A 218,520-nucleotide genomic window follows, 5' to 3' on the forward strand; every position below is an offset into this window, starting at 1 on the left:
CTCGAAGATGATAGGCTTCTAAGCGAAACCCCCATTCGTTAGTCACTAACGTTACGTCGTAGTGACTGAACGAAAGGGAACTAAAAGTCTAAAAGTCTTTCATTAACAAACTGTAAAGACTATTTCAAGTAAATATACATAAAAAATATCCTTAACGGAAGCTCTGTTGAGTTCTCTAATGTACAGTGACACAGTATCGTCCATCACCTCAATTCGTTCCCCTCAGCAGTGCCATATTTCTGCAGGGAACAGATACTGGAGTGAAAATAGGCCTCCCTCCCATTTGTCACCAGCGTTTGGGTAATGAACGAGGTGGATTGGGCGTACTTGCTAATTATATATAGGACAAAGAACCAGCGAAAGCCTTGAGTCAAGGTCTCAGTGCTACTGCGGCAAGAGCTCTGGCTGATGAAGAAAATGCACTGAAGGTTTTATATTTGTCGTGGCGTAAAAAAGAAATACATGAAGATGCTCATTATCATCAGGGATGCAATCATCTGTGGAGAGTCATACTGAAATGACATGTGTAGCCATTCTTTAGCTGCTGTAATGAGCTCATTTGGCAAGTCATCACTTTATTTCTGCAGATTTCTCTGTGGCATAAAAATGTATTCATTCATTGGTAATATTACTGCTGTAATAAAAGTCATTTTGTTTGGATGGTTTTAATGAAGGTTTATGATAAGAAAATATACACAGAGCAGAAATAGAAGTTTACTATATGTTGAGATAATCTCTGGTAGTTTATGTGCTTCTTTTGTCTTGATGTTCATTCACTTTATTGATTTTTGGGGGCATGTGGACAGCAATGACCATGGTGAGAGACAGCACAGTAACTTGCAGGAAAATGGAGGAATACTAACACAGTCCCCTTGATTACAGGAAACACGCTGCTGAAGAAGAGCACCACACATGGTATTGAGGTCTTACAAACTCAAGACAAGACAAGAAAATCATGGTAACGTGAGTATAAATATTGATGAGAGAGGAAGAAGTGAACAGGTGAAGGTTATTTGTATTCCAGCCAATGAGAAGACACTGGGGTGGGTTTTTTTTTGCTTTTCCCTCACTAACTTCCCCCTGTCTCATTGACTGGGATGTATGTCATTTACTTTTTCCCCCTTATGAATTTGTTTAATGCAGCATTATATACTGTATATATATATATATATATGTGTGTGTGTGTGTGTGTGTGTGTGTGTGTGTGTGTGTGTGTGTGTGTGTGTGTGTGTGTGTGTGTGTGTGTGTGTGTGTGTGTGTGTGTGTGTGTGTGTTTGGGTTGTTTTAAATTAAAAATAACCTAATGTATCATAGAGTTGTTTGTGGTGGGGGTAAATTAAACATGTTCTGCGGTGATATCACAATCATGTTGCATTGTGGTATATAGAGCTGCCTGAAGTGTACAGTTGTGTCAGAATTATTGGCACCCTTGGTAAATATGAACAAAGATGGCTGTAAAAATAAATCTGCATAATTTATCCTTTTGATCTTTCATTAAAAAAAAAGTAAAATAATTGAAAGTGGGGGAAAATCACATTATGTAATAAATGTTTTTTTTTTCCAAAACACGTTGGCCACAATTATTGCACCCCTAGAATTGTTATGGTATATCCCCATTCATATATTTATTTATTTTTTTAGCACACCAGGGTGACTAGGAACACAAAATTTTGGCTTGTATAAATATAATGAAACACAAATGCCAAATTCCCTTAAAGGGGTCATGAATTGAGAAATCAACTTTCCCTTGAGCTTTTGCTTTGATATATGAATATATATGCGATATCTTTTGATATAATGTGCCTTATAAGATCCGACTGGAATGATGCAACACACTTATGTGATTAAAAAATGTTTTTTTTATGTGATAGTATTGCATTGTTACAGATCGTTTGATATCTACTGATTATGTACGTGTCTAACTAAACATAACTTACCATGCTGTCACAGGCTGGAGTATCCTTTGTATCTGAGGTGTTGTTGGTTAATTTTCCTGCCATTTGGGATCAGACTAGAACATGTATGGGCCAGGGCTCGCAAAGACCGATGTCCGGGGGCTAATTTGTTTTCCAGTCGGGCTGGACTATCTTAAATAGTAAAATAACATTCCTTTCTTGATGTGCGTTGTTCACCCTCTTGACTTGATATCTGAAGGAAAATACAATTGTTTTGAACATACTGATTTGTCTGTAATGAAGTTTTGTAGATGCTTGTGCTTATGTGTGTGTATTAGTGATAGAGTTTGCGGTTATATCCACCAATCGGGCAGGCCAATTAATAAAAAATTACATTCCAATTAATTGCGGGTGGATGAGAGATAAATCATTGTGTTTGTTTGATAAAGACATATTGCGAGCCCTGTGGGCGAATCATTCCGGTTGACATTTCTCCACACATTTTCAAAACAATTCCCTACGTGTACTGATGGGGGAGCCGAAGTGTATTAAATTGTGCAAAACTGTTATCCAATTATAGCCGTGGGCATTTACTTCAAAGTCTTCAGTGCGGCATGCCCATAAAAACCAGGAGCTAGGTTCAAAACCAGGTTAGAAAATAGCCCAATACTTATTCATTAGGATGTTTTTGAATGTAAAAAACACGCAAATGTCATAAGTTGACCTCAGACAACAGTATAAAACATAAAAAAAGACAGTTCATGACCCCTTTAATCATCTATCACAATGAGTAAAACCAAAGAATATAGTTCTGATGTGCAGCAAAAGATGATTGAGATTCACAAAATAGAAAGTGGATGTAAGAAAATAGCTAAAGCATTGAAAATCCCCATTTCTACCATCAGGGCAATAATTAAGAAGTTCCAATCAACTAAAGATGTTACGAATCTGCCTGGTAGAGGACGTGTGTCTATATTGTCCTAATGCACGGTGAGGAGGAGAGTTTGAGTGGCCAAAGACTCTCCAAGGATCACAGATGGAGAATTGCAGAGATTAGTCTTGGGGCCAGAAAGCCTAGAAAAAAAGAAGAAGAAAAAAAAAAACAACCATTACATCACCACATGTTGTTTGGGAGGGTTTTAAGAAAAATCCTTCTCGCTTATCCAGAAACAAACTCCAGCATAATCAGTTGTCAGACACGACTGGAACTTCAAACGGGACTGGCTTCTATGGTCAGATGAAACTAAAAAAAGAGTTTTTGGCAGCAAACAGGGATAAAAAGTAATCCATGCCGGTTAAATATACCGATGGATCTTTAATGTTGTGCGCCTATTTTTTTGGTGGAGGTCCTGGACATTTTGTTCAGATACATGATATCATGGATTCTAGCAAATACCAACAGATAAAAAATCTAAACCTGACCGCTTCTGCAAGAAATCTTTTGAAGGGCTGTGGTTGGATCTTCCATCAGGACAACGATCCAAAACAAACATCAAAAGAACCAACATGGAGCTGTGAATCGGAAGGATCTGGAGAGATTCTGTATGAAGAAATGGTCTTCTTTGATCTCTTGTCAGGTGTTCTCCAAACTCATCAGGCATTATAGAAGGTTATCTTGGGAAAAAGAGGGTTGGGAAAAAGTATTTAATAAAATGCCAATGAATGCAGCCAACGTGTTTTGGAGAAAAACATTTATTTCACAACAGTGATTGATATGTTTAGATTCATGCAGCCTATTCATAATAATAATGATAATAATCATTATCATTAATGGTATAAATTAACTTTACATACAGTATGTGCTTTAAATTAGATTTTTTAAAATATATTTTTCCTTTTTTTGTGGACACTAAAGGCATTAGCCAAAAACCCAATCAGACTTATTTCTGCGTTTCAGACATTTTAACTGTACCCTGTTCAAAGAAAGAACAATGTCCAGTAAGATATTCTTATTTTTACACTTGTTCCTCTCTCAGTTTGGTTAGAGCTGATGACTGTCCTATGCTCAGAGCAGAGCTTTAATTAAATTGCTCCCTGAGGCATGATGGAGCTGGAATCTAGTTTCAGGGGTGACTACACTACAGGAGCTGTGAGACTCCCAGCTCTTATGCCTGGCTAACTTATACACAGCAACCCTTGTAGACATTTTGCCCTAATCCACATGACACAAAAAGAAAAAAACAACTACAATTTGTTTCCCTTTATGTTTGTTCCTTATTAATTAGTCTTCATGGCAATCCCTATTAGGGAATACTTTTAGGCTTATAATATGATTGTGGTAAACTGGAGCTGTTTTAACAGCCCCTCAACTGCAGTTCTATATTAGTGGTGCTTGCTAACATGGTGCTTGCTACATCTATGCTGTAGCTAATAAGTAAAGTGGCATCAAATGCACTGATTTAAGGCATTGAGACAGAACAGACCACCGAGAAGTCTTCTGTTCGACTACAAGTATTTTAAAGGTCTTATAATTTAGGTCAGATTAAATTTACTTACCTAACCTGAGAATAATGAAAATAAGGTAAAGGTGTCAAATTACACACCATAAAATAATATATGTTACACATAAAAGCAACATAAATGTAGACCCCTGCACTATATTGCACTTTCAAGTTGCACAATGTGAGGAACGGACTGAAACTGAAGTCTTTTTCATTGAAATTTTTGCCTGTCCAAAGATCTGTAATGAGAATCAGTAATGAGAATGCCTTTGACCTTTAATAAAGAACTTTATTCAACTGTGCTAAGAATACTTATTTTAAACTGTAACAAAATTATATATAAGTACTAGCTTGGCTTATACTGACAAGTATACAAAGTTTAAGTATATTTGGCCAATATTTGGTTCTTAATTTTTTGATCAAGGTATTGTTAAGAAAGCTGTAAAGCCCCGATATACTTAAAGTGAAATCGAAAATTCGATCAGGCCAAAACAAATTTTGTTTTGTGCTCATTTCAGGAGTTCAAAATGGCTTGCAAAAGCGAGCTTTCCAATTGGAAAAGTTCACTCTGGCTAGTAAACACTAGCTAGTGTAGGTAGGTGTGTGCAGGTGCCCCGCCTTCTTTCACATGGAACTCTTCTCTGGTTTATTTCTTCTGTTGCGAACACGAACACACTGGGGAGTCACTTTATAGTAGAAAATTAAGTTGTACTGATAAAACAAGACACTGACACTGTTTTTCATGTTTAATACAGTAAAGTTGCTTGATTTTAAGCAATATATTGTGCTATATAAATAAATGTAACGTGACTTTACTGGAGTGCCGAATTGCAGAGCTTCTTATGCTTTATTAAAAAATAATTGCTGTTTTCTCAATTTTGTTGTGTGTTTATTTTGTTACTGAAAGCGTGCAGCTTTCATCTAATATTATATTTAGATATTCATCTAAATGTCGCTCTCAGCAGTGTGGGTGGCATCGGGATGTTCACTTACAGTATATTGCTGCTCACATATTTCAAACTTCTTTTTACCTCTAAGTGAGGAACAAAAAATAATTTCACCGTGAGTATGTCGGGGGCTTAAGTCTGGAGTAGCAAGTCAGCATTGTGATGGAATAGCTTAGAGTAAATGGGTAAACCTGAACTAGATCATTTTTGTACACAGTGTACAAAATATCCATATTTAAAACTTTAAAAAGTAAAATGTCTAACTTCCGGCGGACCGCCTTCAGTATTCAACTTACGGAAAAAGTGTAGTGCCCACGCCTCTCGCAGTTAAAAATTCTTACACCAGGGGTTTTCAAACTGGGTCCTCCAGGAGGTTCAAAGGGGTCCCCAGAAAATTTCTGAGAATAAAAAGACAAAACAAAAATGGATAAAGTCTACCGAACATTCTAACGGTTTCTCTCCTTTCTTGCCGTATACATACTTTCCAGAATTGTATATGTTTGCTATGTATCTTTCGAATTAGTTTTTCTCACTATAGTCCCCTTTATCATGCTCACTGGGGTTGTAAGGCAGTATTCTTAACGCAGTAGGTAAACTACTTACATACATTTATTGTGAAAGTTGCTTAAACAAATATTTTTTTTATTGAAAATGTTCTTCTTCAGGTTTATACATCCAACATTAAGCATGGCCAATTTAAGTTTGGAAACAATGTGTATTTATAATGTCATACTTACTATTTATCTAACACTTTCCAATGTTTTTTTTTTTCATACATACAAATATATAGATGGATTTTAGGTAGGGGGTCCCCCATAAAGGTTCATCATATTTGGGGGTCCTTGGCATCATAAAGTTTGAAAACCCCTGGCTTACACTATACGTCTGATGACATTGCACACCAGTTACGCTCGTCAGAAGTAGCGTAAGCATTTTACGAGAGGCACTTTTGGACTTCAAAAACAGATCAAAATTCACTGCCATTAAAAAGCTTGAAAGAGCCAGGACATTTTTAAATATAACTCTGATTGTGTTCGTCTGAAAGTCATATACATATACAGGATGGCTTGTGGGTGAGTAAATCATGGCCTAATTTTCATTTTTGGGCGAACTAACCCTTTAATCTTTTACTGGTCAAGTTAAAATTACTTATTTTCTTTGTTAATTTTACTTGACTTAGTTAAGTAGAGTTTACTTAATTCCATATGTATATGCTTGCAAAAACATGTACATTTAACTTTTTTTCAGTGTATACGGAGCAGGAAATTAAAAAACTTGGTTCTTACATGCAGCATCAAAGCGACAGATCTGAATGTTTGAAAATGAACAATATTTGAGAATGAACCCTTATAAAATGGTTTATTCAAGTTTACTATTAGTATGCTTCTTTTAAAATAAAAATAAGAGAGTATGCTTTAGTTTTATGTATACTGTTGAAGATATACTTAAAATTCTATTTAAATATACTTGGCTTACACTGAAAAAATATACTAGTACATTTAACGTATACTTGCACTTTATCTTTTGATCGAGATATACTTAAAAGTATAATCTAAGTATACTTGGCTTGTAGTTGTGTTTTCTCTCTTGATAAAGTAGCCTATATTGGTACACAAAGAGTAAAAGTATATTACTATATTGATATTTTTATACTACTACATATTATGTAAACTTGGAAATATATTTGAACTTTAAGTTTACTTAATAAAATTATCTTGAAGTACTTAGCAGCATCACAGACCTGCTCATATTTTTATCTTGACATTAACCAACATTTGAAAATTTACTGTTGATGACAACTGATCCTACTGTCTTTTTTTGCTCATCAGCTGCAAAACAAACTTTATCTCTCCATGACTCCAAGAAAAAGTGACACATTTCAGAAAGCTTGTAGCTTTATGTCCCCATGACGAAATATGATGTTATCTGAGTGTTTCTTTGAACCGTTGCCCATTCTCCAGCAAGTCTCAGTCTGCCAGCGTGTTCCTCATTAAAATTTGATTGGAGGCGCTTTGGTCTTTGACTTCAGAGAAAGCTGAGCTGATTGATATTGTGGAAAGGAGGTATTAGTGTGATTAGAACTCCACCACTTAATAGCCTCCATCATTTAAATTGGCACTCATGCAGAAATATGTTTAACTTCTGTCACATTAGGGTTAATGACAATTAATTTAAGCTAAGAAATCTGATTAAAATATCAATTACATCATAAAAATACCATGCCATTTTTCTTAGGTGTGTGAAATCTGTTTATGCTACTCAATTTTATTTCAAAACTTAAGATGACCACAACCTACCACTAGCAATTGAACAGATTAAAGGGAAACACCTGCCATTTTTATCAAGAACTGTCTAGTAATAGGTTCTGAGAACCTCGGAAACAAGCAAATACATTTAGATTATGCAGAAAGTCTGAGCGCATGAGACAACTCATAAATTAGATTTGTTTCTCTAAATGAGATTAAATGGGCAGCAAATGGAGAGTTTTTACTTCCTTCTTCTCAGATGTTTCTCCTAAGAAAAAGATTTGTATTAAATTCATAAGTTTTAAGTTCATAAGATTAAGGGAGAAACTCCATTAAGCCCCCCTATGCTATAGAAAGAGCGACCTCAGAGAAATAACATTTTGCTCTGGGAAGACTCCCTCTAGCAGAAGCTTATAATGGCAAATTTACAATACATATTTCTCATAAACCACGTGGTCGTCATTGCCAGTAGCTGTATAGATTCACTCTCCCAGCTGCAGGTAAAAATCAGGCCGTTTATCAACTTAGAACAGACCACCAGCAGCACTGAACCCAGAGGCTTTGGCTCCGAGAGGCTATATTTCAGCCTGCTTATCGTTTCTCCATTTGGCTCATGTTGTTCTACCTTTAAATGGGAAAACAAAAATGCTTTTTATCTCAGGCTGGAGTCAATGAAAAGATATAAAAAACTTTAATGGGGAGGAACTCATTTATTGTAAACATTCTGCAGGAGAATGGGATTGTACAGCGTCTGCTTCAGAGTATCTTTGAAGCAATCTGTTGCAGCAGGCACAGAGCAGTAGTTAATTGGGTTGTGGAAGAAAAAAACACAGCTGATGTGATTCAAGTCCCCTGTCAGGGAAACCTTGAATCACAGCATTATTTTTAACATCGCTTTCTAAAAGTCAATGTTTTCTTGGCCTGCTCAACAACACTGATGTTACTACTGTGGAACTATTTGTTAGTAGTAAGATTCATTGTTAATGATCTATTATGGTCAATTTCAAATAAGTGTGTCCACATTAAAGAAAGCACATGGTTGGTTTCTTATAGTTCCCTTTCGAAAGGGAACTCGCGCTGCGTCAGCTTGACGCTACGGGGAACGCCTCCAGCGTGACAGGTGTCTGAACTACTATCGAATCACGGCAATCCTATTGACCGGCGACAGCCTATGATGTCATCAAGGTGCGACCAGGAAGTATAAAAGGGCGCCTCTGCCAACATGACACCGCTTCTTCGTCTTCAGGGACTGTGTTGTCTGAATTGCTTCGAGTTAAGGTAATCCAATCCAATTATTGTATACACACAAGCTGTGTGTTTCTGCCTGGGATCAAGAGCATGCACAGTCAGCTCTTATCGAGTTGTTTGTTTGTTTGTATAATGTGAGCGTTTGTCAATCTGAGATCGCTCTGCTCTCGTCTGATTCTCTTCCTGAGGAGAGATGCAGGCGGGCTGCGGCCGCTGTGTTGTCGCGTTAGAGGAGAGATCGCTCGTGTTGGACTAAACGATCGATTTCTCCCCAGCCATAATCATTGGCTCAGTTGGGCTTTCATTCCTTCCTGATCTTCCTAATTAGATCGAGAGGGCATGGAATAACCTATGTTCAGTTCATGTTCACTGATATCAGCGGTATGACATCAGCAGTATGCCGCTGATGTTGGGAGGATGGTAGAATATGGGTATGTGTTGTTGCCTCCGATTAATGGGATGTTTTATCTCACATCTGGGAAGCTGAGAGCTCTAACCCTGCACCTAAACGATGTGTCATTTTAATGGCAGGGCATACACAGCAGCGGGTCAGCCCGGTGCTACTTCTTACACCGTGGCGGTGTTTCGTGTGCACCAGGCCGGTTTGCTGAGGGATCTCGATCAGGGGATGTTTTCCCTGATGCGGTGGTTGCGCAACAGGCGGAGTCTGGGCCCGAGGGCCAGCATCGCCTAGAAATAGCGAACATTTGGCAGCGTCTGAGGACCTGCATACCACTGAGATCCGGGTCCCAGGCAGGCGGGAGGCGTCACGGTCCGAGGACCGGAGACAGGGCCCAATGGCCAGCATTGCCTCTCGTGCGCCCCAACAGTCGGGGGTGGGGCACAGAGAGGCGGACTCCCGGGAGAAGTAGGAGCTGTGTATCACAAAGTGCAGTCAGCGTTCATGATGGATCTCCTCCCTGAGGGTGAGATGAGAAATTACATTGACCCTCACTCCTCTTCTTCATCATCTCCCCAGGCGCTTCTTACATCCGGCCTAGGTGGGTCCGCTATGATGTACTAGGGCCCGTCTGGCTGGTCGGTGAGTGCGCCCCCTCAGGCCCGTGGTAGTGGTACACCTAAGCATACATGTTGGATTAAGCTTGTGGGTGAATATCATGGCGCACCGCAGCAGGTAAGTCCCCTATAAGAGGGAAAAATATTATATATTTTCTGACTTATGCTCCCTGTAGAGGGCTTCGGGGGTCGCTGTGGATCGTTGGATATTTCCTAGGGCCTGTAGTTCCCCTGTTAGGTTGGCTAGAACGATAAAATATTATTTACCAGTTGCTTAAGCTCGGTATAAGTGAGCTAGTATTGCTAGTGGAAGCCAGCAAACACTATATATGGTACACGCTGTGAGAGCTGTACAGCCCCTTTTTTATTCCCAGACCTAAAAAGCTAAGATGCGCTAGAATTAGCGCTGGGAATGCCGCTCATTCCTGCGGGTGTGTAGCGGTTGTGAAAAAAAAAATTTTGTTGAGGGAAGGCTAGGCATTTTTCTCCTAGTATTAAGCTGCTAACTGGTAGCCGCCTCAGGGTAAGGCGGTCTGTATCTTCTCTCAGTGTACATTTCTGGAGAATGCAGGATCAGACTATGCTAGAACTACAGTTAGATCTAGAACCAGATCTATTTAACAACTGCCACTTCTACCCGAGTGCCCCTTTTGCTTGGTGCAGTAGTAGTGGCCCTTTTTGGGACCTCGGGTATAGATCTAGATTGGCCTAGGCTTTCTAGGGATTACGGAGTCGCGCGCCAAGAAGCGTTCGCGCTCCGGGTAGCTGTTCCATTTTTTTAACTTAGCTTTCTTATTTGTCCCTAATGTAGCCTCCTCTTATGCAGAGTAGTCCGGCCAAGGCCCGCCCCCTTACCTGCGTTCTGGGGCCTTTGCTAGTAATGCAGGTTGGTGCTGTGCAGAATTGATAGCGACTTAGCCAGTAGTCGTGGGGCAGGGTTAAGGCGTTTTTCATGCAAGTACGAAAATTCTGTATGCATAGCTCAGCCCGGCCCTCCAGAGCTAGTTTTAGAGGCCGCCAGTTTTTTGGCAGGCGCTGGCCTTTCTTGTATATGCCCTGGCCAGTTGGTCGTACTCCCCTGACAAGGCAGGGTAGATTTGAGTACCTCCACACCCAGCTCTGTATCATTCTGCCTCACCCATGGCTCGGGTTGAGCAGCACTTCACAACCTTTTGGTTTATGTAGGTTTGGTCGTGAGCTCTCTTGTAGCCAGAGCATTGCCATGGCTGACGCCCTCACACGGTATGATAGGCCGCTATTAAAGCTAGGACCTTCATGAGGTGGGTTGCGTATGTGGTACTCCCCCCGCTTAGGGGGTACAAGGCGTTTGGTTTGCCGAGTACCCTGCTATGGACAATGTGATTAGGTTCCAGTGTTTGTAGGCGCTGCCGATAAGACTGCACCATTGTACAGTTGGCTCCAGAAGGAATTGGAGGCCTCCAGGATGGGTCACCCAGCTAGGCTGGGATGATTTTTAGGCCAGCTGGCTGTGAGTAGCCAGCTGGGGCAGTCTTGGCAGTAGACTCCAGGTCAGGTGGCCTCCTTGCGAGTGAGTCCCGACGTTTGGGGAGGTTGGCAATTTACTAGCTGCAACCTGGAAAATAGGTAGTCAGCCTTGGTAGGCCTCTGCAAAGTTCGGCCCCTTGTGTATTGCAGTATATATTGCTCCCCAACGATGTCGGCTTTCAAGTAGCAGATTTTCCCAACTATAACCCTAGTTAGCAGTTGGATGTGAATTTTTGTCAGCCAGCAGAGAAGCTACTGTCAGCATAAGGTTATAACATCACAGTTTTTCACTCCTGTCAAAGCCAGGAAGCCGTCCCTGCAGGCCTGCTGTGAGGTGGTAGGCCCCATTAGGCCTCCCTGAAAGCAGGCTCCCATTCGCCAGTCGCTGTGTCAGCTAGCATGGGCTGCTAAGCTGTTGAGGGGTGGTAGGCCGCACCAGGCCTCCCTGAAGACTTGGCATGAGGTAGCAGGCCTCACCAGGCCTCCCTTGAGGACGCATTCTTGGGCTCAGTCACTTGGCAGGTTGTGATGAACCGTTGGCAGGTAGTAGGCCTCACCAGGCCTCCCTGAAGGAGGGCTCCTGTTTGCCAGTCGCCGTGTCAGCTAGCACAGGAGCTGCTAGGCTGTTGCTGGGTAGTAGGCCGCACTAGGCCTCCCTGAAGACTGGTCGTAAGGTAGTAGGCCGCGCCGGGCCTCCCTAAGGGCATGTTCCTGGGCTCCAGTCACCTGAGAAACAGTTAGCACGAGTCACTAGCAGGTAGCAGGCCGCACTGGGCCTTCCTGTATGCCCGCTATCAGGTATTAGGCATCACTAGGCCTCCCTTGAGGGCGAGTTCCTGAGTTAGGATGCTCGGCTAGCTGGTGTAGCTTGACCTTCAGGTAGTAGGCCTTCACTAGGCCTCCCTGAGAAGACAAGTTTCCGTTTTCCAGCTACATTGACAGTTGGCTTCAACTGCTATCAGGTAGTAGGCCTCACCAGGCCTCCCTCTAAGCGAGTTCCTGAGCATGACTTCTCAGGCTTCTCTGGCATACACTTCTATCATACAATGGGCCTCACTAGGCCTCCCTAATGGGTCTTTGGTAATCAGTACAAAGACTATTAACTGGAATGACGCTGACAGCTAGTGGTCACCCTAGCACGACTGGTGTCGCTTCTGCTACTTGGTCCCCAAGGAGGGGATTTCAGCCTGCAACCTGGTTTACCTACCGGGCAGCCCCCTTTAAGCTCCCCTCCTTTCGGAAGGGTCGTATGTGAGCCGAAGCTGCCTGGGCCTGATCTAGGGCCCTAGGGCCCCCTAGCCACATTCCCTTAAAGGAACCCCCTTCCTTTGAATGGGTTGGATCCAGGCCTTTGAGCGGCCTGGGTAGAACTTCTCTAAGTGTTCGAAGCTTCCTACTCAGGCTTATAGCTTGGGCTATGACAGAAGGGAATGCTGTCACTGACAGCCTGTAGCGTCAAGCTGACGCAGCGCGAGTTCCCTTTCGAAAGGGAACGTCTCCGGTTACGTATGTAACCTAGGTTCCCTGAGAACAGGGAACGAGACGCTGCGTCGCTTTCCCATGCCTCAGGGTTTGCCTGCCGGACAGTCCCTGAAGACGAAGGGCGGTGTCATGTTGGCAGAGGCGCCCTTTTATACTTCCTGGTCGCACCTTGATGACATCATAGGCTGTCGCCGGTCAATAGGATTGCCGTGATTCGATAGTAGTTCAGACACCTGTCACGCTGGAGGCGTTCCCCGTAGCGTCAAGCTGACGCAGCGTCTTGTTCCCTGTTCTCAGGGAACCTAGGTTACATGCGTAACCGGAGACGTTTTGAGAAAAGTTTCAATGAGTTTTAATGACTCTAAAGATGTTGGTGTAACATCAAATAAAATGTAAAAGCTAATTTTCTTTACATCTTGAATACTGTCTATGTAAGCACACATCTCAATAATTATTTTCAAAAAGGTTTTTTTTTCTATATTGCCAGCAGATGCTCTGAATAATAAACATAATTTTTGTGGAGTTGCACCACAATGACATTTTACAGCTTGAACTAACCTTGCATTGTCATGAAAAGGTCAAATTGTCTGGTTTTGTGCTTTTCTTTTTTGTCTGCATGTTCAACGTGAGCTCATGAGAATACGTGTGTATTTTTATGTTAAGTGAAGCTCTGCCACATTTACGTTTTCATACAGACTGAAACATATAATATAGACGTATTGACAGCACTAAAACATAAACTATTTGCGTAAGAACAACTTTACAGACGTACAAATTTGTACATATTCCTATTTATGAATATTAAAATCATGACATTAATGTTTTAACTATTGTATTCAATTGTCATGTCAATGACATGTTTTCAGTCACATTTATTAAACACAGTGTAATCATCTACTTAATAAGAAGTAGACAACAAGACCTTAAACCTTAAAATTAACATAATTTCTTTAATCGTGCGTTTTCTCCTATACAGCAACTGCCAGTATAACTATCCAATACACCAAAACACAACATAAATTCACAAAAGACATCAATTTTATTCACTTGCTTTCAACCACATCTTTTGTTCTGATTGAATCCAAAACATTTCATGGATTAATAACTTAAATTCTGTTCTGTACCTTTCAAAAATTATTATATACCGCCAGAGAGGACTTCGATTGCAAAACATGGTAATTTGAACGACTTTTGGTACAGATTTTGACATTTTCGCAATAAATAAATTATTGTGATTGTACTTGTTTGTCTGTTATGTTTTTCTTCATAACTGTACATAGTTTTAAGAAATGTTTAGGGGTCCGAGTAGGATTAGAGGCTCAAAATGTCTTTTTAATGCTATATTGTTACTAAAATTGTAATTTTCCTACACATCTCTGTTCATTACATTTATTTTTATATTCTGTATAAAATGGGTAACTTTGAGAGCAGGGTAAAGGGATCTTACATTTATCTATAAAATGGTAAAAGGTACATTATACAGATATCTTTATGATATGAAAGATTTGTAAATATTTTATGTTTTGTAGTTGTAAAAACATAATAATGCTACATTGAAATGTTGCAGATGTGTCCATATTGTACGTTTTGGCATCTATCTAAACGTACAATAAGCATGTTTTGTGTCTTTGAAAGTTACGTATTAATACCTACGTATTAACAATGAGAACAGGCTGGCATGTTGGTTGCACCACATGACTTTGATGTGTTGGACAAACATTTTTCAAATATTAATAAGCAGTGAACAACCTTATTTTTTAAATATTTTTTTCTTTATTATGATATCAAGGCAGTTGTATCACCCTGACATTTTTTACTTTAGGCCACCCAAAATGTCTAAAATAATTTTAATTAAATGTAATTTTATTGAATGGAGCATTTACATATTTTTTTTAAATAAATAAATAGACCCAGACAAAAAATGTTGCATCGTCTGATTGTGTCAGTAAAGGGTGAAGAGATGACTCAAGGAAGCAGAGTTATGGGGATTTTTATTTAAAAAACAAAACAAACAAAAAAACATGGCAGCTAGGAAGAATAAATAGGGAAGGAAATCAGGAGGTGGGGCAAATTAACCAATAGGTAACAAGAAGAGCGGGGTTAAGACAATAGACAGGAGAGCTCATGGCACATAGAAACAAACAAAAAAAAAGCCATGTGCTAACACAAAACATGACATGAACACGCAGCCAACGAGAGCTCTCATAGACTAGCCTATGTCCATGCAAAACACGACATGAAAGCATGCGGCCGATTAAAAAAACACAAACCACATGCTACACTGAACACGGGCAAATAAACACGTAAACCAAGCGCTCAACGAAAACCCCACAAGACTGTGAGGAGAGTAAATGAGCACACAACCTGTGCGCTCACAACAAGAGCCCAAACATGGAGCATGAATGTCCGAACCCCGACAATGAACCCTAACCGAACTAGACAGAAGTGTCAGGATACGAACACCATGATACGCACATACAACATACGTGGATGAAAGAGCGTACGGCTCGAGCGAACTCTGCACGCACACATAAAGACAAAACAACAGGTGTGTCAGGGCTCTGTCACCAAACTAAGGGTATGTTTACAAGACAATGACGTTTTACCGGAAAAGTTTTTCCTTTGCTTTTTTCATGTACAGATGACAAGAATCCACGAAAACATTTTATGTATTATTCATGCCAGGCCAGTAGTTGGCAATGTCAATTTGTAAAGAAACACTTCTCGCCTATAGACTGAACACATAATATACATGTGCACGATGTCACTATTTTCACTAATTCACATTTTTGTTGTTTACACTACACTTACCCTACTTGACCCATTAGTTAAAGAGTTTCAGAATGCAAAATTACATGCTCATTTCATAGGACTACCAATCACAAAAGTCACATATTTAATTTTGTCATTTATTACAAACAGCCAGACAGCAAGTACAAAAAATTTGTGTGACAATCACATTGCGTAAAAAGCGAACATTTTGTTAATGCGAAACTTTTTTTCTTTTCTTTACTGCAGTGTAACAGACAAAAGGAGAAAAAAGCAGCATACATAGTTACAGACAAAGTGATATTATTAAACAACACAGAACAATCAGCTTCCACAACAGCAAAAATATAAACTCACAACAAGAGTGTGATGGACCACTGATTTCCCCACTGTAGGAAAATATTATATTATATTATTTTCCAATAATATAGCATCATAATAATGTGCTGCTGAAAAAGGGCTTAAACAAACCTAAGATGGTTTCTGATCTTAGCTGGCATTTTGTCTCCCATTCTGATCTGACAAATGTCCATCTAAAACCAGCAAACTAGCTTAGTTAAAGGCACAATATGTAAGATGTTTGGATTAAAATATCCAAAAACCACTAGAACAATGTAATATATTTTGTTGACTTGCATTATCCCAAATGTTTAATGCAAAAATGCAATATCCAACAATGTTTAAATTCAGAGAAATAAGCAATTTTAACCAGGACATGGACCGTGTCCTTGCTTCGCCTATCAATAACATCATACCCGCGTTACCCTCGATTTTATTTGGTAGGAACGCTTTAATATATTATGTGTTTTATTAGACAGGTGAGCAACTGTTAGGATACATTAATGGACAGAAAAGTTAGTCTCATTGTTTAAATCTCGTTTTCTTGATTACCATGTACCATGTTTTACCTCATAGTAGCCTCCGAGCGAACGCACAGAGTAGCATTATAACATAACTTTCAACACACTCAAATGTATCTAATATGATAAAACACAGCTGCGTTACTCCACATATGCATGAGCGGAAGAAGCGGAAACGTTCGTCTGTGGTATAATAAAAGCTCCACTGCTCTCGAGCCGTGTGTCACACTTGTCTCTCGTTCCGCTCCAACGGCTTTTCAGCCCCACCCTGCTTCGTACTACAGTAACGTTAACAAATCTTTAATACATTAGCTCATCATGAATATGATTTCTGCCTGAGTCCTGTCAGATTATTTTCCATCAACTGTAGAGGTGAAGACAACTACCATCAAGCTACGCCTTTGTTTTGAATAAGTGACTTCTAGCGGCCAAAATTACATATTGTGCCTTTTAAAGGTTGTTTTTTTTCCATCAGAGTTACCAAAAATGTAGCTTTAAAACTTAGAAAACAATTATTTTATAACCAAAAAGAGTGAAGCTGAACTGCTGATGTACATACTCCATGGGTGTTTTCTCACAGTTTTTTTTACAGCCATTGTAATTTCACAGAACAGCAGTGAAATTGTGGTTTTGAGCTGCGAGCAGAGGCCTAGATGGGAGCACAGTTATATATGCTATGCCATCTGTTCAATAAAGGGCATCAGCACATTCCAGGAGAAATTATTTTGCAGGAAAATGTATGCATTTGATAAAAAAAAAACTGAAGTGATGAGTTATCTGACCAGCCTCAACAAAGTTTTAGATGAACTACAGAATGTCGACTGAATATCATTATAGCTGTGCTCACTGGCATTTAGCCTTAGAGGTCTTACAGGACTTTTAGAGTTACAGCACATATAAAGAATGTGAAAATGACAGATATGCTGAAATGAGGAGATATGCAAGCTGGGGTTGATGGGGTATTAAAGCTCATTTCCCCTCACAGTCCTACGGTTAATTTAGATTTTAATGAGGAATGTAACCATTGTTCATAATCACTTCCACTCCTCAAACGCAATCACGTCTGGAAACAACAGAGCAGGAAACCATCAGTTCTACAAAGGCTTCATTAATATATGCCACCAACTAATAATCTGTACTGTCATTTTCTGAACTGGGCTGTTTTATACTCACCAAGGCTGCATTTATTTAATCAAGAATACAGTAAAAACAGTTAATATTAAACATTGTCAAATATTAAAAGAACTGTCTTCAGTCTTCAGTGTCACATGGTTCCTCAGAACATTCTTATATGATGATTTGCTGCTCAGAAACATTTCTTATTATTATCAATGTTGAAAACAGATTTCGCTGTTTAATTTTTTGGTGGAAAGGTAAGTTCTTTTTTTTTAATAGAAATTAATACTTTTATTCAGCAGACACATTCAATTGAACAAAAGTGACGTTGCAAAAGATTTCTATTTCAAATAAATGCTGTTCATTGAACTTTATATTCATCAAAAATTTTAAGCAGCAAAATAATTTCACAATATTACTGTTTTTACTGTATTTCTATCAAATAAATGCAGCATTGGTTAGCATAAGAGATTTAATTTAAAACATTAATAAACTTAATTATCTTTTGACCGGTAGTGTTTACAGTATATAGCCCAACAAGCTATTTTCATTATTTATTCAATTCCATGTCGTTTTATGTATATTGTCGGGAATTTGAAACAATATTTTTGCGCCTATTTTCCAATCAAGATAAAGAAAGCTAAGTCTGAAACAATCCTGTTATGATGATATTCACACATTCTCAGACAGCGGGAATGAACAAGAAATGTCAAGACGAATGAATTACACCTGTTCTACTCATAAATGAGCATGACGAATCAGTAAGTTGATTGTGCACTGCTAATAATTACACACCAAAATACAGCAGACTGACCTGTAAATAAACCAAATAAATATAATGTAATTATTATAGCAGAGGACTACGGCCAAACAGTTTGAATCCATTTGGTCTCTTTTGCAATGAGAAACAGACATATTTTGTACACACCACAAAATACTTAACATAGATAACAAGATAAATTTTTTACAGACCAACACTGTGAAACACTTTCAAGGCAAGTTTCATAACACACTCAAGATCACGACACAAGATGATACAGTGCTTTGCAAAGGTTTCCAGACCCTTTAATTATTTTTCTCATTATTCCGAGTTACAAATCCAATTTTAAATCAAACGTTTGTAATAAAAAGAAAAAACTGTGTATTCAGGCTACACATTTGAGTATATCATAAAGCTATAGCATTGAAGCAATGATAGCTGGAAAGCTGGCTTTATAGAAGTCCTCTGAGGCATGTACCGCTTTTCACAGCTGTATTGAGGTGTAATTTTGTTCCATTTTCCCCAGACAGATTGATATTTCAGGTTAGTCAGTGACTCTTGTACACTGATGATTTTCAAATAGCAGCAGAGATACACAATTGGACTGCGATCAGGTTTTTGACAGGACCATTGTAGGAAATTCACCTCTTAGGCCACTCCATTGTTAAACCGACCTTGTGCATGGGATCATTTTCGAGCTAAAAGATATTCCAGAATTATCCATTCTTTTTATAACAAGATGTCATGTCCTTGCTTTTGAAAAGCAGCCCCACAGCAGGATGCTATCGAGACTTTCCTTCACTGCAGTGATGGGTTTTATTTTAGTTATAAGTGTTAGATTTGCTTTTAAATTCATCTTTTCCCATATTGCTTCTAGGTCATGGTTATGCTTTTTAACTCCATGGGCCCTATTGTAACGATCTGAGTGTATGGTCTGAAGTCTCTTAATGAGTCATGGGTGTGTTTTGGGTGTAACATGCAATAAAACAAATCAGAGTCTCATCTCCAATTCCCTTTAAAGCCAGTTGCACTTGCACCATGGCGGATTCGCTATGTACATGGCAGAATCTGCGAGCGGAAAGACGGAACACTTCTCCAGAAAGGAATCCTTTTATTTGTAATATTTGGCATGTTTGTGTGCTGCCCTGTGTGTGTAATAAGTGTATGCGCGTTGTGCACCCGCCTATAGGCGCACATTACCAACGCGCCCTTTAAATAACACAAAAGATACTGTGCCGTTGACTTTAGACCAGGTTTTTGTTGGTCAATGGCGCAGTCGTTTTCAGTTGCCTCAAAATAGCAACACGCCAACAATGCGCCTGAACACTCCTCGTTTTCAGACCAGCCCGCCTATGGGTGAACAGGTAGGTGCGAGTGCATTTGCTATTTAAACAATGTGGTGCTGGACGTGAAAATCATAACTACGTCGAGTTGAAACTAGCAAAATTGTCATTTGCGCCGCGCCTAGCATCGCATTGCGCCGGGTGTATGATAGGGCCCCATGTATTTCTTTAATGTTAAAAAGTAGTCCAGGGGACCTGTTACCACAACTTAAATAAATGCATGGTTGCAAGTTAAACCTAAAATTAAACCTTTTAAGTTGCAAACATTATTAGGTAGAGTTCTGTTGACATCATATGTTGATCATTACATCAACTCAATATCAATATATTAAATTCAAATTTCTGCGTAAAGTGGCTTTAAAAAAAAAGGTTGTAGTAACTTAATGAAATTGTCTTGATAACTTTGGAAATTAGGCAGTGAATTTCTAGTTCCCAGCATGCTTTGCATAGGACTGAATAAGGAGAATAAAGGTTGACATAAAGTGTTAATTTATTTGTTTTTAGTGAAGGGAAAGACCTGTTAGTGTCTAATGCTGTTATGTTTAACATTTAAAAGAGTTTCTGTATTGTTGAAGTTTTTGTGGTTACCATTGTGCTGAAGAGTAGATATATGAAGGTAAAGAAATTGACTCTATAAGCAATGACTGCGCTAATTCCAGTGACAAGTAATATCTTACTTGTTCATTAAATATACGTTAAATAAGTTATGTTAGCATGTGATAGCTGTTGATTTGAACTGAAATAGATAAGATTAATTGATTCCAGGGCTACAATTCTGGTAGTCGGAGCGACTTAATAAAGAGTAATCAACTTAAAAATCTGTGTTTATGCTACAAATGATTAAGTTCCTCTAACTCAATGTAGCTTGTTTGTTAAACGTAAATTCACTCAAAGTTGTCATAACTCAGAAAAAAAAATGTATGCTAACTTTTTGTTGTTGTTGAGCAAACACATTTTTTAGAGTATATTAGTTTGCACCACCTTCTCGTGCATGACAATATAAAGTCATATTTGTTCAGAGTTGATTTTGAAGTGTAATGAACTTTTCACTGCAGGTTGTGACTTTGGCACCACTTTGATTTTGCTAAAAAAAATTAAGGCAGCAATTAAAATGTAAAGTTTCAAATTTGAATAGGTTGACATTTTTACAGTGTAATATTAAGTGATCTTATGATTTTTACCCACCAGATGGTAAAACATTCATAATTTTTTTTTTTTTTTTTTTTTTAACTTGTATTGAGAAAGCAAAATCTTGGGATCTGAATATCATAAAAAAACTTGTCCATGGGCTCTTTTGGCCTATAACCACATGCTAAAAATCAGTCAGAACAGGCGAGTTTTACATGTAACACCACTGTAAAAATAAAATGCTTAAGTAATAGCTTGTTATATTGTGATTTTCTCCTCGTCTATAAATTTGCTTTACATTCTCATAATTTCGAAGTAATGAGCTTTATTCATTGTTAAGCAATTGTCTGTAGGAAATCTAAATTATGATTCTTTAATTGTTTTTTAAAGTAAATGTAGAAATTATTGTAATGATTCACAGTTAGAGGCCAATTAAAAGGCAATTGTGTTCTTGTTAGTGGGATTGTTACATTTGGAAAGCACTGTATATTTGACTCTTAGTAGATTGCACTAACAATGGAGAGAAAACACTCAGGAAATCACCAAATAAAAAAACAGACATTTTTGATTGCAGTGAATGGCCAAAACCTTAATTATGTGAGGACTGAGATGCAGCAAAAATACAATAACTAGAATGAAGATAAAAAATAAAAAAGGACACTTTATGCTGCAAAGAAAAGTGATAAAGTGTACACCTAAAGCACGCACCCTTTCAAAAGGTTCAAGAAAAGCACTTACAACATTTTATAAAGAAACAACCTAACAAGATAAGCTCAATGCTAAAGTCAGTAATGCGTTTTTTTTTTTTTTTCACAAACAAAAACAACACAAAAAGTGCTGAATTTTGACTCAGTCTGGCATCTGGGTGACAATCAACATTCACAAACTTGTGCTGAACCGCTAAAGCTGCTGCAGATCTGTGGAAAGGCATCGACTGCATCAGGCAGATCACAAGACTGAGATAACAGAGCTCAAAGAGTCATGACCTCTCCTTTCGAAGCTCTGATATACACAACATGGCCACAAGCATCAGGTGTTGCTGTTTCAGCAACATCCATTACTGAGAAGTTAATACAATCAAGAATGCAACCATGTAATCTTCTAAGACCAACATTTTTAGAAGAATGGGGCTTTTTCTCTTTTAGTATTACAAAGTCGCTATGAGCAAAGAAAGGTCAATGAAAAAACTTGACTGGCCTTCACAAAGCATGGCATGAATCCCACTGAACACCTTTGGAATTAATTTGGAAAGCTGAGTGAGCCAGACTCCATCATCTAGCTTCAACACCTGACCTCACAGATGCTCTTGAATAGAAGCACATTTTTGCATCCATATTCCAACATCTGGTGGAAAGTCTTTCCAGAGTGGAAGCTGGTAAAGCAGGAAAGGGAGGACCACCTCCATATTAATGCCAATGGCTTTGAAACAAGCACATTTTGGGTATGATGTTCAAATATACTGCAAAAATAATTCTCCCAATAAGTATTTTTGTCTTGTTTTCCATTGAAAATACTTACTATTGAAAAGTTTGGGATCGGTAAGATTTTTCTCTTATGCTCACCTAGCAGTAATATTGGGAAATATGATTACAATTTAAAATACCTTTAAAAATATAATTTATTCCTGCGATGGCAAAGCTGAATTTTCAGCATCATTACTCCAGTCTTCAATGTCACATGATCCTTCAGAAATCATTTTAATATGATGATTTGATGCTCAAGAAATATGTATTATTATCAATGTTGAAACCATATTTTTTTCAGGGTTCTTTGGTGTTTAAAATAAGATTTTTGAAACAATGCAAAAGTCTTCACTGTCACTTTTTATTTATATTTGCTGAACAAAAATATTAATTCTTTCCAAGAAAAAAAACGGTAGTGAAAATTAGCTTGAAAAGTAAAATTGCATAATATATCAAGGCTTGTCAGAAAATATAATAAATATTATAATAATAATTATTATTATTGTCCAAATGTTATAGAAAAATAATGTTTACATAAAGTATTGCTCTAACAACAAAACATTAATGATAAAATATTGGTATTATTTTTCTTACACAGTTAGCATTTGTTTTTTCTTGCTTCAAGTATAAATCTAACCAGATTTAGGAGCTAAAACGGAAAACTTTTGAGAACAGGTTCAAAGTGCAAGATTTTGAAAATTATACCGTTATTGTCTCTGTGTAAACTACAAAAATGCTAATTTGTGAAAACACTGACGCCATGCACATGCGTATTACGTGTTCAGTCTGTAGGTGTGTAGTGTTTCTTTACAAAGTGACATCGCCACCTATTGGCCTGGCATGAATAATACAGTGATTTCAGACGTTTAGTTGTTTTTTGTCGGATCTGGGTAAACGGAATCATTTTGACAATGTCTGTACACAAAAAAACAGAAGGAAAACCTTTTCATTTTTAGTACATTGTTGTCATGTAAACGTACCCATAGTGATGTTTATGCACAAACAATGGGGTAAGAACAATATGAAAATAAAATATCTATAGCTCCAGCAAAGGTATTTTGTTTTAGATATTTTTTAAGGGGAAACAAGACAAAATACTGATTAACAATGATTTTTGCAGTGCATCCACATACTTTTGGTCATGTAGTGTATATCATGAGAGCATCAAGTAATAACTGAGGCATGAACAGCAGAAGCTAAAGTCAAAAATACATAGAACAGTGAAAGTGCCATTTGTTGACCAGCTCTTTTTTATACCACATTGTGAACAAAATCAATATAGAGTACGGGAAATGATGATCCCAGGTCAGCACTCTGAGAAATTGAGCTGGCATCAATTGTTTTAATGAACAGGTTGGCCAGAGGCGTGAGTAGTATCTCATCAAAGTGCTCCTTCCCGTTCTGTGTATCAGTCTCATATTCTCATGCCATATATAATTCTCTCTTCACACAGCTAGTGCACCCAGGGCATCTTTTTCCCTGGGGAAAAACTGTGACGGTGCTTAGGCAATGTTGCAGTGCTGGTCAAACATGCACAGAGTGGTGCATAAGAGCAGAAAGGCTGTCCGGGCTGAGCTGCCAGATGATGTCAGAATCACAAGCTGATACGAAAACTTGTTACGTACAGTACCGGCGACGATGAATGTTCTTGATATACATGCAAAAAGAGTGCATGCTGTGTTTGATGGGGAAAAACACAACGACAAGCACAGCGGGCGTCTCAAAGCGGTAGGGGAGCCCCAAGGGCGCTGCATTGTCTGCTGGTTTATATGATGCTACGACACTTAGCTACATTAGCTGATCAAATTAACCTGCTGATCTGACAGCAGGGACAGTGTACCTCCATCTCATGGGAATACAGGATTCTGACAGGTGGTGGACAGGAGTGTCATTTTTAAATAAGCAAATAAGGCATAAAAAATGATAGGTTGCTGAGTTGCACAGTCAATGTGCTGTATGCTACACTTCATACAGGCACGTCTTGAAATCCACATTCACTCTCAAACGTTCCTCATGTCTTTTGTCGAAAGTAGACCTACATATTGTAATGCTGCTTTCTTGTCATGGCACATAACAACAGAATATCTATATTCTCAGATCAACAACCACCTGGATTCCACTCACGTATTCATTTGTACAGGAAGGAAGTCAAAACAGAATATAACAAGTTCTGAATGACCTATTAAGCGGTTTAAAGGAAGTTACGGGAGTCACTTTGGGGATTTAAGTACAAATTGTTTTGTACAAAAGTAAAATGTTTGACAGTGGTAAAAAATTGTCCTAAGATTGGTTTAAGCGCAATGCTTATCCAATGTCTATGAGACGAAAATAACCTATGTGAAACTAGGGCTGGGAGATATATCAAATTTTCACAATATATTCATAATTTAATGTGCTTTTAATTTAGCCATTACATTTCCTAAACACTGTGTCATACTCGAGTATGAACGTGTTTAAACAGAAATGTTTTAATAGCATATTTGATTTAGACTTCAGTAGCAAAAACCTTGCTTCAGAAGTTTCCATGGCATGTTTCACTTTTATTTGTTTTAGTATGTTGTTTTAGTTTTAGATGATTCAATTAATCTAAATACCTTTTTTCTTTGGGTTTATTTGGTGAAAAACTTTTCACAGATTTTTACTGTATTTTACTTCTTGCATTAATCATTTGAATCGAATTGCAGCAATGGCTGTTATTACTATTATATTATTAATATTGTTAAACACCATTATTCCGTGGGTTTATGTAGTGAAAAATATGTTTTCCACAGATTTTTACTGTCATTTTGAGTCTAATTGGCTACAAAAAAACATATCACCCTTGAAAAGGGCTGCTCATATACATGTTTCCAGGACATTGCTCTTCCCTCTTTTGCACGTCTCGCACGTGATACGAAATTCTTAAAACAGGCTCAATTTAAAAGTATCTTAAAAGTGTCTTTTTTATTTCACTGCCTTGCGCTAAAATGGCTTATCATCCACCATATAACGTTTTTGCTTTTAAAAAACGTGATATGGTGGATGATAAGCCATTTTAGAGCAAATATATGAATGGATATGTATAGAGAATATCATGAAAAGGCTGGAAAATATCAATAAATAATTTGGTATATCGGCCAGCCCTAATGTGAGGTGATTAAAGATAAAACAAGGATGTGACGTTCTACTGTAGCCCATCCTTTCTGCAATAAGTGTATGTGCTCTGAAAGAAATACTACTTAATTGTCCAGATGAGTACAACATGAGAACATGCAAAATCCACTATTTGATTCACACCAGGTATTAACACCAGGTTCATTGGAGACCTCTCCTCATGGTCACGATGGGGTACTTGCTTCACCTGGGCAACTACCGTTTGAAATCACATTCGTAATGATTTGTTTAGCCACTGCATGGCAAGTTTCGTTACTTTAAGATGGAGGGGGAACGAGCCAACAGGGTCGTAGTGTTAAGGAATATTCTGAAATGGGAGTCTGGGTCATGACAGCTGCCATTCCGGGCTGAAAAACTTGATGGGGTGCGTCTTTGCCCACTTCGCAAAAACAGCCTTCTCTGTGATGAAGCGGTGCCCGCCGTAAGGGGCACTTTCGTGCAAGAGGTATTCGGCACATTCGTCACGACTTCCTGCTTCATAGTAGTGGTACGGGACCTTCCTGTAGCCTTCTGATCTAAAATAAAATAAAATAAAGTGAATGGAAGAAAGTGTTATTTTGTTATTCCTTGACATTAAATCATACTGAAAGTGCCACTTTCAGTAGCCTATATTTTAAAAGGCATTCGCAACTATTTTAGGTAGCACTTAATTCCGATGCTCCCCTCTAGACATTCTGTACTGACTATAAGTAACTTTGCAACTATATGTCAACTAACTCTCATTACAGAGTCAACTAACTAACTCTCATTAGAGTATTAGTAGACTATCTGCTTAATATCTGCTGACACATTATTTTTATGCTCCCCCAACAGACATTTTACTGACTATAAGTAACTTTGCATCTGTTACGTATATGATCAGTTTTGGTTTTATTTTCTCTGTGCCATGTTCGCATTTTGCCTGTGTTCTGTGTCATCTATAGTTTCCCTGGTTGTTAATTAGTTCTATCACACCTGTTCTGTTTCATGCCAATTACTCCCCATGTATAAACCATATAGCTTGTTTGCAGTCACATGGTTCTGATGACGCACGAAATTCAGATGGAGGGCAGAAGGGGAAAACATAATGGACGAGATGGAGGAAAGTCCGTACTGTGCTGGTTTAGAAAACTATAAACAGGAAATCACAACATATGTTGGACGTGATCCTTATGTTATGAAAAGGAGCAATTTTTCGACCAAATTTGAAGACTTGCCTGCCATCTAGACGGTAGATATAGAGAATGTGAATCTGCCGTCACGCCGTGTTGAGTTCTGGTCTGGTTTGTTTATATTGAGCTGCATTTCTGCTAGTGAGTTTAGGGTAGTATTTTGATTATCTGTCGTAATTGTGAAAAATGTCACCATTGTAGGTAATTCATGCTGCATTGAAAATTGCCATAGGAACTCACATCGTTCAGGGAGAAAACTGGACAGTGTAATACAGGTTGTAAAAACAGGTTGAGGAGGATACGGGAAGACGCCTGATAGCAAATCAGTGTTTTCAACATTTCTGTATTTTGTTTGGTTTAATAATTAACATTACATTTGCAAGTATGATTCTCACTCGGCTTGTGAATTAGCAGAACTTGCCCGCAGCCCACATCAAAACTGTTCATAAGCTTCCATGGATTCGATTTTGGTTGTCATTTGTTGAAATAAATACAAAAAAATAAATACAGTGTGTCAGTGTCTGTCTGCTGAATGTGATCCTCTCTGATTCTCCTGCGTGGCCATATGGTAAAGTGAATATTTACAATGACAACAATAAGCTTTGGTTACATTTACACATTTCCAACAACAAAATAGATCAACTTCTGTCAGCTTGTTGAACACATTTTTATTTGGACACATTTCTATCATATGATGGCTGAAGCAGCAGCGAGTGCCCAGCATGTGACACTATTTTTACGGTAACCAGGTCAACATTGTGAACCGAATTATTCAAAACTTCAGTGAAAACATCAAATGAACATGCAATGCAATAAAATAAAATATATTCTCTTCCCTGCAAACGATACAAAGAACAATGTGAATATTTAACCAAGTCAGAAACAAAGGTAAGCCGATATCTATATTAAGTTCAGTATCAGCAGACGCAAAACGCCATTGAAGGCGACAACTTTTAAAGTTAAAAAGTGATCAAAGTTACATAAATGATAAAAGCTCTTTGTGGTTTCTTCATTTCGCGCCACAGCAATGACGTCACGTACAAACAACCTATTGTTCCGAATATAAGACAAAGTGCACTTAGGGCATGTCCTTTTACTAGTTTAACGACAGGAAAAATAGTTGGCGCCCAGCAATGGGTGTGTTTTGGGCGTAACGTGCAATAAACCGATCAGAGTCCCATCTCCTATTCGCTTTAAAAGCCAGTTGCGCTCACGCCATGCCGGATTCGCTATTTACATGGCGGAATTTGCAGGGGGAAAAACTGAACGCTTCTCCAGAGAGAAAACGGATCTGCTCGCCCAATGACGCCACACCTGCTTGCTCGTCATTATACTGCAAATAGGTAGGCTAATTTCTGATACATGCAATGACTATCCATTATGACATGTAGCCATTTTTATATTTAAGTACACAATACTAATCTTTTACTTTTTAATCCTTTAATTTTTCATATTTAAAAAGGTTCATGTACTGCTGCGCATCCCTGTGTGTGTAATGAGCAGAGTGTACGCACGTTGTGGACCCGCCTATAGGCGGATATTACTAATGCTCGTTAAATAACATAAAAAATATTGCGCTATTAACTTTAGACCAGGTTTTTGTTGGTCAATGGCGCAGTCGATTTCAGTTGCCTCAAAATAGCAACGCGCCAACAATGCGCCTGAACACTCCTCGTTTCCAGACCAGCTCACCCATTGGTGAACAAATGGGTGCAAATGCATTTGCTATTTATACAGGATGAGAAAATGATAACTGCGTCAGGCTGAAACTAGCAAAAAAACACTTGCGTTGCGCCTGCCGCCGCATTTCGCTCAGTGTTTTTTTGGGGTCGTCTTATATTCGGGAAGAGCCAAGAAATACGGTGTCAGAGTGTAATGTTAGAAAATGTTGAGCCCAAAAAAAATGCTAACAATCAAAGAAAAGCTTACCGCTGTCCTAAAAGCGGCAGATTCAAAGAAACTGACAGGCAAGTGTGTCAGTGCGTAGCCCAAAAAAAGAAATGAGGTGCTGCCCATAACCAGAGGTGTCATCCAGCTGACGGCACTGGATATCGGCAAAGAGCGGAAAGTACCCACCAGCGAGGTACATCATTTCTTTATTCGGCTATGTACTGACGCACTTGCCTGTCAATATCTTGAAGAGGTCGCTTTTAGGACTGCGGTAAGCTTTTATTTGACTGTTGCAGCGTAGAATATCATACCCTCCAACTTCAGGGAAAAACTGATGTCTTTTCAGTGGTATGTGATCGGGTCTAAGGAAAAAACATTCATATTCCCACTGGATCAAATAGGTAATGCAGATCAAACACCTGTGTTTTTTGACATGCCAGCATCTGTCACTGTACATTGAGAAATCAGTCATTGTAAAATCTATTAAATGACAACTTCAGGTTATTTTTATGGTAGCTATGCCATAAATTGTTTATTTCTGAATGTGATTGTTGGTACATTTTACCAGTACTTACCATACTTTTAAATACAACATTTTTTAATTGAAATATGAACTTTTTTTTTAAACAAAGAATTTTCTTAAAAATACAAGATTTGGTCTATAAAAAAGCCTTTTCCCAAAAGGAACATCTTGAAAAGGGGTGATTGTCTTATATTCAGGGTTGCCTTATATTCGAAACAATACGTAAAGCCGTCTCGGTTACGTATGTAACCCTCGTTCCCTGAGGAGGGAACGGAGACGTACGTTAGTGACTAACGAATGGGGGTTTCGCTTAGAAGCCAATCATCTTCATCGTATTCAACAGCGCCCAATGGCAGTGCCAATGCCATGGGCATGCGGAATTTGCATGCGTAACTCCGCCCCACCTCGTGGGTATAGGCCAATGCGGTCAGCAGAGCCGTCTTCATAGACAAGAACTTAATCTCGGCCGACCGCAAAGGCTCAAAGGGAGGCCTCTGCAGAGCACTTAAGACTACTGAGAGGTCCCAAGAGGGAACGAGAGGAGAGCGAGGAGGATTCAGTCTCCTCGCCCCCCTCAGGAACCTGATGATCAGGTCGTGCTGACTTACCTTTTTGTCTCCCAGGAGATCGTGGTAGGCAGATATTGCGGCCACGTACACTTTAAGGGTGGAGGGAGACAGCCTTCGCTCCACCCCCTCCTGGAGAAACGATAGCACGGACCCGATCGGGCATTTCCAGGGGTCTTCTTGGCGGGAAGAGCACCATGTGACGAAGAGGTTCCACTTCAACGCGTAGAGACGTCGTGTAGACTCAGCTCTAGCGGAAGTGATGGTAGCGACCACCGCAGGTGGAAGGCTACTCAAACCTACCGTGTCCCGTCCAGAAGCCACACGTGGAGCTTCCAGAACGCTGGACGCGGGTGCCAAAAGGTGCCCCGTCTCTGAGTAAGGAGGTCCGGTCTCAGAGGAATAGGCCAGGGAGCGGCTGTCGCAAGGAGTAAGAGTTCTGGGAACCAGGTCTGGCCGTGCCAAAGCGGGGCGACCAAAGTGACCTGCTCCTTGTCCTCCCTGATCTTGCACAGTACCCGTGCAAGAAGGCTCACTGGGGGAAACGCATACTTGCGTAGCCCGGACGGCCAGCTGTGCGCCAGTGCATCCGTGCCGAGGGTGCCCTCGGTCAGGGAATAATACAGGGAGCAATGGGAAGAGTCCTGGGAGGCAAACAGATCTACCTGTGCGTCGCCGAACCGTTCCCATATCAGCTGGATCGTCTGGGGGTGGAGTCTCCACTCTCCGGGGAGAGGCTGAAACCGTGAGAGCTCGTCGGCTGCACAGTTCAGGTCTCCAGGGATGTGGACAGCACGAAGGGACATCAGGCGCTTCTGACTCCACAAAATGAGATGGCGGGCGAGTTGAGACATACGGTGGGAGCGTAGACCGCCCTGGTGGTTGATGTACGCTACTACGGCCGTGTTGTCTGTCCTGACTAGCACATGTTGACCCTTCAGCAACGCTCGGAAGCGGTGCAGGGCGAACCGTACAGCCAGTAACTCGAGGCAATTGACATGCAGAAGGCGCTGGGGTCCTGTCCAGGAGCCCGCGGCTGCTTGTCCATTGCACATGGCACCCCAGCCCGTGGATGATGCATCTTTTGTCACAACAACATGCCGGGAAGCTCGTTCTAAGGACACTCCGGTCCATAGAAACTTGAGGTTCGACCACGGGGTGAGTGTCTGTAAGCAGGCCCGGGTCACTGGGACCCGGAGCGTGCCAGACCGCCATGCCCATCTCGGGACTCGATCGCGTAGCCAGTGCTGAAGCGGTCTCATATGAAGCAATCCGAGCGGCGTTACCGCGGCTGCAGATGCCATATGCCATATGCCCCAGGAGCCTCTGAAAGTGTTTCAGTGGAACCGCACTCTTGCCCTCGAGTTGTCGAAGGGAAGTCAGCAGAGACTGCGCGCGCTCGCTCGAAAGCTGCGCGCACATGGCGACCGAGTCGATATCCATACCGAGAAAAGAGATCCTCTGCGCGGGGCAAAGTTTGCTCTTCTCCCAGTTGACCCGAAGGCCCAGACGGGCTAGGTGATGGAGCACCAGATCTCTGTGTCCGCAAACCTGCTCTCGAGAGGGACCCAGTATGAGCCAGTCGTCGAGGTAGTTCAGGATGTGGACCCCGTGCTGCCGAAGGGGCGCAAGGGCTGCCTCGGCAATCTTCGTAAAGACGCGAGGGGACAGAGATAGCCCGAATGGTAGAACTGCGTACTGATATGCCCGCCCCTCGAAAGCAAACCGTAGGAACGGTCTGTGTCGAGGCAAAATGGAGACATGGAAGTAGGCGTCCTTCAGGTCGATCGCTGCAAACCAATCGTGTGGACGAACGCATTCGAAAAGGCGTTTCGCTGTCAACATCTTGAACGGAAACCGGTGAAGGTAACGGTTCAAGACGCGCAGGTCCAGGATTGGCCGTAGCCCACCGGTCTTTTTGGGTACAATGAAGTACGGGCTGTAAAACCCGCAATTCATCTCGGCTGGAGGGACAGGTTCGATCGCACCCTTCGCCAGTAGGGTGGCAATCTCTGCTCGCATGACGGGGGCGTTGGCCCCGATCATGGTGGAACGGACTCCCCGGAAGCAGGGAGGAACCTGCGCGAACTGAATCACGTAGCCGCGCCTGACGGTCCGCTCGACCCAGCGGGACAGCCCTGGAAGCTGAAGCCAGACATCCAGAAACTGCACCAGCGGGGTCATACGGTGTACAGACGTACCCGGTGTGGGCTTGCAGCGATGCAGCGTCACCGGCCCGGACATGGGAGGCTGTGGGGCGTCCCGGTGCGGGGGCACGGTTGACAGCTGCGTCCTGACAGAGGAGACCAGGGAAGGACAAGCGTTCCACGGGGGTCTGCTCTGCCAGGAGGCTGGCGACAGAGTGGGATGCGAGTGGCGGGACCCGTGGGTGGCGCGCACCGTCATCACCGGACTCTGTGGGCTCAGGGATGGGAGTGTTAATTCTTTCTTTGACCAACATAGGGTGCTGCTGACCCGGGGGCCAGCAGCTGAACAAAGGATTCTCCCCCGGCCCTCCACCGGGGGAAGGAGTGGTCCTGCTATCATCTCCTTGAAAGAATTTCCCATCCCTGAGCCGTCCGTCTCAGGAGCGCCGCTTGGCCTGGCGTTTAGCGGGGCGCGGGGCGGCCTGAGGGGACTTGGACGCCTTCCTACGGCTTCCTCCGCGACCCGGCCCGGGTGAAGGCTGCTGCTTGGACCGGGTGGGAGGGGCGGGAGCCTTAGGAGGGCGTCCTCGGCGTGGAGCAGACTGAGGCGACTGTGCCGGCGGCTGGGTGGAGGCAGCAGCTGGCCGCCGGGGCAGTACGTGTTTGATTGCCTCAGTCTGCTTCTGGGCGATTGAGAACTGTTGGGCAAAGTCCTCAACCGCCCCGCCGAAGAGGCCGGCCTGGGATATGGGGGCATCGAGGAACCGGGTTCGCTCGGTGTCCCGCATATCGGCCAGGTTCAGCCACAGGTGACGCTCCTGGACCACATTTGTGGACATCACTTGACCCAGGGAGCGTGCGGTCACCTTCGTCGACCGGAGAGCGAGGTCGGTGGCGGCACGCAGCTCATTTAAGAGCCCCGGATCAACTCCACCCTCGTGCATGTCCTTGAGGATCCTGGCCTGGTAGACCTGGAGGATCGCCATGGCATGCAGCGAAGCGGCAGCCTGCCCCGCGGCTCTGTGCGATTTCGACACCAAGGTTGATGTGAATCGACAGGCTTTGGAGGGGTGCTTAGGATCACCACGCCAGGTTGAAGCGCTCTGAGGACACAGTTGCATCGCAACAGAACGTTCAACTGGAGGGACCCCAGTGTACCCTTTAGCTGCCGCCCCATCGAGGACGGAGAAGGCGGAGGAAGTCAGTGAACGGTCACGGGAAGACAACGGGGACTTCCAGGACCGCGTGAGTTCCTCATGCAGCTCGGGAAAGAAAGGTATTGAGGGCAAGGACTGACGGGTGTCAGCGCGAGCCCCCAAAAACCAATCATCGAGCCTTGAGCGTTCGGGACAGGGTGGAGGGTTCCACTCGATCCCTAAACTCGCGGCTGCCCGAGACAACATGGCTGTCAGCTCTGGATCTGACTCGGGCAATGCTGGCACGCCCGAGGGCGGCAGCACAGCCGAGTCATCATCTCCAGAGGACTCGAGCCCACCTTGTGATGCGGTGATCGACATCGCATCCTCCTCCGGAGCGCCAAATGAGATGCGCGGGGGGGCCGGAGCCGGCCCCGCGATCTGCATCTGAACGCTCGCGGGTTGCAATGTGCAAGACGGGGGTGTGGCCCGAGGCATGAGCGTCGGGGCTTTGTTCCACACCGTAACCGTCAAGTCACCCTGACCACCAGCCGAAGTACTGGGCCTCTGGGACTCAGTAGATCGGGGTGTGGTAGAGGGGACTCTCACTTCAGTACGAAGGTCATGGAGTCTTGACCGCAACATTGCGATGGTCATGTTCCCGCAGTGAGAACATGACTCATCCGCGAACGCTGTCTGAGCATGCTGAAAGCCCAAACATACCAGACAGTGTTCGTGCCCATCAGAGGAGGAAAGCAACCGACCACACCCAGAAGTACACGGACGAGACATCCTGAAAAGGACGCGTCACGTGTAAGCTCTTTTATGAGAGGAAAGCCTCGCAGAGAACGGCGAAGCGCCCAGGGACCACACACCAGCTGTCTAGCAGACCACTGCGCAGATCAGCAGGCAGGCAGTATGATGATCACTGGAACGCGCCGTAACACCAACGCCTCTGGAAAGCTGCTCGTCTCGAAAGCTGTCGATGACTCGGATCAGGCTTGTAGGAGTGAAGAGATCCTCTTGGCTCCAAAGCAGAAACATAATGCAATGTTCGCAGCGTACTTCCTTATATACCCACGAGGTGGGGCGGAGTTACGCATGCAAATTCCGCATGCCCATGGCATTGGCACTGCCATTGGGCGCTGTTGAATACGATGAAGATGATTGGCTTCTAAGCGAAACCCCCATTCGTTAGTCACTAACGTACGTCGTAGTGACTGAACGAAAGGGAACCTGTGTTTCCTAAGTTCCTTTGTCCAGTATTGTTTGCTTTTCTGTTCATTGTGTGTGAGCTTTTCTATAGCTAGTTTTTTCTTTTTCCCGTTTTTCATTTTACTCTAGTTCTAGTCTTTAGTCTTTATTTTTGCTCTGATTCTCCCAATAAGCCTTATTTTTGGTTTCTTTTTTTATTTAGATTTTATTGCTATCTTATATTTTATTTCTTTTCTCTCTAGTTCCCAGCTACACTGTAAAAAAAATAGCAGATAACTGAAAAATTTTGCAAATTGATCATTACATATTTGCCCAATAAATGACTTCCAAATAATTATCACCATGCAAAAAGATGCATTGTACTAATCATAGCTTAAGGTCTTCACTCAAAATTAAAATTGTATATTCAACGAACATATTTAATTGTGCTCAGACATCTATGAAGTCGAAGTGAAAAATCTATGTTGGCTGAACAAGTCCTACGTCCGAAAAACGTTATACGCATGGCCAAATGCACTTGAAGAAAACCGTTCGTGTGGAGATTTCAAATGTGGAGCGCGAGAGCGGCAGCTCAAGCGGCGCCGAACCAGCAGGAGCTGAAGACCGAAACAGACATTCCCAAGAGAATAGAGATATTCATCTCACAAAGACGTTGGTGAGTATTTAGCACTGAAATTATTCTCCAGAGTTTTGCTGTATGACCCGGTATGAAGTTTAAAAGACATTTAGTAGAATCACGAGTTCATGCATTCATTGGTTTCATGAGTGTGTTCTCGTTTACCACATAATTATCTAATGGTAGCCTGTAGCCAATAGTTTTATTTTCCTCATGTCTTATATGTCTAAAACAATAGGTAATAAGGAAATAAAGTCATTTGTGTGATATGTGCGGCATGCGACTGTTGAACACGGTGCGTTTGGCGTCGGCCTCTTTCAGGGCTTAAGTTTGCCTTTTAATATCAAACACGTCAAGCTCGTGATTTTCTTATGTGTCCATTCATTCGTCTCATCCTCATTATATAATGAAGAAACTTCTGTTCTGTCTCTTGCCAGATGTGATGCAGGGGAGCTTTGTCATTAATGTTAGTTTTTATTTTTATTTGCAGGTTTTTAGCCTATGCAGTGCCACGTTTTCTTCACCACATTAAGACATCCTGTTATGCAGAAGACTTCTTGAATGTATTCAGAGTTTTTCCTTATGGAAAATAAGGTATTTTCACCCAAATATCCTGTGTTGGAATTTACTTGTTAATAAAGTAACGTGATTAAATGTCAACCCTGTTGTCTGTTTCTGTATTTTGCTTAATATATTTATGTTTTTAGTCATTTTTGTCTTTTGGGACAGTGAGAAATAAACAATTGTTACTACAATTTAAAATATTTAATTGGACCAACCACAGTTTCACTGTAAAACATTTCTCCAATTCAAAATTTTATAGTGACTGATCACATCACAATTTTTTAGTTGGCCAAATTGAAAAATGTAGATGTGATCGGTCACTAGAAAATGTTAAATTGGAGAGGCCTGACATTTTTTACAGTGTTGGTAAATTACATTTTTGGCTCAACATATTATTTCTAATTGAGCCCATGTTAACAGACTGGTGCCACAATGGATAAAATTCAATTCACAGAAATTCAATTTGGCCAATTGAAAAATTTAGATGTGATCGCTCACTAGAAAATTTTGAATTGGAGAGGCCTTAAATTTTTTACAGTGTAGGTTGCAGTTTTGTTTTGTTTCTTTTTGTTTGCAAGTTCCAGTTATTTATTTCTAGATTTTTTTTAATTAATAATTGTTTTCTCTAGTTCTAGTTTTGCCAGTTTTCTTGGCCTGTCAGCAAGTCTGGTGCTATGTCTAAGTCTCATCCCCTAGTGTCAAGCCTCTGGTTCCCTGATCCGCTGCCTTGTCTACATCATTGGCCATAGCGTTTGGTGCAGTCTCATCCCAGATCAGCCTGTTCTCCCTTTGTGTCCTGCCCCTATTTTTTGGACTTTGTTGCTGCCTCACTAATCTTGTGCTTTGTCTTTTATTTTGAATAAATATCACCCCCCGCTCCTTCTGCGTCTGGGTCCTCCCTCTCAGAATCGTGACCATTTCAGTTTGCATGCTAGTTAATGTATCTCCTAAATTTTGTGGATTAATAAAACTGTTCTTTCAGATCCCCTCTGTCGTGCGCTCTTCTCTACAGCCACCTCACGTTACAGCAACTACATGTTGAAGTATTCTACTGACCCGAACCCTAACCTAACAATCTACTAATACTCTTAATGTGAGTTAGTTGACAAGTTAGTAAGTAGAATGTACAAAGAGGACCATCAGGGGGGAAAAAAGTGAAACTCTACTTTATTTCAGCATCGCATGTCTCTCAGGGAAACTGAAAAGAAAGAAAAACAAGGACGTTTTTCTCTGGAATGCACTGATCAATCATGCACAATAAAGTCTATGAAGCACATAGCAGTTTTGATATTGTTGAAGCTTTAAACCATTGCTATTTTTTTATTCAAAGACCATGTCCATAAGGAGAATTCCCGCTGAGAAATTTTAGCTCTGAAGACTTTTTTTTTTGCTCACAAATAGATTCAATTTTTCTCTCCCAGTAGCACCTGTTGAATTTTAATTACAAGAGATCCAGCGAGGTCAATTGCAACAACAGCTCAACACATTATGCTAAAACAGATACTTCCCAGCTGAACTGCCTTTCATCAAAATGATTTTGTTGTAGCCACTGTTTTCTCATTTGCCAGTCTTTACAGGTGACTGGGAGTTGCTGTGGAATGAAAATTGCTCATTGTTTTGAAAGGGAAAGCGGAATGAATAAATGGCTAGGAAAACAGACTATAATAGCTACTTTACAAACATGATAATCGCATCATTGCGTGCTTTGCTTATATATATCTGCAGTAGGGGGTTGTGAGGTTGTAAAGGACACTATCATTAAAATGGAATCATAGTGTGAGATTCACGATAAAGGGGCTTAAATGCTGCTAGTGAACTATTAAAAAACAATGCCAGGATACATGCAAGGCAATGTGTCAGGAAACAGGACAACAGAAGGAATATTTTGACACCAAAAATTATTGCAGTAGTAAATAAATCAATAGTACTTTTTAAACTGTGATCAACATATAATTTCACAGAGTAATTAACAATTTCCCCGCCATTGACATTTTTTTCAGGCAATCCATGTTCCACAGTTATACAGTAGGGGGTGCTATTACACATCTTCTGAAAGAGTAGAGAATCTCCGGATCAAAACACAGGCAAAAAAAAGGAGCAGAAAAAAACGATAAAAGCATTGCTTATGCATGTTGTAGTCTTTGAAAAAACTTGAATTTCTCACCTTTTTTGATCAGAATTATTAAAAAAAATTTACGAAACTTACCCACATTCCAGTGTTAATAAAGAAGGCATGAAGCTATTTTTTAAAGCAGAGGGTCCATTCTTTCCTTGATATATTGCATTTTCAGATATTCTGGGGGACATGAAAGTTTTGTGAAAATGTAAAAAAAATGCAACTTAAAAAAAAAAAAAAACGCTGGTGGGGAAAGAGTTAAAAATGGTTGCTTTTGTGTGATGCTACATCCACATGTGGTCACATTTGTTGTTGCAAAAAAAAAACGTCTCGGTTATGTATGTAACCCTCGTTTCCTGAAGGAGGGAACGGAGACGTACATCGGAACTGACCAACGAATTGGGGATTTTTTTCAGAGACCAATCTACTTTGAGTGTTTTAAAACGAGCCAATGAATATTGGCATGCGGTTCACGTATTCCACGCTCCGCTCCGCAGCGCGGGTATAAATAAGGAATACCGCGTCTTTGCTTTTCTGCTGAGGAGCCGAAAAAGTGACTCAGCGGAAGCACAGCACCTGGCGGCGGGACGTACGTCTCCGTTCCCTCCTTCAGGGAACGAGGGTTACATACGGAACCGAGACATTCCCTTTCAGTCAGTCATGTTCGTCGTACGTCGGAACTGACCGACGAATTGGGGATCCTACTAAAACGCCAGGGATACTGGCCCTTCCAGCACCCTGCTTAAGCACGCTGGACTGCGCCTAAGTTGGAGCGGAAGTCAGGGCTCCAAGCAGGGAAGGTCAGTCATAACACTGGGAAAGTGTGCCCGTCTCGGGAGATGGTTGGTTGTGGAGCCACGTCCTTCAATGGAAAGAGAGGTGGCGGAATACACATAAGGACTAACCTAACTGGTTCCAGGGGGAAAGAACACCCCCAGAGACAACAGAGCGAGTTCTGTCAAGGGAAAGACACCCTAGCTGGTACCGTGGAGGAATACACATTTGGGGTTGCAGTAGGAACCGCTACATATGGACACCCAGTCTACACACACCTTCCACATGCATACGGGTGCAGGCCTGGCGTCAGACGGCCACAACGTCTGGCACCGAGGGGTGACGGAGGAGCTCGACACGGTTCACCATGTCTGGGGAACACAACTGGAGACAATAGATGCACGTATGCGGCCCAGAGGGCGCGAGTGGCGTTGCAAGCCAACACTAGAACGGGCACTATCAGTTTTGCAGACGAGAATATCAGTTTTGCACATTATTTCGTTCTGTTTACCATATTATTTATGAGGATGAATTGCATAACATGCCAATATTATTGCAGAACATATTTCACTTTTCTTTTTGCAAATATGTGTTAATTTGCATTTCTGTTGTAATTTTCGTTTGATTTTGTTTGTTTTACACTGCAGATCGATCAAACGGTGTTCGTGTAGGCTGTTAATTGTAAGACTTGCTTTGTGAAGTCTTCATGTTATTTATGAGAGGCAGTACTGCCATTTCTTTTAAACAACGGTCTACAGTTTCACACACTTTCACGTGTTTCTTCCATCTGCCGACGGTGTCGCCGTTTCTCATTTCACCCGTTTTTGTGCAAACGCCTGGGTCAGAGCTTGCGTGAAGGACTGCACATTTTCCCGTCAAGTTTGCTTTTTATAAATACGAATTTTTGCGTAGAGAGCGGCGTACGCCTTCTTTTGTGCTTACGCAACGTTTATAAATGAGGCCCCAGAGCTGTAAAAACAGCTGTTTGTTCGTCAAACGTGACGCGACCCCGTTGAACGTGCAATATCACCCGCACCAGATCCAGAGTCGTCAACTCCAAAGGCAGACTCGTAGTAACACTCTTCGTAGGAAACAATACTGGATTTATACTGGATTACACAGCAATTGTTCGGCTCCGAAGCAGAAGGCAAAGATGCGGTATTCCACTTCCTTATTTATACCCGCGTTGCGGGGCGGAGTGTGGAATGTGTGAACCGCATGCCAATGTTCATTGGCTCACTTTAAAACACTCAAAGTAGATTGGTCTCTGAAAATGATCCCCAATTCGTCGGTCATTTAAGTAATTCCAATAGAAATCAGTGCGATGGGAGATTCGTGTGAGGGCAAAAAATTTCCCATGCAGATTTTACTCATTTTCAAGTTGGTCACTTGAATTTGCCACGCTGACCAACAGAAAGCAGCTTGGTTTGAAAGTGACTTCTGTGTGAGCTGTGCTTTAATCATCACTTGAATAAATATTCATATTGACAGTGAATCTTTGATTTTTCTTCAAAATGTGGCTGAAATATTGCTAATGTGACTGCACCTTTAGTCTAAGATGACATTACGGCAAGGACAAAACAAAACCTAGTGCAATATTTCAATATATCAATAATTGGTAAATTAGTAAATATCTGACCGCTGAATGAAAAAGAACATAGCAGTGATAGCACAACTTCTATTCTTGTCACTTCATGCCGCAGCTCATATTACATTGATTGTGTTTGTTTTAAATTATTTTACATGTGTTCAGACTTTTTTTGGTGTTCAAGGTAAGCTAAAACATATGGCAACATTACTATGGTCTTAAAGGGGTCATGACATGAGAAATCTAATTTTAATAGGTCATATAATAGGTCTTTCTACCATTAAAATATAATGCAAGTCTCATCGTTTAAATGTCCTTTGCAGTACAAAAAAAAACAACAACATTTGTATAACTAAGATCCAAAAAATGGCTTGTTTGTTGTGAGATTTGTGGAAGAGTTGGCAGAGAGTTTGCAAAGAAACAAAAAAAATTTGGTCCCACTTTAAATTGAGTGTTACTTATAAGTAACAGTAGTTAAATACTATAAAGTGTAACCAAAATGTTGTCGAAACATGAAGCAACCAGCTATATTGGATTTGTTGACAGCAGTTACATCACAATCTGTAAGAAAGCAATATATATTTATAATGCTTTGTCTGTAAATTATGGTTTTATATGGATAATGTTTTCAAAACACAGAGTTGCTGATTTTTTTTTCCTATGCAGTGACATTACAGCCAATCATAAAAGTGTCTGTTTACTGACAAGCTAGCCTTAAAGGGTTAGTTCACCCACACATTTACTCACCCTCATGTAATTTCAAACCCATAAGACTTACGTTTATCTTTGGAACACAAATTAAGATCTTTTTAATGAAATCTGAGAGCTTTCTCTCCCTCCATTGACAGTCTATGCAACTACCACTTTCAAGCCCCAGAAAGTTAGTAAAGACATCATAAAAGTAATCCATGTCATTCCAGTGGTTTAACCTCAATTTTATGAAGAGACGCATGTTCACGAGAGCAGGAAAATTAGATCTCTTTAACATCTCAAATGTTTCTCCTAAACATAAATGAGGTTACTTTAACATCAAATGGAGACTTTTGCTTGAGTCTCCTTCTTCTCACACTAGTTTCCTGAGACAAAATAATATAGAGACTGTGTCTGTTCCCCAAATTAGTAATACAAAAACTCCCCAAAATGTTTTAATTGATGTTCAAGTTTAACAAATAAAAAATAGGTACAATACAGATAGACAAATTATAAAGCTTGGGTTTCTGAATATTTGAGTCCTTTATTTAAAAGCACTTATTGTAAATGCTATGATTACAGATCATAACCTAGATGTGCTGTGTTTGACAGAAACCTGGCTAAAACCAGATGATTACATTACTTTAAATGAGTCCACCCCTGATTAAAATGGCATAGAAATTCTGCAGCAGAGCGATGACATCTCAGATCATTATCTAGCCTCATGTATACTCCATTTAGACAAGGATGCAAATTCGACTCCCTGTTATAAATATAGTAGAACTATCATTTTTACCACTAAAAATTGCTTTATAAATAATCTTCCTGATCAGTTTCATCTCCTCAGCACCCCAGATAACTTTGAAGAACTTGATGTTGCAACAGAAACTATTGACTTTCTCTTTTTCAGCACATTAAACAGTTGCTCCTTTGTGTTTAAGGATGATAAAAGAAAATAGTCCAATGCTGTGGTACAACGAGCACACTCTGGCCCTCAAGAGAGTAGCCAGAAAAATGGAGCGCAGCTAGAAGAAAACACATCTGGAGGTGTTTTGCATTTTGTGGAAAGAAAGCATTATTGCATACAGAAAGGCCTTAAACTGCTAGATCTGTTTATTTTCTGACTCTTAGAAGAAAAACACAACCCTAGGTATTTATTTGATACAGTGGCCAAATTAATGAGAAATAAAGCTTCAACTTCAGATGTTTCCCAAAAGTACAGCAGTAATGACTTTATGAACTTCTTTACCTGCAAGATGGATAATATTAGAGAGAAAATTATAACCATGCAACCGTCTACTACAGTATCGCATCAGACAGAGCATTGTAGTGTCACAAAGGAAAAATTCCATTCATTCATTGCTATAGGAGAGGAAGAATTGTCTAAAAAACAACAACATGTATGTTAGACCCTATACCGAATAAGCTACTAAAAGAGATGCTTCCAGAAGTCATAACTCCTCTTCTTAATATCCTTAATTAATCCTTGTCATTAGGATACATACAGACAACTTTTAATCTGGCTATTTTTAAACTTATTGAAAAACGCAACCTGATCCTAGAGAATTAGTCAATTACAGGCCGATCTCAAATAAAAAATTCAAAAATACTAGTTCTGTCAGGTCCACTAAAGTCAAAAAACACAATAGACAAACATTTAGTACAATTTTTTAATTGCATATTTTGTAAAGATTTAGATTTGGCGGTATGGCTCTGTTCTAAATTCCCCATCCTTTCATGAGCTCCATGAAAAGCCAAGACAGGGAACAGCAGCAGATTCTGGGGACGACCTCCCATTTAACTGGGAGGGCAGAGCAAATCCCCCATTTAGAACAGAGCATGCATCAATGACAACAGAATGACATGATTAAGTTAGCAATTTAAGGAGGAGCTGGGGAGGAGGTAGGTTGCAAAGCAGCGTGCAGCAGAAGCGTCCAAGCAGGCAGATTGAAGTGAAGCTATGCTTAAGTAAGCCGCCCTGTTTGAGAGAAGCCAATTGAGAGCATAAGATCAGCTGAAACAGATCAGCTGAAAGAGGGGCGGAGTTAGAATTTCCCAATCAGCTGATAGCGGAGCTTGACTACGTGGCCTGCCAGAACGCTGGCGCTTGATATAAGGCAGTATCCTCACAACAATGTTTCTTCTTGCTGCAAGGATTTTCAGTCAGGATTTAGATTAGTTTAGGAGAAAAACATTGTTTTGGAGAAAAATCTGAGCACAGTGTGATGTTTAAAGGAGAAACTTTAAAGGAGACCATTGTGTTAAAAAATGTTGTCTCAGGAGACAATTGTGAGAAGCAAGAGACTCAAATCCCCATTTGATGTTAATGCAACCTCATTTATGTCTAGCAGAAACATTTGAGAAAGCAAAAAAATCCCCCTGGCTAGCTTTAATTTCATTCATCCACACCACTTCAATCAAACACAATACATACATTGTCATATTTGAAGTTGTTTAGTGTTGACAGTGTTTTGTTGCACAATGATTTAGTAGAGGAAATCATGACCTATATTTACATGCATGCAAAATGGGTTGTACAAGACAACATTTTCAATGCTAAACAAAGAAAGAAAGAAAAAAAAGGTTATGCAACAACCATGAAGCACTGGTACACTAGTGTTACATTTGATAAAAATAAAGTTATCTCTTATACTAAACATCTTACACTTATCAAAAATCTTACACTTATCAAATTACCCTTTCTAGTGTGTTTGGAAATTGTGCTGCATCTACAATGTTGGGCACTGAAGCTATTTTAAAATAGTAACCCTTAACATTCTGAAATGTATAATGATATTTAAATGATAGTTTCAGTATACAATATTAGGATTATTATTATTATTTTTAATTTAACAAGTAATACAATAAAATTGAAGACAAAGCTGATACCTAACTGAGACATATTAAGAGAATCACCCCTTATTATCCTAAGCTTAGAGAAACCTCTGTCAGAGCCATAGCCTTTTGGGCAGCACATCGACATTGAGACACAACTGCACCTCAGACAGCAAGAGTTCAAGTCCCAGCTAAAGGTACTTTCTTGCTCCTGTTCCTTTCTCGCCTCTCCCATTGTTTCCTGTCTCTGCTCCTACTGTCCTGTCCATTAAAGGTGAAAAACCCCAATGGCATACAAAAAATTAAAAGGAGCAACCTCTGAGCAATACAATATTTTTTTAATATAATAGATTAAATATAATATAATAGATTTAACTATAATAGTCTTGAAAAAGATTACAGCAAGACAATAAAGAGATCGCCCATGTTTCTTGCAGCCCATTCTCATTCTGGACTCCTTTCCTTTGACACGCGAGCAGACATTGATACATGACCACGTGTTGGAGATGAATATTTTATAAATAAAGTGGTGAATTATGTTTTTTTGCACAAACAAAGCACTTCCATCGCTTCATAAAATCGAGGACAAACCACTGGAGTCACATGGATTACTTTAATGATGTCTTTACTACCTTTCTGGAGTTTGAAAATAGTAGTTACCTAGACTATCAATTGAGGGACAGAAAGCTCTCAGATTTCATTAAAAAGATCTTAATTTCTGTTTCAAAGATGATCGAAAGTCTTATGGGGTTGGAACAACATTAGGGTGAATAATTAATTACATTTTTGGGTAAACTAATCGTTTAAAGGAGCCACACTTAAAACAGATACATTTCAGACAGGGTCAGAATGAGAGTTAAAATAATGATTTTTGCGAATATTATATTTTTTTGTCCAAAAACCTTTATTAACATTCTAAGTGAACCTTAAGGAACATATAAAAAAAAATCCATCTCATGACCCCTTTAAAATTTTTAGGCAAAGATATAAGCGTGTATGTTTGTATTATGACAGGGGGGTTGTTTCCTCAATTGAAACTTACAGAACTGCTCTTGTATCAGCTCTGCTGTCCTGTTACACTGTGGAAACAAGTGAAGTTGCTTTGAAGACCACTATCAAGTGATAGATTGCATGTCAGTCTTACTTGCAGTATGTGTCATTAATCATGCCGTAGACTCGGATCTCCTTGCACATGTCCATGGCCAGAATGAGCGTGAACCAGCCGGTGCTCAGGTACGACCCCGACTGAATCCTGTCAACATAAAATCATGATGTCAGTACTCAAAATATCCTATTTACGCATGTGTACATTTATTTATTCCAAAAGAAGTGGTTGATAAAAGCATGCATTGGAGAGATCTACATTCAAATAGTCCACATTATAGGTCCCCGAAAGCTATAATATCTCTTTCAAAAGGAGAAATGAAGCACCAATGTGTAAAACATAAACCGGGTGTACCTTACTGATGAAGATAGTAAGTGAGGGTGACCAGGACTAACAATATAGAAGCTGATCTATATAGAACAGAAAAGAGCTTTATAGGCAAGAATAATTTGTGTGAAATGAAATCCCAAAATCAGAGATGAGTTTGAATAAAGTTCCACCATGCTTTAAATACACACATGCTCCCTTGCCTTACATAAAAGCACTTCCGCAGCCTCAGTACCTCCATCACACAGTCCTGACGCTTATATTCCCTGCAACTTGAGCCTGTGAAACTCTCCCCTGCAGGGCTCAGGAAAGTGGTCAATCATCAAGACATATTAGAGCACGTGGCCATTTAGAGAAGCTATTGGCACCTGTGGAAAAATCCATTTCCCAGGCGCTTTGTAAAGAACACCGGTTTCATCAGAAAGAGCAGACCTGCTTTCAAAGGACAGGCATTAATTCCCAGCCATCTACCTTTCTCAGCTCCGTGCAACATTAAATTGCCATTCATACAGTTTGAGACATTGTTCAGCTGAACGTAACAACCTTTAATGACGGCTTCTCTGGTAGCTAGAGAAACCTAAAGGGATAGATTACCCAAAAATAAAAACCCATATGCTGTTCGGTGGAACACAAAAGAAGAACATTTGAAGAATATTCATGCAGCTCTTTTGTATACAGTTATTCTGGACTATGACTGTCAAACTCCAATAAGCAAAATTACACAAAGATAGTCCATAGAAACCTGTGTGCTATATTTCAGCCTTTGTGTGACAAACAGACTGACATTTAAGTTGTTATTCACTGAAAATCCTATAGCCAAAATTTTAATGTACTCCAATTTGAATGCACTGAATGAAAAATAAAGATTTCTAATTAATAATTAATTACATTTACAGTTTTTCTCAGTCGCTTTGGTACATTTCTCGAATCATCCTCGACATTTGCAAAACAGTAAGTGCATTTCTCAAAACAATTCGTACAAATAGCAAAACACCATGGATTACCTGCAAAAGCCAGTCTCTTGCTCAAAATCCTTAGTTCATCTCTCAAAAGTAAATATCTGTGTCAATGAACATGTCAGTGCCATCAGAATGACAAGTCCTTGTATCATTGTGTACGGATAAGACAGTCAAATTGCTTAGTCATGTTGTCAATATAACAGTGTACTCTGGAGGGATGTTCTGATGTAAACTATGGCTAAAGTTTTGATGACAATTATTGTAAATTTTTGGTTACACCTTAGTGTATGTGTGAGTTTGATTGTAAGAGACTGGACAAGATTCACATTTACGCTTTTACTGTTTGTACTGTAATTTGTTGACAGACCATGTCATTGTGATACAGAGAGAAAAAGACAGCACTGCATAGCACAAAGGAAAAAAAACTGAAAAACAAAAGTAGAAATATGAACGTCTAACGGAAATGTATAAAAATATGCTTGACATATTATGACAATTTGTTCAACCATTTTGCATGTAAAGACTTATGCTATGAACTAATGCCTTAATGTTGTGGGGGGTGAGACTATTCAACAGAGACCCAATATAATACATTTTGATCAACATGACATAAGCAACTGATAATGTAGGAAACAGCAGAAAATTGTACATAATCATTTGCATGGATGTACACAAGCATTTGCAACTTGTTCAAAGAAATGAGAAACTGCTTTTTTAATGTGCACAAGTGACACAATGATGTGAGAATTGAACAGGTAGTTTTGAGAATTTGAATTCTGATCTGGGAAATGTACCAAAGCGACTGAGAAAAACTGTAATAGAAGACTTGGAAATACCACTTTTTAGAAAGTGAACATGTATGGTCCCATTTGGAGCTTGACAGCTGTGGTAATATGGAAAAGAGTTGCGTCTTTTCACAACACTGGACTGCAATGACTTATTTTCATACTGTATAAAAACACTGTAGCGGTCTTCAAATACTTATTTTGTTTTCTTAATATCCTTTTTTTTTTACTATCCCTTTAAGAAGACAATTGTTATAGCTAAATGCAAGTGAAGTTTTCTAAGCTCATTTGTGCAATAGAAAATACAAGAAAATAAATAAACATCTCATCGCATTTGTAAATGCAACCAAAAAATCATGTTTATGGTGATTAGATAGATAGACAGACAGACAGACAGACAGACAGACAGACAGACAGACAGACAGACAGACAGACAGACAGACAGACAGACAGACAGACAGACAGACAGACAGACAGACAGACAGACAGACAGACAGACAGACAGACAGACAGACAGACAGACAGACAGACAGACAGACAGATAGATAGATAGATAGATAGATAGATAGATAGATAGATAGATAGATAGATAGATAGATAGATAGATAGATAGATAGATAGATAGATAGATAGATAGATAGATAGATAATAAACAAGGCAAGCAGCCTAAAACGATATTATGCCCTGCTCACAAGGATGAATTAAAAAGTAGTATCGCATGAGGAACAAAAGATGTCCTCAGTCTGTCTGTAGAACAGGACAGGGACAGCATCCTGTTGCTGAAGGTGCTCTTCTGCTTAGAGATGGTACAACCCCAAATCAGAAAAAGTTGGGACAGTATGGAAAACGCAAAAAAAAAAAAAAAAAAAAGTGATTTCTAAATTTACTTTGACTTGTATTTCATTGCAGACAATATGAACACAAAATATTTCATGTTTTGTCTGGTCAACTTCATGTCATTTGTAAATATGCATCTTTTCCTGTCATTCAGACCTGCAACACATTTCAAAAAAAGGTGGGACAGTAAAGCATTTACCACTTTGTAATGTTGTCATTCCTTTTCACAACACTTAAAAGATGTTTAGGGACTGAAGACACCAAGTGATGAAGTGTTTCAGGTGTAATTTTGTCCCATTCTTCCTGCAAACAAGTCTTAAGGTGGGCAACAGTACGGGGTCTTCGTTGTCGCATTTTGCGCTTCAAAATGCGCCACACATTCTCTATTGGAGACAGGTCGGGACTGCAGGCAGGCCAGTGAAGTACCCGTACCCTCCTCCTCCGCAGCCAGGACTTTGTAATGTGTGCAGAATGTGGTTTTGCATTGTCTTGTTGAAATATGCATGGACGTCCCTGGAAAAGATGTCTTCTTGAAGGCAGCATATTATGCTCCAAAATCTCTATGTACTTTTCAGCATTAATGGTGCCTTCACAGAAGTGCAAGTTACCTTTGCCAAGGGCACTGACACAACCCCATACCATGACAGACCCTGGCTTTTGGACTTGTTGCTGGTAACAGTCTGGATGATCCTTTTCTTCTTTGGTCCGGAGCACACGGCGTCCATTCCTCCCAAAAAATACCTGAAATACTGATTCATGACCACAGTACACGTTTCCACTGTGTGATGGTCCATCCCAGATGCCTCCGAGCCCAGAGAAGTCGACGACGCTTCTGGACACTGTTAACATAGGGCTTCCTTTTGGCACAGTACAGTTTTAACTGGCATTTGTGGATGTAACTACGTATTGTGGCACTTGACAAAGGTTTGCCAAAGTAGTCCTGAGCCCATGTGGTGATATCGCTTATAGATGAAGGACGATTCTTGATGCAGTGCCACCTGAGGGATTGGAGATCACGGTTGTTCAGCTTAGGCTTGCGCCCTTGTCCTTTACGCACTGAAATTCCTCCAGATTCCTTGAATCTTTTAATTATGTTATGCACTGTTGAATGTGAAATATCCAAATCTCTTCCTATCTTTCTTTGCAGGTCTGAATGACAGGAAAGGATGCATATTTACAAATGACATGAAGTTGACCAGACAAAACATGAAATATTTTGTGTTCATATTGTCTGCAATGAAATACAATGAAAGTCAAAGTAAATTTAGAAATCACTTCTTTTTTTTTTTTTTTGCGTTTTCCATACTGTCCCAACTTTTTCTGATTTGGGGTTGTACTATGCAGTGGGTGATGGACATTGTTTTTGCACTTTGCCATTGCACTTACAATGGAGGCACATGAGGGAAGACACTGGAATAAACCTTCAAATAAACAATATTTGGAATATATAGCTACAAGACTTATACAACATTATACGATTCCACAAGTGTGATAGAATTGCTTAGCAACCTTGTGGAAATGGAGAAGCGCTGCTATTCTTTACGTAATTGATTTATCTAAACAGCTCATTTTTTATAGTGTGGTTCTGCTGACTAATACAGCTGAACAGTGCTTCCCTAAGATGTTTTAAACTATTTCTTCCCCTGGGATGAGTTTTTCATTTAGCCAGAATGGTAGAGTTGCCTAGCGCTCTTAGGCAGTGCCAATTTATCTTTGTGAGGAAACTAAGTACAGCCATTATTACCTGACACATTAAAGAAGACAGACAGTTCCTCCAAGCTAAGGTTGTGTTTACTTTCATTTCGGCTAGATCTATTAATAACCCTGAGGCTGTCAGCAGTTGCTAGTAAATGATAGGCCTTTAGTAAGTGCACCAGCTCCTGTTCTTAAGTGGTTTTACCTGGTCAGCACAACTTCAATTTATCCACCAGCAGCTAATGGTGCCTTATCTGTTTTCAGTCATGCCAATATACAGAGAGTTTGTCACTTCTTTATTTCAACTTTTTACCTTAGTCATTGCTGAATTTCTGTGTGAGAGATAAAAGTTTTGAAATGACAGCTAAATTCTGTATGCCAAGACGGGCAAATTTTTATTTTGGTGCGGCTTTTGCCACTTGTTAAATGACTTTAATGAAAAATAATGAATTGGATCATTCTGACATAATAGGACCCATTTAAAATAGAACATAAGAAAATTAACAAAACAATATAAGTTGTCCAACTTATATTGTTTTGTTTATTTTTTTATGTAGATATAATTTAAATGGGTCCTATGATGTTTGTTTCTTTATTTCTTTATTGTTTTTTATTACAAATTTTCATCTTTCTTTAGTGTGTAATGTTGCTGTTTGAACATGAAAAAGGTCTGCAAACTTAAAAAGCACAAACTTAAAAAGTCACTCCAAGGGGAGTTAGTCTTTATATCAGAATACACGGTTTGACCCTGCGTCTTTTTCAAGATGTCATTCAAACCGTGTGTTTCTGGATGCCATCATTTTCTGTCCCCAGTTGATGGTCATGATCGTTGCCTCACGTGTTTGGGCGTTCAGCACGCTGAGGCAGCTTTCGTGAATGAGTCATGTTCCCACTGCGGGAACATGACCATCGCAGTGCTTAGGTCTAGGCTCGAATACCTCAAACGGGGTGGAGTCCCATTGCGTATCCCCCGATCTAGTGGTCCTCCCGCTGCAAAGCAGAGGGCTGCTACTTTGGCTGATGCCTTTGGTGGAGATCTGAGGGTGACGGTCAGGGCTTCCCCGACGGGCCAAAAACCCCTTCCGCATCATCGCTGCATGCCATGGCGCTCCTGCAGGTCTACCAGGCCAAAGCGCTCAAGAAGATGCACGAGGGTAGTGCCGACCCAGGGATCATGCCGGAACTGCGGACAGCGACGGACCTCGCCCTCCGGGCAACGAAAGTCGCTGCCCGCTCCCTGGGTCGGGCGATGTCCACTATGGTGGTCCAGGAACGCCACCTGTGGCTGAACCTGGCTGATATGCACGAAACCGACAAAGTGCGGTTCTTCGACGCCCCTGTCAGTCAGGCCGGCCTCTTCGGCGACGCCATCGAGAGCTTTGCCCAACAGTTCTCGGTGGCCCAGAAGCAGACGGAGGCGATCAAGAATATCCTGCCCCGGCAGACCGCTGCTGCCTTCACCCCTCCGCCGGATCCAGCGCCTCCTCCTGCTCGTCGCCGAGGGCATCCTCCTGCGTCCGCCTCCGCCCCTGCTAAACTCAAGCAGCAGCCTCCACCCGGGAAGCAGGGTGCCGGACGCAAGGGGGGCGCCCAACCCGCTCAGGGCCCCACTAAGTCTGCCGGCAAGCGTAAGGGTAAGCGGCCCTGAGACGGGCAGCCCAGGGACGGATGGATCTGCTCGGAGGGAGATGGTGTCAAGGGGAAGGCATTTCAGTACAAAGTATTGCCCTTCGGGCTGTCCCTGTCGCCCCGCGTCTTCACGAAAGTCGCGGAGGCAGCCATTGTTCCACTCCGAGAACGCGCCGTTCGCATTATCAACTATCTCGACGACTGGCTTATACTCACCCAGTCTCGGGAGCAGTTGTGCGAACACAGGGACCTGGTGCTCCGTCACCTCAGCCTGTTGGGCCTTCGGGTCAACCGAGAGAAGAGCAACCTCTGTCCCACGCAGAGGATCTCTTATCTCGGCATGGAGCTGGTTTTGGTCAACCGGACTGCGCGCCTCACAGAGGAACGAGTCTAGTCAGTGTTGAACTGCTTGAATACATTAAAGAGCAGGACGGCGGTCCCACTGAAATTCTTTCAGAGGCTCCTGGGGCATATGGCATCTGCAACCGCAGTAACGCCGCTCGGATTGCTTCATATGAGACCGCTTCAACTCTGGCTACACGACCGAGTCCCGAGGTGGGCGTGGCAGAGCGGCCAGTATCGGGTCCCAGTTACCCCGTACTGTCGCCAAACCTTCAACCCTTGGTCAGACCCCTCGTTCTTACGGGCCGGAGTGCCCTTAAGACAGGTGTCCAGGCATGTTGTGGTATTCACGGATGCCTCAGCCACGGGTTGGGGGGCCACGTACAACGGGCATGCAGTCTCGGGTCTGTGGACGGGGCCCCAGCTGCATTGGCATATCAATTGCATGGAGTTAATGGCAGTACGTCTTGCGCTAAGTCGCTTCAAGAAGCTGCTTCAGCACAAACACGTACTGGTCCGCACGGCGGCCGTTGCGTACATCAACCATCAGAGTGGTCTGCGTTCCCGTCTCATGCTCAAACTCGCCCGCCACCTCCTCCTGTAGAGTCAGAAGCATCTGAGGTCGCTTCATGCCATTCACATCCCTGGTGCGCTGAACCAGACAGCCGACAAGCTCTCTCGTCAGTGTCCACTTCCGGGAGAGTGGCGACTCCACCCCCGGAGCGTCCAGTTGATATGGGACCTTTTCAGAGCCTCACAGGTAGACCTGTTTGCCACTCCGGACTCGTCCCATTGCCAGTGGTACTATTCCCTGAACGGGGGTACCCTCGGCACAGATGCACTGGCGCACAGCTGGCCCTGGGACCTACGTAAATATGCGTTTCCCCCAGTGAGCCTTCTAGCACAGACTCTGTGCAAGGTCAGGGAGGACGGGGAGCAGGTCTTGCTAGTTGCGCCCAACCGGACCTGGTTCGCTGAACTCACTCTCCTCGCGACAGCCCCACCCTGGCCGATTCCCCTGAGGAAGGACCTTCTTTCTCAGGGAGGGGGCACTCTATGGCACCTGCGTCCAGACCTCTGGAAACTCCATGTCTGGTCCCTGGACCAGACTACGAGGCGCCTCTATGCTCTGAAGTGGAACCTGTTCGTTGAATGGTGTTCTTCTCGCCGCGAAGACCCCCGGAAGTGTTCGATTATTGTTGTGCTTTCTTTCCTACAAGATGGGTTGGAGCGAAGGCTGTCTCCCTCCACCCTGAAAGTGTACGTCGCAGCAATAGCGGCGTATCACGATGTAGTTGAAGGTAAATCCTTAGGGAAGCACGACTTAATCGTCAGGTTCCTCAGAGGTGCGAGGAGACTAAATTCTCCTCGTTCCATCTCGCTACCCTCTTGAGACTTAGCCCTGGTGCTCAGAGCACTTCAGGGCCCTCCTTTTGAGCCTTTGCAGTCCGTTGAGTTAAAAATCCTGTCTATGAAGACGGTACTCCTGACTGCATTGACCTCAATCAAGAGGGTGGGGGACCTGCCCATGCGCTTTCGGTCAACGAATCGTGCCTAGAATTCGGGCCCGGTAACTCTCACGTCATCCTGAGACCCCGGCCCGGATACGTGCCCAAGGTTCCTACCACTCCCTTTCGGGACCAGGTGGTGAACCTGCAAGCGCTGCCCTCGGAGGAGGCAGACCCAGCCCTGGCTTTGTTATGTCCCGTCGCGCTCTTCGCGCTTACGTTGACCGGACACAAAGCTTTAGGACCTCAGAGCAGCTCTTCGTCTGTTACGGAGGCAAGCAGAAGGGAAAGGCTGTCTCCATGCAGAGGTTAGCCCACTGTATAGTGGATGCTATCATCTTAGCGTACCAATCGCGAGACGTGCCTTGCAGTGTCGGACCTCCCTGCTTTAAGCCCTGACTGCTGCTCCAACTAGGAGCACCCAGTGAGCTTAAGCAGGGTGCTGGAAGGGCCAGCACCCTGGCGTTTTTGTAGGGATCCTAATTCGTCGGTCAGTTCCGATGTACGCCGAACGTGACCGACTGAAAGGGAACGTCTCGGTTATGTATGTAACCCTCGTTCCCTGAAGGAGGGAACGGAGATGTATGTCCCGTTGCCAGGTGCTGTGCTTCAGCTGCAGGCCCGAGTCACATCTCGCCTCCTCAGTTGTAAAAGCGGTATGCATTGTTCACTACCGTGTTTTATACCTGAGCTGCGGGGCGGTGTGTGAACCGCATGCCAATGTTTATTGGCTCGTTTCTATACACTCGAAGTAGATTGGTCTCTGAAAATAGATCCCAATTCGTTGGTCAGTTCCGACGTACGTCTCCGTTCCCTCCTTCAGGGAACGAGGGTTACATTCGTAACCGAGACGTTTCTGTTGATTAAAGTAATTTCTGTCTTTGTATTAACTCAATTATTTTGTTTTAGTGAACTCAGAATTGAATTACTTACTTTTTATACCAGAAAGTCGATTTCTTACAGTGAACTAAAATAAAAATAATAATTAAACCGTAGTAAATTAATTGTATTAAGTAGCACAGATGTAATAAGGCTTGGTTTGACGAACCTAATACAATTAATTTGATCTATTAACCTAATCACATTGACCTAATCAAACTAAACATTGACCTACATTGACCTAAACCAACCAAAGCGTGTTGACCCAATTAAGCTATATACGTATATACACACACTATATTGCCAAAAGTATTGGGACACCTCTCCAAATCATTGAATTCAGGTGTTCCAATTACTTCCATGGCCACAGGTGAATAAAATTAAGCACCGGCATGCAGACTGCTTCTACAAACATTTGTGAAAGAATGGGTCGCTCTCAGGAGCTCGGTGAATTCAAGCGCGTTACCGTAATAGGTTGCCACCTGTGCAATACATCCATTCATGAAATTTCCTCACTACTAAATATTCCACGGTCAACTGTTACTGGTATTATAACAAAGTGGAAGCAATTGGGAACAACAGCAACTCCGCTACAAAGTGGTAGGCCACTTAAAATCACAGAGTGGGGTCAGTGCATGTTGAGGCGCACAGTGCGCAAAAGTCACCAACTTTCTACAAAGCCAATAGCTACAGACCTCCAAAGTTCGTGTGGCCTTCAGATTAGCTCAAGAACAGTGCATAAAGAGCTTCATGGAATGGGTTTCCATGGCCGAGCAGCTGGATCCAAGCCTTACATCACCAAGTGCAATGCAAAGCATCGGATGCAGTGGTGTAAAGCAGTGTTTCCCAACCTTTTTTCGGTCATGGCACCCTTTGAAAATGTTCTCCATTTTGTGGCACCCCCTCGCATACGTTACACTAGGTGTAACGTTACAGTTTGCTCACGGTTCGGTTTGTATCACGGTTTTAGGTTCACGGTTTCGGTACGGTCCAGTATTTGCTATGTTCTGGGAAAAAAGGGACTACTGTCAAATAAAAATAAAGAAACTAATAAGAACAAATAATTTAAATACAAGCAGCAGCACAAATAAATACTATTGAGCAAAGATACTAATAAAATAAACTATGCTTTTCAGGTTTTTCAGGTACGTCTAACATTAGTTCCCTTTCGAGGGAACTCGCACTGCATCGGAACGACGAATTTGGGGATACTCCCTAAGCAACAGCGTATCTGAAGTCTGAATGAAATCATGCCAATCCTGATTGGTGTTGCGTCATGACGTAGCTATGACGGCATACCCGGAAGATACATAAGGGGAGCCTGTGCATAGTAATGGCAGTTATCGCTCTTCAGCATAGTGCTCTCTGTGAAACTGTCTGTCTATTTATTGTTGTTTGTCAAAAAGTGAAAGTGTGTGTGAAATGGCGACTGAAAAGTGAGAGAGTTTAAGCAGTGTGTGCATCCGTGTCCCCATTACATGTCAGGCTCGGATTAACACCTGCTGTGTGTGCAGTGTCTGGGTGTTTAGCATGCTCGGGCGGCTCTCGAGGGAGCCGCTTACGAGCATTATGTGAAAGCTGACACTCAGGCTGCTCCGCTCTCGGCTGGCCATGTTCGATGAGGCCGGCAAGTCTCGTGAGCCCCGTGGATCGGTCCCGCATCCGCCGAGGCGGTGCGGCGAGGCCGGTCATGGGGCTCACGGATGGACTGTCAGCGGGATTTGGGACTGCTGAGGCATCTTCCTAGTCTTTGTCTGACAGTTCAGATGTTCTCCTTCCCCGTGTGGAAGCCCGCCCTACGGCTTCTTCCCCCGGGGCGGAGGACCCGATGCTTGAGCGGTCTGATTCTGAGGAATTAGACGTGCTCAGCATCGAGGCAGTCGAAGTTATAAGCACTTTTATATGTATGCAAGATTCTTCAAGCGCAATTTCCGAGGCAGTGCGCAGGTTATGGGTCTGCAATTAAAGTGAACACACGCGATCGGTGTGCATGAGAAACTGTTGGCTTAACGGCTTGAGCCACGTTACTGAGCCTATCATTCAGACTATGTTTCACCTTATTGTGGCTGCATTTAATTCTGAGGAATTAAAATATTATCTGACTTTGAGGAGTTAGATGTATTTATATTCAGCCTGTCATTCAGATCAGGTGGGATGGGTTTTGGTGATTATGATGGCATTTTAATTCCGAGGAATTGAGTGTCATGTTATCCAACTTTGATAAGTTGGATACTTTAATTCTGTCACCCAACCGTGTTTAACTTGTGAACTGGATATTCATCTAAGATGGAGCCCTCCTGAAGTTGGTGTCGTTCTCGCCGCCTTGTGGCCTGCGGGACACATCAGGTTCAGGCAATTGCTATTCGCAGTGTCCGCCCTAGTGTTGCGGCCCTGTCGAGCTGCTCCCTTAGATGAGGCCCCTGCTGGCCAGCCCCCTCTCCCGGGTAGGAGTGACCGAGGTCGTTTTCCCCCAGGAGCTCTCGGGAAATCAGTGCTGTGTTCCCGCCGTCAAAGACGCTTCGGGCCTCACTGATTTCCCGCGCACGCACGCCGCCTTCATTGCCTCCAATAGGACTTGCGACTAGGCAGCGAACGTGTGCGCCCACCGAAAATCGTTCTCGACTGCTCCCTGCCGGTTAGCCGCTTCAGGAGGTCGGGAACGAGTTTCGGTTGACACCCGAGGCCAGCCTCGAGAGGCTGGTTCCCTTAGATTATCTCGGCGCATGGTCATGCCTTCCGAGTGTGTCTACGTGGGTCCTGCAGACTGTAGAGCTGGGTTGCAGGCTTCAGTTCGGTTCTCCTCCCCCGAAGTTCAACGGGGTGGTCCGGACTGTGGTCGGCCCAGAGCAGGTTCGGGTTATGGAACAAGAAGTACAGCCCTGGTAGCCAAGGAGGCCATAGAACGGGTCCCTCTGGCAGACAGGGAGTCCGGGTTCTACAGCCGGTACTTCATAGTTCCTAAGAGGGATGGCGAGTTGCGTCCAACTTTAGACCTGAGGTACTTGAATTGTTCTCTGAGGAGATTCAGATTCAAGATGCTTAGCATTTCCTCCATTGTGATTCAGATCCAGTCTGAGGACGGGTCTGTCACGATGGGTCTGAAGAGGACGCATACTTCCCTGTATCCATCCTTCTGTGTCACAGGAAGTTCCTGAGGTTCGCTTTTGGGGGCAAAGCGTACCAATATCGGGTTCTTCCAGGCGGCCTAGCCCTTTGAGACTCTACACGCAGTAGCGTGTTGACGCCTTCTCAGAGAACTGTGTTCCTGGGAGTCGTATGGGATTCTCGGCGTTGTGGGCACAATTGTCTCCCGCACATATCGAGTCCATACAGGCGGTGGTCTCTAAAATGAAGCTAGGCCACAGCATCACTGTGAAGCAGTTTAAGGACTGCTGGGGCTCATTGCGGCTGCGTCCAACAGAATATCTCTTGGCCTGCTGCATGAGACCCTTACAGTGGTGGCTGGGAATCAAGGGGTTTTCCTCGAGGGGAAAACCATTCTGTATGATCAGGGTAAGGCACAGATGCCTTCGTTCCCTAGTCATATGGAAGAAACCTTGGTTTCTGTCCCAAGGGCCAGTGTTGGGAGCGTCCTGTTGCCGGGAATCCATTTCAACAGATGCCTCCCTCACTGGCTGGGACGTGGTCATGGCGGCCGCTTTGCGAGAGGTCTGTGGGAGACCCGGCATTTCTCCTGGCACATCTACTGCCTGGAAATGCTGGCGGTCTACAAAGCTCTGAGGAGCTTTTTCCCGGACCTCCGCGGCCACCATGTCCTGATACGCATACTTCCCACAACCACCAAAGACTGTGGGCCCAGCTCGCTCTGCCCCTCCTCCTGTGAGATTTCTTCGGTCACAACGCCATGGCACACACCCTCCTCCATCTGCACCAAAAACAACTGATACCAGCTCTCAGTGACGTGTTCTGGGTCCTCGCAACGTCAACAGCAATCTTATCAAATGTTTACAAAACAAGCGTGAGCCCAGTGTGCCTTTATCTTTCTCTATTTCTGTTCTGTTACGTGATAGAAAGTCCAAGGCTTTCTCAGGCCGTATGGCAAACCCATCTAATCTGCTGCCTGTTAATTGTCAAACTAAGCTTACTATGGGGGAAAAAATTAAAATTAATACTGTTAAGTTAGCACTCTTAAACATCCGTTCACTTAAAAACAAATCATTTCTAGTCAACGACTTAATATCCACAAACAACCTAGATTTTTTGCTTCTAAATGAAACGTGGCTAGAAGACAGCTGCAGTGCAACAGTCCTCAATGAAACAGCCCCTCCTAACTTTACTTTTATGAGTGTCTGCAGACCAGTCAGAAGGGGTGGGGGGGTCGCAGCTCTATTTAAAGATGTTTATCAATGTAAGCAAGTATCATTTGGTGACTATTTGTCTCTAGAATATCTGGGCATTGTGCTAAAAGGTGCACCACGCATCCTGCTTATCATTATTTATAGGCCTCCGAAATATTCTCCGGCCTTTATTGATGACTTTACAGAGCTGTTATCAGCAATCTCATCTGAGTATGACTGTTTTGCTATTGCTGGGGATTTTAACATTCACATTGACAATGCTGAATCCAGTACAACAAAAGATCTCATGACTGTTCTTAACACTTTTGATTTGACACAACATGTACACGGACCCACACATGATCGTGGACACACTCTAGATTTACTTATCAGTAAGGGGCTAAACATTTCATCGATAGTTATTAAGGATGTGGCACTGTCTGATCATTTCTGTATTTTCTTTGATATATCAATCTCTCCTGCCATTGAAACTAGATCTGTCTCTATCAAAAAGAGATGCTTAAATGAGAACACTAGTGTGCTGTTTATGAAGGCTATATCTCTAACACCAAGCATATCTGCAGACTCTGTTGATTTTCTCCTTGACTCTTTTAACTCAAAAGTTAAGGGTGTAATTGATGATATTGCTCCTGTAAAACCCAGTGGCAAACAAAAAGCACCCTGGAGAAACTCAACAGAAGTGCAATTAATGAAAAGACAATGCAGGAAATCGGAACGCATGTGGCCAAAGACAAAACTTGTAGTCCATTATAAGATCTATAAAGACAGTCTTCGTGCTTTCAATGTGGAACTAGGCAAAGCTAGACAGACCTTCTTTTCAAATATTATAAACAGAAACATAAACAACACGCGCACTCTTTTTGCTACTGTAGAGAGACTAACAAACCCCCCGAGTCACATTCCCAGTGAAATGCTCTCAGACAGCAAATGCAGTGAGTTTGCTTTCTTCTTCTCAGAGAAAATCAATAATATCAGAAATGCGATCCTTGAGTTTCTCTGGGGTGAATCAGATCAGACCACAACCTCAGAAAGTTACTATGACTGATTTCGAAGCAATTGATGGTAAAATTTTAGAAGAAACAGTACAGCACCTTAAAACATCAACCTGCGCCCTTGACACACTCCCCACTTCTTTTTTCAAAAGTGTGTTTAACTGTTTAGAAGCAGATCTCCTAGAAGTGGTAAACGCCTCACTTCTTTCTGGGACTTTTCCAAACTCCCTAAAAACCGCAGTGGTTAAGCCTCTCCTGAAAAAGAGAAATCTGGATAACTCCATATTGAGCAACTACAGACCAATCTCAAATCTCCCCTTCATAGGCAAGATCATTGAAAAAGTTGTTTTCAGTCAGCTGAACAAATTCTTAAGCTCAAACGGATACTTTGACAATTTTCAATCTGGTTTCCGACCGCATCACAGCACAGAGACGGCCCTCATTAATATAATAAATGATATTCGCCTCAATACAGATACAGGCAAAACATCAATTTTGGTACTACTGGACCTCAGTGCTGCATTCGACACTGTTGACCACAACATACTTCTTGACAGGCTAGAAAATTGGGTTGGGCTTTCTGGAATGGTCCTCAAATGGTTCAGGTCATACTAAGAAGGGAGAGGTTATTATGTGAGTATAGGTGACCATAAGTCTGAGTGGACATCCATGACATGCGGAGTCCCACAAGGGTCAATTCTTGCACCACTCCTTTTCAATCTGTATATGCTGCCACTCAGCCAAATAATGAAAAATAACAAAATGGCTTACCACAGCTATGCTGACGACACCCAGATCTACTTAGCCCTATCACCTAATGACTACAGCCCCATTGACTCTCTATGTAAATGCATTGATGAAGTTAACATTTGGATGTGCCAAAACTTTCTTCAGTTAAACAAAGACAAAACTGAAATTACTACATTTGGAAACAAAGATGAAATTCTCAAGGTGAATGCATATCTTGAGGCTAAAGGCCTGAAATCAAAAAATCAAGTCAGGAATCTTGGTGTGATTTTGGAGTCAGACCTGAGTTTCAATAGTCATGTCAAAGCAATAACTAAATCCGCTTACTATCATCTCAAAAATATATCAAGAATTAGATGCTTTGTTTCCAGGCAAGACTTAGAGAAACTCGTTCATGCTTTTATTACCAGTAGGGTGGACTATTGTAATGGTCTCCTCACCGGCCTTCCCAAAAAGACCATTAGACAGCTGCAGCTCATACAGAACGCTGCTGCCAGGATTCTGAGCAGAACCAGAAAATATGACCATATCACACCAGTCCTCAGATCTTTACACTGGCTTCCAGTTACATTTAGGATCGATTTTAAAGTGCTATTACTTGTATATAAATCACTCAATGACCTAGGACCTCAATACATTGCAGATATGCTGATTAAATACAAACCCAACAGATCACTCAGATCATCAGGATCAAGTCAATTAGAAATACCAAGGGTTCACTCAAAGCAAGGAGAGTCTGCTTTTAGCTATTATGCCAGCCGTAGCTGGAACCAGCTTCCTGAACAGATCAGATGTGCTCCAACAGTAGCCACTTTCAAATCCAGACTCAAAACACATCTGTTCAGCTGTGCATTTACTGAATGAGCACTGTGCCACTGTACGTGCTTTGTCCGAACTGCTTGCATTTTAATTTATATGCTTAAATTTAACCCTGTTTTTATTTTTATTTTTAATTATACTCTTTATTTTTATCTTTCAATATTTTCTTTATTTTTTATTTCTTTTAATTCCTATTATAACTGTAATATTTTTATTTCATTTCTGTGTAAAGCACTTTGAATTGCCACTGTGTATGAAATGTGCTATACAAATAAACTTGCCTTGCCTTGCCTTGATACGGAAGTAAACCAGGTGGCTTTCCTTGAAAGGAAATCCATTCTGTATGATCAGGGTAACGCGCAGTGGCCTTTGTTCCCTAATCATATGGAAGAAACCTTGGTTTCTGTCCCAGGGGCCAGTGTTGGGAGCGTCCTGTTGCCGGGAATCCGTTTCAACAGACGCCTCCCTCACTGGCTGGGACGTGGTCATGGTGGCCGCTTTGCGAGAGGTCTGTGGGAGACCCGGCATTTCTCCTGGCACATCTATTGCCTTGAAATGCTGGCGGTCTAAAAAGCTCTGAGGAGCTTTTTCCCGGACCTCCGCGGTCACGATGTCCTGATACGGAAGTAAACCAGGTGGCTTTCCTTGAGGGGAAATCCATTCTGTATGATCAGGGTAACGCGCAGTGGCCTTCGTTCCCTAGTCATATGGAAGAAACCTTGGTTTCTGTCCCAGGTGCCAGTGTTGGGAGCGTCCTGTTGCCGGAAATCCGTTTCAACAGACGCCTCCCTCACTGGTTGGGGCACGGCATCAGGGGGGTTTGAGGTCGCGCCCTCTATGCAGACTGGCGCATCACATCCTCCTGTGGTCCCAAGGGAAACTGTTGTCCATCAGGGCAATGTATGTCCCGGGGGTCCAAAATCAGGGAGCAGACATCCTGTCGAAGCAGGGGCACCAGAGGTGGTGGAGGCCATGTGCGAGGGGTTCGGCCCAGTGGAAGTGGACCTGTTTGCGTCTCGAGAGACGTCCCACTGTCCACTGTGGTTTTTCCCTCACGCATCCAGCCCCGCTGGGGTTGGATGCCATGGTTCAGACGTGGCCGAGGCTGCATCTGTACGCATTCCCCCGATTGCTCTGCTCCCGGGAGTCCTGGAAGGGTCCGGCAACATGGGGTCAGCCTACTTCTGGTAGCACCCCGTTGGCCGACTCGAGTTTTGTTCTCGGTTATCATAGCTCTGCTAGCAGGTCAGCCGTGGGAGATTCCTCTGAGGAGGGATCTCCTATCTCAGGCAGCGGGTACGATATTTTACCCCCGCCCGGAGATTTGGAACCTTTGGGTCTGGCCCCTGAGGGGGCCGGGTACCTAGAGGCTGGCCTATCGGCAGAGGTGATAGAGACCTTACTCAGTTCCAGGGCTACGTCTACGAGGAGACTGTACAGCCTCAAGTGGAATGTATTTTCCACTTGGTGTAGAGAGCGTGAGGTGGACCCAGTTAACTGCCCAGTGGCTTCAGTGCTGGAGTTCCTCCAAGAGCGTTTCTCTGCAGGGCTTACCCCGTCCACACTCAAGGTGTACGTGGCTGCCATTGGGGCTTTCCACACACCGTTGTGTGATGGGCCTTTGGGTAGGCACCAGTTGGTTGTACGGTTCCTCCATGGGGCTCGGAGGATGAGGCCTGCGGCTCGTTCCAGAGTCCCAACCTGGGATCTGGCAGTGGTTCTCGAAGGATTGGCTGAGGCCCCCTTCGAGCCGCTAGAGTCAGCAGACCCAAAGAGCTTGACCCTTAAGATGGCCTTTCTCTTAGCCATCACTTCTCTGAGGAGAGTGGGGGACCTTCAGGCCTTGGCGCTTACGCCGACTTGCCTGGAGTTTGCCCCTGGCGAAGTGAAGGCCATCTTACACCCTAGGGCCGGTTATGTGCCCAAGGTGCCATCAAGCGTGGTCAGGCCTTTGGTTCTTCAGGCATTCCATCCTCCGCCTCACGTGACGGCAGAAGAAGGGAGACTTCACCTGCTCTGCCGGTCAGAGCTCTTATAATGTATATTTAGTGAAGTCTGCACAGGAGATCTGTGCAGCTGTCTATAGCTTGCACTTCCCTGCGACGCCTGGTGCTAGGGTGCTCTAGTCCTAGCTGTGCCCGGTCTCCGGCTTCACACTAGGGCAGGCGCTACCCTCGGTGTGGCCTAGTGGGTACTCGTTCCCCAAATTCGTCGTTCCGATGCAGTGCGAGTTCCCTCGAAAGGGAACAAGGGTTATATACATAACCCGAGCCGTTTTCTGGTACAGAAATTGATCAAATGTAAAATAACATTACATATTTGAGTGTATAAATTAAAGATTAATCCTATTAAACTTACAAAAGCTATTCAATCAAGAGCAGTGGGTGATGTCCTTGTCTTTTGTTGTTTGACATTAAACAGACAGCAGTAAAGGCTACTGCCTCTTTAAGACCTAATGTTACTGCCCCTTTAAGACCTAATGCATGGATATGCGTCGTCTTTCTACAACAGTAAAGATGTGTTCTCTGGAGTGATGAATCACGCTTCTCTGTCTGGCAATCTGATGGACGAGTCTGGGTTTGGCAGTTGCCAGGAGAACGGTACTTGCTTGACTGCATTGTGCCAAGTTTAAAGTTTGGTGAAGGGGGGATTGTGGTGTGGGGTTGTTTTTCAGGGGTTGGCTTGGCCCCTTAGTTCCAGTGAAAGGAACTCTTAATGCTTCAGCATACCAAGACATTTTGGACAATTGCATACCCCTAAATTTGTGAGAACAGCTTGGGGATGGCCCCTTTCTGTTCCAACATGAACGCACACCAGTGCACAAAGCAAGGTCCATAAAGACATGGGTGAGCGAGTTTGGTGTGGAGGAACTTGACTGGCCTGCACAGAGTCCTGACCTCAACCGGACAGAACACCTTTGGGATGAATTAGAGCAGACTGCGAAGCAGGCCTTCTCGTCCAACATCAGTGCCTGAACTCACAAATGCGCTTGTGGAAAGCCTTCCCTGAAGAGTTGAAGCTGTTATAGCTGCAAAGGGTGGGCCAACTCCATATTAAACCCTACGGATTAAGAATGGGATGTCATTAAAGTTCATGTGCATGTAGAGGCAGGCGTCCCAAAACTTTTGGCAATATATATATATATATATATATATATATATATATATATATATATATATATATATATATATATATATATATATATATATATATATATATATATATATATATATATATATATATATATATATATATATATATATATATATATATATATATAAAGCAGGCAGGAAACATGTTGTGAGAAAAAGAAAATTAGACCATGACTTTCTGAAAGCATGAATCAAACATATTTTCCAAAACAACCATTACAGCCATAGATGCCATTTACAATAGTGACAGGAGAGACTTTTTGCCTTGGCCAACTGAATACATCAGCAACAAAAGCATCTCCAATTACATGGTAGGAGTTTCAGTTTGTTATAGTGTGTGTTTTGAGAAGCAATCTAGCGACGGAATTTGTTGAGTTTTATGTTTTTCTGAGTGATCGTTGCGGTTGTCAGCCGTGACGGAAAGCGACAGTTTTCTCTGCCAAGTACAGCTCTTAGACACGCTCTCCGCTTCTCTGTTGCTTGATGGTGTGCTTTAAAGTGAAATCAGATACATTCTGTGATGTGGAGCTACAATTTAGATTAGTTAGTAACACTACAATAAGGTTTCATTTGTTAACATTAGTTAACTAAATTAGTTAACATGAACTAACAATGAACACTATTTCAATATTTCATATTTACTAATATGACGTTAAAATCAAGTTGTATCTGTCAACATTAGTTAATGCACTGTGAATAAACATTCATGAATGGGACGTTTTATTAATTAACATTAACAAAGGTTTATAAATGCTGTGAAAATATATTGCTCATTGTTAGGCTCATGTTAACTAATGCATTGTATCAACTCCATAAAACATTTTGACACACAAAATTGATGTTAAAAATAAAAAAATGTTACGTTAATAATTGTTTGTTATCAATACATTGTTTACATTGCATTTTTTACTTGGAAATAGCAAAATTTCCTACAGACCTGATATATGATCAACACATTGAAATACTAAGCATAACTAATATTCATAGGTCAAGCATTTGTCGTTTTGAGAGATTGCAATGGCACAAATGTAGCCGCTTGAGTAACTCTTGATGGATGTCTTGGCCCACTTTGCAACTAAGGGATGCTTTCATGCAGGATATACATTTGTCAAAACATTATGCTTCATGCAATGGCATATTCTTGGATGTTTTTAACCCTCAACAAATTCTCAAAGGAAATCTAGGCAGACATAAGTTTTGTTTGTGCATTCTGTAAATAGTGTTTCATAAAGTTTCGAGAGCTAGAACTCTTTATGAGTCATAATAGCTCAGTCAAAGGAAATAAAGGGCACGAATAAGGTGAGCTCAAAAAACAGCAAAAAGTTTCTGTACATACGTACATGAAAAATTGAAAAATGTTTGATGTGATGAGTTGATGCACTTTAGACTGCATAAGGAACAGATTTCATCTGCAGAAATATTAATTAATCTATGACAGGCTAAAGATTTATGCTCTGATCTCTATCAGCTCAGAGAAACAGCATTGCATGATTTTACCATCTTTCATGGTTGGAAATAGATCTAATGTCTTCAACATCAGTTTCAGCTCATCAGAGAAATATTTCTGGATTTGATTTACTATGAAGTTAAGCAGATTAATTTTTTATAAATGTGCATATTTTTGCACCAAGGCATACTAAGATCAACATGTGTCAAAGATGCATGCTTATTTTAATAATGTTTATTATTCTTTAAAAAAAAACCTGAAATGTGCAAATAATAATCCAGCTATCTTCCTTTACAGATAGAGATTAATATTGTAAATAGATTAAAATAGATAAACTCATACTGTGTATTATGAATCTATTAAGTATAACTCAGTGTATCTCAATGTAATTTAAATAAATATATGGTAAATGAAATGCTTAGCAGGTTTTGTATTGCTATCCTGGTTCATCTGGTTCTAATTAATTTATCTGCACTGAATAAACAAGAAAAAAAAAATACACTTAAGTTAATTAATTGTACCCTGCTCTTTCCCTAAAAAACTAAGAAATCTACTGACTCTCTGCGATTTCGTTTTATTTGGAAAAATAAAAAGGAATGGAAAGGACAGGACAGGAAATCTTTGGTAAGAACGTATAAGGAGGGTGGTCTTAAAGGTGAACTATGTAGGATTTTTGCAGTAAAACATCCAGAAACCACTAGGCCAGTGTTATATATTTTGTTCAGTTGAGTACTTAGAATATCCCAAATGTTTTCAACTATTTGTAAATCGTGAGAAAATTGCTATTTTAACCAAGGAGCCGGGACGTGTGAGCTTTGCGTGTGAGGGAGTCGCCTGTCGATTGCGTCATATCTGCGTCACCCTCGGTCTCCGGTTTTATTCAGTGAAACACTTTACTCTCACTGCATTGTGAACAAGTGTCATAGCAGCCGCCGAGCGAACGTCATAACTTCCTTTTCAACACACTCAGATATATCTAATACGATAAACAGAGCTGCGTTACCTCACACTCAGCACTGGAGAAGAGGAAGTGCCGCCGGCAACCGTGTCATAATAAAAGTCCCGCCAGCGACTATGCCATAATAACAATCCCGCTCTTCAATCGCTCCTGCGGCCTTGCTCAGCTCCACAACACTCGCTCCTGCTCTGCTTCAGACTACAGTAATGTTAATAATCGCATCCATGAACATGATTTCTGCCCGAGTCCTATCCTGACTGTTTCCCACCGGCTGTGAGGTGAAGACCACATGTCCCGAGATTCTGCGCTCAAACGTGGCGTCATCAAACTACGCCTTTGTTTTGAACAGGCGACCTCTAGTGGACGGAAAAGTTACATAGTGTAGCTTTAATGCTTTAGATTTTCAAACTATCAATAAGACATTCAAAATAACTGGATTAAGAAGTGTGTTTCTAATAATGGATTGCCTTGGTTTTGGATCCCTAACCTCATCTTCAAACACTGTGGTGAACTTAAATTCTTATTATCTTGTAATTTTAAGTGAAGCAAATTACCTATTAAACTCTTGAATTTAAACTCCCTTAAAACCGCAGTAGTTAAGCCTCTCCTGAAAAAGATAAATCTAGATAAAACCATATTGAGCAACTACAGACCAATCTCAAATCTCCCCTTCATAGGCAAGATTATTGAAAAAGTTGTTTTCAATCAGCTGAACAAATTCTTAAGCTCAAATGGATACTTTGACAATTTTTAACCGCATCACAGCACCGAGACAGCGCTCATAAACATAATAAATGATATTTGCTTAAATACAGATACAGGCAAAACATCAATTCTGGTATTACTCGACCTCAGTACTGCATTCGACACTGTTGATCACAACATACTTCTAGAAGGGAGAGGTTATTATGTGAGTATAGGTGACCATAGGTCTGAGTGGACATCCATGACATGCGGAGTCCCACAAGGGTCAATTCTTGCACCACTCCTATTCAACCTATTCATGCTGCCACTGAGCCAAATAATGAAAAAAAAAAAAATATTTGCTTACCACAGCTATGCTGACGACACCCAGATCTACTTAGCACTATCACCTAGTAATGACTATAGCCCCATTGACTCCCTGTGCAAATCCATTGATGAAGTTAACAACTGGATGTGCCAAAACTATCTTCAGTTAAACAAAGACAAAACTGAAATCACTACATTTGGAAATAAAGATGAAATTCTCAAGGTGAATATATTGAGGCTAAAACAAAAAATCAAGTTAGGAATCTTGGTGTGATTTTGGAGTCAGACCTGAGTTTCAGTTGTCATGTCAAAGCAATAACTAAATCAGCATACAATCATCTGAAAAATAATTGCAAGAATTAGATGCTTTGTTTTCAGGCAAGACTTAGAGAAACTTGTTCATACTTTCATCACCAGCACCAGCCAGGATTCTGAGCAGAACCAGAAAATATGACCATTTCACACCAGTCCTCAGGTCTTTACACTGGCTTCCAGTTACATTTAGAATTGATTTTAAAGTACTATCACTTGTTTATAAATCACTCAATGATCTAGGACTTCAATACATTGCAGATATGCTGATTAAATACAAACCAAACAGATCACTCAGATCATCAGGATCAAGTCAGTTAGAAATACCAAGGGTTTTTTCAAAGCAAGGAGAGTCTGCGTTTAGCTATTATGCCAGCTGCAGTTGGAACCAGCTTCCTGAAGAGATCAGATGTGCTCCAACAGTAGCCACATTCAAATTCAGACTCAAAACACATCTGTTTAGCTGTGCATTTACTGAATGAGCACTGTGCCACTGTACGTCCGACTGATTGCACCTTATCTTATCTATGTATCATCTTTTTATTCTTTTTATAACTGTTTTAGTTTACCTTTGTTCTTATCTTTGGTTATTGTTATTAAAAATTTTACTCGTTTTAATTCTATTTACAACTGTATATTTATATTACTTATACATCTGTTGATTATTATTTTTGGTTAGAGCTGTCTGACTGGAAGAGATTGAAAAAGGAGAGCAGTGTGCTTCGCTTCATTCCACTTGTGAAGAGTGAGGCATAATTATACCAAGTTAATGGTATAAGAAGTCGCTGATAGCGTCGTTACGTGTTAAAGGCATAGGTAAAACGGTAGCAGACAGTGCAAAGAAGCAGACTCAAGAAAGGGGAGGCCTTGCGGGGCATAGGTAACATCCCCTACAGGAAACCAACTTGTAAGGTCCAGGAGACATTGCGAACCTGCTGCATCTCTTCCATCTCAGATAGGGGTACCACGAATTTAGAGATTTTTAGGTAGTTAGGGATCTATTTATCATCATTTTATTTTTTTATTCTCTTTACAACTGTTTTAATTATCCTTGTTTCTAATTTTAATTCTTATACATGGTATTTTTATTTCGTATGCATATGTTATCACTATTTTAATTAATTTTCTATGTAAAGCACTTTGAATTACCATTGTGTATGAAATGTGCTGTATAAATAAACTTGCCTTGCCACTAAAGCACAATCTAAATGGAGTATCTGTTATCTGAACCTTCACCTTGATTTAAATAACTTATGGTCTCATTAAAGAACTCCATTTCAAAATTGTTCATAGATATTACCCTTTTATTTTTGAGCATGTTCCTTTTGTAATATTGAAGAACAATCAATTCTACCTCTGTATTATCAGTGCCCAATCTCTAAGTCTTTTTTGGTCAGAAGTTACCATGTTAGTTTTCTGCTGCTGTAACAAACTCGTACAAATGACAGAATCTATAAGTGTTTTGTCTAAGGATATTAATCTTGATTATGCTGTTTTATTGCTTTGTCTTCTGGGTAATTTCATCTTCACAAAGCCAGAACCATTCACTGTAATCCCAATTTTAGAATGTTCTCTTCTGATATAAAGTCCCTTTTTACTTTCTTTAAGAAAATGTCAAAACCTTTAAACTCAAAGGTTTCGAAAACGTATAGCATCCTTGAGTCTGTTGTAAGGAATCTTTAATTTCTCATATTGACAAAATATAATATTGTGTTGATTTGTGTAGCCTTATTCTCATAATGCAATAAAAAAGAGTAGCTGATGCATAAGTTAAAATGCATATTGTATATAAATGTATAGTTTAGGTCATATAACAGGTCACCATTTATTTTAGGTTCTCCAGGTATAAAATAAATAAAATACAGTTTAAACAATTTTATTTGGAATGTCACACTGCAGGCTGTTACCTGTTTCTGTTACCAAATTCGTGCATTGTTTTGTATGTGTTAAACACAAGCTAAATTTATCATGAACACATCAAAACAAATAAAATAACTTTACAGAGAGAGCCAGAATTGACATTTTTTTAGATCTAAAATCAATCTTCAAGGGCTAAATTGACTTTGTTGATCTTCAAATCTAATCTGGGCATAGCTGCATTTGCTGCAGGGAAGAATATGAGCGAGCAAAATAATGAACAATTTCGATATTTGAATTCTGCTCACATCCCATCTCGGTAATGTCTCTTTCAAAGGCTCCAGGATCTGTGATAATAGCCAATGAATGATGAAGCCTTTTGCATGCATTAGGACTTTTATTCCCTCACCCTATTCATAGAGTTTTCCGGCAGCGCTTGGATTCATGGACTATAAAGCCATCCATCCTGACACACGGTTGATTCAACAGAACTTTCTCAAGAATACACAAACGGCGGCGCCTCAGGAAGCACTCACTGGATAATGGTAGGTCATTTCTGCTATTTTGATGACATTCAGCCAAATTCTACAAAGAGCTGAAATTACAGTGCCTGCTAAAAAGAGGAAATGGATTTCCTAATTCCATAAGCATGTAGTAATACATCAGATAGGTGCTATAGGACGTCAATATGGAATATATTTATTAAAATTATGCAGAGTGACTTTGTGCAGCCGAGCAAAATAACAAATAAATGAAAAGATAAGCACATCTTAAAAATCCTCTATGAGCATTCAGAATGAAAACAGTAAGCTGAAGAAGTAATCAAAAGAAATACCTTTGTGCCTCCAGTATGAAATAAGGGATTGGAGTCGAAATAGGGATCAATGATGTTGACATGGTAGATTTCTAAAGGTATTTTAAACCAAGGTGAAGTGCAACATATTCACACAAAGCCTTTCCTATACATTTCAACATTTAATAAATCAACATTTAAATAATCAAGATGCTTCAGATGAGTCAAAATGTGTTAATTATTACATTACCTTATATATAATAGGGATAATAGGGCAACCCTAAGAACAAAAAGCTAGAAGAAGCACGATTGAATAGACCAGAACTCAAGACATTTTTTTAAAAGTAGAACTACACTATATTGCCAAAAGTTTTGGGACGCCTGCCTTTACATGCACATGAACTTTAATGACATCCCATTCCTAATCCGTACACTCTAAAAAATGCTGGGTTAAAAATAACCCAAGTTGGGTTGAAAATGGACTAACCCATATTGGGTTCTTTTAACCGAGCAATTGGGTTGTTTTAACCCAGCGGTTGGGTTAAATGTTTGCTTAAAACCACCCAATTGCTGGGTTAAAACAACCCAATCGCTGGGTTAAAACAACCCAATCGCTGGGTTAAAACAACCCAAGTTGGGTTGAAAATGGACTAACCCAGCAATTGGGTTGTTTTAACTCAGAATGGGTCGTTTTAACCCAGCGGTTGGGTTAAATGTTTGCTTAAAACAACCCAATCCCTGGGATAAAACAACCCAATTGCTGGGTTAGTCCATTTTCAACCCAACTTGGGTTGTTTTTAAATCAGTTTTTTTAGAGTGTTTGGTTTAATATGGAGTTGGCCCACCCTACATAACAGCTTCAACTCTTCAAGGAAGACTTTCCACAAGGTTTAGGAGTGTGTTTATGGGAATTTTTGACCATTCTTCAAGAAACACATTTGTGAGGTCAGGCACTGATGTTGGACGAGAAGGCCTAGCTCGCAGTCTCCGCTCTAAATCCAAAGGTGTTGAAGTCAGGACTCTGTGCAGGCCAGTCAAGTTCCTCCACACCAAACTCACTCATCCATGTCTTTATGGACCTTGCTTTGTGCACTGGTGCGCAGTCATGTTGGAACAGGAAGGGGCCATCCCCAAACTGTTCCCACAAAGTTGGGGGCATGAAATTGTCCGAAATATCTTATGTAACCCAGGTCACTGACAAGGTCACTAGTAATTATTTTATTTAAAAAAAAAAAAAAATTGTTGATTAATATCTGTTTAGCATTATAACAAAAGAAAGCAGATTTAAGGTATTTTATATTATATTATAAATATAAGTCTAGAAAAAGAAATTGGCCAAAGGAAGTTTTGATTGGATGAGGTCGGAGGTTAGTCCCGCCTCCTGGAAGTGAGTTCGGAGACAGAACGAGAACAGCTGAGAGTGTAACAAGTGTAAACGCAGATTGATGTGAGAGAGTGCATTCGCGTTTTCATAGTTCTCAAAAGAGAATTTAAATAATCTAAAAATAGATTATTTTAGTGGAAAAAATCCTCAAAAGTAACGCTTTAATGGTGATAGAAGCAGATTGAAAGAGAGAACAAGACTAACATAAAGTTAGAGATACACGTGAAAGAAGAAGATAACCATCTGGATTAAGGCCAAAGCACAGGAATACTTTATTTTAATTTTCTATTTCACTTACCTTTTCCTTGGTGAGTACAGTTTTGCTGTAATATATGTATTAAGTGACTTTGAGATATGGAAAATTATCATTTTGAGAATGTAATGTGAAAAAAATGCATCTGAAAACGGTAATTCTAATCTGTATTTTCATAATTATTGTGTAAATAATGTCTAGTTGTTCAGAATATATATATTTGTTGAAGTAGTTATTTTGTTTGTGAAGAAATGTGTTGCATGTGACGCTAGCTTTGCTAACTGTGCACATAGGTTTCAATGCACAAAGAGTGAACATGTGGTTGATTAGCATTTATGTTCAGTGTATAGGAAATTGAGTAATGAAACAGATCATTTATTTAATTTAAACAGTTTATTGAACAGTTGAATAATGATTATTTTTGGCTTTGTTTCTGCAAGGCCGGGTTTTTTTTTTTCTTTTTTTTTTCTTTGTTTCTTCCATTTCATATTGCATCTGAGTATTGCCCAACCGAATCCTGATCTGTCCCTGCTGTGGATGCTCTGTCTGTGGTTTGGACATGGCGAGCCAATCATCTAATTGACCGTACCTGGACGTAAATAGAACGATCATTTTGCTGAACTGGTAGGACAACCAATACTCACCTTGAACTGTTTATTTAGTGTTTTTTGCTTTTGGATTTCCCCTGGATCACTCATTGGGATTTTTTTTTTTCCTCTGTTGAACTGAAACTGAGCCAAAACATTCAGTGACATCTGGACATTGAATCTGGTTCTTGAACATATTTTTCTTTTTTTTTCTCTGGACACATATTTTGGACTGTGAAATCTGTTTTTGAATCTTATACTGATTCTGAAATTGAAATTCCTAAATTCAACTGAAGTGTGAATTGTGAACTGAACTGTTTATTACTGTTGTTTATTTGGGTTTATTTCTATTATATTTTGTCAAAAGATTTATTTTATTTTATTTAATTCAGCAACAATACATTCAATTTCTTAGTACTTAACAGTTGCCGAAGAGTCTGAGTGTTTTCTTTAATTTCTGTTATCAATTCCCTATACTCCAGTGAGTCGACCCCACCCCTTCTGTAAACTGGTCCTAGACATAAATAGATCACATGTACCAAAGTTATCACGCCATAAGCTAGTAGCTGCAGGTTACACTTGCTATGCTGAAGCATTAAGCGTTCCTTTCACTAGAACTAAGGGGCCAAGCCAACCCCTGAAAAACAACCCCACATCATAATCCCCCCTTCACCAAACTTTAAACTTGGCACAATGCAGTCAAGCAAGTACCGTTCTCCTGGCAACCACCAAACCCAGACTTGTCCATCGGATTGCCAGACAGAAGCGTGATTCGTTACTCCAGAGAACACGTCTTTACTGCTGTAGAGTCCAGTGGCGGCATGCTTTACACCACTGAATCCGACACTTTGCATTGCATTGGTGATGTAAGGCTTGGATGCAGCTGCTTGGCCATGGAAACCCATTCCATGAAGCTCTCTATGCACTGTTCTTGAGTTAAACTGAAGGCCACACAAAGTTTGGAGGTCTGTATTGACTCTGCAGAAAGTTGGTGACTTCTGCGCACTGTGCGCCTCAGCATGCACTGACCCCACTCTGTGATTTTAGGTGGCCTACCACTTTGTGGCTGAGTTGCTGTTGTTCCCAATTGTTTCCACTTTTTTAATCATACCACAAACCATGGAATATTTAGTAATGAGGAAATTTCACGAATGGACTTATTGCACAGGTGGCAACCTATCACGGTACCACGCTTGAATTCACTGAGCTTCTGAGAGTGACCCAGACAAGCAGTCTGCATATATAGGTGCTAGATTTTATACATCTTTGGCCATGGAAGTGATTGGAACTAGAGATCGATATGGGTTTTTCTATAGCCAATGCTGATGCCGATGTTTAGAGGTCAGGGTCAGCCGATGGCCGATATGTGCAGCTGATTTTTAGGGCCGATATCTTGAAGTTTTCCCCTTCATTTGCATGCTAAAATGTCACACTAATAATAAGTAGATGCACAACATTTCTAAACTTAACTTCATTTATTGAACACTGACTTGAACCATCTCTCGAATCTTAATTTTGTGCACTGCATGATATTAAAATAAAATAGGCAATTTATCCAAAGTTAACCAAACAAATCAATAAACTGACCAAGTATTATTGATAAACATGGCCATAAATGCCATTCCCATTCTATGAAATGCATCTATAAACTATATCTAATTTGCATAGTAATGTGTTTTTGGGACAATATGTAATGTAAAACGACATGTAATAATGGGAGTAATAAAAAGGTTTAAAAGTAATAAATGTTTTCATAAGAATCTCATATTTCATAAGAATATCCAGACTTAAAACTGTGCATGTTGTCAGAGAAATTCACTAAAATATAATGTCCTCTACAGAGGCAAAACCTCTTATTCTGGGTATCAGGAGGATATTACTGTCTCGTGCAGAGGGAATCCAGCAATTATATTTAGGTGTCACTTCCCAAACTTTGCAGCATGCAGTTGGCCGTAGGTCCTCTTAGATGCATGAAAATCAATAGTTCCCTTTCAGTCGGTCACTACGACGTACGTCGGTAATACCGACGAATTGGGATCACTTCAGAGAGCCCCAATCAGCTTCGAGAACTTAAGAACAGGCCAATGAACAATTGGCGTGCGAGATTTGCATCTCGCGCTCCGCCCCGCGCCGCGGGTATAAACAGGAAGCGAGAGCATCGCACTGACGTCATTCACTTCGGAGCCGAACCGGCGTTTTGAAGTACAGACTGCTTTCCTGATTGAATTCAGCAAAAGTATCAGAGAACGAAGAGGATCGTGTGTTGGTGTGACGGCACTCTCCAGCGGGACCGCGAACTCAAGCTGCAAAGAAGGAACAACTGCTGTTATCAAAGCAACCTGTTGGTATCGGTGGGCGTTCCATTTTTTGAGAGCAAACACAGGCTGCACTATTCCCTGTGTGTTGCCGCGGTTTCCCTGGGTGCTTCAGCACTCTCTAAAAGAGCGTTTCCTCACAAAAAGAGCAACACGGGTGTGACTGCGTCTTTCTCAAGATGTCATTCCACCCGTGCGTTTCTGGATGCGGTCGTTTCCTCTCGCCCGCTGACGGCCACACTCACTGCATCACGTGCCTGGGCTTACAGCACGCTGAGGCAGCGTTTGTGAATAGTTCGTGTTCTCACTGCGGGAACATGACTATTGCGGTGCTTAGATCCAGACTCTCCTACCTCCGGGAAGGCGGAGTCCCCCTCCCCATACCTCGATCTAGAGCTATCCCTAACCAGGATAGACCTACTTCGACGGGGTGATCTGAGGATAACGTTCAGGACAAACCCGCCTAGTGTCCCTACGCAGGTCCCTGAACCCTCACAAGCACCGCTGCCGGTGGCGCCACCGGAAGAGATCGCTGGTCCCGCCCACGGGCGCCCAGTCATGCGGCGACCGCCTCCCTGCGTCCGGCGACCGCCTCCGAGTGGCGTGGTGATCCTCGTCTCCCGTCCAAACCTTGTAGACTTTCGTCCAGTCTGACTGCGAAGGCCTACAGGTCCTGCGGACAGGCCGCGTCTGCCTTGCATGCCATGGCGTTGCTCCAGGTGCACCAGGCCCAGGCACTCATGGACATGCACGAGGGTAGGTCTGACCCAGAGCTCCTCCGGGAGCTCCGGGCGGCGACGGACCTCGCCCTCCGGGCGACGAAAGTTACCGCCCGTTCCGTGGGTCAGGCGATGTCCACCTTAGTGGTCCAGGAACGGCATCTCTGGCTCAACCTGGCCGACATGAGGGAGACTGACAAGAACCGGTTCCAGGACTCCCCCATATCGTCGGCCGGGTTGTTCGGCGACGCGGTCGAGAATTTCGCCCAGCAATTCTCGGCCGCCCAGAAGCAGACGGAGGCCATAAAACATATCCTGCACCGGCGGCCCGCTGCTGCCTCCACCCAGCCGCCGGCTGCAGCATCTCCGCCTGCCCGTCGCCGAGGACGTCCTCCTGCGGCCGCCCCCGCTCCCGCCCCAGCCCAGCAGCAGCCTTCCACCGGCCGTGGGCGTGGAGCCGGTCGCGGGAAGAACGTCCAGCCCGCTCAGGCCGCTGCCAAGCCAGGTGGCAAGCGTCGTCGGATGAGACCCTGAGACGGGCCGCCCAGAGATGGAGGAAACTGCTCTTCAGGAGATGGCTGCAGCACCACTCCTTCCCCCGGTGGAGGGCCGGGGGAACACCATTTCTTTGTCTGTTCCGCCACTGGCCTCAGGGCACCCAAATTTTCAATAAAAGAGCAGTTTCCAACATCTCTGGGTGCCAAGAGAGCGCGTCTGGCGGTATGCGACGCTACCATGCCTCGTACCCCTCAGACACCTCTCTCCTCGCCAACAGGGGGCGTCGGTTGTGCGGACGCACACAATGTGCCTCCCCACGCTCGCCCGTCCCCTCAGCGGATGCAGGTCGTGTGTCAGACTCAGACCCCTGCACGGACCACTCCCATGTTGTCCTGGGGCCCCTGCGTTCCGCTGCGCTGCCCCGCTCCGGGTATGTCCGTGGTGCCGATGATCCCGCTTGCTCGGTCTCTGGGGGCCTGGCTAGCGCTCCCCAGCCCGTCTCGCTGGATCATCCGCACCATCAGACTCGGCTATGCGATTCAGTTCGCCCGGCGTCCCCTGAAGTTCAGGGGTGTCCACTTCACATCTATACCGAAGGAGGGCGCCCCGGTGCTTCAGGCGGAGATCGCTGTCCTATTGGCGAAGGACGCGATAGAGCCGGTCCCTCCAGCCGATATGAAGTCCGGGTTCTACAGCCCGTACTTCATTGTACCCAAGAAAGGTGGCGGGTTACGACCGATCCTGGACCTGCGTTACCTGAACCGCTCCCTCCACAGGATGCCGTTCCGAATGCTAACGCAGAAACGCATCTTCAGGTGCATCCGTCCCCAGGATTGGTTTGCAGCGATCAACCTGAAGGACGCGTACTTTCATGTCTCGATTCTCCCTCGACACAGACCGTTTCTACGCTTTGCTTTCGACGGACGGGCAAACCAGTACAAAGTCCTGCCCTTCGGGCTGTCCCTGTCGCCCCGTGTCTTCACGAAAGTCGCGGAGGCGGCCATTGCTCCCTAGGCCATTGAGAGAGCGTGGTGTTCGCATCCTCAACTATCTCGACGACTGGCTGATTCTTACCCAGTCGCGGGAGCAGTTGTGCGAACACAGGGACATGGTGCTCCGGCACCTCAGCCAGTTGGGTCTTCGGGTCAACTGGGAGAAGAGCAAACTCTGTCCCGTACAGAGGATCTCTTTTCTCGGGATGGAGATCGACTCGGTCGCCATGACTGCGCGCCTCACAGAGGAGCGCGTCCAGTCGGTGCTGAGCTGCTTGAGTACGCTCAAACGCAGTACAGCGGTTCCACTGAAACATTTTCAGAGGCTCCTGGGGCATATGGCAGCAGCAGCCGCAGTAACGCCGCTAGGACTGCTCCATATGAGACCGCTTCAGCACTGGCTACACGACCGAATCCCGAGATGGGCGTGGCACAGCGGGTCCCTCCGTGTCCAAGTGACGCCGAGATGCCGCCAAACCCTCACCCCGTGGTCGGTCCCTTCATTTCTACGGGCAGGAGTGCCTCTAGAACAAGTGTCCAGGCATCATGTTGTCTCCACGGATGCCTCACCCATGGGTTGGGGTGCCACGTACAACGGGCTTGCAGTATCGGGTCTGTGGACGGGGCCCCAACTGCAATGGCATATCAATTGCCTAGAGTTGCTGGCAGTTCGTCTTGCTCTCAGCAAGACGACTCAAGGGGTCGCTCAAAGACAAGCACGTTCTGGTCCGGACGGACAGCACGACGGCCGTTGCGTACATCAACAAACAAGGTGGTCTACGCTCCCGCCGTTTGTCCCAACTCGCACGCCATCTCCTCCTGTGGAGTCAGAAGCATCTGAGGTCCCTTCGTGCTATTCACATTCCGGGCCTGCTCAATCATGCGGCCGACGAGCTGTCACGGTTGCCAGTGCTCCCCGGAGAGTGGCGACTCCACCCCCAGGTGGTCCAGCTGATTTGGAGTCACTTTGGGGCCGCACAGATCGATCTGTTTGCCGCCCACGACACGACCCACTGCCAGTTGTTTTATTCCCTGACCGAGGGGACCCTCGGCACGGATGCACTGGCACACAGCTGGCCCCGGGCTCTGCGCAAATATGCGTTTCCCCCAGTGAGCCTTCTTGCACAAACACTGTGCAAGGTCAGGGAGGACGAGGAGCAACTCCTCTTGGTAGCTCCGTACTGGCCCAACAGGACGTGGTTCCCGGAACTAGTGCTCCTCGCGACAGCACCTCCTTGGCCCATTCCTCTGAGGCAGGACCTCCTGTCTCAGAGACGGGGCACCCTTTGGCACCCGCGTCCAGACCTCTGGAAACTCCATGTCTGGTCCCTGGACGGGACGCGGAGGTTCTAGGTGACCTACCGCAAGCGGTAGTCGACACCATCGCTTCCGCCAGAGCCCCCTCTACGAGACGGCTATATGCGTTGAAGTGGAACCTGTTCGTTGACTGGTGTCCTTCTCGCCGAGAAGACCCCCGGAAGTGTTCGATTGGATCTGTGCTATCTTTCCTTAAAGACGGGTTGGAGCGAAGGCTGTCTCCCTCCACCCTCAAGGTATATGTTGCCGCTATCGCCGCAAGCCATGACCTCATTAATGGTGAGTCCTTAGGCAAGCATGATCTGATCGTCAGGTTCCTGAGGGGAGCGAGGAGACTAAATCCTCCTCGCCCCTCTTCTATACCCTCTTGGGACTTGACTCTGGTGCTGACCGCACTGCAGAGGGCGCCCTTCGAGCCTTTACAGTCAGTAGAGCTTAAGATCTTGTCTCTAAAGACAATCCTCCTGATTGCATTAGCCTCAGTTAAGAGGGTAGGGGACCTGCAGGCATTTTCGGTCGACGAATCGTGCCTGGAATTCGGGCCGGGTGATTCTCTGGTGACCCTGAGACCCCGGCCTGGATACGTGCCCAAGGTTCCCACTACTCCCTTCCGGGACCAAGTGGTGAGCCTGCAAGCGCTGCCTTCGGAGGAGGCAGACCCAGCCCTGGCTTTTCTCTGTCCAGTTCGCGCTCTGCGCGTCTATGTTGACAGAACGCAAAGGACCTCAGAGCAGCTCTTCGTCTGTTACGGAGGACAGCAGAAGGGAAAGGCTGTCTCCAAGCAGAGGATGGCCCACTGGATAGTGAATGCCATCGTCTTGGCGTATGAATCCCAAGACGTGCCCTGCCCGCTCGGGGTTAGAGCTCACTCCACCAGGGGTGTAGCTTCTTCCTGGGCGCTGGCTCGTGGCGCCTCGCTGACAGACATTTGTAGAGCTGCGGGCTGGGCGACACCTACCACGTTCGCTAGGTTTTATAGCCTGCGTGTAGAGCCGGTGGCTTCTCGTGTGCTCGCTTCCCATAGTCAGCTTCACTGAAGTGCCCGTTCTAGTGTCGGCTTGCTGCGCCATTCCCTTCCCCATGGAATGGATACGTGCGCTTATTTTCTCCAGTCGAGTTCCCCAGGTTTGGCGAACCCTGTTGAGTCCTCCGCACCCCTCGGCAGTCGGATGTTGCGGAGCATCCGACGCCAGGTCTGGCACTCGTATGCATTGGTGGAACTTGTGTCAGACTGGGTTCCGTATGTCGTGACCCCTACGGCGGTCCCATACGTGTATTTTCCACGGTACAGCTCCCTACGGCGAGCTCGTTTCTTTCCCTTGGCAGAGTTCCTCTGCCGTCTCAGTACGGTGTCGTCCCCCGCCTGCATTAGGCCGGGGCCACCCCTGGGACTTTCGTATGTCGAGCTGCCCACGGCCAGCCCATACGTTTCTTTCAACATGGTAACTCCCTCTGGGCATGATGTGGCTCCCGCAGCGTCCTTCGGGCACGCTTTCCCAGCGTTATCCAATCAGTCTGCTGAATGGGTCTTGCGGAACAGCAGTATGACTCTCCTGGCGTGAATCTCCCCGCCCGCTTCAGAACGGGGTCTGAGGGGCTCTCGCTGGGCGCTGGTAGTGGTAGTAACTGTGGCGCTTTCCATAGGGATCCCAATTCGTCGGTATTACCGACGTACGTCGTAGTGACCGACTGAAAGGGAACATCTCGGTTACGTATGGTAACCCTCGTTCCCTGAAGGAGGGAACGGAGACGTACGTCCCGTCGCCACAGTTCCTTCCATCACTGCATGGCCGAGTCACTGGTTCGGCTCCTCAGTGAAAAACGTCAGTGCGATGCTCTCGCTTCCTGTTTATACCCGCGGCGCGGGGCGGAGCGCGAGATGCAAATCTCGCACGCCAATTGTTCATTGGCCTGTTCTTAAGTTCTCGAAGCTGATAGGGGCTCTCTGAAGTGATCCCAATTCGTCGGTATTACCAACGTACGTCTCCGTTCCCTCCTTCAGGGAACGAGGGTTACCATACGTAACCGAGACGTTTTATTCAATGGATTTTATAGACTGTATAGCCTCGAGTTTCGCGAGCCTGCATTAACTCAGCACTGAATAAAAACTCTGATCGCGTTCAAGAGATCTGGCTACATTACTCACCGCTGCATAAACACATTGTAAATAGATGGCGCTCTCACATTTAGCTCTCCAGAGCGCGAACACAAATGTGCAAATCTGCCCAATCTGTTTTGCCAGTATATTATTACAGTATAAAATGAGGGTGCTTTAAAGCCATGTTTATACTTTTTGTCTTCTCCACCCCCACGCACAGAGTGAAATTCTCCGACTTCGATACAGGAAAAATAAAACAGAACTTATAACATTGGGGCTAATATGTTAGAACGCAAGCTGCTGATAGTTTTCAACTACAGTCCTTAAAGTTAACTGCAAGTAAGCAAACCTTCTACCAGCTGTAGCATTATGCCAGTTCCGGACGCTTCCACCGCACCAATAACACAGGGCTGCCCGCGGACATGCCTGACTTTAAATTGGCGCTACTGAACACGGATACCGGCCGATGCCGATATATTAAGAAAAAAACAAATATTGGCCTCTAATTGGAACACCTGAATTCAATGATTTGGAGGGGTGTCCCAATACTTTTGGCAATATAGTGGATTTTTAACTTGACATGTTGTCTTAAAATGCAACAATAATGGTGTAAGATGCCCAAAAACAACATGAGTCACATCGCAACAACCAAAAACATCTGTCCGCATGTGCATAGCCGTATCAGGTAGCAGGTAGAATTTAATTATATAGTTCATATACGTAGGGTAAATTCAGGTTGATTGGGATACTTTTTCCAAGTCATCTCAATGGCAAAAAGTGTTCCAATCACCCCGAATTCACACTATATTAAATTGTATATTATGCTGAAATTCAAGATGTAATTGTAAATAATTGTAAATAATGTAACAATCAGTTACACAATTAATTTATCGCCACAAATCATCGCCAATGAAACGCATGCAATTACCTTAAAAAATAATCCAGATATACTAATAAAATCCACACAAGCTTTAGAAGAATCAAATTAACCAGAGAGAAATTATCATGATTAGAATGACGGTATATGGCTTGAATGTAATAAAACGACATTCAAAGAATGAAGCCTAATTTGATACAGCATATTTCTGAATGCTCCCAAGCCAGCTGCATTTTATTTTCCTCCTCCATGAGTAAATAAGTCAAGCTAAGCCTGAAAGGACAGGGGTATTTATAAGTAGAACTTTTAAAATGCCTCCAAGCTTTCAGTTCCAATTAAAACTACTACATGTAAACTTGAGTCATTAGGAACGGAAAGAGCACCATTGGCTGTGTGTTTCAGATATGCTTTGGTTTTTGTAGAGCTGCATCTTGGCAACTTGCTCATCATGGCTACATTTAAAGTCCACACAGTGTGTTTGAACATAAAGTGTATTTAGCCTGATTATTACCAACCAAACAGTCAGCAGAACTCATTATCTCTAATGACATAATACTGTCACATTATATTGCGTGATGTGCAGGTGTATTCTTTAATATAGCGGGTGAAGGGGTCTGATTCAATTAGGCATAGAATGGAAGCCGACCAATGATTTCCTGAGGCAGAATTGTGACTACTTGACAACTGTTGATGAAAACAAGAGTCTTTCTAGGCAATTATATGTTGCATTTGAACCTGCCTGTTAAATGACGGTATAAAATAAACAGTTCAGACTTCAAATTCTGATAGGAAGAGCCACACAGTCTGTGAAGGTGAACTAATTATTTACTAATACGGAAATTTTCTACATTGCTTGGTAACTATAAAAATCCTATAGACCTGTACATATCCGCTCATGTGGAATGAGCGAACTATCTTCATTAATACCCCTTTTCCACCAGAATGAACCGGGTGCTAGTTCAGAGCCAGTGCTAGTCCCAGTTCATAGTTAGTTCGACTGATGCCCCTTTCCACCAAGGCAGTGCTAGAGCTAGATCGGAGCCAGAGCCTAGTTTCAAATCGGTTCTTTGTGTTTCCACCAAGCCTGTAGTGCTCCTGTCAGAAATTGAAGCTTCCGCGCTTCAGCAACGCTACGCTAGCGAGGCAGCGCGAAACACAAACACACCAGGCTCACGCAAACCGATCCGCGTATGATATCAAAACACTGCATGAGTGAATCAAAAGCACAAGGAGTCGTATGCTCTCGTTGGACTCGTTGTCATACGGCGATCGGTCTGCACAGCACCGCTGCATCTCGAACAAGCCTTCCATCAACAATGGCAAACGTTGCGTTACTATTGATGCACATGGCTTTACGATCCTACATCGGCATCAAAACACAGCGAATCCAACGCATTTGTTAGCTCCATTAGCTGCTGTTTAAAAAATGGCGTTCACAAGTTTGTGTTGGTCTTGTTGGTCATGGTAACCCCGCCCCTAGCGCCTGACGTAATCGGTTCTTACTTCTAGCCACGAATGTTTTGGTGCTACTTTAGAACCACTTTTCCTGGCTCAGAGCTGGTGCTTTTGGTGTGGAAACACAAAGAACCAATTTGAAACTAGGCTCTGGCTCCAAACTAGCACCAGCACTGCCTTGGTGGAAAAGGACTATAAAAGGCTTTAATTCACAGATTTTTTTATTAAAAATTTTTTTTTGATGGCAACAATTGATGGCAATAATTTATCATAATAAAACCAGCAAACTCATGCACATTTTATAGACATACCAGGAAAGTACACCAAAACATTATAGTGTAATATGAGGTTGTAATAAAACAATTATAAAGATATAACAGGTAAAAAGGTGGCAAGCAAAGAGAAGAATCCACAAAATGGAGTCTCTGATTATCAGTAATATCTGCAGAGACTTAGCACCCTGTGTGTCAACACAGAGGTCAACAGGACTATCGTGGCAACAAGGTAATGTGACAGTGTGATTTAGGAGGGCTGTCGGTTGTTATCTGTACCTAGTTTACCAGGCCACCCCCACACACAGCATGACAGTGAACTGGTAAATGTGTGACATTTAAGATAAAAGAACACAGTCTGGAAGATTCTGCTAGGCCGAACGCACTGCAGGTACTTTTCAGTTATATAGATATTGCACAAAAGTTTACACATGATCTGGGAGGAAACATGGAAAGGTGAAAAGGCAAAAAAGGGGGGAGAAATAAAGGACAATGAAAGCAGAGAGGAAGAAAGATCAGAAGGAATGTCAAAAAAGGTAGGAAGCATACTAAAATCCTTTTTATTCAAGTAAACACTGTGTATTCACTTATAAACATAGGTTACTATAAATGGCTAAATATATGCAAGGAATACAAGACCAATGATAATTCATTGTGCAAATATTCGCAAAAAAGACCAATCACAATTGAATATGACAACATCATCACTGACAGTCCTTTTGGCAATTCATGTAGCCTTACCGTAAAGTGTTACCGAACATTCTATAGATGTCAATGAGACATTTTCAAACTTTAAATGTTTTATTTTAATAGTGTATTACATCTAAGTGTATTACATCTAAGACTGAAAATATATTTTAAGTTAAGTGTTTTGGGCAAAATTTATGGAGTAGGTTTGGGACCAGAGTTTTAGAAATAATATAGCGGATGCAGATACGGATGCTCAGAAGCACAGCCCAGCATTTTTCTAAAGATACAATAAATATACCTGCATTTGAATCCGTGTCTCTCCCTGACAGAACAGTCTGACCAATATGGATTCAGCAGGCACAGACCAAGTCAGAACCACTGTAACTCAACCAGGAATTCTTCTGGGCTCGCATTCCAACCAGTTATCTGCCACTTCACAAGAAGTTGAGCTCCTGACAGCCCAGGTAGCCGAACTCAATGCCCAGATAAAAGAACTCCAGAAGCCATGGCCAGTAGATCAGCTGCCACGTTAGAGTGGTCACTCAGTCACAGATTACTCGAATGAAGCCTCCTCATGGAGCTTGCCCTTAGTGTATGGAGGCGCCTTCAACATCCTTCTGGATACTAAAGAAGGGTGCTTCCTGCTGCTCATTTCTCTTCATCTCCTTCATCAGACCCCGAGCCCATGGAAGTAGAATGCATTCGCCACACTCCGAAGGAGAAGCAAGATCGCCTGGCTCAGGGCCTTTGCCTGTATTGCAGGAAGCCCTGGCATCAGGCTATCCGGTGTCCTTTAAAAGCTGAAGCTCATCAGTAAACTGGGGGATCCTGGTGGACGCCACTTCTTTTCTTGACTCCCCCACTTCACGTACCCTGCCCACTGTCTCTTTCCACTATAATAGCACTGTCTACTCCTATTTGGTCTTGATCGACTTAGGAACTGATGGCAACTTCTTAGATGTTTCCATTGCTGTGCAGTGGGGAATTTCAGCCATCCCTCTTTTCCCACCTCTGTCCGTTCCCTCAATGGCCTTCTCATCACCTCCATCACCCATTCTACTCCCTCTGTAAGTCTGATCATCTCAGGCAATTGTGCATCTCGGGCACTGTGAGAGGATTGAGTTGTACCTCCTAGATTCCCAGAGTGCTCCAGTTGTCCTGGGGCACCCGTGGATAGTTCAGCACAATCCTCACATGGATTGGTCTGGAGTTCTGTGTTATCTTAGTCAGTCTTTCCTTGCGTTTTGTCTTGTCAGGTATCCTTTACCTCTGATGTTATCTGCTTTTAAGTTGTTAAAGGAAACCAGAGTCTTTAACAACCTCTGTAATGCCTACCATTTGAGCCATATACATGAGGGGGAGGAGTGGAAGACAGACTTTAACACCCCAATGGGACACTTTAAATACCGGGTCCTGCCCTTCGTGCTCACCAACACCCCAGCTGTCTTCCATGCCCTGGCGAATGACATGTGGAGAGACATGGTAAACAGATTTGTCCTTGTGTACTTTGATGATATTCTCATCTTCTCTCCCTCCCTGCAGGTACACAACACGTCCGTCAGGTGCTACAATGGCTACTGAACAGCTTTATGTCAAGGTGGAGAAGTGCATATTCCATGCCAAGTCGGTTTCATTCTTGGGGCATATAATCTCGACAGAGGGGATCAAAGCGATCCGACTTTGGGGGCCGACCCTTGACTCTCAGAAGGCACTGCATCAGTTCTTAGGGTACTCCAACTTCTATAGGCGATTCATCTGGAACGTTAGCCTGGTTGCTGCACCCTTAACAGCATGCACCTCACCTAAGGTACCTTTCAGATGGAACTCTCAGGCTCAGAAAACTCTTGATGTTCTTAATTCCCATTTCATCACTGTTCCTGTTCTTTGTCTTCCAGATCCTGAAGAGAAATTAATTGTTGAGGTGGATGTCTCAGATGTCGGAGTAGGCGTGGTTCTGCCCCAGCTGTTCCCCAAAGATGCCCTCAGACCAACAGGCAGTCCGAGCGAGCCAACCAGGACTTCGAGTGAGCTCTCCGCTGCCTGGTGTCACATAGTCTGAGCTCCTGGAGTCAACAGCTACCGTGGGTCAAATATTCCAACAACTTCTACAACTATTTCTCCTTTGCAATAATGTTGATTATCACCCACCTCTTTTCCCTGCTCAGGAACCCGTTTGCTTTGGCCTTCGTCCATCTTGTCACCACACCTGAGGGCTGAGGAGGCCTTGGTCTGGGCTTCCAGACAGATCAAAGTAATGGCCGGACGTCTGCGGTCAAAAGGTATCGCTATCCAACAAGGACCTGCCTCTCTAGGTGCCTTCCATTAAGCTGGTACCCAGGTTCATTGGGCCATATCACATCCCCAAGGTCTTGAGTCTGGTGGGAGTGTGACTCAAGCTTCCTCATCGGGTTAAATGCCGTGATCTGGTTTTGCATTATTTGTTGGACTGGGAGGGCTACAGTCTGGAGAAGTTGGATATTAGCTTGGAATATTCTGGATCAGACTCTGGTCAGGGACTTCTATTGGCAACAAGATGAGCCCCTCCCAGATGTGCCAGGGCCACTTCTGGGTTACTGTCATGACTTTGGTTTGATCAACTGGGTTTGTTGTCTAGAGTACATCTAGACTTAAGTCTTTGCCATGTGCTCCACTGTCATTGTGGCATTTCCCCTCTCCCTTGTTATCCCTTATTATCCATTTGTGTTCACAGTCACACCTGATGCAAGTTATATCCTTATTTTAGATCCTCGCATGTTCAGTCTTTTGTCAGACAATTATCATATGCAGTGCAGTGCTATCACTCTTAACCTACTTTAATTTTGCCTAGTCTTGTTGTGCCATGTTTTTGATGCTCAAAGTCTCCAATAAAATCAGTGTCTCTGACAGATGGGGCTTAAGCCCTGAATGTTTTTAGCAAAGTCCCAAATGTTTTGTTACTTTGTCTTCCTCATAGAGCTGAACAATTAATTAGAAAAATATTTGTTAATACAATTTCAGCTGCTGCGATTACCTAATCATGAAAAGTGAAGATTATTGCATTATATTTATATGTTCTCTCTTTGTATCTGCGGTTACTATCAATGTGCTTTAGAGTTGTGCACTTCAGCCAATACGGATCACTTGTAGAAGCAAGCAAACAAACAGCACGGTTGCTTCAGGTAATGTGTTTCTCACATTTGAATTTTGTTAACACTATCGGATAAGTTTCAGCTAGGTTTTAGTGTAGGTAGCAACGACATATTCCACAAAAGTTTCGCCACATTTTTCCAATGGTCCTGGTTTGTTTACTTCCTGTGTTAAGCCTGATTAAACAGTGATTTTACTATAGCACTTTTTGTAATGTCTACTGTTAGAACTGACAAACAACCTCAGATTGCTTCCACTTAGAACAGTACAGTATCAGGAGAGCTCGCAATTGCTCAAACTGAGCACAATCATTCTCCTGGAAACCTTAAGCTTTCAGTCATCATGTGCAACATTAGAGCTGTCATCACACATATCTGAAATGCCATTGCTGCTCACAATCAGATGGGTGGATGTCTGACACTCAGAATAATGGAGTGTCTTTCACTCGCTTCCCCTGCTGCTGTTTCACACTGTTGGCCTGATTGATGGTTCACACTGGACTAATGAGGCAGAAATGGATGTTCTGATGTACTCTTGGAATTTCATTCAGTGTTTGACAGGCATTCAAAACTGGAATTAGGTGCTCAACAATATGAAAACTGAGATTAATAATAAAGAGAGATTAATAATAAAGCACAGATGCATTAAAATGTCTAAAGTATATAATCCAAAAGCAAATCATCAGTGTTTTACTAGTTGCTGTTTCTAAATGAAACAACAGTTTTATTTTCTGAAGTCCAAAACTTGCTACCATGATGCTAGGGTCTTATGGGTGGTTGCCAGGGCGTTCTTGCTAATGTGTTTTGAGAGGATTTTAGCATGTTGCTTTGCAGTTTCTAGTTTCTGCTAGGTGTCACTTTAAGCGCCAGATTTACTAACAGTTTGCGCCAGCGCAAAACCTATTTTTAGCATTCAATTGTAAAGCTTAATTTGTAAAGCTTAAAAAAAAACAAAAAAACATACATTTACTCACCCATAGACCCTCCCCTCAAAGTAATCAGGACAGAAGTGGTTGAAAGTGGACAAAAGAGACGGATTAAAACACTAGGTGTAAATGGGAATGTGTCTACCTCATCTACTTGGGATCCCATCGACCAAAATGCATCTTAATACAAGGACTAAACAGGGCCCAAGACTAACTATTCAAGCCCAGCTTCTGCATTTGAGTTTTGCCTGGCCTCCGTAACACTTCCTGGTCCTTGTGGCTGGGAATATGTTATAAAAATACTCTAAAAGCTAAGTAAACCAGTTTTCTCTGTTTGGAGTATTACCATTAGTAATCTTGTTTTCCAGTACAGACTGGTTTCGCTTTTCTTTCAGCACATGCGTGCGTTGTTTAAGTTTCTGAAACTGTGTTATGTTTTTGATGAAATCTTGAAATCTCTTACCTGAATACTTACCTGTTTGTATTGTGAAGAAAAAAAACTAGCGTCCATATTCCATATTCTCCCTTGCATTATTATTATTGTTACAGACGCACAGTCAGCAGGATAATGTTCAGGTTTTTTCCTGTATGTTGACTGGAACTAATGGCTTTAATTTCATGGATAAAGGCTTTTCAAATATTTATAAGCATAAAAGCAGTTTTATTATTTTTTCCCTAAGAATTAAACTACTGTTCAAATGTTTGAGGTCAGTAAGATTGTTTTTTTTTTTTTAGTTTCATTTATCAAGGATGCATTAAATTGGTCAAAATGTGCAGTAAAGGCATTTTTAAATGTTACAAAAGATTTCTATTTCAAATAAATGCTGTTCTTTTGAACTTTCTATTCATCAAAGAATCCTGAAAGAAAACAGTATCATGGTTTCACTCAAAATTTTAAGTAGCTATAAATCCCGATATGTGTAAGGTTTATAGATCAGGCTTGTCTGGGCGACACAAATGTTTTTTTTGTGTGTGTGTGTGTTACATGCATGAATTAAAGCTGCAGTCCGTAACTTTTTTTGGTTAAAAATGATCCAAAATCCAATTTTTGAGCCAGTACACAACAAGTCAGTATTCAAAACTATCTCCTTGCCTTAGCCCCATTCACAACAGTAAGCTTGTAATAATGTGTTATAATTAGAGTGTAATTAAACTTATCATTTTGATGGCGGATTGTAATCCAGAAAAGCCCAAATGACATCATCAGTGACAACTGGAGATTCAGCCGTAGTCAAAAGCAAAATAATAGACTGTACGGAAATTTAAATCTACAGGTAACGCTAGCCACGCAATGCTAGTGCTGTTAACATTAACAGTTTGAGAACAAAGAGTATAACAATAATAATAATTTGCACGGTTTGATGTTATATGAGCGATCGTTAGATTTAATCACTGTTGGTAGCGCAATTTATTGTAATGTTTTGTTCTCAATAGTGGCAGACATGTTACCTACTTGTTCAGATGACATTTTCCGTTGAAAAATCTTGTTTAGGTTATCCTCCAAGACGTACAATCTGTGATTCGAAGTACAGTATCCACACCGGTGCAGCGACTGACAGCAAGCCGCACAACTCGCATACAGATGATAACTCCACAAATAACTGCAAATGCAGGTTTCAAACAGAGAAGGCAAAACTTACGAACTGCAGCTTTAAATGATGAAGAACGATGGATTGGAGATGAATTGTAAGACTTCTGCACGCTCTTTTTAAATGGCTTTCAAAAAGTAGTAGGGACAACATGTCCTTGGTGGGGACGTATTCCACCTGACCCTCCTGCAAATAACACCTATGTTTCTGAAGGATCATTGACATTGAGAAATTGAGTATCGGCTGCTGAAAATTCAGCTTTGCCATGAGAGAAAAATAAAATTATTGTAATACACAATATTATTTATAATTAAAAAAACATTTGCATCATGTCATTGACCCCTGAAACATAATGCTAAATCTGACAGCAGTCTGTATGTGCTGAAATTAATCCAGTAAAGACAGATATTGATAAACCAAAAGATAAACCAAACTGTTTATTTCACACTCCACCCAAAACCGAACAGCCATTAAATCCATTACTGTATGAGTAGACCTCAAAAGGATTCAAAAGTGTGTCAAGTGACAGGTTGCAATCTCTCGTGTCCATATACTACTCTATAGTGAATCGTTCTTAATAGAACCTTACCAGAGCGTGAAATTGGTGCCACTTCATATGCCAAAGGAAAGGAGTTATTAAAGGATGCAAGACACAACAGCAATTAATTTCTGTAGTTACATCTATAATTACACTGTTGACCCTTTCCTTACCCGTTAACCCACCCTTAAGCCTACCCATAGCAAACCTGTCCCTAACCTTACCCGTATCCCACCTCAGTCTTTTACAATACAACATGAACACAAGTACAATGTACCTAACAATTATTTTTGTATGTAAGTACATAGTAGTTAAAAGATAACTAATATAAAGTGGCATCCTTGTTTGACTTCATACTTGAAATATCAGTATCTGTTTTTCTGATATAACAGCATCCAGAGACATACAAGTTTTTATTTTGAATTCTGCCGCAATTTTCTGTGATTTTAGACTGTATTAGTGATAATTCAGTGCCTCTCAACTACACAGTCCAATCGCAGGTGTCATCTATAAGTGAGGTTGCTCCTAAAATGTGATTCAAAACAAAGGCTTTGCTGCCAACTGTTTCCTGACATGCCGATCCGCTCTATTAAGGCTGATTTATTACTGACATTACACACACATCTGCTCATGGCCATGCATTCACTCACACTCACACCATAAGTGGCTCTTCTCTATGCGGTAAATGGCCACATCTCACCTACCGGATGTTCAAACTGCAGCACGCTGTTAGAGACATCACTATCTGCTTTACTTTTCCTCTAAAGGAATTGATGTAGGATAAAGGATAATCCTCTCCAGCCCTCCTTAGGAATATATCTTATCTGTGCTATAACACAACAGCATTAGGACTATCATGTGGGGATTACTCTTGAAAGGCAGAACTATCGCAGCATTTCAGTCGGACTGATCAAATGTAATCTAAGCCTCTCCATGAAATAGAGATTTTTTGGCAACTTTTTAGAGAGTAACAGTGAACCTGCTGACTTTGTGAGCGCTCAACTTCAAATGAAACATTCATGAGGGTGTTATGTTATGGTCTGATGACTGTAATGAGTAATATCAACAGCTGATTAATTCCTGCGCTATGAGTGCACAGTGTGCCAGACTCATTAGCACACAGCGAGTGCTCTTCAGAACTCAAATAACCTTGAGAGTCCATTGATTTCTTCTGACGACATCTCACCTTTAGTACCGCTGGGATGTTGACGACAACACAAGGAAGATTTTACCTACTCTGCCTTCCTGAGAACATTGAGTTATTGAAGTGGCATTTTAAAGAAGGCTACAGATTTTACAGTTTTATTGCGTATCTAAAGAGGACAAAGAACACATTAGTTTCAGATGTGACACAATAAAATGAAATGCACAACTGGCATTCTGGGATTCATGTTTGTGCATAAATCATGTCTGCCAGTAAGGACTATAAAAAAGGGTGGGATATATTCGGCAGCAAGTGAACATTTTGTCCTCAAAGTTGATGTGAGTGACTTTGACAAATTGTGATTGCTAGACGACTGCTCCAAAACTGCTGCTCTTGTGGGGTGTTCCCGTTCTGCAGTGGTCAGTATCTATCAAAAGTGGTCCAAGGAAGGGCAGTGGTGAACCGGCGACAGGGTCATGGGCGGCCAAGACTCATTGATGCACGTAGGAAGCGAAGGCTGGCCAATGTGGTCTGGCAATGTGGTCCGATCAAATAGACAAGCTACTGTAGCTCAAATTGCTCCAGAAGTTAATGCTGGTTCTGATAGAAAGGTGTCAGAATACACAGTGCATTGCAGTTTGTTGTGTATGGGGCTGTAGCCGTAGACCAGTCAGATCCCTGTCCACTGCCGAAAGCGTCAACAGTGGGTTCTGAAAATGCGCCCTGCCACAAAGCAAAAATGGTTCATGAATGGTTTGAGGAGCACAACAACGAGTTTGAGGTGTTGACTTGGCCTCCAAATTCCCCAGATCTCAATCCAATCGAGCATCTGAAGGATGTGCTAAACAAACAAGTCTGATTTATGGAGGCCCCGCCTCACAACTTACAGGACTTAAAGGATCTGCTGCTAAGATCTTGGTGCCAGATACCACAGCACACCTTCAGGGGTCTAGTGGACTCCATGCCTCAATGGGTCAGGGCTCTTTTGGCAACAAAAGGGGAACCAACACAATCTTACTCTTATAAAATACTTGAATAACAGTACATGTAGACTTTTAAACCTAAATTTAACGTCAGTCAACAGGTATTTCAGCTAAATGAATATTTTTGTGCTGAATATTAATTGTAAATATTAATAAATATTAATTGTCTCCCATTCTAATGCATCCCGTCTGTTTGCATGTGTGTGCCGGCGCTCGTTCAGTAAAGTCTTATGTTTAACACAGACTAATCAATAATGACATTCGATGTTGATGATTCCCATTCGAAAGGGAACTCACGCTGCGTCAAAGACGCTACGGGGGAACGCCTCCAGCGTGACAGGTGTCTGAGCTACTATCGAATCACGGCAATCCTATTGACCGGCGACAGACTATGATGTCATCAAGGTGCGACCAGGAAGTATATAAGGGCGCCTTGCAAACATGACACCGCTTTTTTTCACAGAAAGGGAACGTCTCGGTTACGTATGTAACCATGGTTCCCTGAGAACAGGGAACGAGACGCTGCGTCTCATTGCCATGCCTCGGGGCCTGCCTGCCATAACAGTCTCTTCAGACGAAAAGGCGGTGTCATGTTTGCAAGGCGCCCTTATATACTTCCTGGTCGCACCTTGATGACATCATAGGCTGTCGCTGTTCAATAGGATTGCTGTGAATCGATAGTAGCTCAGACACCTGTCACGCTGGAGGCGTTCCCCCGTAGCGTCTTCCTGACGCAGCGTCTCGTTCCCTGTTCTCAGGGACATACGTAACCGAGACATACGTACATACGTAACCGAGACTTTTTCATTATCGATTATTATCAATTTTATCGATTAGTTGTTGCAGCCCTAAATAAATATCATTACTAGGGCTGTCAAGCGATAAAAAAAAATCTAATCTAATTAATTACATGATGTGGTGATTAATTAATAGCAAATTAATCACACATCAAATTTGGCTGAGAAATTACCCCCAAAAGATAATTAGTCATTATTCATATTAAGTAATTATTCTGTTATTGAGAAAAGCATTGCGTTTGTGCAGTGCAGAGCAGCTCTCTCGCACTGTACAATGTGACAGACAACTAGTTGTCTAGTGAGGTTCCGTTCACACACCGTGGGTTTTCTGAGAATGCAGAAAATGTATGGGTATGAGTTTGGTTATAGAATGCGGTTATCCCTCCCGTAAATAACTGATTGGTGTGTGTGAACGTAAACGTGGCCTAAGAGGTTTAATGTTGTTTCGAATCCAGGCCAGATTTACTACCTCCTCCATACGCACAGTGCATCACAAACAGGAAACCAGCTACAGGGGGTGGTTAAAGTGCTCTCACCTGTCTTTGCCTGTCTCCTTTTTGAAAACTGTGTCGCAGTAATTCATTCGCTCTTCTGTGGTGACGTAGATGCGAGCCTGTGGGTAGTTTTCCACCGCTTGCCGCAGCATGTTGTACACAATGCCCTTGCCATCCTGCCTCATGTTGCGCAAAGGTCCCCAGACCACATAGACGGTCTCATTCCCCTGGCCGAAGAAGTGCTGGGGCTTCTGGATTAACAGAGGAACACTAGTGTGAGACACCACTCTCAGGTCCGTCCTGCGGCCCACGTCCCTCTCAAAGCCCCGGGTGGGTGCGTTGTTCATTCTCCATATGCAGGAGGACTGGTCGATTTCGGTCCCTGCCTCACGCCCCAGCATCTGGCCAGAGCTGGACACTATACTGCACACCTCACAATGCAGCTTCAACGGCTAAAAGAAAAGAAGAGAAATGGGGCTAATTAGCATTAGAGGTTCATATAAATCATGCATTGCAAGCTTTCATAGTCTATTTTACAAAATAACACACAGAGTGCTTGACTTTTGCAATGTCAATACAAGATCTTGACCAAGAATTGATGCACCTCCTGATGTAAATAAATGTTTTGATGTTATTTCCATCAAGAGGTGCATCAATTTTTGGTCAAGTTCTTCTGATTTGATTATAGGTGGTAAGTGGCCTGAAAGGTTTAAGAACCACAGTAAAAAATAATGTCTTAACGGCATAAATATACTAAAAATGTGGGTATGCAGAGTGTGAATGCATACTTTAACAGGACCTTTAAACATTTACCACTTCTAACCAGCAGTGTAATGACTAATCATCAACACCATGGCATTAAATCTATCACCCTGGTCTTTCTATTTATCCGCCTAGAATACCAAAGGAATGCTGATTGCCATGAGATTGCCCTAACAAATTAGAGCATGTTTGCCCTGCTTGGCTGATCTGCAAATCTGAGAACAATTTACTATTGCTCAAGACATGATAATGGTGGCAGGGGCCAATCAATAGCTTATGGCTGACCAGCAGATCAGTAACAATTAGGAAGTTATTTGAGTTACGCCTCCTTAAATGTTACATTACTCACTTTATTCTATTGGGAACAAAGAACTGATAAGACAACCACTGAATCACTGTGCCTGTGACAGTGAAAAACAACAACAGAAAGCCTTCAGAAACACTTAGTGCTTGGCAAATGATAGACATTTGGCTTTCAAAATCGAAATGAGACTATGTGTATCACCAGAACAATGAAATGTATGGAAATTAAAATAAAGAGGATGCACATGTTATTTTTGGCGTATTTGGTTATTCTAATTTGCTTCAAATTGAAAATAAATTAGATATTGAAGATATTGGCTAAATCCAAAATATAAATTTGACTAATATAATAATTAAGTAAATTGAAGTAAAATAAAGTATAATACCAAACCTGTTTTGCGCGACACTATTTACACTAGGTATTAGAGCATGAACCCTATTTAGAAAAACCAGCCATGATCAGGAACAGTCAACTTCAGGTCTGTGGGTTAGAAAGATGACAGGAGCTACCTTGAGTCTTGCCTTATGGGTATAGCCAAGGTTTCTTGTAGGATTGTCTAAATCCTGTCAACTAACCAGCGGGCAGCCACAGGGTTCAGTGCACAGCCCCTCCTCTTCTTGATATACACAATCTCACTATGCCCAAACCATTTTTTTCCCCTGATCTTTGTTTTGATTCCCACCTCATGTCTTTAATTTTGAAGGTTATTATGGCTCAGAGGGTTGAACTGTCCATAAGGTCACCAGTTCTAATTCCGACTGAGGCAGGAGGCCTTTCTGTGTGGAGTTTGCATGCTCTCCCTGTGTCCATGTGGGTTTCCTCCGGGGGTTTCCCCCACAGTCCAAAGACATGCAGGATAGGATTGGATACTGTAAAATTGGTCATATAAGTCAGTGTAATGGTTTCGAGCGAGTGATTTACATGTTAAGTCAATGCTAAGACTCGAATAGACATTCTGCGGCGCGATTCGCGCGAATGACGCAAATTGAGCTTTAATGCGTGATTCGCACAAGTTCAAAAATCGGAACTTTGGCGGATATTTGCATTAACCAATCAGGAGCTTGCTCTAGTAGTGACAACAATGAGGACAAAATCATATGTGGATACCCGGAGCTGTACGTACTTTATAGAAACAGGAATAAAAAGGATCTTGCTTGGAAGAAAGTGAGTCAGAAGGGTCGGACAATCTGGTAAGTTGTATAAAAAAAAAAGTGCTTTACTAAATTTGAGCTATACATAGGGGTGATTGAGACACTTTTTGCCATTGAGATGACTTGGAAAAAGTGTCCCAATCACCCTGAATTCACCCTATTGAGACTACAAGCTAGTTAAAGTCGGCAAATTGAGCTTATTCGCCGTATTTTAAAACAATCATGTCAGCCATTTTGCCACGAGACGAAATAGCACGATTTATTCGCTTCATTCGCGTCTGGTGTGAATGCACCATAAGTGTGTCCCATTGCATAAGTTTACTCTCAGTGCTGGTTTGCATCAAGAAGCGCATTACAACATTGAAGTCTGATTAAACCCACCAGTCTTAATTTTCAGAGAAAACTGAAGGACGAATTTGCTCCAGCGAAAAAACTTTTTAAAATAAACATTAATATTCTAGTAGAGGTGTAACGGTACATGTATTCATCCTGAACTAATAATTATATCTTGTAGGGTGCTCAAGTGTATTTTGGTTAGCAACAATTACTAAATTCAATGTGCATTAAAAATATGCAACCTGTTTGCTATCTTAATTCAGTTTAAAACCTTAAATTGAAATTTAAAGTTGCCACATCAAAATCAAGCACAGAATTAGTTAGGTCAGCTGTCAAATCGTTCCAATCCCCATTCTCCTATTAGACCAGGGATATATACGTGGCATTACTGCTCGGGAAGTATGATTAAAACTGCTCGCAACCCTCCCTCCCTCCCCACTATAAGTATCAGCATATTGCTATCCACCTTTTGGCTGTCATCTTCTTTTTTTCAGATTACCAAGGCTTCAAGTCCTAGCTGTTATGGACCTCACTGCCGAGAGACACTCATCCTCATAGCCAAGCTACAGTAGACATCCCGGGATTCACTGCACGTCTACACGTTACCACTGTTTCGCTTAAAGATATTATCCGTATATAACTCAAGCTGATGGTTCCATGGGGGGTTAATGCTAAAGCTATTGTATGTTATATTAATTATGGAGCAAGAACCCCCATAAAGGTACCATACCACCAAAGATAACTTGTGTTTCAATAAACAAAGAAATTTGCCAAAGTGGTCCTGTCTGAACCCCTTTTTTAAACTGTCTCCACAAGTTACCAGTAGCTGCCTGCATCAAATTCAAGGGTCTTAGCTTTCATTCAGTACCACGTCTGAAACACAGCCAGCACAAAATCATTTCAGGGGAGATTGAGGGTCACTTCAGTGCAGCCATGGTCTCTCACTTGTTCTTCTAAACTCAAGTCTGTCTCAACCTGCTTCTGGACTCACAACTTGCACTGATGTACACATATTGATTGGTTGGTTGGAGCAGGAACACAATGTCACTGAGTTAGTAGGCATTAAACCGTTCTGCAGCATCTGGACTATGCCTGGATTTCATTAGCCAATCTGGGCAGAATAACCAAGAATATATGCACACATGGAAAACAAACAAGATAAATGTAAGTGATTTTATGTATAACAGATTAATTATAATACACTGCTATTCAATATAATACATTTCCATCATCTACATTACAGGAAGTCGTGTGCAGCAATATATATTAAGCAATTAAGTTATTATGTAAAATATAAGGTTATGTGCACCAAATGAAATATTATGCTAAAAATATCAACAGTAAATGAATTATGTACATCACACAAGCTTTTTTGACAGTTACAATAAACCATGTTGATAAATGAATAGCATAGTTTATGCATAATGTTTATGCTATCACTTCTTTGTTTTGTTTTATGACTGGGCTTCATGCATTAGCACTTTTGATCTAAAGCCTCATGCAGAGTTCAGCACCTCTGGATATGTTAGATCAGACTGAAAACAAGGTCATAACAAAGAGAGCGAGAGACACCAAATGCAAATAGCAATGACAAAGTGTGTTACAAAGCAGACCAGAGCGTGTATCACAAAAATAGTCCAGCTGATTAAAGACACAAGTAAATTTGCCCTAGATTTTTTCGTTCTACCTTGGAGACTGTGTTTATTATAGTTTATTAATGTGTAATAAAAGCAATGGTAATTAATGCACTTAAAATTAGACTTTTTTTTAGACTGCCTCTTTTTCTTAAAGGTATAGTACTCCCAAAAATTTAAATTGTGTCATTAATTTTATTAAATAAATTAATGAATAAATTATTTTTTATTAATAAATTAATTTAATTACTCACCCTCATGTCGTTCCAAACCTGTGAGACCGTAAATATTCGTAACACAAATTAAGATATTTTTGATGAAATCCGAGAGCTCTCTGACCTCTCCATAGACAGCAATTTAATGAACACTTCCAAGGCCCTGAGAGGTAGTAAAACATCGTTAAAATAGTCCATGTGACTCCAGTGGTTCAACCTTAATTTTATGAAGCAACGAGAATAATTTTTGTGCGCATAAACAAACAAAAATAAGGACTTTATTCAACAATTTTGTACTGAATGACGTCAGTCATCATCACGCGCATGCGTTGTGGTGCTCACGTGAACAGCATCAGTTGCCGTTCTCGAAAACGCTTCACTGTTGCGTAAACTGCGCAGGAGACTGACACAGGCTAGAACGAAATTGTTGAATAAATTAATTATTTTTGTTTGTTTTTTGCACACAAAGTATTCTCATCGCTTCATAAAATTAAGGTTGAACCACTGGAGTCACATGGATCAAAGAGCTCTCGGATTTCATCAAAAATATCTTAATTTGTATTCCAAAGATGAACGGTCTCACAGGTTTGGAACGACATGAGGGTATTTAATGACAGAATTTAGATTTTGCTGTGAACTATCCCTTTAATGCAGAATATGTTCCTCTTTGCAAACTTTTAAAAACAAAACATTACAGAAATCTTCTTGCGCATGACATCAAATAAATTATTAACAGGAGATTAAAAGTAACAAGATTAAATTACTTAAATCTACCCAACACTGCTGGAAGACAAACAAATTGTTTACATTGTGAGATCCTAATCAGTTAGGGATGGATACACAAACACATACATTTTGCTAAGAGAATGAATAATGGGCTTTTAAAAATATGCACACATAAAGCCTGGAACCCTATTTGAATCAAATTTATTTATTAATTTATATACTCATTTAATTTTGTTCTGAATAAATGGCATGCAGTACTGTAATTACTGCAATATTCAATGCACACTGCTTATACAATGCTGATAGACAAAGGAGAGAGAGAGAGAGAGAGAGAGAGAGAGAGAGAGAGAGAGAGAGAGAGAGAGAGAGAGAGAGAGAGAGAGAGAGAGAGAATTAAATTTTTCATTTGGTATTCAAGCCAGAGATGGAATACAATACTTCAGACAACTGCAAGCCTTGATAAACTGAACTCTTCAAGTTTTTATTTTTATTATGTGTGTGGCATTTTAAGCACAGAATTAATGTTGACTCCCCCACTCAGCAGCCTAACTCCAATAAACATCATAAAACCAAAAACTAGTCCTGTCAAAACATACACAGTCTCTGTGACAAGATACAGAAGAAATTATGCAAATTACTGGCTTCAGGACTGCTGGATAAACTTTATTTATCATAAACTCTATTTGCCAAGACTAAAAAGTATAAACACGTGAAAATTAAGATAAACTATGACTAATTGGCAATTACTAGCTAAAAATGTTACATTTGCTAAATTAGTTTAGTTGATCCATATGGTCAAGCATTAATTTAGTTTTCACTATTTGGAAAGACAAATTCAATTTAATTCCACTTTCCTTTGGAAGGCTTAATACATTATATATTCATGTTTAATTAATAAACATCTTGTTTAGAATACAAATGTGCATATTTTCTCAGCAATATTTTGATGGAATTGTGTACAAATGTTGTGCAAATGACTATTTAATGAGAGAACTACTGGAGACAAATGTTTATGTCAATTTGAGATAACATTTTTGTTTCAGTTAACAAAAGCATATTGATCTTATGACTGCTTGATATTAAGCAACTCTTTGAATCATCGTCATTATTACTTTAAGGAGTATAATTTACTTTTCTTTTTTTATTCTTTAACCTTTCTAGTATTTGCTGTTGATTCTAGTAATTTTGTGTTCTTACTATCTTACATGAATAGAATATTATACACATATCATTGAAAATAAACATAAAAGACAATATGAACACACACAATAAATACTAAAACAGCATAGTTATATCATCCTTGATAATCAATTGTAATAATAAATCTTACGGGATTACATCTAACCTTGAAATTCATTAAGATGCTTCAGAACTATTCTATAAATTATTCATTACAAAAATTACATGTGTTTTTTTTTGTGCCAAACAGGGGCCTCCACGGGATTCTGTTCCACCACTTTATTTTAGGCCAAAAAGTTATCTTAATATGCATGTGTGAAGGTAATATTATGCACAAAGCTTTGGATAAAACGTCTTCTGCCGACAGAGCCCAGTATAGCACCATGTCCTTGGCATGGCTATCACCCTAAACATCACTCATTGTTAAAGGGCAAGTCGCATATTTCTGTCAAAATAAATGTCAGTGGAGGCACATTTTATGGTCTCTGATAAGATTAAGTCTTGTAGGAACATAATCCTGTGCTTATAATATACACTAATGACATACTCAATCAAATACCCTGCAAACAAGGACGAAAATAGAATAGAAAAAAAAAAAAAGAATAGATCTGAAGTTACCAAAAACAGGTCAACACAGACAATAGACTAACACTACTTTCCAAATGGCATGCATGATGCCAACGTAAGGGACTACAAAGGAAGAATAATCATGGCTGAACCCAAACCAAAAAAGAACCACTTCAAAGGGCACTTTGATATGAATGCTTTCACAGGGTTCAACTGAGAAACTCTCTGTCTGCATCACTATACGGTAAATCCCTTTGTTATTCTAACAGAGAAGTGGTTGAAAGAAAATAGGGTTACACTTTATTTTTGTCACGATTATTTTGATATGCTGTTCTGTTTCCTTGCTCTTTTTAGTTTCAGTTTTCTGGTTTCGGGTTGTGTCCCTATGTGTTCCTATATGGGTACTTATAATTATCAACTGTCTCATATTTAATCCATGTTAATCCCGGCATATATACTTCCTGTTCAGTTTTGACCTCTGTCGGTTATTGTCTTACGTAATGTGTTGTGTTACGCCTGCATTCTTTTTAGAGAATTCCTAGTTTGTGTGTGTTGCTTGTCCACCACAGAACTTTACAATTTTAAGGTGTTACTGTTACAAATTTAAGTTAAGATACTGCGATGAAATTATTTTCTATTTGCATTTTAACCCTTAAACGCAAACCTTGTGTCTTTAGTGACCCAGGACATCATTCACTACCCTCCTCCTCATTCATTTTTTAAAGTTAGACAATAACCTTCTTAGTATTCCTCAATCAATTCATTATAAACAATACAAATAGAAAAAATGTCTGTTTTTTTACATTCATTTGAAAAAACTATGTATAGGGTCACTAACAACCCAAGGTGTGTAACAGTGTAAGTATATTTTTTCTTCAACAATAATTCTGCCCTACAAAGGCAAAAGGCAGTAACTTCATTTTTGGTCGAAAATTAGTTATTGATATTTTTGGGACATTCAAGACCTCCTTTATCATGTGGATAAGTATCTTGAGTCAATTCTGTTGTTTTATCAAGAAAATAATGGGTTGTCTAACAGTAACTTCCAAAAGCCCAGGAGAAACCAAAGCAGAACACCGTGACACCAGTTACTGTTCTTTGCCTTTGTTTTAGAATGCTCAAATTGAGTTTGGATACTCTACTATTGTTTAGCCGTTGTTTAGAAGTTACTGTGTCAGCCTGGAGTTACGGTATTCTGCCTTTGTTTTACTGTCCATTAAAGTTTGCAGCATTTATATTACAGTGTAGCCTGTGTCATACATCTGTCACTGAAGCACCTCTGACACACACTATACCTGAATAAAAGTGTAGGTAAAACAAATGGTTGAGTGGATGTTTTCACTAATAGCGTTTAAGGATGGTTGAGAGGGCTTTGAAATGCAGTCATCAAGGTCAAGATAAGAAATTATGTAACATAAAAGATGCATTAGACTAACAAATTAGATAGATCACAATCTACTTCATTTAGCTAGCTAGCAGCCTATAGCATAAATAGGCTAATCAGCTATCCAATCAATAGGCTACCAAACTGCTCCATATAAAAAAAGCAATTGTAAATCATCCAAAATAAATGCAATGGTCACTAGATTTTATCCAGGTGTTATAATGATTTTGTAAATGGTGAACAGCAACCAAATATTGAAATTAAACACATTAAAAAATGTGTTGATTATTATGGCATATTTTTCTAAATGTGTTCTGTTTTTCTATCTCTTGCAAGTGTAATGATGCAAATTAATAATATTATAAATATTAATTAATATTAAAATGTTGCCTTTATAACAATGTGAAACTCCTGTCACTGTTGTACTTCAGTACTTCTGTGCGAATGCGGGTGCAGCGCTGAACCGTAGCATGTGTATTGCAAATAGAGACAAAAAACGTTCATTCTGTCACCTTTTCCGGTGTTCTCCTCCAAGCCCTGTCTGACTCGTGCTTTGATTTGTTATGGCAGCATGTATCTGCTGCAAATGCGACCGTGTTCCGCTCTGTCACATATGCATATAACATGCTGTATGAAAGGTAGTTTACATGATAAAAGTAACCTTGAAGTTAAGATATGCCTATAGTTTTACTCATTTAAACGGGCCTTTGAAGTTTGGGCAAAAACCTTTGTTTTCGTGTATTTTAGTTCACAGCGCTGGATGTCATATGGTGGTTGTGAAACACACGGAACACTTCACTACATGATTTCATGGGATACATTTTAATAAACACTTTATGTTAGGTGGCCTTAAGTACTATGTACTTACATCAAAAAATAAGTACAATGTACTTACTGTGTTCAAATTGTATTGCAAAACACCTTTGCTGATATTGAGGTGGGATATGGGTAGAGTCAGGGACAGGCGTGGTGATATGGGTAAGTTTAAGGATAGGGTTAGGTGTAAGGGAAGTGTCAACTGTGTAATTACAAATGTAACTACAGAAATTAATTACAGACGTAATTACATGCAGGTATTTTTTTAAATGTAAGTACAATGTAAAAATATGTATGAACACAATAAGTGCATTGTATCAAATGATTAATTAAAATGTTAGTACATAGTAGTTAAGGCCACCTAATATAAAGTGGGTCCACATTAAGTGTTTGTTTTGTCCAGTTTAATTCTGTTTATTATTGTTTTTTGCTATCCCACATGAAAATATACTACAGTATTTTCTGTGTTAAACTAGTCAATTCTAGTATACTGTATATATTATAGTATTTACAACAATTAATGAATGCTGTTGTATTAATTACAGTGAACTGATAAACTGTAATAAATACTGTAGCAAGGAAAGTTATGTGAAATACGGAGTATGCACGGGGTGTTTATTTTTAAATTGACAGGATTTTTTACTTTCATTTTGTATTTACTGTGCAGCTTCATCATCTGTCAAAAATAGGCGAGGCGCCTATCGGTACGGATCCACTTGTCCGTGTGATACTTCTGTCACGCCGCACTCCACTTTATTCCTATGGGTGACGTCAAGCAACTTTAACACGTCCGCAAAGCATCCTGGGAAGGCAGTGCTGCATTTGAAAAAATGCTGCGTGTCAGAAAAGCTGGCCGATGCCCATTGTGGCCGCCAGGGGGCGGAGGAGGATCGAGCTGTCCACCGAGCTTCCAGTACCATCGCATAGCACTGCGAGGAAGAGCCTCTCGGCTGGCTGAGGACTGAGTGGCAGTGTGTTCGAGAACCGGACCAGAATTTTTTTTCCCCCCTCTTTTCTTTTCTCCTCTCTCCTCTCTGTCGGTCCTCGTGCACCCAGGTGCCGCGGCCGCAGTGATCGGCCCCTCGGAGGAGGGGGGGAGGAGGGGAGGTGGGAGTAGAGCAAAGGCTCGGGAGTACCCCCCGGCCTGCGAAGGGCGTTGGGGGTATGTGGCGAGCAGTGAGGCTGAGGGACCATGAGAGCGGGACGAGGCCGCAGTCATTATGGTTGATGAGTGCCAGCTGCGTGCCGCATCGCTCTCGTGTCTCACGGAGGAGTGACGGGAGTATAAAGGAGGAGAAGGACAGTGAAGGACGAGAGAGGACCAGGCCTGGATTTTAAGTTGTGTTTTGTTTACGTTTTGTTATGTGTGTGCACGGCAGTCGTCCGTGAGGGGAGTGGAGGAGTTTCCAGCTCTTGCCCTGAGCCGGAGCCTGCTGCCGTCCGCCATGTTGGGGAGGAGCAGGGAGCGTGGGACTCGCTGCTGGCTGCCCTCAGTAGGAGGAGCCACCGCCGGCCGGCAGGGGGTGGAGGAGGATCGAGATGTCCACCGAGCGTCCAGTACCATCGCATGGCACCGTGAGGAAGAGCCTCTCGGCTGGCTGAGGACCGAGCGGCAGTGTGTCCGAGAACTGGACCAGAATCCCCCCCTCTTTTCTTTTCTCCTCTCTCGTCTGTCGGTCCTCGTGCTCCCAGCTCCGTTCTCAAACCTCTCTGTCCTTACCCTCAGGTGCCGCGGCGGCAGTAGTGATCGGCCCCTTGGAGGAGGGGGAGAGGGGGGTGGGAGTAGAGCACAGGCTCGGGAGTACCCCCGGCCTGCGAAGGGCGTTGGGGGAATGTGGCAAGCAGTGAGGCTGAGGGACCGTTAGAGCGGGACGAGGCCGCAGTCATTATGGTTGATGAGCGCCAGCTGCGTGCCGCATCGCCCTCGTGTCTCACGGAGGAGTGACGGGAGTATAAAGGAGGAGCGACGACAGTGAAGGACGAGAGAGGACCAGGCCTGGATTTTAAGTTGTGTTTTGTTTACGTCTTGTTATGCGTGTGCACGGCAGTCGTCCATGAGGGGAGTGGAGGAGTTTCCAGCGCTTGCCCTGAGCCGGAGCCTGCTGCCGTCCGCCATGTTGGGGAGGAGCAGGGAGCGTGGGACTCGCTGCTGGCTGCCCTCAGTAGGAGGAGCCACCGCCGGCCGCCAGGGGGCGGAGGAGGATCGAGATGTCCACCGAGCGTCCAGTACCATCGCATGGCACCGCGAGGAAGAGCCTCTCGGCTGGCTGAGGACAGAGCGGCAGTGTGTCCGAGAACTGGACCAGAATTTTTTTTTCCCCCTCTTTTCTTTTCTCCTCTCTCAACTCTCTCGTCTCTGTCGCTCCTCGTGCTCCCAGCTCCATTCTCTCACCTCTCTGTCCTTACCCCAGGTGCAGCGGCCGCAGTGATCGGCCCACCAGAGGAGGGGGGGGGGTGTAGAGCGCAGGCTCGGGAGTACCCCCTGGCCTGCGAAGGGCGTTGGGGGTATGTGGCGAGCAGCGAGGCTGAGGGACCGTGAGAGCGGGACGAGGCCGCAGTCATTATGGTTGATGAGCGCCAGCTGCGTGCCGCATCTGCGTGTCTCACGGAGGAGTGACGGGAGTATAAAGGAGGAGCGACGACAGTGAAGGACGAGAGAGGACCAGGCCTGGATTTTAAGTTGTGTTTTGTTTATGTTTTGTTATGTGTGTGTGCGGCAGTCGTCCGTGAGGGGCTGACGCTTTTACTTTCATTTTGTGTTCATTTATTTTGTTTAAAAGTTGTTGAATGTTCGCCGGTTCCTGCCTCCTTCTTCCCATACAAACGAACTCCGTTACATCTGTATGCATCTTTATGCAAATTAATCCGTTGAACGCGACCTGATAATCCAATGGAAGTAGAGCACATGGAGACTGGGGGAAGTCTCTCGTGGGTATAAAACACAACATTCCCAGCAAGCTCAAAAGCACGGCCATAGCGGTAAACTTGAGGAACGGCCATCATGTATAAATGAGGGGAAGCTTCAGTCATGTCGCAAAAGTGGATCTGTACCATATCTTTAGTGAAGCGGCTTTTGGGACGCTTCTGAAACGTGCAGCGCCACGGCTGGTGTAAACACAAGCATTGACTAGAGTGGCCGCAATCAGCTCCGGTAGCCGCGTCGCAGCCGTTGTGCAGCGCAAACAAGGCTTAAACAAGGCTTGAAACTGGCCATAGGGTGCGGATCCACTTTTGCGACACGACTGAAGAGTGGTGTTGCGACGCTTCTCCTCATTGGTATGTTGATGGGCGTTCCTTAAGTTTACCGCTATGGGTGTGCTTTTGAGCCAGCGGGGAATCTGGTGTTTTATACCCGCGAGAGACTTCCCCCAGTCTCCATGTGCTCTACTTCTATTCGATAGTTGCGTCACGTTCAACGGATGCTAATTTGCATAAAGATGGGCTTCGGCCAGCTTTTTTGACACGCAGCATTTTTTCAAATGCAGCGCCGCCTTTCCGGAATGCTTTGCGGGCACGTTAAAGTCGCTTGACGTCACCCATAGGAATAAAGTGGAGTGCGGCATGACAGAAGTGTCGCACGGAGAAGTGGATCCGCACCCGTAGGAATAAAGTGGAGTGTGGCGCGACAGAAGTATCGCACGGGCAAGTAGATCCACACCCATAGGAATAAAGTGGAGTGTGGCGTGACAGAAGTTTCGCACGGACAAGTGGATCCGCACCCATAAGAATAAAGTGAAGTGCGGCGCAACAGAAGTATCGCACGGACAAGTGGATCCGTACCGAGAAGTCTTACTTTAGTCTTTATTTCCGCTATTCCTCTGTGCAGGATGCCAGTGCCAGTGTCCACCCCCTGCAACAGAAAGACTGAGCTGAAACAACCTCCTCCCAAAAAACACCATTGAAAGATCTCCTTGGAGGGACTTTTTTGGGGATTTATTTTAAAATGTCAATGTAGTGTGATTATTAGCTCATATATATTTTAATTCTACAAAGAAATGTGCAGCATTTTGTCTGAGAAATACATTTATAAGTTGTTATAATTTTGTTTAAAAAACGTGTGAGAAAATCGTATCATGAAAGCAGTATCATGAATCGTATGACATAGTGAGTTAAGTGAATCATTACATCCCTAAAAGAGATGCCTCTGAGGATTACATGTGGTTTTGAAGTGCCGAGGCAGTCTTTGCCTTTGCCTTCCTTATGATCCTAACACTAAGAAAGTGTGGATGAACTTTATTTTAAACAAAGTTCCAGATCATGTCAGTAAGACACTGTTTGTTTGTTTGCTTCGTTTTACTACCGATTCGTTTTTCAACAATACAAAGTTTGATGCAGGCTTTTCAGAGATACTGAAAATAAAAGATGATTTAGTGCTGACAATAATGGATCTAACAGTAACTTTAAATTTGAAAGTTCTCCATTTTAGACAGCAGAAGCACAGTATTGAACATCCAAAAATGTTTTATACAAAATGTGTTTTTCTTCTCAGAAAAAGTGTCATCCCTTGTGCAACTGTCCTCTGTTACAGTCACCCCTGGTCATGATCATTCAGATGGAAAACACGCAAGAACGTGTGAGAACGATTATTTAGGAGTTACTGACAGCTTACACAGCAACCTGTCTGAAAGCACACAACCTGACAGAGGGCCACAACCTTAACCTTTCTGACCCCGTGGGACACACCATGAATGATTCATGGGACACACTACACAAATTTTGCTGACACTTGGCCTTATGTTACCTGCGGATAGGAAAGAAACGTATTGATGTTGGACATTTTTCTAAGAGCTAAAAGCCTTCACTCACTCCCTACGGCTTTATGGGACCGATTGAAAAAAGCGCTCTGAAGTCTGGGTTGCTTTAAGAACAGTGATTGTGTTGCTTGCGTGGCAGACGGGCCATTGTGGACTGGGTCCCTGTTGAGCCAGATCAGTTACTTGTGGTTCATGCGTGTTTCTAAGGGCTAGAAAAGCAAAGTTGCTTGAAATGCAAATTGATATGGTTGAGCTCTGGGCAGCTGTGTAGACGGTTCGGATGTTAGAATACATTAATGTTTATTGGCGCTGCTATTGTGGAACTCAAGGAAGAAAGTGAATGATACACCACATTAGTCCAACAGCCCAGAGAAAATAAGACAGCATTTTTTCATTAAAGCTGAGATGAGAAAAACAAGAAGAATATGCCGCATCTGTGACTTCACTTTGTCAAGCTACACCAAGACTGCATAAGCATGCAAACAAACAATATCTGAAAATATATATATATTTTTTGCAGGGACGTGCTTTATTTCTGTGCCAAGAAAGTTTAGAGACAAAAAAGGTAAATATTTCTGGTCAGCAAGACTTCATTTTGAATTTTGATATCATGAATATTTTGTTATTGTACTAATGTTAGATTTTTACTGATGCACCAAATTATCGGCAACTGAAAATATTAATCTGAAACAATTGACCAATTAATTAGTGCTTCTCCAAAGGTGTGTTTTGACAGTGTCTATTGATGCACACAACAGGAATAAGCTACCTACAACAGGTGCAATAAAAAAACTTCAATAAACATAATTTTTATGCCTACCATTCAATAATTGCAATAAGCTTGTGTTTTGTTACTTTTGATATTAAACAAAGTCTGAGCTTCCACTTTCTGTCAATTTAACATGAAATTCAAACAATGTGCCTCATTCATGAAACACGAGAACAAATGTTTGTGTAAAATTTTCATAAAGACATTCTGACATAAATTTTCATATTCATGTTTGTATTTTCAAAAGAAATGTACACCTGCTCCCTACCACATGTAAATGGTGTGTAAAACATTCATAATTTTCTGTTATTTTAGGCAAACTTATGACACTGAATTTTGATGCACTATGTACCATATTAATATTTCACAAGTTTGTTTTCCCTGTCTCTTTTTTTCTTTTTCTTTTTTTTTTTTTTGGAGTTGAAAATTGTTACACTTTGGGTAAAACGCTGTGCTCGTCACTGTCACTTTTAACCCAGCCAACCAATCACAGTGGAGATGGGGCAGGACAAATACTACACCGACCAACCATCCTCCTTGAACAACAACCTAACAAGAATATAATATTGCTGGTTACTGCATTTATTCAGTAATATTCTTCGAAATTAGATACTAGTAACACATAACTGGCATATTCTTATCATCATAGCAACCAAAGTGTCTCAAATGCCACAAGCTGACCGTTTTCAGAAGAGTGTCTGGCATTTTTTTAGCTTGCTAAAAATGCTTTGGCAGACACACATTAATTGAATATTTATTGTTAGGCATATGGCCAATTACTCTCTTTAGGATTAGTAAGGAAAACAGGTCAATTTAGCTCAAAGGGGAATTAATAATAGGGAATTTTAAAGGAATCGCTTATTTTACGGCCGAAAAAAATAAATCGTCCATAAGCCCACAGGCTGTAACTATCAACTCTGAAGTGGATATAAATATCCAAACTCCAGTGTAGGGTTGGGTATCAAACATTTTCAAAGACCGAAGGAGTCCAAAGTATGGGAGTACTTCAGATTAGCTGATAATAAAAAGGTGGTTTGTACACTCTGAAAGGTTTCAGCACAAGCTTGATGCATGAACATTTGAAGAGAAAACATACAGGGCTATTCTGGATGATGGGCCACCCAAAAAGGCAAAGCAACAACCACTGTTAGTGTTTTTGTCCATTAAATTTACTTTGTAGGCAGAACTATTAAAATCCGCTGTCTTTTAAGCTGCTAAATATTTTTTGAAGCAAGAGAAGTTGGGTCGCAAGTCACAAGCACTGGAATTGAGAATCACAGTATGGCCGTGTGTCCACTAAAGCCTGATGTTTTTTTTATGCGGCTGGCTGGCATATCCAATTGACCTATCGGTAAGGCCCACCCCTCGAATGCAGATGAGCCAATGGCAGTTGAGTATCAGTTGCGCTGGGACCGGAACTCGGACATCTTTAGGTTTCAGTGCCATAGAGAAACATTGGAAAATCCGAAGCTCTCATCGGTTTGATGGTGTTTATGCAACAAAAATGGTAAACCGATGTACCTGGGGTACTGTAACACTGATTCCAGGTATCCTGAGAGGATTTTCTGGTTGTCAAACTCTTATTAAGTTACGAATAAAATTTGTTACAACCCGAAATAATTCTCCTGTTTGCATTGAGATCTGTAAAGCTAGCTTCCAAATTAATCTCCCACCATATTTATTTTAAAATCTTTTATATATTCAAGTCCCACTTTTTTATTCTCCTCGATGAGAGGTGGTCCTGTGTCACAGACTTTGTGATTTATCGTCTAATTTGTTTTTGTATATATTTTTGATATTTCTGTGAGATATGTTTAAGGTCTGCATTATCTGTCTTAAGAGGACTCTTATTTTGGTGGGTATTATAGTCTACGGGTACTGGTACGGGTCCGGGTACTACGGGTACTAGTGAAAGGGAGAGCTTGCAGTTTATCAGAGTTGTTTTCAGATACAACGTTTACAGTTTATTAGCACCCCCGAAAAGGCATAAGGTCTGTATGTTTGTTTACTGTTAGTTGTATGAGTGTTTTTGTATAATTTGCTGTGTATGTTAATGATAATGCAACGGAGAGAGATAGTTTGTGAATGAGACGTTAATGCGCACTTCTGCTTTGTTTGTTCAGCTCTTACAGTGATTTTCTTTTTTTGGGGAGTGAAAAACAATATAATAAACTTCATAAACCATCAGTTAAGTTTGGCCAGCAATCTGAGGGGTCCGCTACATTCTGTGTCCAAAAATATCTCGGGATAAGGTTTTCACACTGACAGCTGTCATTGTAAGACAGTTAGCAACTCCATTTGTTTGTCCGAGTTAGCAACAGTAATTAAGGGGGGGGGGGGGGGGGGTCACATATAGTCAAATATCTAGGTTGTTCACATGATACAGAATTATGCAGTTGAACGATGTTTGATTATAAGTCCGTCTAGCATCATTTTGGGATGATCAGATCCATTTGATATGTAAAGTCTCTCTGGTTTTTAAGAGATTTCAATCCTGTGTTTCAGAGCTCAGGTCAAACCGAGGTCTTTGAGAAGATGGTCTGTTTTGCATCAATGTCATGGGAGAGTCAAGATATGTCATCATTTTAAAAACTGCCAAACATTGACATCTTAAGTCAATGTTTTTCAAGGTTTCGTGGTTTTAAAATTGTGGATTAGATTAGATTTGGGAATTCTGTGGGATTCTGTTTATCTCTGTACGATCCACTCACTTCCCTACACATTTATGTAATATACTGGAGCCAAACCTAAGAAAGGAGTCCAGAAGATTCCTCAGCGTTCCTGGACACGTAATTTACATACACTCTAAACATGGCTGGGTTAAAAACAACCCAATTGGAAACCCAGCGCTGGGCAAATATTGGACAGAACACATGCTGGGTTAAATTAACCCAGTGGCATTTTAACTCAGCAGGCTGGGCTGTTGAGAAAACCCAAAATGTAGTAAATTTTTACCATTAATGGATTTGCTATTCTGGGTTATTCTTATAATTTCTCCTGTGCATTAGCCAACTGTAAAACTGGACAATCATGAAAGAACAAATAATTAAGAATACATGTTTAGACTGTTAAAATAATAATTTTGAATGCTTGTCAACCGGTATAACACACAAATAATTATGTTAAAAGCATAGACTGTAAAAAAATATGGAAGTAGTGTCCGTGACGTCACCCATAGGATTCTGATGAGCCGTTCTGAAGTGCAAAGTATGGACGAGATGGACGATGACGCGATGACTAACAGACAGCAGATAAATGGCCATCCACCTGTCACTCGAAGTGGCCACACCCTTAATTACGCAGAACTTTAATGCTTTATATAATGTAAACGAATGTGTTATAAAAATATTCACCCCCCTCACAGTTGTCATGAAGGGCAAAATTAGCCGTATAAACAAAAACGTCTCGGTTACGTATGTAACCCTCGTTCCCTGAGGAGGGAACGGAGACGTACGTCAGTGACTGACGAATGGGGGTTTCGCTTAGAAGCCAATCATCTTCGAGAATTTAACAGCGCCCAATGGCGTGCCAATGCCATGGGCATGCGGAATTTGCATGCGTAACTCCGCCCCACCGTGTGGGTATATAAGGAAGTACGCTGGCAACATCGCATTATGTATCTGCTGCGGAGCCAAGACCTGAACTCCGCGTTCCAGCAGCACAGCTGATGTGGCTAAGGAACGTACGTCTCCGTTCCCTCCTCAGGGAACGTGGGTTAAATACGTAACCAAGACGTTCCCTTTCGTTCAGTCACTCCGACGTATGTCAGTGACTGACGAATGGGGGTTCCAATATAACCGCGCCACTCAGCTGTCGTCCAGTGCCCTGCGTAAGTGTGAGATCCCACCACTTAAGGCCGTAGGACTCCCACTTATCACAGGATTACCAAGGTACACTGGGAAGCATATCCCAGTGAGGGAATGCCAAGATGCCTACCCGTGGGGAGGACTTAGAGAGTACACATATGACCCGCTGTGGGCTGCATATGGGAAACTCTAGGGTACCAGCCGAAGGTGGATTTTTAACCCTAGGGGTGGCAGGGGCTTGCCAAGGGAAAGACACCTGCTCACTGAGGAGGCTTACGGTGGAAATACTCGTGTGGGGGTCGCCGGAGGGAACCATGCACACGGGGCACCTGGCCGGACATGAGGGTCTGGGCTCGAAGGGGCAGACTGAACTGATGTCGGCGTCGACAGTGCTGGAGGAGCTCAGGGCTCTCGGGGAGCTCACCTGAGGAGAATATCGCACGTATCCAGTACGTGGAGTGGAGTGGCGAGCAAGCGAAGACACCTAGAGCCTGGTCCATTACCGGCCCCTCGGGGGGGCGAGTACATAGTCGGACACTGGCTCCACTCGGAGATTGTAGAATCTGGCGAATGTGTTGGGTGTCGCCCAGCCTGCAGCTCTGCAGATGTCTGTTAGCGAGGCGCCATGCGCTAGAGCCCAAGAGGAGGCCACACTCCGGGTGGAGTGTGCCCTCACACCAAGGGGACATGGTCGACCTTGCTGCTGGTAAGCCAAAACAATGGTGTCCACTATCCAGTGAGACAACCTCTGCTTTGAGAGAGCACTTCCCTTCCGCTCTCCACCATAACAGACAAAGAGCTGGTCTGAGGTCCTGAAACACTGCGTCATGTCTACGTAAGCGCGGAGAGCGCGTACTGGACAGAGCAATGCCAAGGCTGGGTCTGCCTCCTCCAAAGGCAGCGCTTGCAGGTTCACTACCTGATCTCTGTTAAGGGAGTGGTAGGAACCTTGGGCACACATCCAGGCCGGGGTCTCAAGGTCACGTGAGAGTTAGCCGGCCCGAATTCTAGGCACGCTTCGTCAACTGAAAAAGCCTGCAGGTCCCCAACCCTCTTAAGAGAGGCCAATGCGGTCAGCAGAGCCGTCTTCATCGACAGGAACTTAATATCAACCGACCGCAAAGGCTCAAAGGGAGGCCTCTGCAGAGCACTTAGGACTACTGAGAGGTCCCAAGAGGGAACGAGAGGAGAGCGAGGAGGATTCAGTCTCCTCGCCCCCCTCAGGAACCTGATGATCAGGTCGTGCTGACTTACCTTTTTGTCTCCCAAGAGGTCGTGATGGGCAGATATTGCAGCCACATACACTTTCAGGGTGGAGGGAGACAGCCTTCGCTCCAGCCCCTCTTGGAGAAACTCAAGCACGGACCCGATAGGGCAATACCAGGGGTCTTCTTGGCGGGAAGAGCACCAGGTGACGAAGAGGTTCCACTTCAACGCATAGAGGTGTCGTGTAGACTCTGCCCTAGCGGAAGTGATGGTGGCGGCCACCGTAGGTGGCAGGCCACTCAAACCTGCCGCGTCCCGTCTAGAAGTCACACGTGGAGCTTCCAGAGCGCTGGACGCGGGTGCCAAGGGGTGCCCCGTCTCTGAGAGAGGAGGTCCGGTCTCAGAGGGATGGGAAGGGAGGGGCTGTCGCAAGGAGTAGCAGTTCTGAGAACCAGGTCTGGCCGTGCCAATACGGGGCGACCAACATGACCTGCTCCTTGTCCTCCCTGATCTTGCACAGTACTCGTGCGAGAAGGCTCACTGGGGGAAACGCATATAAGCGTAGGCCCTGGGGCCAGCTGTGCGCCAGTGCATCCGTGCCGAGCATGCCCTCGGACAGGGAATAGTACAGGCTGCAGTGGGAAGAGTCGTGGGAGGCAAACAGATCTACCTGTGCGTCGCCGAACTGTTCTCAAATCAGCTGGACCCTCTGGGGATGGAGTCTCCATTCTCCAGGAAGTGGCTGAATCCGTGAGAGCTCGTCAGCTGCACGGTTCAGTTCTCCCGGGATGTGGATAGCACGAAGGACCTCAGGTGCTTCTGACTCCATAAAACGAGATGGCGGGCGATTTGAGACATACGGCGGGAGCGTAGACCGCCCTGGTGGTTGATGTACGCTACTGTGGCCATGTTGTCTGTCCGGACAAGTACGTGTTGACCCCTCAGCAACGCTCGGAAGCGGTGCAGGGCGAACCGTACTGCCAGCAACTCGAGGCAATTGACATGCAAGCCCGCGGCTGCTTGTCCATTGCACATGGCACCCCAGCCCGTGGAGGAGGCATCTGACGATACAACAACATGCCTGGAAACTCATTCTAAGGACACGCCGGTCCGTAGAAAACTGAGTTTCGACCACGGAGTGAGTGTCTGTAAGCAGGCCCGGGTTATTTGGACCCGGAGCGTGCCAGACCGCCATACCCATCTCGGGACTCGATCGCGAAGCCAGTGCTGAAGCGGTCTCATATGTAGCAATCCGAGCGGCGTCACCGCGGCTGCAGATGCCATATGCCCCAGGAGCCTCTGAAAGTGTTTCAGTGGAACCGCACTCTTGCTCTCGATTTGACGGAGGCAAGTCAGCAGAGACTGCACGCGCTCGCTCGTAAGCTGTGCGCGCATGGCGACCGAGTCGATCTCCATACCGAGAAAAGAGATCCTCTGCACGGGGCAGAGTTTGCTCTTCTCCCAGTTGACCCGAAGGCCCAGACAGGCTAAGTGGTGGAGAACCAGATCTCTGTGTTCGCAAACCTGCTCTCGAGAGTGACTCATTATGAGCCAGTCGTCAAGGTAGTTCAGGATGTGAACCCCGTGCTGCCGTAGGGGCGCAAGGGCTGCCTCGGCAATCTTCGTAAAGACGCGAGGGGACAGAGATAGCCCGAATGGGAGGACCGCGTACTGGTATGCCCGCCCCTCGAAAGCAAACCGTAGGAACGGTCTGTGTCGAGGTAGGATGGAGACATGAAAGTAGGCGTCCTTCAGGTCGATCGCTGCAAACCAATCGCCGGGACGAACGCATTCGAAAAGGCGTTTCGCTGTCAACATCTTGAACGGAAGCCTGTGTAGGCAACGGTTCAAGATGCGCAGGTCCAGGATTGGTCTTAATTCACCGGTCTTTTTGGGTACAATGAAGTACGGGCTGTAAAACCTGGACTTCATCTTGGCTGGAGGGACAGGCTCGATCGCACCCTTCGCCAGTAGGTGTGGCAACCTCCGCTTGCATGACAGGGGCATTGGCCCCGACCATAGCAAGCGGACTCCCCGGAAGCAGGGAGGAGCCTGCACGAACTGAATCGCGTAGCCGCGACTGATTGTCTTCGCGACCCAGCGGGACAGCCCTGGAATCGTACCCGGTGTGGGGCAGCGATGCAGCGTTACCGACCCGGACTAGGGAGGCTGTTGGGCGTCCCGGTGTGGGGGTGCGGTTAACGGCTGCGTCCTGACAGAGGAGACCAGGGAAGGACGCACGTTCCACTGGGGTCTGCTCTGCCAGGAGGCTGGCGACAGAGAGGGATGCGAGTGGCGGGACCCATGGGTGGCGCACACCGTCATCACCGGTCTCTGGGTCTTCAGAGACAGGAACATGAGTTCTTCCTAAGCGCTGCTAGCCCGGGGGCCAGCAGCGGAAGGATTTTCCCCCGGCCCTCCACCGGGGGAAGGAGAGGCCCTGCTACCATCCCCTGGGAAGAACTGGAACCCATCTCTGAGTTGTCCACCTCCAGCCTGGCGTTTAACCAGGCTGTAGAGCGGACTGGGCGTCATCCTGCAACCACCCCCATGGCACGGCCCAGGTGAAGGCTGCTGCCGGGCCGAGCGGGAGGGGGGAGGGCGCCCTCGGCGGTAAGCGGGCTGAGGCGACTGAGCCGGCGGCTGGTGCAGCAGCTGGCCGCCGGGGCAGTACGTGTTACAGCCTCAGTCTGCTTTCGGGCGGCCGAGAACCGTTGGGCGCGGTTCCCAGCCGTACCGCCAAAGAAGCCAGCCTGGGATATGGGCGAGTTGAGGAGGCGGGCCCGCTCAACGTCCTCCACATCACCAGGTAAGGCCAGGTGTTCTCCCGGACCACAGCTGTGGACATCGCCCGACCCAGGGAGCGTGTGGCCACCTTCACCGCCCGGGGGCGGGATCAGTTGCGGCACGCAGCTCATTGAAGAGCCCTGGGTCGGCTCCACCCTTGTGCATGTGCAAAGGGGCGGCGGCCTGCCCGTAGCTCTGCAGGACCACGCCACCAAAGTAGACGAGCCCACAGGCTTTGGGAGGGTGCTTAGGACAGCCACCTCACGCCACGTCAAAGCCCTCTGTGGACACCGTAGTGCGCAACAGAGAGTTCAACAGTGGGGGAGAGGGGGCCCCAGTGTACCCTTAGGCCGCGGCCCCATCAAGGGCAGAGAAGGCGGAGGAGGCCACCAAACGATCGCGGGAAGCACGGGGACTTCCGGGACCGCGTGATCTCCTCATGCACCTCGGGAGCGAAAGGTATTGGGGGCGGGGCCCAACAGCTGTCGGGTGCCGCCCCCAAAAACCAATCGCGCAACCACGAGCACTCGCGACTGGGCGGAGTTCCACACCAGCGCGAGACTCGTGGCTGCCCGAGATAACATGGCTGTCAACTTTAGGTCGGATCAGGCAGCGCTGACACACCCGGAGGCGGAGCACAACCTAATCGTCATCCCCAAAGGACTCCAGCCCACCTTGGGATGCGGCGATCGACATCTCACTGCTATCTGGAGCGTGAACGAAACGAACGAGGCGTCAGAGACGGGCCGCTGTTTCAGTCCAGCACTCGCGGGAAACGATGTGCGAGAGGGGGGCGTGGCCCGAGGAATGATCGTCGGGGTTCTTAATACCACGGCACCGCCCTCAGGTCACCCTGGCCACCAGCCAAAGTACCACCTCTCTCGGGGGACGGTAGATTGGGGTGTGGCAGAGGGGACTCTCTCTCCTCACGGAGATCACTGAGTCTCGACCGCGACATCGCGATGGTCACGTTCCCGCAGTGGGAACATGACGCATCCACAAACACTGCCCGAACGTGCTGAAGCCCAAACACATCGAGCAGTGAATGTGCCCATAGCAACGGAGATCGATCGCACCCCGAAGTGCACGAGCGAACCGTCTTGAAAAAGATGTGCTACGCGCAAGCTCTTTTTGTGAGAGGAAAGCTCTGCAGAGTGCCGAAGCGCCCAGGGAAACACACACACAGCTGTTGCAGATCACTGCACAGATCAGCAGGCAGGCAGCATGAGATCGCTGGAACGCGCCGTCACACCAACACCCTGGAGAACCGCTGGTCTCGAAGACTGAAGAGAAGACTTCAGAATTCAGGCTTGTAGGAGTGAAGAGATGCTCTTGGCTCCAAAGTAGAAACATAATGCGATGTTGCCAGCGTACTTCCTTATATACCCACACGGTGGGGCGGAGTTACGCATGCAAATTCCGCATGCCCATGGCATTGGCACGCCATTGGGCACTGTTAAATTCTCGAAGATGATTGGCTTCTAAGCAAAACCCCCATTCGTCAGTCACTGACGTACGTCGGAGTGACTGAACGAAAGGGAACTACAATTTGTACCAGGCTGTAAACATGTTTTAATCTACTGTAAAGTTGGGCATTTTAACATGGGGCTCAATGAGATTCTGCTCCCTTCTAGAGCCTGTCCCTAGCGGCCAGTCGATGAATTGCAGTATATGTCACTTCCATATTGGCTTCAAGAGAAACTGCGGGAGGTTGTCGCTTGGTTAAAAGGCAACAATGGGTATTGGTAACAATGACAACAACAGTAGCCTAATATAATCTGTCAATTTCTTCACGTTAAATCAAACTTTTATTTTGACGTATCTTTGAGTGTCTGTGTAGCCTGCATGATATGAAAGTTTTCTCAAATGAAACTCTCATGAAGTGACGGTTTATGCGTTCGTGTCCTCATATAGTGACACGACAGAGCCTACAGAGACAGCGAGCGAGTGTCGCGTGTGTGAAAAAAAAACTATACCTATAATTATGCTAAATAAAATTATTATTAATGAAAACATTATATGAACTTACCTTAAAATATCTGCAACCAGTGGCTTTGCCCCTTGCTTTGTCCTTTCAAAATGACAGTTTGGGAGCGAATTTAAACATCAAGGCACAAAGCCCGTGAAATAACCAAGCGCTGGGTAGAATCAACCAAGTGTTGCGACCCAGCAGGTTTAACCCAACAACTGGAAATTTGAAACTACTCAATGGTGTTTAAAATGTGATCAAATAAACCAACAAAAATTACCCAACAGTCTCAACCCAGCATTTTGGGTTAAAAAATAACCCAGCATTATTTAGAGTGTAGTTATAATTCATAGACAGGGATTATGCTAATTGTGGATGAGCGTGCATGCACGCCCTATTTACTAATGATTGGAATTCCTTAACATACACACGTTTAACTATCAAATTGGATGTTTACGAAGTGTTTGTGAATCCGGAATAGAGTTTTCAGGAAGGTCAATTTTACGCGTAAAATACTCCAAATTTACTTGTATATTTACAAAAGTTTCATGAATGAGCCCAACAGTTTTGGCGCTCTTTAATGTGACGTGACAGATCACTGTAACGCCTCATTTCAAGCAAAGCGTGTAGCATCTCTTCCTCTTTACTACTAGTTATAGCATGAAATAACGTAAATGAAAATCAGAAGGTATAGTGAATGAAACTGTACAACGTGTGTAAATGTATCGTGTCTTATAATTGTTCAATCAGTATTTCAACTGCAGAAAGACGTCAATAAAAAAAGCTTGTAAACAAAGTCACGTAATGTCACGTAATGTAACATTTACTGACCATAAACTCAATAGTTAGCTAGAAAAAAATCTAGAGAGAAAAAAGGAGAATTTTGCTAAATATATATGCCCTTTATTATATGTTTATTTTATTTTTTTACTTAACGTGTTGTCTTCATTATTTAATGTATGCTTGAATAAATGTGTCAGAAAAACTGACGTTTAAAATGTTTATAGCCTATTTCAACAATGCATTGAAGTAGAAATATAATTATATAATTAGTATAAAAATATAAATATAAACATATAAAAAGTTGATGTGAAACTACATACAATTAAAATTTGAATTTGAGTGTTGATTATTAAATGAATTTTATTATTATTATTGGTTTTCGGCATCACTAGCAATTTTAGCTCTTTCCCTGCCAGCGGTTTATTTTTAAGTTGTCGCATTTTTTTTTATATATTTACAAAACTTACATGTTCCCCAGAATATTTAGATTTATGAATATGTAAACAGTGAATATACCAAAAGAAAGAACAAAAAAAAGAAAGCCTTTAAACAAACAAAAAACAAACAAACCAACTATCTGTATTACGCCCCCTACCGTATAACAGTGAAAACACAGATTGCCGGAAAAACTTGTCAATGGCAGGGATAGAGTTAAAAGCACAATATGTAAGATTTTTGGATTTAAATATCCAAAACCCACTAGAACAATGTTATATATTTTGCTGACTTATGTACTTACATTATCCCAAATGTTTCCAAGAATGTTTAAATCCAGAGAAATAAGCAATTTTAACCAGGACACGGACCGTGTTACCCTTGTTTTTACCGCAAGCACCATGTTTCACCATGCCTAATATCGATCTAGCTTACTGCAGTGTGCAACAGGTGTCTCATAGTAGCCGCAGAGCGAACGCACGGCACAGGGTAGCATTATAACATAACTTTCAACACACTCAAATGTATCTAATATGATAAAACAGTGCTGCGTTACCCCACATACGCTTGACCGGTAAAAAGCAGAAGCGCTTGTCTGCGGCATAATAAAAGCTGCACCTTTGTTTTGAATAAGCAACCTCTAGCAGCAAAAAATTACATATTGTGGCTTCTTTAAAGTTAAAACAAACCTAGTTGATAATGTTTAAAATATAAGATCAGAAATCCTGATACACAACAAAAAGGCCTCAAAGAAAACCTGAAAAGTATTAAAGGGATAGTTATATAAAAAAGGTATAGCAACAACATGAGGGTGAGTAAATTGTGACAAAATTTTGATTTTGGGTTGAAATATCCCTTTAGGACTATATTAATTTAAACAGTTTGGAGGAGATAAATGTCATCTTAAAAATGTGCTCTGCTCCATTTGATGTCAGAAGGTACAATTTAACTTCAGCCAAAAAAAATTTCATAAGCCAGCAGACAGGGCAAACAGAGTCATAATCAAAGTTTAATGTAGCAAAGAGAAATATAAAAGGAAACTATTGGCACACCAAACACAGGTGAAATTGAAATACCTCCTCAAAGGGTCTGCTTCAATAAGTATTAAAATACACATTTTGCACATTTCTTAAATTTCACAGCCATTTCATTAAGCTTGTGAACTTGAAATGTTGGAAGATTTTAAAACACAGAATAAATTAAATCCTGTTGTATCTTGCAAATATCCAGAATATTTTAATCATGAATATTACAGGAAGTAGAAAATATTACATTAAATGATAAAAGTGGAATTTCAATTGAGGGCTGCATGCCTAATATAAAAGTTCTAACCTAGTACAAGACAAATACCACAGCAGATGCCTTGGTTTCATTGAATAATGAATGATAGGAGTGCTGAAAAAGACTTACCCACCCAATCCATTTTACTGTATGGCAGAAGTTCAGAGCAAAGTATGGTTACACTTTATTTCGATAGTCCACTTTAAACATTCTACTAACTATAAGTAACTTTGCAACTACATGTCAACTAACTGTCATTAGAGTATTAGTTGACTGTCAGTAGACTGGTAGGTTATAGTTAGGTGTTAGGGTTCGGGTTAGTAGAATAAGTTGAATTGTAGTGTCCAAGTTACTTATAGTCAGTAGAATGTCTTTTGGGGGACCAACAAAATAAACTTTTAGTAAATATTAATCAGACAGTCTACAAATACTCTAATGACAGTTAGTTGACATGTAGTTGCAAAGTTAGTTATAGTTAGTAGAATGTCTAAAGTGGACTATCAAAATAAAGTGTTACCCAAAGTATTGACAAGAACATCAGCAGGAAGATGAGAGGCATTCATCTCACTTTGAGCTGACAGAAAGACACTGATCTGACAGGTAAGCCTGCTCCACTGTGAATGTGAGACGCTTGACTACAACGCCCACGAGCCATCATTTCAGACGAGAACATACAGCCAGTTTCTAAGTTCTATTTATGAGTCCAAAACAGTTAAAATACAAACAAATCATAAGGATTAGGATGCAAGAATTATAGTAAAGAAACATGCTGGTAAAGGAATGTACTGAATATGTATTTTTGATGTATCTCTTGGGGTGCAAGTTTTGTATATTTAAAAAAAAATTATAAAGTAGTTCAAAAACTAAGGTAATTTAAAAAACAAAGATCATGAGATCAAGAAATCTTTAGTTTCCTTTCGAGGGAACTTGCGCTGTGTCATAGCGACACTGTGGGAATGCCTCTGCGTCCAATCAGTCCAATGGAATGGCGGGACGTCACAGGCAGGCTGACGTCATGACCAGGAAGCTATAAAGAGCGCCCGGGTCAAACAATGTCAGCTTCTGATAGGCCGTAGTAAGTCAACCAAAGGCATGCAGGAAGTATATGGCAGGGCTACGCAGCATCTCATTCAATTCTCAGGGAACAATGGTTACAGTCCTAACCTGAGATGTTCCTTTTCGTGGAAACTTGCGCTGTATTGTAGTAGCGACACTGTGGGAACAATAATACCCACTTCGCCATACTGACAAGTCTAGTGTTTAGCCATTTTCAAGAAACTGCTGAAGATGCATCTTTTTCGTCAACACATGACCAATTAATAGCAACATTTATTATACTATATATATATATATATATATATATATATATATATATATATATATATATATATATATATATATATATATATATATATATATATATATATATAAAAACAAAATTTACTATGTGTACTGTGCTAGAATAACTGCGACTAGTCACAGTGCTTACATATTGTTGCCCTATTGTTGGTTTGATTGCTTCTATTGCTCTTCTCATTTATAAGTTGCTTTGGATAAAAGTGTCTGCTAAATGATTTAGGCCCAATCCCATTTCGACCCCTTACCTTTCGTTTTTCCATAGCTTGCTAAACACACTATTTGAGTGATGTGAAAACAAATTAACAACACAGTTAAAATAAATATCTGGTCATCCTTCGCAACGCAATCGCTATTTACATCATGTATCGTCTGTTACCATGGCAACAACTGACTTGTTTGTATTACATTGCAAAGAGGTTCGTTATCGTAGCACCACAGTAGAAAACGTCTCAGGTTACTTGCGTAACCTATGTTCTCTGAGTAGGGAACGAGACGCTGCGTCACTTTAATGACGTAATGGGACGCCCTCTGGGTGTGCCGATTGTCTGAAGCCCTTATAGAATCACGCCAATTGATTGGCTGATGGCGCGCACGTCGCCCCACCTGACGTAGTCACCTATATTAGCGCGCGCGCGCCATCTGCTCCTCAGATTTCTCTGCCGAAAAGGAAAGCCTGTCGGCAGCGCGAGGAGCTTGGCAGCGTACGCAGCGTCTCGTTCCCTACTCAGAGAACATAGGTTACGCAAGTAACCTGAGACGTTCTCTTTCATAGGTTCACTCGACGCTGCGTCACTTTAATGACGTAATGGGAACGATATACCAAACACGCCAAGCTAAAGCGCTGCCGTATCTGGCTCAAAGAACACCAGATAACCTGCATGACTAGGTTAAGCAGACAGGACATGCGAACCCGGAGCCATGTCGAGATCCAAACTATAGAATCTCACAAAAGTGTGCGGAGAGGACCAACCTGCCGCCACACAAATATCTTCCAAAAGAGCCCTTCTAAAAAGTGCTTGAGAGGAAGCCACACCTCTGGTAGAATGCGCTCTAATATCAAGAGGTGAAGGTAAACCACGCACCTCATAAGCTAAGGAAATAGCCTCTGTCACCCAATGGGAAACCCTTTGCTTCGAAGCGGCAAGCCCGCGGCGGCCAGCACCGAATCACACCAACAGCTGGTTAGATTTCCTCCAGCCGTCTGAACGGTCAACATAACACTTCAACGCTCGAACTGGGCAGAGCAAATTAAGTTTCTCGTCTTCCTCCGAGTCAAACGGAGGGGGGTGAAAGGAGTGAAGAGTAATAACCTGAGAGCGAAATGACGTGGACAAAACTTTGGGCACATAACCCGGCCTAGGTCTTAAGGTAACCTTGACTAGGCCAGGGGGAAAATCCATACAGGTCCCGTTACAGGCCTGTAGATCGCCCACTCGTTTCAAAGAAGACAGAGCTAACAAAAGAGCAACTTTGAGAGTCAGAATTCGCTCAGGAGCTGACTCCAAAGGCTCAAATGGAGCCAAAGTTAGCCCTTCAAGGACCACGGAGAGGTCCCAAGAGGGAATACCAGGGGAGCGTGCTGGTCTCAGGCGCCTAACCCCTCGCATGAAAGATGAAACCAGTCTATGCTTGCCTAGAGGGATTTCGTCCGACTCCCTACCGGCAGCTATAGCTGCGACATAGACCCGAAGGGTGGTGGCCGCTGCTCCAGCAGCAAACTTCTCCTGCAGGAACTCCAGAACTGAACCAACCGGGCAGTTAACTGGATCTGCTGCATGAGTCGAGCACCACGACTCAAAGACCCTCCACTTGGAGGAATAGAGCTTCCTTGTGGAGGGGGCTCTCGCATTAGCAATGATCTCCTGAACGTCCGCAGAAAGACCAGCGTTTAGTGTCGTTGGCCCTTGATGGGCCATACCCACAACTTCCAAATCTCCGGGCGAGGGTGCCAAATCCTGCCCTGAAGTTGTGTCAAAAGGTCCTTCCTGACCGGTATCTCCCATGGGGAGGAGTCCAGGAGGAGAACCATCTCCGAGAACCAAGTCTGGGATGGCCAGTGTGGAGCCACCAGCAGGAGGCTGGCCCCACTCTCCCTTACTCTGTACAGAACCGCCGGAATCAGCTTGATGGGCGGGAACGCATAGAGTTTCAGATTGGGCCATGGATGCGCGAACGCATCTATCCCCAACGGGGCCGGAGAGCTCAGAGAAAACCAGAGCCGACACTGGGACGACTCCTTCGAGGCAAAGAGGTCCACTTCCGCTTTCCCGAACATCTCCCAAATCTGTGACACAGTTTGAGGGTTCAGCATCCATTCCCCCGACCGGAGCTTCTGTCTCGACAGATAATCTGCAGCGAGGTTTAAGACTCCAGGTACATGGACTGCTCTCAGGGACAAAAACTTGTCCTGAGACCACAGGAGGAGTCGGCGCGCATGCCTGTCCAGGGTGCGCGACCGTGATCCTCCCTGGCGATTTACGTGAGACACCACTGCCATGTTGTCGGTCCTGACAATGACATGATGCCCCCTGAGTGAGGGGAGAAAAAGCTGAAGGGCCAGGGATACCGCTCTCAACTCCAGGCAATTTATGTGCCAGGAGTGGAACTTCCCCCTCCCAGATCCCCATAGCTGGTCTGCCCTCGAATACCGCACCCCAGCCGGTAAGAGAGGCGTCCGTCGTAACCATTTGGCGACGGAAAACAGCCCCCATCTTGACCCCTTTCTGAAGAAAAAGAGGGTCTCGCCACATTGATAGGGCACGAAAGCAGCCGCGTGACACCTTCAATAGGCGAAGGGCCGATCCTGTTGACCGAGCCCCTGAGCGTTTCATCCACCAGAGGAAGGGCCTCATATGGAGCAGTCCCAGGGGAAGCACCGGGGAAGCTGCGGCCATGAGACCCAGGAGCCTGCGACACGTACCCACAGAAACATGATGGCCTAGCCTGAAGCGGACCAAGCATGTTGTGATACTGGAAATCCAAGCAGGGGCCAAACGGGCCTGCATCGGAACGCAATCCAGACGAACACCTAAGAAGGTGGTCTGCTGAGCCGGAGTAAGAACACTCTTGTCTATGTTCACTCTCAAGCCAAGAGATTGAACGTGTCGAAGAACGACATCTCTGTGATGACAGGCTAACTCCCTGGAGTGGGCCAGAATGAGCCAGTCGTCCAGGTAATTGAGAATACGGATGCCCTGGAGCCTCAGCGGGGCCAGAGCAGCATCCATACACTTCGTGAACGTCCTTGGTGCCAGGGCAAGGCAGAAGGGAAGGACTTTGTATTGATAAACCTTCCCTTTGAAGGCGAACCTGAGAAACTTCCTGTGTCGTCTGACAACCTGAATATGGAAGTAAGCATCTCTCAGGTCTATAGTGACAAACCAGTCCTCCGCACGTATCTGAGAAAAGATAGTCTTTAGCGTTAGCATCTTGAACTTCCCTTTGTAGAGGGCGAAGTTCAGGCGGCGGAGGTCCAGGATGGGACGCAGACCGCCGTCTTTCTTCGGAACAAGGAAATAACGGCTGAAGAAGCCACATTTCTCCTCTGTTGCCGGAACTTCCTCTATTGCCCCCTTTAGGAGGAGAGAAGAGAGCTCTTGTTGTAGTACAGAAGCCTGAGAGGCGCTGTTTACTACCGTCTGAGCGACCCCGTCGAAGCGATGAGGGTTGCGACAGAACTGAAGCGTGTAGCCTGACTGAATCGTGCGGAGGACCCAGGATGATATCCCTGGCAAAAGTTTCCACTCGTGGAAGAAATTTGACAAAGTGGGAGGTATGATGAGGTGCGGTGGACATACCTGAGTTGGGGTGTCGAGCTGGACCTCTGAGGGGGGTGTGGCCATCCGCAGAGGAGAGCACGTGGCGTCCTGGCGCGAAGTAGGCAGTGGAAGGCTGGGCCGCTCTGGTTCCCGGAGAAGACCGGATGTGTCTCCGTCTGGACGAGCGGCGGATGGTGAGCCAATCAGACGTGAGGGGAGAAAGCAGACAGCGTCTCCTTCCTTCAGCGCCGGAAAAGGCGAGGATAGAGTCGGTTCTGTATTCCGAAGCGCGCTGGGCGGCGGAAATGACAGACCTGGATAGGGAGAGCTGGTGGGGGGCGGGCAGAAACGCTTGCGCGGTCTGACCCAGCCCCGGTCGTGAACTGCAGCTCCCCTTTTTCTGACCGGAGGGTCAGGAGCGACTCGAAGTGGCCGAAGCAGAAGGTTTGCTGGGCCGCTTTGGGTCGATGCGTCTGTGAGGACGTTGACGTGGTGGGTGGAGGATAACTCTGGTCGCTCCTCCGGGCGGTAAACTCTCTTTTGAAAGAGGGGCGATCTCTGGACTGAGAGGGGGAGGGGGAAGGAGCGTCCCTCGCTCTCCTTGGCATGAACTGCTTAAGAGCGGCAGACTGGGATTTTGCAGATCTGAACTTCTCAACCACAGTATTAACCGCCTCCCCAAACAATCCGGACTGGGAAATCGGAGCGTCCATAAGGAAAACTTTCTCCTTATCGCGAATCTCAGTGAGATTGAGCCATAAGTGGCGCTCCGCCGCCACCGCGCCCGCCATAGAGCGCCCTACAGCGCGAGCTGTGTGTTTAGTAGCCCGTCACGCCAAATCCGTGGCTTTACGAAGCTCCTTTACAGCTTCTGGTGTCAAACCGGTGCCCTCGTCCATCTCCTTCAATACATCCGCCTGATATGCCTGGAGAATGGCCATAGTATGAAGGGCCATGCCAGCCTGACCAGCCGCCATGTAGGATTTGCCAATCAGGGCAGAAGTGGTCCTGCACGGCTTAGTGGGAAGAAGGGGGCGGGACTTCCACGAGGGAGCTGAAGATGGCGTCGAGGTGAGTGGCCAGCGTGTCCTCAACCGCGGGAATAGCGGAATAGCCCTGTTCCTCAAAATCCACGAGGTTGGTGAAATCAGCGGCTGCCGCGTTAGTTAGGCGGGCTGAGAACGGCTGCTTCCAGGATCTAGAAATCTCACTGTGTAGATCACTGAAGAATGGTAGCTTCCTCCGCGGAGGCCTAGAATTAGGGCCGCTGAGGAATCTCTCATCCAACCGAGAAGATTGAGCTTCACAGAGTTCATCCGGCCACTCGATCGCGAGCTTCTGTGTAGCGCGCGCGAGTACATCCACAAGCTCGTCATATGCCGCTGATGGCCGCGCTTCCTGGCCGCTTGGCGGGAGAGCGTTGTCAGTATTTGCAGCACCGAAATCCTCGGAGTCGGATGCTGCAGTGAAAATGACATCCTCCAGTCCGAAGGAAACCGCATCACGTGCCTCCGGGCTGGGACAGAGATAATCGTGCGAGTATTCCACAGGCGGAGTCCCGCGCACGTGCTCGGGGGAGAGAGGGAGAGAAAGGGCGAGGCCCGTCTGCTCGCACTCCACATCCTCGAGCTCTACATCCGAACCCCAGGTCGCGGATCCAAGAGAGGCCTGCGCGGCCTCGGGAGCACGACGGGGAAAAATGGATGACTCCCTCTCAAAAACCGCGAGCCTCGAGCGGAGGGTTTTGAGAAGGAGGTTATCGCAGTATTTACAGTTAGAGAACCCCTGAACCGCGTCGCGTGTGTGAGGAAATCCCAGACATTTAACACACTTACTGTGGGGATCGTCGATCGCGATGAAGCGAGTGCACGGCGGTGGGCAACGTCGGAATTCCATAGCACTTCACCACAAGGAGAACAAAGTTCCACAATCCGCGGTCGCTGAAGTGCTGAGGTAAATATCGACTGAATCCTAGAATTTTGGGCCAGAAAAATCGATAACCGAAGGGCATGAAATGGCCGCTTCGTGAAGGCAGAGAAATCTGAGGAGCAGATGGCGCGCGCGCGCTAATATAGGTGACTACGTCAGGTGGGGCGACGTGCGCGCCATCAGCCAATCAATTGGCTTGATTCTATAAGGGCTTCAGACAATCGGCACACCCAGAGGGCGTCCCATTACGTCATTAAAGTGACGCAGCGTCGAGTGAACCTATGAAAGAGAACAAATCTATATCCGTACCAGCTGGCTTGGATCAGCACAGAATGGTATGGAAAAACAAAGAGAACAGTGGAAACAATGGCCCGATGGAAAAGCGGCTCCACCAGTCTTGTATGTTCTGTATCATTCTGTCTTAGGAAACTCGAAGGCTCATACGTTGTCGAACTGAAACTAACTTTTGAACTGAAGTCCAAATGCAGCGCGAAACAACATTGGGAGTGAGTAATCTGTTAAATGTGCTTGCACCTGATTTCTATTAGATATGTTCTGTTTTTTTACATTGCTGTTCATACTGGTTACATGTTACAGGACACTAATAAAAGAAACAGGGTCTGATGACGTATGTTATGGTGTAGTAGTGGTGTCCCATTTCTTAGGGGAATATTTTCACCTCTATGCCTTGCCACTATGTTTCAAGGGGCAAGGGGTAGGTGTAGGCGAAGGGGTATAAAATAGAATTGGGATTGGGCCTAAATGTAAATGTAGTGTGAATTAGGGCTGTAATCAACCAAAGAAAATCTTGGTCGACTGAAGTCCTGAAATTTTCGCCTAAAAATCGACTAAAAATGACGTTAGGAAAAAAAAAGTTAAATTAATTAGCTGCGCACTGTGCGCAGTACTTGGTAGCCTTGTTGTCTGCATAAATTAATTATAAATAAACATAAAAAACTAGTAGGCTATTTGCAGTATATTAAATCGTTTTTGAGCTGATTATTTTGCACTGAAATGAGTCTGACACACGAGTCTGTCAGCTCTGACAGCGTCGCATCAAGTGCACCTGCGCAATATCATAGCCTATGACTTCCCAAAATATAGTACTATTGTCAACTAGATATCATCACAAGAACTTTTGAGGAATATGCAACATAATTTAGACATTTGTTTTTGTCATATGTATTATAATAACTGACAGACAGTATAATTTCAGCCACTCTGTGCAGCTCGAACGTTAGGAGCTCAGCTGAGCTCAGCTTCGCGGCTGAGACACGAATAGACTATTAACTTAAAGCTTTTACTCTTAAACACAAAAGGCACGTCCACTTTAATAAAAAAGGAATATTTATTAAACAAGCCAGATCAAGAGCAGAAAAAACGCTCTCACAATTAATATAAGTTACAGAAAATAATATTATACAAATAATATAAGTTACAGAAAACTAGCCTTCTTCAATCTGTCTCTCTTCTCCAGTGGGTTGGGCTAATCCAAAAGTGAAAACAATGGGGGTGTTCTGAAGACAGACTCATACCTGTGAAACAGGGGTGCTCTGAAAACACCCCCATTAGCAATTAGTGTTTTCCACCTGTTGAAATGAACGCGGCGCGGCAAAACTGATGAAATGAACGCGGCAAAACGGACAGTACAGATCCACTTTTGCGGCACGACTGAAGCGTGGTGTTGTGACGCTTCCCCTCATGTGTATGTTGATGGGCGTTCCTCAAGTTTACCGCTATGGGTGTGCGTTTGAGCCAGCGGGAATGAAAAACAAAGGACCGGCGAGAGACTTCTCTTCGCCAGTTGGTTGGGCTAATCCAAAAGAAGTGAAAACAATGGGGGTGTTCTGAAGGCAGACTGATACCTGTGAAACAGGGGTGCTCTGAAAACACCCCCATTAGCAATTAGTGCTTTCCACCTGATTACATGAACGCGGCGCAGCAAAACTGATGAAATGAACGCGGCAAAAACTAATGAAATGAACGCTGAAAAAAATCGACCAATCAAAATTTTGGTCGAGCCAGAGCGTATCGACCAATAATCGACTAATCGACTGGGAGATTACAGCCCTAGTGTGAATCAACAAAAACAACTAAAGGGTCCTGCACACTGTGCGATTTTTCAAAATCCTCAGCGAATGTTGCTGGTCAGACTGTACGAACATGATCCCTGATGTAATACATGTCACACTGTAGGATCTCAGTTGTCATTATGTCAGACTGTACGACAGTCAGACGCGAAAAACGGACACAAGCAAGAGACTCGTACGGACTGAGTTTTACGGCATCAATCCGTGACACGTTCCGTAATGGTGAGCCCATGAGCCGCATTCACAGACACAATGGTAGCGTTCAGCAGACAACAAAAACAAGCGGTGGCATTCATTTTGATAATGTCTTGTCTTGATAAAGAGATGCGTCATCAGGTTCTGCGCTCCTATTGGTTCTTGATTTGATGGTCGTCCTAGGTCACACTGCAGGATTGCACCTCATATCTTCTGACACTGCCAGAATTTTTGTCCGAGGTAAAATTTGATCACAACGGTTATTAATCGGTTGTCGGTGCACATGTCAAACTAAGGATCAAAGACTTCAGATTTTAGCCTAGGATCAGAGAAATCTTTTAGGATTTCAAAATTTGTCTCAGACGGCTAAATCGTGGCCAAAATCGCACAGTGTGCACCCGGCTTAAAGGGTTAGTTCACCCAAAAATGAAAATTATGTCATTAATTACTTGCATAATTGACTTTATGAATTGGCGAGAATAGTTTTTGTGCGCAAAAAAACCCTAAATAACGACTTACATAGTGATGACGATTTCAAAACAAGGCATCATGAAGCGTTATGAATCAGTGAGCCGAATCATGATTCGGATCGCGTGTCAAACCGCCAAACTGCTGAAATTTGGCGATTCAAACCGCTGATTCGACTCGCTGATTCATAACGCTTCGAAGCTTCATGATGCCTTGTTTTGAAATCGTCATCACTATGCAAGTCGTTATTTAGGGTTTTTTTGCGCACAAAAACTATTCTCGCCAATTCATAAAGTTATTGTAGAACCACTGTAGTGAGATGGACTTTGTAACGACGTCTTTAGTACCTTTTAAGGGTCTTGAGAGTGTAAAGTGCCATTGTGCCAATGGAGGCCTTTCTGAGCCATCAGATTTCAACTAAAATATCTTCATTTCTGTTCCGAAGATGAACGGAGGTCTTACGGGTGTCGAACGACATGAGGGTAAGTAATTAATGACAGAATTTTCATTTTTGGGTGAACTAACCCTTTAAGACATAAGCACCTGGGAACCTGGTGCAGAGCCCAAGTCCATATCATAAAACCTTACAAATGTGAGTGGAGAGGAGCAACCCGCCATATCACACACATCTTGAAGGGATACTCCTGACAATAAGGCTTTAGAAGCCACAGCCAGGGCCGGATTAACATAAGGGCTAGGTGGGGCTGAAGCCCCAGGGCCTGAGCATGGAGGGGGCCCGTGATTGGCCAAGGAAATGATCTGGAGCACCTAAACTTTTCCTGGTGGGCTGCTCGCCAAACCCCACCACGCCCCTACATATTAAGCGGTGTTATTTACTGGAGTGCATGGGAATAAACACCAAAAGCCAGGTGATGAAACGGTGGTACCTGATTAAACCGCGTGCGCGCATCCAGCAGTCGCAACGTAAGAGCAGCTGGATCGTCTCACGCACAGCGCTGACGAACTTGTTTTGTGCTTTCGCGGCACTATTGAAGTGATAATGAGCCCCAGGCATTTATGCATTTGAATTTAATAAAAGAGCAACATCATGTGTACAGTAAAAGCTCTGTGGCGAAACTAGCTGAACAAGACTGAATAGCTCCGACCATGTAAAGTGAAGTGTTGAGGTAAAATATAAGCTGTCTACAAGACTAATCATGGTCGTAGCCAGCTATGAGGTCACCGAAGTCCGGACCTCAGTATTTTTCCGAGGTGTACATAATAAATATTGTGAAATAGTATTAACACTACTTTAGTGCTGCAAGGATATCTTCTTATCTGAGCTGGACTGCCTGCGGTCTGTCAACGCTCGTCAATGTCAAAATATTTGAGATGACCAATCAAATTAAAGTAGGCAGGCTTTTTGTTTACAGTAGCTGCTGAGTGTGATTTCGCTTTGAAGTCGCACAACGCTTCAGTAAACAGTGTGAGATGTAAGTAGCTAAACAAAACATTTCACATTTGACAGCTGTTTTAGGATAGAAATGTTAAACAATGAAAAGACTATCAGCCAGAGCTCAGCTTTAGGAGGGGAAGAGACAGGGCAAGAGAAGGAGACTGAGAGAAAAAGAAACGGAAAGAGTGATGAGTGATGAACGTGAAAGAGTGATGGAAATGAGGAGAGTGATAGAAATGAGAGAGTGATGAAATGAGGAGAGAGCAGGTATGACAGATAATCGACTGCCTACTAACATGGTTTTGAAAGCTATTTATTATTAATTGTTTTTAGCCTTCAAACATTTTAAAATGCACATATATAGATAACAGAAATCAAGCATAGCGTCAGTTCTGGCAGGTCACGTTAGTCAACTCGCATCAGCTGTATGTCACCTGATCATGTCTACCTATAGGGATACGACGTCTATCACCAGATACATATAGCTCCTCAGTACTATCAGCTGCTATCGTGTTTCTCCAGAGCTCATTTACCCTCCTCCATCGCCAACTCCTCCTCTTGTCAGTCAGGATTTGGTATTCTGATTTCCCTTGAATCAGACTAAATTCCTGAATACTTTGTACATTTAAACATTAATGATATCTGCAATACATTATGTTGGTTCCGTTCCGTTTACCCTAAGGGGGGTTATTGCTGCTCTCCCTGCTCTTATCCATGCTATGCTGCATGGATGCGCAGGGAGTTCTTGCCCAGAACAGAACCATACAGGCAATCCAAACTATATGCTAATAGTAAATGCTATATGCTAATGTGTTAATCATCTTTGACGATAGTGGTCCTGACAGAAATCAACATTTTCTTGGCCATGCCCCCCAAACTCCCAAAATAGCTCAAATTTGGGACCTCACTGGTTTTAAAACTCCTTAAGGGAGTTGCATGCTCAAAAGTTATTGCGGTTTCTGGAAACCTGTTTGCTTTGACCTCATATTTGGAGTTAAAGGTCCCATGGCATGGATTTTTTATTTTATTTTATAATTTATTCTGAGGTGTACTTATATTGTAAGTATGATTTTTACATCATAAAATTTCATAATTTAGAAATAAAAGGTATTTTTTCTATACTGATGTTTGCCCTCTGGCTGAATGCCCTGTTTCAAGGGGCGTGTCTGCTGTGAGACTTCAGTAAAAACGCCCACTGTTGTGATTGGCTGACATCTTTGCATTTTAAATGAGTATTAGATCTTGTGGCGGAGGAGGCGTGGTTTAACAAGGTCTACGAGGCACGAGCCTGCAAGAGAGACGAATGGACTCGAGTTCACTTCTCATCAGTTCTCTCAGCACGTCTCAGTTAATTGAACTGTTATATTTACTACATATACTTCAGTTATTAGTTTATTTCTAGTCGGAGGGACTGTCACTCATGTCAGAAAGTTAGTAACTTTAGTAAATTATGGATCAGCGCTGACTCGAGATGCTCGAGTACATCCAAACACTGAGAAACTGCCAGCATTCACTTGTTCACAAGCTATAATCTCTCGAGGACAAACAAATATGGCGCTCGCATGGGCGTGCCAAATTCTCTGGGCGGAGGAAAGGGAGGTAACCGTTCCTGTTATGACATCATAACAGGAGAATTCAAGATCAGCTTGTCTGAGCTGTCATTTTCTCAAAGGCAGAGAAAGACAGCCAGAACTCGGTTTACACCGATCAAAATTTCTAGCCACTTGGGGACAATATTCAGGCTAGGGGAACTCATATTAATGTTGAAAAACCTCATAAAATTTCTTGCCATGGGACCTTTAATACATTTATGCTGTTAATGCGTTGCAGCCTGGAATATTGATACAGTATATAGGTCTACTTAATATTAAAATTGAATATTCAGACAATAACCGCAACATTTCATTCCTATATATACATATACATACACACACACACACACACACACACACTAATATATATATATATATATATATATATATATATATATATATATATATATATATATATATATATATATATATATATATATATATATATATATATATATATATATATATATATATATATAAAGACAAATAGAGCAAATTGTTCTTTACATCAGTAACAATAATAAAAGTGTGTGACCCTATATCAACGTTTAGAAGTTTTCAAAATGATTTTTTTCGTATTTTCTTTACTTTCAAGAGAAAGTAAGTTTTATTTAGAGCAGTCAAGGATTAAAAAAAAAAACTCTATAATAAAGCCCATTTCACTGAGATTTGATGCACTGAAGCGTTTCAAAATTGCCATGTAGCAATCTACGGTGAAATCAGTGGCGTTTTCTGTGGAATTACAGGGGTGTAGATTTCAAGCAACTTATTAAAGTTATTAAAATATATTCATTTAAGTTTTTTATGGTCTAAAATAAAGTGTTTTTGGTGTGGAGAGTTTTGTGACTTTGAAAGAGCTCAATTATTTGGAGGTTAGAGAGGCTGCCCAGCAACTAAAAATCTTTCATTCAGACATGACTGTTGTAGCAGCACTTTGTAACCTTGACAAAGGTATTCAACACAGCATTTGTATTAGGACCTTCTCTGCCCCTGTTTTTGAGCATAAAGCAGCATGAAAACACAAACATCAAAATAATTCCAACCCTTCTGGCCAATTTCATCTATACTAAATTGCTTTCAAAAAGCTGAATGCTTTTCAGAGATCAGATTGGAGCAATACATTCAATTAACTTTTCCTCTTTAATGTCTTTAGTAATTTTCTTTGTTCTGTTGTAAATAGTAGAACAAGCCAGCCTATCTGCACTAACTGTGGCAATAAATCACCTGTGCAGTTGAAACTATGCAATCTTGGCAGTTATGAGTCAAAGCCTCATCTGTGTGTGGAGAAAACTCTTGAATGACCTTGAACAAGGGATAGACAATTTAGCAAAATTTCACTTCAACATTTGGGCTGCAGATTGTTTCATCATCCACACATCCTTGAAAACATCTTGAGGCAAAATAGGCTAAGACTATTGTTAACATCCTCATGAATATTTATGCTAGAAGAATTCAGTCTTAACAACAGACTCATTAGGACTCAGTAACATAAAAACATATATATTTGGCCTTAAGCAATGAAATGGAAACTTTAATTCCGTTTCGTTTCGTTGCGATGGACGTCACTTTGTATCAGAAAGTTGGAGTTGTTCAGAAAGTTGGAGGGTGGACTTGCTATCACATAAATATATATAGCCCACCCTCCAACTTTTTGAAACAAAGTGACCTCCATTGCAACGAAACAAAATGGAATTAAAGTTTCAAGAAGCAGAATAGTACAAAGCAATTTAGTAGTGTAAAATACTATAAGGCACTTTTGTTTATAGAATACATTACTAATGTGAGACAAATGAAAGTGAGCAGGCTATTTCTAACTTGCTTTTCAATGATGCTACATGCACATGTTGAAATGTACAGTATTTTTATCCAGCTTTGACTGCAAGACGAGCCAGTTTGTATCTTTTGAAATATAATGCAGCTCAAAAGTGTAAAACAAGGACAAATCACTAAATATTTTAAGTGTGCTCTAGCCTCACCTCCTGGTTGGGGACGCTGAGGTAGCCGCGGTGGGGTTTGAAGGCTTTATGCGGTGGGCGGGAGAACATCCAGTTTTTACTGAAGCTCTGGCCAAATACAGGCTGCAGCAGGAAGTAGGGTTTCTCTGAGTAATTAATTACCACCAAAAATAGAGACACCACCACAATCAGACTGGTCACTATCACTGACTTCTTCTGTGAGGAGAGAAAGAAGAACAGAAAACATATCGTCATTTAGATTTTCTTATTCATGGGCAAAATGTGGCAATAAAACATTCAGCAAAATATTCATAGTTACAGTCCAATTTTTTTTTCTTTCTTTTTGAAAAATTGATAATGAAAAGAGTTGTTTAAGCTTCAAAAGAACAAAATAAAAAATACATTAGCTACTCATTTCAAAGAAGGTTTCGCTTTTTAAGTAATAAACATTAAATAAACATCAGAATTAAGTGGCATCGTGCCATTCTGCTTTAAACCTGCTGTGGTGCAACCTCTTCTAAAAAAGACAAATCTGGATCCGACACTACTAAATAATTATCGGCCGATCTCAAAACAGTCCTTTTAATAAAAAATCATGGAAAATGTTGTTTATCATCCTTTTTTTAAGGAAATGGCAATCTGGGTTTAGAGCACATCACAGCACAGAGTTGGCTCTCCTTGAGGTGTGTTGCAACCTGTTGCTGCTGATGATTCAGGAAAGTGTGCGTGCAGTTCTCAGTTCTACTTTTGATCTTGCTGATGCATTTGACACCATAGTTCATGCAATTTTGCTGGAACATTCACGACAGTGGGCAGGGATGTAAGGGACTGTTGTTGAATGGTTTTCCTCCAATTTTAAATAAGAATCTCTGAAGAATTGGGAAATGTTTCCTCTTCCCCTGAATCTATTACCTGTGGTGTTCCACAAGGCTATATGTTGGGCCCAGTTTTATTTTCTGTATATATGCTTCCATTGGCTCATATTTGACCGAAACACAATTAATCCTACCATCTTTAGGGTTGTCTGTTTAGTTTTAATTTTCATGGACTTTTAGGTTGCTTGTCATTATTTCCTTTTATCTTTGTTCACGTTTCCCGCCACTGATTTGTTACCATGGATATTCATTTAATCATCACAGCTGTTACATTGTGTATTGAGTTTATTTTATTCCTAAGTTTTGGTTTATTTCTAAATACATTCGTATTGGAACCTTTTTGACTCATCTTCATCTGTGGACCTTTATAACTGTGACAAGACTGATGATATTCAGCTTTATCTCTCTCTAAAACTACAGTAGGTTATACATTTGTTACTGTTGTAATGAAATTAAAAAAATGAATGGCAACAAACTTTTAGAGACAAAATGTTGGTTGAAATGTTGGGAATTATTTATTTCCCACAAACTAAAGACAAATATTTATTTGATAATTGTTCATACAGTAACTTGGGTCATATGGTTTAAAGGTACAATATAATCAATATTACATTTGAAGGAATGTTTAACTTTTTAGTTAGGGGGAAAATCATGTGGTAAAAGGGTTGCATGATGTAGGGATATAGCTAAATATGATCTTTTTGGTCTTGCATGTATTTAAAACAACCTATTTATCATGCTCAGTTATTTTTACGTTAGATAATACTTTATACAATCATACAACACAACATGTGAAATGATAATAAGCCAAATCAATAATATCTTAATAGGACAAAGCTCTTATTTCTCAGTGCATGTCCTAATGGCCTGAGCAGTTCAAAACCTCAACCCTTTCAAACAGAAGTTAGAAGTACAGCAGAAGTCATTCTGTATTCCTTAAAGAGGATTAAACTTGACAGAAACCGAAGCTCTTTTCTCTGTTTTGCACTCGACTGATCGCAGAGGACAACTCAAGCCAATGAATTGTTAATTTTTTTCACCATTAAAACAGAATATTCTCCTCCTTCACATTTATCTGATATGACATTTTCCACTGAGTATTAAAAAAAAATTCAGAAAGCTCTTAAAATTTGACGTTTTACATTCTCTGTTCTTTTTTCACAGTGAAAGATGGAGAACTGTCAAAGATATCTCTGCATAATGATGTGCCCAGAGACATAATGAATGTGGATGTGTCAAAAGAAATGCTTAAAACTCTTAAAAAGACTTGAAACATGACCTTGATTAGACTGAATGCATAGTTTCTGGACAAGTACTTGGAATATGATGGACATTCTATGCTAGACATGAAATATTATGTAATCTCTTCGAAATAACCTGGTCTAAACATCTTATGCAATAAACATTTTAGCAATTAAACTTTTATGAATTATTGAAACCTATGAAATTAAAATAAAAGTTTTCTGGCTTTTAGTCCCGGTCAGTTATCTCTGAAGTCACGTACTGGCTTACAAAAGTATTTCTTGGGAAAATGTATCGAAAATGTTAATGAACCATCTATGAGATGATTTGCTAATGAGCAGCAACAAGTAGCAAAGATTGGTTCTACATGGTTGTAAAGTAAGCTACACTTGATCATTGAACATTTAATTAGCAAAATTTTGAGGGCAAAAAGGATCCATTGTCTATTGCGAATAGCAATGTATGAAGCACAGCTCACTTAGAAGTCAATCTCAAACCAAAGTAGTCTGTTGGTCAATGTGGTAAATGTTCATGACCAAAAGAACCTAATGCAAAATCTGCATGGTGAAACTTTCACTGAAAAATCCAGATACAGTGGATTCCTACCACTGGGTTTTCCCAGCGACAATTCGCCAAACAACAGTAGATGTGGCTGCATCTTGAAATAAGATTAAAATTATTTAAGGTTCAAGTGCTTATCTTTGCATCATGCCTCAAGCAACTTGTACAGCAATGTAACTGATGAATCTCCATGCAATAGAGATATAAAAAAGCAAAAGCCCCCTCTTTCACTGCTAAGGTGTGGATGTCTCTGTTCTTTGATGAAGTTTGATGGCCCGAAATTTGCCATCTAGAATAGAATCGTGTCTGGAATAATAAGGTGCCTGTCAGCAAATCTTTCTGAGCCAGTGGGGCTCAAATCTGGCACATCAAACATCTCAGGGAGGGTGTTTGGGTTTGCACTTCACAGGAAGACATCAAACATGAAGAGCTGATTTAAAAAAAATGACCATTTAAAGCTCAGACTAAAAGATTGCACTGCATAGATTGCTTGAATGTTACATCATCAATGGTCTCGCATTCATGTCGTGTCATTAAGATGAACAGTGAAGACATAAAGGAACGGATGCACCTTGGGTAGAATCAAATTTCTGTGTATATATTTATTGTCTGGTAAGAGGGTTTCTCACTAAAGTGTTTTGAAATTAAATATTGCTAAAAAGGAAGACTTCTAATATATCACTGTTTTATGCACCTTGCATAGAAATCTAGATTTTGCATTTATGTTTGTATGCAGTTTTTTGGTAGAGCCTTTGTAACTAAATTGATTTTAAATTAAATCATGCTGAAAATAGTATTTTAAAACACTTTCTAATATCTATGTTGTCTCCTGCAAAAACAGATTAATTCTCACTGCGGTTGTTAAAAGGCTATATAATCAGATTACAGACTAAAATTTGATTTGGTTTTGACAATCATCCAAGTCATAGAGCAAAACTGATTTACCCCCTAAAGCACTTCAATACTCAACCAACAGAGAAAGGAGAAGGGGAAAAAAACATCTGCTTGACCACTCATCTCATCTGTTCTCATAGCAAGGGGGAATAAAAAGAAAATATCCCTCCACCTTGATTTGAATCTGTGGCCACAAATCTTGGCAAAGTGATGTGTCAGATTTGAGGGTGAGGTAAAGGCTTAGGGGACAAGGGAGTAAGTCGAAGAACTTCCATCAGCAACAGCATATGACTCATCTCATCATTGTACTATCCATCAGGATAATCATTGCACAGGCCTTGTGTTCTGCACAATTTCACCCATTTCGGTGGAGAGGAATTATTCAAAAGCAGGGACAAACAGAAAGAGATGAAAGAGAGAGAGAGAGCAAGAGAGAGGACAACAGCGCCATCATAGGACTATTATGATACTCAAAATAAAAGAGACCAATATGATCCAATTATGGACAACTGAGTGACCATTAAAAAAAAAAACTCCTGAACGCTACCATTGCTACCATTAGGAAGCTATTACAGACATTAGTTGATATATGAGGAGAAGAATAGGGGCAAACTAGATTTGTATGTTTTCTGAAGAAAATGTGAGTGGCGACAATGTAAAAATGTGACTGAGAGGCTGTGTCAAAATTATGCTTCATGTTGATTTCTGTTCTTGTGGCCTATTTTTCAAGTCAGTGTCTTTCTCGTTCAGCTCACCTGTTCTTAATTAAGTCGCTCATTAGTTCCCTCATATTTTCTGGTATATACACTCCCTGTTTGGTTCAGTTCTTTGTCTGGTCTCGTCGTTGTTTAGTGGATGTGTTCTTGTGTTTATCATGTGGATTTATTAAAGATGATTCTGTATTCTCCTTCGTCGTTAGCTAATTTATACAGCCACAGCGTGATAGAAGACCAGACCAATACAGTGATATTGTTTCCCACTTTCCACATGGACCTGCCAGCAGTGCTGCTAGCAGGACCGCTCACTGGAAGAACACACCCAAGACTTTTTAGATCTAGTGTGCCAAACGCACTGGACTGGGACCGCTTCCCCTTTCTTTTCATATTACACCAGCCTTAGTGAGCGGTCCAAGCCAAGGCACGTCTTCCAGTCAGCGGTCCAAAGATTTTGCCACGTTTGGGTGCCGGTTCATAACGAAACAGCTTTCACCATTGGCCTTGCCGATCCAACCAGCTCCATTTCACCGGACACACACCTGAGCCCAGTCAGCCTTCACCAAACCAGACGGAGCTACAGCAGAACTCCACCACAGACACGGAGCCTGAGCCTGCTGCAAATGCACCATGTAATGCCCCGGAGTATTAATACTCCACAAGTTTTATTACTGGATGAATCAGCATTTTTTAACAAATCTCTTGAATAAATGATTAAATGACAAATGCTTTTTTTAACAGTCACAGTTGTTATCCATTTGCCACCTGTATGCCTGCCTTTGTGAAAGCATTATTAAAACTATTTTAGGTTGTTTGGAACCTTCTTCTCTTGTCTTTGCCTGTTCCCCAGCAAACACCCCATGACAGATGACCAGACCAAAAATGGACTACGCAGCACAATTTGCTGCTGTGGCTCATGAGACCCAGAACTTTTTCATTTTCACCGAAAGATTTTGCCGTCTTGCACTCACGACAACGAGACCCTGAAGTCACTTTTCTGGATCGGGGGAAAACTAGTATCATCACGTCAACCTCCCAAACACCAAAGGACTAAACTAGAGAGAGGCTGTCATCAGGTGGTTGGAAAGCGTCGCGTCACGTCCCGTCCCGATCCAGATCAGGGGGCACCACCAGCCGGAATCATATTTATTGTCCATAGAGAACTGTAATTCATCAGCCTGTTCAGACTTACCGTCTCCGGCGTGAGGACTCCGATCTTTTGAATATTCCTATCTAATAATTGTCTCATCGACACGGCATCCTCAATAAACCCGTCTCTGGCATGATGACTCCGATCTTTCGAATATTCCCATCTAATAAATGCCTCATCGACACGACATCCTCAATAAACCCGTCTCCGGCGTGATGACTACGATCTTTCAAATATTCCGATCTAATATGACTTCTGACCTGTAATGTTGCCAGAATCATAATCATATACTGTTTTTTCGTTGGCCAGAGGAGAACTGGCACCCCGACTGAGCCTGGTTTCTCCCAAGGTTTATTTTTCTCCATTATGCCATCTGATGGAGTTTTGGTTCCTTGCCACCGTCGCCTTTGGCTTGGCTTGCTCAGTTGGGGACACGAAAATGTATTTGAATATTTAGTTGAAAAATTTAAACAAAATTACTGATCTGCCAGCATTATCACTATATGATAATTGAGATGAGCTGGATGACATCACCGTTTTCTCCAGAGCGGCTGTACAGCTGAATCAAATTCTGTTGCATTATTTTCCTGTTTAACACTGTGAAGCTGCTTTGAAACAATCTGCATTGTAAAAAGTGTTATATAAATAAAGGTGACTTGACTTGACTTACCACTATGTAAGTTCTACAATATGATCTGGGATTTATTATTTTCGCTAACCTGTGTGGACTGAGTCATAATTGCTATCAACCTCTCAAATTTGGTTGTGTCACCACCACCACAGTAGCCTGGTTAAAACCAGACCATTCTCAGTAGTAACGGAGTTATGGTCTGGCAAAGCTTCATAAACAAATAATTTCCAAAGGGGCGTCACCAACGGGCGTCGCTCAAATGCCTCTCGGCGCAATTGGATAGACCTAAAACCAATCAGAGCGATGAGGGAGATGAGGTATGCAGAGCGACGGAGAAACACCTTTGACTCTGGCCGTTTCTCAATATGCGGACTTGTCTGTACCACTGTCTATGGTCTGTACTTGTGTTCTTAAATAGGAAATGTCCCCGGTTTCCATTTCAGAAATCTGGTCACCTTACCTAAACCACATATTAATGTTTAATTATTTTTAAAATGTAAACGAAAAGAGGCAGGGTGTTTTATTATAAATATATAAGATAATGAATGTAGGCCTAACTACGTGTTGCCTGAACCACATGTGTGTGGCTAATATGTTTCAGTTTTTTTTTTTATGAAATGAGGCAGTGGTTTTTTATGACATATTTTGTACGCGAACTTCTAACTTGCGTCCGTGACTTACCAAGTTTGACTCCGGAGAATGAACTCCCGATGACGGTAATAGTTAATATTAAACATATTATAGCCACACAAATGTAGTGAAGGCAATGCATATTATCTTCAATGCATGTATATAACAAAACGAAATATTTAAAAAAAACGGCCTCTTTTCGTTTACATTAAAGAGCACCTATCATGGCATTTAAAATGTTCAAAATATTGTTTTAGAAGTCCCCAACAACAGTTTTGCATGCATGCAATGACAAAAAAAGACTTTAGTTTTCTTATAATATGTATTTATTTTTACCTGTTTTGACAGCGATTCTCAAATGATTCCTTTAGCACTCACTTTTCAAAACCCCGCCTTTACGTGACAATCTGCGGTGATTGGTCCGATGACCCAGTCAGTTGTGATTGGTATAGTCTGTGCAGATATTTTCGGAAACGGAACGCCCATCAAAGTCTTATAGTGACAGTAATTTGTTAATATGTGTCAGGAGTTATGAATATGAAAACCGCGTCGGAACCGTTTGATTGTAATATGAGCCTCAGCTGATCTCATTCATAAAAAAACTCCTATTCTCCTCACGAAGACTCGCGACAAATCAACATCCCTCAGGGCTTTTAGTTCAAAAGTGTGCAGATGAGGAGAAATATTGATAGATTCTCATATGTCTGTGTCAAATTTCTAAACAGAGGAGTATTTTTTATTCAATACTTCCTCAAAATGCGCAGATGTATCCTAATCATGAGCGATCGAGTCTCTTATGTGTTGTTTTCAATTCATACTGGCAGCCGGAGGGCGCTCTGTGCACATGTAGTCCATATATGGTACAGACAGACGAAGAAGATACCATGTGCCATAATAGAAGTCCATAATAAAAGCTTCCTGAGATCGCGAAACATGCAAATAGAGACATTTGACGATTAAATAAACACACAATCGCGACAATATATGGTTTGTCTTCAAGCCACTTAGTCTTCAAATGCTCATCCTTGGGCAGATGAAAAAAGTTTGCTTTTGAGTGGCACTTCAGATCACCGCGTCTCGTCGCCATGATGTTTTCTAGTTTTCACTGGCGTCTTGGAGCGCAATAAGTGGGCGTATCGTATTCAAATAACTTGACAAGTTGACGTCATCTAGTCAGAGAAAAAGCTTCGGTCTTCTAACGATTCTTAAAAATGACTCAGAGTCGACTCTTACTTTTGAAAGAAAATAACTATATATACGGTGTACTGTCATATTTCAAAATTTTGAAGGATGTTTTTGTTCACTTAGATCTATGTTACACACTACATGAAAGGTAAATTTCAAAATTCCATGATAGGTGCTCTTTAAAACATAAAAACATGTAATATCATGTGTGCATAATATAGCCTATGATTATCACTGTAATACAATGAGATATGACATAAAACAAAACCCAGTCTCTTTTTGTTAAATGTTAGTTTAATGCGTGATCAATATCCATTTTAAAAGTATAAGTAAAAGGTATAAGAAGCTATACAATACATAAAGCAATTCAGTCAAAGAAAGTCAGCGCTAGGAGACTACAACGGTAATAGCTTACAAATATAAAGTTATGAAACTTCACTTTGCCCTCAGACAAAACGATCTGTCAGGGAACAAATTATAGATTAATGAGAGAAAAGATCAGCCGTCAGATCTACACAAGACGAATCATATCTTCACATCAGAGCCAGCGGCAGACGGCAGAAGAACTGGCCGAGGAAAGGCGCCTCTCGGTGGGGTTGAGCAATTGAGCGCCGCTGGTCCACTGGAGCTCACAACTCCAAAAACGGCAGATCAAATTTTCAAAAAGGCGCTCTCTTTATAAATAAAACCACAGATTTTGGCTTTAAAAACAACTACATTCTCGCCTGAAAAGGACTTAAAACTATATTTTGTGAAACATTAACACTACCAGAGGGCTCTCGCTAAGACAAGCAAGCTGGTATATCAGACTTTTGCCAAATCCAGTCGGTAAGACAGCGATGACATCTTTTTTAGATATGAAGGCTTCGAGTGTTGTTCTGGGTTTTAACGGAATGGAAAAGTTTAAATCGCTTAAAACAGCCGCGATAGCTGATAGTGATGTTCCACTGCTGCATCCATCTTTGTAGTCAGTGTACAGAATCTGCTTCACTGTCGCTGCGCTGTCGTCATCGTGTAAAGCCCGCCTCAACGTTTCTGATTGGTGCCTCGATTTCTAGGGTTTAGAAATGGGTTTGAATGGGCTCTTTGCCAGACTACTTGCAGAGCAAATCTAAATTTGCCGGAAGTTGTCTGGGTTTTCCCAGGCTACCACCACAGAGCTCAGCCATTCCTCCCGATTGGTCACACCACTTTCGCCATGGACTTACGGGCCATCCGCTGCACTCCGTCCATCCACCCCTTCAGCTGCAGCAGGTTCCTCCTTCCCATCGGCATCGCCTCTGTCCTCGGTTACATCGTCATCGCCCCAGCACTCCGGTACTCTTGACTCCACCTCCAGAACCAGCAATGGTGCTCAGCTCCCTCGACCATCTGTCTGCGCCATCGGATCCACCGTTCATCCCCAGATGTCGACAGCCAAGCCAGCAACATTTTGGCTCCTTCCTCCCTCGTCTTCGCCTTGGGCTGTCGAGACTGGAGAGCTCTGGGTCTGTGCCATCAGGAACTCTCTGTCGTTCCTGCTGGGGTCTCGTCGTCCTGCCATCACCAGCCCTTCGCCACATCCTGCCACCATCCCAACTCATCAGGCACCTCCCCTCGTCCTCCTCCAAAGCCCCCTGTTGTAGTTATGGTGCCAGGTTGCGCCTTGCCGGAGGGGGGCAGTTATGTTCTATTAGTTTCTCATGAACTTGTTTTCATTTGTCATGTGTCTTCTTTGTTCAGATTCTTGCCACTCATCTGTCTCCTTGGTTACCGTCATTATTAGTTCTGTGTTTCAGCTGTGTTTGATTAATCATCAGCTGTGTTTGCTTTAAGTTGTACCCTCACAGTCACTCTTGGTCTGGTCCCAATTATGTTATTTGTGTTTATTACACGGCTCTAGGCCTGTCGCGATAGTCAATAAATCAATTAATTGCACGATAAAAAAAAATGAGCTCGATAATTTTTCCAGCCACGATAATTTCCAGCGTCCGTTTTTATATCCATTTTTGCAGAGTGTTACATTATAGGATCACGCTCTTATACATGTAAATGCTTCGAAGCGCGACAAAACACAAGAGAACGCACTGTATGTCAATGTCCTGTCTGTCTGTGTGGCTGCGTCTCATGTCAGCTAATCGAGGGACACTCTGACACACACACACACACACACACTCGACGGCGTCTCCTGCTCCCATCGAGTTCTCTTTTGCTCATGAACAAACAATAACAACAACACAACAGAGAATTTTGAGTATTCTCATATTAGGAGTCTTAAATTAGTTAAATAACGTCTCAAATGAACTTAAACAGTTGTGAGGAAATGAGATGAGCGGGACAGCGCGTGATATCCGCGTCCTGTTCGGCAAGCGGCTGTTCTTAAAGTGACAGGAGCACTGATGATGCCTGTCATTAATGTTCATCAAAGAACAACAGGAACAGAGAAAATTGTAGCTTTAATGATGATTAATCTATATTTCATTTATCATTTATGCAGTTAAGAAAGGTGTTTGATAACTATTATATTTCTGTATATGTCTAACAGGGAAGGCCACGGGTAAATATAACATTTATTATAATTTGGTTATGTAAAGATTGTTTTAAGTTCACTTAAATTAAAAGTAGTTTTTTTAAAGCCTAATAAATGTTGAAATTGGGAGCTTTCAGTTATACTGTAATGTAACGTCATTAATGTTTCATAGAGACAGTATCAGTGATACTGGCCTTCATTCATAAAAACATGACAATACAACACATATTTAAAATATGCTGTCAATAAATTGTTTCTACATTAATTTGGAGAGTAACTGAAGTTATTACAATATCAAAACATTAAAAATGTATTAATCGTGATTAATTACAGAATTTTTTTTGATTAATTAGTTAATTTTTTTTATGGATTCCCAGCACTACCAATCAACTACACAATCATCCGCTGCAGTTCCCTTTCAGTCGGTCACGTTCGACGTACGTCGGAACTGACCGACGAATTGGGATCTGATCTCAGAGACCAATCTACTTCGAGTGTATTAAAAACGAGCCAATGGAGATTGGCATGCGATCCACGCATTCCACGCACCGCCCCGCAGCGCGGGTATAAATAAGGAAGTGGAATGCTTGATCATTGCCTTTTTTTTCGGAGCCGAACAGCGTCATTGCTGTGTCTACGAAGAGTGTTATTCGAGTCTCGTGAGAAGGATTGCTGTTCCAGTGCGGGTGTGACGGCGCTTTTCAGCGGGTGGCCGCTTCAGAGGAGATAAAGAGCTGGTTTTGTTGGTTGGCTGGGCGTTTCCATTTCTGAGTGCTCACGCAGGCTTGCACTATCTGAACTGCGTGAGCCGCGGTCATCTCCCTGAGTGCTTCAGCACTGAAAGAGCGGTTTTCCTTTTCTAAAAGAGCAACACGGTTTGACCCTGCGTCTTTTTCAAGATGTCATTCAAACCGTGTGTTTCTGGATGCGGTTGTTTCCTGTCCTCATTTGACGGCCACGATCTCTCTCACATATAAACATATGTGATTGCGTTCGTGGGTGATCCATGCTCTCTCAGGAGAGCATGGTCACGTCGGCGCGTTGTTCGTCTCACCTTTCTCGTAAGGGCTCGAGCGTTCAGCGCGCCGTGTGCCGTCGAGCGCCGGCTGACAGCGGGGGTTGCCACGGCAACCCAGCGCGTCACTCGGCACTCTCTAGATGCGCGGTCCAGACTATGAAACCTCAAATGGGGTTGAGTCCCTTTCCTTATTCCCTGATCTAGTTTCTTTTCTGGTGCATCAGAAAAGGACTACTTTAGTTAATAAGCTTTGGTGGACCTGAGGATTACAGTGGGGCATCCCCGCCGGGTACATCTCTTCGGGCCCCCACTCCTCTATCGCATCATGAGCATGCCGAGACTTTGTTCGTGGGTGGTTCATGTTCTCTCATGAGAACATGACCACGTCGGTGCGGTGTTCGTCTTGCCTTTTCATAGGGCTTGAGCGTTCAGCGCACCGTGTGCCGTCGAGTTTGACGGCCACGTTCACTGTTTCACATGCCTGCTGGTAGCTTACAGATGGGATTGCTGGTCCTTTTAAAACAAGGAGACCTAATGTTTCATTTGTGGCTCTGGCAGAGGACAGATGTCAATTGCAGCATCGGAGAGAGGGCTGTTATGCACTGGAAATGATGAGGCTGAGTTTCCCACTATAATGGTGTGTGCTTTTGCTGAATCAGATTCAGAGTTGGCAGCCATGCTTTCCCGGGTGGCTGAGGCGTAGTGCAACGCTTAAATCGCCTTGCCTACCCCCGTGCCTTTTTTCCCGGATGGGCATTGGAAAAATTAGCAGTATGGAACTATTTGGTGTCAAAATATGGAACACCAAAAGGGCCGAAATCTGTATAAATTTTTCCCTCTCTCACTACCCTCTGTCCTGCATGTACGAGGGTAGTCCCGACCCAGGGGTTATGCAGGAACTGCGTGCGGTGGTGGACCTCGCTCTCTGGGCGACGGAAGTCACTGCACGCTCCCTGGGTCAGGCGATGTCCACACTAGTGGTCCAGGAACCTGGGGCTAAACCTGGCAGATATGCGTGAGTCCGACTAAGTTCGGTTCCTTAGCGCCCCTGTCTGTCAGGCTGGCCTCTTCGGCGACGCCGTCGAGTACTTAGCCCAGCAGTTCTCGATTGCCTAGAAACAGACAGAGGTGGTTTAAAAAAAAAAAAAAAAATCCTAATTCGCAGCACCTCTGCCTGCTTGTCGCCGAGGGCGCCCCCCCTGCGTCTGCCTCTGCCCCTGCGAAACCCAGGCAGCAGCCTCCATCTGGGAGGCAGGGTGCCGGACGTAAGGGAGGCGCCCAACCCACTCAGGGCTTGCTAGTCTACAAGCAAGCGTAAGGGCAAGCGGCCCTGAGATGGGCACCCCAGGGAGAACAGGAGCTGCTCCGAGGGAGTTGGTGTCCGCACCCCTCCCTCACCCCCCCGGAGGAGGACCGGGGGCCCTGACTGGTGTCAATACTCTGCCGCTGGCTCTCCGGAGTCCAGCGGTACCCACATTTTCAGAGCAGTTTCCTCTCTCCCTGGGCCCCAAGAGGGCCAGGTTGGCAGTGTGCGACGCCCCCGGGCCTTGTCACTTCTTTCCTCCCCTCCCTTCGCCAGGGGGCAGCAGTGTGGGCACCGAGAACGCCCCCGGGCCTTCTCACCCACACTCTGCCCCACCCTGGAATACTCAGACAACACTCCGGGCCGCCTCCGGGCCTCCCGAGTCGGGTCTGTCTATTCCGCCTCGCTGCCCCACCCCGGGTACGTCTGTGGTGCCGTTGGTCCCGCTTGTGCGGTCTCTGGGCTTCGGCCCCCAGGCCGTCTCGCTGGCTCATCCGTACCAACAGACTCTGCTACGCGATTCAGTTCGCTCACCGGCCTCCCAAGTACAAGGGCATCCTCTTCACCTCCGTGCGAAGCAGCGATGCTCAGGTCTTGCGGTCAGAGATCGATGTCCTACTGGCGAAGGACGCGGTCGAGCCGGTTCCTCCAGCCGATATGAAGGCGGGGTTCTACAGCCCCTACTTCATTGTACCCAAGAAAGGGGGTGGGTTACGGCCAATCTTGGACCTGCGTATCCTGAATCGGGCCCTGCACAAGCTCCCGTTCCGGATGCTAACGCAGAAACGCATCTTCGAATGCATCCGTCCCCAAGATTGGTTCGCAGCGATCGACCTGAAGGATGCGTACTTTCATGTCTCTATCCTTCCTCGACACAGACGTTCCTACGTTTTGCGTTCGAGGGGAAGGCATATCAGTACAAAGTCCTGCCCTTCGGGCTGTCCCTGTCGCCTCGCGTCTTCACGAAAGTCGCAGAGGCAGCCATTGTTCCGCTCAGAGAACGCGGCGTTTGTATCCTCAACTATCTCGACGACTGGCTCATACTCGCCCAGTCTCGGGAGCAGTTGTGCGAACACAGGGACATGGTGCTCAGTCACCTCAGCCTGTTGGGCCTTCGGGTCAACCGAGAGAAGAGCAAACTCTGTCCCACGCAGAGGATCTCTTATCTCGGTATGGAGCTGGATTCGGTCAGCCAGACTGCGCGCCTCACGGAAGAGCGGGTCCGGTCGGTGTTGAACTGCTTGAATTCGTTCAAGAACAGGACAGCGGTCCCACTGAATTTTTTTCAGAGGCTCCTGGGGCATATGGCATCTGCAGCCGCGGTAACGCCGCTCGGATTGCTTCATATGAGACCGCTTCAACACTGGCTCCATGGCCGAGTCCCGAGGTGGGCGTGGCAGAGCGGCCAGTACCGGGTCCCCGTGACTCCTTACTGCCGCCAAACTTTCAGCCCATGGTCCGACGCTTCGTTTCTCCGGGCCGGGGTGCCCTTAGAACAAGTGTCCAGGCATGCTGTGCTCTTCACGGATGCCTCCTCCATGGGCTAGGGGGCCACGTACAACGGGCATGCAGTTTCAGGTCTGTGGACGGGACCTCAATTGCATTGGCATATCAATTGCCTCGAGTTGTTAGCGGTACACTTGGCACTGCGCCGCCTCAAGGGGCCGCTACGTGGCAAGCATGTACTGGTCCGTACGGACAGCACTGCGGCCGTTGCGTACATCAACCGTCAGGGTGGTCTACGCTCCCGTTGCATGTTCCAACTCGCCCGCCACCTCCTCCTTTGGAGTCAGAAGCATCTGAGGTCGCTTCGTGCCATTCACATCCCAGGTGCGCTGAACCAGACAGCCGACGAGCTCTCTCGCCAGTCGACACCTCCGGGGGAGTGGCGACTCCATCCCCAGGCGGTCCAGCTGATATGGGACCTCTTCGGAGCCGCACAGGTAGACCTGTTTGCCTCTCCGGACTCGACCCATTGCCAGTGGTACTATTCCCTGACCGGGGGCACCCTCGGCACGGATGCACTGGCGCACAGCTGGCCCCGGGACCTGCGCAAATATGCGTTTCCCCCCCCAGTGAGCCTTCTTGCACAGACCCTGTGCAAGGTCAGGGAGGACGAGGAGCAGGTCTTGTTAGTTGCGCCCTACTGGCCCAACCGGACCTGGTTCCCAGAACTAACTCTCCTCGCGACAGCCCCTCCTTGGCCGATCCCCCTGAGGAGGGACCTTCTTTCTCAGGGACGGGGCACTCTATGGCACCCGCGTCCAGACCTCTGGAAACTCCATGTCTGGTCCCTGGACGGGACGCGGAGGTTCTAGGTGGTCTACCACAGGCAGTGGTGGACACCATCTCTTCTGCTAGAGCCCCCTCTACGAGGCGCCTCTACGCTTTGAAGTGGAACCTGTTCGTTGAATGGTGCTCTTCCCACCGGGAAGACCCCCGAAGGTGTTCGGTTAGTGTCGTGCTTTCTTTCCTGCAAGATGGGCTGGAGCGAAGGCTGTCTCCCTCCACCCTCAAAGTGTACGTCGCAGCAATAGCGGCGTATCACGATGCAGTCGAAGGTAAGTACATAGGAAAGCACGACTTAATCGTCAGGTTCCTCAGAGGTGCGAGGAGGCTAAATCCTCCTCGTCCAAACTCGTTACCCTCTTGGGACTTAGCTCTAGTGCTCAGAGCACTTCAGAGCCCTCCCTTTGAGCCTTTGCAGTCTGTGGAGCTTAAAATCCTGTCAATGAAGACAGTGCTTCTGACGGCATTGGCCTCCATCAAGAGGGTAGGGGACCTGCATGCACTTTCGGTCAACGAATCGTGCCTAGAATTCGGGCCGGCCAACTCTCACGTTGTCCTGAGACCCCGGCCTGGATACGTGCCCAAGGTTCCTACCACTCCCTTCCGGGACCAGGTAGTGAACCTGCAAGCGCTGCCCTCGGAGGAGGCAGACCCAGCCCAGGCTTTGTTATGTCCCGTCCGCGCTCTTCGCGCTTACGACGACCGGACTCAAAGCTTTCGGACCTCAGAGCAACTCTTTGTCTGTTACGGAGGCCAGCAGAAGGGAAAGGCTGTCTCCAAGCAGAGGTTAGCCCACTGGATAGTGGATGCTATCGTCTTGGCTTACCAGTCCCAAGACGTGCCTTGCCCGTTCGGGTTGCGAGCACACTCAACAAGGAGTGTTGCTTCTTCCTGGGCGCTGGCTCAAGGCGCCTCGCTGACAGATATATGTAGAGCTGCGGGCTGGGCGACACCTAACACGTTCGCTAGATTCTATAGCCTCCGTGTAGAGCCGGTATCTTCCCGCATCATCGCCCCCAGTGGCCAGTAGCGCTAAGTGCCCGTTCTAAGTGTCGGCTTGCAACGCCACTCCCGCCCTCTGGGCCGGATACGTGCGTCTATTTTCTCCAGTTGTGTTCCCCGGAAACGGCTAACCCTGTCGAGCTCCTCCGTCACCCCTGCGGTGCCAGACGTTGCGGCCGTCTGACGCCAGGCCTGCACCCGTATGCTTGTGAAACGTGTGTGTAGGCTGGGTTCCATATGTAGCGGTCCCCTCACGGCTACCCCATATGTGTATTCTTCCACGGTACCAGCTGCCCTACTCGGCTAGCCCCGTGTCTTTCCCTTGACAGAGCCCGCTCTGTCGTCTCTGGGCGTTTTCTTTCCCCCCTGGGACCAGGCTGGAACCACCCCAGAGACTGCCATATGTTGCACTACCCTGCCAGGTTAGTCCTTATGTGTATTCTGCCACCTAGCCTTCTACGAAGGACGTGGCTCCGCAGCGTACCATCTCCCGAGACGGGCACGCTTTCCCAGCGTTATCCAATAGTCACACTGAGTGGGTCTTGCAGAAACAGCAGTGACTGACCTCCCTGCTTGGAGCCCTGACTTCCGTACCATCTAAGACGGTCCAGTGCGCTCAAGCAGGACGCTGGAAGGGCCAGCGCCCTGGCGTTTTGGTAGGGATCCCAATTCGTCGGTCAGTTCCGACGTACGTCGAACGTGACCGACTGAAAGGGAACGTCTCGGTTACGTATGTAACCCTCGTTCCCTGAAGGAGGGAACGGAGACGTACGTCCCGTCGCCAGGTGCTGTGCTTCCGCTAGGGGGCCGAGTCACTAGTTCGGCTCCTCAGCAGAAAAAGGCAATGATCAAGCATTCCACTTCCTTATTTATACCCGCGCTGCGGGGCGGTGCGTGGAATGCGTGGATCGCATGCCAATCTCCATTGGCTCGTTTTTAATACACTCGAAGTAGATTGGTCTCTGAGATCAGATCCCAATTCGTCGGTCAGTTCCGACGTACGTCTCCGTTCCCTCCTTCAGGGAACGAGGGTTACATACGTAACCGAGACGTTTTCCAGCTGTTTATTCAAGAGCATTTGTTTGTGAACAGACTGAGAGTCCATTGCTTTTTTTGTTTTGGTTGTTTTGTTCATTTATTGTGGATATTTAAAATGCTTTCCGTTTTCAGTGTTAAATAGTCTTTAGAAATAAAAGTTTATTGATCTTAGAAAAGATGTACATGCTTTATTATGCCATTATCATTATTTTAGATGAAAATGGTCTCAGAACGACAATATTATCGTTTATCGCAATAATTTCTTGGCCAATTTATCGTCCAGCAAAATTTGTTATCGTGACAGGCCTACACGGCTCTGTGGAATACTTGATTCTGATCAGTAAATCACACATTCCAGCGGTATGTTATTCCCAGATAACAACCGCCAAAGTGAATAAAGCACAGCTCATCCAGGTACTACAAGCTATCTCTACTTCCTGCTTCGCTACTGTTCGGACGCTCTTGCTTACTGCTCCGCGCTTTGCTCTATCGCTTCTATATTTTACAACTTCAGCAAATCAGCGCATTGCTCAAACGACAAAGCTTGACTCCAATGATAAAATTAGAAACTCTGGTGACTGAATTCCTAAACAAAAAGCGGAATATTTCAACCGACCAGCCTCCTACTGCCTTCAGCTTACATTCCGGAGAAGGGAAAACACAGCTGCCTACATTCAAAACGACAAGAAAATGCCTCTTCTAGAATCTACTTGCTGCACAAACTGCCACAGACTTTTACAAAGGATTGCAGTTCTTGAAACAAAGTTATTTGTGGAACCATCCAACCTGACGAATCACACAGCAGAGCTTCATCATGATCGCCCTCTGCACACTGCCGGTGAGTCCCATAAATGTAGTGCTACTCAACATATAGATAAACAAGTAACTGATCAACACACTAATCAATGGAACAAACAGGGAGCAAGACCAAAAGGCACTCGAGACATCAGATTGTCACGAGCATCACATATTGCCGCAGTAGCATGCTCTACCCCAGACACAAGGATTGCAAACACTAGTTTTCTACCACCAAATATACATCTTGAAAACAGATTTGAAGTGCTAATCAATGTGGGTGAGGAATCCCCAAACGTGATAAATGTGACCGAACACAGATTGAATCAGCCCGCAGCTAACACTGATGCTAACAGGCGCTCAAGGTCGAGCGGACAGCGGCCCTCAGCTCAGAGCACAGCCGAGCCCAGGACTCTGATAGTGGGGGACTCAACAATCAGAAACATTAGCAGCAGGGATAATACCACATGCTGCCTTCCACAAGCAACAGTTTCTGATATAAACAAGGAACTTAAGAACATTCTGATGAAACACAAGACTGCAAATCGACTCATCATTCATGTGGGAAAGAACGACATTCAGAGAGAGGAGTCAGAACTTCTAAAGAGGGATTTTAATGAACTTTTTGAAACACTTAGAAAACTGAAAGTTCAGCCGTTCATCAGTGGACCACTTCCAGCAAAAGGAACAAATAGGTTTTCACGGCTACTTGGGCTTAATACATGGCTGCAAAAAACCTGCAACATGAAGGGAGTGAACTTTATCGACAATTTTAATCTCTTCTGGAGGCAGAGACAACTGTTTACATCAAATGGCCTCCACCCAAACAAACTCGGTGCAAGAGTGCTAAAGGACAATATTTATTTTTCCCTTCATCATCCTTCAGCTGTGTGTGCTAACCCACTCAACCTGGATGGCACACACACACCAGTACAGAGTATGGACGATCACAGGATTTCATTTCAGCATCTGAATGGACATGCGGTTGACACACCCCACAAGGACAATGATAACACCACGCAGCCACAACAACCACTTCTCATGGACATACTCCCAGCTGAGCCCCGCCCTCAGAGCTCACCACAGACACACTGTGACGGATTAGAACTGCTCCAAATGACACAGATCGAGCCACTAAACAGTAACATCTCAGCCCATACTGTGGAGTCTGTGGAGGCACTGGTAAATATGGTGACCATCAGGGGTGAGACTGGTGAACTTTTACAACTTATATGTGGTATAAGCAATAGGCTGGAAGAAATGTCTATATCACGCCTTGAACCGGACGATAACATATTGCAGTTTCCGGTAACACCAGAGAAACAGCCCCCCTCACCAGACATGCTATTCCGCTCTACAGCATCCCCGCCTCTGAGCTTCACAGAGAAAATGGATTTTGTTTATACTGGAAACAGACAATCATACTCGATCGCTGCGAGCCCCCAGATATCAACCAAAAAGCGTCAAGGCCCACAACCACCAAAGACTGTGGGCCCAGCTCGCTCTGCCCCTCCTCCTGTGAGATTTCTTCGGTCACAACGCCAGGGCACACACCCTCCTCCATCTGCACCAAAAACAACTGATACCAGCTCTCAGTGACGTGTTCTGGGTCCTCGCAACGTCAACAGCAATCTTATCAAATGTTTACAAAACAAGCGTGAGCCCAGTGTGCCTTTATCTTTCTCTATTTCTGTTCTGTTACGTGATAGAAAGTCCAAGGCTTTCTCAGGCCGTATGGCAAACCCATCTAATCTGCTGCCTGTTAATTGTCAAACTAAGATTACTATGGGGGAAAAAATTTAAATTAATACTGTTAAGTTAGCACTCTTAAACATCCGTTCACTTAAAAACAAATCATTTCTAGTCAACGACTTAATATCCACAAACAACCTAGATTTTTTGCTTCTAAATGAAACGTGGCTAGAAGACAGCTACAGTGCAACAGTCCTCAATGAAACAGCCCCTCCTAACTTTACTTTTATGAGTGTCTGCAGACCAGTCAGAAGGGGTGGGGGGGTCGCAGCTCTATTTAAAGATGTTTATCAATGTAAGCAAGTATCATTTGGTGACTATTTGTCTCTAGAATATCTGGGCATTGTGCTAAAAGGTGCACCACGCATCCTGCTTATCATTATTTATAGGCCTCCGAAATATTCTCCGGCCTTTATTGATGACTTTACAGAGCTGTTATCAGCAATCTCATCTGAGTATGACTGTTTTGCTATTGCTGGGGATTTTAACATTCACATTGACAATGCTGAATCCAGTACAACAAAAGATCTCATGACTGTTCTTAACACTTTTGATTTGACACAACATGTACACGGACCCACACATGATCGTGGACACACTCTAGATTTACTTATCAGTAAGGGTCTAAATATTTCATCGATAGTTATTAAGGATGTGGCACTGTCTGATCATTTCTGTATTTTCTTTGATATATCAATCTCTCCAGCCATTGAAACTAGATCTGTCTCTATCAAAAAGAGATGCTTAAATGAGAACACTAGTGTGCTGTTTATGAAGGCTATATCTCTAACACCAAGCATATCTGCAGACTCTGTTGATTTTCTCCTTGACTCTTTTAACTCAAAAGTTAAGGGTGTAATTGATGATATTGCTCCTGTAAAAGCCAGGAAAAAGAGTGGCAAACAAAAAGCACCCTGGAGAAACTCAACAGCAGTGCAATTAATGAAAAGACAATGCAGGAAATCGGAACGCATGTGGCGAAAGACAAAACTTGTAGTCCATTATAAGATCTATAAAGACAGTCTTCGTGCTTTCAATGTGGAACTAGGCAAAGCTAGACAGACCTTCTTTTCAAATATTATAAACAGAAACATAAACAACACGCGCACTCTTTTTGCTACTGTAGAGAGACTAACAAACCCCCCGAGTCACATTCCCAGTGAAATGCTCTCAGACAGCAAATGCAGTGAGTTTGCTTTCTTCTTCTCAGAGAAAATCAATAATATCAGAAATGCGATCAGCACATCCTTGAGTTTCTCTGGGGTGAATCAGATCAGACCACAACCTCAGAAAGTTACTATGACTGATTTCGAAGCAATTGATGGTAAAATTTTAGAAGAAACAGTACAGCACCTTAAAACATCAACCTGCGCCCTTGACACACTCCCCACTTCTTTTTTCAAAAGTGTGTTTAACTGTTTAGAAGCAGATCTCCTAGAAGTGGTAAACGCCTCACTTCTTTCTGGGACTTTTCCAAACTCCCTAAAAACCGCAGTAGTTAAGCCTCTCCTGAAAAAGAGAAATCTGGATAACTCCATATTGAGCAACTACAGACCAATCTCAAATCTCCCCTTCATAGGCAAGATCATTGAAAAAGTTGTTTTCAGTCAGCTGAACAAATTCTTAAGCTCAAATGGATACTTTGACAATTTTCAATCTGGTTTCCGACCGCATCACAGCACAGAGACGGCCCTCATTAAGATAATAAATGATATTCGCCTCAATACAGATACAGGCAAAACATCAATTTTGGTACTACTGGACCTCAGTGCTGCATTCGACACTGTTGACCACAAAATACTTCTTGACAGGCTAGAAAATTGGGTTGGGCTTTCTGGAATGGTCCTCAAATGGTTCAGGTCATACTTAGAAGGGAGAGGTTATTATGTGAGTATAGGTGACCATAAGTCTGAGTGGACATCCATGACATGCAGAGTCCCACAAGGGTCAATTCTTGCACCACTCCTATTCAATCTGTATATGCTGCCACTCAGCCAAATAATGAAAAATAACAAAATGGCTTACCACAGCTATGCTGACGACACCCAGATCTACTTAGCCCTATCACCTAATGACTACAGCCCCATTGACTCTATGTAAATGCATTGATGAAGTTAACAGTTGGATGTGCCAAAACTTTCTTCTGTTAAACAAAGACAAAACTGAAATTACTACATTTGGAAACAAAGATGAAATTCTCAAGGTGAATGCATATCTTGAGGCTAAAGGCCTGAAATCAAAAATCAAGTCAGGAATCTTGGTGTGATTTTGGAGTCAGACCTGAGTTTCAATAGTCATGTCAAAGCAATAACTAAAACAGCTTACTATCATCTCAAAAATATATCAAGAATTAGATGCTTTGTTTCCAGGCAAGACTTAGAGAGACTCGTTCATGCTTTTATTACCAGTAGGGTGGACTATTGTAATGGTCTCCTCACCGGCCTTCCCAAAAAGACCATTAGACAGCTACAGCTCATACAGAACGCTGCTGCCAGGATCCTGAGCAGAACCAGAAAATATGACCATATCACACCAGTCCTCAGATCTTTACACTGGCTTCCAGTTATTTTTAAAGTGCTATTACTTGTATATAAATCACTCAATGACCTAGGACCTCAATACATTGCAGATATGCTGATTAAATACAAACCCAACAGATCACTCAGATCATCAGGATCAAGTCAATTAGAAATACCAAGGGTTCACTCAAAGCAAGGAGAGTCTACTTTTAGCTATTATGCCAGCCGTAGCTGGAACCAGCTTCCTGAACAGATCAGATATGCTCCAACAGTAGCCACTTTCAAATCCAGACTCAAAACACATCTGTTCAGCTGTGCATTTACTGAATGAGCACTGTGCCACTGTACGTGCTTTGTCCGAACTGCTTGCATTTTAATTTATATGCTTAAATTTAACCCTGTTTTTATTTTTATTTTTAATTATACTCTTTATTTTTATCTTTCAATATTTTCTTTATTTTTTATTTCTTTTAATTCCTATTATAACTGTAATATTTTTATTTCATTTCTGTGTGAAGCACTTTGAATTGCCACTGTGTATGAAATGTGCTATACAAATAAACTTGCCTTGCCTTGCCTATCTTGACCGGTACTACTTATATGCTTAATGTGTCACTCCGCTGTCGTTGACTGTCTGGCGCCATCTTGTGACTGAAAAACACTTAACCACCACGGGTTACAATGGAAGGTAAGGTGACCAGATTTCTGAAATGGAAACCGGGGACATTTACTATTTGAGTGGTCAAAATATCACAAAAATCGAATTTGTTATTATCCTTTAATTAAAAATCATGGACAATACATTGTTGAATGTTTTTGTTGTTGCTGTTGTTGTGGGCTCCCTATATTATTATTAAAATTAATAATTATTATGATTTAGTTTGATTATTAGGATTTTTGGTCTGGATTTAATACAATTCAACGCACTCGCAAAAAAAACTAAAAAAACAATGAATAGTAACCATTTTAAATAACAGGCAGTTCAAAACAATGTTATAACATGACTTAACAAAACACATTACAAAAAAAACAGACCCGACTAATCGATAATGAGAATCGTTGTCGATGATTTATTTGATGAGATAGTTGTTGCAGCCCTAATTTGAATAATTAATTAATCTGAATGATTAAAAACAATGTTTGAAGGAATGAGTCAATGACTCATAAATACTCCACTTGTTTCATTACTGGATGAATCAGCATTTTTGAACAAATCTCTAGAATGAATGATCAATAACAAATGCATTCTTTTAACAGTCACTTGTCGACACCTACTGGTGTCACAATGTATCGATACTTTTGTTATTTGAAGCTTTACATTCAAACGGTGATTTGATCTTGATAGCTTCCATAGACATGTGTAGAGTGTATATATCTGATCTATAAACTTTTATCCCAAAACGTCTGTGATAATATGAATATTTGCAACACAGAAATAACGAAAATGTGTGGTTGAAAAAACCTAAGTGGTTTCATACATGATAACTGCTTTTTCTAGATAGCGGTAGCGCCGACACAGATTTACAAGTCCCGGTATGATTTGATCAAAGGTTAAAATAGACATAGGCTAATCATTGTCATTTATGAATGAGATCAAGTGGGTGTTTGAATCAAGATAGTTATCTTTTAACAATAAATCATGCTGCTCTAGTGTGAATGTGGAAATTTACATGAGATGTTGACCTGCAGAAGTATAAAATACATCCTGAAAGAAACAATTCCTTATTTCGAGGGATATCCAATTACCCAAGTGTGAAAAGACACCATAAAATTCAAGGTTCCTTTCTAGGACTGGACACTCAGTTGGATATATTCTGTTTATTTTTATGAAGCTTCTTTACGACTGGGTCTGACAAGGAGTTTTACAGTGCTGAAGATTGCAGCTGACACTGTGGCTAACAAAGCTTTCTCTGTGGAACATCTCTCTGCTGAGGGCTATTTCTAGAGCCACGACCAGACTCATTTCACCAAGTATTGATCTCCGTTCACAGACTGAGCACTAGGCGTCACAGCAATCCCATACACTGACTAGAATCATCCTGTCAGCCTGGTAAGTATGTGTTAGGAGGAGAGTGAGTGAGCGAGTGTGAGAGAGAAATTGGATTTCTCCCAGATATAAGGTGGGAAATTAAACACATCTGGAGGAGTAAAAACATGGACGGCATGCTGAGATGCATGCTAATAATGCATGAGAGGAATTCTGATGGGAGCATTTATATGTCTATTATCATGTGTGTGAGAAATAGTGAAATATTTATGTACGACAAGTCCAAATCTTGCTAATAATGAACAACAAGCGACTAATGAGAATGAAAGGTGAACTTCAAACACAATGTTATATGACGAAAGTTGAAATGGCTTTATTAGATACAACAATGTATTGCTACAAGCACATTACTGATCAAATTAAAAGCACTGTCACTAAACCAGTAGTTTACGAACGTTCTAAGGTGTGTAATTATTTTCAGGGAAACACAGGCTTAAGTAGTTCCAGGCAGGTCTTGACCACATTACGCTTCCATATCACTTCGCCAAATTATTTCAGTTATTTCAAATGTCTTTACAGCCTACAACAGCAAAATTACCAAAACACACAACGACACTGACCAAGCAAATACATATAGTAAACAATAGGATCAAAACAACAAATTATTTCCATGTTTTTTGCCACAAAATTACATTTTATGTATGGGGGGCACATAATCTCTTTCAACAGCTCTCTCTGCTCTCCCACTCAAACACACACACACTACGGACACACATTTGCACAGAAACGCATTGTCAGCGATGCTCTGGCGATTTTATCAGTAAAATAGTTTAGCAACTCAAAAACTACATGACATTTCTCACTAGCGAGGTAATAAATGTGCTGTTCTTACAGTTTCGTATTAGTAGACGCTGCTGCCAAACACTGTTGAGAGACGCACAGTTCTCAGGTATTTCATATATGCTCTCTCGCTCTCTCTCTCTCTCTCGCTCTCTCTCTAATAACTCACTGCATTAAAGGTCCCATGGCATGAAATTTTCATTTTATGAGGTTTTTCAACATTAATATGAGTTCCCCTAGCCTGAATATTGTCCCCAAGTGGATAGAAATGTTGATCGGTGTAAAACCGAGTTCTGGCTGTCTTTCTCTGCCCTTGAGAAAATGACAGGCAAGACGAGCCAATCCTGAAGTCTCCTGGTTTGACGTCCAAGCAGGAACGGTTACCTCCCTTTCCTCCGCCCAGAGAATCTGGCACGCCCATGCAAACGCTATATTTGTCCTGGAGAGATCAAGGCTTGTGAATGTGAACGAGTGAACACTGGCAGTTTCTCAGTGTTTGGATGTACAGATGAAAACAGAAGTCTTTTTTCAGTTCCTTCTGATCTGTGATCAGTGATTTCTTATGTGTAGCTAATTATTTATTATTCGTGCACACGCAGCGGCTTCTCTCTCTCCCGACAGAACGGTGTTTTCTATCTTTTGAGTCAGTGTTTTTGTACGTCCTCGTCGCGTCTATCTGTTCTAAAATGACATCGGCAGACTCACATCTCTTTAGAGATAAACCTCACGCACGCCGAGGCTCGGCCTTCAACATCCCCGACCCCCAGTACTGCATCAGGCCCACAGCGGAGGCGCCAAACACGGCGCGAGATTAAGCAGACGGGGGTAAGCGTGAGCATATCCGGGCTAGCCAGCCATCCCCACAATAAACTGGATTACATTCAATTAATGCTGTTGTGTCTTTGTTTGCGCTGTGTACTCAATGCGCGTCACTGACGCTTTTCATATGATAGGAACATTTCTAAAAATAATGCTATTATCAACACTTACTCGTAACTCGTTCATCTCGACAGCTGTAATGGTACTTTGCATGTGTTACAAAGTTGGTAATAATGATGAAGACGGACTCGGTGTGACTGGGACTCGTGTTTATTCAGAACTCTCAGATACGAACACAATAAACTCGCGCTGACAGACAGCGCTCTCATAACTCAGTAGTTACTATAAATAACTTTGTTAGCAATCGCTGAGCTCTGGTACATTGGTACATTAGTGATTTCCGGTTCGCGAACGATCTTTCTTTTGAACCGGTTCTTTTTAGTGAACCGAATCAGTTCACCAAATCGGACTGAATCATTCTAAACGGTTTGCGTCTCCAGTCAGCGCTGATCCATAATTTACTAAAGTTACTAACTTTCTGACATGAGTGACAGCCCCTCCGACTAGAAATAGACTAATAACCTGAAGTATATACTGTAACTAAAACAGTTCACTGAACTGAGACTGATAGAAACCGATGTGAAGTGAACTCCGGTCCATCCATCTCTCTGGCAGCAGCTCGTGCCTGCTCGTGCCTCGTAGACCTCGTTAAACCACGCCCCCTCCGCTCATTTAAAATGCAAAGATGTCAGCCAATCACAACAGTGGGCGTTTTTACTGAAGTCTCACAGCAGACACGCCTCTTGAAACAGGGCAGTCAGCCACAGGGCAAACAGCAGTATAGAAAATATACCTTTTATTTCTAAATTATGACATTTTATGATGTAAAAATCATACTAACAATATAAGTACACCTCAGGAAACATTATAAAATAATAGAAAAATGCCATGCCATGGGACCTTTAATAACTGCATTTGTCTGCTATAGCTCTAAAAAGACGTTATGGAATTGGCTTGGGTTTAGATGTGTAAGAAATTAGTCCTGCACATAAGAGCTATTTAAGGACAAAACCTGACAAATGTCTTGAAATAAATCATCTGAACAATGTTTTGAGGTGTGGTAACCGTAGTATAAGCGGAATAATTGACTGTTAATGTTGACTGTTAATAATGGCCGTTATTGAAAAATAATGCGCAACATTGTAACTCACATTACTTGTAATATATGTTACCCCCAAAAACCAACCTAAGGTAAATATACCTAACTAATTAATAAGGAAGGAATAATTGACGACGGGCAATTATTCTTTACTTACTAATTAATTAGGTATTTTAAGTAATATGAGTTACATAGTTACATACTTAACCAGTTAAGTAACACATTACTTTTAAATTTCCAACAAAATATCTGAGTTTCTTTTTCAAATAAGTAACGCAAGTTACTTTGATTTCCATGTATTGACTGACAGCTCTCCTGTCCCTATGTTGAGAGAAATCATGAGTAAGTGCAGAGGTGTTGTGTGCGCTGTGTGAACATGACGATTTATGTATTTCAAGACTAATGTGAGCATCTCACTTGCACAAAACAGATTCAGTGTTCCTCAAAATGAATAAAAACAGTGAAAAGCAAGCTCAGAATATTCGCAAACTTTATATATTTAATCTCACTTTATTAACTAATGTCTTTGCTGCTGACCTTTGATGATTCAATTCAACCATACTAATGATCAAAAATGACATCACATTTGAGTTTCTTTTTAAAATTATTGCTGAAGTAAGTGTTTAACTTTCCTCACCTGGAAAGTAATCTTCTGCAATCTCCTACTTTGCAGGCGTAAATTTATATTTCCTTCATCCTGAGGCTTCGTCATTTCACTTTTGGTTTGAAAAGGCCTGAATATTTGCCAAAAATAGAACTTTTGTGTGTGTGTGTGTTTAAAGATGTTTCCCCCGAAAAAGTTTCCACACCCATGGCAGAGTGAGCCATTAAAGTCCAATTTCAATTAATAATAGATTCTAGAAATATTTACAGAGCATTTTTGATTTATCCTCTCCTCCAGTCCCAAGCAAGTTCTTAAGAATCATTACTAGCCCTCAAAGGAAATGAGACGGCACAACGCGCAAACAAAAACTCATCTTCTAATGAAGTGGATTTTATCATGTGATTGCATTACAGAGATTTATCGAATACTCACCCTCATTTCATTACAAACCCATAAGATGTACTTTATTCTATCTATACCACAAAATGAGATGTTAGGCTGGATGTTCACCCTGCTTTTTGTAATGAAAGTGAACATTAAGACTGTAAATACAGCACACAAAAACAACTAAAGTAGGTCTTTAGCTCCACCATTACTAACAAGCATCTGCTTTTTACTGTTTTGCCTATGCTGGCCAACAATAGATGACAGAAATAGTACACGTACAGTTTTTTTACAATGGAAAATTATCACTGTGTAAACAGTTTTGAAAAAGGGACCTAAGTATTGAGAAATGTGTCCTAGCGATTGTAAAGAACTGTAATGTACAGTGCACTAAATGCCAGGAGTGCTGTACTGACAGTGACCAGCAGAGGGAACCCTTCTCTGTGTGCATGTCATGCTTTGCTAACAGATAATACAAGCAGTGTTCAGTTTTTATTCCATTTGAGACAAAGAGGAGAATCTGGATGCCTACTTTTGCTATTTAAGTTAAGTTTGTCATTTTTAGTCAAGGCTGGGGCTGGATAAAATATTGCAAAATTGTGTTAAAGGACCTCAACTTCAGCATGTATTTTCACAGAGCACACAATTAAAAGCTTAACTTTTCACAATATACAAGTAATTACAAAGAAACAGCAACACATTGAATTAAACATAAATAGTATTTTCTTGTAAAACATACATTTTGTTGCTCTACCCTGCACTGAAAAAGTAGAAACAATTTTCACTAGTAAATTTCACAATCAATTACACAGAAACAGCAACACAGTGAATTAAATGTGACATTTTTAAACAGAAAGAGTGAAATAGTATTTTCTTGTAAAACTTTATCCAATAATATTGTATCTTTAACTTCAAACCTTTTTTATTTTTATGCAATATCACAATACTATTTTCTTTCCATGCATGTGTGCTTTGTAGTTAACTGTGTCTCCAATGGCAGTAGCTGGATTTCCATGCACTTATTTTTATGCAAATTTTGGGATATTGCATTACAATTCTGGTTTGAAATACCATGATGTGAATTCCAAGTTGTGGATGCATTTTTTATTCTATAAGGAGATGTTTATAAACTACAATAGAAACACATTTACACTATATGAAAATTTTTCATTGCACAGCATATCAAATGTTGCTCTGGTCATTCGGAAATGCCAGAGCTGAAACTTGTCATATTAAGATATTAGTTACAAATATCTGCCGTCATGAGTGAGATTAACAATTTGACCAGTGTAGCCCACCTGTCATCAGAGCATTTTGTCTCTGCAATATAAATGTATTACATATAATAAAGTAGACAATGACTACAACTTCTATTTCATGCCAACTTCCCTTGAAGTGGTGAGTTTGTTTTCTAGAACACATTCATTCATTCATTATTAGGCCTATTTATGTTGGTCCTTACAGACAATTTTTCATAATAAATAAAACAAAAATATACATAATAACCCTAAAAGGTGTAGGCTGAAGCCTTTGCTTATTATCCTTTATACGCTTATATCTATAATGAGCGTCACTTTTTTTCTCCACTGGATTTGATTAATACAAGATAAACAATGTAGTTACATAAGACATTTTTCAAAATGTACAATGATATCAATACAATAGTTTAAGTAGGCTATTACATACATCAATTAATCATATTGTGTTTATTTTAAACTATATTTTGTGTTTAATGGTAATGTTAAATTTACAATACTGTTAACATTAATGTTACCTATAAACAATATAAATTAAATAAACTATACCAAAGTAAGCCCTATAAAAAGTGACAAACCCCTGAGAAAGACTCCAAAACACTGTCCTACTGAAGTCGTTCAATGCAATGTCAAATTTTCACATCACATGCTTTTCATAGATATTGCCAATTGCAGTACAACTGAATGCCCACGGTATCTGTCCTGTTCCTCTACTCTGACACCCATGAACTGTTCAGCATTTAAAAGCCTTTCATAAACCAGGTCACTGAAGATGTAATCCTGGTGACATGACATATCACTATAGAGCTCTGAGCCAGTTTGTCACAAATTCTCCACAGTGCATGAGCTTGTTCCTCCACCAATCACCCGAATTAAAACTCATTATGGGGAGTGAAATTGAGAAAGACAGGAGTATGTGGCGTTAGGCTTTCAAAATATAAAACACTATAAACTATTGCTCATTGCATTGATTATTCATACTTATTGCATTTCATACTCACAGATCATCACAGCATTTGACGTCAAAGCATAATAATCTCTGAAATAGAGATACCTAAAAATAAACTTATTTCAAATTCCGATTATAGTGTGGTACCATTTTATTGATTTATCTTCTATGGGGACCCTGACCAAGCTATAAGTTTACAATTTTAGGAATAAATGCCACGCAGCACGGGTATAAATGAGGCACAGGTGCTTGCATCAAATCAGTTTTTTGCTGAGGAGCCGAGTAGGTGAACTGGCACCCCAGCAGGGTACAGAAGACATGGCGACTGGACATGGCGTCTCTGTTCCCTCCTTCAGGGAACAAGGGTTACATAAGTAACCGAGACGTTCCCATTCAGTCAGTCACTTCCGACGCCAGGTCGGAGACCGACAAATAGGAATCCCTACCAAAGAGCCAGGGCCTCTCAGTGTTTTACCCGTTTGAGGTGAGAACACAGGAGGAAACCGGCTTTACACGTAAGCTATAGAATTTAGTGAACGTGTTGGGTGTCGCCCAGCCCTGCAGCTCTACAAATATCTGACAGCGAGGTGCCACGTGCCAGCCCGCAGGAGGATGCAGGGCACACCTTGTGCTTGGTAAGCCAAGGCGATGGCATCCACTATCCAGTGGGCCATCCTCTGCTTGGAGATAGCCTTTCCCTTCTGCTGACCTCTGTGACAGACAAAGAGCTGATCTGAGGTCCTGAAGCTTTGTGTTCTAATCACATACAGCCACAGAGCACGGATGGGACAGAGCAAAGCCAGGGCTGCCTCCTCCAGGGACAGCACTAGCAGGTTCACCACCTGGTCCCTGAAGGGAGTGGTAGGAATACTGGGCACATAGCCAGGGTCTCAGTACCCCATGGGTGTCACCCGGCCCGAACTCTAGGCACGATTCGTTAACCAAAAAATGCCTGTAGGTCCCCTACCCTCTTGATAGAGGCCAGTGCAGCCAGCAGCAAAGTCTTCATAGACGGAATCTTTAGCTCTGCCGACTACAGAGGCTTGAATGGGCATTCTGAAGTGCTCGGAGCACCAGAGCAAGATCCCAAGAGGGTACAGAGGGAGGTCGAGGGGGATTTAACCGTCTCGCCCCCCTGAGGAACCTGACGACCAGGTCGTGCTTCCCAACCGTCTTACCTTCCACATGATCGTGATAAGCAGATATTGCAGCAACATAGACCTTAAGGGTGGCGGGAGACAGCCTACGCTCCAACCCTTGCTGCAGGAAGGAAAGCACAGACACGATTGAACATCTTCGGGGGTCTTCTCGGCGAGAAGAACACTACTTGGAGAACAGGTTTCACTTTAAGGCATAAGTCTTGTAGGCGGGGCTCATGCCGAAGTGATGGTGTTAACTACCTTTTGGGGTAAGTCACCTAGAACCTCCGCGTCCTGTCCAGGAACCAGACATGAAGTTTCCAGAGGTCTGGATGCGGGTGCCACAGGGTGCCCCGTTTCTGAGTCAGAAGGTCCTTCCTCAGAGGAATCTGCCAGGTAGGGGCTGTTGCGAGGAGCATTAGCTCTGGGAACCAACTTACTCCTTGTCCTCCCTGACCTTTGTAGCGTCTTAGGGTTACATATATATTTAAATTAAAAATTAGCTCAATAGGGAATTGTGGGTATTAATATTTAGGGATTTATGATTAATCACAACGGGTTATAATCTAATCACAAATCTCCAAAATCATCCAAAAGGGGAATACCTAACCTCTGTATTTATGCAATATATAATATATATATGGTTAACAACAATTTATTGCAATTAACTACAGATATATCTATATTAAATAATCACAGAATAACCTTTAGGGAGTTGATTCAAAATTCCTCTCCGTTCTGTTTAAAGAACGAGCTGTAATTCTTTATCCACTCACTAGGTCTATTCTTCCTACCCAATTTTCGGGAAGTTTATCCCTCTGGCCACAAAGGACAAACTTTCCGAGTTATGGTATTAATTAAGGCATTCAACGATGCTTATAAGAGCTCGTAGCTTAGATCTGACTTTAAAGGGACTCGTGTTCTGTGAGCAAAACAATGACAATCAAAACGTGGATATCATGGTTTTAATAAAGATTAATACTACGATTACATATGACTAAATAAAGAATACATGTATTTACAGAATAGTGGAAAGAGGAGAAGGGAAAGGATGAGGAGGAGGGATGAGGAGAAGGGAAAGGAAGAAGGGTATGATCGTGTCCGATCCGACACCTTCCCGAACATAACCACTAGAGCCAGCAAGAACCATATCACCTTAAACAGGGGTACAATCTTAAAACGCATCTAAATTTCGATAGAATTGATATTTGCATGGTTTCTTTGTGTTGTGTAAAGCGAGATGCGTGCGTTGGCGTTTCTCAGTGTTCGTGCGCTGAAGCGTTCTCTCCGTTTGGTTTTTCCGGAGCTTAGTTGGTCCGCAGGAGTTTTAAAGGTGTTTGGGAAGGGAGCGTCTTGGAAGGGAAAGTTCATCTCGTCCAAGCTAGGTTCCTCGGTCTGATGGAGCGCACCGCTGGCTGTCGGAGCGCGTCGATCTTCAAAGGAAACAACAGCTTGGCTGGACCGCGCCGGCTCGCGGATGAGATGGGAGGAAAAGGAAATTTGTCTCGTCAGGGTCCTTGCAAGTTGACAGAGCAAAAATGTGTTGCCGTTTCTGTCCTTTAAAGTCCATTAACCTACGCCCATTTTCCCGGAGACGACCAATCGTTGGTGTGAATTTCAGGCGGGAGAGACTTTCTTTATTCGGACTTTATTACTCAATGGAATGTTCTTGCTGGAAGCCAGAACTAGTAAAGTTTCACTCCAAAAGGACTAAACATACTAGCGGTACATCTCATAATCATATACTTTGTACCATTGACTAAGACAAAGAAAAAGGAACCTTTAGACATCAAACATACCTTGGTTTAAAGACATAAAGGCGGTGCATCTTCTATACAGAGCAATTTTGAGCGTTTAAGATAGCTCTTACATCACGCAAACATAAGAAATATGGGGAGCATGCATATACTTAAGAAATCGTCATATATGTAATTTCTGGGATAGTTTAATTAAAGGCTAAATAGAGAGCAATGCTTGTGTGTGTGTGTGTTAGGGTCATCCCCCGGTCGTTCTAGACTGAAGGGTGAGGTAGGTGTCCTGGCTGATTAGAATCTGATTGAAGCTCAAAAAGGGCCATCATAGTATCTTCTGGTCACACTCTAGCTGGTCATTAACCAGCCGGTGGTGCAATTTGACTCAGACTTGTTGGAGCCATTGGAGCAGGGATTTAATTTATATGCAGAGCTGTTTGGAGGAAAGCATCTCTGATGTTTCTCCAAACGACTCACCACTTTGATCCCATGAGAGAGACACTCCAGACGCTACACCTTGCACAGGGTTTGTGTAAGTAGGCTCACTGGGGGAAAAACATATTTGCGCAGGCCCGGGGCCAGCTGTGCGCCAGTGCATCTGTGCAGAGTGTTCCCTTGTTCAGCAAATAAAACCACTGGCAGTGGGACGTTTCTGGAGAGACAAACAGGTTCTCTTGGCGAGGGCCTGGATGGGTGGGGTAGTCTGCTTACGCCCGGCTCCTCTACGCTGCTTAGGTGGAGGCTGCTGCTGCTGTGTGGGAGCGGAGGCAGACGCTGGCGGCCACCCTCTGTAACGAGCAGGCTGAGGCGCCCCCCGCCCCCCTTGAATGAGTGACAAAAAATATTTGTCATTACGGTCGACAATAAGAATTGCCTGATGGTTCAGTGCCAGCGTGAAAGACACTCCCAGAGCTGCATCTTCACGGAAACTGATCATTTGCGCATTTTTAAGCCTTGCCAATTTAAATATTCAAGCGCTCATAGACGAGAAAGTGTCTCTCAGTTTGACACTCGCGAAGGGCAGCAACACAACACACACACACACACACACACACACGCACGGCCACGCGTCTCACAGCGCGCGAATATTCACACAAAATTATATCAAAATGCCTGTCTTGTTGAGTATCATCGTAAACATAGTCGGTTAGGTCTTTTAAATCAACGTAAACATGAAATTTGCCAGTCACCGCCAGCATTTATGGTCAAGTTTTAATGGTCCACAGAATATCTAAACAGGCAATATATCAAAAGAAAGAACAGACCCACTGTTTTATTCCAGCTTCATATATTATTTTTTAATCAACACTTGAATGTTGCAAGTTTCATGAAAAAGCAACATTTTGAGCATAAAGCTGAAAAAAATCACGTTTTTGTAAAAGACTAACGTTACGTCTGAACGATGAACAAAACACAGATGTTGTAGATGGAGTCCATCAACACCCCAAAGCTTGACAGTCCTATAACTCGTCCTGGGTTGACAGTTCATTCAATAACATTAGGCAGTTGTGATGTATATGCTGTTTAATGGTGATGATCGCGTTATTTTACATATGCATCTGCTTATGATATCGCACGTTGCTTCTTCAGCAGTGTTTTGATCAGGAGATTCTGTTCTCGTGCAGGAAATGCGCTACAGCGCCCCCTACCGTATAACAGTGAACACACATGGAAAGCCGGAAAATATCGTCATTGGCTATATAAATATTGAGATAACAAAAGACAAAAAAAAAAATCACTCATTGCTCTTGACTGAATAACTTTTAATAAGGATTAATCTGTATTTTTATGCAGTGACATATAATTTTATGCAGACTATGCATTTATATTTTACATTTGATTACTATTTTTGTACCTGACAATCTAGTTTAGACCTACATGAAAATAACTGTTTATTTCATTTGTATATGTTTGTTCTGCTGTATTTATTTGTGCTTTTGCTCATAATTTGATTATTTGTTCTTATTTTATTACTGACGGTCTTTAACAATATAAAAAAAGTTAGGATATTAGTTTTTAGAGTCATAACCTTATTTATTATGCTTATATGGCTCAAAAACAATACTAGGCCTATTTTATTTTATTTGTCGTTTTTTTTTGTGGTGGGGTCAGTGAAAATTCTGACAGGGCAAGTAAAAATTTTAACCCCTGAAACCCCCCCAAAAAAAAAAAAAAAAACACGGATTTGTGTGTAGTAACTTTAATGGTAAAAATGTAAAAATGCAATGGAGAAGGTGACGAACCTAAAAATTAGGTTTTTTTTTCATAAAAGCAACAAAATCCAGAGCAAAAACTCAAGCTAAGCCAACCTCTGTTGTGTTGTAAATAGTTGTGTGATGTATAAAAAAATTTTGTTTATATTTATTTACTAAATTAATTTATTTATTGTCTATGGCAACACCGAGTATCCGTAACACTCCCGCTCCGCGACACTAGTAGTTTCGGGAGGTCCCACAATATACTGTATGATGCTTTTGACATAGGGATTAGATGAGGACAAAGAAATGGCTTCTACAAAAACGTGAATTTGAGGAAATGGTGACGTCACGCACATGCGCATTATGGGCCCTATTTTAACGATCTGAAACGCAAGTGTCAAAGCGTGAAGCGCAAGTAACTTTGTGGGCGGGTCTCGGCGCTGTTGCTATTTTCCCGGCGGGATAAATGGCTCTTGCGCCCGGCGCAAATCTAAAATGGGTTGGTCTGAAGTAGCTTCATTATTCATAGGTGTGGTTTGGGCGTAACGTGAATAAACCAATCCGAGCGTCATCCAACATTCCCTTTAAAAGCAGGTGCGCAAGTTCCATTATGGATTGCTATTATTATGGCGTATTTACCAGGCGCACGCCAGGAGCGGTTCACAGCCGAGGAGACTGATGTTCTTGTAAGAGCAGTGAAAGACAGAGAAGTGAAGTTGTAATGTTGTACATTATGGTAAAGGTGATTTCACAGTCTTTTTTTTTTCAGTCTTTCAGTTTTTTCAGTTTTTCAGTCGATTTTTTTTCCTGGTTCTTGACGGACAAACCAATTTGTCAGATGTCCTTATATACATATATGTCTTGCCACTATTGGGCAAACAGGTCTTATCCTTAATTATTACAATTAGCCTGAATCATTTGTAAGCTAGATTTATGCCTATTTTTTTCACATCTTCGTGGCACACCACAATGATTTCCGTCATCTCATGTGTTAATATTTTTTTAGTGTAACAATTTATGATTTGCAAAAATAACTGTTGCATCTGTGTAGATTACATGAGCAAAGTGTATGCGCGTTGTGCACGCTATACATTATGGTCAAGCATGCGCCCTTAAAATAGCATAATGAACAACGCGCAACGCGCCACTGACTTTAGACTAGGTTTTTTCTGGTCAGTGGCGCAATTGTTTAATGGAACAGCAAAATAGCACCAGGGATTGTTTGCGCCGGAACACGCCTCCTTTTTTGCGCTGAACCGCCCAGGTAGCGCAAGTTCATTCACTAGTTTAGCGACGTGCTTCTGTGGAGGGAAAAGCGCGCTTTGCGCGGGTGCAAAATAGGAATGACACATGCGTCGGTGTACAAAGTCAATTGCGCTGGGTGCAAGATAGGGCCCTATGTGTTCAGTCTATAGGCACGTAGTGTTTCTTCACAAAGTGAAATCACCAACTACTGGCCTGGCATTTTCACGGATCCGTGTGAACAAGGATCGTTTTGACAACGCTATCATCTGCACGCAAAAAACGCAAAGAAAAAACATTTCTGCTTTTAGTACATCGTTGACGTGTAAATGTACCCTATGAATGTAAGGGGATGAACTGAAGGTTTCAAGCAGGTTGTTACCCAAAGGAGGTTATGGCATAAATGTAAGGGTTCGATTCTGTCTTGATTAGTATGGAAATGTTGTAAGTTATCCGAGACACTCAAATACAAGGCCTTAGATTACTACCGAGCACAAGCCCCCTCCTTCCATCACACTCTTGATAGAAGACTCAGATATATTGCCCCTTTATCTCTTTTTATTTGTTTAAAATTTTAATCTGCAAATGCTGCGAGAAACAACCTGTTTTGTACCTGTTCTGTAGTCAAGGTCAGTAGGCCTGGGAACAGTCTAGGGAGTCAGATAAAATGTTTTCAATTAAAAAATATGCACATATACGTCTGGTAGGCATATTATGGGATGTTGAGGAAAACCAATGTGGATGAAGTGAACCGGAAAGTGTATATGTATGATAAAACGAAGTAGAAGCAAAGACTTTACATAGTTATAGGAAGACGGTGCACTCGGATTATTTATGAATGGGAGGAAGTGCAACACCCAATATGGCGAATATGATGAAATATTTTTCAAGTGTTGATAAAATAAGAATGCATTAGAACAAAACAGGATTTTTTGTGTTTAAAAGCGGCGGCTCTGTTCTTTCATTTGATATATTGCATGTTTAGACCAAATATTTTGGAGGCCATGAAAATTTTGTGAATGGATCAAAACGCTGTCACCTAGAACAATTTGAAATCCAAAAGTGTTTGCTATATAACTGTAGCCTTTTTATGTCTTGTTCTGTAAGATTAGTCAATCCCCCACCTACAACAATCTCACCTTATAACTTACTACAGCCGACACAGTCAGTGATTTCTGTGCTGTGCTTTCCAAGGCCAAGACAATGTCTGTCAGCTCTCTGGGTGATTAATGTGAGCACTCTGACACCCTGCACTTAAAACAATTGAGCACCATTATTCCTGGTGAGGGTCACACAAAAAAAGGTTCACGTTCACTGATGTACTTCCTAAGCTTTGTATTTTGGTATGACCTGGAACTTCGCCCGGACACGTATATCAGCTCAGTTGCTGCCTTGTGAAATTATCGAGGCATTTTTAGATCTAGGACGCTGTGTACTCGAGGCAGGTCCCCGGCAATGACCATCTGGTTCAGGAAATAGCTACACTGTCAGAGCAATACTAAGCCAACACTGAAAATATTGTATGATATCTGGCAAAGTGCAATGCGCTGACTCTACCTTCAAATGCTTTTAGTGCAGGTTTTGAAATCTGTGACTTTTTCCATAACAAGAGAAATAAATATAGAACATTTTAGTGAACGAGACATTTAATCCTCTATTGCATGATATTACAAAACCCATTTTCTACAAGCTCATGATACATATAAGATGGCCATAAAAAGGCTTTTTCTTTAATTTTTTTATTAAAAAAAACGTGTTTGTTGCTTAAAAGCCACATTTGTACGACAATGAAATGAATGCAGTGTTCTACTTTGTTCTTTCTTTTCTTTTCTTTCTTTTTATTAGTTATTAAAATTGAAATGAAAACTTAAAAAGGTACACTTTGCCATGTTTGGTCCTCTAGATGTTGAGGTGTAAAAATATTAAGATAAATAGAAATCAATTACATTATAGCACATTGTATTACATTTTTTAACATTAAATGTGAAATAAAGTGTTAAGTATCCACTAAGTAGATAAGCATCCACAATGTATGGCTCCCGCCAATCTTCTATTTTCTTACTACTGAAAGATTGAAAAGAATCATAATCATAATCTGCTTACTTAGTAAATCTATTTATTCTCTGAGGGAGAGATTAATGCTTGACAAACACCACAACACCTGGATTTGGGCTGGAAAATTCACATGGTGTCACTGCTTAAATAGACATTTCAAACTACTCCTTTGAAAAACACAGATCCATGTAACTAGCTTAAGCTACAGTACAGTAACACCTAGGCATATGTACATAATACTAAACTCGAACACACAAACTGGCTTTTTTCTCTGTCAAGGTCCAGGTATTAGATGTCAATCTAGTCTCTGAAGAGATCTAACCCATATAGAATTACACACAGTTTTCTTCCAAAAGAGACTCCTTTCATTGAGGACTCAAGGAGAGGTTGTAAAGGGAGACCACAATGTAGGCAAATATACATCACGTGTAAATGGAAATCCCTGATTTGAGCTAGTAAAAACAGAAAGGGTTTTGCAGGACCTGGAATGATAGAGTAGCTAATCTTTTTTCAATAACACAATACAGATTTAAGTCAGAGCGGCTTGAATAGTGAAAATTCTATAAAAAAAAATTGTACCTGAAGAGTTTTAGGTTAATGAGGTAACGCATTAACACATGAGATATGTTTAACATCATAATGTGATTTCTAAATTTCGGTTCTGATCGGAATGTTCAGAACTGTTTTTGGATTGGGGGAAACTGGGGCACCCAGAGGAAACCCACACAGACAAACTCCACACAGAAAGGCCTTTTGGCTCAGCCAGGACTCGAACCAGGAACCTTCTTTGCTGTGAGGCAACAGTGGAACCCAACTGAGCCACCCAGGGCAATATATAGGCCTATACAGGATAATAAGGAACCAAACTAGAAATAGGTGAGCATAATCAACCAAAAAAGGTCATGATGGACTGACACACAAGAGGAGACATTTTAAAATCAAGTTTTTAATGTTACACTATATTTAATGCACACCCCTTCAAATCATTGAATTCAGGTGTTCCAATCACTTCCATGGCCAAAGATGTGTAAAATCAAGCACCTAGGCAATCACACTGCTTCTAAAAACATTTGTGTAAGAATGGGTCGCTCTCAGGAGCTCAGTGAATTCAAGCATGGTACCGTGATAGGTTGTCATCTGTGCAATAAGTCATTTGTGAAATTTCCTCACTACTAAATATTCCATGTCAACTGTTAGTGGTATTATAACAAAGCATAGAACGTAAAAAAATATGCTTCAGTTTCTGAGAGGAGTACTGCAGGCTTGTAACAAAGTGAAAGCAGTTGGGAACAACAGCAAATCAGCCATGTAAAACAGAGCGGGGTCAGCGCATGCTGAGATGGACAGTGTACAGAAGTCTCCAACTTTCTGTAGTCAATAGCTACAGACCTCCAAAGTTCATGTGGCCTTCAGATTAGCTCAAGAACAGTGCGTAGAGAGCTTCACGGAATGGGTTTCCATGGCCGAGCAGCCACGACCACGCCCCCTTTTTTGGGTATTCTTGTGGGCGGAGGTTAGTCAACAAACTGTTCTATTGATGTCATTAAAGCAGGAAGTACAGGGATGTAGTCCAAACCGGCCGTTCGCTGTAGGCTTGGAAAGGTAACTTCTGTTAAATAAAATATCTCGCTTGGCATTGAACTTAGAGCATAAATAATAACTGTAAAATTATAAAGCTCAAACAGCAACATTACACACTAACTAAAGTTTGAAAAATGGGATCACGAAGAACAGGATCTTTAAGTCATCCTAGGTGTATGTGACATTCTTCTTTCAGATGAATAAAATCAGAGTTCTATTACAAAAATCCTTGCTCTTCCAAGCTTTATAATGGCAGTGACTGTTGCTCTATTTTTGAAGTCCATAAAAAATGCATCTGTCCGTCAAATAACTTGCTCCACGCGGCTCTGGGTGGTTAATAAATGCCTTCTGAAGTGAATCTATGCGTTTGTGTAAGAAAAATATCCACATTTAAAACTTTATAAAGTAAAGTTCCAGCCGATCACCTTCCGTGAAAATTTTTGAAAGTGCCTTCTCGCAATTCAAGATGCGTACGCGACATCTGACGAGTGTACCTGGTAACGTAAGCCTTTGATCCGCAGAGGCACTTTCAACACTTTTTCCATAAATTGAATACGGAAGTTGGTCGGCCAAAACTTTACTTTATTAAGGTTTAAATATGGATATTTTTCTTACACAAACGCATCGATTCGCTTCAGAAGGCCTTTCTTAACCTCCCGGAGCCATGTGGAGCACGTTATTTGACGGACAGATGCATTTTTTATGGACTTCAGAAACAGAGCAACAATTACTGCTATTATAAAGCTTGGATTAGCCAGGACTTTTTTTAATATAATTCCGATTTTATTCGTCTGAAAGAAGAATGTCATATACACCTAGGATGGCTTATGGGTGAGTAAATCACGGGCTAATTTTCATTTTTGGGTGAACTATCCCTTTAACTGCTGTTTTCACATCGCTGTAATTTTTTTGTGTGTTTATTTTGTTATTGAAAGGAAAGCACATATTAACATATTCATCTAAACACCGCCATCAGCAGTGTGGACCACATTGAGATTTTCAGTACATGGATTCTCATTCATTGAATGTGCCACTTCCAGTATTTGGCCGGTTAATTGACACAGGCAATTGCAAACAAGGATTTGCTTGTCTTATTATGTGTCAGAAGACATGATTACTTTCATTACACCACTTACAATAAACGTTGAGCCAATGTGAACTTCCTCATAATAGCTTTATAAACTTCCAGATTTTGAGAAAACATTGGTTTAGCACAAATAAAAAAATGTTGGGGTATCCAAAGGCACAGCATATAGAACGCCTTTCTTTGCCTGTCTTTTATCTGAAATACTCCTTATTCAAATCATAGGCATGCAGGGACATTGAGGAACACTGTTTACAAATTCATCTAAATCAAAAGTGACACTTGGGTTGACGGTCCAAGAAGTCCCCATAATTCATCACATACTGTTTATAATTAAGGGGGTGGAACATACAGTACAATAATAACAGCACAACTGATCTGCGTCATTCACTGTTTATTATAGGGTTGGTTGATTCTGTGCAGATTAATTGAGTCAAGCCACAAAAGAGAAGACATTTTTATATTTAAAGTGTCATTTTTATTAAATGAATATATGATTTGTGTCTTATTAAATGATAAAAGTGAGCTGCAATGTCTACAGTAAATGATGACCCTAGATTTGCATATCACAATCCAAAATCATCCATAGAAATTAAACTTAATTAAAGAAAGTAACCAAAATTCAGTCTGGATTCACATCTGTTGTGTGCACATGGATCAGAAGTGTAAATCCTCAAACAGCCACACAAGCAGATGCCTACAATATCTCTCCCTGGCCTCCTCACATTCCTGCTAAGCTACTTACCCACATCAACACTGTTGCCATTCCAAGCCAGATTACCAGTCAAATGAGACGTCATTCACTTCTGGCCTAGCTGTTTTTCTCCACTTCCTAAATGAGGTTGAGCTATTACAGAACTAAACGCTGCACAATAACACATCCAGACAACAAGGAGTTCTTGTTGGAAATCTGAATGGAACAAGGACCAAAGCGGACCTAATAAAGGTTAAATCATCTTCTTGGAAGGTTAATGTGTAAAGTGCTTGCTAATCTGTTTCACCTGCAACCTTTTAAGCTTAGTTTTGTTAAACAGCAAAACAAGTGCTTTGAAGTGTTACACGGGCCAAACTTCAGAACAAGGGCTTTTAAAAGGAAAAGTTAAGCCAAAAATTCAAATTTGTTTCTATTTACTCATCCCAGTGTTATTTTTTATAACTGTTAATCACACAAAGCTATCATTTGGTTTCAAGTCTTATGGATTCCATGTATGCTTTTTTCCCTTTTCTTTTTTTTGTCATTTATGAAGCTTGACAAACTGCATGGGAAAGAACAATATAATGGTTCTTTAAAAATGACTCTTTTTTTGTATACCACTGAAAATATTACAGTCAAATCGATTAATCATGATTAATCACATCAAAAATAAAAACTGTGAATAATTTGTACATGTATGTATATATTTAATTATATATATTTACACACAGTACATGCAAATATTTCTCAAATATACACATAAATGAGTGCGTATATACACATGCAAATATTTCTTAAATATACACATGAATGATTGTGTGTGTGTGTGTACAGGCTTCTTTATTTCTACAGGCTTCTTTGTTCATATTTACCAAGGGTGCCAATAATTCTGACCTTGACTGTATATAGTTTGTGGTCAGTAAGATTTAGAAAATGAATACTTTTATTCATCAAGGACGCATTAAAATGATCAAATGTGACAGTAAAGATAATTATGAGAAATTATTATCAAAATTGATGATGATAATAATAATAATAATAAATGTTTCTTGAGCAGCAAATCATCATATTAGAATGATTTCTAGGATCAGTGAGACTGAAGACTAGAGTAATGATGCTGAAAATTCAGCTTTGTAATCAGAGGAATAAATTATATTTTAAAATATATTAAAATTGAAAAAAAAAAAAAGTTATTTGAAATGTTAAAAAATATTCCACAATATGACTTTTTGTATTTTTGATCAAATAAATACAACACTGGTGACCATAAAATATTTATTTAAAAAATATATATATTCTTACCAACTCCTACACAGTGGCATTAAAATGTAATTCTACATGAGTTGGTGCTGGATTAGTCAGAAAACATTGTGTGAGGGGAAAGCTCCCTAAATTTGCTAATTGGGATAAGACCACACATTAAATATAAAGTTATTAGTACATATTAGAGTTCGCTACGCTGAATAACTCCAAAATTGCATTTCTCTGCTTTTGAGATAATACAATGTACAAAAATGCTTATTTTGGACTGTTGGACAACTTAGAAGTTAAACCTCTTAAAATTAGCCTAATGGAATTGAGTGTAATCCCATCTAAAGTGGCTGTTTCTCATTATCTTAATGATAATCTCTGGATTTAGATTCTTTGGGTCTTTAATACTTTCTGAAATGTTTAACATGTTTGCAACACCCAGTTTGATTTCGTTTAAGCCTTAAACAACTCATAACGGTCAAGCAGCATACATACAGTAGATAAACATTGTGTTTAGAGATATATCCATACAAGACATCCATCCTATTTGAAAAACACATTAGAATGTTTTTGTCTATATAATCTATCGATTAAGATCAGTGGGCCATTACAGGCAAATAAGTCAGAATAAACACAAAGAAAATGATCCAATATGGATGTCCTACACAAAATGTCCTATAATAAAAAAAATCCACATATTTAAAAAAAAAAACTAAAAACTAAAATTGAAATCACGATATGCCTTAGTGTGGTTTTTAAATCACAAAAGGCTGTAGTTTATTATACTTAATTCAATTTAATAAATATAGTCTGTTTTGCTGCCTGTTTCAGAGTGAAGTGTGCCACTGTGTTCATTTACACATGCCCAGCTCAAGATCTAGTGTTTTCCACCAAAAAAGAAAACAAAAAAAAGACAATTGAAGAAACTAAGCTACAGGACTAAGTATTGTAAGTACACTACAATACACTCATAAAAATAAATGTTTCCTGGTTACACTTTATTTCGATCCACTAGACATTCTACTTACTATCAGAGCTAAAAAGAGGTTTGAGACCACATTAAAGTCCAGATCCAAGTAAATGCAAAGACTCAATTTGTAAAATTTTCTCTGCAGTAGGGTTGGATATCTTAATTTAGCTAAATATAAAAAATATTATTGAATTAACCTAAATATATTAATTAAGTTACACCAACAAAACAAAATTAAATGGTTAGATCACGTAGAAATTGCTCCTTAAAGCCACAATATGTAATTTTTCACCGTTAAAGGGTCGTTTATTCAAAACAAAAGGTGTAGCTTGGTGACGCCTTGATTTCGCGGAGCTTTTATTATGCCGCAAACGAGCGTTTCTGCTTCTTCCGGTCAAGCGTTATTGGGGTAATGCAGTGCTGTTTTATCATATTAGATACATTCGAGAGTGTAGACAGTTATGTTATAATGCTATTCCGTACGTACGCTCTGCGGCTACTATGAGACACTTGTTGCACACTGCAGTAAGCTCGATTGATATTAGGCATGGTAAAACATCTCATACATTCAGAGAGTATGGCCACTCTCCATTGACAAGCATTAACTTCCTTGAAGGCGGGTACCATGTTGAAGTTTAAAACTGCCCAGAAACACCCTGGATCTGCCATAACCAATCGCTAACGTTTAGTCGGGACGCATGTCATCTCAAAGTAGATGACATCAACGTCATCGTTCGCAGGCACGCCCTCTGTTCGCTGATTGAACCGGTTCAATTTTGATCGAAGAAAACCAGAGAATATATCGCAATCCCAGATGGAGTACTAAAGAACAATGATAATTGAGCGGAAGTACATAGGAGGGCGGAGCCAGGCTAGGTAAATCATGATACTCACGGTAAATCAACAATAAGACTAACTGTGTTGAACTATATAAAAATGATTTGTTTTCTGTCGATGAATGTATCCAAACAGTTGCTCCCCTGTCTAACACATAATATATTTAAGCGTCTTTGGTGTTTCCATGGTTTCGGAAATCGAGGGCAACGCAGGTATGATGTCACTGAAACATTCTTGGAAACATTTGGGATAATGTAAGTACACAAGTTAACAAATATATAAAACTGTTATAGTGGTTTTTGGATATTTTAATCCAAAAATATTAAATACAGGTTTTTTTACAGTGAAGTGTGCAGACATGCAGAACTGACCACAGCAGCCATGTGAGGTGGACAACACTGGAACTAATTCTCTGCGATTACAAAGAGGCACTGAGTGGCACACTGCACTCTGACCAGCTCTTAAAGGTTACATTACCATCACAAAACCGTCCAAACTGTCCAGAAGTAAAGCAATGTGCTTAAAGAGAACTCCAACACTTCACATCCACATAAGCACGAACATACATTTTATATGAGCAGCTTTAAATAGTTAATCTGTCCCTCTTCTCTGTTTGCTGATTGCTGTCTGATGCAGACGTATAGATTAAGGGTGATGATAAAGCGCTGACAAGGGCACAGTACAGCCAACTGAGGCTATTTAGAGCCACAGTCTCTCCTGATTATATGTCTTCAGTTTCAATGAATGGCATAAAACATTGTAATTTAAACTGAAATTGTTACTTGTTGAACATGCTTGCTCTGTGTGACCAACCCTTTGCTTGCAAACTGTGCATTCACAGTGAATATTCCACAAAATCGAAACATTTTAAACACAATGTAGAACTGTTATGCACAACCTGCACAGTTTTAAACAACTGAAGCCCCTAGTGTCACCAAAAAGATATTAAGAATATATATTTAAACTTAAACTTAAGTTATATTTAAGTTTCCAGAACACAACTCTCCTCTGCAATTGGTCAGACACAGATAGTTCCGCTCCTAACACTATAGTCTATAGCTCCATTCACATTACCCTTCAAATTTCGCAAATTGAAAATACGCCCAACAGAAACATGATAATTTCACAAAAACTCCCATATATCGCAAATAAGTTTATACGCTCACATGAGGTGGTTTTTCAGGCAATTCGAAAAAGGAACATGTAAAACTGCAATTGAAACTTTCAAAAAAAAATATTTAGTATTTACAGGTCACCTGGTGTACGTAAAAGTCAATCATTCTTTATAGATAATACGGTATGTTTGGACAGAAGACAAGAGTTTTTTTATTAAACTCATAAGAGACAAATTATGGTAACACTGGATTCTAAACAACAAAGTAATGCCACAATTTATCAAGACCTTGAAGCAGATATGAGGGGGAAACACTCAGAAATACCTAATACGTGGCCGCTCCCAAGTATAAGGGGCTTTCCTTGCCGATAATGATTGGATAACACGCCTATGTCTCCTTCGATTAAAAATAATGGCTAGTGCGGTGGCTGTGATATACGCTAACCTATTAACATCCGTTGGCATTATTTTTGGAATGAATTATTGTGAGAGGGAAAAAAAGCATTTAGTCGCATAACATTGGTTAATGGAAATGCCGACATTTCGAAATAGTTTTTTATCGACTAGTCCTCACTAGGGGTGGGCGATATAGCCTCAAAATTATATCACGATATTTCAAGAATATTTGCGATAACGATATTTATGACGATATAGAAAAAAGAAATTATGGAACAAAGTTTTATTGGTTATTGCAGCTGGTAGGCAGCAGCATTTATTAGTGCAAACAAAACCATGACATAACATATTTTAGTTTAACAATAATGTAATTTATGCCATTGTCTGTCTGAATATTTGATTCTGATTGGCTGGAAGGTGTGCAATAAAATCGTTTAATGCACAGGTAGTTCCAAGTCAGATGAATCCTCGTTCTATATTAATGCGCTGTTTTAATTTCAGGTGTGTTTACACAGAGCACTGTAATCGGTTTAAATGTCTGAAAGTCAGAATGAAAATGCTGTATATAAACACTGCTTTCATAAGGATACACTAATATTTCTGAAGTGTAAAACTTTTTATTTTGTAACAAGTTATGAAGATAAATGTTGGAATAATGACACAGACATAGCCTGGCTACGCCATCTCATCTGACAGCGTTTGTCCCAGGCACTTTCTACTTCAACTGCGCCTGACAGAAGAATTTATTTTTCTGAGGTGTTTCTTACAGCAACACCAGATCGGTTTAGATAAAGTCTTGCGTAAACTGTCCACAGAATCGTTCAATCGGAATAATTTTAATCGGAATGACATAAAAGTATGTATGTAAACGGGGCTATTGAAGCTCACACACGCGCGCATCACTCGCATTCAGAGAGCAGAGATCGTGCTGCACATTCATGAGCACAGAAACTTGTTATTAACGCCGCCCTGTGACTTTTAGCAATAAAATAGCTAAGTTACTGGATCACTACATTATATTTCTCATCAACGATGGGGTTACATCGCTATTTTTCAGTAATAAACCCACATCTTCGTTAAGAGAGACGCTGAACAGACGGTGTCACACAGGTACGAATCTCTCTCTCTCTCTCTCTCTCTCTCTCTCTCTCTCTCTCTCTCATTAATCCAAATAAATGCTATAATCCATTCATTCAAATAAATGTAATCTTACGCACTACTTTATCTCTGTGTCTGATTCAAAGAAGGCAGAAAGCTAGATCTAACTGATCTAGAAAAAAAAAACTGACGAAAATAACTGTCAATTTCCCTTCCGGTCAAATATTGCGCTGCAAACATCAATAGCAGCTTTAAGTTGTCAATGTTTAGTCAGTTGTCAAGAGGGCTGACCTGTTGTAACCAAGTAGCTCCCTTTTTAGGTACTAAGTCGTTATCGGAGGCTGACATGCTGCTCTTCGTGAATACTCGGACAGGTGTTGTTGTTGTGCACGCTAGGGAACGTAAATGCGCCATACGCCATTGCGTCGCTATATCATTGATATCGCGATATGACACTTTTTTATCATGTAAAAATTTATACCGGTATTATCGTGGACGGTATGATATGGCACACTCCTAGTCCTCACGTACACGGGTATTTTTATAAACAGAGTTTTCCCTTCCTCCGTTTAAAAAAAATTGCGTCCACATGAAGCAAAACACGCTTTGAAGCCTTGTCAAGAGCATGCCAAACCAACAGGTGGCAATATGACCCTAACCGTAAAGCCATGTTGGCCAATCAGAAGCCTGGAAAAAATTGTATTGCCGGTTCCGGTTCTGATGAAACAAGCCAAAATCTCGGGTTTCACTGTCCACACGACAACACAGCAACCGGAGTTTCTAAAAATGTTCACCCTGGCAGGAGTTTTCAAAAAAGTTTGGTTTCAGTGTCCGGATCCTGCATTTGCGTGTGGACGAACGGCCAAACCGCAAAGAAAAAGCTGCGGTTTTGAAAATACCCATGTTCGTGTGGACAGGGCCTTAGAAAATATCACAAAAGTTGTAATGGAAACCCGGCTAATGATGCTGTCGTCAGGCTGGTTGGGATGCTCAAACAAACAAAGAAATGTTTTGATAGCATAAACCAAACCTACGAAAGGTTGTCTTTACAGGTAAAACAAAAAATACACTTCAGTTTAATACCGGTCGGATCACAATAGTGATTAACACTAACGTTTATTTTTTTTTAAATACTATGTTTATAAAAAGGAAATTAGAAATGTGACACTGTTGGGATTTAATGCTAGAATACACAACTTTATAAACAAAGCAGATTTTAAAAGACTAGGAATCATACACTTGCCGACTTTGTAAAAACTGGGCATCATACACTAAACGACTGAGGATCACATCTAACTTTCTTCAAACAAATTTGCTGCACGTTAAGTTTCACAGTTTGCAAAGAAAAACCTTCACAATGCTTTTTTTATTGATTTTGTTGGGGGGGGGGGGTCCGACTGACAAAACAAGAACAGAGATTCGAGCATGTTTGAAAATACAATCGGTCTGGATCTTTTACTGTCCCTTTTCACATCACAATGGACGATTCATCCAAACAAAACAAACCCTGATGCCACATAGGTATTATGAGTGGTGGTATCATTAACCAAAGGTCTTCATTTGTGTTTGAATAGAAGGTTGTAAAAACCTCCAGGGGCGTGAATTTACATGGTTGTAGTAAAGTGCATATAACGGGAAAACTAATAACTTGTTTGCATTGTATGCCTCAGCGAATGGTCTTTGCAGAATCAGACACTGTCATTGGTGTTTTTGGATACATTAAGTCTCATATTTGCATAAACCAGAATTCATCAAGTAAATCTGGTAGCAAAGTGTAAGCAAACTGGATGATCACACGTGTCGCACTTGAACATTGTTTCAAGACATGAAGCTTCTACCACACAGTTACATTCCTTACAAAAGCAACTAGATATTTGGATAACCACCCGTTTCTCGTCGCACACTTCAGGTTTTAAAATACCAACAATGCGAATGTAATCTGAGCAGCACATTAACGCGCATTCATACATTAATGAATTTAAAGCGAGACAAACAATCAACTGCTCGACTTACCTTCCAGATCCAGGCCATCTTAAGACTGAATAAATAGCTCGCAGCGCTGAAGTGCTCGTATCAATCTAAAGACGAAAAGGCCAGTATTGGCTGTTAAATGGTTTATTTATATGCGCCATGGATGCCCGCCGTTGGTGTGGCGATGAAACATTTCAGTAAATATTGTGGAGTACCGTTATTCATGCTCTATTCCCTGATCTACAGAGCTCGGGTTGACGAGCGCTCCTATTGGCTCATGGCTACGAGAGCCCCGCCCCCTTTATCACGTGACTGTGATTTCCATCCCTGTGCTATTCAGTGTAAAGGATGAGTGACAGCGATGTACTTCACTATTGTTACAAAGAGAGTGTATTTATGCAGTACTCAATAATATATAACACAATCATTGTCTTTTTATATAAGAAAAAATTATGTTACTGTTAGAAAAACTAACGAGAAACAATTGCTGTATTACAGTCTTATTGCTTGTAAAGACAAAAAAGTTATTGTTGTAGATCAAAAGTATCATGTCACAAGGGCATTGCTATTTTTTTTTTTTTTTTTTTTCAGATAAAAATTAGTTAACATGAAAAAAATGTGTTTGTAAATATTTTTTACAAATGTTTTCATAAGTGAGCCAAATATGACAAACCTCCCATAACCTTTTTGGGAATGTAGCCTACACACAGTAAACCTTTGAATTGTGAAAATGAAGAAACTGTTTGGGTTAAGATGTGGGTAGATTTAGATTAGATTATTTATAACCACCTGTATATAAAAACAAAAGAAGTCTAGAGAGAGAAGGCAAAATGTCCCCAAAAAGAATATCCAAAATCCTTGTCCTTGTGGGGACATTTTTTGGTCCCCATGAGTAAAACAGCTTATAAATCATACAAAGTGATGTTTTTTTGAAAATGTAGAAACGCAGACAGAAAGTTTTATGTGATGGGTAGGTTTAGGGTTAGGGTACAGAATAGTCTGTCCCCATAAATCATGGAAACCCAACATGACACTGAGGCACATGCATATAAAAGTAACATACATATTGTATAAATATGTTATAGGCTAATGTATGTTGTTGTTTTTTCATGTTCGCTAGAAAATGCTAACAAATGCTTAAAATTTCTAAAACTCACAAGAACCATTGAAAACAGTTGCATATGGAGTCAGTGTACAAAATAAAGCATGCTGAAAATAATTCAAAATGCTGAAAGTTTCAATGAAATGTGCAAATGTTTATTGAAGCTAGGTCACAGTAACATGAAACAGTGAGAATTGTGGTTGATTCTACATGATTACACAGCACTGAAGGTCATGAAGTGCACAGTGACTCTGGCTCTGCATTAATTCAGGCATTGTGCGGCTCTGTGAGATGGATTCTGAATGATGCTCTCTCTTGGGCTCTGTAATTCTCTTCCTGCACTGACAGACTCAACAATGCAGCTAGATCAGAGAATTTTCCCTTCTTAAGTTTTCAGGCCCTTCTTAACCAAACAGAGCATGGGAATGCTCATTTTCAAAATACTCTCTCAGCAGCAGCTCGCACAAAGCCATGCACATTCATGTTTGGTTTTTGGGAAGTAGTTAGTGCTATGAGACATTTAGAGGTATTACTTTACATCTGAGGTGATGCTAAAACACAGTCAGGAGCTATACGGAGCAGTGCCCTCCTCAACACCTTAACTAGCATCAGGGAGATAACTTACCCATACCATCAAACCTCTCCCTAACTTACCCGTATCCCACCTCAAAAGCAGCAAAAGTGTTTTGCATTACAACATAAACACAATAACTGGTCAAGTCACGTTTATTTATAGTGCTTTATACAAAACAGATTGCTTCAAAACAGCTTTACAATGATAACGGAAAAAATGATTCAATGATGCAAACAGAAGCTTTAAAAGAAAATAGTGTCATTGTTCAGCTGAAGTCATTTCAGTGTTGATTCATTTCCGTTGTAAAGATCATCATTTATTAAATTAGTTCATTTCATCTATAATTCAGTAGAAAGCACAGTGATGTCATCGTCCAGCTCAGTTCAGTTCTCATCCAATAGTGTAAGTGCAGTCAAATCAGTTGTTGAATATTAAGTGCCCTCCTCAACTAAACCAACCAGAGGCAACAGTGGCAAGGAACTCAAACTGGATCAAGTGACAGAATGGAGAAAAAACCTTGGGAGAAATTAGACACAGTCAGGGGGCCAGTTCTCCTCTGGCCAACGTACGAACATGGTGTGATTATGATTCAGACTGCATGTGTTAGATACTATTAGATTGGGTTGGCACAGGTGGCTGGCTATTTCTGATGTATATCCATGAACCAATCTTAAGCAGCAACAAATTAACAGGAATTGCATTTGAATCATGTCTTAGTCAAGATTTAACAGCAAAGTAAAAGGAAACTGTGTGCTGAAATTGTTGTAGCAATGTTCAATTATACCCACTCTCTCTGTCATGAACTGGCTGTAGTAACACATACAATGATGAAGACAGTCTTTACTAGTATCCACTGGTAAATCCAAACAAAAGCAGACAAGCAAACACAATAATATAGATGCGACCGGACGAATAAGAACTGAAAAAACAAGAGCTTATGTACACAGATCAGTTTGGTGACAAACTCAGGAGGGAAAATGGCAAACAAAGTCCAAACGGAACCGTGACAGTAAGCCCCCTCCTGGAAAGGTGCAACCTCATGCCGACAGAGGAAGGAGGAGGCTCTGGTGGAGGATGGGAACCCAGGAGAGGTGACAACTGAAGAAACCAGGGTGGTGTAGAAGGTGGGAGGAGACAGGGAGAAGCCTGGAGCAGGGGAGGCCAGGTGGAAATCCCAGAGCCCAGCCACGATGGAAACCCACGGCGGCGGCAAAAGAAGGGAGGAGTCATAGCTGGGATTTACTTGACTCGGCCATGGCGACGATTGATGGCGACAGAGCCGGCGGTGGAGCCCCAGGCGCAGACAGAGAGCCAATGGAAACCGGACGACTCCGAAAGCTTCGGAGTCCGTGACGGAGCTGCAACAATGACCCCCTGAGGTGAAAGTGGGGTATCGGAGGGCTAAGGTGGAGCCAGATGAAGCCAAAGAGGTGGAGGCAAATCCGTGGCTGGGGAATGGCAAAGTTTAGAGGGAGCCCGGTGGAGCCAAAGCCCAATGATCCCTGGTAGAGTCGAAAGAAGAGGAGTCAGGGCAACAGGTCGAGGTGGAGTGACAGGATCAGCAACCGGAGGCGGAGCCAGGGGGTCCACATGCCCAGGCAGAGATGGCTAACGGAATGCCTCAGGTGAATCCACACCACTGAGAGCAGGCTGAGGGGGAACTGAGGGGCTGACGGGAGACAGCGGAGACTGGGTAGAAGGACTGGCTGAGATCTGGAGAGAAGGCTGAGGAGGAACAGAGAGACTAACAACGGGTAGAGGGGTAGTCTGATTTTTGGAGAGGAGGCGGGAGAGGGAGGCTGGGCAGGATCAGCGGATCAGAAGATGAAGAGTCTGATTTGGGTGGGATCAGGGAGGGCAGGAAATATTCCTTTCCAAAAATCAAAACAACAGTTCATTGAGGTCATGAGAAACTAACTCTCAGTTATGAAAATGTGGGCGGGGCTCCCTTCCGTACCCTCGTATTCCACAATGACTCCCACAGTGACGGATTGTGCTGCCGACTCACATACCTGGTCAGACTCGTGAGGCTCCCTGTCTGCAGTGGGCTCAGGCAGATGTTCCGTGCAGCTGTGTTGTTTCTGGCTGGGCTCTGGGTTTGAAGTGGGGTTATTGTCGCCATCCATGCAGATCTGCAGGAATCCAGTACCCATTCCACATATGTGGCGAGGCTCCCTCGAGGTCCCTTCCCCGGACAACTTGGCCTTTGTAAAGGTGTTAAGTCCCATGTTGTGGAATGTATAAAGGCAGTCATCAGTGAAGCGTGTTTGATGAGCGAGATCTAAAAACTCCAAATGCTCCTCAAGGGAGAGATCACCCTGCTCATGGCACAGCAAATGGATCAAGGTTATGACCACTATTAAAGACAGACTTTAATAGTATCCACTTGTAAATCCAAACAAAGGCAGGGCAGCAAACATAACATAGACGAGACCGGACAAATGATAACTGAAAACACAGGAACTTATATACACATATCAACCAAGGTAATTAATAACGAACAGCTGAAAAGAATGACGTAACCATACAAATCAGTAACCAAGGTGACAAACTCAGGTGGGAAACCGGCAAACTAAGTCCAAACATAAAAGAACCATGACATTATCTCACTTAAAGTCAGCATGACATTTTTTTTTTTTTTTTTTTTTTTGCCATGAAACGGAAGTTGCGATAGCCTTTTCTTCCCTTTATTGTGACGTATATATAAGGGAAACAGCTTCTCAAACAAGAAAAAATGTTGGGCGGAACTTGATTTTGCCCATGGGGAATTGATGGGTAATTGGATGGTTGTGGTTTGTTATTGGTGGATCTCATGTGAGTGAGAGGTTGTCCCGCCCTTGCACCAGTAAACATATCATTAGAGAAGAGAAGTCATTGGAAGAGGGAGGGGAAGTTACTTTGATTAAAGATTATGAGGACACAAAAATGATGTGCTTCATGACACCAGTCCCAAGTAAGCCCCACACTCTAAAAAATGCTGGGTTAAAAACAACCCAAGTTGGGCTGAAAAGGACAAACCCAGCAATTGGGTTGTTTTAACCCAGTGAATGGGTTGTTTTAACCTGCAGTTGGGTTCCATTTTTGCATAAAACAACCCAATTGCTGGGTTAGTTGTTTTTAACCCTGCATTTTTTAGAGTCCACTCTTTGCAGGAATAAGGTAAGGTTTATATAATCTGCTGTTTGATTGGTTATACTCACCTCTCTACAAAGCATAATAAGCAGATACAATTCCCCATTGTTAGTCACTTTCTAAGCCAAGACTATTAAATCATAAGACAGCCTAGTTTTAGCACACACTTGTTCCATTTTCCTATTTGGCTGCACAGTACATTTCAACATTTGGGGTTGCAACATAAGCAAATAACTTTTAAGAATATTAAAATAGGAATTGCTCAAACTAATAAAAGAATGGTGGCACTTTATATTAGCAGTCTTTAGCTATGTATATACAAATGTATATATATATATAAAATTTACTTCTTGTGTTGGTGTTGTATTGCAAAACACTTTAGCTGATATTGAGGTGGGATATGGGTTAGGTTAGGGACCGGTTTGGTGGTATGGGTGTCACAAACTCATTGTCTATGCCAGCTCCTGATTCCTTAGCTCCTCCCACTCGTTCCCAATAGAGGGTATGCATTGATGTCACTGTCCCGCTGGAACACGCCCCCTCAGCGGGACTGAGTGGCAGAAGAGCTGCTGCAAGGAATGGATTTAATAGGGGGAAACTGCAAATGCGCAAGTAAAACAAAAGATTTTCATTTTAAACTAAAGGTTGGACTCGATAGTGTTCCTTACAACTTACCAAAGATTCAGTGATCCATGGATATTGACATGTAGTCAGGAATCGTATTTCACACTGAAAACCATTGCTGCCACTTGGCCGATGGTGACGTCACGTGCATACCCTCTATCCCCGGAATATTAACCACCTGCACTTGTCTCCGGTCATTAAGAACTCCTTAGGTGTACACCTTCACTCCATTGTCTGGTCTCATCATGTTTAAAAGTGTCTGACTTACCTGACTCGCTTACCCTGCTCCTTGTGGCAATCATCATCATCATAATCACTTTCTTCGTCTTCCTCAGATCTACTGCCAGTCATGTTATATCCACCTCCTATCCTGCAAAAGAGAACAAAGACTGTTATATTGAGTTAAGTTACCAATTGAATCTCTTACTTCTATTTACGTTCCTGAGTTGACTCCTCCAGATGATTCTTCAATAAAGTCCAGTGTTGAATATTCCAGGTGTCTGTGCTCTGTTATTTGTGACAATGGGTAGCTTTAAGGGGTAAGGGGAAGGTCTAAAAGGTTACACTTTATTTTAATGTATCCGTGTTGCAGTGTAATTACACATTTATGTACTGAGCAATAATAATTGACAACATCTACTAGGGTTAGTTGCATGTAATTATGCACAATTTATAGTAATTACTAAAGTAACTACATGTAACGTGTAACAAGGACACTGTAGAAGAAAGTGTTACCAAATAAAGTGTAACCGAATTTTCACAATTATTAAACACTTTCATTAAAGTAAACATTTTATTCTACATAAAAAAAAGTAATCCCAAAATGTATAGAACTTCTAGAAAGTGAACATTATTTCAGGGCTGAGACCTGATTTTGAAAGGAAACAAACAAAAACAAAGAAGTAACATCAAGCTGACCCATGTGGCTGTGTTGCAGAGTGTGGAGCTGTGTTAAACAAAACTGAGCCGCAGGCAAGCTTTAAGAAAAGCTTGCTTGAAGGAAAATAGGCTCATTTTCCAACACTCCTAGAATTAAACAGTTTTTGAATCTATTCAGCCGATCTCCGGATCTGGTGGTAGAACTTCTAGCATCGATAATAGAATCTGATTAGACCGTTAACATCGCGCTCAAAAATGTCCAAAGACTTTTGATATTTTTCCTATTTGAAACTTGACTCTTCTGTAGTTATATCGTGTACTATTATTCCTGCATAATAATCAAGAAACTTTGCTGCCGTACCATGGGTACAGCAGGCGCAATGATATTACGCAGCGCCTGAAAATAGGCTAACTTCCGTCAACTTAACCAATGTGACAACCCCCTATAGAGATTGGAACCTGCTGCACCCATGGTACGGCAGCAAAGTTCCTTGATTATTACGCAGGAATGAGAGCATAGTTCCTATCCATATCGGTCTAGAAAATCACAACTTTTCATTTTTCGTCGGTCTTAGTAAACAATGTAACTACAGAAGAGTCTAAATAGAAGTTTTAAATAGGAAAAATATCGAAAGTCTTTGGTCATTTTTGAGCGAGATGCTAAAGGTCTAATCAGATTCAATGATCTATTCTAAGCTATGCTAAAAGTTCTGGAGATCTTGAGATCGGCCGAATGGATCCGAAAATGGTTTAACTGTTTAACTCAAGGGGAGTTGGAAAATGAGCTGATTTTCAAAAAAAAAAGGGGAATGTTCCTTTAAGAGAAAGACAACAGAAAAACTAAAATTGAAGACCAATAGTCTCCTCTGATTACAAATCAGAAATAAATTATGTTAAAAATTTGATGTGCAGATTTTTTGGTCATATTTCTCAAAATGATAAATGGGGTTCAAAGACATTTTTTAAATAGTATTTTAAAATATCTCAATATTTTTGTAAAAATCAGTTACACTTTATTTTAATGCGTCATTGTTACAGTATAATTATACATTTAAGGACTGAGTGATATTAACTAACTACATGTACTTACTATAGTGTTATGATTAGGGATTGAATAAGGTTAGTTGCGTGCAATTATGCATAATTTACTGTTATTACTATAGCAAGTACATGTGTAACAAGGACACAAATAAAGTGTTATTAAAAAAAATACATTTTTTTTTACAGAAACCAAAACTGGCTGCCATGGTTGCCATAATAATTCTGTAAAAATGCAGTAAAAATGTAAACATATTTACAGAACAACCTAAAAATTACAATTTAAAACGGTAATTTACATTGAAAATGATTCAACAGAAAAAAGCCTTTTCAGTTGAATTAGCAGATGTATTAAATCTGTTTTGTACTTTTAACATATTCTGTCAACCTCCATAATAACACAGAGGATAAAGAGAAAAGCACATGATGAATCAAAGTTCTTCACAAGCTTTTCCACAAGCTGAAGTAAATACTAATATAGAAGGTGCAGAGTGTTGTACTGAACACACAAATATAACACACAACACTCAAATAATGTGATAAACTTTCATTTAACAACATAAGATGTAACAAAAACCTAATGTACATAACTGATAAGAAAAAGCTAAGAAGAAACATAATTATTCCAATAACAAAAACCAAAAAAAATCAAATGTCAAGTGTCACACAGGGAATCCTGGTGGGATTGTCAATTTACTGTAAATTCTAAGATGATTTAGTCTTTTTTCCCCAAATATATTGTATATTTAATGGTATTGTAATGTAAAAAAAGGAAAAAACAAAAGAAAAAAAAACAGGAAATGAAAGGTTATCCCCAGTTTTTCCCTCTATACTGTGATGACATTTACTGTTAACCAGCAATTAACAGGTTTTTACTATAGCATTTTAACAGTCTTTTCCAGTAAAATTACAATAATTTTTACAGTGTATGTTTACATATGGGTTTGGATTCTTAAAGGAACATACATTATCAAGCAACTGATAAAAATAAAACAGCATATTTGTCAGGTAATATAGCAGCATGCATGAGATAAAGCGGATATTCAGAGCGAAGGCATTATCAGACACACAATATATTGTTGTTTATTTGATGTTGGGAAACGGGATTATCCAATAAAGAGGGCAAAAAAACATCACTTTGAACTTTGCTTTGAAGTGTTTCATGCACTAATTAGGACTGCATCCCTAATCCGTTTAACAATAATTAAAGGGATAGTTCACCCAAACAACATTCTGTCATCATCCACTTGCCCTCATGTCATTCCAAACCTGTATGACTTTCTTTCTTCTGTGGAACACAAATAGATAACTTTTGAATAATGTGCTGGTAACTCTTTTCCACACAATTACAATTAATAGGGACTGAAGTTTTGGAGCTTCAAAATGGATGCAATATCATAAAACAAATCCTTATGTCCTATATCTAAAGTTTTCTAATGGCAAATGAAAGCTTAATGTCATAATGCAGTTAACTTTCAAAGCAGTTTTGGCATTTTAATGAATGTTTTTTTCTTATATTCTGATTTATATCTAAAACCTGAAATTAATACATGATGTGTATCTCATAGACCAATAAAAGATAGTAGTGATTATAATAACCTCTATAAATGTGCATATTCAAGTTGTTTTTCACATTATCAGATACTGATTATGCAGTGATGAATTCAGAGATTGGAACACTCAATTATATTGATTGTGTAAGAAAACGTTTCTTGTGATATTTTTTGAAAGCTTTTTAAATGTATCTTTTTGTTCTTTTTCCACATCACTTGTCTCTTATTTAAGGACCTTTTTAATAAAAAATAAATATATTGTGGTGTATATTATTAGCAATCTGTAAAGCAGGCCTCCCGTGCATTGAGAAATTTCCGTGCACAGCTGAATTTCATTGTTTTTATTAGGGGAGATGTTGCCACAAAACTAGCAGATAAATCCAAGCAAATGCAGCCATCCACACAAAAATAATGGGATGGATTGAATTGGTCCACATTCAAGCAGTGCATTTTATTAATTATTTTTTTTTTTAAAGCTGCATTTCCTCACTACCAGGCAGCTTAGAGTCTCTTAATTTTTGATTAAGAAAAGAAACTGCAAAGTACAGTTCCCAAAATTGTATTTATTGAATGTTTAAGCGAATTAGAACAGAGTGATTGTCACGTGTGAGCAGGGATGAAGCAGAGTGAGAATCCAAATGCAACAAACAATATCAAAAGTTAAAGCCGCACTAGGTAACTTTTGCTCTCGGGCTCCCCCTACAGTTGTGAAACAGTATTGTCCTCTACTACTGTCGTAAACGGTCACTCTACATCAGGGGATGCATCGCACGTGCATTTGTTGACATGACAACTATGATAGCCCTGAACTCTGCAGGAGTTCACATGTAGGTGTTCTGCTTGCGTCGCGTGTGAAATGTCTTTATCCCAGGTACAGTGGCATATGTTTCAGCATGTCATATGAATACAATTTCATGGGTTTTATTTTTTTCAAACGCCTAATGATCGCGATGCTCACGTTTACAAGCCAGCGTCATTATAGTAGCCTAGTCTATTGGTTCCCGTTTTACAGAATCTTTAATGTTTGAGTGGTAGGTAATAACCATATATCGTCAATATTATAATATCAAGCTACCATAGATGAATCTGCAAATTCGAAAAATCGATTTGCATTAAAGCTTGAGGAAAGACAAATAAACCAATATCACAGACATGTTAGGTATCCTAAAATATGATTTTGTATGTATTACGTATTTACTTGCAAGAATGTAGCCCCTCCTCCTTCAGCTCACGCCAACGAGCAAACGCTGCCCAATGTTGATCCTCGTCCTGCCTTTAAACCGATCACTTTCTCGTTTTCTCTTTTTGCTTTCCTCAGACAAAACCTTTGCTTTCTTATTTTTCTGTGCTGCTTCGGCCATGACTATAACATTCGGCAAACAAATGATTTGCGAGCGATTTTTTCACGCACGTCCGAATTTAAGGAAGTGGGGATGGTGGTGGAAGTGACGTATATGCCGTAAAGCAGTCTAATTTTGTAGTTCTTTTTGTTCTCGGGTTACTACCCAAAACCCGAAGTTTAAAAGTACGATTAAAAACGATACAGACCCCGTCAGGCTATGGCAGACGTGTCATTCAACCTATTGTAAGTCGATGTATCATCACAAGAGTTTTGAAAATATATTATGAAGGTTGAAAAGTTACCTAGTGCTGCTTTAAACCAAGAACAAGGGAATCCAAAACAGGCAGGAGTGCAACGACAGGAACACACATACAGGAGCAACGACGGCAACCAACTGAAGCACTGGTATATATATATATACACAAAGGGAAACATGGTTAACAAGATAACAAGGGGGTGTGGTAAATGGGAAACATCTGGGGAGACTAATCAACAAGGAAAACTACAAAGAACTACAAAATAAAGCACAGGAAACACTTCAACGTAAAAATCCAAGGACAGACACAGAGCATATGTGACATTGACGCAGACACCCGCATGTGGATATTATGAGTAGGAACCACTCTGCACACACACAATATTAGCATTAAAGCAGGAAGCAATCTTTAAAAACCAAGTGCAGCACATCACCGAACAAATTCTGAATATTCACGGGAAAGAGTCAGCTGCATTCTCTGACAAGTCCACAAATTGAGTACTGTACACATATAGTACTGTATACTGGGTTGGGGGCTGGTAGTTATAGTTAGTGATGGCTGGATCTGGTTTCTTTGGGGCCTTTGGTTTGCCATGAGGTTGGTAATCCGGCTGAAAACCCTGGGGGTCTCCTGGAAGTTGTGGCTTCTGAGTTGCTGCTTGGGCAACTGATGTGGTGGTGGGCATAGAGGTTGGAACTGGTTTCTCTGAGGGCTTTGCTTTGCCATGATGATAGTAATGAGGGTAATAATACAGCCAAAAACCCTGGGGGTACCCTGGAAGTTGTGGCTCCTGGGTTGGTGCTTGGGTGGCATAGAGGTTGGAACTGGTTTCTCTATAGGCTTTGGTTTTAAACCTTTCCAGGATAATGGTAATGAGGGTATTAGTAAGGCCAAAACCTTTGCAGAAACACTTGAGGGTACCCAGGAAGTTGAGGTTTGGGCATTTCTGGGATTTGTGGAGGTAGACTCTTCACCAGTTTCAGTTGTAGATGGTTTTGTCATTGTGTCTGCTGCTGAACTCTGGGAATCCGGAGGAGAGTGCGGCAGTAGAATTTGCAGATATGTAGGTAGATTAGGTCCAAGGAAAGTTTTGTTTGAAGTTGTAGAGATTATGGGACAAGAAATGACTGCAGAGTTTCCCTTCCATTGTACACCCTTAAAAATAAAGGTGCCAGGAAGAACCAAAAAGGGGGTTTCACAGTGATGCCATAGAAGAACCATTTTTGGTTCTCCGAAGAACCGTTTTGTGAAAGGTTCTTTGAAGAACCTTTTTTTTTCTAACTATTTTATAGTCTAAAGAACCTTTCTGCGCTACAAAGAACCTTTTGTGCAATGGAAAGGTTCTTTGGATATTAAAGGTTCTTCATGGAACCATACACCTCGCCAAAGAACCATTTAAGAACCATTATTTTTAAGAGTGTATCTGAATCACATAACTCCCTCCCTGAAAAACATCAAGAACATCCAGGTTGATCCTCCTTACTCTGCCCTCACAATAAGTGGAATTGAAAAAGCAATACCTGTTGCATGACACCACATCCATCATAGGGTGTAGCATAGACAAGACCCCCATTAGTGGGAAGGGTGTGTCCACAATGAGGTGGAAACTCGGTGATAGAAACAGGAGCGCCATTATCAGTGATTTACATAAAATAATTAAAAACAGCATTTTTGATGCAATTGACATTACAATTAAGAGTGATCATAATTAAGCGAACATTAAATTATTAAACAAATAAATAAATGCACAGGTTACCTCAACAAAGCTCAATTTGTGGTACTTCTGGACAATTAAGTTGTAACTTCATGAGATCGTCACCACTCCTCAACTTTGGAGACATGGCACCCAAGGCTGCTTCAGAAGAACTGATTAGTTGTCCTCGAATTATCATTTTCCTCTGCAGCTCTGAAATTAATTTAGAAGGTTTGTCCCCCACTAAAGACTGAAAGGGCTTTACAAATTCTACATGTGGAATTCCCACTTCATCATAAAAAAACTCTAATGCATTTTTATTAAACCAAGTGCTCATTACCTGCGACAGTGGAGTCGTCACCAAGGTACTCAAAATAAGCCAAGGACTCATTAAATCCCTCGTAGTTTGGCATAAATCACCCCCTCCATCCTTTGTTTCTTGCGTTTCAGATAATTGTAACAAAATTTCGCATTCTATTAAAATAATGAAAAAAATGAACAGTTGAAAAAATGAACATATAGTGAGAGAAAACAAATAGAATAGGCTGTATGATGAATTATTTACGAAAATACTAGTTGTGCAAAGCAAGGGCGTAGGTTTGATTTTGAAATTGGTGGGGACATCCCCGGAAGCTAAGAATTCAGGAAATGAATAGGATAATGTAATATAGCTGCAAGCAGCGATGACGGGCCCAAGTCCCGGAGCCACCGCCACCCCAGTGGCATCAGCGAACTATGCACGGCAGGCAATAGGCATTTAAAATGGGAAAACATAATATGTCAAAGTCACCACAATTCACCACATTAACTGCAGCAGTTGTTGCTGCTATAACCACAAACCACAACAGCCACATCTATGAGATCAATTACATTGAAGTGAATTTCATGTCAGATGTAAAATTAAGTCTCTTTTTCTTAACCACAAAAATCACAGTTAGTTTCTAAATATAGAAGTGCTTTAAAGGGGTGGTAAACCACGATTTCACTATTCTAACTTTAGCTAGCGTGTAATGTTGCTGCTTGAGCATAAACAACATCTGCAAAGTTACAACGTTCAAAGTTTAAAGCAAAGGGAGATATTTGCTTTTAAAGAAATCAGTTTCTAAGAACTACAGCAAACGGCCAGTAGGCGACTACACACATTCCTCCAGGGTTGGTGACATCAACAGGCTCAATATTTACATAAACCCCTCCTCCGAGAATATTAAATAAGGGGGGGTGAGGCCATTTTGTATCGCGGCGCTGTTGTGGTATAGTAGGCTGGAGTGTTGTTGCCGCGATGCCGAGGAAACGCTGTTATTTTCATCCGGATTGCAGGTCTGGGGTACTTGCTCTGTTCAGCCTTCCTTGGGACGGGGGTGCGTTGCAGAGCGTTTAACATACAGCATGTTATATGCACGTGTGTTTGAGTCAGCGGGGAATCAGGCACGCGCAGGGCTCCCTGCAGAGGAGATCTAACATCTAAGCACATCTAACAGAGGAAAACATCCACCGTCTTCGCGATTTCAATGGCAGATTTGCACAACGTCAGCTGCGTGAAAAAAACACTGCCGGTGCGTGGATGCACGACGCGCGCGCTGCACATTTCACGGAGGACAACACAAACTTCCACAAACTTCGCGAGTTCAATACAGGATATGCACAACGGCTTGTCCTGAAAGCTGGATTTACAAACAGAAGCTGTTTACGGGCCACAACCTGTAAGTCTGATTTATTTTTCATCGATGTGTTTTCCTGTAATAGGTTGTACATTGTAGCAAGGAAGTAAACAGATGACAACACTGTTCTGCAAACCAGTCTGTTAAATGCTCATTCATACTTAACGTTATCCGACGAACACCTAACGTTACAAACACTAACGTTAAAATCTCAACAGCGAACCTGGCATTAGTGTAAATGATTCTTTGATTAGAGCTTTTATGTATTGTTTATCTACAGGCATGCTAAACATGCTTCTGTGTGTGATTTGGCTAACTTACTAGTTAAAGCCAGTGCTTAGTGTTCGTTTTGGGTTAGTTCTTGCGACAGATATTTGGCTATAATCGTTCTAAAAATACAAAAGTTAAAGTGCCATTCAGTAGCGATCATAATAGATCCGCAGTCTTTACTCTTGAGGACTGAACAGGTTCTGCTCGATCATCTTCACTCAAATGTTCTGGGTCTGATTCGGGCTCATATGGTTTTATTGACGCCGTTGTTTCTATGACCAAAGCACAGCCTCCGGTAAGGGGCGTGACGTTTCCGACAAACGTACACTAGGCGGTTAGCGAATCACAACACACTGGGCCAGCTAACCAATCAGAGCCCACTGCGTATTTTTGAGGGACTGGCTTCATACAACCCGGAAAGCATCAGACCGTTTTACAAGGAGGGACAGAGCAGTGTAGAATAAAGGTCAAATATATGACAAATAAGGCAATTTTTTTTAAAACGAAGCATGAACACATGTTACAGTGCACCCCACAAACACAGTCAAGCCTTCAAAAGAATGTGTTTTACCACCCCTTTAACCCTATTTGATAGGCTACATTAATTTCTAAGACCTCTAAATTATCAACATGATCAAAACTTTGCAGGAAAAGTCTACTAGACGTCTGATTAATTATTTATTATTTTTTTAGATGGCAAAAAGCCTTTTAGTTTAATTCTAAAAAAGGTCCCCTCATGGCACATGTCTTTTTGCTGTGAAATCTTTAATGATCATGACTTTAGTGTCACGAAAGAGAGATCTATTGCCCTCGTGTGGCGGTGAGAGGAAACACAAACACTGCCACCATGCCACTTCAGCTGAAGGAAATTATGTCCTACATTAGTAAGCAAAGTTCCAATTATGCAAAAAATAGACAAGCAAAATTCAAACCTGTAATATGATCATATTTCTGAAGACTGTTAGAAACATTACCTTTGAATTATTTGAAGAAACACAAATAAGTGTACTAGAAAAGCATGTGGCAAGTTAGATCTCATAGTTTTGGGACAAAAAACAATTTTATTAAAACAAGGTTTTGGTTGATATTCATCTCTGTAGATCAGTCATCTACAGGACATATCCTGTACTGTATAGGGCAGTGCTCATCAGTCAGAGGACCAGAGGACGTTCTCCAGCCTCAAGATCATGACACTCCAGATTGTCACCTCTGTCAAAGCAGCTGGACTGCGACGTGATCTCAGGGGTGAGCTACGGTCACATAACCCAAAATATATCCACACACACACACACACACACACACACTGGAAATGTGGCATTGGCAATAAGATGGGGGACGGTGGATTTGGCTCCGTCTCTAACGGAACCCACTACAAGGATAGCCTTCAGATGGCTGTGAGAATTACAGCAAAAACGGCGAGTATGCAATACATCAACCTTTTAAGTATGCTATGCAGTCTGTTACTGTTTTCAATGAATAATGTTCTATCTAGATTAATTTTAACCACAAACTAATGTTTCAATAGATTAACAGTCTTTGACAAAAATGTCCAAGACTATTTGAGAAATACCTTCCATAAGTCTGTTTACCGGTTCCTCTAGAGGTGACCCTGTCCCTGACAGTAAAGATCCCCAAGCTGTTCTTACATCATTGAGCTGCTGGACTGGCAGGAAGAAGCGCCCTTTGCCCTCTTAGGACATGCTTGATTTTTGAGAGTGCCACAGCAGCCTCTTCAGCAAAGGAATTTGAAGCAGCTGCCAGGTGCTGTTCCTAGGGGTCTGGATGGAGAACAAAGACACCCTGGAGTATTGTTAATTTTGTCACCTATTTTTAATTTAGTCTTAGTCTTGTGCCAAATGTCCTTGTTAGTTTTAGTCTTATTTAGTCATTCAGATATCTTTTTTTGTTAGTCAAGTTTTAGTTGACTAAAAGTCTCGACATTTTAGTCTAGTTTTAGTCAAAAGACAACTCAAGGTATCTTAGTCAAGTTTTAGTCGACTAAAAGTCTCGTCATTTTAGTCTAGTTTTAGTCAAAGGAAAACTCAATATATTTTGTGGCAAAATAAGTTACATAAAATACATATAACCTACATAATGTATGTGCCACAACACCACAGCTAACTGGATGATTTACAGCGTAGATGCCTAAAATCACCATTAACTTATGAGACGATGGGCACAAATATCGATTTCGATATTAATTTAGTATGAATTCATATGTATATAGCCTACTGTACATAAGGAAAAATAAGTTTGCCTTTTAGCACTATTTTAAACTTTTTGGGGGTTATATTATATTTGCTTGCATTCTTTACTATTCACTATTATTAACATTTTAAAATTTCACAAATAAGTAAGCAGTTAAGATATGCAATACTTTTTTGAGCAACTAGACTACATGTATATTTATTAAAGAGCCATACAGGGACCAGTAATGGCATTACAAGTGAAACTTTTTATTTTTCCAGCTACAAAATGGCTCTAATTTGCCTCTTTGCATTGGAATTCTCCATTTTAACCTTGATTAATACACTAATTGTAGTATAAATAATACAAATGTTAGAAGAAAAATGTTTTAAGTGGTCATTAATGGACCATAAGTATTGCACAAATAGTGTTTAGTACCAAAAGATCTCCTCCAAATATTCAATAAATATTATTGAACTAAAATATAGGCTATTTATTTTTAAAATAGTTAAGATGTATGGTCACATTTGACCATCAATGAGTATAAGTGTGACTTAATTAGTAAGGAATACCTGAGGGCTAAATACAAGAAAAACATTAACATTAATGTTAACAATGTTGCATCTCCACCACCACTCTCCATAATAAAATTATACTGTAAATGTGGCTAACGTAATAATTAATGTACACTATGCTGTAGGCTACTGTTTACCAAAAATAGCTGCAAACACCTGTGTAGTGAAGCTGTTGTGTAACTGCAGGGGCGCCGCTAGCTATTTTGGGCCCTATGAAAGAATATGATGTTGGGCCCTTACCACACCAACCTAGCTATCCAAAATCTTTGTCTGCAATTTAATAATACTGACCAATTAAGCTCTGCTCGATCAACCCAGAATGCCCCAATTGGCTGATGAAACATTGATTAAAATTACGATACAATTTATACAAAACAAAACTTAATGAAGTGGTCACAATCATGTCTGACCCACTCCATGTCTCCTGGCATTGCGCATCTAATGATGTGTCCTTTCTCACTCATGCTGTTCACTTTTCATAATCAACATAGATTGACAGATTCACAACATAGACATAAAAAATAACATTATAATATTTAAACATAAATATAAAACTAAATACCTTTTCTTAATGGCTACAACAATTATAGTAGCCTACAGCACAGAGAAATTTCATGTCGGAGCGGGATTTGAGCAAATGTCGTTTTACCCATGAGCGGTTCATGAGTGGAGCGTTTTTGTGGAGCGATTTTGCCGGAAATGCAGAAATAAGACATAATTTTGTTATATTTGTAACTCTTTGGTAGATTATACATTTATAATTTCTATTACATTACTACTAGTACTGTTACTACTAATAAAACCAATCTCTGGGGGCCCCAAAAGTGTGTGGGCCCTTAGAATCATCCTAACTATATTAGAATATTTTGAACAGCTGAATATTCATCTCATGATGAAAATGAAGAAAGATTTTATCTTAGTTTTTATTTTATGCAAAACATTTTAGTCTAGTCCTTTTTTGTCAACAATAATGCATGTTAATTTAGTCTTAGTCAGTGTTTTTGGACATTGGTGCGGTCTCGTCATCGTCTCGTCTTCGTCAGGGAAAAAAAGGTCGTTGACGAACATATTTAGTCTCGTCTCGTCTGACGAAATTAACACTACCCTGGAGATCAAACTGATTGACTTTGGGTGTGAGGTTCTCCTGAGAAGATCTTCTTACACAACCTATTATTGTATGTATTAGTCTGGGACTTAAACTCTGAGTGACATCATCCAAACCAAGTTACATTATGTCCAACGTCACCATGGGAGTTTGTGTCATAACCAGCAATGTTGATCTCATGAACAAAAGTACTGACAAAGATGTTTGTTGACAAAAATTTTGGTTCTACCAGGGATAAAGTGAACAAAAAAGGTGGCTCATGGTGATAAATAAAAGTAAGGGGGTGTAAAACTTATGCAGTTTGGCCATTAATTTACATGACAGTGGTGTTTAAGGGGGCCTGAAAATGCACAATTTGAAAACAGGATTCAAAGAGAAAGTTTTTGAAAATGATATTGTTAACCCCTTAAATGGATAGCCGATGCATCTCGAACAAGCCTGGTGTGTTTGTGTTTCCCGCTGCCTCGCTAGCGTTGCTGAGAAAGATGAGACGTATACAGTGACGTAAGACCTGGCTCTGTGGTGGCTCTCTAGCATGTGGAAAGGCAAACCGGTTCTTAGAAGGCACGTCAGTCGAACCAACTAAGAACTGGCTCTAGCACTAGCTCTGAATTAGCACCCGGTTCAATCTGGTGGAGAAGGGGTATCTGACGTCACAGATTGTCACATTCTGAGATTGGGCGTTTGCTGTCAATAAAAGCTTTTCTTTGACTAACAAGGACGTTTTCAGTTCCGAAACTTACAGGATAATCTTATATCATGATTAACTTTTGTATATCTAAGGCTGAATGAAAAGTTGATTTCTCAATTCATGTAATGTCCGTGGAGGAGCTCTGACCTCATATGTGGTGCCATTTGAAAGCTTCGAATATATACTTTCTGGAGATATGCATCACTTTGGCATTTGTTTTACACAAAGTAACTTATTTACACTAAATTACTCTGGTACCATTTCCGCCTGGATTTGGCCTACCCAAATTGAAAAGCTCGCCATACCCACATACAGTGGTCTAAATACAACATTTTGGTGTAGTTTTACTGGAAACCCTTTAAAGTTACATAAAACACTGCTAAAAGTGATAAACATTAAAGTAAAGTAAATAAAGTATATGTTGTCTGACCCTAGGGGGTGTGACTTCTCGCAGACCTTACAGAGACGCACATATCCGCCTCTCTTCTCTCTCTCTCTGGACTGACAACCGATGCGATACCTTGGCTGTCTCTCAGCTGGCCAAGCAGGCCAGGCTGGTAAGGCCTACACACACATCAAGCCATGTGCGTGTGTGGACAGGAAACCCGATCCAACCACACAGTCGCGGTCAATACCTCAAGTCATGTGGAACTTCCTCGACCTTGATGAGTCGATTGAGTCGAAATAACTGCAAGATCATCATATCGTCTTTAGTCAACGCAGAAGAAATCGATTGCAACTTCAACACCATTGGACCGAACTATCAAGACTTTCTCCTGTGATTTTACATTGGACGCTCTTCAACAGCTCAGGCTAAATGCAAGTAACTTACAATATACAAATCGCTGTGTAGTTAGTAAAAGCTGTAAACCCCTTTGTTCAGACAAAGGAGCTTGTAGTCACTGATGGTTCTCCCAGGTGTTTTCCCAGGGGTAGTCATGGTCTACTGGTTTGAGAGTCAGACTGGTAACCCGAAGGTTGTGGGTCAATACAAACAGGAAATGACTGAGGTTCCCTTGAGCAAGACACCAAACCCACAATCACTCCCCGGGCGCCACATAAAAAATGGCTGCCCAGTTCTCCAGGTGTGTGTGTGTGTGTGTGTGTGTGTGTGTCCACTACTCACTGCTCCTAATGTGTGTGCACTAACTTGGATGGGTTAAATGCATTTGAGGACAAATTGCGAGTGTGGGTTACCATATGTGGCCTTCACATGTCACTAACTAGGATTCCATCGATGGATTGTTTTGCGAAAAAAAGGTTTAGCACATCAAAATGTTTACCGATATAGCTGATGGATATGCCAATTATCTATGCATTTTTGCAAATGTCTGCACAATCGTTTTCCCTTTAACTTTAAAACATAAAGTCTATGTCGATACTTCAAATGTCACGAAAAACTATAGTTTGGAAACACTTTTTGTCAAAAAAAGGGCTTTAGTGCAAATAAATGTGGTGTCACATGACAAAATTAGCCTAAGAAAAACTGCATGAATCACCAGTGACATCATACTAAGCCAACAAAATGATTTCTGTGAAATTGCAGGTTGTATTCAGGTAACGACAAGTAATGCAGCCAAATGGGATATCAACACGAGTTCTCAAAATCCATGTAAAGCTGCTGGACAGAGTTCAGTGACTCACCCTGAGGTTTCAGTCTGTTCAGACAGACAGATTAACTACTATCAAACTGTGGTTACTTGTGCAGTTTTACTTCTGTAGCATGTGGTACAACTGGTAAAGTCCTCTACTGACCGCATCATTCATGTATCCACTCAGCAGTCGCATACTGAACAAACAAATCAATGCATGACACCACTTCTGCAGCCTTGCAAACAGCCCTTGAGCTGTTTATACATATGCTGGGGTGTGTGTACTGATTTATTGCCCACAGCTCCACCTTCAACATTATAAATACGTCAAAACCGGCATTAAAACTCCTCGAGCTCAGTAAATCTATCTGAAACTGGGCACTTGACTTTTTATCAGGCAGCCTCCAGGTGGTCAATATGGGAAACATAATCACAGGAGGAATTAAAATGTGACCCACGCGGTCAGATTGACCAGACGTTTAGTCAGTCTTGTCTTACAGATACGTGTCTTTCCAGGTTCCAGCATCAAAATACTATTCGTTTTTATTAATATTTTGAATTAAATGTTTATATTTTCCATTTTCGTTTCATTTAACCCTCTGGGGTTCTTCATTTATGGGTCACACTCAGGACCTTCGGGTCAAAAATGACCCGGAGGGCGGGATTAAGATAAAAAAAGATTTGAGTAAAATCAATGAAATATATTTTTGCTCAATAATATTTTTTCTTTTCTTTTTTTATGATTTAGAATTAATATTTATGCAATAATTATGACCCATTTTTCCCATTGAATATAAAAAAAATAAAATAAAAAAAAATATAAATATATATATATATATATATATATATATATATATATATATATATATATATATATATATATATATATATATATATATATATATATATATATATATCCATGTAAAGAATATAAACAATTTTTAAATTTTTTATTAAAGCTGTATTTCATTTTAGAGTCAAGCCTAGGCCTCATGAAAGCAATTTTTTAAATGAGATTGTGCCATCCGGTGGACACATTGAGCATTTTTACCACTATAGTGGATCTTGCGTTTTATTATTTAAAAAAAATTTTTTTTATCGTAGCTTCATTGGAATCGTCCGAAACTTGGTGACTTTATTGGTACTTGGTATATTAACACCCAAAAAAATGGGGGACAGGATTTGAAAAGTCCAAGTGGTTGTAAAAAAAATTGTCACACTCAGGATCTTCGGGTCAAAAATGACCCCCATAGGAAATGAATGGGAAATTAGTATTTTTGTGCATACAATCTACAAATCAGCCAGGATGCAGAAAAAAAGACTCAACAGTGAAGGGGTGAATCTCTAAAACAGTGCAAAACAGACAAAAAAACATCCCACACACACACACACTTATACACACAAAAACACACGCACACACAAATTAACGCGTGCCATTCCAAAAGTAAATTTTGTTTTTGTGTGTTTTGCACTCTTGATGTTTTAGAGATTCACCCCTTCACTGTTGAGTCCTTTTTTTCTGCATTCTGGCTGATTTGTAGATTGTATGCACAAAAAAACTCTGTATTTTCATATTTTTGCCAATTTCCCATTCATTTCCTATGGGGGTCATTTTTGACCCGAAGGTCCTGAGTGTGACAATTTTTTTACGACCACTTAGACTTTTCAAATCCTGTCCCCAATTTTTTACCAATAAGTACCAATAAAGTCACCAAGTTTCGGACCATTCCGATGAAGCTACGATTTAAAAAAAAATGTATTTTAAAAAATGTGGGTCAGAAATGACCGAAGAGCCCCAGAGGGTTAAAGATTTATCATTTGTAATTCGTATAAACATTTTCAAATGTCTATAGTTCATTTTTGTTTTAGTTTTTTGTTCATCGTTAAACTAAGTAAAAATGGGAAATGTTGCCTTGTTGAAATAAAATGTTTTAGTTTTTGTATATTTAATTTTATATATCAAGTTTTTTAAAGGTTTGGTTTCAGTTATAATAACCCTGCCAGGTTCAATACAATTTAAGCTCACTTTACACTTGTGGCATAATGTTTGTTACCACAAAAATAAATCATAACCTGTTTCCTTTTTTGTTACAATTGAAATTAATGGGGTCAATTCGTTAAACTACTTCATATTTCAAAAGTATCCAGAAGCAAACAATATGCATATTAGCATGATTTTAGTGTGAAAATGGCTTACTAAACCTTTTCTGTGTAAAGGTACATCAAGTCAAAAAAAAAAATGTTGTAATCCACATCATTCCAAAAACGCTTTTGATTAAGCTGAACTTTATAGAACTGGAATATTACTTTAAAATATTGGCTGCTAATCTGGCAGTACGTAACCTACCCGTATGGTCCAAAATCCTGAGACCACAAGAAAATCTGTGAAAGCATTACTTTACATGTTAATATATGATAATAAATCTTACGCAGAAGTGCATATCAGCTCCAGTTTGTTCTGTGTGGATGTATTGTTCATATTCTGTTCCAGTGAGGCCCAAACAAAACTCAGCCTTCAAGGGAAAATATATGTAAAGAAAATGTTAAATACAAAAATGTTTAGGTTACAACGGCATCTGTTTGAGAAAGAAAGAAAATCAGCAGTGATTTATTCAATACTGTTATCTATTATGTACTTAGTTTAATTTAGTTAACTTCAACACTAAAAATTAAATGACATTTTTGCTCAGAATTGACCCAATGACTGAACTTCAGTTTGAAGTTCGTCAATGTTTATATTGGTCTCTTTACTGGGTCAAGCTGTGTTCGGGTCTCAGATGTTTGGACCGCACTGTATTTAAATATAATGCAAACCCTAAAATAAGAAGTATTTTGCATTTACATTCACTAAAATATAACAACTACAATGAACATGCATTGTTTTCAACATGAAACCAAAAAAAAAACATTTTTTTCCAGAGCACCTGCATTGCACCGAGCTGCTGCCTCAGCTCTAAATAGGCTTCTCGCTATTCACCTATGACTGTCTCCACTCCAGCAACCACATGATCAAATTTACTGATGACACCACTATTGCTTGTTTCATCAGTGATGAATGAGGCATAAAACAGGCTTGGATGTCAGCAAAAAGTAAAGTACTCGCTATTTCAGAATCAGATCACATTGGGCAAAATTGTAATACGACAGATTTCCCTTTACACACTGGTACTATGATTAGATAAATAAAAAGACATATAATTTCCTCCACTGTGATAAACTGAGTCAGCATTGTGTCCTATAGCACTTTCTGCATACAAATAAGGTCACACTACATTGTGTTATATTTTGTAAATGTAACGAAGGCCAGCTAGTAAGAGGTGTGTAGGTAAACCTCACTCCTCTGGCTGTGCTCTATAGCATCCTTGTTAGCCCATGCCGGTGACGCTGATTCAAATCCCGGTATGAGTGGTGCAATTAGGACTAGTCCAGGGGTGTCCAATCCTGCTACTGGAGGGCCACAGTCCTGCAGAGTTCATCTCCAACCAATTGAACACATCTGAACCAGCTAATCAAGGTCTCGCTTGGCATACTAGAAACTTTCCACGATCATGGCCAAAGTTAATATATGATAATGAATCTTAAGCAGAAGTGCATACCAGCTCTAGTTTGCTCTGTGTGGGTGTATTGTTCATATTCTGTTCTAGTGAGGTCCTGACAAAACTCAGCCAATTAAACACATATGAACCAGCTAATCAAGGTCTTGCAAGGTAAATGCTAGGCATGTGTTTTGAAGCAAACTCTGCAGGACCATGGCCCTTCAGGACTGAGTTTTGGCACTCCTGGACTAGTCACATTGGTGTCGTGACCCAGATGGGAGTGAGGTTTAGAGGGTGAATGTAACAGAGGCAAGCTAGTTAGAGCTGTGCAGGTAAACCTCACTCCCCTGACCTCGAGAGTTACATTAGAGGCTGTGTTCTTTAGAGGCTGGGGTCTTTTGAGTCCTTGTTAGCGTACCCCCTTCCCATGCAGGTAATGCTGGTTCAATTTCTGGTCGTAGAGGTGCGAGTAGGACTAGGAGTGTCCAAGCCTGATCATGGAGGGCCACTGCCCTGCAGAGTTTAGTTCCAATCAATTAAACACATCTGAACTAGCGGAAAAAAAGTCTCACTTTACATACTAGAACATCCAACTTCCAGAACTTCCAGGCCTCCAAGACCGAGTTTGGGCACCCCAGGACTAAAAATTATTGACATTGATCAACGTTTGTGTTTCGCAAAGTTTTCTGCTTCAGTTGCGGTGACGATTCACATTGTTTCTAGATTATTGTGCAGAGTGATCAGATTCAGTCTAAATAAATGCAATCCCAGATACCATTGTGACATTGAGTCAATGTTGAAATTCCATCAGAATCATCCATTTGGTTGAGGTTGAAATGTCAATGCTAAATAATATTGGATCAATGTTGAAAATTCGATGCAAAATAAATAGTGGACCAATGTTGAAAATGCAATGCTAAATAATATTGGATCAATGTTGATAATTCCATGCTTTTCAGTATTGAAAAGACAAACATTGAATCAATGTTGATTTTTGGTCAGCTTAATTCTCCACTGGTGAGGCTTACTCAATCTATATCTGTCCCATCATTCAACATGTTAAAGCAAATCCAAATCAATTGGGTACATTTCTGTGAAAGGCGAGCACATTCATTATTCTCAAAGGATGAATCTCCACCAACGAGTGTGTGGATTAACAAAGAACTACTACCATAAATTTAACTCAATGGGACGAACCAGTTGATTATTATTAGTAGGCATGTTGTTAATATTACTGTTTTAATTATGTATGTATCATTTATATACATTTAATTATTTATCTAAAGAATACAGGGTTAATAAAGAATTTTGAATATTTTCCAAGCGGCAACCTCCCGCAGTTTCTCTTGAAGCCAATACGGAAGTGCCTCAAACTGCAATTCATCGACTGGCCGCTAGGGACAGGATCCAGAAGGGAGCAGAATCTCATTGAGCCCCGTGTTAAAATGGTCAACTTTAGAGCAGAATAAAACATGTTTACAGTCTGGTACAAATTGTGCTTTTGGTCTATACGGCTCATTTTGCCCTTAATGACAACTGTGAGGGGGGTGAATTTTTTTATAGCTCATTCGTTTACATTATATAAAGCCTTAAAATTCTGCATAATTAAGGGCGTGGCCACTTCGAGTGACTGGTGGATAGCCATTTATCTGCTGTCTGTTAGTCATCGCGTCACTTAAGCTCCGCCCACGTCCCGCCTTTTTGCCCATTTTCTGTTATCCGGGAGTGACGCACGATGACGCGCTGCCAAGATGGCAACGGCCACCATTGCGCTTCAGAACGGCTCATCAGAATCCTATGGGTGACGTCACGGACACTACGTCCATATTTTTTTACAGTCTATGATATTTTCCCCTACCGATCGAATGCGCCACAATCCAATCCAGTAGGTGGCGGTAATGCACATTGAGATCAAAGCGCGGCTTAACAGACTTCAAGCACGAAAAAGACAGAAACAGGACAGCAACAGTGCTTTTTTTTAGAGGTAAGTACAAAAAGATTTAAATTTTTGACAATTCATCTCAATTTTCATTCATCTTTATTTCTTACAACTTGTGTGCTTCTCCTGGGCGAGTCAGAGTGAACTGCAACGTTAATAGAGTCACGTGAATGCCCTCCGTACACAACCAACGGCAAGAATATTCTTTAATACATTGAATTTTGTTTTTCACCAAACCAAACCAAACCCTATCATATTTCTTTATTAATCTTTATTTCTTAAGCTGGGCATACACGGTGCAATTTTCGTCCGATTTCGAGCCGAATCCTGACTCGTGCAACTCTTGGGTTTCATGTTTGTCGTGCGTCGTTTGTAGTGAGGTGTTTGCGTGATTTTAGAATCAAAATGATAGGCCTTTATCACAGAGGAATTGAATACCGGAAGTGCTCGAAGCAGTGTGCTGATTCTTCCGGTTATGCATGTTTTCAATGTGCTGTGAACACCTAGCTGAACAAACGACCATTAAAATAAACATCTGGAGGATGATTTAAAAATCAGGACATTTTCCGAGACAGGAGAAGAGATAAACTGATCATTACTGTGTACAGGATTTTCCAAACTCTGTTGAACTTGTCGTTTTTTAATCCGACATAAGCCGAGGGTCGTAAACATACGTGATTATTTCACCACACGGTGTCAGTGCACGTCTAAATAGTGTCCGCGATTAAGTTTGTGTGAGACCTGACGAATAAGATCTGAATGAACATATTGATTTGTATTAATATTTTAGTCATTGTTCTGTCACTTTTCAGTGACAATCATTTCACTGTAGCCTACAGTATATGTATGTGGCAGAGGGGGCGTGGTTTAGCAAAGTCTGCACGGAGAGAGAGAGTCAGGAGAGTGACGGTGAGTAAGTAGGTCAAGTGCATAATGAGAAACACCTGTGTCTAATTGCAGTGATTGGCGTGGAGAGACGGTATATAAGCCAGATGGGAATGGGCCACAGGAGGAGAGACACTGGCTGGGAACTCGTGGTCGTGAGACGGACTGGACGAAGAAAGCTTTACAAATTATTTGAGCCTGAGTTATTGGAAGCGCGGTGTGCGCACGTTTATGTTGTATAAAGAGAAGTTGAATAAAAACCCGAGTACCAGTCCCGCTGACCCTGCCTTCTTCCTCCTTGTAACCAACGAACCTTCACTACAGTGGTGCCGAAACCCGGGAGGAAGAAGAGTGCCGCCGCCAGGATGCAGAGCCCGCCAGGATCGCCGTTTGCGGACATCATCACATCACTCGCGGGCCTCCACCAGGAACATCATCAGGCGCTCGTGGACATGAGAGAGGATCAGGAACGGCGGTTCCAGGTCCTCGTCCACGCCCAGCAGGAGGACCGCGAGGCGTTCCGGAGCTGGATGGGCCGGGAGGTTCGGGCCGAGCCAAAGCCATCAGCAGGCCCACCCACGCAGCTGCCTCTCACCAAAATGGGCGCACAGGACGATCCAGAGGCGTTCCTGGACCTGTTTGAGAAGACGGCTGAGGCCAGTGGGTGGGACGAGGATCATTGGCCGCTGCGCCTAATCCCTCTCCTAACGGGGGAGGCGCAAATAGCGGCCCAACAACTGCCGGTCCCGAATCTCCTGGTCTACCAAGACTTAAAGAAGGCCATCCTCCAGCGGGTCGGCCTCTCCCCTGAGCAACATCGCCAGCGGTTCCGATCGCTGGACCTGGGGGAGAGTGGCCGGCCCTTTGTACTCGCACAGCAGCTCCGGGACGCGTGCCGCAAATGGCTGATGGCTGAGGGGAGCGACACGGACAAAGTCGTCGATCTGGTGGTGCTGGAACAGTTTATAGCCCGACTGCCCACGAAGACAGCGCAGTGGGTCCAGTGCCACCGTCCGGAGTCGCTGGACTTGGCCATCCAACTGGCGGAGGATCAGCTGGTGGCGTGCCCTGGGGTCGGCGGACCCCTCCCTTCAGTCTCTCTCTCTACCCTTTCCCCTGTCTCTCACTCTCTCTCTCTCCCTCGCAGGCCGGTCCCGATGCCACGGACTCGCCGGAGCCTACCACCGGGAGTCCCACCACGATGGAGGTCTGGGGGGAATAGGGAGTCGCCGAATTCCGTTCCCGCTCCACCCCGGGAGGCGGGGCCTACCCATCCGGGACACACTTTTAACCCCATTCCTTCCTTCTCTCCGCGTCAATCCCTTGACCCGCTTCCTGCCCATAGAGCGGCGGGGAGGTCCGGGCCGGCCTGTTGGCGTTGCGGGGATCCGGGCCACTTCATCGATAGGTGCCCGGTCATGGAGGTGGGGACGCTGGTCCGGGTCCCGGACGCCCCGCAGGCTGCCCTCGATCAGGCTGGGTTGTACCAAATACCTGTGAGTATTGAGGGGGGTACTTATCACGCTTTGGTGGATTCCGGTTGTAACCAGACCTCCATCCACCAAAGCTTGATGCAACCGGGGGCATTGGATAGTGGCCGCATTGTTACGGTAAGGTGCGTGCACGGGGATGTTTTGAAATATCCACTAATGACAGTCACTATTCAGTTTCGGGGTCAAAAGCATAAAGTGGAGGTGGCGGTTAGTTCGCACCTCTGGCATCCGCTAATTTTAGGGACGAATTGGCCGGGGTTTAGGTTATTATTGGGAACGTTATGTGCGGATGTCTCCTGGGAGGACAGAGAGCACGGAAGGGGTGCGGCGGTGCAGGTGGGCGAGGCTGAGCCGGGACCTCTGGGAGTGGCTGCAGGGGAAAGGAGCGCTGTTGAAAGACTAAACCTTTCGGAGCGCGATGATTTTCCCCTGGAGCAATCCCAGGATGAATCGCTAAAAAATGCATTTGATCAGGTCCAGTCCATCGACGGTCAGCCTGTCCACCCTGCACGGCCGCTCTCATATCCGTATTTTGCTATTTTAAAAGATAAGTTGTATCGAGTGACCCAGGACGCTCAGACAAAGCAGGATACAACTCAGTTGTTAGTACCCAAAAAACGCCGGGAAATGCTTTTCCAGGCGGCTCATTGTAATCCGATGGCTGGGCATTTGGGAATGACCTCCACATTAAATCGTTTAATGACCCGATTTTTCTGGCCGGGCATTCACGAGAATGTACGCAGATGGTGTGCTGCATGTCGCGAATGTCAGTTGGTAAATCCGCCGGCCGCCCCAAAAGCGCCATTGCGCCCCCTTCCTCTCATGCAGGTCCCCTTCGAGAGAATTGGTATGGACCTCATCGGGCCATTAGAACGATCTGCACGAGGACATCGATTTGCATTAGTCCTGGTGGATTATGCAACTCGATATCCTGAGGCAGTAGCGCTCCGCACCATTTCAGCGAAGAGTGTGGCGGACGCACTGTTTAGCCTAATCTCCCGAGTGGGAATCCCGAAAGAGATTCTCACTGATCAAGGCACGGCGTTTATGTCACGTACGTTACGCGAGCTTTACGAATTATTGGGCATTAAATCGATTCGCACCAGTGTCTATCACCCACAAACAGACGGCTTGGTGGAACGATTTAATCGCACGTTAAAAACAATGATTCGTAAGTTCGTCCAGGATGACGCCAAAAATTGGGACAAATGGCTAGAACCCCTGCTATTCGCGGTACGTGAGGTCCCGCAAGCCTCCACAGGGTTTTCCCCCTTCGAGCTTCTGTATGGGCGTCAACCACGGGGGGTGCTTGACGTCATGCGAGAGGCTTGGGAGGAGGGACCCTCCGAAAGTAAAAACGAAATTCAGTATGTGTTGGACCTGAGAGCAAAACTCCACACTTTGGGGCGGCTCTCGAGGGAGAATTTGCTACAGGCCCAAGACAGACAGTGCCGCTTATATGACAGGGGAACTAGGATACGAGAATTTACACCGGGAGAGAAGGTACTTGTATTATTGCCCACGTCTAGCTCTAAATTACTCGCCAAGTGGCAAGGACCATTTGAGGTCACACGACGAGTTGGGGATCTCGATTATGAGGTGGTTAGAACGGACAGGAACGGGGCACGTCAAATTTACCACCTTAATCTCCTGAAAAAGTGGAGGGAGGCGGAGTCAGTGATGCTAGCGACGGTGGTGAGTGGAGAGGAGGATCTCGGGCCAGAAGTGAGTACCAAAGTGCAATCCCTTGCTCTGGCCCCAGGGGGAGATCACCTCTCACCCTCGCAGCTCACTGACGTAGCCCAGTTGCAAGCAGAATTTGCAGACGTGTTCTCGCCCCTGCCCGGTCGAACAAACCTCATTCATCACCATATTGAGACAGAGCCGGGTGTTGTGGTGCGCAGCCGGCCGTATTGCTTGCCTGAGCATAAAAAGAAAATAGTTCAGGGAGAATTAGAGGCAATGCTGGACATGGGCGTAATAGAAGAGTCCCATAGCGATTGGGCGAGCCCGATAGTTTTAGTTCCTAAAACGGACGGCTCGATCCGTTTCTGTGTGGACTACCGCAAGGTGAACGCTGTGTCAAAATTTGACGCATATCCAATGCCTCGGGTTGACGAGCTGCTTGATCGACTAGGTACGGCTCGCTTTTATTCGACATTGGATTTAACAAAAGGGTATTGGCAGATCCCTCTGACACCATTATCCAAGGAAAAGACCGCTTTCACAACGCCGTTTGGATTACACCAATTTGTTACGCTTCCTTTCGGGTTGTTCGGAGCACCAGCCACCTTTCAGCGTCTCATGGACCGAATTCTGAGACCGCATGCTGCATATGCCGCGGCGTATTTGGATGACATCGTCATCTATAGTAATGACTGGCAGCGGCATATGCAGCACTTGCGAGCGGTACTGGGATCGCTGAGAGGGGCGGGGCTGACGGCCAACCCGAAAAAGTGTGCAGTTGGGCGAGTGGAAGTCAGGTATCTGGGCTTCCACTTGGGCCATGGACAGGTGCGTCCCCAAATTGATAAGACGGCAGCAGTTGCAACCTGTCCGAGACCCAAGACCAAAAAGGAGGTGAGGCAGTTCCTGGGGCTAGCAGGATATTATAGAAGGTTTGTACCTAATTATTCGGACCTTACTAGCCCGCTGACTGACCTCACTAAAAAAGAAGCACCAGATACCGTCCAGTGGACGGAGCCGTGCCAGCGGGCTTTTTCCCAGGTGAAGGCTGCTTTATGTGGTGGACCGTTATTGCATTCTCCTGATTTTTCTCTTCCGTTTTTTTTGCAGACTGATGCGTCGGACAGGGGGTTGGGCGCAGTCCTGTCCCAGGAGGTGGGGGGTGAGGAGCGGCCGGTGCTGTACGTTAGTTGTAAGCTCTCTAAGAGAGAGACTAAGTACAGCACCATAGAAAAGGAGTGTTTGGCCATTAGGTGGGCCGTCCTCACCCTCAGATATTACCTCCTGGGAAGGGAGTTCACCCTCTGTTCGGACCACGCACCCCTGCAGTGGCTCCACCGTATGAAGGATACCAACGCGCGGATCACCCGTTGGTATCTAGCTTTACAGCCTTTTAAGTTCAAGGTGGTCCACAGGCCGGGGGCCCAGATGGTTGTAGCTGACTTCCTCTCCAGAAATGGGGGGGGAGGGGCTGCAGGCCGGATGGGGCCTCGGCCTGAGTCGAACGGTGGGGGTATGTGGCAGAGGGGGCGTGGTTTAGCAAAGTCTGCACGGAGAGAGAGAGTCAGGAGAGTGACGGTGAGTAAGTAGGTCAAGTGCATAATGAGAAACACCTGTGTCTAATTGCAGTGATTGGCGTGGAGAGACGGTATATAAGCCAGATGGGAATGGGCCACAGGAGGAGAGACACTGGCTGGGAACTCGTGGTCGTGAGACGGACTGGACGAAGAAAGCTTTACAAATTATTTGAGCCTGAGTTATTGGAAGCGCGGTGTGCGCACGTTTATGTTGTATAAAGAGAAGTTGAATAAAAACCCGAGTACCAGTCCCGCTGACCCTGCCTTCTTCCTCCTTGTAACCAACGAACCTTCACTACAATGTAATTCACACATTTATGCCAAAATTCAGTCACGCTGTTAACGTATTACTGTTTAAGATTAATTAAATGCTTAACATTGTTTACTTTCTTTAAGGCAGTTAACGCGCATTCATTCATCTATTTATTACAAGAAAATGAACCATGGTTTTTATTACAAATAAAATAAAACATGGTTATTGTAGTTTATCATGGTATTTTTTAGTAAAACTAATACAAATGGTAGTCAATCCACGAAAAAAAACAACATGGTTACTACATTCTTACTATAATAAAACCATGGTTAACTTTCATAAGGGTGTTTATCAGTCAAATTAATTAAAAAATGTAACAACAGGTATGAAATATGATAAGTAAGAGAAACACTGTTAATGAGAAGACAATCACTGGACTGCGGCAGGTTAGAAATGTATTTATTATTCAGAATGCACATTTGGATGGGAACATTTCAGCAGGCTGACGATATGAGACGTAAACATCCGCAGTTTGGAAATGCATAGGCCTACAACACACAAACATACAACTTCATCCCACCATATCAGTCTCACCCATGCTCTCCTCTATTCTTTTAGTGTCAGGAAATGTTCAAATCTGAGATAAGGATGTCATTATTTAGTATTAGAGCACGGGATCGCTGCAGTTACACCCGCGTTTTGATTGAGTCGCGATGGGACCGGAAGTAGAGGTGCACTGCTTCACTTACCGGAAATAGGAAGTGTGATAAAGGCCTATTGCAGTGGTACTCAGACATATTCTTCCTTGCTTGCATATGGATAATATGCTAGGATTTCCTGTGCAGGTTAGATGGTTGGCCCTGTAGGCCCTTGCCAATATATGTATGTATGTATGAAAATACATGCATATATATGTTTTATTTTAATAAATTAACTTGTAAATAAATACTGTGTTTTTCAGCTTGCTGCCGAAGCATCATTTCTCATTTTAATGCAGTTCCATCATTTCTCATTTTTAATGCAGTTACACTTGATGCTCTAAAATAAAGTTTATCCGACCAGACTTTGATATCTCCACCCGAAACCGTTTCTCCCCTCTCCCCTCTTCTTGAGATCTTCCCTAAGTTTCCCGGGCACTTCCGGTTTACTTCCTGTTTCTGCCAAGAACTTCCGGCCCAGGCTGAGTAGTAGTGTAAAAATGGCGTTGGAATGGCAACATTCGACCGAAAAGCTTGTTAAAAATGGTGTTTTGACCATTCCGCATCCAAGTAAGGTAACATCATGGGCGGACAACATGTCGATATGGCCCAGCATAACAACATCCAAGATCTTTTCTTATTTTATTGATTCCATGGCGGTGGATGGGAATGCAATTAATAACCTGAAAAGCTCTGAGGCGTTTCAGTACCTCCATTCAGGCAAAGTGGGCTGTGTACTTTTACACGATATGGGCAGTTTAATTTACCTAAAGGCCGATGTTCAACCAAGCCAGTCCGTTAACAATTCAGCGCATAATGCCTGGGTTTTGGTTACCAAGACGGGAGATGTGGAGACTGCAGGCTGTACCTGTATCGCCGGACCCGGACGTTCCTGTAGCCATGATATAATGATGTAGCCAAAATATTAACCATAAAAACTGTTTATATTGCTTGTACTTGGGATGAAGTAAACATCTGTTGAGTTTTTTTTAACATAAATTGTTTGATTATGTTGAATTAAAAACCCAGAAATGCAGCGGGTATTTTCTTTTATTATTCTTTTCATATTTTTCCAGATTTTTTTATATAAGTCTAAATAAACTCAGACATAAAGGGGTTAAACATTGATGTTAATGGCTGCAGGCCCAGCTCATTAATTGTTTTGAAAAGTAACAAAAACGCTCTACCTTCATCATACCCTTGTTATTTTGATTTACAAAATGTTTTCTCTACAAGAAGTCAATTGTGCTGTGATGCTCAAACCATTATTTAAAAAGTGTGTGATTTTTGTTTCTATCTGTCCGCAGGTAGAAAATGCTGTGAGGCAAGGGAAGACAGGGCTTGCCTGCACTGATGTGCAGAATTGCTGGAATGCCGGGACAACAAGCAATACTGGGCAGCAAAAAATCAGAGATGTGTCTTTCCAAAGACACAGCAGAAATAACCTATACCAACCAGCATCACAGGCATCCTCCTCCAGCATAGTTTCTACACCTAGTCGCAAGGTAAAAGTCCATGAGACACTGGAAGAATGGCAAAATCACTGTCTCTCCACACCAATAGCGGCACTTTTTACTGCACCTGGCAGTGGACTAATGCAGCTCACTTTTAACACCAGCCTCCCTGCTCAGTCTGCCAAGACATCAAAAGCTCCACTGCCCCTACATCATGGTGATCACAGCACACAACTTGAATGTGAGAAATGTAGGGCATTCTACACCACACACATTGACATGACCACAACCCAATTTATGTACATTGAGCAGCACACAAAAGAACAGAGCAGGGAACAACTGTGGCATGACATGCGACGGGTACGGATAACAGCAAGCACAGCCAAGAATGTGCCAGTTCGGGCTACCACAGCACCAGACAAATTCTTGTCTGAACACCTCCATCCTACCTTTCACGGTAACGCAGCAACCCGGCAAGGAGCAGAGGGTGAAGAGCACGCCAGGCAATACCTGCAAGACCAAGGTCATGACATCAATGTGAAAGGTTTGGTGGTTTGCCCGAGTGAGCCATGGCTTGCTGCGAGTCCGGATGGTGTCATGAACAGAGACACACTACTGGAGATCAAGTGCCCTGTCTTAGTCAAAAACCAGTCCCTTACTGAAGCACTTGCTGCTAAAAGCAGTGAGATCAAACGCATGCCCACAGGGGAATTCCATCTGTCCTTCAATGGGCCAAAGGGATATTACATGCAGGTGCAACTGGGCATGCACTGCCCCGGGGCTACGGCAAGCCTTGTTGGTGATTTGGAGTAACACTGAATGTCTGCAGCTCAACGTGCTCTACGACCAAACCTTTGTTGAGGGACATATCTCAAGGCTACACTCCTTCTATTTCACCCACATGTTGCCAAAAGTTGTCGATGAC

The 218,520-nt window shown here is 42.2% G+C and overlaps 2 protein-coding genes across 4 annotated transcripts; one reads left to right on the plus strand and one right to left on the minus strand.

Annotated features, from left to right (window-relative positions):
- Positions 1 to 1,602: 1,602 nt before the first annotated feature.
- On the minus strand, positions 1,603 to 184,053 carry st6galnac3 (ST6 (alpha-N-acetyl-neuraminyl-2,3-beta-galactosyl-1,3)-N-acetylgalactosaminide alpha-2,6-sialyltransferase 3). Of its 3 annotated transcripts, XR_013816785.1 has the most exons (6): positions 183,845 to 184,044; positions 134,339 to 134,533; positions 92,754 to 93,163; positions 44,330 to 44,437; positions 5,580 to 5,681; positions 1,603 to 3,509 (listed from the first exon to the last, which is right to left on the minus strand). XR_013816785.1 is itself a non-coding variant. In XM_079820173.1 (5 exons), exons 1-5 carry the CDS (start codon positions 183,860 to 183,862, stop codon positions 2,876 to 2,878), a joined length of 825 nt encoding a protein of 274 aa, XP_079676299.1. In that variant the 5' UTR covers positions 183,863 to 184,053; the 3' UTR covers positions 1,603 to 2,875. The 3 variants fall into 3 exon arrangements, 2 of the variants coding, with proteins under 2 accessions (XP_079676299.1, XP_079676298.1); XM_079820173.1 differs by lacking the exon at positions 5,580 to 5,681 and having other exon boundaries at positions 1,603 to 2,969; positions 183,845 to 184,053; XM_079820172.1 differs by lacking the exons at positions 1,603 to 3,509; positions 5,580 to 5,681 and adding an exon at positions 23,466 to 25,889 and having other exon boundaries at positions 183,845 to 184,053.
- On the plus strand, positions 82,737 to 86,865 carry LOC307128365 (uncharacterized protein). Its single transcript, XM_079820174.1, has 4 exons — positions 82,737 to 82,961; positions 84,658 to 84,922; positions 85,011 to 85,196; positions 85,281 to 86,865. The coding sequence occupies exons 1-3, from the start codon at positions 82,918 to 82,920 to the stop codon at positions 85,026 to 85,028; spliced, it is 327 nt and encodes a 108-aa protein (XP_079676300.1). The 5' UTR covers positions 82,737 to 82,917; the 3' UTR covers positions 85,029 to 85,196; positions 85,281 to 86,865.
- Positions 184,054 to 218,520: the final 34,467 nt, after the last annotated feature.

The sequence above is a fragment of the Gobio gobio genome (assembly GCF_949357685.1).
Source record: "Gobio gobio genome assembly, chromosome: 6".
NCBI classification, from domain to species: Eukaryota; Metazoa; Chordata; class Actinopteri; order Cypriniformes; family Gobionidae; genus Gobio; species Gobio gobio.

What these genes read in the sequence shown, in the direction of transcription:
- st6galnac3 (XM_079820172.1), bottom strand. An exon ending in TCAGCGTCCCCAACCAGGAG is followed by an intron (nt 93,164 to 134,338) that starts GTGAGGCTAGAG and finishes CTTTTCTTTTAG; the next exon opens with CCGTTGAAGCTGCATTGTGA. An exon ending in AAGGAGACAGGCAAAGACAG is followed by an intron (nt 44,438 to 92,753) that starts GTGAGAGCACTT and finishes TTATGTTGACAG; the next exon opens with GATTCAGTCGGGGTCGTACC.
- LOC307128365 (XM_079820174.1), top strand. Translation starts at nt 82,918, where the DNA reads ATGAAAGCAGAGAGGAAGAAAGATCAGAAGGAATGTCAAAAAAG. An exon ending in CAGAAGGAATGTCAAAAAAG is followed by an intron (nt 82,962 to 84,657) that starts GTAGGAAGCATA and finishes CCCTCCCTGCAG; the next exon opens with GTACACAACACGTCCGTCAG.